This window comes from Dama dama, chromosome 9 (assembly GCF_033118175.1).
Source record: "Dama dama isolate Ldn47 chromosome 9, ASM3311817v1, whole genome shotgun sequence".
In the NCBI taxonomy this organism is placed as follows: Eukaryota; Metazoa; Chordata; class Mammalia; order Artiodactyla; family Cervidae; genus Dama; species Dama dama.
Genome location: NC_083689.1, coordinates 22,009,840 through 22,289,497, shown reverse-complemented (window position 1 = coordinate 22,289,497; position 279,658 = coordinate 22,009,840). Strand labels below are relative to the sequence as shown.

General features: G+C 50.4%; 12 protein-coding genes, 2 non-coding genes and 1 pseudogene across 32 annotated transcripts; 8 read left to right on the top strand and 7 right to left on the bottom strand.

Annotated features, from left to right (window-relative positions):
• Window positions 1-26,353: 26,353 nt before the first annotated feature.
• TINCR (TINCR ubiquitin domain containing) lies at window positions 26,354-35,866 on the bottom strand. The gene is made up of 3 exons (XM_061150613.1): window positions 35,584-35,866; window positions 32,457-32,567; window positions 26,354-31,930 (listed from the first exon to the last, which is right to left on the bottom strand). The coding sequence occupies exons 1-2, from the start codon at window positions 35,841-35,843 to the stop codon at window positions 32,564-32,566; spliced, it is 264 nt and encodes an 87-aa protein (XP_061006596.1). The 5' UTR covers window positions 35,844-35,866; the 3' UTR covers window positions 26,354-31,930; window positions 32,457-32,563.
• Window positions 35,867-44,513: 8,647 nt separating this feature from the next.
• Window positions 44,514-53,138, top strand: LOC133062784 (small ribosomal subunit protein eS24-like; annotated as a pseudogene).
• Window positions 53,139-55,234: 2,096 nt separating this feature from the next.
• Window positions 55,235-84,346, bottom strand: SAFB2 (scaffold attachment factor B2). The gene is made up of 21 exons (XM_061150604.1): window positions 84,069-84,346; window positions 82,873-82,957; window positions 78,847-78,911; window positions 78,555-78,758; window positions 76,231-76,293; window positions 75,502-75,529; window positions 74,060-74,570; window positions 73,582-73,631; window positions 72,879-72,979; window positions 70,145-70,294; window positions 69,944-70,056; window positions 66,317-66,447; window positions 64,937-65,028; window positions 62,118-62,254; window positions 60,813-61,103; window positions 59,751-59,891; window positions 58,612-58,654; window positions 57,602-57,732; window positions 56,073-56,185; window positions 55,866-55,932; window positions 55,235-55,610 (listed from the first exon to the last, which is right to left on the bottom strand). The coding sequence occupies exons 1-21, from the start codon at window positions 84,252-84,254 to the stop codon at window positions 55,478-55,480; spliced, it is 2,835 nt and encodes a 944-aa protein (XP_061006587.1). The 5' UTR covers window positions 84,255-84,346; the 3' UTR covers window positions 55,235-55,477.
• Window positions 84,347-84,523: 177 nt separating this feature from the next.
• SAFB (scaffold attachment factor B) lies at window positions 84,524-145,275 on the top strand. 8 transcript variants are annotated; one of them, XM_061150596.1, is made up of 37 exons: window positions 84,550-84,883; window positions 88,029-88,113; window positions 97,415-97,479; window positions 97,560-97,764; window positions 101,412-101,470; window positions 104,262-104,289; window positions 105,238-105,748; window positions 106,173-106,222; window positions 106,997-107,091; window positions 108,812-108,961; window positions 109,054-109,136; window positions 109,438-109,577; window positions 109,734-109,822; window positions 112,201-112,307; window positions 113,971-114,201; window positions 115,285-115,422; window positions 115,854-115,896; window positions 120,267-120,351; window positions 129,497-129,561; window positions 129,642-129,852; window positions 130,682-130,740; window positions 133,186-133,213; window positions 134,160-134,670; window positions 135,095-135,144; window positions 135,919-136,013; window positions 137,659-137,808; window positions 137,887-137,969; window positions 138,273-138,412; window positions 138,569-138,657; window positions 140,047-140,153; window positions 140,714-141,001; window positions 141,779-141,916; window positions 142,425-142,467; window positions 143,879-143,997; window positions 144,301-144,401; window positions 144,748-144,799; window positions 144,981-145,275. In XM_061150596.1, the coding sequence occupies exons 1-37, from the start codon at window positions 84,695-84,697 to the stop codon at window positions 145,081-145,083; spliced, it is 4,785 nt and encodes a 1,594-aa protein (XP_061006579.1). In that variant the 5' UTR covers window positions 84,550-84,694; the 3' UTR covers window positions 145,084-145,275. The 8 variants fall into 8 exon arrangements, with proteins under 8 accessions (XP_061006582.1, XP_061006579.1, XP_061006576.1 ...); XM_061150593.1 differs by having other exon boundaries at window positions 144,232-144,401; XM_061150594.1 differs by having other exon boundaries at window positions 84,551-84,883; window positions 144,295-144,401.
• Window positions 145,276-148,298: 3,023 nt separating this feature from the next.
• MICOS13 (mitochondrial contact site and cristae organizing system subunit 13) lies at window positions 148,299-150,193 on the bottom strand. The gene is made up of 4 exons (XM_061150610.1): window positions 149,853-150,193; window positions 149,024-149,201; window positions 148,783-148,834; window positions 148,299-148,523 (listed from the first exon to the last, which is right to left on the bottom strand). The coding sequence occupies exons 1-4, from the start codon at window positions 149,879-149,881 to the stop codon at window positions 148,426-148,428; spliced, it is 357 nt and encodes a 118-aa protein (XP_061006593.1). The 5' UTR covers window positions 149,882-150,193; the 3' UTR covers window positions 148,299-148,425.
• A 156-nt stretch (window positions 150,194-150,349) lies between these two features.
• Window positions 150,350-155,356, top strand: HSD11B1L (hydroxysteroid 11-beta dehydrogenase 1 like). Of its 5 annotated transcripts, none has more exons than XM_061150607.1 (8): window positions 150,350-150,650; window positions 152,340-152,426; window positions 152,510-152,640; window positions 153,249-153,354; window positions 153,755-153,846; window positions 154,112-154,205; window positions 154,316-154,481; window positions 154,584-155,356. In XM_061150607.1, exons 2-8 carry the CDS (start codon window positions 152,354-152,356, stop codon window positions 154,777-154,779), a joined length of 858 nt encoding a protein of 285 aa, XP_061006590.1. In that variant the 5' UTR covers window positions 150,350-150,650; window positions 152,340-152,353; the 3' UTR covers window positions 154,780-155,356. The 5 variants fall into 5 exon arrangements, with proteins under 5 accessions (XP_061006590.1, XP_061006589.1, XP_061006588.1 ...); XM_061150606.1 differs by having other exon boundaries at window positions 152,308-152,426; XM_061150605.1 differs by lacking the exon at window positions 150,350-150,650 and adding an exon at window positions 150,862-151,833 and having other exon boundaries at window positions 152,308-152,426.
• A 1,308-nt stretch (window positions 155,357-156,664) lies between these two features.
• Window positions 156,665-158,042, top strand: RPL36 (ribosomal protein L36). The gene is made up of 4 exons (XM_061150612.1): window positions 156,665-156,815; window positions 156,993-157,087; window positions 157,703-157,837; window positions 157,911-158,042. Exons 2-4 carry the CDS (start codon window positions 156,995-156,997, stop codon window positions 157,998-158,000), a joined length of 318 nt encoding a protein of 105 aa, XP_061006595.1. The 5' UTR covers window positions 156,665-156,815; window positions 156,993-156,994; the 3' UTR covers window positions 158,001-158,042.
• Window positions 158,043-158,162: 120 nt separating this feature from the next.
• LONP1 (lon peptidase 1, mitochondrial) lies at window positions 158,163-177,291 on the bottom strand. 2 transcript variants are annotated; one of them, XM_061150603.1, is made up of 18 exons: window positions 177,163-177,291; window positions 172,463-172,551; window positions 171,797-171,916; window positions 169,715-169,946; window positions 169,459-169,520; window positions 169,161-169,290; window positions 168,685-168,768; window positions 167,709-167,929; window positions 166,092-166,230; window positions 165,370-165,548; window positions 164,128-164,215; window positions 163,618-163,740; window positions 163,422-163,538; window positions 161,240-161,380; window positions 160,693-160,858; window positions 159,783-160,009; window positions 159,544-159,708; window positions 158,163-158,508 (listed from the first exon to the last, which is right to left on the bottom strand). In XM_061150603.1, exons 3-18 carry the CDS (start codon window positions 171,844-171,846, stop codon window positions 158,332-158,334), a joined length of 2,301 nt encoding a protein of 766 aa, XP_061006586.1. In that variant the 5' UTR covers window positions 171,847-171,916; window positions 172,463-172,551; window positions 177,163-177,291; the 3' UTR covers window positions 158,163-158,331. The 2 variants fall into 2 exon arrangements, with proteins under 2 accessions (XP_061006586.1, XP_061006585.1); XM_061150602.1 differs by lacking the exon at window positions 177,163-177,291 and adding an exon at window positions 176,140-176,577.
• An 87-nt stretch (window positions 177,292-177,378) lies between these two features.
• On the top strand, window positions 177,379-219,866 carry CATSPERD (cation channel sperm associated auxiliary subunit delta). The gene is made up of 25 exons (XM_061152166.1): window positions 177,379-177,624; window positions 179,653-179,707; window positions 181,545-181,621; window positions 182,838-182,910; window positions 184,838-184,952; window positions 187,898-187,965; window positions 189,400-189,513; window positions 192,095-192,178; window positions 194,684-194,834; window positions 195,562-195,657; window positions 197,542-197,624; window positions 198,025-198,201; window positions 200,498-200,611; window positions 201,445-201,534; window positions 202,227-202,285; window positions 202,991-203,069; window positions 203,543-203,595; window positions 206,603-206,677; window positions 208,443-208,571; window positions 209,849-210,032; window positions 214,715-214,872; window positions 216,179-216,367; window positions 218,382-218,456; window positions 219,217-219,366; window positions 219,845-219,866. Exons 1-25 carry the CDS (start codon window positions 177,551-177,553, stop codon window positions 219,864-219,866), a joined length of 2,544 nt encoding a protein of 847 aa, XP_061008149.1. The 5' UTR covers window positions 177,379-177,550.
• Window positions 182,256-182,447, top strand: LOC133063051 (U2 spliceosomal RNA). Its single transcript, XR_009694357.1, has one exon. It is a non-coding gene; the product is annotated as a U2 spliceosomal RNA (small nuclear RNA).
• Window positions 189,589-189,695, top strand: LOC133062955 (U6 spliceosomal RNA). Its single transcript, XR_009694274.1, has one exon. It is a non-coding gene; the product is annotated as a U6 spliceosomal RNA (small nuclear RNA).
• A 22-nt stretch (window positions 219,867-219,888) lies between the features above and the next one.
• On the bottom strand, window positions 219,889-222,275 carry PRR22 (proline rich 22). 4 transcript variants are annotated; one of them, XM_061150590.1, is made up of 4 exons: window positions 222,233-222,257; window positions 221,561-221,652; window positions 221,396-221,458; window positions 219,889-221,009 (listed from the first exon to the last, which is right to left on the bottom strand). In XM_061150590.1, the coding sequence occupies exon 4, from the start codon at window positions 220,999-221,001 to the stop codon at window positions 219,907-219,909; it is 1,095 nt and encodes a 364-aa protein (XP_061006573.1). In that variant the 5' UTR covers window positions 221,002-221,009; window positions 221,396-221,458; window positions 221,561-221,652; window positions 222,233-222,257; the 3' UTR covers window positions 219,889-219,906. The 4 variants fall into 4 exon arrangements, with proteins under 4 accessions (XP_061006573.1, XP_061006575.1, XP_061006572.1 ...); XM_061150592.1 differs by having other exon boundaries at window positions 219,889-221,458; window positions 221,557-221,652; window positions 222,233-222,275; XM_061150589.1 differs by lacking the exon at window positions 222,233-222,257 and having other exon boundaries at window positions 221,557-222,060.
• Window positions 222,201-227,146, bottom strand: DUS3L (dihydrouridine synthase 3 like). Its single transcript, XM_061150588.1, has 13 exons — window positions 226,977-227,146; window positions 226,011-226,281; window positions 225,241-225,753; window positions 224,840-224,881; window positions 224,546-224,698; window positions 224,217-224,333; window positions 223,985-224,050; window positions 223,798-223,908; window positions 223,457-223,553; window positions 223,232-223,307; window positions 222,695-222,883; window positions 222,475-222,603; window positions 222,201-222,353 (listed from the first exon to the last, which is right to left on the bottom strand). Exons 1-13 carry the CDS (start codon window positions 227,072-227,074, stop codon window positions 222,281-222,283), a joined length of 1,935 nt encoding a protein of 644 aa, XP_061006571.1. The 5' UTR covers window positions 227,075-227,146; the 3' UTR covers window positions 222,201-222,280.
• An 8,794-nt stretch (window positions 227,147-235,940) lies between these two features.
• NRTN (neurturin) lies at window positions 235,941-249,681 on the top strand. 3 transcript variants are annotated; one of them, XM_061149290.1, is made up of 3 exons: window positions 235,941-236,029; window positions 246,007-246,225; window positions 249,125-249,681. In XM_061149290.1, the coding sequence occupies exons 2-3, from the start codon at window positions 246,057-246,059 to the stop codon at window positions 249,547-249,549; spliced, it is 594 nt and encodes a 197-aa protein (XP_061005273.1). In that variant the 5' UTR covers window positions 235,941-236,029; window positions 246,007-246,056; the 3' UTR covers window positions 249,550-249,681. The 3 variants fall into 3 exon arrangements, with proteins under 3 accessions (XP_061005273.1, XP_061005274.1, XP_061005272.1); XM_061149291.1 differs by lacking the exon at window positions 235,941-236,029 and adding an exon at window positions 243,982-244,985; XM_061149289.1 differs by lacking the exon at window positions 235,941-236,029 and adding an exon at window positions 245,003-245,378.
• A 2,517-nt stretch (window positions 249,682-252,198) lies between these two features.
• Window positions 252,199-264,595, bottom strand: LOC133061286 (3-galactosyl-N-acetylglucosaminide 4-alpha-L-fucosyltransferase FUT3). Of its 2 annotated transcripts, XM_061149287.1 has the most exons (3): window positions 264,524-264,595; window positions 254,455-254,620; window positions 252,199-253,302 (listed from the first exon to the last, which is right to left on the bottom strand). In XM_061149287.1, exons 2-3 carry the CDS (start codon window positions 254,476-254,478, stop codon window positions 252,199-252,201), a joined length of 1,128 nt encoding a protein of 375 aa, XP_061005270.1. In that variant the 5' UTR covers window positions 254,479-254,620; window positions 264,524-264,595. The 2 variants fall into 2 exon arrangements, with proteins under 2 accessions (XP_061005270.1, XP_061005271.1); XM_061149288.1 differs by lacking the exons at window positions 254,455-254,620; window positions 264,524-264,595 and adding an exon at window positions 253,915-253,990.
• Window positions 264,596-279,658: the final 15,063 nt, after the last annotated feature.

Genomic DNA, 279,658 nt, shown 5'->3' with positions numbered 1-279,658 from the left:
CTCATCCAGACCCAGGGAAATTGGATTAACTTGCAGAAGCTCGCCAAGACGATCCGTCATGCCATCTGAAGGACAGCGTATTGATCTCCAGGTTGCAAAAAAATTAAATGATATCCCTTTTTGTTATTTAAAACGCTGCTTAAGCAATTCCGTAATGGAACAGCCCGGCCCAGGTCCAGGAACTCCCTGGCCGGCCGACCGCCTCTCCAGATTGGGTGGAGGACGGGAGAATGTGAACACCGTCCTGTCTTCCCCTGGGTAATTGATGACCCTTGGAGAACAGCTCCATTTTGCCGGCGACTTGCACGGCTTTGATTTATTAAAGACCTAACAATTATGAAAATAGCTGATTTATAATCAACTCACCCAGGGTCCTAATTGATTTCTGGGGCAAAATTTAGAATTGGAGGGATTGACACCTCAAGTTGAGGGCCACCAGCCTTGGGGATGGGCTGTGATGGGGGACTGGCAAGCCAAAAGGAAGATAGGACAGGAAGACAGTGGCCTGAGTTGGACTGCACTGTCATCTCATGAAGTTTGGGGCTTCTGCTCAGCTTTGCCCAAGATATTCAAGCCCCGATGGACACCACCATTTTCAAATGGCCGAAGCGGTCCCTGGCCCCAGCAGAGGATGTGTGCCTTATTGCCCATTAATCTCTCAGCCTGTCCTGTGTTTGAAAAGCCTGGCACCATGTCTGTAAATGAATCTGCCCCAGTGTCCAGAACCTTCTCTTCCCCTAGACCCCTGTGCTAAGACTACCAAATTTGGCCAGGAAAACAACGAAGACCCAGTGAAATCTGAGTTTCAAACGAGCAGCAGGTGAATTTTAGCATAAGCATACCCCATTCCATATTTAGGACATACTTATACTAGAGAGTTGTTCCTGATTCATCTGAAATTCAAACTTAACTGGGTGTTTTGTGTTTTATCTGACAAGCCTGCTGTGACATTCAAGACCCCAGTTCTCAAGATCCCTACAGGGTCAAAAAGATACATGCACCCCAATCAATGTTCATCGCAGCACTATTCACAGCAGTCAAGGCACGGAAGCAACCTAAATGTCAATCAACAGATGAAAGGATAAAGATGATGTGGTACAGATATAAAATGGAATATTATTCAGCCATAAAATGAAATAACGCCATTTGTGGTAGCATGGATGGACCTAGAGATTACCATACCAAGTGAAGTAAACCAGACAAATACCATAGCATATCACTTATATGTGGAATCTAAAAAAAAAAAATGATAAAAGACTTCCCTGGTGACCCAGTGGTTAAGGATCTGCCTACCAATACAAGCAACATGGGTTCAGTCCCTGATCTGGGAAGATTCCACATGCCGCAGGGCAACTAAGCCTGTGTTTCAAAACTACTGACCCTCCACTCCAGAGCCTGTGCTCTGCAACAAGAGAAGCTACTGCAATGAGAAGGCCTCGCATCCCAACAGTGAGTAGAGCCTGCTCACCACAGTGAAGACCAAAAATAAATAAATAATTTTAAAAAATGAGATAAATGAACTTCTACAAACTTATGGTTACCAAAGGGAAGGGGTGGGGGAGGGATAAATTAGGAGTATGAAATTAGCTGATATACACACACCACTGTACCTAAAATAGGTAAACAACAAGGTCTTCCTGTATAGCACCACAAACTATATTCAATATCAATATATATCAATGTATTTATTATCAATATAATTATAATGAAAAAGAATATATATGTGTAACTGAATCACTTTGCCATACACCAGAAACTAATACAACATTGTAAATCAACTAAACTTCAATTGAAAAACAAAAAATGTCTCCCCCCAGGGGCCCATTCACCTAATAGGGAGATTGAGGCAAGAGGATATTTAATATCTGCCCAAGATCACAGGATGTCTGACTCAAGATTCAAACCAAACCCTGAGGTCTGAGTCATCCAAGGCCTCCAAGATCCCAACTTGCTTTTGGAGGGAAGGAAGAGCAGATATTCCTTCTATTCAGAGACAGGTTATCCTGGTAGCCAGTCTGCCTTGGTATTGCTGTGTGACCCTGAAAAAAGAGCTTGGCCTCTCTGGGCCTCAGTCTCCAGCACTGGAAAATGGGCATAATCATGGGGTCTCCACCACAGGGTGCTGGGGAGATGAAAATGATTTGTAGGTGACCACAGTGGGTGAGCACCTGATACGCAGGAGGGGTCACTTGGGTCTCCCCACGTACTAATAAAGACAGAAAGAGACAGAGACAGCAATAGACGGAGTCAGACAGAAAGGCAGAGAGACAGAGAGAGACAGTGAGAGAGGGACACACTCCACTTGGAGACGACGGGGTGGGCCCGGAGGGTGGGGACTAGGTCTGCAAATCAGAAGGCTCTAACAGTGTCTGCAGGGGGAGGAGAGCGCAGAGCAGGAGCTGAGGGATGCACCATCCAGAGCCCAGGGGCCGGCAGCTGCCTGTGGCCAGTCTCCATGATGGCCCTGCTGAGCAGTTTTAAGTGTCGTTAAAGATAAAATAATTTTTCCCTCTCTGAGCCATGTGATTGACATGGCGATGGGCCCCGCCGACAGGAAGAAGGTCAGGCTTGAATGTAATCAGTTTTTTCCAGAGTGATGCATAAACATGATAGCACAGCAACTAGGAAAGGGGAAGGAACCTGAGGCTTTCCCCAGACCCTCTGGGCTCTAGCCGCAGGGCATGATGGGGCCACAGGGAAGTGAGGGCCAGGGAGACTTCCTGGAGGAGGCATGGCTGCCGCTGGGATTGGAAAGGAAGGCATCCCAGGCAAGGAAGACTACAGAAACAGAGGTGTGGAGTTTGGACATGTCTCATCATGCATCTTCCTGCCCCCACCTGATCTCAATGCATTAATCCTAACTTCAAACTCCATGGCTCCCAGACACCCACTCCACCTCAGGGTTTAAATCCTGGCTCTTCACCTTATTTGCCGTGCGATCTTGGGCATGTCACCTCCTCCTCCCAGCCTCAATCTCCTAATCTGTAAAACAGAATCACTGCAGGGCTGCCTCACACAGTGGATATGACAAGAGCTCAAAGAAAGGAACAGCAGTATCAATGCTTTTGGCTGAAAGCAACAGGAAAACCCAACTTAACTTGGTCCAACATTAGGAAACATTTTTCATCTTATACCACAAATCATTAAGGTCTTTCCTCAAAAGGCACCTCTTCCAAGAGCCTTCACTCAACAATCCCTGTGCTGACTTTTAATATCTTCCTTTATTTTTCTCTCTAGTACTAATAATCTCCTGAAAGTAAGTATTTGTTCATTATCTGATCCTCCCTTCTCCAAATGTCAACTACCCAAGGACAAGAATTTTCATCTGTTTTGCTCACAGGTTCCCCACAGCACACAGAAGGTGCTCATTAAATGCTTGCTAAATAAATGAAGGGCCTCTTCATCCAAGGAGGATTTAGTTAAAGAACAGAGTCCTGTCTCTTCCTAAGGACATCTACCATGTTGTTCCTCATGGTCCAAACTCATTGCAAAGCACCAACCCTTACAACCTTGTTCTAGGAGCAGGAAGGAAGAAAGGTGGAAGGACAAACGAGTCCTTCTCCAGTGGACTGTCTCCTATATGGAGCCTTCCATGAAGACCTTCCCCAAATCTCCTTGGCCAGGACTCATTCACATGACCACACCTAGCTAGCTAGCTGGGGGTGGGGGGCGGGGGGGCGGGGAAGAGGTTGTGAAATGGAGTCATTAACAGAGTGCCAGATGCTTTCAAATTGTGGTGTTGGAGAAGACTCTTGAGAGTCCCTGGGACTACAAGGAAATCAAACCAGTCAATGCTAAAGGAAATCAACCCTGAAGATTCATTGAAAGGACTGATACTGAAGCTCCAAAACTTTGGCTACCTGATGCCAAGGCCTGACTCATTGGAAAAGATCCTGATGCTGGGAAAGACTGAAGGCAAGAGGAGAAGAGGGCAGCAGAGAATGAAATGGCTAAATAACATCACCAACTCAACAGACATGAAACTGAGCAAACTCCGGGACACAGTGAAATAGAGGGGAGCCTGGCGTCCTGCAGTCCGTGGGGTCACAAAGAGTTGGACATGACTTATCGACTGAACAACAAAAACAACATTCCTCTTCTACAGCAATCCAGGTGTGGAGGATGGACGTTAGGAGACAGGCAACGATGAACACACTCCTGACCCTCAAATCTGCTCATGCCAGTGAATACCTATGTTAGTTTTCTCTGGTTCCTGTATTTTACCCAATTACCACAAACTCAGGGAAACACAGTAAAACAACACAAATGTATTATCTTACCGTGCTGAAGGTCAGAAGTCCCACTTGGGTCTCACCAAGCTAAAATCAAGATGTGGGCAGGGCTCGTTCCCAAGAGCGGCCCTAGGGATCCATTTCTTGCCTCTTCCAGCTTCAGGACGCCTCTGGCATCCTCTGGACCCTGGTCCCTTCTGCCATCTTCACAGCCAGCCATGGTGGCTCAAGTCCTTCACACGCTGCCATCCCCCTACTTCTCCATGTCCCGCGCTGCCTCTTCCACGCTTAAGAACTGCACTGGCTCCACCTGGACTTGACTTCTTGGTGGCTCAGATGGTAAAGAACCCAGCTGCCTGTGCCAGAGACGCAGGTTCCATCCCTGGGTGGGGAAGTTCCCCTGGAGGAGCGCATGGCAACTGCCCCACTCCAGTATTCTTGCCTGGAGAATCCCATGGACAGAGGCGCCTGGGGGGCTACAGTCCATGGCGTTGCAAAGACTCTGACGTGACTGAGCACGCACAGCACGCACACATGCACGCACGCATGGACGCACGCACGCACGCACGCATGCTCTCTCTTCCATGTGTGTTCATTTGCTCAGTCAAGCCCAACTGTTTGCGACCCCATGGACTGTAGCCCACCAGACTCCACTGTCCATGGAATCTTCCAGGCAAGAATACTGGAGTGGGGTGCCATTTCCTCCTCCACGCTCTCTCTCTTAAAGTCTCTTAAAGAAAGACTGGCAACCTTCATGCCATGGACAACCTTAATTCCCCTTTGTATGTATGTATGGAGGAGTCCCCTTGTGGCTCAGATGGTAAAGAATTCACCTACAATGCGGGAGACCTGGGTTGGGAAGAGCCCCTGGAGAAGGGAAAGGCTACCCACTCCAGTATTCTGGCCTGGAGAGTTCCATGGACTGTATAGTCCATGGGGTCTCAGAGTCGGACACAACTTGAGCGACTTTCACTATCACTTTCTTTTCATGTACTACAGATTTGCCATGTTATGGAGATTACAACCTTCACCCTCCTGGACCTTCACCCTCCTAGTCCTCCCCGGCTTCTCCTCACAGCCTCCACGAAAGAGAAAATATCATTGTACTCACTGCCCAGATCAGAACATTCAGACCCCGGAAGACTGAACAGCTTGCTCACGGTGCCTGTAAGTCTTGTAAATTTCAAAAGCTGGAATTCGGACCCAGGTGTGTGTGATTGCAAAGCCCGTGCTTCCTTCAGCCACGATATTGTCTGTAACCACAGCTGTGGCTTGTATTATTACTATCCTTGTGGTTATCGTTAGGTGAGCTCGCCCAACACCAGCTCCAGCCTGCCAGGTCCATGCTGACCCTCTAGAGAAGAGAGTTACAAACAGAGGCACAGGGAGGTTGAAGGGCATCCCAAGGTCACCCAGTGGGTGACAAAGCCAAAACTTAAGCTTAAGTCTACCTGGCTAAGAACTACTGTCCTCCTCACCTCTGGGTAGAAAGTTCCTACTTAACCGAGGCCACAGAGACCGCAGCTCAGGTTTGGGGGCAGCACAAGGGGCTCATAAGCCCTTTTCTCTTTCTAATGGGAGGCTGGGGTGGCAGCAGTCATGGGGGATGCGGGCCAAGTGCTGAGTCTGCAACATGACATATCTCCGCGAAAGCCACCAGCCACGTGGCCATGGAGGCCCAGCATTCTGAGGACGATCAATCTCCCCCTGCCCCATCCCTCTCACTGGCTGCCACCCTCCCACCTCCATCCTGGCGCCCTCTGTCTCTCCCTCTCCCTGTCTCTGCCCAGCTTCCTTCATCCCGGAGGAGGCAAGGTTCCAAGGCCATCCAGGCGAGGAAAGTCAGCCCCCCATTATGGAAACACTCAGAGGCAGGAATCACCAGCCAAAGAACAGAGTGTAGGAGCCCAAATTGTGGGGTCCGTGGATCAGGTCCCCACCTCAGCTCCTCCTCTAAAGCTGGACCAGCTAATTCATCTTGCATGTGTGCTGTCGCATACTTCTCTTTGCAACCCCATGAACTGTAGCCCACCAGGCTCCTCTGTCCATGGAATTTCCCAGGCAAGATTACTGGAGCAGTTTGCCACTTCCTCCTCCAAGTGATCTTCCTGACCCAGGGATCGAACCCACGTCTCCTGCACTGGCAAGCAGATTATTCACCACTAGTGCCACCTGGGAATCCCCAATTCATCTTGCTGTGCCTCAGTTTCTTTGTCTGCAAAATGGATTTGAGATAAAGACCGCATCGTAGAACTGACCTGAGGGTTATGTGAACTATGACGAGTATTTTGGTTATTGACAGTAGATAAATCCTATGAGGAGCTAGATGAAATTTCAAGGGAGTCTGGAAAAGCTTCCTGGAAGAGGCAACATTTGATCTGGGCCTTAAAATATGAGGAGATTTTGAAGGGACTGGTGGAAGGGAGAGGGAAGGCCTGGTGAGTGGGGGAAAGAGTTGGGACTTGCTACAGGTAATAGGGAGCCATAGAAAGTTCTCCAGCAGAAAGAGAGCAGCAATGCAGCTATGATTTTAGAAAGATGAACCCAGCAGCAGATCAGCGTGGATCTAAAGACCTAACCCTCAAGGCAGAGCCCATCAGTCACCCCCCACCACCACCACCACAGCCTCCCTGGTCAGGGTGCCTGGGGCTGAGTAGTGACTCAATGAGGCACCTGAGGCGGGGGGAAGAAGATAAAGATGTGGACGCTCACAGAGGCACAGAGAGGGTTACTGAAGTGCCCACAGGACAGGCAAGTTCCAGGGCTGTAATTTGAACCCAGACAGTCTAGACCCAAGGCCCCCATCATTAAGCCCTCTGCAGAAAGGGCTTCTACCTGAGGTACCAAGGCCCAGCCCTAAAGCAGCTTACTCTGCCGCTCCTGTCCCCATCACCTCCCAGATGCTAGAAGCGGATTCCCTCCTCTGGACCCCCCAGCCTCCAGGCCTAACTAAAGCATTTCTGCAGTTGGAGAGGTTCTGCTGATCTCTCTCTCTCTCTCTCTCTCTCTCTCTCTCTGACACCACTTGCTCCGTGCCCATTATGCACTGAATCGCATCTCCCCAAAATTCATATGTTGAAATCCTAACCCCTAGCACCTCAGAATGTGACTGTATTGGGAGATGGGTCTTTAAAGAGGTAATTAAGTTAAAATGAGATCATTAAGGTGGGTCCTAATCCAATAGGACTGGTGTCCTTATAAGAAGAGGAGATCACAGACATGTACAGAGGGAGGGCATGTGAGGACACTGGGAGAAGACAGCCGTCCGCCAGCCAAGGAGAAGAAACCAGTCCTGCTGACACCTTGTCTCAGACTTGTCTCCAGCATCCAGAACTGTGAGAAAATAAATTTCTGTTGTTTAAGCCACCCCCTCTGTAATGCTTTGTGATGGCAGCCCCAGCAAACTCATACAATGCACATGACACCAACTTCTCCAGCTCCAGGTCTTCAATAGTCAGGGCTCCTTGGTCTGCAAATGACAAAACAAACACTTTGGTTTAAGCAAAAAGAGAGCTATTGTAACAAAATATATGGCTTCAGGCACAGTTTGATCCAGGTGCTCAAATTGTGATAAGATCATCTGTTTTCCTCTCTATTAGTTCCATTCACCTGGAGATGCTTCCTACATGGTGACTAGATAGATTCCAGGAAGACCACCTTTCTACTAGCACAGCAACCCCTGAGGAAAAGAGCATCATTTCCCCTTTAATTCCAGCACATGTTCAGGAGTTCACTCTGATTGGCTAACTTGGGTCATGGTGGGAGGCCCTGAGCTGATCACTGAAGCCAGAGGTTCAGAAACCAGACTGGCCAGGCCTGGGTGCTGTTGTTGTTTGGATTTGGGCTTTCTGTTTGTTTTGGGGGGTGGGTGGGTGGGGTATTTGTTTTTCAACTGTGCTGGATCTTAACTGTGGCATGTGGACGCCAATCCTCATTGAGGCTTGAAGCATCTTTAGTTGCATCATGCAAACTCTTAGCTGCAGCGTGAAAACTCTTAGTCATGGCATGCAGGATCTAGTTCCCTGACCGGGACTGGGCCCCCTGAATTGGGAGCCCAGAGTCTTCGTCACTGGACCACCAGGGAAGTCCCCAGTCCTGAGTGTTCTTGACTGGGCTCCCCCAGAAAGAGACCCTGAGGCAAGGGTAGGGGGTTATTGTGTGGGCAACTGGGAACCCCTGGGGGTCTTTAGGATACTGTGCAGAGGACCCCTTGGAGTTATCTCACCAGAAAGACAGGGAAGCTGCAGTATTTATCCACCAACTTCCTATCCATAAAGGCAGAGGGCTGCAATAACTCTCCTGTCTTCTGGCTTGACCTGCCTGTGACTAGGTGAGCTCCAACAGTCACAAAATACCTTCAGAGTAATGGTTTCAGGTGTTCACAGGAAGCAGGCTTTGCGTGAGCTCAAGAGGATACGGGTGGGCCTGCTGCACCGGCACCGCCTCCCTCCCTGGAGCCCTGCCTGAACCTCATGAGCCAAAAGCAAGACAGGAGACGTCCCCCCAGGACAATCCAAGACACTGTTCCACAAGAAGGAAGGATGCAGAAGAGTCTGAAAAGCCAAAAATGGTCTAAATGGGGCCAGTTTCCCTTCATTCTTCCCATGAATCTCCTATGTTCCCACTGCCTGCTTCTTGACATTTCCCTCAAATTTTCCAAGACTCTTGAGCTACTTATCAGTCCAAAGAGGATTCTCTGTCTGTCTGTCTGTCTGTCTGTCTCTGTCTGTCTCTCTGTGTCAAACATTAGAGAAAGGACCAGGGGATGGATGGCCATTCCTGCTGTTAGTCCTCTTACTGCCACAAGGTGGCGCTGCTGAACAATGGTCTTGCGCGGTCTTGTCCGCTTTTCCAGATCCCTGCTAAGCCATGTCCTTGCACTGGACCCAGCGGAACCCCAACTTGGTTCCCCAAGGTTAGAGCCAAGTAGCTTACACTCATGAATGAGTTCAGGCCTCCATCACCAAGCTAGACACTAGGACACCAGGACGGGGGGAATGAATGAAGCAGGACTTCCAGCCCTCATCACACTCTTTATTAGAACCAACCAGCTTCTTCCCCCAACTCCCCTCCCACTTCCTTTATAACAAAACCCCTACTGGGACACCACTGAGTGTTCCTTTCCTGCCTTTATATCTCCCTTGGGGCCATCTCAACCCATTAGAGAGAACCTCAGAAGGAAAGGAAAAGAAATATCAATTCATTTCCTCCCATGAGTCCACCTCATCCCCACTGGCCCACTCTGCACATCAAAGAGTTTTGGAAGAGGTGTATTAGGCAGCTACTGCTGTGTAACAGGTTGCCACAAATGCAGCAGCTTAAACCAACAATTATTTATTACCTTACAGTTTCTGGGGGTCAAGAGCCCTGACATTGTTTAGCTGGTCCTGCACCCCAGGGTTTCCTGCAAGGCTACAATGGAGGTGCCGGCTGAGGCCATAGTCATCTCTAGATTTGACTGGAACAGGGTCTGTTTCCAAGTTCAACAGGACTTGCACGGTGCTGTTCACTCTCTTGAAGCCCAGCTGCCATGCTCATAACCCCAGTTTGGTTTGCCAGAAGAGCATCCCTGGAAGAAAGCCCACTTGTCCCAGCCAACAGCCAGCTGATCCCCAAACGAAAAAGCCCAGCCAAGATCTGCAGAGCTGCCTGCAAGCCCGAGATGAGTGCAGAGGCAGGAATGAGCCTGGTTGCGATTAGAAGAATCACCGGGCTAATCTGCAGACTCGTGAACCAAAATAAACGCTTAGTGCTCTCAGCTGTCGGATTAGGGGCTGGTTTGACAGATCCTATCTGCTACAGCATCATCATCACCATTCCCCCACGACTGTGAGCATCCACTTAAATACGAACAAAACGAGGAGAAATCAGTCAACTGACTCTCTCTAAATAAAGAAGTTCTACTTCACGGAGTTTAGCTGTCTCGACTCTACAAAGGAAATGTGGCTGGCAGCTTTTCCTGATGGAAAAAAATGTGAAGTTCCACCTCATCAGGCATCCGGTACCCTCCTCTTCCATCCACCTTCCCAGGAAGGCTCAAGAGGGAGGGGAGGCTCTTCCAGGCTTGCAGGCTGGACCAGGGACTGGCCAGGGGCTCTCAGGACCCTTTGGCTGCCCTAATGGGACCCCTCCCAGCCATCCTACTCCGGGCTGCTTGCTACAGAGGTTTCCTAAGGATCTGTTAGCCTTTTCTTTCCAAAACCCAAGATCCTGTCAAGAAGAAGGAAGAATCTCTGCTGGATGAGGGTGGCAGAATTGGCTTTGGGAAGCCTCAGACCTCAGCAGCAGCAGTTAAGGAGAAACACCGTGTTCCAAACTTGGCCTTGACCTTGAGTTTGTCATTGTCCAGGAACACTTAGTAAATGGATGGTATCTCCTGCCTACCCCCCTGACCCATCCCTAAGTCCTCTGGACCTCCTCCAAGATCCAGCCACTGACAGCACTGCTAAGACTGGCTCCACCACATCCATTCTCATTGGTCAATGCCGCAGACATACCTGGAGCTAAAATATGGTTGATATCATCCCAGAAAGCAAGGGCTCTCAGCTGAATAGCTCAGTGACCAGGAGCAAAAACTCTAGAATTAGGATTTCCCATGTGGTGCAGTGAATAAGAATCCACCTGCCAATACAGGGGATGTGGGTTCAATCCCAGTTCCAAGAAGATTCCACATGTCGTGGAGAACAAAGAGTGGTTCTCTGCACCTAGAGAAAGCCTGTGTGCAGCAACAAAGACATAGTGCAACCAAAAATGAATAGAAAAAGTTTAATAAAAAAAAAAACAACCTTAAGAATTAGAGCCATGTAGAAAGCTTAGAAAAAAGGATGGAGTGATGAACATTCCACATGGGAGTCCTATGCAACTGTATAAAAGACTGAGGTCTCCCATGACAGGATCACCAAGATACTTTGTGATGATAAAAAAAAAAAAAAAAAAAAAAACAAGAGTCATGGATACAGAGTTTCTGTTTAGGGTGATAAAAAAAAAAAAAAACATTCTGTGGATGGATGGAAGGTGATGTTGGCTGCCCAGCAATGCGAATTACATAAAGCCACTCAGTGGCGCCCTTAACCATGATTCAGATGGTAAATTTTATGTCATGGATGTTTTGCCACAATTGAAAAGCGGGGTAGGGGAAGGAAAGGTTTTGTCTCTCAAGAGGTGATCCCCACTCTGTGCTTCCCACACTGCAGCCCTTCACAGTCAGCTTAGAAGCAGTGGCAGGAGCCAGTTTAGAGAAACCAAGACACAGAGAGGATGGGGAATTGCCCAAAGCCACACAGCAATGAGGATGCTCAGACAGAACATAAGAGACTCCAACAGCGCCCGAATGAATGAAACAGTCCCCCAAGATCCCTCTCTAGGGAATAGCTGATTTTGCTTAAGCTTCTGGGGGGTGGCGGGGAAGCCAAATGAGAAGGAAGTTTTTGTTTTTTTTTTTCCTGGCGAGAGCGATGGGAATCCCTCCCTGGAGAGAAGTGCCGGCTGGTAAGTCTCCGATCACAAGATTAGGTGATTTCATTATTGTTTGCAAAGCTCTCGGGAGGGTTGGCACTTACAGATAATCGCCCCTGATACAGGGCCCTGGAGTCGTCAAGGATCGCTGGCCAAGGTGTCAAGGCCAGGAGGGTGCTTGAAAATGGCCCCATCCATTACCTTCATACAGAGGAGGGGGCTCAGGAGTCAAAGGAGGGGGAAACCTACCCTTCTTTCAGGAACTGAGCCCTGAAAGAGCTAGAGGTCTGCGTCCAGCCACCTCCCCTTATCTGCCCCCCACAACAAACAGAGTCTGCTCAATCCTCAGAGCCACTTGGCAGGGTTGGAATGGGGGGTTTTCACCAAGGTTCTGTGCCAGGGGCAGCCCACACCATTAATGTGACACAACCAGACGAGGTCAAGATACTCCCCCATAGCCACCCATGGCAAAACCCGAGTCAAATCCTCTCTACCCCGAGCCCTGCAGGCCTCCCAGGTCCCTAGGGGTAAAAGCCCAAGTCCCCCCCACAACCCACACAGTCCTGCTCACCTACCCTCACCTCTTCCCTCTGTTCCCTTCACTCCCTCCGGCCCAGCCCCCTGGCATTTGGCAAATATTCAGAAAACACACACACAGACACACACACATACACAATGAAAGAACCCAATGCAGAATAAATGGGCACCTTGAATGCCTCTAGACTCTGAAAGGAACTTCTAGTCCAGAGCCTCCGTTTGCATTCCTCTCTGAATAACAAGTTCACTACCTCCCAATGCTTCCTTTTCATTTCTGGTCATTAGCAAGGTCCTCTGCAAAACCCAGGCTGAGTTTTGTGCCCTGAAGTGTGTGTGTGTGCCTCTGTGTGTGTTGAGGAATGGAGGAGTGAAATGAGGTCGTGTGTGGGAAATCTGGAATTTTTACAGGATGGTCACTGCTTTGAATACTTGGAAAGCCTCCCTGAGGCCCTGGGGGCGAGGTTGGTCCAGACCGACTTCTCTCTCTCGCTCTCTCTCACACACACAGTCTGTCTGTTTCTCTCTATTTCTTTCTCTCTCTCTCTCCTTTTCTCTTTGTGTCTCTGTGTTTCTGTTTCTGGTCTCCGTGCTTTTCAAAGTCACACAGATACTGACGCAGCTTCTCAGTCCCGAAAGAAAATTGCCGGCCACCCCAGCAGCAGAATAATTGAATCAGTGGGCGGCCAGGATTGAATCAAGTGTGAGGGGGTGAAACGGGGAGGCTGGGGAAGGGGGATGCACTTAGCATTGAGCAGCAGGAGCACAGCCCTGGCGGGGAGAGGGGCCAGGAAATCTCAAGAGCAGTTTCCCCTACAACTACCTCCACACCCACTGCGTTCCACCTAAGACAATCTGAGCCCTGCAAGAACTAGAGATCTGTGCCTAGCCACCTTCTGGCCCCCCAACACACAGAGTCTGCTGAATCCTCACAGCCACTTGGCAGGTTGGGATGGGGGTGGTGTCACCAAGGTTCAGTGCCAGGGGCAGCCCACACCATCAACATGGGATTCAATACCATTCATTCCTTCCTCCACATAATCCTTCATCCCCCACCCACCCACCCACCCATAGCTCCACGCATCCTTCCATCCATCTCTTACCCTACCCAACCGCCCAGCCACCCTCCATCCCCCACCCTGCATGCCCCACTCACTCACCCACCCATTCATCCATCCATTCCCCCACCCACCCACTCACGGTCAACCATTCAACCAACACTTACTAAGCTTCTGCAGAGCCCTGCCTTTCTGTTCTGGGTCCTTTCTGTGCTGGATAAAAACGGCAGCTGAGGACTTCCCTGGAGATCCAGTGGTTAAGAATCCACTTGCCAGTTCAGGGGACACAGGTTCGATCCCTGGTTCGGGAGGATTGCACATGCCTCGGGGCAACTAAGCCCCTGAGCCACAACTACTGAGTCCGCAAGCCGCGACTACTGAAGCCCACATCCTCTACTGCCCGCACACAGCAATGAAGACCCAGCACAGCCAAAGATAAATAAATGCTTTTTAAAAATGACAGCTGAGGCCCCTGCTCAATTGAGGAGCTTAGTGTCTAGCTGGGAAGATGGATGGTGAACAAACAATTGAACCACTCCATCATGGAAATTTTGACAGTTCCTGGAGACACCCTCAGGCTGGGATATAAGATAGAGGAGGTGGGGCTACTTAGGTTGGGGCTGTGGAAAGGCTCCCAGGGGGAACAGTGTGACAGGCAGGGGGAACAGCATAAGCAAAGGAGAAGCCAGTGTCCAATGTCTGGTTCAAGGGCAGGGCACGTGAAGCCAGCCCAGGACAGAAAGTAAGGACCAGGGATGAGATGTGGGTTGGAGGGGAAGTTACTGACCCCAGATTGAGTGCTGTTGGGACATGTCCCGGGCAGATGGACAGGAATCAAAAGCAGGGGACAGGAAAGCAGAGGAGATGAGCAGGTATAGCCAGAAAAGTGAGAGAGAAACCAGGGGTGGCGAGTGTCAAAGCTACTTTGCCCAGGGATGGTGGGGCCCCGCCCCCAGCCCAATCTCCACCAATGACCACTGTGTCCCTTCTTCACGTGGGACAGTTGCAGAGGCTCTGAGGACCACTGACAGAGAACTTCAATAGCTGGTTTCTTATTTATTTATTTATCTGGCTGTGCCAGGTCTTTTATAGCACTCAGGATCTTTGATCTTCATTGCAGCATGCAAACACTTAGTTGCAGCATGTGGGATCTAGTTCCCTGATCAGGGATTGAACCCAGGTCCCCTGCGTTGGGAGCACAGAGTCTTAGCCACTGGACCACCAAGGAATTTCTCAGTAGCTGGTTTCTGATCTCAGACCTGCCAGCCCTCACTGGCCAAGCCACACACCTAATCTAGCAGCCTCCACATTCTCAGCTGTAAAATGGGAACCTTTCAACCATTCCATGAGGCCTTGGAAAAACACTGAGGCCAAGGTGACCACAGCAAGAAGCTATTGTGTCCTCTCCAGGGGTCTCCAACCTCCAGGATCTAATACCTGATATTTGAGGTGGAGCTGATGTAATAATAATAGAAATAAAGTGCACAATAAATGTAATACACCTGAAACATCCAGAACCATCCCCCTACCCCGTTCCCTGGTCCATGGAAAAACTGTCTTCCATGAAACCGGTCCCTGGTGCCAAAAAGTTGGGGACCACTGCTCTTCACCATAACTAGCATGGCCTCTTGGCCCCTGCATCAGTCATTCATTCATTCAACAAATGTTTATTGAGTACCCAGACACTGTTCTGGGTGCTGGGGATACAGCTGTGACCATAACAGACTCAGTTTCTCTCTCCTCAAGGAGCTGATGTCAAAGTAAAGTAAGACTTGGACTTCCCTGGTGGGTTAGTGGTTAGGACTCTCCACTTTCACTTCAGGGAGTAAGAATCCAATCCCTAGTTGGGGAACTAACATCCCACATGCCATGAAGCTTGGTAAAAAAAAAAAAAAAGTCATGTAAGACAGAGAATGAGATATCAATGCCAAATTCCAGGAGGCAGTGAGCATTCTAAAGCAGAGAAAGAATGGGACAGAAATGGTCAGGGGGAATGCCTTACATCTGGAGTAGTCAGGGAAGGCTTCCCGGAAGAGGTGACATGTTAGTTGAGACTGTGGGAGGAAGTGTCGGTCTGGCCAAGAGTTATCTTTTTCATATGTATTTATTTATTTGGCTGTGCCGGGTCTTAATTGCAGCATGTAGGATCTTCACTGTGGCAGTGGGATCTCGTGTCTTGCCCAGGAATCGAACCCCAGGCCCCCTGCATTGGAAGCTCAGAGTTTTAACCACTGGACCACCAGGGAAGTCCCTGGCCAAGGGTTTTTAGAAAAATGTTCCAGACAGCAGGAATAGCAAGTGCAAAGGCCCTGAGGCAGGACCAAGCATGACATTTTAAGAATCAGCTCCATTTTGTGCCTTGAGTGGAGGGAGAGAGAGAAAGGAGACATAAGCCCTGACCACCCATCCCTGGCTTGACTTGTTTCTCCTCTGTCGCAGTCCGTACCATGTGCCACGCTATATGTTTTTTTTTAAATCTTGCTTATTTTCTTTGTCTCCAATTGTCAGCTTTACAAGGATGGGGACTTCTTTCCTCTGGGCTTCCTGTTCCCTACTCTGCTTCCAGAGGCTAAAACAGTGCCAGACACACAGTAGACAGTCAATGTGAGATGCTGAATGGATGAGTGAATGAATGAACAAGCATCATTCCCATCAGAAGGGCCAGATGGGAAGACAATCAGAGCCTCCGTCCACTTCAAGAGGCCCCTTCAGGAGGTCGGAGCTGAGAGATGTGGGGTCAGGGCCTCCCTTGATTACTGAGATTCTAATTAACTCCAGGGCCGAGAGGGCTGCCCTGCTCAGAGGAATTAGAGATAAGTTAGCATCCAAGTGTTTGAGCAGCGGCTCTAACGGGGGCGGACAGGCAGCTCTTCCTCTCCCCCCACCAGCCAGCTGGCCGGGGAGGCGGGTGCTGAAAGAGGTCATTTGCATAGGCAGGTAATTGGTTTTGCAAATAAATCTGGTTCTTGAAATTTGTAGATTAGCAATAATACGTCTCCAGATGAGAGAGAAAGGTCACGGATGAATAAAACAACAATTAAACTTTCGGGAGATTATTAAACTAAACAGAAGCCTGGCACAGGGCGGCCAAGGGAATAGGGAGTGAGGCTGGGAAGGTGGAAAGGGTCTGGAGTTGTGGGTCAGGGTGGGGTGGGGGCATCTGCAGCCCCCAGGCAGCTAACGGATGCTCTTGACTTCCTGCCTCCTGGGAGCACATTCTATATGTCCGGCTCTGGGCACAGTGGAATATACCCAGGACAGTTATTAGGATCCCATTTCTCAGTAGAGAAAACTGAGGTCTGGGGAGGGAGAGGAGGTGCCCAAGGCTGCACAAGGCAGGATTCGAACCCAAGACCAGCTTTGTAGTGTCGTGGGTGACAGTGAGCCTCATCTCACAGGGGAAAGGAAGAGAGAGGGTAGACCGCCTCTCTCTGCTGCCTTTTGGCTGTATAACCAGTATCATCCCTTCCTCCTGTTGGGGCCTCAGTCTTTCCACACCTCTAAAACTGGGACTGAGAGCATTTTACATGATTTCAAATTTGCAAATGTTTTTGTACTTGCGTGGCAATTAAATGTGGTACAGCAGCTAATGGACTGGGCACTGTGCCCGGTGCGATGGGGGTGTCCCTCTGGTCATCCTGGGTTCCTGGCTGCAAGCAACAGAGATGTGCTCCAGGAAACAGAAGCAGAACCAAAATTTACAGATAACTCTCGGTGTGGAGGGGAAAGCTGGAGAAAGAGGCTCAGCCAGAGAGAAAAGAAATGGGAGCTCAGCAGGTAATGCCACCTTATTTGGCCACCCACTAGTTTGTGACCTTGGGTGAATCACCTTTCCTCCTCGAGACCTCAGTTTCCGTAGCTTTAAAAGAGGGAATCATTGTGCCTGCTTTATTCATGCAATGTAGTCATTCAAAATGTTTCCCGAGCCCTGACTGAGCAACAAGCTCTGTCCTGGGCATCAGGAATGTAGCTGTGAGGACAAGAGGTAGAAATATCTGCTCTTAGAGTTCAAAGCCTAATGAAGGAGACAGACAATGAGCAAAGAAATGTGGAAAGGCTTTACAGAGTGCTAAGTGTTAGAGAGGAAACTAGGGCAGGAAAGGCATCCAGAAGGAACGAGAATTTGGGAGGGAGGGTGGGGTGCAATTTGGAACAGGATGTGCAAGGAAAGCCTCTGAGAAGGTGAGACTTGAGCAGAGAGCTGAATAGGGGAGAGGACAGGAGAAGTCTGAGGGAAGAGCATTCCAAGCAGGCGGAACAGTATGTGCAAAGGCCCTGTGGCAGGACTGTGCATGGTGTGCTGGAGGAACAGCAAGAGACCTGTGTGTCTGGAGCAGAATGAGCCAGGGGGACAGAGGGAGGAAGTGAAGCAGAGAAGGGATGGGGGCAAGTCTCGACAGTCAAGGGCATCTCCCTGCTACGGTTGCCGCAACAGTAACAGATGTTCACTCCTCCTTCTCAATCCATTTGGTCATGGGCTGGTCCCCACATTTCATGCTCTACTTTCTCCTTTAGAAATAGAACCCACCCAGGTTTAAAACTGCATTTCCCAGCCGCCCTTGAAACTCAAGGTGATCATTTGACTATGTGGTAGACAATAGGATGTGAGCATAAATGATGTGTGTAACTTCCAGATTGTAACTTCAAAAGATAAGGACAGACCTTCCTCTACCCCTATCCTCCTTCCTTGTCTGCCCTCATCTGGAAGGGGGCTGTGATGGCAGGGGCTAGAGCAGCCATTATGATCCACAAGATGGAAGTTTGGTTGAGGAGGTAGAACAATGGTAGAAGCCTGGATCCCCGATGATTGTAGAGACAGCACTGCAACCTAGGCTGATGCCCAGACTGTCAGGCTTCATTTAAACCATGGCTTTCTCTTTTAAGTCATGGTCATGGTTCCATAGATCTCAAATAATCAAGAGTTTTGAGCATTGTCACTACCCACATTGCATTCTCCAGACTTTCTCTCTTCTTGCTGACACTTCTTATTATGTTGCTCAGTCATGACCAACTATTTGCAACCCCATTGACTGTAGCCCTGCCAGGCTCCTCTACCCATCGGATTTTGCAAACAAGAATACTGGAGTGGATTGCCATTTTCTTCTTCAGGGGATCTTCCTGACCCAGGGATGAAACCCACGTCTTCTGCATTGGCAGATTCTTTACTGCTGAGGCACCAGGGAAGACATAAATTACATATGCCAGGCACTGTGCTTAGAGATTTACAGATATTATTTCCAAACTTAATGTGTGCTCAGTCATGTCCAACTGTTCGTGGCCCCAAGAACTGTAGCCCACCAGGCTCCTCTGTCCATGGGATTCTCCACAGCAGGTATACTAAAGGCGGAAGCCATGCCCTCCTCCAGGGGATCTTCCAGACTCAGGGATCAAACCCACCTCTCTTATGTCTCCTGCATTGGCAGGCAGGTTCTTTACCACTAGCGCCACCTGAGAAGCCAGAAGCTGACACTGCTCTGCTGCAAACCACCCTTCACTCACGCTCCTCCTCCCAGTTTCCCTTTGACTCCAGCCTCCCACAACCAAGCTGTGCCATGACAAATGTGCCACCTTGTGGCCAGCCTGAGAACTGCCCTTCTTGGCTTCTCTGGAAATCCTGAGCACCTGAGGCTGCCCACTGGTTTTCCAACAGACTTAGTTTTATTCCAAGATATATTCGTGAATGTCCACCTTTCCCTACGCCCTCTTCACCTTCATATCTTCACCTCTCTTCCAAATTATCACAGCTCCACCAAAACTTTTGACCTCTAAGTCCTATGTCTATGGCATTTCTGTAGGGCAAAAGGAGACCAGAGAGGGTGATTAACATGGAGAGGTCACACAGCTCAGATATCCTGTCCAAAGGGAGCAGAAGAAGAAACCTAGTTGAGAGATATGGACACTGACCTTCTGGCCTGGGGACACAGGACAATGGGAACCCACTGAGTGCCCACCTAGGAAAAGCCTCTATCAGAACTGGCTAATTTCATTCTTTCATTCATTCCACAAACATTTATCAGGCAACTGTTGTGTACCAGGTTCTATCTCAGATATCAGGACCAAAACCCATTCATTCTCTCCCTCTCAGCGCTCACGGGTTAGTGTCTGAGCTGTGAGAGAGGAGCCCAGAAGAGGCTCCGGAGCTGGGCTGGAGCCTCAGGCTTCCTGGAGGAGGTGACATGTAAGCTGAGATGCGGGAAAATGAGGAGGGAAAGGCAGGGGGATCTACATGAAGGGAACAGCAGGAGCAAAGGCTCAGAGGCCTGAGAACATCCAGACCAGGGGGAGATGAAGCCAGAAAGGCAATGAGGGTGAAATATCCGGGACGTGGGAGCAAGGGCAAGGGGGAGCCACGGAGGATTTAGAGCAGGGGAGGAGTGTGACCAAATTTGCCTTTAATGAAGGTCCCGGAGAGGAGGGCCAGGAGGGGTCAAGCCTGGAGGCCCGTCCAGGCCCGAGGGGGTGCAGGACCGGGCTGCGCCTCCCTGTCACATTCCCCTGCAGCCTCGCGCTGCGAGCAGGAAGGAGGGCCGGGAGGGGTACCTGGCAGTCAAAAGCCCAGCGGCTAATGAGCCCGGTGCGGTGAGACTATTTTTAGCAGCCGCTCCTCAGGACGCCTAATCGCTCCGGCCTGCTCCCGCCAGGCTACCATGGAAACGCTCAGCGCCGCCGCCAGGAGCTGGGTGCCCGGTCCCGGCCTGCGCTGCCCGCCTCCCCAGCCCCGAGCCAGGACGCGGGCGCCGCCGCCGCCGCTGCCGCCGCCTGGAGGGACCCGCCCTGCTCTCTCGCACCGCCGGTGTGTAACCCACGCAGACTTGGTGCCATCTCTGGGCCTTAGAGGGTGATGGGGGTCAGCGTTGGGGCTGGAGGCTGAGTCTCAGGTTCGATCCCTGCTGAGCTCGCAGCTGGTGGTTGGGGCATGACCTCAGGCTTGTATTGGAGCCTCATCTTTAAAACGGGTACCCCCTCACATGACTGCAAGACCTGGAGGCCTGGATCTTGAAGCTCAGTACCTGGCCCCAGGGCCTTCGGCAAGGCCTGAGCACCTAGTGTACGCCAAGCATTGCCCTAAGCTTTCCAAGCATTGATTTTCTTTCTTTAATCCAGAGGCATTTCCCCAGATTGTAATTTTTACTGATGGAGCCGTTGCTACAGAAAGGTTAAGTGGTCAGACTCATGTCACACAACAGGCACGTGGTGGAGTCAGGATTTGAACTTAGGCCAGCTGGCTCTGGAATTGCAGCACTAAACCTCTCATCAAACTACACATATATTCAAACTGGAATGTGGTGGGGGGTGTGCATATCCCTCAAGGAAGGCTTCATGTTTGGTGGCCTCTCAAGCAGGGGGAACCTGGTTTTCACCACCTACCTTGCCGGACGGGAAGCCAGAGATGAGAGGCTTCACTCCCTCGGGGGACAAATGGAGACACTGAGGCATGGGCAGAGGCAGCAGGTTGTCTGCTGCTGAGCCCTGGAGCACGGGTCTCTCCCACCTACTGGGAAGAGCGTTTATGGAGGACTGTGGGCATGTGGCCCAGGGCAGCCTGCCAGCGACTGACACCCAAAGCTATTCTGGGCCGTGTCACTCATTCCAGTTGATGGGGACAGGCTGGGTGTCAGGAAGGAGGGGTCCAAACTGGGGAAGGGAGAACAAAGCCCTGACTTGGGCCAGGACATGGAGGTGGGGCAGAGCAGGGGAGGAGGAGAGTAGACGAGAGCATGCTGCCTGATCTTCTGTGCCTCGGTTTCCCCATCTGTAAAATGGGATGTTGACCATGACAGTCCCCACCTCCTAGGGGCTGTCAAGATGAAAAGAATATCCAGTGTAGGGTCCAATATCTGGATGTCTTGTTCTGTGTTTTTTTTTAACATGGGCTTGGATTCTTTAAAATATGTTTAAAATGGTATTTACCTTGTTGGCTATGTCTGTGGTTGCCTCCTTCAGTTTTGCATCGGAGGTGAGCGAGACGCTCATCTCCATCTGGTAACAATCATGTTAAGTTGCTCAGAACTGTTCTGCGTGCACGGTGAGCACCCAAGGACACCGCCGAAGAGTGTGGCTAACACTTATGGAGGGCTGAACGCTACAGTGAGGAATACCACGTGATCCCAGTGTCAGGTGCTGGCTGGCTCTGCCCTGGGACCTTAGGCTTTGATGGGCCCACCTGGAAGATGATGTAAGCACCTGTATCAACCCCAATCCTATTGTCAGTTCTGATCTGAGGGAGTGAGGGAGGAGGGAAGGAAAGAACCATCCTGAGGCATGCACACAATGGCCCTGAGCTAGAATCCCCATGCCTCCTTCCTGTCATCCTGCAGGGCCCGGTGCCTGCCATGGGCACTGCCTCCATCTTCCTCCGAGGATGCACGCTAGGAGGAGGTGCCAGAGGGCTGGCCCAGCAGCCCAGAGCTGGGGCCAACAGGAGGCCACAAGCCCCCATCCCCTCGTCCTTCCCCAGTCATTCTGGCTGGCTGGAAGGGCTGAAGAGGGGAGGCCAAGGTTACCACGCCCCTCTCCCAGCCTGGCTATAATTAGCCCCGAGATGAATTAAACATGAGGCCGGCCCATCTTGGGCGACACCACTGCTTTGACACTATAATTGTTCCTGGGCAAGAGGCAGAGGATAAGGCTGCTGTGTGAAGTGAGGGGAGGCGGGGAGATACATACCACCCACAGGCACTGGCGTGGTCCACAGCGTGTGCCGTGTGCCCGCCTGTGTGTCCCACACTCAACAGTCAGGGCAGCAGTGGCCCTTGGGCTTGAGAAGGCTGGTGACTCGGGGACCCAGCTGAAGGGGTGAAGCTGTCAGGTCTGACACCTGCCACCCGCCATCGCGTCTTCCTGGGGACCCATCACTCCAGTTTCCTGTTACCATGCCTGAGTTTCCACCATGAAAATTTCTATCAGCCGCTCACACCTGTGTGAGCATGAACACCTCCCCAGGGCAGGGCTCTGGAAGGGGGCAAGGAGAGGCACCCAGATGCGGGGGCTTATGGGGTCCAGAGTCCTCACGCCTGCTCCTTCTGCTCTGGACCTCAGTCTTCCCATCTGTTGTAATGGACCTCTGGTGGCCAGAGGAGGCCTTGGGGTAGGGGGATGGGCGGCAGGCTCTCACTCTGGGGGTCACCTCTCCTGGTCCCAGCCCTGTACCTGCCAAATTAATTCCGTAGACCCTGGACCCCAGGAAATGATGAAATGTCCACCAGATGAAGCCAGCCAGAAAGGGATGGGCTCCTTTAAATATCTCTTCAGCAGGAGAGGGAGGTGGGAGACGAGGGTGAGACAAAGGAGGGTTTGGGAGCTGCAGTGTCCCCAGTCTGAGGGCACACCCTCCCTGTACCCCACTGGGACCCCTCTCTTTGGCCCCCGCCCCTCAACCACTCATTCTGGCCTCCCCACCTTTGTCCAGGCCAGTTCCACACACCAGCCCTGCTGTGATCTTGCCTTTTTCACTTTCCATCCAGACTCATTTTCCTTAATATATATATAATTTCATCTATTTATTTATGGCTGTGCTGGGTCTTCATTGCTGGGCGGGCTTTTCTCTAGTTGCAGCAAGCGGGGGGCTACTCTCTAGTTGCGGTGTGAGAGCTTTTCGTTGTGATGGCTTCTCTTGTTGCAGAGCACCAACCCTGGGGCTCATGGGCTTCAGCGGTTTCGTCACGTGGGCTCAGTAGTTGTGGCTCCTGAGTTCCAGACTGCAGGCTCAATAGTTGTGGCCCCCCCCCGGCCCCGCCCCCGGGCTCAGTCGCTCCACAGCCTGTGGGATCTTCCCAGATGAAGGATGGAACCCATGTCTCCTGCACTGGCAGATGGAGTCTTTACTACTGAGCCACCAGGGAAGCCTTCATCTTCCATTCTGAGGAGGAACCCATCCCCGACTCCTTCGCCAGGACCAGCCATGTGACCTGGGGAAGGCCAGTTTACCTGTTGGGGATGGTTTCCCTTCTGGCCAGTTCGGAACAGTGGACGTAGGAGGCAGTTCATGACACAGTGTCAGAGTTTGTCCCTCCCTGGTGTATGAGTCAGGTCACTGGCTCTCTCTCAGCCTCAGTTTCCTTCCCTCTAAAACGGGAGGATAAATGCTAGTGCTTAGGGGTGAGAGGAGGAACCAAAGAGCCCAGTGTCCCCCCATGACTGATATCTGACCTGAGCTCAGCTATGTGGGGTTCAAAGGAGGACACAGAGAATTCCCAGATGGGCAGGGGGTTGCAGAGGGCCATGGTAGAGTGGGTGAAGTCTCAGTTTGGGGGTTCACAAAGAAAGCCTCCTGCAGACAAGTGCCCTGTGGTTTTGTGGGTGGGGGTTGTTTTGGTTTGTTTGGTTTTTATTATTTTTATCTTTTGACTGCACAGGGTCTTTGTTGTAGGCACACAGCCTTCTCTAGCTATGGCATGAGGGCTCTAGAGCTCACAGGCTCAGTAGTTGCTGCATGAAGGCTTAGTTGGGGTATGTGGGATCTAGTTCCCTGACCAGGGATTAAACCTGGGCCCCCTGTGTTGGGAGCTCAGAGTTTTAGCCACTGGACCCTCAAGGAAGTCCCCTGCCCTGAGTTTTGAAGATAAGGCAGATTCACACAAAGGAAGAAGGGGGCATTCCTGGTGTGGGGAGCAACTGAGGTGACTACTTGGAGGCAGAAAGCAAAAAGTAGCAAGAACTGGGCTCAAGTGGAACCCTGAAGTGGCTCACAGAACAGCCTGTCAGGGCTTTGCAGGACAAGATCTCAAGTCCCACTCCGGGGTATTCCATGGAGCCCAGAGCACAGATCACAGAGTCAGAAAGCTCCAGCAAAATGAACTTCCGAGGTGGCTCAGTGGTAAAGAATCCACCTACAATGCAGGTAGATACAGGTTCAATTCCTGGGTTGGGAAGAACCCCTGGAGAAGGAAATAGTAAATCCTGCACCATCTCCTCTCTGCCCTCCCCTCTGCTTCTAGCAACCCCCATACCAGAGCTATTGTGAGGAGAAGGTGAGCTAAGAAGAGTGTATAAGCTCTCAGCACAGCCTCAGTGCTCACAGTGGTTGCCATGGTTCCAAACAGAACCATGTAGATCACTTTTTAACAGTTATATATTTACTTCAATGTATATCCCCGCAAATTTATATACTATCTACTCTGCTCAAAAAATATATTATCTGTGTTTTCACGATAAGATATAAAGGTGCATTTTTTAAACAAATATATTTTGTTGGAAAAGAATGAGAAGGAGGTGTAGAGAAAAAATGATGGAGCGAATGAGGGAAGCCTGGAGCCGGGAGCTGCTCGAGTAATAGATTTCTCAGCCTGTTCCTAGACCTAGTAATTAATCCTGAGGGGCTAATTAAGTTCCGGCTTCCACTCCAGCCACTCAGAGGCCTCCTTCCTGGCCTTCCCTCTCCCCTGGGGAGGCCCAGCCTGGCCCACCCCTGCCAGGGCCTCCCTCCTGCAGAACTGCCAGGCCCCCAGATCCCTAGGCTTAATCATCTAGAATTAAGGTTTAATCAGAGGCCTTTACTGCAGGGAGGGGAGGCTGGGTGGGAGGGAGGCCTCCTAGGTGCAGTAGTGCCTGGAATAGGGTGAGGTGAGTGTGAAGGCTGGAGCCACTGTGGGCAGTCAGAGCCTATCAATATTTAACACTTAGATACTTTGTTCATGGTAGATGTTTTTGCATTCATTTTGAGTTTTCTTCCCAATGTTACATTAAAATCGTATTTATCTGAGTTTGACAGCGCCTCTGAAGTTTTTTTCTCCACTTTTATTGAGAAATAATTGACATACATCAATGCATAAGTTTAAGGCCATGATGGTTCGATTTACACATATTGCAAAATGATCATCACAATAGGTTCAACTCACATCTGTCTTCTCATATAGATACAATAAAAAGAAAAGAAAGAAAAGGATAAAGGGAAACATTTTTTTTCTCCTTGTGATGAGAACTCTTAGGATTTATTCTCTCTCTCTTTTTCTATTTTCATGGCTTGTGGGATCTTAGTTTCCTGACCAGGGATCAAACCTGAACCCCCTGCAGTGGAAACATGGAGTCCCTATCACCAGACATCCAGGGAAGACCCTAGATTTACTTGCTCTCTTAACAAATTTCTTATATATCATACAGCAGTGTTAGCTACAGTCATCAAGTACATTACATCATTGGTAACCAGAAGTTCGTACCTTTTGTCTACCTTCCTCCAAGCCTCCTAAGTTTTGCATGGAGGCCAGTGCTTGCTGTCTTAACCCTAATCCCTGTCACGGCTGCTTTGTGGCACCAGTAGCTCCTCCCTACCCCAAGCTCATTTCAGCCTCACCACTGTGCAAGGGTGTCCTACTACTGGACTGATTTTATGGATGAGAAATTGAGGCCCAGTAGGCAAGTCATTAGGTTCGTTGATGTTGCTGTTTAGTCACTAAGTCGTGTCTGACTCTTCTGCGACCCCGTGGACTGTAGCCCCCAGGCTCCTCTCTCCGTGGGATTCTCCAGGCAAGAAGACTAGAATGGGTTACCATTTCCTTCTCCAGGGGACCTTCCCCACCCAGGGACTGAACCTGCATCTCCTCCATTGGCAGGCGGATTCTTTACCTCTGAGCCACCTGGGAAGTCCATTAGCCTCAGGCACTCAGCTAAGGGGAGCCAGAGGAGGGATTCAAACCCTTGACTCCTGGATCCAGAGACAGTACAACCAGTCTTCCCCAGCCCCTCAGAGCTTTTGCTCTTGCTAAACCCACCAATCCCATCCATCTAGGAGGAAAAACCCACACCCTTCCACCAGGTCCTGCCCTGTCTCCTCCCAGCCTGCCCCCCTCCTTCTCCCCTCCCCCTCACTCTGCTCCCGCCACATGGGCCTCATTACTGTTCCTCCAACACACCAGGCATGGCCCTGCCTCAGGGTCTTTGCACTGCATGTTCCCTCTGCCTGGAACGCTCTTCCCCCCATCATCACTCACCTGGACCAGCGCAGTTGCCTCCACCCTGGTGTCCTGGCTCCCAAACTCAGCCCCCGCAGTCGGCCCTCCCAGCAGCAGCCACTGGAGGGCGCCTGTGAGCACCTGAGCCAGGCCCCGCCCCTCCTCTGCGCACAGCCCTCCAGGGTCCCGCCTCCCTCAGTGTAAAAGCCCAAGTTCTCCCCTCCGCCCCGCAAGGTCCTATACGACCTGCCCCAAGGGCAATGAGGTCCGCGGACTGCTGTGGCCTTCCGAAGTGGCCTGGCAAAGCCAGGCTTTTCAAACCAGCTCCATCTGGCTCCAGTGCCTTCTGGGCTTCTCCCCCTCGGCCAGCCGCCTCCCAACCTCTAATAAACTCCCGAGAAGTGCTGGGCAGCCGCGACAGTGAGGACACTCTTTATCTGTCCAGATCAGGCCGGCTCGGTGCAGCAGTCAATAATTAATTCTGAATTTCCCCCATTTATCAAAGTGGCAGGAGCCAGAGTGCCTGGAATCCCAATCCCCAGGCTCTGCCCTGCAGCCACCTGGAGCTAGACCCAGTGGTGGGAGAAACCAGGGTGGGGGGACCCTTAGGGAGCCTGAGAAGGGAGGGTGTCCTTGGCTCCCACTCCCTTACTCTGGGTTATTAAATGCTGCACGATCCAGCAGTGACCAGACCAGACCTCATCCCAGCCTTCTTGGTGCCCAGAGGCTAGTGGGGAAAATAACACATTGAATGAACAATAATATAAATAATTAATGCTACAAAGGAAGAGAACAAGATACTTTTTGAATGCAAAACCAAGGGGACTCGGTTGTTCAGAGCCTCCCCAAGGAAGTGACATTGAACCTGCAAAGCAGAGAGTGAAAGGTGAGAGGTGGGGAGAGGGTCTTCCAAATGCAGAAACAGCACATGCAAAGGTCCTGTGGCCAGAAAGAGTTTCTCCCCCTCAGAGGTCAGCAAGGTGGTTAAGTGGGAGTGGAGCTCACAGCACAAGCGTGAGGTCAGTGCCAGGTCAGAGCCATCATGGTGAGGCCAACAGCCTTCAGTGGATAGCCAGGGGCCATCAGGGGAAGAGGCGGGAAGTTTCTCTGATGTTCCAGGGGATGGCAGTGAGGCTGCTTCCACCCCAGGTGAGTCAGAGAGCAGCCTGGGCAGGTGACTGTGACTTTTTTCTTTTTTCTTAGAACTGTTTTTCTATTAGAGGATTCTTTCAAACCCATTTTGGCTTAGGGATGAGTCAGGATCTCTCTGCCTACAGACAGCCCAGGCCGTGCAAGCAACTTCCGGTCAAGCCACCTTAAACACCTCCCTCCTTGGGCAGGTTTGGAAACTGAGGCCCACAGAGGAACAAGGACCACCCGAGGTCATTCAGCAGAGGACTGGGGGGAAGCTCAGAGAAGGGGTTTCCAGGATCCCAGGAGCACCGCCCCCACCCCTACCCCGCACCGCCCTGTGGCTTCTGTCTCCTCTGCCGGATCTATAACTCCAAGAGGGCCAACAGCTGGGTGTCCTGGTCACCATGCTGTCCTCAGTGCCCTGCAAATCGGAGGTGTTTCATCCATGATTACAGAATGGGCAGTCCCAGCAGCTTTTGGAAACACCCCAGAGGTTGTGCTCAGAGGATCGGCAGGAAAGGGTATCCTTTCTGAGAGTGGATACGAGAGACAGATACAGGAATATGGAGAGAGATAGAGACAGAGAAACTGCAAGAGACATGGAGAGAGGGAGAGAGAGCAATGGAGACAGATAGACTTGGAATGAGACAGTGGAGAGGCAGAGATCAAGAGACACAGAGAGAAAGAAGTGATCAATGGGAGGCAGATACGTGCAGAAGAGACTGAATGGATGAAGACACAGGTGGGGGGCAGGCAGGGAGCCAGCAGGGTCAGGACCACCACTCAGAGGTATGGGACACTTTGTGTGAATTTCAAACAGATTTGCTTTCTTGAGGCCCTCTCACCCCAGCTGGCTGTTTTTGTGCAGTGAACAACCTGTCCCACCATCTAAGGCAGCCAAAGCAAGGTCTGTCTTGGTATCTCCAGCAGCCAGCACAAGGCCAGGCACACAGAGCATGCTCAACATGTGCCCACTGAACTAATGGGCAAAGTTAGATAATGCCAGGATCCAGCCTGGGGTCCCAGAGAGAGGGAGGGAAGAAGGAGGAAAGGAGGAAGGCAGAGCAAAACCGAAGTGGGAAGTCCGGGCACCTGCAGTTTCTGACTGAGCCACAGATGCCTCCTCTGGGAACCACCTGGGTTTACCTGCCACCCAGGAAAATTCCCCTCCAGCTTCTGGGAGCTCAAAGCGAGTGGGCAGCCAAGGCAGGAGGCGGCCCCTCCCCCAGACGCCGTGGGCCCCAGCGAGAGATGGTGACTGCCAAGTCTCACCCGAAACTCCTCACGGCCCAGACTTGCTCCTGGGGTGGAGCCAGGAACCCGAGAGGCCCTGGGGAGGGCCGGGCTTCCCCTGTTTTCATAGCCCAGAGATGGGAGGGGGCTGGCGTGGGGTCACCCAGAATAGGAGTCAAGGGCAAAGCATTCCTGGAGATGAGTAAAGAGGGAAGAGAAAAGGACGTGCTTAGGGCTGAACTGTCTATGGAGGGTGAAACTCCAGGCCAAGTTAGGGAGACTGAACTTGGCTGTGTGTCCAAACACTTAATCTTTTATTCTATACACACTCAATTCGGTCCCTCTGTACCTAGTCCCAACCTGAGTGATCCTGGGGCCTCAGAGATGACTCCTAAGACTGGGAGGACACACAGACCTCCCCGTTCTGTGGGTCAGGAAGGAGTGAGCCAGGCAGACTGGAGGCTATAGGACCCAGAGGCCGACTGGGAGAGGGCTGTTGAACCCAATGGAGGTTGGGCATTAGTGCCAGGACCTTGAAAATGTAGGAATACGTCAGGTGAAAAAGACCCAAAAGCACATCCTGGGCAGAAAATACAAAAGTCTGGAGGTGTGTATAAGTCAGACAAGTCTTTGACTTCCCTGGTGGTACAGTGGATAAGAATCCACTTGCCAATGCAGGGGATATGGGTTCGATCCCTGGGCCAGGATGATTCCACATGCTGCAGAGCAACTAAGCCAATGTGCCACAGCTACTGAAACCTGTGTGCCTAGAGCCTGTGCTCCACGACAAGAGAAGCCACTGCAGTAAGAAGCCTGTGAACCACAACAAAGAGTAGTGTCCATTCACCACAACTGGAGAAAGCTTGAGCACAGCCATTAAGACCCAGTGCAACCAAAAACAAAAAATAATAATCAGAAAAGTGCTGGGAACGATCCAGAGTGTAAAATAATGCTTCTGTGCACAAAAGGGTCAGGGCTGGACCAGAGAGAAAGATCAGACCTCAGACGGATCAGAAATGGCTGCATAAAGAAGGGGGCATGGGAGCTGGGACTTTGAAGGATGAAGAGGAGTTTGCAAACAGAAACAGTAAGGCATGCAAACTGAGTAGAGAGGCTGTGGCCCGAATTCAAAGAACATGATGATGGCAATAGCAAGAGAAATGACTTGAGGAGTAAGATCAGTAGATGTCAGATTTCTCCAGATCCAAGCAGACTGCCATTCAAGCCCAAGAAACCCAAGGAGAATTCCCCCTGGCTCCTCCAAGCTTTATTAGGCCTGCTCCAACCACTGTTATCTCTCCTCTGTGGGTCACGGGTACTGTCCACTTTGGGCCATGACAGCACTTGGTGGGGATGCTTTCCACAAGTGGTGCTGGGATCTCAGGCCAGGCTTGGCCCTCTCTGTGCCTCAGTTTTCCCATCTGGAAAATGGGAATGTCGGAAGCCACTTTTGCAGTTTATGTTCATCTCAGGACTGGGAGGACTCCAACTAACACAGTGAAGGGAGTAAAGAGATAATAGGAAGAAAGGAAGAGAGAGAGAGCAATGGAAGAGAAAAGACTTGCACCCCTCCTCCAGGCCAATACCAAGTGACAGGTCCAACATTATTATATCAGAACACGGTGGAGCTGTCGAGGATTAAGAAATGAGTGATGATTTGCATGTGATTTGCATACTGTTTGTTAAAATGTCAAAAAAGGCCTGAAAATGCTTTCTCCCACCCCCACCTCAGCCAAGAAGCAGGAAACTCTCCCCCTTCCTCTATCAGGGACCTGTGCATGGGCTGGGGACCCTTCAGTTCAAGGATGGCCAGGGCAGCAGACCCGAGGGGTATGGGGTGACCTTGGATGCTCCATCTGTAAAATGGGTCATAATCCTCACCACCACTGATGATCCTTTCAGTTGGCAGACTAGAATAAGTGGAGGCCAGGCACAGACCTAGGGACATAGTGAGAACCAAGGAACGGAGCTGGGGTGACTGTTAAAAGCCCCACTTTCCTGCTGGGCCCTGGGGGTGGGGGGTGGGGGATGGGGAGTGGGCAGGTCCCTCAGCGTTTGCGTGACCCACCAAGGCCAAAACCAGGCAGAAGCAGGGGCCTGGGCTGCCTGGCCCCAGGAGGAGGAACGCCAACCCCAGACAGGCTTGTCTGAGGGGAGGCTAGCGGAGCCCCGCAGGCCTGGTGCTGTCCCCACCCAGTGGAAGACAAAGTCCAATCTAAGCGCTATTCTCCCTGTGGCCACGATTTATTATCCATCTGTCCCTACTCTGGGCCCTGCAGCCAACAAAACTCTTAATTAAAACATTATTTCTTCCCAGATTCCTGAGCCTCTACCCTGTGATGCCAGCACCCAGGGCGTGAATGCAGCCCTCGAGAGTGCATGTGAATGGGCTACCCCGGGTGGTGGGTGGACTGCACAGAGGACCCGATGCCTTGCGGCCAAAGATCAGAAATACAACTGAGTACCCGCATTCTACTTGGAGGGCCTTTTTTCTTTTTTCTGTCCCCACATCGCAGCTTGTGCGATCTTAATTTCCCAACCAGGGATTGAACCCTGGCTGGAAGCACAGCGAAAGCAGAGTCCTAACCACTGGACCACAGGGAATTCCCCACCCAGAGGGCCTTATACCCAGAATTCCTACAACACACTGCCTGGAATAGTCCGGATCACCCCCATGATTATCATCAAAGTCTCAGCGCTCTGCCAGGCACAGACCCCCACCCATTCAACCAGAAGACCCTGTGCTGCAAGTGAAGGACGCCGACAAGGGAGCAGGCATGGGTGCAACTTGCGGAGAGGTTTCGGGGAGCGGAAAGTGCAACACTGGAGTGCTGAGAGAGGGCTGGTGTCCCCCAGTCTTCACCTTCAGTCATTTGAGAGTTCGTGAGTAACTGGCCACACCCACCAGCTGAGGCTCTTCACAGTAGAGGGGGACTGTGGGGGCCCCAAAGAGGACAAGGTGCTCACTGGCTGGGAAGAAGGAAATCCAAGACTTCCTGGAGGAGGCTGCAATCCCTGGTGGACTAGAACTGAAGACAGGGGTGTAAGAAGTGCTTCCAGCATGGGGCACAGCTTGGGCAGAGGCATGCCTGAGAGAACGTTCAAGGCAGGAGCTGGTGATGCCCACAAGCTCCCCTCGTCTCCACTCTATGCTTCTCCACTTGTGACATCCTCCAGCTGCCTCCCAAGATGACACTGTGGATCCCCCTGGGCACTTGAACCTCCAAGGTGGGAGCCATGGCCTCAGGATCACACAGCACAACTGGAAGGCTGGCTGGCCTGGAGCAGCAATGTCCTCAGTCAGTGTCAAGGACTAGGGCTCCATCAGAAAGGTCCCAGGCGGCAGGCAGCAGCTGGGCAGGCCAGTGTTTCACCATCTATCCTGGCAACCCAGAACCTTGGAACAGCAGGAGGGAGGGGATAAGACAATTTCAATCCAGGCCCCAATAAGAGGATGAAAGACCAGCTCTCTGACCAGTCTTCCTTCTTACCTTCCCCCTACTACCTGCCACCAGCTCCTCCCCTTCCATCACCCTGGTAGCCAGGGGAGCTTGGCACTTGGAGCCACCTGGTGGCAGTAACAAGAATTGCAGGCAAAGAGTGCAATTACACCAAACATGCCAACCAAAGTCCACTCTTTCAATGGCAGGAGGGGGAGTAACAGAACCCAGAGCACATGAGCAATTTCCCCAAGGACACACAGCAAGTCAGGGCAGCATTACTCAGGGCCACGTATTAGTTCAAAGGGAAGGGAGAACATGAGGCCTGTGACCCTACCCCAGGGTCTAGAAGTGCAGGAATATGGAGAGGGGTGATGGTCATCAGAGATGAGTTCCTTCTCATCTCTGGGTCTCAGTTTACCCATCTGTGGTCTCCATAATCTCTAAGGTCCCTTCCATGTCCCAAGTACTAGAGAGACTTACCCTGAGTGAGGTCAAGGCTCCCAGGAGATTCGCCTCCCCATCCCAGCCGCTCCTTCAGCCAGCACCTTTGGTCCCCTCGGCCACGGCTCTGCATCCTCCAACCCAGGTTACCTGCAGGAGGGAGACAGAAAGACACGGGTTACAGGCCAACGCAGCCCTCACCTTGGCACTTACGGCCTCCTGGTTTGCCTGGTATCCAGCCAATGCATCTTTCTGCATCTGCCACGACTCGCTTCCACCCTAGAGATCCTCTCTCTTGCTTCCAGGAGCCATTAGGACTCCAGGAAGATGTTCTGAGCATCCTCTTCCTCACCTCCAGAGATCATACAGTCAATGAACATTTGTTGAGCACCTACTGTGTGCCAGGCACTGAACTGGGGAGACAGCAGTGAATAGGATGGACAACAATGCCCTCATAGAGTTTACAGTCTAGTGGTGGAGATGGGGTGAAAAGAATTAGTAAAATAGTAGCAAAAATAATCAGTGAAATATAGACAAGTCAGTTCCAGGGAGAAAGATAAAGCAGGTGTTGGTGGGATGCAGTTTTAAACAGGTGGTCAGGGAAAATTACACTGAGGAAAAGTGTATAGGATAAGATTACACTGAGGATAATCTACACTGAACTAAGGCCTGAAGGAGCTGAGGGAGGGAATTGGAAAGCATTCCAGGTAGAGGGAACAGCAGTGCAAAGGCCCTGAGGTAGGATCACGCCTAGAGAGTTGGAGGAACAGCAAGTTGACTCTGTCTTAGTTCAGCTGCCACCATCACTCACCATCACCAGACCGCCCCTCCACACCAGTTTATCCTTCCTGCAGAGGGCGCCTGTGAGCACCTGAGTCAGGCCACACCCCTCCTCTGCCCATAGCCCTCCAGGGCTCCCATCTCCCTTGGGGATCAAAGCCCAAGTCCTCCTCATGGCCCACAAGGTCCTGCATGACCTGCCCCAGCCCCTCCTTGCCCTCCCCTCCTCCCTCTCTCCACCTCGCTTACTCTGCCCCAGACACAGGGGCCTCCTCACTGTTCCTCCAACACACCAGGTCCTGCCCCAGGGTCTTTGCATATGCTGTGCCCTCTGCCTGGAACACCCTCCTGCCCACTCTTGTTCTGTGTTTAATCAGCTCCTTCACATGGTACTCTGAAATGTCAGCTTCTCTGAGACACCTCTCCTGGCCACTGTTGATAAGGCAGCAACACCTCCATCACTCTTGACCTTTCTGCAACTTTCCACAGCACTTATTACAACCTGATGTTTTATCACATATTTATTTGGTTCCTTGTCTGTCTCTCCCACTAGACTGACTGTGGGCTCCATGAGGGCAAGCCTAGTCTGGGTCTCTGCTGAATGCCAGTGCCCAGCACATGACCTGGCATACACTAGGCGATTAATGAATGCTTATTGTATATTGAACACTAATTGTGTGGGCATTTGTGCATCATTCAGCTGCTAGGCTTTGTCTGGCCACTGCCAGGAACATCCTCTCCCAGCGCACCCCCATCTCCTCCTACTCCTGAGACCCTCCCTTGAGAGGTCCTGGAGAGACAAGCCCTCCTACTGTATCTTGAGCCTTCAGGAATGTCATCTGAGACTACTGCTCTCAAAATATCCCCCAGGGACTTTCCTGATGGTCCAGTGGCTAAGACTCTGCGCTCTAATGCAGAGGGCCTGGGTTCAATCCTTGGTCAGGGAACTAGATCCCACATGCTGCAACTAAGAGTTTGCATGCTGCAACTGAAAGATCACACATGTCACAGTGAAAATCAAAGATCTCAAGTGCTGCAACCAGCATTTGAGACCCAGTGTGGTCAAACAAGTATTTTTAAAAAGCCACCCCGGGCTTGGTGGATCAAGCCTCTAGGGGCCCAGCAAGCATAATCCCCATAAACTCCAAGATTACACAGAAAGTTCCAGTTCCTCCCCCATCCAGCATGTCTATCTTGGGCTCTGGGACCAGCCACTGCCCATCTCATCCGTCTCATTGTCCATCTAGCCAAGCATCAGCCTTCACCATTTCCCAAAGCTGCCCCAGGGCTCTGCGTTTGCTGTTCTCATGGCCCTTCTGCCCAACCCCCACCCTCCTTGAACTGGGAGACCCACTCATCTCAGGTCACCTTGGCCAGGGGACCTCTCTAGATACCCGCAGATGGCCAGATCAGAGCATGGGCAGCAAGGGCAGCAGGAGTTTGTGGGGAAGGCAGGGGTAGTGGGGGAAATGAACAGAAAAGGAAGAGAGACATACATACATATATAGAGAAAAAGAGCAGAGGCAGAAATGAATAGAGACACAGAGAAACAGAGAGAGAGATAGACAGAGACAGGAAGAAGGAAAGGAAATGAAATTTAACAGGGACAGCATCCCCCAGAGAGGGACTGACGGAAAACAGAGAGATCAAGAGAAATGCAGGGGAGGCTTCAGAGAGGCAGACAGAGTGATAAAAGAAGAAAACCTGCAGGGGGAATCGAGCAGCCCTCCTGACCTTTCTTGGCACCTGGCTCCCTCCATCCTTCCTTCGCAGCGGGTTCCCACAATAGCCAGTGCTTGGAGGGGAGAATGGGGGCGGCAAACACAGGGGCAAGAAGGGCCCCTAGTCCATCCCCGGCAACCATCCCACCCACTCCATCCCATCCCAACCAAGCTCTCTCCTCGCCTCCCCCCAGCCTGACCCACTTCCCAAATTCCCAGCCCACTGGCGATGCCAGCCAGGCCCTGGGGTGCCCTGCTGTCTTCCCCTAGCACCCCCAGCCAGGACCCCAGCCAGGCCCAGCAGTGCCCTCCAGGCCCCATCCATCCTGACCCACCTCCCACCCAACCCGGGACGCCAGCCAGGCTTTCAGTTCCTTGCCATCTCCCCCATAGGCCTGACTCACCCCTCACCTGGGACCCAGCCAGGCCCCCTGTTCTCTCCCCATCCCTGACCCACCACCTCCCCTCTTCCACCCCAACCAGGCCCACCAGTGCCCCCCCAGGCCCCGTCAATCCTGACCCACCTCCCAACCCATCACTCCAGTTCCCCGTCGTCTCCCCGGAGCCCTGACTCACCCTCACCCGGAACTTCAGCCGGGGCCACCTGACCCCCGCCCCCAGGCCCCCTCCCCAGTTCCCAGGTCGCCGGCCCAGCCCCCGGCCACCTGGGGTCGCTGACGAGCAGAAGCACCGAGCCGTCCTGTAGTCGCACGTCGCGCACCGTCTGGTGGTCGTCCAGCCGCCGCGCGTTGTAGTAGAAGGTGCGCTTCCAGGAGCTCACTCCCTGGCCCACGAGCTGGGCGCGCAGGTCGCTGAGCGTGTCCCGCGGCCGCACAGTGAGCGGCAGCAGCAGCGCCTCGTCCGCCAGGTGCACCTTGATGTGGTAGCGCTTCCAGCGAGATAGGCCCCGCCGCAGCCCCTCCATGGCTCTCACCGGGCGCTCGGACCCGGCTCGGGGCCCAGCGCGCGCGCGCCCGCCCTCCGCACCCACCCGACCGGCCCGGCCGCCCGCCCGCCCGCCCCCGCCGCGGCCGCGCCCCGCCCCGCCCTCCCGGGCGCGCCCGGCGCGCAGGCTGGAGGCCCCGCGAGGGCGGGGCGCGGCGGGAGACTCGCCGGCCCCGCGCCCCCACCCGCAGACGCCCCTCGGTTTACGCCGAGATGTATTAAGTGCCTACTGCGCGCCAGGCAGATGGAGGCGCCCAGGGAACCAGGGGATAAAACGTACAGAAAACAGCCGCATCATAAAGATAACTATGTAAATACACACTGCATCCGATCGTGGGAAATGCCAGGCAGGGACCAGAGGCCCAGACTGGCCGGCTATTTCAGAGATCAAGGTCAAGGGAGGCCCCTCTGTGGAGGTGGTATTTGAATGGAGATCTGATGGAGGAGTGAGCCAGCCACGCCAAAGGTCACAATCGAGAGTGCTTACTGCATGCTGAGCTGGGGGACAGCCCGTGCAAAGGCCCTGGGGCAAGACCCTGCCTAGTGTCTTGGAGGAACAGTGAGGAGGCCTATGGGGTTGGAGCAGAGTGAGCTAAGGGGGGGGGGGGGGGGGGGGGCGGTGGGAAGGAATGCAGCAGGTCGTGCAGGGCCTTGAGGGTCCACAAGCAGGACTTGGGTTTTTACCCCAAGGGAGATGGGAGCCCTGGAGGGAAGTGACTGAGGTTTGTATTTGTCACTCACATATCTGACTCTCATTTAGCCTCTTATTTCCTTGATGATACATTCAACCAGTACTTTATTCTGTGTCCAGGCTGAGTGAGTGATGCTGTGTGCCAGAGAAATCTCAATTTAGTGCTATGCCTTCAAGGGTCACCCCACTGAAGGTCGGGGATGCAGAGCCGGACACACAGATTCCCAGTGCTATGTGGTCAGGGTTTGAGTGGTAGAAGAGACCCCAAGCTGGAAAAGGCCAGTAGGGATAGATGGCTTTCCAAATGGGTAAGCACAGGGCACTGGGGCTTTGGCATATGAGTAGGAGTTCAACACTCCCACCAAGGAGTTACATGTCCATGATCAACAACTGTTTAGGTGTGTGCCTAGCAGGGAGAAGCAAGAGTCAAGGCTTGTGGCCAGTGATGGTCAGGGGAGACTTGTAAGCAGGAAATCACCTACTCCCAGTTCCATACAGTCTTCCCCCACCCTGGCAACCCCTTTCTCAGGCTCCACCAGCCTCTCCAGTCTTACTTATCCAAGCACCCTCTTCCTGAAAGCCTTCCTTGATTGCTGCTTGCCCCCATCCGTCGCCATACCTGCCAGGACAGGACTGGCCAGTTCTGGGTGTCCAGAATGTTGACTTGACCTCAGAGAGGCTGTCTGTACTTAGAAGCCAGTTACTCTGGAGCCCTCTGGGGGCTCTTCCTCCAGCAGTGACCAAAAGCTGGGGAGGAAGGCTGAAATCAGAACAGGGCAGTGGACAGATCGAGAGTTCTGAGCCTGACCCTGACCCTTGCATGTTTCTTAGGAAGGAACTTAACCTCTCTGGGCCTCAATGTTGCCATCTGTCCAATGGGATTGCTACAAGGAATGCATTACCACGCGTAAGCACTTGGAAATGTTCCTGAAGCATAGTCACTGGCTAATTGGCTATGCTGAAAGAATCATCAAGTGCAATTAAACTACTCAAGGAAAAGCAAATAAAAACAAAAATAGCAAACAGGAAAGAGAGAGAAAAAAAAAAAAAAAAAACCCTGCTTAGTGACAGATGACCTTCTAAACATTTAAAAAGAGAAAAGAAAGCTTCCCTTAATTCTCACATGGCACTATTATCTCCTATTATACAGATTATAAGTAAAGTGAGACTTGGGCTTCCCAGGTGGAGGTAGTGGTAAAGAACCCATCTGCTAATGCAGGAGATGTGGAAGACACGAGTTCAATCCCTGGGTCAGGAAGATCTCCTGAAGAAGGAAATGGCTACTGACTCCAGTATTCTTGCCTGGAAAACCCCATGGACAGAGGAGCCTGAGGTCTATAGTCCATGGGGTTGTAGAGTCAGACATGACTCAGTGACTGAACAACAACAACAAAAAAGTGAGACTCAGAGATGGTAATTTCCTTGAGGATACACAGTGAAAAATGGCAGAGCCAGGATTTGAGCCCTAGCCACCTGGCTTCAGCCATCATGCTATTGTCCACTTTCTATGCAGCTTCTTAGACAACCATCAGATTTCAGATGGAGATTTTAAAGGTGGCTAAGAACAAATTTAATTGGATGGGGCAAGCAGCAGTGGCCATGAGACTGGAAAAGGTCAATCCTCATCCCAATTCCCAAGAAGCGTAGTACTAAAGAATGTGCTAACCATTGGACAATTGCACTCATCTCCCATGCTAGTAAGGACATGCTTAAAATCTTGCATGCTAGGCTTCAGCATTATGTGAACCAAGAACTTCCAGATGTCCAAGCTGGGTTTAGAAAAAGAAGAGGAACCAGAGATAAAATTGCCAACATTTGTTGGATCATAGAGAAAGCTAGGAAATTCCAGGAAAACATCTACCTCTGTTTCATGGACTACGCTAAAGCCTTTGACTGTGTGTGTCATAACAAACTGTGGAAAGCTCTGAAAGAGATGGGACTACCAGACCGTGTTACCTGTCTCCTGAGAAACCTGTATGGGGGTCAAGAAGCAACAGTTAGAACCCTGTATGGAACAACTGATTGGTTCAAGATTGAGAAAGGAGTACAGCAGGGCTGTCTGCTGTCACCCTGTTTGCTTAACCTATACGCTGAACACATCATGAGAAATGCTGGGCTGGATGAGTAACAAGCTGGAATCATGATAGGCGGGAGAAACTCAACAACTTCAGATATGCGAATGATACCACTCTAATGGCAGAAGGTGAAAAGGAGCTAAAGAGCCCAGATGAGGGTGAAGGAGGAGAGTGAAAGAACTGGCTTAAAACTAAATATTAAAAAAACTAAGATCATGGCATCCAGCCTGTTACTTCATGGCAAATAGAAGGGGAAAATGTGGAAGTAGTGATAGGTTTCCTCTTCTTGGGCTCTAAAATCACTGCGGATGGTGACCACAGCCATGAAATCAGAAGATGATTGCTTCATGGCAGGAAAGCTATGACAAACCTAGACTGTGTGTTGAAAAGCAGAGACATTACTGTGCTGACAAAGGTGCATATAATCAAGGCTACGGTTTTCCCAGTAGTCATGTATGGTTGTGAGAGCTGGACCGTAAAGAAGGCAGAATGCCAAAGAATTGATGCTTTTGAACTGTGGTGCTGGAGAAGACTCCTGAAAGTCCCTTGGACAGGAGGGAGATCAAACCAGTCAATCTTAAGGGAAATCAACCTTGAATACTCGTTGGAAGGGCTGAAGCTGAAGCTCCAGTATTTTGGTCATCTGATGTGAACAGCCGACTCATTGGAAAAGTCCCTGATGCTGGGAAAGATTGAGGACAAGAGAAGAGGGTGTTAGAGGATGAGATGGGTGGATGGCATCACTGGGAGATAGGGAAGGACAGGGAAGCCTAGCGTGCTGCAGTCCATGGGGTCGCAAAGAGTTGGAAACAACTGGGCAACTGAACAACAAGAGGAAATTTAATTCCAGATGGATCATCCCCCACCAAGCAAAAAAACAGAGAGAAAAACAGAGACAGAGAAACTATTAAACTATTAGAAGAAAACATGGAAGTTTAATAATAATCCCAGTGTGTTGAAGCATGACATTACACCTTTAATGATTTAAGAGATTAATAACTGACTATATATAAATATAGAATTCCTATACACACAAATACTAGAAGGGTCAATAGATTAAGTCAGAGAAACTTTTCCAAGACATGGTAGACAATAGAATGATTTCCTTAATATGTAAAGAGCTTTTAGAAGTCAATGAGGACCAAAAATCCAATAGGAAGAGGCAAATGATATGAACAGTTTTTGAAAAGGGAATACAAATGTCTTCTAAGCATATAAAAGGGAGTTCATTCTCACTTGTCATAAGCTAAATATAAAATAAAACTACCACAAAATACTTTAAAAAAAAATCTATCAGGTTACTAATGATGAAAAAGTTTGATAATTCACCATGTTGCTGGGGTTTGGGGAAAAGAGCAATCTCATGCACTGGGGGTGCATGTTCTAATCTCTCTGATTATATGTGTGAAATGTTCTAATCTCTCTGATAATAGCTATTAAAACGGAAACTGCTGTATCCCTTCTGGGAATCTATCCAGGTGCCCAAGGACAGATTATGGCACAGCACACAGGCTGAGCAATTTACATGTAATCCACAAGGAACTCTGAGGCTGGTCTCACTGAGCGAAGGAGGGAAACTGAGGCCCAGAGGAGGGAGACAATGAGGGTCCAGAATGCTGGTTGCGCTGTCTCAGGCAGGGGTGGGGTGGGGCTGACTTTGCCTGTGGCACTGGTCACCACAGTCCCAGCCTCCTCCCTTGTCAGGCTAACCTCCAAGTTTCAGGCAACACACCTGTCGGTGTGCAGAACAGGTCAGAGCAGAACCAGAGATGCTCAGCTTTAACATATGGAGGCCGAGCCGGCCACGCCGAGCCCTGCAAGTGCTGGGTGCCAGTTCCAATTAATTCTGACTTTCTCATTAAGCCGTTAGGAAAAGCCAGGTGGCCGCAGGCAGTAGGCCCTCTGCCTCGGCCGCTGGATTAGAGGGATCATGGTTTCTGCCTCGAGACACTGTATTATCTGTCACGGGCAATTATGGGAGACCCGGGCAGGCAGTACCAAACTTAGAGAATCCCTGAGTTCTAGAACCTTGGCGGATCTGAATTGTGGAATCTCTGAAATCATGGACACCCAGAATCTGAGAGTGCCTGGCATTCTAGGTCTTCAGGATAATCTCCCTTCTTCCCGAGCATTCTAGAATCCTAGAGGGAATTCTCTGGTGGTCCAGTGGTTAGAACTGCGCATTTTCACTGCCAGAGCCTGGGTTCTATCCCTGGTCAGGGAACGAAGATCTCCCAAACTGCACCATGTGGACAAAAAAATAGAATCCTAGAGCCAGAATCCTGAGTGGCAATCAACACATCACTCTGGCTGTCTTGGCAGGGAGAGGAATTCGTGGGCAGTCAGAGGCAGAAGGCCCGTGTGTAGGTGGAGGCCTGCACCCCACCAATACTGCAGGTAGATAGGGAGGGAGAATGCTGTGCTAGCTGGCCCCAACCTGTGGCATAGTCACTGAACTTGGCATGGCCAACTTATGGGGTCACAAATACTTAGCCTCTTGTGACACAGATTTCTTAGCAAAACTTATCCCCTTGGATCAGAGGGTCTCTCAAACTGGAAGCCCAGGGGCTGAATCTATTTTTTCTGTTGTTTCTGTTGTTCTTTGGTTATTTTGGCCCACATAATGTTTACAAGAACTGGTGAGTGAATTTTTCCATAGAAGAGCTCCAGTGCATACAGTGGAATACCACTCAGCCATAAAAGGAGTGAAATGATGCCATTTTGCAGCAACAATGGACGGACCTAGAGATGATTATATACTAAGTGGTGATGTAAGTCAGACAAAGACTAATACCACATGGTATCACTTATATGTGGAATCTAAACTATGCCACAAGTGAACCTATCTACAAAATAGAAACAGACTCACAGACATAGAGCACAGATCTATGGCTGCCAAGGGGGAGAGGGGATACAGGAGGGATGGAATGGGAGTTTGGGATTAGCAGATGCAAGCTATTATAGAGAATGGATAAATGACAAGGTTCTACTGAATAGCACAGGGAACCGTATTCGACTATGTATGAACATGCTCAGTTGCTAAGTCACATCTGACTCTTTGGGACTCCATGGACTGTAGCCTCCCAGGCTCCTCTGTCCATGGGACTTTCCAGGCAAGAATACTGGAGTGGATTGCCATTTCCTCCTCTAGGAGATCTTCCCACCCCAGGAAACAAACCCATGTGTCCTGCATCTCCTCGCATTGGGCAGGCAGATTCTTTACCTCTGAGCCACCTGGGAATCCCATATTCAACTATATCCTGGGATAGACCATAATGGAAAAGAATATTAAAAAGAAACCTGTATAAACTGAGTCACTTTGCTGTACTGCAGAAATTAACACAACATTGTAAATCAACTATACCTTGATTAAAAAGTTAAAAAAAAAAAAAAAAGACACTCTAAGGACTTCCCAGGTGGTCCAGTGGCTGAGACTCCTTTCTCCCAATGCCAAGGGCTGGGGTTTGATCCCTGGTCAGGGAATTAGATCCCACATGCTGCAACGGAAGATTCGACATGATGCAACAAAGATTGAAGATCCCAAAGATCTTAATGTGCTGCAGTAAGAGCCAACGCAGCTTTATTTGAGTCTTTAAGACGACCCTCAGATCCCTAGTGGTGAGTGGAGAATTCTCGGGGGATTCCACTGACCCATGGGTTAATGTATGTGCTTGTAGTTTTAAGGATCAAAGAGATGGTTTCTGAAACTTCCTGAGTCCTTAGGCTGTGTGCCAGGCAGTGTTCAAAGAGCTTTACAAACCCTAACTCACTTAATCACTGGACAGCAAACCTATGAGGCTGCTAGCATATCAGACCCATTATACAGATGAGGAAACTGAGTCCACAGCATGAAAAGCAGCACCAAGTAAGTGCTTGGGTTTAGCAGAACCTAAAATTTGCTCAGTCACCTCTGTGGACACCCGTTGCTGTCTCTCCAGAGAGCATTGCCTCTGGCATCCCAGGAAATTTTCCTGAATGTTTCGGTTCTCCAGTTTCTTGGGTGACTCCATGCAGAACTGCTGGGAAAGGTGAGGAGAGACGACAGTGTGGCAAGTTTCTGGGTTCATGGAAATATCAGACACACAGAGACACCCCCCAGTCTCTGACACACACACATACACACACACATCACACACCTTGAGACAAAATGAGACCGAGACTGGCTAGATACACACTCCCAAGATAAAACCAGACACGCCCATTTCAAAACACTTGTGCGCACACACACCCAGACCAATGAAAACACACCCCAAGACAAGTAGTGCTATGCACAGGAGATAGGCACAGGGCCATGGCTTGGGGGTGGCAAGGTTACAGGGACTCTGGACATCCTTGATTCCTCCGAAACCCTGCTCCAGCTTTCATCTCCATCTCCACCCTGGGGTCAGGCCTCCCTCTAACGTGGCATTGGACCAGTAAGGGAACCGCAAGTGGAGAGAAAGGCACTGGGGCTGGCCAAGAGGCCAGGTAGGAACAATCGCGGGGCAGAGTATGGCTCTCTGGCACCATCCAGTGGCCATGGGGTTGGGGGCAGGGGTCACAGCAGCCCCTGAATTTCAATATCTTTGCGTCTCCAGGTCCCTCTGCATCTGCTTTTGTCTCTATCTGGGTCCGTGTGTCTCTCTCTATGCGTCTCAGTCTGTCTTCTCTGTGCATTGCTGTCTCTTTTTCCTTCTGAGTCTATCTCTGTTTCTCTGTTCCTTCTTCATCTCTCCATCTTTTTTTCTCTCTCTCCCACTCTTCCTGCTCCCTACCCCCACCCTGACAACTCGTCTTCCATGAATTAGCCACCTCCCTCATTAGCCTGCAACTGTGACTCAGTCCAGATTGGGCATGAGGTACCAACCTTATTAGCTTTGCTAGCCAGCGTGCTCCTATGGCCTACATTCAGCTCTTTGGAGTGGGGGTGGGGGGACCTCATGCCTGGAGTCTGCAGGGGCTGTTATCTTTGTCTAGATAACTTGGCCATGAGCCCACCTCGGCTTGCCCCTTCTCCAGGACTGGCTGCTGCTGGTTCCCTGGAGACAGAAAGTGCTGGTTGCCTTTCTGGGATAACAGACACCTTTATCCCTACTAGGAGCCTGAGGATCCCTTCAACTGCTGAAGCCTGCCATCCCCACCCCCAGTGCCCCCAAATCACCTGTGTCTGGTGGCCTGATCCCTGACCGCACTGGGATCTCACAGGTCACTCTGAACCCAAGCCACCTACATTCCTGCTTGCTGGGTTCCTCCCAGATGGCTGCACCCATTCCTTCCCAGGGGCTCCTGCACATTCTGTTCCCTCTCCTGGGATGCCCTTCCAGTCAGCCCCTTCAGGAAGCCAGGCTCACTCCACCTCCTGCTTGAAACACCCCCCATGGGCTCCACAGAGCAGATAATGGACACTGCTGTGTCCCGAGCACAGAGCCTGGCACACAGGAAATGCCCTGGAAGCTGCTGCTAAACAGAGGAACTCTCTCCGGCTTCCCTGGTGGCTTGGTGGTAAAGAATCTGCCTGCCAATGCCAGGAGACCTAGGTTCCATCCCTGTGTCCAGAAGATCCCCTGGAGAAGGAAATGGCAAGCCACTCCAATATTTTTGCCTGGGAAATCCCACGGACAGAGGAGCCTGGCAGGCTACAGTCCATGGGGTTGCAGAGAGTCGGACACAACTGAGCAGCTATGTCGAGCCCAGGTCACTCATCTTGTCTTGCTGGGCGTGTGGGCCTTGACCTAACAGACTGCATTCACCCTGTGCCCTGTTTTCCCAGGGACAGGCGGCGAGGAGCCTTTTTCTGGACTGCCTGTGAAATTTGCCCTGCTGGGTCTCATCTCAGCTGAGTCTGTAAATATTCGGTCCTCTGGGGCCAGCAGGGGAAGCTTCAGTGTGTTTTACGAGCCTCCCCATGGGGGCCCAGCGCAAAGTTTCTGTGGCTGGCTATGTGGGGTGCCCGGCAGTTTCACGGCTGGCTGGCTCGAGGTGGGTCTGACTGTGGGATTGGAGGCAGCCTCGAGGTATCATCAGTGGCTGCCGGCACTTAACCCTTCAGTGTGCGGCTTTCAGACACCCGAACAGGGCCCCTTGTTTGAAAAACTGCTAACGCAGGGTTATAGATCACAGCTGTGTGGGCACGGGGGCAGATCCAACCCCCTCCCCAAGACTGCAAGGAGGCGGAAGGCCCCAATTTAGACCTGGCTCTTCTAGAAGAATGGACTGCAACCAATCACTGGCTAAGCACCCACAGATGCTGGGTCCTGTGCAAAGCACTTGATTTTTGACTGTTTAAAAAAAAATACTTTTATTTTAGAGACTTCCCTAGTGATTCAGTCACTAAGACTCTGTGCTCCCAATGCAGGGGGCCCAGGTTCAATCCCTGGTCAGGGAATCAGATCCCACATGTCACAGCTAAGAGTTTGCATATACCTACTAAGACCTGGTACAACCTAATAAAAGAAAATAATAATAATAATTTTATTTATTTTTTTACTGTGCTGGGCCTTTGTTGATGCACAGGCTTTTCACTAGTTGCAGCGAGTGGGGGCTACTCTTTAGTTGAGGTGCACGGGCTTCTCGTTGCGGTGGCTTCTCTTGTGGAGCACAGGCTCTAGAGTGCTGGCTTCTGTAGTTTCTTCTCCTGGGCTCTCGAGCAGAGGCTCAATAGTTGTGGCACAAGGGCTTAATTGCTCCTTAGCATGTGGGATCTTTCCCAGGTCAAGGATCAAACCCATGTCTCCTACACCGGCAGGCAGATTCTTTATCACTGAGCCCCCAGGGAAGCCTTGCAAAGCACTTTAAATGCATCAGCTCTTTGCATCCTCAGAAATCCCCCAGCCCATTTTACAATGAGAAAACTCAGGGACTTCCCTGGAGATCCAGTAGTTAAGACTCTGTACTCCCAATGCAGGGGGCACAGGTTCAATCTCTGGTTGGGGAGGATCTTACATGCTGTGTGACATGGCCAAAAAAAAAAAAAAAGACAGCGAGAAAAACTCAGGCGTTCTAGGTAACTGGTTCCAGGTCATCCAGGTGGCAAAGGGTAGAGCTGGGATAACATTCTGCAGCCTGGCTTGGTCTCGCATAAGCCACCCAGCCCTCACGGGGGCCTCCCTGACAGGACCATGGTGAGGAGCCCCTGGAAGCCACTTCTCAACAGTCAGCCTCCCAAGGGTGAATGGAGGGAGGGCTTGAATCAGATCAATGGGTCAGTTGGGCCTGGGAACCTGAATTTTAAATAAGCCCCTCCCTGGGAATTCCCCAGAGGTCCAGTGGTTAGAACTCAGCGCTTTCGCTGCCATGGCCCAGGTTCTCCCTGGTCAGGGAACTAAGATCCCACAAGCCACCATGGTGGTGTGACTAAAAAATAAGTAAGCCCATCCCTCCACCCCCAGGTAACTCTTGCTAGAGGTGTTCCTTGGACCTTCCTCGGGAATAGCAGCAGCCTTACTGCTGCATATGTCCAAACATTCGTGTTCACGCTCAATCTCAGTGGAGACTGGAGATGGTCTGCCACCTGGTGTTCACTGAAGACACTACAAGGTTTGGCGTCCCCATCAGACATTCTAAACTAGGGGAATTCTGCCAGGCCCAGGAAGACCGAAAAGGCCAGACCAGGAATGAAAACATGAAGATAGACGATTTAAAAAATTTTTTTATGTGGACCATTTTTAAAGTCTTTATTGAATTTGTTACAATATTGCTTTATATTTTGGTTTCTTGCCTGTGAGGCATATGGGAACTCAGCTCCCTAACCAGGGATCAAACCCACACACCCTTCATTGGAAGGCAGAGTCTTAACCACTGGACCACCAGGGAAGTCCATAAGATACAGGATTATTGTGTCCCTTCTCCTCTCCATAGATTCGATAAGGATTTACTCTGTGTCTACCATGCTGGCTCCTTGGAAGAAAAGCTATGACAAACCTAGACAACATATTAAAAAAGAGAGACATCACTCTGATGACAAAGGTCTATATAGTCAAAGTTATGGTTTTCCCAGTAGTCACATATGGATGTGAGAGTTCGACCATGAAGAAGGCTAAGGACCGAAGAACGAATACTTTCAAACTGTGGTGCTGGAGAAGACTCTTTAGAGTCCCTTAGACAGTAAGGAGATCAAACTAGTCAATCCTAAAGAAAATCAACCCTGATTATTCATTGGAAGGACCGATGCTGAAGCTGAAGCTCCAATACTTTGACCACCTGATGTGAAGAGCTGACTCATCTGAAAGGACCCTGAAGCTGGGGAAGATTGAAGGCAGGAGGAAAAGGGGATGACAGACAATGAGTTGGTTGGATGGCATCATTGACTCAATGAACATGAGTTTGAGCAAACTCTGGGAGACAGTGATGGACAGGGAAGCCTGGTATGCTGCAGTCCATGGGGTCACATAGAGTTGGACATGACTTAGTGACTGAACAACCACGTTCTGGGTGTATTAGTTAGACATGGATGTATTAACCATGTCTTTATTTTCTTGTTTCTGATGCTTTGACATCTGGGGCTTCAGCCCCTCCCAGGGCCAGCTAATTCCCAGAGACAGCAAACAAGTAGCCCTAGGGTGCCTTTCACATGCAAACCAGCTGACTCAGAGCTCTCATCCCAACTCACTCCTCACACTATCCCCCTGCGATTATCACCCTAGGGTCAGTGCCAGGCAGCTTTTCCTCACGTTCTGTCATGTCTCATGGCCGTAGCCCACCAGGCTCTTCTCTCCACGGGGTCCTCCAGGCAAGAATACTGGAATGGGTTGCCGTTTCCTCTGCCAGGGGATCTTCCCGAAACAGGAATCAAACCTGGGTCTTCCACATCACCGGCAGATTCTTTACCATCTGAGCCATCAGGCCACAAGCCTGTGGACACAGGTAGCCACTGTCTCCCTTCCTTGGTCAGTACTCATGCCTGTGAACCCCTGCTCCCAACACAGATTCGGTCACATCCCAGGGGCACAGGCAAAATAACGCCCCCTCCCCCGCAAAGAGGTCCACATCAGAGATCCCTTCCTGACTGTGATCATGTACCAGGGAGGGAGACCCTACCAGGGCCTGAGAGTGGGCTCTTGTCTAACATTCAGAAATGAATTGTCTGAGGAGACACATGGGCTGACAAAGCAGGAGACTTTGTTGGGAAGGGGGCGTCCGGGTGGAAAGCAGCAAACAAACGGACCCAGGAGAACTGCTCTGCCACGTGGCTCAAAGGCTCAGGGTTTATGGTAATGAGGTTGGTTTCTGAGTTGCCTCTGGCCAGTCATCTTGCTTGGCCCACATTTAGTCTGAGTCACCAGGCTTAGGGCTTCTCTGATAGCTCGGTGGTAAAGAATCCACCTGCCAATGCAGGAGACGAAAGAGACTCAGGTTCGATCCCTGAATCGGGAAGATCTCCTGGAGGAGGAATTGGCAACTCACACCAGTATTCTTGCCTGGAAAATTCTCGTAACAGAGGGGCCTGGCGGGCTACAATCCAGGGGGTCAAAAGAGTTGGACACGACTGAGCACACACACACACACACACACACACACACACACACCCCTGGGTCAAAAGAGTTGGACACGACTGAGCACACACACACACACACACACACACACCCCTGGTTCTTTCAGGTGGTGTGTGCATCTCTTGTTCAAGATGGATTCAAGCATGAAGGATTCTGGGAGGTTGGTAGGACATATTATGGGCTGGCATTTCCTCCCTGCTTTTGGCCCCTCTCAAATTCTTCTGGTTAGTTTTCAGAGGCAGCACCACTTTGCTTTTCAGGACGTATTGTTGCGAGGCAATTTGGACAAGCAGGCCTAGCCAAGGCTCGTGATTTCGGAAACTGTCCCCTAATAGTCAGAGGGAGATGTGACTGTGGAAAAAGGATGAGAAATATGCTGCATTCCTGGCTCTGAAGCTGGAGGAAGGGGCCAGGAGGCAAGGAATGTGGGCAGCTTGGAGAAGTTGGAAAAGGCAGGGAATCAGATCACTCTCCTAGTGCCTTGGAAAGAAACAGCTCTGCAGGCACCTTGAATTGGAGGACTTCAGGCCTCCAGACTTTGAGGTGAGAGGTTTGTGTGAATTTGTCATGACAGCCAGAGGAAACACACACCTAATTCTCTTGCAGGTATTGTGTGAAACTCTCAAACCATAAAATCAGTGCAATACTGGGAATTCCCTGGTAGAGTGTTTAGAACTCAGCACACTCATTGCTGAGGCCCCAGATTTGATCCCTGATCAGGGAACTAAGATTCCCACAAAGCTGCACGGCAAGCCCCCCTCCCCAAAAATCAACGCAGTACTCTGGGGAGAGGAGATGCTGAGAAACTCACATCCTGCTGAGCCAATGAGGCCTCTGGCTCATAAGGCTGGACCTGACACAGTCACCCACCAGAATCTGCCCAGGGACCTGGGGTGGAGGCATCATGCCCATTTGAGAAATTGACAACTCTGAGAGCTCCAGAGAGGGTAAGTCACTTTCCCAAGGGCACACAGTTGACAAAAGAAGAAGAGTCTGGGATGTGAACCCACTGGCCTCACCATCCTTTGATCTTGTGACCAACGAGGGAGGGATGGGCTAACCTCTGGAGGGTAGGGGAGGGGCAGCACTGGGAGGTCTCAGTGGAGACCCCGCCCCTTGATCTGCAAACGAGTGAAAAAGCACCATATCCCCAGGAACCCACATCTCTGTGCCTGTGTTTTTAAAAACTTCAAAAGTCCTTTTTAGAGCACTGCATGTGAAAATATTTAACTAAGAGGAATGCGTGCAATTTGAGACTGGCAATCATAGTGCAGGCTGGGGAATTCCTGCAAAGTGAGAAAATTTAACCTAGGAGCTGTTTTGAAATGTAATGAAATCTTTATGAATACAGAATTTAGCGGTTGATGGAGTTGACACATTTTTGTAAATGTGGAGACATGTGATAAGGTATTCATTCTGATTTTGCAGTTTTCTCTTTGCATTTTTGGAGCTGATCATTCTGCCCTCTTTCTCTCTGGGCCTCAGAAAACATTTTATGGGTCTCCTGGAGAGCATGAGTACCTTGGGCCCTATTCCTGTAGGCCTCCCAGTGCCTGTTAACATTTATTGAGCACTTAACATTTTCCAGGAGCTTTTTACATCTATTAACTAATTTAATCTTGGCAAAGACCCTCTATGGCAAATACTGTCCTATTCTCAGTTAATAAAGCCAAAACAGAGAGGAACTATTAACTCCTATGGGCAGACAGGTAGGATGGATTCCAAGTCTGTCTCCCAAGCCTACTGCAGTGGTTCTCATTCCTATGACACCCAACAGCCCCCACCCTGACCTTTAAAACATTTTTTAAAAATCATGGCAAAATATATGTAACACAAAAATTTGCCTCCCATGGACAGGTGCACACTGCTATATTTAAAGTGGATAACCAACAAAGACCTACTGTATAGCACAGGGAACTCTGCTCAATGTTATATGGCAGCCTGAATAGGAGGGGAGTTTGGGGGAGAATGGAGCAGGGCATGGAAATCCACTCCAGTATTCTTGCCTGGAAAACCCCATGGACAGAGGGGCCCGGTGGGCAACGGTCCATAGGGTCGCAGAGTGGAACCCAACGAAGTGACTTAGCATGCATACATGGTTACCTTTATATATGTGGCTGAGTCCTTTTGGTGTTCACCTGGAACTATCAAAACGTTGTTAATCAGCTATACCCCAATAAAAAAATAGAAAGTTTAATTAAAAAATCTTGCCATCCTATACATGTACCTGTGTTCATTAGCAAAACCATTGTATATATGACATAGAATCAACCTAAATGTCCATCGACAGAGGAATGGATAAAGATGTGGTACAATGGAATGTACTCATACAGTGGAATATTACTCAGCCATAAAAAGAATGAAGTGAAAGAATGAAATAATGTCATTTGCAGCAATATAGGTGGACCTAGAGATTATTATACTAAGTCAGACAAAAACAAAAATATCATATGATATAACTTATATATGGATAAACTATGATACGAATGTATCTATATAACATAGATTCACGGACATAGAGAACAGACTTATGTTTGCCAAGGGGGAAGGGGATGAGGGAGGGAAGGATTGGGAATCTGGGATTAGCAGATGCAAATTGGTATATACAAGATGGATAAACTACAAGGTTCTACTGTATAGCACAGGGAACTATATTCAATATCCTGTGACAAACCATAATGAAAAAGAATATAACTGAGTGATTAAACAACAACCAACAACAACATTCCACTCTATGGCTGGACCACAGTTTGCTTATCCACACTACTAACTCACTCATTGGTGGTGGTGGTCAGTCACTTCAATTGTGTCCAACTCTTTGCTACCCACTGGACTGTAGCCCGCCAGGGTCCTCTGTCCATGGAATTCTCCAGGCAATACTGGAGTGGGTTCCCATTTCCTTCTCCAGGGGATTTTCCCCACCCAGGGATTCAATTCCCGTCTTCTGTGGCTCCTGCATTGGCAGGCAGATACTTTACCACTAAGCCACCAGGGAAGCCCTAACACACCCATTAGAATGGCTATTATTTAAAACAAGAAACACACTCAGAAAACAAGTGGTGAAGATGGAGACACACTTGGAACTCTTATGCAGGGCTGGTGAGAACGTTAAGATGGGGCAGCCGCGATGGAAAATAGCCTGGCAGTTCCTCAAAAGTTAAATGTCCAGAATGACCATAGGAGCCAGGAATTCCACCCCCATGTATACATTCAGGAGAGTAGAACACAGGTGTGCAGAGACATCCAGGCACACTCATCCTCACAGCAGCATGACTGACAGAAGCCAAAAGGTGGAAACCTAAGTGTCCCAGATTCTTTTTTTTTTTACCACACTGCGCAGCAAGCTGGATCTTAGTTCCCCACCCAGGGTTAGAATGCGCACCCCCTGCATTTGAAGCATGGGATCTTAGCCACTGGACTGCCAGGGAAGTCCCTGCAGATTCTTTTTACAACAAGACTTTTCTTCCACCTCCCTTTTGTCTCCAGAAATAAAAATCAGTGCTAATATGACTTGTGTGCTCTGTCGCTTCAGTGGTGGTTGACTCTTTGCAACCCCAGGGACTGTCGCCTGCCAGGCTTCTCTGTCCAAGGGATTTTCCAGGCAAGAACACCATGGGTTGCCATTTCCTTCTCCAGGGGCTCTTCCTGACCAAGGAATCGAACCCGTGTCTCTTGCGTCTCCTGCATTGGCAGGCAGGTTCTTTACCACTAGTGCCACCTGGGAAGCCCATTATGACTTAACCACATACAGTTAAAAAAACAACAAAACAGCAGCCCAATCATATGATGGTCTATCAGATACAAACAGAAGAAATAAAAAGGCCATAATGTCTGATAAATACTAATTCAGCCTGTGAACGCTGGGGCACCAGTCCTGGTTACACTGAGCACAGAATGAAGTGCTCAGAGGCGTGTGCCTATTGAGACAGCTCATCTGAGACAGAAGCAGCAGGGGGGATGTTTAGACCCTGCAGGTCTGTTCACAGAAATGGTGAACAACTCTTTGTAAGGTTCTGGACTAAATGACAAGCCATTTTCCTCAATTTTCCCAGAAGTTGCATTCCTGAAAAATCTGTATATCTTGTGACCTCTTTTCCCCGCCAAATTCACATGTTGATGTCCTGGCCCCTAGGACCTCAGGATGTGACTGTACTTGAAGACAAGACCTGCAGAGAGGTGGTGGTTGTTGAGTTGCTCAGTCGTGTCTGACATCATGCACTACAGCACGCCAGACTTTCCTGTCCTTCACTATCTCCTGGAGTTTGCTCAAATTCGTGTCCACAGAGGTAATCAAGTTAAAATGAGGTCATTAGAGTGGGTGCTAATCCAACATGACTGTGATTTTATAAAAAGGGGAATTGGGACACACTTGCACACACACACACACACACACACACACATGGAGAAGGCTGCGTGAAGGAGGCAGAGAGACTTTTATAAGTCAAGAGATGCCAAGGATTAGAAACTTCCCTGGTGGTCCAGTGGTTAAGACTTTGCCTCTCAATACAGAGGGTGTAGGTTCGATCCCTGGTTGGGGAGCTAAGATCCCACATTCCTCTTTGGACAAAAAAAAAAAAAAAACATTTAAAAAAAAGTTACTGTTTTTTTCTTCCTCCCTGGCTGCTTGAAGATCAGCTGCAATCGTGAACGATACAGTAACTATCTGGACCAGGAAGTTCATGACCAACTGACTACTTCAGCAGAAACAAATGGTCACAGATGTTCTTCACCCTGGAAAGGCAACAGTACCTGAAACAGAAATTTGGGAAAAACTGGCCAAAATGTACCAGACCACACCAGATGTCATCTTTGGATTTGAACTGAGAACCTATTTTGGTGGTGGCAAGACAACTGGCTTTGGAATGATTTATGATTCCTTGGATTACGCGAAGAAAGAGCCCAAACACAGGCTTACAAGACATGGCCTAAATGAGAAGAAAAAGACCTAAAGAAAACAGCCAAAGGAACTCAAGAACAGAATGAAGAAAGTCAGGGGGACTGCAAAGGCCGATGTTGGTGCTGGCAAAAAAAAGGAGTAAAAATTCTGCAGTGACTGTATCTGTGGTGACCATGCAGATTTTTCATGAAAGAATAAACTAAGACCTTTTACAAAAAAACACACCAAACAGTATTGTAATTAATTCAATAAAGACTTAAAAAAAAAAGATGCCAAAGATTGCCAGCGACCACCAAAGTCTGGCGACCACCAGAGACGGAGGGCTTCCCAGGTGGCACTAATGGTGAAGAACCTGCCTGCCAATTCAGGAAACATGAGACACAGTTTTGATCCCTTGGTCAGGAAGATCCCGTAGAGAAGGGAATGGTTACCCACTCCAGTATTGCCTGGAGAATTCCAAGGACAGAGCAGCCTGGCGGGCTACAGTCGATGCAGACATGGTGTTGCAAAGACTCAGACATGACTGAGTGACTAAAGCTTTCACTTTGACTGGACTGGACTGGAGTCTGGGAACGGGCCTTTAACAGAACCCCCTCAACAGCCTTAGAAGAAAACAGCTGTGCTGACACCTTGATTTTGGACTCCTGACCTCTACAACTGGAAGATAATAAATGTTTACAACACCTGTTCTGCAGTGTATCCAAGTAAAATGGAGCCTGCTCTTAGGCCTGGGTAATGAGGAAGGGGCTTGTCTTTCCTCACAGGCTGTGGGGTGATACTGGCCCACACTCTCCACACTTCCTGGGGCCCCCTCGGGAGCACTGAACTTTAGGAATTGCTCCTACCTTGTGACAAGATCTGAAAACAGGTGTCACCTCCAGATCCCAACCCCAATCTGGCTTCTCCTGGCCAACTCAGAACCCCCGGGACCCTAGTTTCCAGACTAGTTTGTGGGGTGAGACGAGGGTCTCCGTGCAGAAGGAAACATGCCATGCTGGGCCCCAGTGCACCATGGAGATGGCGTCCTGTCAACTTGTCATTGGAAAATGACTCTAAAAGCCCCCGTGGTGAGGGAGGTGTTTATTTGGGCAATTCAGACAGACAGGGACTGCCAGACAGTGGAGGGCCAGAGCTGGCCTGCCTTTCATATGTGGGCTTCAAGGCAAGCTGGGTCGGGTTTTCATTTTGCTCTTTTAAACCCCCCCTTCACCGACCCAGCAGGAACACAGGGGACTCCAGGAGAACTGGCAATTGTTCTGGGGCCAGTGGGTGACTGTCCTAGTTAGAGAGGAAGGGGAGGGCAAGGGGGGAATCATGTTCCCAGCAGGCCACACACAGGTTAACTCATCACTTGCCAGTCCAGACTACACGGGTCCAGGGCTGGGACTCAGGGAAGCAGCGCTCCCTCTCCCCCCAGGGTCAGCCTGACAGCCACCAGGTCATCTCATTTCTGAGCAGGGCGGGGCCAGTGATCCTTCCAGAGACACGCCTCTCTGTGGTGTCACACTGCAGGGGCCTGGATGGAGCCGGGAGAAGCTCGTGAACAACCCCTTTGGCCAGTCAGGGGTTTTCAATGAAGGCTGCTGCTGTGGGTGTACAAAGTCATGTTCAATTCTTTGCGACCCCATGGACTGTAGCCTGCCAGACTCCTCTGTCCATGGGATTTCCCAGGCAAGAATACTGGAGTGGGTTGCCATTTCCCTCTCCAGGGGATCTTCCCGACCCAGAGATTGAACCCGTGTCTCCTGCATTACAGGCAGATGCTCTATCACTACGTTGCCAGGGAAACCCTTAATGAAGATCACTGCTATTTATAATCACAAATGAGATTTCACCTATGAACTTGCATTTCCAGGAAAAGGGGTGGATCTGGTACTGCTGGGCTCGTGCCAAGCACGAGTTGCCCACCCCCGCCCCTCAGCCAGACCCACAAATTGCACAGAACCGTCAGGTAAAGTGACTGGTCCCAGGGCCCCCGGATGCACACACCCTTCCTGTTGGTGAAGAATTCTTAATTCCTTCTCAGCTCTGTCACTTAAGGGCTCTAGGACTCTTGTGAGCAATGTGACCCCTGAACCTGTTTCCTTCTCTATAAGGTGGGGACAGGGATGCCCCCGCTTTACCAGGAGCTGTGAGAATTCAGGAATGTGAGCTGGCCTCTGCTTTCCAAACAGACAGCAATGCTGCTGAGGGCTGACCCTGTTCTCTGCTCTGTAATCACCGATACACACACACTGGTGAGAACCATAAACTTTTATTAATGGAAAATGGAATGCCTCATTAACAGAAACCTTATCTTAAAAATGGCAGAACAAGAACACATTTATTAAAAAAAAAAAAGTGAATTCACATTGGATTGAGCTACAACACGGTGGCAGGATTTGCTTTTGCTTCTTAAAAGATTCCACAAGTTCAAGGTAACTCTGCTAAGAGTTCAACAGTACGTCTGTCCGCCTACCAGGACGCGTGGAGGGGTGGGGTCTAGTAGTGGCGGGTGAAGTGGGGGTACGGGTCTCTGTTGCCCCGGTCCTGGCCAGCCAGTCCGTCGCTGTCGAGGCCTCCAGCAGGCACCACGTCACCCTGGGTGTGCCCACCGTGTGCAAAGCCGCCTCGCCTAGGAACAAAGGCACGTGTGTGTTCTCATTGTGTCACTTCGCAGCAGCAGGCTCAGAGTCCCCTGGCTTTTTCCAGAGGAGAAAATTCACAACCACAGGTTGCCTTCTGGGGAGCACTGTTAGTTGCGTAAGTTGTCAAGGGCTGCTGTGGGAGCATTTTCAAAACACTCAACCAGAAAGCTGATCAAGCATGCAGAAAGGGAGAGGAACTGAGGAGCAAGAAGAAATCAATTTTATGGGCAGACAAAACTTACCCCGATATTCCGCCCCGATCTGCCATGTGCCCAGGGCCTGAGGGTCCAGACAGGCCCCTCTCACCACCTGGAAGAGAAGGAAGAGTCTGCTAACACTCCCTTCTCGGAAGCCCTGGGAAAGCTGGGGGATTCCTGGCCGCCCCTGCCCAGAAGCCCTCCCAGACCTGCAGGCGGAGTGGGGGGGGGGGGAACGGTGTCAGCCCATACCTTGCCACCGCGAGTGCTCCCGGCCCGCTGTGTCCGTGTCCACTGTTCCCGGCCAGGTGCGCTCCTGATGTTCCTCCAGCCTCTGGCTGTGCTCCGACCAGTCACGGCCACCCCTTTGCCAAAACAAAAGGCAGACACACAAAGGTCCCACTAGGCCTCCAGGAAGAGGTTGTGGCTATGGCTGGGGGATCATGCCCCCCTGTCAAGAGTTTCTGAGAAAAGTGGGCAAAGAATGGGAGGAGACATTTCCCCAGAGAAACACATGTGGCCAGTAAGCACATGAGTAGGTCTTCAGCACAGCTAACATCACATCACCCCTGTCAGGATGGCTACTATCAAAAAGACAGATGACAGTGGCAAGTGCAGGTGAGGACATGCAGACACACGGATCCTCAGGCCAGGCTGCTGGGAATGTGAAATGGCACAGCCTTGTTGGAAAATAGCACAGTGGTCCCTTGAAACGTTAAATGTAGAACGGCCATGTGACCCAGCGATTCCACTCCAAGGTGTCTGAGACTGGTAAACCTGCATTTACACAAAACCTTGTACACCAACCACCCCAAAGTGGAGACCACCAAAGTGTCCATCAACTAACTTGAACAGATACAAAAAATGTGGCTCCTCCATACACTGGGAGATTCATCAGCCTGGAAAAGGAGAAAAGCCCTGACATTCTCTCCAACACAGATGCACCTTGAGGACATGATGCTCACTGAGATAAGCAGACACAGACAGACAGTGTGTGAATCTACTGATGGGAAACATCTGGAGCAGGCCAATCCAGAGAGAGAGAAAGTGGGTTAGTGGTTGCCAGGGAGCTGGGGAGGGTCTGCTGATGGGAGCTTCTTTTGGGGGTGATGTAAATGCTCTGAAATGGGTTCTAAGGATGGGTGCATGGCTCGATGGATCAACTGAAAGCCATCCAACTGTGCACTGTTGACAGCGAACTGCACAGCAATTCCTGAAATGGCTCTTTCAGACAGAAACCCCGGGAGCGGACAATCCAAGCCCAGTTCCCATGTGCAGGCGCAACCACCTGGTCCCAGGCCCTGTGTGACAGCCGCCCGGTCCCACGGTGACGCGGCTCCACACAGCCTGCTGCCAGAGCATGAGCTGGCCCCTTTACACTGAAGACAAAGTGGCTGAACAACCTGAGAGAACTCGGTGTCAAGCAGGTCCCTATCTATCCAACTGGCACCCTAGTCTTTGATCAACATCCAAAACACCCCTAGAGATGCGGCGGAGACTTCTGGTGACTGTGACACCAGCCTGACAAGACACCTAGACAACTCTGGAGCACAGGGCCGGGTGAAGCTTCTCTACTCCTGACAGGGGACAAGCCTTAGACAGCCTCAGGGCTACCTGCTTCAGCAGCTGGGGTCTGCGATATGGACCTTCACACCTAGGGATGACACTGTTCCAGGTGACCTGGCAGGTACATACACCTGGATCACTCTCACAGAAGCCAAGCCGGACCAAGTGAGGGCAATGATGCCCCCAGTGAGGCTTGGCATGGCCTGCCCGCTAACCTGGGTGGAGGTGGCGGCCCCCGGCCCTCGCTCATCCTCTTGTCGGAGCCGTAGCCGCCCCAGCCGTCTCGGGAGTCGCGGGCGTGGCGCTCTGGTGGTCCTCCATGGCTGTGGCGCTCGTCTGAGTAGTGCTGGAAGGCGCAAGAGGGACAGGGCGACTCCAGCCTCACTGTTCCTGGACAGGCCAGTGGCAGGCACACCCTCTAGGTCTGGTCAACCTGCAGACCCTGCCACCCAAGAGGACCTGCCCAGGCCCCTCTGACACTTCTTGATCCCTTCCTCACTTGAGAATCCCGAGCACCCCTAGAGCTCCATCACTGATGCACACGAAGGACCAGCAGAGGGCCCCCTGGCCCTGTGAGCATGGAGAGTCCCAGGCTCTGGGTCCACCAAGACATCACTCAGACCCATCTTCCCTGAAGAGGACAAACACCTGCTCCTTGCTGGTGACAGGACGCTCCCCCTACAGCGTCAGGGCAGGCCAGCGCCCTCAAACCCCCTAGCTCAGTACTGTGGAGGCCTGCAAGCCAGCAATGCTGGTGGGAATGGTTCAGTGCCCCTGGCCAACTAAGTCAGTGCCCTGGAAGCCAGCACATCTTGGGAGCAAGAGAGGCTATGTATTCTTTCACCACCCCCGCCACTCCCCCACCCCATTTAAACAGCCATGACTCTGATGCTGCCCCCACCTTTCTTGTGGGGGTGGCATCGGCTCTCCTCTGAGCTGACACCCTAGGGCACCTGCAGGCCCTCAGACAGAGGTACCCACCCCAGTACCTGATAGGGATGCCCTAAAACATAGGCTAAATGACCCCCGGCAGGCTGCTAAGCCCCCGTGTGGGATATCCCACGTGTCTAGACTGGAAGATACTCTACATTAGCAGACAATCAATCCTCTTTATTCACTTCCTATTGACTAAGACGAAGGACAAGCCCTATGTATTTAATGTCCACATCTGCCCACTGCACAGAAGCAGCCACGCTCCCAAGCCTGAGGTCTGGCTTTTACTCACCTGCCCATCTCGCTCTCCCATCACTGACCTTGAACCTTCCCTCCTGCAAAACAGAAGTATCTCATTCCAGTAGCAGCTGACGGCTCTCTCTGACACTGCTGCAGACCACACGGAAGAGTCCGACAATTGGGGTACTTATCCTCTTTCACCACATGAGAACAGTTAACTGATTGACAGGCCTGAAAAAAGAGCTGGCTGGCAGCTCCCTGGGGGTAGGAGTGAAGTCGGAGCCTAAGAAAGTGGGGAGGAAGGTTTTACTGAACTAAAATCTCTCACAGGGGTCTCAGAAATAGAGATCTACCTACGAAGCCAATGCCAAATTAATCTGTGGTCTGGTGACAAACTGGGTAATAAGAAAGCCTTGGCGGGTCTTAACCTCTGGTATGATCTGACCCATGTGACTAACACATGGGAAACCAAGTCCAGCCATGATTAAATAAATGAGTGGCGTCTCAGCCTGTCTTCACCCCTATCTCCCTTCCCTCATGGAGGAGCTAACGAGCAGTGAAATGGCTCAAGGATATGCAGCCTGGAGGAGCGCAATGAGAAACCTAGAGAGAGAATGCTTAAACTTGAAAATCAAGGGCTCTCTTTCTAATAAATGAGATAGTCTTCATTAAAGAGGCACTGGCAAAAAAAAATTACACCCCCAGACCCTTAAAACACAAAGCAGGCCTGACAGGGCCTCTGCCACGTCCTGCAGTCAGCCCCCTTGGTGCAGTCTGGCTCGGGCCCCATGCGGTCAGTGACCCTGCAGATGGCTCCAGTGGGTCACGGCCTTTCTCTAAACCACTTCCTCATCTGTGAGAACAAGGAGGCTGGGCCATGCCCTCCCCTCCTCAAAGACCTGTGCTCCAGTGCAACTCCTGCCAGGGGAGGGACAAGAAGGAAGAGTGGCCATGGAGACCCCAGGGAGCTATGCAACCCAGAGGCTGGGGCCTGTCCTTCACAAGAGGACAGTGCATGAAACACACACTGAGGCCTTCCCCATAGTCAAAGCGAATATGCCCTAAGGGACCACTGATTCCCACATCCCGGTCAAGGTCTGTCGCTAAATCCCACGTGTGGTGGTCACTAGGAGCCTCCCAGCATGAGATGAGGTGGAGACCCACCCTGCTGGAGTGGGGTGGGGCACTGACCTGTCAGCTACATGCTCCTGGTACCGGCCCCGGTCACGGTGGTCGAAGTGGTGGAAACGGTGATCAGGCCGAGGGAAGTCTGGGCGGTACCTGTCCTCCATGGCCATGCGCTTTCCTTCTGGCCAATAGGCGTCATCTCGCCTGTTTTTCATTTTTAAAAAGATGCAAATTTCACTTATGAGAGAGAATGAGGGGGAAAAAAGCAAGAGGGTGGAGGTGGAATGCTCTCTCCAGACACAGTATCATTTAAAATGTCCTGCAGGGCTAATCTCTAAACATTCAGTCATTATTGCTTTGATTTGATATATTAAAACCCCCAAACTACCAAAAGGCACCCTGGCATTCTCATTTGACAGTCCTGAAAGAAGAACCACTGTGAACTAACTGTATCACAAGGCTGTTAATATCTTGATCCCCACAAGAGCTCAAATGCAAGTGAAATGAAATACTTGATTTTCTGGCAAGAACGTTCCGAGTTATCACATTTTCAACTCATCGTCTATGGTAACCTGAACTTCCCTCTGTGCTTTTCAGAAGCAAAGGGAATTAGATCAGGTGACAGCAAACTACACACAACTTGGGATGGTCTCCAATTATCTTCTTCCTGATTTTTACCAGAAAATTAGGCTCACAGGTGGTGGGGTGATGGGAGACCATCAGTTAAGCAGCTTAGAGAAGGCAGAGAGAGATAAATCTACTTTCTTTTTTTTAAACCTACTTTCTTAGAGGAAGGCAACCTGCTTATCCACAGCACTGACTCTGTGCCTCTCACTCCAGGAGGACATGTGAGCCCGAAGGAGATGACAGGGAACGCGGCCTAATGCATGCCTGCCTGCCTCCTCCCCACTAGACAGCGTCAAACTTCCCCAGGAACCACAGGGCCAATGAAAGGACTGCCAAGGCGAGAGCATCACCAAGCCTCCAGCAAGTGGCAGCTCTGGAGATACTCTACTAGCTGCGGAGGCAGCAGCTACGAGCTCTGCCCAGGTGTCCATCTTCAGCACCCCCGACTCCCTACACCAAGATGGATGCAGCCACTCCCCGCTCTAGCTGCGACCTTACCGCCCAATGTCGTAGGGCCTCCTGACCACCGACCGCCGTTCCTGCTCATAGCGTAGCTGCTCCTGCTGGTGCCGCAGCTCCTCACGCTCCCGCTGGATACGTTCCTGCTCACGCCGGCGCTCCCGCTCCACGCGCTCCCGCTCCCGCTCCAGCCGTTCGCGCTCCAGGCGCTCACGCTCCAGGCGCTGCCACTGGCGGTCAAGCTGCTCGCGTTCCCGCTCCAGCCGTGCCTTCTCCTTGCCCTCGTGGAAGGCCTCCAGGCGCTGCTCTCGCTCCCGCTGCTCACGCTCTCTGCAGACACAGGAAGGCCACCCTGACTTTCCCACATGGTGGTGCCCAGGCACCAAGGTCCTTGGAGGGAGCCTGGACACATCAAGCTCCTGGATGTGACCTGGCTGCCCCCTCACAGGCTCCATCCCGCCCCCTGAACTGCTCTGATCATCCAGAAACCCCAAACTCCATCCTTTCCCCTTCTCCAACTAGCAAAACCGGGGTGAGCTGGGAGGGAGGGATGATGGCAAGTGGACACAGAGTCTCAGGTCCAGACCAGGAGGACCTGCTCGAAGAGCACCAGAATGAAACCACAGGTAAACAAGGGCAGAAAAGTAAAAAAAGCAAAGGATAACTGCTACTCTGAAGTTCCTGAGCAGATAAAACCCTGGAGACACGGATGACAGCCACTCTCCCTGAGAGACGACTCATGCTCATTTTTGTCACTCCTTCCCTCTCCGAGGGTGTACATCTAACGTGGCATTTTGAAAGGGACCCAAGACGGTGTGGGGACAGGAGAAAGCCAGGCACCAGTGAAGGGATCACAGGTCTTGCCCCTCAGCCACCGCACACAGAAGCTGGCGAGGGAGTTGGGGATGCCCCCCTGCTCTCCTCACTCGCTCCCAGGGTGCCAGGGAAGGCTCTACACCAAGGGCAAGCCAGCTGGAAGTGGAACATCTTCAAATGGGTCAAGAAACTCTGACTTTCTAAAGCCCACATGCAGAAGCTAAAGTCACACTATTTTAGAAAAGCAAACTGGAGAAGCTGTTGATCCAGTTTGGTGGGGAAGACTGAGGTCTCAACCCCAGAGACCCTCCTGTCAAAGCCACAGGTGGCCTGGGTACGCGTGCTACCTGGGTCAAGGCACAACTTCAGCCAGAGGAGATGATGCTGAGCAGAAACAGGCTTGGATGACTGTGCTGGGACGAATACGTCATGGGCTGGGTGGGTGCAGCACAGACAGCAGGAGGCTAGCAAGCCCAGGCGACTGGTTTGGGAGGAAGGGCAATCCCCCCGAGAAGAGACCCCACTCACCGCCGCCTCTCCGTCTCTCGGATCTCCCGCTCCCGCTGCCTCTGGCGCTCTCGCTCCCTCTGCTCTTTGATTTTATCAAACGACAGGATGTCTCTCTTCTCCTTGCTTTCCGACTTGCGATCCTGACTCTTTGAGCTCTGTTAACCCAAACTGGCTTATTAATGTCAGGGAAATGATGACAAACATACGATTCAAGTGAAATTAGCAGGTCTGGACTAGACTAAGAACCTTGGGTCCCTTGGGGTTTACAGGGAGGTCCCCAGCACAGTTTGCCTCACACCATGTGAGTTTTGATGCTACAGCCTTGCTTTCGAATCTTGCAAAGGGCATTAATGAAAGAGAAGAGGTAGGGTAAAACCTCAGCAAGTAGTTTCTCTGGAATGGCAGAGCCAAGCGCTCTGCATTATCTACAGCAAAACCAGGCTCCCCAGAGGCACAAGGCAGGCACACGCCACCACAGCAATCCCCCTGCTCGGTGGGGTCACCTGACTGCTGGTTCAGGCCTCAGGCAGGAGGCTTCCACACAGAGCAAGCCAAAGGCCCACAGGTGTAAACCAGCACTCTAGATAAAGCAGAGTACTGTGGGCACTTCTGTGCTCTTCCATTTCTGGGAGAAGGAAGGAAACACTGACAAATGACTTCCATTCTGAGGCTCTCCAAGGCTGGGGTTCCCACACTGGCCACAAGCCAGCCTCTCCTGGAGGGTTTCGTGAAACTCAGAACCCAGGGCCTCCTGTGGACCCACTGCCTCACAACTCCCAGGGAAGGAGCCTGGGACACATTTTTTAAAAAGCTCCTCAGCAGTCTTTTCTTAACTGGCTCACAGAGGGGCAAAATATCAATGAAAAACAAAGCAATCCAAAAGAAAGAAAATCAAAGGTCATAACCAAACATTTTACTGGAGGGAAAAAAAGGGAGGGGACACAGAGGAGACCTGTCCACGCTCATTACAAGGACAGGTTCACAGCCCTAAACACCGCAATGATCTGCAAGGACGGCAGAATTGGGAGTCTGAGTACACACTGCAGGTTGCAGAGGGGAATGACAGACGGCCTGCGTCCTGAGGTACCGGATGTCATCTGCTGGGGAGGGTGGCATGTGGGGCAGTGGAGGGGAAAAGGTGTGTGTCTCGCATCGGGCTCCCGGGTCCACAGCCTGCCCTCGTCACTTCTTAGTGGCCTGGCACATGTCAGTGTCCTCCATAACCTTTCTGAAGGGCACTCAGTGAACATCTACCACAACAAACAATGTGTCTGCAGCTCTGGACCTGCCCTGACAAGTGGCATACCCACAAATGCTGCATCCAGACGGGACGTGGAGACATTCAAGTGTCCGTCAACAGGGGACTTGGTCAGAATGACCGCGGTACATCCACAGCTCAGTAATAAAGCTTTACAAGGAAAAGGACAGCCCCGCACCCCCAAACACACACACCTGGATGGATTTCAGGGATACTATGCTGAGGGCAAAGACCAATCTCAAGGTCACGGTTGTATGATTTCATCTACATACATTCTCAAGACACCATGCTGGTGACAAAAAACCAGTTACAGGCTTCCAGCGTTGGGGATGGACTGGTGGGGTGGGGCAATGTTACAGGGGTATCCAGGAGATCTTTGTGCTGAGGGACCAGGTATGCACGTGGACTGAAGTGGCAGGACTCAAGTCTACACTGGTGACAAAGTGTCCTGGTGCTGCCCCCACCTCCACACAGTTAACTAGGACAAAAACCACTGGGCAGGTTCCTAGGACCTCTGTACTATCTCTGACAACTTTCTATGAATCTGTAATCACTTCAAAATTTGAACTTTAAAAAAAAAAAAAAATTGAACTTTAAAGCCGACCTGTGTATGTCTCATGCATAAAGCTCCACAAGTCAGCACAGACGTGCACAGCAGCAAGTCCCAGGAGGCCCAGGCCCCACGGTGTTGTACGTGTAGACATGCAAGTGGCGGGTGCATCTGCCACTGAGAGGGGCCCATGCAGAGTAGAGGCCTCCGCTTTGCTTACCTCATCTCTTTCTGTACTGGTTGTATTTCTCATCAAGTTTACATTTTTATTTAGCATCACAGTTATCTGGCTGGTGAGATTATTGGCCTTCCTTGGTTCTTCTCTGTATTTTACGATTCTGCTCAGGGGAACACAGCACTGGGAACTGCCGCTTTATGGACCCCAAGTGCTCATTTCAAAATTAAGCCTCAGCATCATAAAGTGCTCCTGGGTGAACGCTGCTAGCTCTGTACTCACTAAGAGGGCACTGCTCTCCTCGCTAATGTTTTAGTTACAACCTTCAGCTGGGAAGCAAAGGGTTCAGTTTGCCAGAGTAGAAAGAGTAAAACAAGAAGCAATAAGCTTGTCCTGTGGTTCAGGCCACATAGGCAACAGGGCTCACTCTCTGATCACAGAAAAGAGGCAGGTGGGCCCAACTTGTCTTTTTGGTTAATTTAATAAAAAACTAGAAAAACAGCTGCAGAAAATGAACAGAACCTGCCTTCCAGCCTGACAAGCCCTAGGCCTTGCCCATTTTATCCAGTTCATGAATCATCTCTCCTGGAAGATGGTATAGAATAATAGGATTGGCAAAGGGTCAACACGTTTATGGGCTGCAAACACAGTTACGGATTGTTTTAGAGTAAGTTTCAGAACCTAATCTGTGTGTGTGCACAGTCTAGTTATTAATAGCAACATGTCTCCTTAGTACTTCAAAGAACCTTAACATTTCAAGGGTGAAACAACGTTCTTCTCGTAACACAAATCAATGTGGTCGTTAAACCATCACTGGAACCGGCCGGACTCAAGAGGGCAGGGGCAATACTCACTCTCTCTTTTGACCTGCTTGTGGTTTTCACACTGATGACAGGCTCCCCTTTGGATTTGTCCATTACAACAGTTCGTTCCATTCCTCTGCTTCCTTCAGGAAAAAACACACCGTCTATGGACACATGTCGACACCCTCCCTCCCTGACCACAGGCAGGCCCCAGGCTGACTGGGGGCTCTGGACACGCCTTCCACGGACTGCTGCTAAGCTCTGGAGCCTTGGTGCCCTCACTTGCCTCTCCGATGCGAGAAAAAGCGCTGCTGACATGGCAACATTGGGTGTGAGGTGGCTGGTGTCCCCCGACTGGCCTTTACTCATCTGGGGTGATCTGTTCGAATCTTATGGCGTAAAAGAGGATCAAAGTGCATTCTGCAATATGGGTGCAAACATTTGCCACCTGCAGGCTTCCTTCACCCCCACAATAAACCCCAGCAGCTTCAAGGAGAACCCACTTGGATGTGTGTTCCGCCCACACATCTTGGGGAGCTCTGCACAACCCAAGGCCCCATATAGATGCTGCCTGCGGGCTCATGCGCCCTGCCAGATGGATGAGCTCCCCTCATTCATCTCCCAAAATGAAGGCTTCCAAACTGATTTTCCCTCAATGACACAATTAGCAGGCTCTAACCACCCCAACAATTACTGATTTAGGGACATTTACAATACTTGAGGAACATTTTAAAAAACATGCCTCTCTTGAAACTGCTGGCAAATTACCCCAAACACTTGAGATGTAACTTGTAATGTGCTGTACCAAATTCCCAGGCTCCAGATGGCTGGGTTTTGTTTGTTTTATTGGGTGGGGGGGAGGGGAGGAAAGGGGGAGGGTGCACATGTTGGTTTTACTTTAACAAAGTGCTCTGTGGACTCATGCAAACCCGGTCAGAGCACAATCAACTTTGATAAAATGACAACAGAGGTGGCGTGCCCCAAGTGTGGCTGCTGCCAATGGGTGTACATCCTCTGAGGTTTCCATTTTCTATTTTTTTCTTTTTTTTAAACTACATCTAGTTTTAACATAAATGCAGAAAAAATTTGGTGACAGAAGAGCAGAATCTCATGGAATCAGTCACAGGAACCCAGGACATCTGGCTCTTGCAAATCCCACACTTTATTCTGCCAGAGACTCAGGAAAAGCAAATACCCAGGTCACTGAGCCACCAATAAACACAGACCTTGACCAGGAAAGCTCTAGATCTCTGATGCTGCAGAGAAACTCCCTTCAGCCACTTCATCACCTAGGCTCTGGTGCTCTCAGCGCTTCCTGTACACAGCTCAGCTCAGCTCAGCAAAGGGCACTTACTGGGCCCTCGCTCCACATGCCTACTCTCCACCCTTGCCATCTCTTCCCGTCTTGTCAACACAAGACAGACTCATCACCTGATTTCGTGACTCTGGACCGATTTTCAGGTCCTGATTTCAGCTCATTTTCATCTTTCTCTTCCTTTTTAATGTCTTCAGGCTCTTTTTCCTCCTTTTTCTCCATCTTCTCTTCCTTCTTAATGATGGTTCTGTGCACACAGAAACAAAGTTACTACACCCGAGCTCCTGAGAGTCCCACAGGAGCAGGTCATACCTCCACACACAGCAAACCTGCCGGCTGGTAGTCAAAGGGGTAGAAATAATTGAAAACCATGGGAAAGATAATACCCTCTTCAGATATAGCCCCTTCCCAGTTAAGTTCCCTGCTACACCTAGAAACCTGTTGGATGACACTGAAGGCTCACAGGGTGTTTTTCCCAAATGCTAAATGCACCAGTACATCAACAGACCCACAAGCAGACATAAGAAACATTCCAACTGTATAGAAAAGCCTGTTAAAGACTAATTTCAAATGCTTCCTTCTGTATTTGTGGAATATTATTTTTAACTTTTGTAGGAAAAAACACTTTTCCCAGTAAGTAGAGTGTAAAACCGAATGGAGGTTCAGCACAGGATGGGTGGTGCCTGCCGCATGAAGCAGTGGTTCCCACCCAGACCACCGCACACCACACTCCCGGGGAGGTACAGTGGCATGGGACGTGCCAGCAAACATGAAAACCATTAGTACTATTTCAACTGAAGGCAACTTCCTGCTAAGCAGTCAAAATACATCACGGCTGCCATTCAAACATGTCTCCTATATCCTCTACTGGTGTTCGTCTCAGTCCATGCTTACTGAATGCCCACTGCATGCTAGGGTCCAGGCTGGGAAAACCAGCCCCCATGAGGTCTGCTAACAGGCACCCCCTGCCCTCTCTTCCCACCAACCAGGCAGTGTGGGAGGCCCGAGGAACCCTCTCCCAGGTGCCCCTCAGTTCACCCTTCCTTCCTCCCAAACTTCACACACGAAGCTGTCATCTTTAATCAGAACCATTCACTGTAAATGCTTGTAACATACTACTTTCCCTTTAAAATACAAAACACTATAGATACAGCTCAAGTCTGCACCCGGAGACAGGCACCATGGATGCCTTTACTGTCAATCACATGGCTCCGCCTCTCCTGGCTTTATATGCATGTTCCTATAACCATGACGCCCTTCAGTGATGCTCTAGGTTTCTTAAGACTGACACAGCAGGATGGTCCTTGTGCTGCTCTATCACACCTTCCAACCCATGCTCTGCCCGTCAAGCTGTCTAGACACACTGCACAGATGTGGGTCCTTTCGCCTGCTGCACCACAGTCCTCTGTTATTCACTTGGTTCTCCTCTGACAGACTAGAGATTGCTTCCTGGTCACTATGTGACTGCAAGAGAAGTCCCCAGGAAATGCCTTTGACATGCTTCTTCCACTCTTTGTGTGGGAATCCTCTCCCTCCCAGCAGACCTAAAAAACATCTTGAAAGGGAGATCCCTCCTACTTGTTCCAGACTCACATGCCACCTCCTAGACACAAAGGGACTTCTCAGTATCACAAAGTTAAGTGATTTCTTTTCTTCTTCTATTTTTTTTTTTTTTTAGTTGCACTGTGTGTCTTGTGGGATCTTAGTTCCCTGGCAAGGGACTGAACCTGGGCCACTGGCAGTAAAAACATAAGAGTCCTAACCACTGGACCACCAAGGAATTTCCTAAAAAGCAATTTCTAAAACACTAGATGCATATATACGCCAGAAGTGTCAGCCCTGGGTAGTGGGATTACACTTGACATCTGAGTGCACTTTCTAAATGGTAATTTCATAAAAACTCATCCAAGACCAGCCCCCTCTTCAGGAAATGCTTCTCTATGTCCCTTAGGATGATTACCAAACCTAGAAATTCTCAAAATGAAAGGTCAACAAGGGTGTCCACTGAAGAAAGAGTAATTAAAATCAAATTATAAAATGCTCTAGACCAACTATGTGAAACCAGTCTGGTTTCAAACAACTTAAGCTTGTCACCCAGTTCAGTGCCCCCATATGGGGGAAAGACCCCTGCTTGCCACAGGCCCATACCACTCCTTTCCCAGCTGTGCCTCCTTCCACCCAGAGCACAGACCTCACAGCATCATTCCAGTGGCTGTGGAATCCGCCAGACAAGGGCTCACTAAGGGGGCTTGCACTCCCTGCCTCGCCCTCATGGCTTCCCCTGTTCTACCAGAATCGGTTTTCAGCACCACTGACAGGAAGTGTCTCTTCGAAGAAGCTGCCAATAAAATTACCATCTCACCCCTAATACAAAAAGGCTCACCTGACATGCATTTCTCCAGGGTTTATGAATTCCAATTTGGCTATTTCATTTCCAATGAAGATCAACAAGAATATCTTTAAAAACTAAGTTTAACTTATGAATATAATTTTGCCCCTAAGCATGTTTACTTAACTATAAATTTTCTTACATGAAAAAAAAAAGGAGAGAAGAATGAAATTACAGAAGACTGACATTCTCAGCAAAGGATTCAACTTTTAGAGTGTGAGTGGACCTAGAAATGAACATAAATTGTGCTGCCAATACAAACTCATGGCAGATACTTTACCTTCTGAGAGGGGCACCCTGTCAGGCACGTCAACAGTCTACCTCCTCAAAAGAGATAAACCTATTATTTTGATAAAAGTATCAACAGGGAACGCCTGCTTTGAAAGATCTGTCCTTGTTTTCATCTTGATTAAAGATGCAGATCACCTCCTTTATAAAAATAGTACCTCAGACCTGCAGTTCCCAAACTAAGGTCCAAGGTACACCAGGATGGGTCAACTCACAAGTGCCCTGGGATATTTTAAATTTTGGAAACAAAGAAAATTGGCTATATGTCAGATGCTAGGTGAACTAGGAGCTTTTGGTTACTCATCTCAGTATGAAATCAGGCTATACTCCTTTGGGTAACACTGGCTTTGCAAAGCTGGGCTTCTGCAGTTACTGTGATAAAATGTAAGAACTGCACAAAAATCAATGTGGATCAGTAAAGATTTCAAGGTTTGCAAGGCTATGCAACAGCTCAGAATGTCAAAAATGAAGTAAAAATACAGCTGATTCTTGAACAACGTGGGGGTTGGGGTGCTGATCCATCACATAGTCAAAAATCAACTTATAATTTCATAATCAGCCCTTCCTATCCACATGGTTCCACATCTGCAGTTTCAATCAACTCTGGCCCCACAGTGCTGTTGTTATTTACTCCTGAGAAAGCTCCCCGTGTAAGTGGACTCACTCAGTTCAAATCTGCCTTGCCAAAAGGCCTTTCAGTCTGTCATTTGTTTCAACAGATAACTAACCTGTTTGAACATAAATCTTTGTGCTGTGCTCAACCGTGTCTGACTCTTTGCAACCCCATGAACTGCATGCAGCCTGCCAGACTCCTCTGTCCATGAGAATTTCCAAGCAATACTGGAGTGGCTTATTTCCTCCTCCAGGGGATCTTCCTGACCCAGTGATCGAACCCACATCTCCTGTATTGGCAGGTGGATTCTTTATCACAGCAAATCGCTGGCTGAGCGATTTGAACATGAATATTAAGATGCAAGAACCACCTGAGATTTAAATGAGGAGCTGGTGACCCTGCGGCTGCCACTTGCCATCCTCCCAAGAGAAACATTTTTTAAAAGCACCTTACTTTTCAACTTTGATCTCCACTGAATGATGTCTGTCAACACTAGACAATTTTTCCTTCTTCACTTCGCACTCTTTTCTGTCAGACAGCTTTTTCCCAGAAGGTTCGTTTTTGGCCTAAAACACAGCATAGATAGAAATGGCTCAGGGATCAGGTCTTCTGGCCTGTGAATCCTGCAAGTTCCAGCAGCAAGGATGGCCTTACCTTCTCAACAGAGATCATCCTTCCGTGAAGCTCAGTTCTGTGGAGATGGCTGATACACTTTGTGGCCTCATCAGATGTTGACATGGTGACAAACCCATAGCACCGGGCCCCAGGACTTCGGGCATTGGTCACCACTTTGGCTCCAACAACCTTCATGAGAAAGGGTACTCTTACTTTCTCATAAAAATAACTACACTATGTGTCAAAAATTACCAGCAATTAATTGATTGTCAGAATTATTTCTACTTGTTTGCACTTTTCTGAAATTGTTGTTCCTTGCAAGGATTTATTAAAGTACTTCTAATTAATCCTGACCTATCAAAATACAATTGCTTTTGATACAAGATCAGCTCTCACAATGACAGTATAAATAAAAAAAGCTAAAGACAGACATCAGTAACCACAACTTCAGTAACCTCGAGACAAATGAAACTGGAAATACAAGATGCAGCAAAAGAAGTTCTAAGGGGCAAGTTCACTGTGATGAATGCCCACACCAAGACACAAGAAAAAATTCTAACAGACATTGAAAGGAATCAGAATGCAAACTAGCCACATATACCAGATACAGCTTATTAGCCATATATCATTAAAAACATGTAATGCAAAATCAAGCAGATAAAACAGGTACAAGCCACCCCCCTCCCAAAAAAACAACAGAGCACAGAGCAAGATGACAGATTTAAAGCCCACCATACCAATGCTTGTGTCAAATGTAAATATTCCCAAAGGACATTCAAAGCGAGGGTCGGGACACACAAAAAGCCTGAGACACGTGAGCCTGGGCTTCAGGCTCTGACCTCCTCTGACTCAGTTGGTCAACGAGAACAAGTTCGCTCCTCTCTCTGGACCTCACTGTATCCAGCTACAAGATGGTGAGGAGACCCATGCTCCCTAGGGTTCCAGCAGACCTGACACTCATGGTTTTCCACATGGGGATAGAAAACCACTGCCCAGGCTGCAGAGGACAGCCCCGATATGTCCAAAGCACCCCATACAGGGCCTAAAGGGAAAGAGCCTCTGCTGAGAGGAACACAGATGTCAGTTCTCACATCAGAGATGAAGTTCTGCCTTCTCCCCTCTCCTCAAGGTGAGGGGCTGGGTCATTTGAGCATTCCATCCAACTAATTAGCCATGCCAAGGTTATCACTTCTGATGGCAGGTAAGCCCAAGTGAGAACAGACGCCACCGAAAGCGCCCAGTTCCCTGTTGGCGCCCCTTCCCCAATTCCCTCCCCCAGCCATCAAGCTCCTTGCAGATCAAGCCTCTGTCTGCATACCCAGTTCCACTGCAGGGCCTTCCTGAGTCCTGCTGCCCAGGCCCAACGGCCAGGCATACTCAACGCTTGGGCCTTGGCTTAAACGTCACATCCTCAGTGATAATCACTGAGTCCACCTTTCAAGTCTAAATTAGATATTTCTACCATGCAAGGATGGCAGGCGGTAATCTTCAATATACTTAAAAATAAATACATATGACATGTTGCAGTAAGTTATTTTCCACCGGATATAAGACTTACAACAATGCCTTGTTATCTGTTTCAGCTTTACAATCAGTTAAAGTCATTCAGTCATGTCTCTTTGAGACCCCATGGACTATACTGTCCATGCAATTTTTCAGATAGAATACTGCAGTAGGTAGCCTTTCCCTTCTCCAGGGCATCTTCCCAGCACAGGGATTGAACCCAGGTCTCCCTCATTGCAGACGGATTCTTTACCAGCTGAGACACAAAGGAAGCCGAAGAACACTGGAGTGGGTAGCCTATCCCTTCTCCAGCGGATATTCCCAACCCAGGAATCAAACCAGAGTCTCCTGCATTGTAAGTGGATTCTTTACCAACTGAGTCATCAAGAGAAGCTCAGTGACTGATTGTAAATAAGTGAATAAATAGGTTTTGGCATAGTAGCGTTCTACATCCTTCCAAATGCTTCTTCAGGGTCTTGTCCGCTTCAGTCCCTAACTTCTCATCGAGGAACAAAGCCCTGAGTAAAGGAATGATAACTGGGCAGCCAGGATGGCACAGTGGCCTGGAACCCCTGTCACTTCCTGCCGCTGAGTGGTACCCTGCTGACTTCTCCCACCCACCATGGACCCCTGGGAGAACAGGAGACTGCTTCATTAGCTAATTCTAAGACAACAGAATCGTTCTTGAATGTTCCTCAGAAGTTTCTAAATTGTAATATTTTCCTCCTGCCCCATGACCAGGAGTTTATTTATTTTTAAGCCACCATCCTGTTCAAATTCTCCAACTATGTATCTAAGATGCTAGAAGATATATGGAGACCAACTCTTCACTTACTGTTAGGCGAAAAAACTCAGCATGCCGGCTGCCAGTGTTTTTTTTCTAGCTGCTCCACGGCACATGGAATCTTCCCAGATCAGGGATCGAACCTGTGTCCCCTGCATTGGCAGGAAGATTCCTAACTACTAGACTACCAGGAAAGTCGCAGTTTCCAGTTCTGTATTGGCTAAAAGACAGTTTGTTCAAGAGAAGCTGGAAAGCACAGCAGGGACACAGAGACTGCAGTTTACACACCTTCTTTGAGCAGCACCTACAAGCTGTCTGCTCTGCCTACTGTGCACTCTCAACCAGGAGACAAGGTTTACTACCCCACAACTGGTTAGGTTCCACTCACCTCCAAGTTTTTCTTCTTGTCTATTTCTTTTCCCCCAACCGGAAATGAGAAGCAGTATGCCAAGCCCAGGTGAGTGGCAGCACATTAGGGGAGCATACCTTTCCATATTTGCTGAAGAGGTTCTTCAGATCTGTCGCCCGAGTTGTGGAAGACAGTCCACTGACCCATAGATTCCTTCCAGAGCTATTGCTGATTCGACCTGCAGGAGTGAGATGATTATGCTTGGCCTCCTGAGACTGCAGCCCTCTCTTAAACCCTAATGCAATCCAACCTTGATTCCCCTAACTCAAGAATTTAATTACTGCCAACACATGGGACAGAAGACGAAAAATCTAGACCACAAAAACTGAGTTTTCTTACTCGAGGAATAATCACACCTATGTCAGTTACCAACTGATCAGCTCACAACCAAGATAGCAGTTCCTAAAATTCTATCATTTTACAGGTAGAAAAACACCTGTCCTATAGAAGGACTTTCACCATTCCATAAATGACAATCTCAACAAAGACATACATTCAGAAGCTCACCAACATTTAAAAATTAGTCTCTCAAGATACAATTAACTAGCTGATTAGGGAGGGGGGATCGGGATGGGGAATACGTGTAAATCTATGGCTCATTCATATCAATGTATGACCAAAAAAATAAAAATAAAAAAAAAGATACAATTAACTAGCTGATTAATTCCCGTAATCCATTATAAAACCAAGTACTGGATCCAAATTGTGGATTCCTGCAGACCCCTCCCTCCCAAAACAAGGGATCGTTGGTGACTCCCTGACATGTAAGTTGAATCATACCTTTTTCATCTTTAACGATTGGCTTTATATCTTTTTCTTCCTTAAAAGAGCTAGAGATAAAAGTTAGTATTACTCGTACAGGAAAAAATAAAAGAGAACTAAATCAAAAGTGTGGTATGTGCTAAGACTGAATACCTACCAGAAAATTAGTCAGAAATAAAATTTTAACAGGCACCTTTGCAAGCTTATATTGGAAATCTCACCCCCCCAATACAATGTCAGATTCTTAAAAATCAATTCTATTTAGCTGAAGATAACACTTAACAATTTTAAGAGCACAACCATAGCAGGTTGAGGAAAACAAAAGGAACTGAAATCACCCATTAAAAATACACAAAGAGAAATCAAACATTCTTTAGAAGTAAACTACAATTGCATCAGTCTGGCTGGCCAATTGCAGAAACAACAGCTTATGTGTGTCATTAAACGACCAATGAAAAGGAGATAGCGTCTGGTCTAAAACTGAGAAAAAACAAACCTCATTTTCTGATCAGCGCCCTCACTGGCTGAGGACTCTTTAGGAGCCGGAGGGACTTCATTACAAGCTTCAAAAGCAAACTTCTTCACGTCTTCTTTGCTATCCCCGGGGTCCGGGCTTGAGGCTTCCGGGGGCGCTTCCGCGGCCTCCTCGCTACAGGCTTCCGTGTGCTCTGAGGCTTTACTACTCTGCTCAATTGGCTTCTCTAGCCCTACAGGCTCACAGTCCGTCCTCTCGTCATCGCCTGTCTGCTCCACGGGCTCCCTTTTCACTACCGCTAACAGGGTGTCTGCCTTGCTCGACTGAGCGTGTGCTGTTGACTCGTTGGCCAAATCTAAATCACCCTCCTCCGGATGGGCGCTGTCAAAAAGGTCCTCTTCCTCCGCAAGTTTTCTGTCTGGCCCCACGCTACTTGTTTCCTGTGCAAATGGCTGCTCCAGCTCGGAACCTTCTTCTTTTACTGGCTCAGATTTACAAGTTTCCCCCAAAATGTCGAGTATTTTCTCATTTTCTACGGATTTAACAGGAATAGAATGGCACAAGGTTTAATTACCAGGGAAATAAAGCAATCACAAATGCGGAACTGGCACGGCGGCCACACTAACACGAAGAGAACTGCTAGCTACACAGAGATTGGAAAACCCGCGGGTACACAAACTTAACACTGGTTACACTACCTGCACTCTGACCGACTGCTAGAGTAAGCCTCTATGCTACATGGAAGAGAAAAGGCCCCCACAGATTTAAACACCTACAACCGTGTGGCAGCTTCTCGACAGTCTCGTTCGTGTTTTTGTTCAAGTATGGGTCTTCTCCTTATTTTTCCAGTGTCCAAGGTGCTGAATCGAACGCGATCACCATTCAAGGACAGCTCGACCTTCAAATTTCTTTGAATTTCTTTTAACAGGACAGTCCAATAGGAAAATCAGAAATTTCCGCCGGAGGAGACAAAGGCAGTCCAGAAGGGGAACAAACGCTGGGAATTTTCGTGGAGAAACTCTGGTTCCTCTTCTGGAATTCAGTCACTTCTCAGGCAATCAGTGCCCTGACCACCGCTTTGTCCTACCTTCACTGCATTAATCTAAACGACTGCAGCAAATAATACAAGATCTGCTTTATGTGTAGAAACACATGAAGAATCACTGGGGGGGGGGGCGGGGAGGGCGGGCAGGGGAAGTACTTAAATGCCACTCTACATGGTTAGAGAGATGAAAGTCATCACTACATCTCACTTAACATATCTGACCTCCAGAAAGCAGAATAGCACTTCCATAGATCTGGTGAAACGAATGGGTTTCCAATCTCTGATCCTTGTACGATCTGGATTGTCCACCATTAAAATAATTCATAAGACCATAAAAAAGCTTAAAATATATAAACAGCTTTAAAAGAAAAGTGGGAAAACTTTCAAACCATAACTGTTGTGTTTCTCTTATCAGTACCTGGCTCCAACAGAGGTTCTTCAATATCCTATTGAGAAAAAGAAAAGACAAAACTCACAGAGCACTTTAATGTTAGCCCGTCCAGTCCCCCCTTGCAGTTAGGCCTCTGCAATTGGCAACAACTTCCAGTCCAGGCAGAGATCACACAGATGACTGCTCTAGACATCACACCAGATCTGAGAAAAATCTCTCCCAACATGGAACTTTATGTGTAACTGGAATGTGTCAACAAAACCATTTCTCCACCCTGCTGGACAGCTCTCCCTAACTCCACCCTGGACTGAAGACACTAGCTCCTGGGCTTTGGGAGTCCGCTCCACCTATTTCTGCAGCCCTCCACCTCGCTTCCACCTTGTTTTGTCCATCCCTGCAACAGGCCCAAAAGTCTTCTTTACCCTCTTCAACTGGCTAATTTGACTGGCTCGCCAGACCTCAACTCTGACGGAGAAACTCCTCTGGGAAGCCCTCTAGTGTTTATGTCACCCAATCACCTGCACTTCTCCCTTCTGGTTACATTCTCGTTGGTCATTAACACCATGCCCACTAAGCTGCAAACCCTGACCCTGACAATTTAGCTCAACTGCTTATGCTCAGCATCCCGCTTAGGACCAAAGTGCAATGGACTGTTTACACACACACACATGCTCTCTCTCACTCATTCTTTTTCACTGTGGAAAATTCACCACTCATGTCAGGTTTCCAGCCATGCAGAACCAGACAGTAACCTACCGGAGGTACTTTGAAGTCCAATGATGAAGCATCCAAAGTGTTCTCGAAGCCTTCGCCATCAACCTGAAAGAAAAAAATGCCAAGACCACTTTGCAGAGACAGAATTATGAGTGTCAAGGCCCACACCTCACCCCTTTCCAGGCCACCTATAGATGTTTTCTTCACGATGCCAAATGCCACCTGCAAGCCCACTGCTGGATCCCAGTGGCCACCCCTTAGCCACAGGGGATATGTCCCCAAAGTCCAGTGGCTATCTACCACTTCAGACAGCACCAGGCCTTAAACACCATGTTTTCCCACACCAACGGATAGGGAGTACGTACACCATGGATACATTGGACAAAAGCATGCCTTCTGTCCTGGTGAGGGTGGCGCAAGGTCTCATCATGCTACTCCGAAGGGCGTGTAATTTAGAACACCAGAATTGTTTATTTCATCTAATATTTTTAGACCCCAGTTGACCACGGGTAACTGAAACCTCAGAAAGCAAAACCATAGGTAAGGAGGGGATGATGTTACTCTGTTAATCACCTGTCTCCCTGTTTCTAGGCCCGCTCCAGGATCAGGCAGCCCCAGCATCTCTGATAGTGGCTCACAGCAGCTGGCACTCTGTCAGCACCAACCAACTGAATGAACGAACGAGTGAGCAGATTCATTCTCCAGGCAGTTTCCCCACACTGGTGGTCAGCATACACTATCCAGCCTCAGACTTCTGAAGCTGACTCAAAGGGAAAGTGAACTTCACACTCCTCCGATTTCACTTGGTAGCAATTATTTTAAAATAACAATAACCTGGCACTTTCCCCAAGTGTACTTTAAAACAAATATTTAACTTGTTCTTTTTTTTACTATCTACTATACTAAACAAAGGGTTTCCCTGGTAGTGTCTATTCCCAGCTGGCACAGAATCCGCCTGCAATGCAGGAGACCCTGGTTCAATTCCCGGGTCAGGAAGATACCGTAGAGAAGAGATAGGCTACTCACTCCAGTATTCTTAGGCTTCTCTGGTGGCTTAGATGGTAAAGAATCTGCCTGCAATGTGGGTAGACCTGGGTTTGATCCCTGAGTTGATAAGATCCCCTGGAGGAGGGCATGGCAACCTACTCCAGTATTCTTGTCTAGAGAATCCCCATGGACACGGAAGCCTGGTGGGCTGCAGTCCATGGGGTCACAAAGAGTCAGACACGACTGAGTGACTAAGCACAGCACAGCATACTAAAGGAAAACTAGTATCTTAAAGGTTATTAAATTTGAAAGCTTTCTAACTCTTTAAGTGAAATACAAAAATATCCCTAAAGATTTTTTTCTTAGGTTTGAAACTTTTTGGGGGGCGGGGTGGGAAGGGAAGGTCATGCAGCATGCGGGATCTTAGTTCCCCAATCACATACTGAACCCATGCCCCCTGCTCTAGGAGTACAGAGTCCTAACCAATGGACCGCCAGGAAAGTCCCAGGTTTGAAATTTATGACCAGGATGTTTCCATTAACCAAGAAGTCAAGTCTATGCTATGGAAATAATTAACACACAAAAGGATCACATACAGAGAATTAACCAAAGCTCCATGCTAGCCTATGTCAAGCTGTGCCAATGTGTGGAATCTGTGACTTTTGACTTAAAGGTTTAAAGCTCAGTCCTATAAGGGTACTTCTTTTCCAGTTTCAAGCTAGAATGCCTTAAATAAAACCAAACTAAGACAGCTGGGCATGCCAAACTGGTGAGGTTAAACTGGCAACCAGTTCCAGGACCACCAGGAAATTTTATGCCAAAAAGACAAGTGAAAAGCTGGCACTATGATGTTGCTTAAGAGAATTAAAGTCTTCCCTCATACACAGGAAGTTTAACAGTGGATCCCTTTAATTGGAGGGATTCTTCTAGGAGACAAAGACTTTTCTTCACTGTATTTCACATCCTTTAATTAACAACTGTCAACTTATGCATGGAATACATATTTAAACTATCAACAGGATTATCTGCATGGTAAGATTATGAACTGTTTCTGTCTTCTTATCTTTCTATAGTTTTTTTAAACCTCTTTTCTTTTCAAAGAAAATACTTTTAACAGTGTCAGACTTTTGACTTATGCTAAGAACATGTCCCCTACCCAATTACAGAAATAAGCATTACAGAGAAGTTATCTATTAGTTAACATCTGATCTGTGTTGAGTTTAAACGGATGCAATTTACACCAAGATTTAGACACCAAGTGGTGATTTAGCTGCGTGTTATTTAACCAACCATCAGCGTGTTCCGTCTTGGCTGAAGCGCACACAAACAGTGAGGAGCCGCAGGGCTGCAGCATGTTGCACCGCAACTGCGTTACCTACAGCGTGTCCTGTGAACTGAGCCGGGAGCTCCCTCAGCTGCGTGGCCACGTAGACTTTGCTCTCACAAAGGGATTCAAGGATGCTGTCAGTGCCATCCTCCCCGAAGTCTGGAGCAGCGCTGTTCTCAACTTCGGTTTCTTCTAACACATTAACGTCCATCATGTCAATACTCGGCAAACCCTCCAAACTTGCTTCCATATCCTCCTGTAATGAGGGACGACGAAAGGCGTCAACAACTAGGTGGACTGGGATGCAGAGCTCCTGCCGCCCCCTCTGTTGTCATGGCATCTACCTGCCCGTCTCTGGAATCTTCTTCCAGGCCATTGTCTTCAGTGCCTTCCTCTTCTGCCTTTTGTTCTAATAACAGAAAAATTGTTCAGTCAGATAGCACTTGGGTTCTGGCCTTGTAATTAGCTTCTGCAGGACGACACAGCTCAGTCTTGGTGAGAACATGATACAAGGAAGCTGAATGTGACTGTTCGTCTATCACGTACAGTTCTGTCTCAACTGGAACATAAGATCTAGGATTTCTGTAATACCATCAAAGTATTTTGATTCAGCACAAAATATCCAAAGCTTCAAAAGGTTTCCAAACCACTTCAAACTAACACAAACATCCTCAAACAAAAATGAGCAAAGGATTAAAAACAGGCATTTCCCAACGAGTAAATTTAAGAAGTCATGTCCATATAGCACCCAAAGAACTACACCCTAAGAGTGTGTGCTGGACAACAGACCTGTGAGTTCCCCTTCGCTCCACCCACTGCATCAAGCCTCTGGCTTTCTGTCATTCTTCAGCCCAGAAGCTTTCTTCTACTCAAGGTGAAAGGCAAAGGCTACCATAAAGTCTATTTTCACCCTGGGCTCTGTGAATGCAAAAGGACTATTGAGAGTGATACCAGGTATTCCCAATGGGGCTGGAAGGGAAGGAAAGTGGTAACTCTTTGAAGGCAAGTAAAATCTTTGGGCTCCCTATGTTATCAACAGCCTTAAAAATGTACATACCTTTATTCTAGAATTCCCCTTAGGACGTGCAAAACAAAGGTGACCTATTCTAAAGGGCATATACAGACTAATATCCCGAAGAAAAGCAAACCATGGCATGTATGTTTACATGTGGGAGGCGAGTATTGGGGATCAGTGGGGATGTGGGCTCTAACAGGGTGATGCCTGGAGACATTTTTGGTGTTACAACTGGCAGTGCTACAGACACGTAGTGGGCAGTGGCTGCCCAGCACAAAGTAACACAAAGGACAGCACCCTACCACAAAGTTCTCGGTTCAAACTATCAACACTGCTGAGTCTGCAAAATGCTATGGCATACCACTTGCAACTTAAGAAGCCTCAGTCTTTATTTTATAGATGTTTAGTTGGTTTACAATGTTTTGTTAATTTCTGCTGTACAATAATTCAGTTATACGCATATATATATATATATATATATATTCTTTTTCACATCCTTTCCATTATGGCTTATTACAGGATACTGAATACAGTTGCCTGCACTATATAGTAGGACCTTGTTGTTGATCCAACTTATACATGGTAGTCTGCATCTGCTAATCCCAAACCACCACTCCATCACTCTCCCTTCACACCCCACCCTCCACAACCGTAACTGTATGTTTTTGAGTCTGAAGAAACTTCAATCTTTGATTAAAGATGCCAACTGCAATATCCTAAGTATTTCATTTCTCATTATTATCAATGATTACTCAAGAAATGTAGTTTTATTATACACTGAGCTCTTCACATTATTTAATACCCCCTCACAATGCTAGCAGGTTTATTATCTGCATTTGACAGGAGAATTCAGTTCTGCTCCAAAGCAGGGACTCAAAAACGGAGCTGTCCCACCTCCCATTATATCTGAACTGGGCATATCCTTTTGAAACACACTGTTTAAAATGCTTTATAATAATTGCACCCAATTTCTCAAGCCTCAAACAGTAGCTTGAAGTGCCCACGAAGAAGGTACACAGGAGAGAGGCAGACCAAAACACCTCACCAGAAAGCACCCTAAGTGGGAGTGAGAATGAGATAAACTCTGGGCACACAGACTACACCCCAATCTCAAGGGACGGGTCTTGACTAAAAACTGAAGGGTGGGGGAACAGAACAGGGTAATGGCAGAGACAATCCAATTTTAATCCCAAATGTAACCTAATTTAGAATGTTGATCTTTCAAAACACACCCAGTTTTCAGCAATTCTGCCCATTTAGATGAGTTGGGGGAAAGGACTCAAGTTCTGACCTGCAATGAAACTTTCAAAGTTCAGCTTCCTTTCACTTTTGAAAGGCAGTGGTTACTCACGAATTCCCAAAATCAGTCCAACTTTGAGGCGGACTCTGGAAACCCACTGGCTGATGCCTACTAACCTTGAGGACCTAATTTCAACCAGGACACCATGAGGACCTACCACTTTGTATATAACTAACCACATGCCCAGACGCCTCTGGAGAACACACTAGCTCTACAACCTGGAGGAGCTGTTCTCTGCCCCAGGATCTTGGGCTTTGGGGACTTCTGTGAAAAAGAAAGGTACCACTGCCGTTCTAATCCCAACCTGTACTGATACACTCACTTTACACCATGAGTAATCATTATCAAGGGTTCCCTGACACAATGCTAACACCAAGTAGCTTTGAGCTGACCTATGCTTTAACCCACTCAGACATGTATTGGAAGCACTCAACTAAGTTTTTCTAATGATTCAAAGATTCCTTATAGGAACCAAAATCATTTTGATAAGTAAGCCTAACCTCACAGTTTAAAATGAGCACCTAAACACACAAAAGTTTAAACTTTCAGCTGTTCAAAACCAAACTTTCAGATATGGGTAACTCAACAGCAAAGTACAAACAGGCTATCTGTATGTTTGCTGCTATAGACCCATCCCTCATGATTGATTTGTTTCAATGGTCCATGTCTATAGCTGAAATACGGACAGTTTCACAAGCAATGAAAAGGTAACAGTGTTTTAAACGTAAACCCCTTTAAATATAACCTAAGTCAAAAATTTAACCTTTCAAAATACATGCATAAGATTTAAACAGTTCACTGAGTTCTGGAAAAGTCATCCTGCTAGAAAGTCATCTTTTTACTTTCTGAGCAGCTGTATCCCACTGCCTGAAATTAGCACTTCTTTAGGTGAATGGGACATGGACAGCTGTAAAAACTTTTGTGCAGCACCCTTCAAGACAACAAGCCCTTCAAGACAAGTATGGGAGTTGCAAATTATACCATTCTTATCACCAGTAAAGTCTGAAAATGAGAACCACTGTTAGTGAGGTTCCCACGCTTTTGCTGTCAACCATAAAAAGGAAAGGAGCACTGATACATGTTATACTATGGATAAACCTTAAAAACACAATGCTCTGTGAAGGATGCCAGACATGAAAGGACATACGCTGTATGATTTTACTTACATGAAATGTCTAGAATGTGCAAAATCCTTAGAGACAAAACCTCAATTAGATACTGCTGGGGGCAGGGGGATATGGGAACTGACTGCTAATGGGGGATAGGTGATTCTTCTTGAGATGATGAAAATGTTCTAGAACTAAGAGTAGTGATGACCTCATAATCTTGTGAATATACTAAAAAGCACAGCATTATACACTTTAAGTATGTGAATTTTACAGTACATGAATTATATTTAGATTTGAAAAAAAAATCACACTAGTAAAACAGGCAAATGTTCCAACAACCTATTTTGGACCCTAAAGAAGTTGGGTTCTATTGGGTCTCTGCCTGCTGTCATTTTCCTTGGTTTAAGTCCTATTTTTTGAACCAGGAAGACAAGTAGGTGCATGTGGTTTATCAGGTCAGCCGGGGCAGCTTTTAAGACTGTGCCTTACACTAGTTCTTTTTTAATCCTAGAAACAAAAGCTGTAATGTTTTTAACTGTTGCTCAGTCACGAAGTCAAGTTCGACTCTTGAGATCTCATGGAATGCAGCCTGCCAGGCTCCTCTGTCCATGGGATTTTCCAGACAAGAATACTGGAGTGGGTTGCCATTTCCCTCCTCCAAAGGATCTTCCTGAGTCAGGGGTCGAACCCACATCTCCTGCATGGGCAGGTAGGTTCTTTACCGATGAGCCACCGGTATTTTAATTTTACTTGGCACCTACAAATCCTCCCCAGCACCCTGACAGAGTTACACATTAGGTGATAGAAAAGCAAGCTGTTAGATGGAAGACAGTGAGAGCTAAAGGAGCTCTCCTGACTTGAAGGGCTAGAAGAATGGTAAAAAAAGTTTTCTATATAAGCTCTCTTGCTGTAGACACCCCAAGCAGCAATAAGTTAAAGTGGATACCTTTCACGCATCTCTTTGTCTTCTTGCTTGTGGCTTCCAAGGCAATACCAATTTCATCAGGATCCTGCCCTTCTTCCTTAACCGCCTGTTAGGAAGAGGCAAAGTTGACAACACTGTTAAGAGCTGTGGGGCACACACTGCTCTTCCTCTGTAACAATTTCCCAGCAACAAAGGCAACTCTTCCCTGCAAGAAGCAACTCTGTTTTTGCCACATGGGCTGCCAGGTCCCCAGGCAGTAGGTGAACCCAGTACCGCTTGGTTCTCTCTGGGCCCTTCACCCAAAAGAGGCTGGGGCTCCACAGTCAGGGATGATGGAGCTCCAAAATGGTCCCTAATCTCCACACTGTCTCAACTTTAAGTCAACAATGTAACAAACAGGCTACACTTGGTCTGGCAGTGGGTAAAGGGCTGAGCACTGCTCAACAGTACACCTTTGACCCAGGGCAGGGAAGAACACAGAACATCCTGGGTAGTGGGGGAGGCTGGTGGTTCAAGGCGACAGGGTCTTCTTACCCGTGCCTGGGGACTCCCCGGTGAATTCACCAGGTTCCTACTCTCAAGAGCCTGATTCCATGAGAGATGACCACCCGCCATACCCAATTTTGTGTTAAACGCTGCGAAGTGGGACAATGAACACAGGATGGTGCGATACAGGAAGTCATGGACTCGGAGCAAGTCTTCATTTGGGGGGGGGGGGGCGCGGAGGCGACATCTCAAGACAGACCCCAAAATGACAACAAAGCACCAGCCAGATGGAGACCTAGGAGAGAAGCCGCCAGGTGCAGGGCACGGTGAACGCAAACGTCCTGGGGCAAAAACGGGCACATCTCCCCTTCCCGGGCAATGGCAAAGGTTCTTCAATCATCTGCTCCGTAGGGGAGGAAACTGAGGCGCTGAGAGGGGACAGCACCTGTCCAAGGTCACACAATCCTGGGAAAAGTCCAGGGGCTACCCTACGACTAAGACGGGCTTTCAGAATACTGAGATGACTGAATGGAAGCAGGCAACAAGGCGCAGAGAGGGGCGGTGTCGGGCCAAGGTCACACAGCCGACCCGAGGTTCCTGACAGTTCGGACCAGAGTTTACAACGAGAGATGCAGGCCGGGGGCGCCTCGCACTAGGGAGTCGCAGTGACAGGCCCGCAGGGGGGCGTTACTTGGTCTCTGGCGGCACCCCAGGGCCCCGGGTCGCCTCACCTTCTTGAGCCGCTCCATCAGGACGCTCTTGTTGCCGCCCGTGTCCAGGTTCCTCTTCTTCAGCTCCGCCCGCAGGTCGATCACCCTCAGGTCGCTGAGTCGCCGCGTCCCGACCTCTGAGACGCCCGAGACGACAGCGGCCGTGCCAGAACCCGAGTCGCTGGACCCTGCCAGAGTCTCCGCCATCCCGGGTGTGCTGTCCCCGCCAACTACTGCCCACACCGCCGGCGGCTGTAGCGGCTCTGAGCACAAAATGGCGCCGCCAGAGAGGAAAACGCACTCGCTTCCTCCCGCCCCCTTTTCCGGCTGCGCACGCGCGCCTCCCGAATAGGCATTCTTAGCCGCAGTCGGTCGCTCGCGCGTCAACCAACCGCAGGCCCTCAGCAACAGCGCGCAGGCGCTATAACTGCTGTACGCATGCGTCTCGGCAGTTCGCGGCGGGAGTACTACGCAAGAGCAGAAGCGGCACCGGGCGTTGAACCCGCGCCGGGTACGCCTGCGCAGAAGAGAGTAACGCCGAAGCAGTCGGAACGGTTCTCTCACAGGCGGCGCAAGTTCGTCCTGGGAGCTGTGGTAAATCCGGCCCAGTTCTGCGCGAAGTGATCGGCAGAGCCAGGGCCCCTAGAATGGCGGAGTCTCTGTCCGGCTTAGGCGATTCTGGTGCGGTGGGCGCAGCGGTTCTGAGCTCCGCCTCGTCGGAGATCGGGACGCGGCGCCTCACCGACCTTAGGGTGATCGATCTGCGGGCGGAGCTGAAGAAACGGAACCTGGACTCGAGCGGCAACAAGAGCGCTTTGATGGAGCGACTTAGAAAGGTAGAGCTGGGACCCTGGGGGTGGGTAGGAGGTGGGCCGGGGAACCCTAGCGGCCGCGAAAAGGGGCCTCCTGGCCTCGGGTCCCGCCCCCCCGGTCCCGTTTGCGGCCTGCCCAGGACCTCTTCCCGCTTCTCTCAGGCCCGAGCGGCATCGCCGATCCCTGGCCGGCCCAAGTTCAAAGCCCAGCGCTGCATCGAGGCAAGAACAAGAAAATCTCGACGCGAACGGGGGAAGTTTGAGGTGGCGGGTGACATCGGCCGAGAGCTTGTGTTATCCGCATCAGCCCCTGCTTTTTAGGGTTTCCCTCGGCTGCTTTCATCCCTCGGGTCTTATCCATCCCGAGAGTGGACGCAGAACCTGAAATGGTCGCTCCTCCCGGGGAGTCAGGGGACTCGGCTGGGGAGGGGAGGTCGAGATTTGAACCCAGACCGGGCGATTTTCTGATCGTGTGCTGGTTGCGGGGGCCTCCTCTGGGGAGAGAGATGCTGCTTGATCCGTTAGGGCCTAGAAGTCTAGAATAGGGGGGCTAGTTTACGAAGTAACCTTATCAAGAAGGTATTGGGAGCGGGATTGAGGGGGAACGGCTCGGGGACTCAGCCTGGCAGGAAAAGTGATGGTTGTAATAAAGACCAGAAATGAAACTTACAGTTAGACTTCAGAACCTAAGGGCTCTGCCAGTCTCTTGACCCGATCTTGAGCGTGAAAGACATTTTAACCCTCTCTGGGTCTGTTTCTCCTTGTGACCAAAAGAGGAAAATATTAATTCTTAGTCGTTAAGAGTTAAGGAAGATGGCCCAAAATGTGCTTGGCATGCTACCTGTAGCATATAAACATTCAAAGTGCAATTGCTGTCACAATGAACTTTTCTCTCTGTGAGCACTGTGTGGTATTTGCAATCTGGGTGTTACTGATCCCTGCCTTGGGGGGTTCTGAGGGATGCGTTCCAAAAGCAGAGAGTTAAGTGTGCTTTTCTACTTTCCCTGTTCTGTGTGATTCTGGTGGCTTCTTTCACTGTCTTTGGACTTCTCTGTGATCTCTAACTAAGCCTTGTCACCTATCCTCCGCCCCCCACCCCCCCCAAGCAGTGCAGTCTGTGACTCATTCCACCCTCTCCTGCCTCCCAAACAACAGAGGATCAGTTTTTGTTTATTAATTGCTGTTTAGAGGAAGTGGGGGTTATTTCCTATTATCCAGATAAGGAAACAGGCTGGAGAGTGGTGAGTTAACTTGCTCTGAGTCAGTAGTGCCTTTGTAACTTGAGTGTGTGTGTCTTTCACTATAGACACTAACTCCCTCTAAGCAAACAGGGCAGGCAGTTCACCCACAGAAGTGTTTACATGAAGAAGATGCAAGGAGGGGAGAGTTGGTACCCAGGGACCTGTGATCCATGGTGTTACTAGCCTTAGGGCTTCCTGTCAGTAAAGGGAAATTGGTGGGGGTGGGAGGCTTTAGCCATTATTCCCCCAGATAGTCCACAAGCCTTTGATGCTGATAGGGTGGCATTGAACCTTCCTGTGAGGCTGTTGGTTGAAGCTCCTGTGATCTTCCACCAGCATCTCTGAGGGGAAAAATCTGTTCCTTCTTCCTCTCCTCTTCACTTTCTTAGGGATGTGCTCAAAATACACAAACACCATTGGCGTATATACCCATCTGCCACCTTACCCGAGCAAGTCTGGAAGTACTGGAGTTCTTCTCTTCTACTTCTGTCACCTATTGTTTTGTCCCTTCTTTGGTTTGTTTGTTAATTTATTCTTTTAGGAAGAACAAAAGAGGGGAAGGTGGAGGTGACAACACACAAAGTGTAATTTGGCAAGGCCTGTAAGGATGACTCAGAGCCTATAGTCCCCCCAGGGACAACCCTGTAAACACTACACCTGGACGGGATGACCTGAGGAGCGGACCGGTCCACCTGTCTGGGGTAGTTGTTGTATTCTCCTGCTGGTGGTCCAGAATCTTTTGTCTCCAGAAAGAGAGCAGGGACTTTTTGTTTGAGCCCTCCTCCTGGAGAAGGAAATGACAACACACTCCAGTACCCTTGCCTGGAAAATCCCACGGATGGAGGAGCCTGGTAGGCTACAGTCCACAGGGTTGCAAAGAGTTGGACACGACTGAGCAACTTCACTCACTCAGGCCAGGACATAACTTCAAATCTTTCTGGCTCTAGCTTCAGAGAGAAGGGAGAGATTTTCTTTTTCTTGGTACAGGTTAGGTATGGAGCCCCCAAACCTCATTCTGAACTTAGACTTTACCAAGCTAGAATACTCCTGAGAATCTTTGAGACTTCTGAAACTATTTACAAATAGAACCACATTTGAAATGGATTTAAACAGAACATGGGCTCCCAGGACTATGCAGTAGAAAAAGGGTTTTCAAAAATCTGATTGTGAAGCCTGGTGTCTGGGGATATCAGCATTGACAGGCTTGGTCCGTGTTCTTTTGATTGATTGTTTTGTGGGTTTTTTTTTTTTCCCTCCTCTGAGTGCCTCCTTGGTGGCCTACACAGTGCTGAGCATAAGTGGGAGCTAGTCAAGTGAAGGACAGGCTCTTGGGATGACAGGCGGGACTTGTCAAGAGATCCTTATAATTTTCTGTTCAATGAAGCAGGTTCCCTGGTGGTTGAGAACTAGACCTTAGGAATCCGTCAGAGAGATGAGTGAGGGATGAAGTAGTCTGTGTCCCATCCCATGCCATGTCCTTATTCTGTCCAGATGGTGCTAGTGCAGGTGTTGAAAAGGGATCAGGAAGAGAGTTGAACAGTACAGTGTTGAGGAATGTCATAGGTAATTTGGCCCAGGAATAGGGTCAATCAGATTGTGGTGATAATTCTAAAAATAAGCTGACTGTTCGATGAGTGCTTGCTTTTTGTGGCTAATAGGAATTCTCCTGACAGCTTTCCAGGGTAAGAACTTTAATTAGCCCCTCATACTAGAGTGAAAAACAAACTCGGAACAATTAAGTAAGCCTGCCTGAGACCAGGCAGCCAAGGTACGGTAGAATCAGTCTACCTCTGGGGCCCTTGCTGCAACAGAAAGAAGGGCTGAATGAGTAAGGAGAGGCCCTTTCCAGATCAGCCCCTGAAGCTTCTGTGAAAGTCGAGTCTGCTTGCTGCCTTTTTGGGTGAACTTTTCTTTTGCCTTCCCTTTAGGCAATTGAAGATGAGGGAGGTAATCCTGATGAAATTGAAATTACCTCTGAAGGAAATAAGAAGACATCAAAGAGATCCAGCAAAGGTATGGAGGGTGATGTTAGGAACTTCTTTCAAACTGCTTCCTCTGCTAATGTGCCTGTGGACTGCCCTGTGAATCTTTGATGGACCTTGAATGAAGGTGTGCATTTTCTTTCAAGATCTCTCCATTGTATTTTTGTTTGCAAGGGATTTGGGAAGTCTTGGCACAGAAGAGGTACTGACACCTTTACTTATTTTCTTCTGTAGGTTTCTCGGCAGCTGTTGCTTATCCAGAGTCTTAACCTTCTTGAGTTAGAGAGTGTTTAGGATTACTTGAGTCTCCTATTGCTCTGACTTGTGGAAAATAACTTCCCTTTTAGATACCGCCTGGGCAAAAACAGAGTCATCACTTTTACAGATGCTGCTTTCAAAAACTGTCTACTGCATAAAAACCAGGTTCCACATGGCATTAAAGACCCTTACCATTGCCCCAGATGGTCCCTTCACGCTCCCCGCCCCACCCCACGTTCCTCTATTCCATCCACCTGCAATTAGGTCCCAAACCTGTGGTTTACTCCATCCACTCCTCTTCCCCATCTGTCTGGATTCGAGTCCTAGTTCATCACGAGACAACTTCTGATCTCACCAGTAGCAAGTTTTCTCTCCTTAGGTCCTCTGCACTGCTCCGGCTTGATTTCAGGTTGTTGAGGACAGAAGCTGCGTCTTCCTTGTTTTCCTACTTAGTATTTGCTCATGAATTACTTCCTAATTGAATTCAGTGACATCCAACTACTGTTTTAGAAAAGAATCAGCTAAAACTGGTCATTTGGGCTATCCTGAAAGTTCTCTTGGTAATTGGAGGTTTTGTTGCTCAGGCCCCAAAACAAAATAAAATACCTTCACCTGGCCAGCGGTGAAGACTGGGTGTGAAATGTCTGAGAGGCAGGCACCAGTGTCGACCAGGCTGTGTGGTGTATTAGCTCTGGTAGAAGAGCAGTCAGTGACCTCACTTTGAAATGAAGTCACTGTGTGGTCCACAGTTCATCATGCATTTTTCAATTTGCCCAAGTCAATGTTTTTTCCAAAGCAGAGTACTTAAAAAATCAATAGAGAACACAATATTGTAATTATCCTTCAATTAAAAACAAATAAATTAAGGAGAAAAAAATCAACAGAGATAGATTATTATGGGGCAGGGGAGAAATAGAGCCTGTGGAGCTCCTTTTTTGCTTTCTTTTTCTCTTTAACAGAAAAAGAAATCCTTGTGTTAAAAGTTTTTAGGAATACAGTAGGCATTAAATAAAGGAGGCAATCCATTATTAAGATTATGAGCATATTTTCCCAGACTTCTGTGTGTCTAAAGTCACCTAAAAACAAATACAGAAGGATGTTCACACACCTGTGTACCTTTGTCTTTCCTTAAAAAATTGTTCCAACTGCACACAGTGTTCTGTACTTTTTTTACTTAGCCTGTAAAGGGAATTTTCAATAGTGCTGAAAATAAAAACCTCATTTTTTTTAACAGTGAATAATCATTCTTCGTATGACTGTACCACAGTTGAGCTCCTCAGTCTTATTACTAGACTATTTGTTCCAGTTTTCAGCATGGCCGTGAACCAGAATTAACTCTGCTGAAGGAATATGTTTTTGTTAACTAGAGAAGTAGAATTCTTGGGTCAAAGAATATGCGCATTTTATTTTAAAAATAGTTCTTAACAAATAGTTCTCCAACAGGCTGTACTGGTTAATAACTAGCAACATCAGGGAATTGCAGAGGGTGCCTGTTTCTTTAAATTCTTACTTAATGCTGAATGTTATGTCTTTTTAAAAATGTTGCCTTGTGTATAGAAGTATCTCATTGTATGAATTTCTCCACAGCTAAAGTTTTTATTTATATTTCTTCACAGGTTAAACAGTTTCTGATAACTGACTGCCTGTATCTTCTGAATTGCTTTTTCATGCCTGCTGCCCACTTTTCTGCTGGGTTGTTAGTCTTACTGACTTTTGATAGTGCTTTCTCTCTATAAAATGTCACAATTGTTTTTTCCCAGTTTGTTATTTGACTTAACTACTTTGTGGTGTTTTGGTCTTTAAAATTTTTATCTTTAATACAGGCAATACAATCAACCTATATGGGTTCTAGATTTTATGAAAGTTGCTCAGTTGTGTCCGACTCTTTGTGACTCCATACAGTCCATGGAATTCTCTACGCCAGAATACTGGAGTGGGTAGCCTTTCCGTTCTCCAGGGCATCTTCCCAACCCAGGGATCAAACCCAGGTCTCCCTCACTGCAGGTGATTCTTTACCAGTTGAGCCATAAGAGAAGCCCAAGAATACTGGAGTGTGTAGCCTATCCCTTCTCCAGTGAATCTTCCTGACCCAGGAATTGAACTGGGGTCTCCTGCATTTCAGGTCAATTATTTACCAACTGAGCTATCGGGGAAGCCCCAAAATAGAGGACAGCACGCCTGAACAGGAACTTGAACCCTGGACCCTCAGATTAAAAGTCCGATATTCTACCTACTGAGCTATCTAGGCTCCTATTTTAGGAGCTGTCCAGGCTCCTAGATTTTTTCTTGTATATTGAAAGACTATCCTTTGCTTTAAAATTGCTTTTTAAAAAGTCTGCATTGTGGAGTAGTATTTATCGTTTTATTTTGAGTTCATTTGGAATTTATTTTTGCATATGATGTGAAGTAAGTAGGGATCAAAATATGGATTTTTAAAAAATACATATTATTTATTTATTTGGCTGTACCGGTCTTAGTTGCAGCATGTAGGATCTAGTTATCTGGCCAACGATTGAACCTGCATTGGGAGCGTGGCATGTTAGCCTCTGGACCACCAGAGAAGTTCCAATATGGGATTTCTATTAAATTTCTTGTGCCCTTCCTTGCCCAATCAATCATACTACCTACCTGTCCCTCAGGGGGAAAAAAAGTGATGATTTTGACCATAGATGATTAGTTTTGCCTGTTTTAAAACTTCATCTAGAACCATTCAATATAAAGTTGGGCAGGTGCATGCCGCTTATGGGAATCTTAGTTCCCTGACCAGGGATTGAACCCAAGCCCTCAGTAGTGAGAACATGGAATTCTAACCACAGGACTGCCAGAGAATTTCCAATACAAACTCTTTTGTGTCTGGTGTCTTAGCTTGGAGTAATTATATTTTGCAGTTAAGATTTTAGCTGAAAATAGAGGTTTTTTTTTTCCCTGCCCTGTTTGAACAAATTCAAAATTGTTTGAAATCTGGTTGTTTTAATCAGAGTCCTGGAAAGCATGAAAACTGGAAGTATTAGTTGATCAGTGCAACCCCATGGACTGTGACTGGCCAGGCTTCTCTGTCCATGGGATTTCCCAGGCAAGAATACTGGAGTGGGTAGTCATTCTCTTCTCCAGGGGATCTTCCCACCCAGGGGTCAAACCCCGGTCTCCTGCACTGGCAGACAGACTAGAAAGAATACCTCAGGTAATTTCAGCATTTCTCCAAGGTAGTTTTACACCAGTACTTTGTTTAACTCTTTTAGACTCTTAAAATAATTAGTAGCAAAGTAATTTATCTAGAAGAGCAAAGTCAGCATGTTTACTTTTTAAACTATTGCCTGATTCTGTGTTGCAAGCATGCATGCTAAGTCGCTTCACTCGTGTTCGACTCTTTGTGACCTGTGGACTGCAGCCCACCAAGCTCCTCTGTCCATGGGATTCTCTAGGCAGGATTACTGAAGTGGGTTGCCGTGCCCTCCTCCAGGGTGTCTTCCTGACTCAGTGATCAAACCCATATCTCTTACATCTCCTGCATTGCAGGCGGATTCTTTACCTCTAAGCCACTGGGTTATTGGGTTGTTTTTGTTTCTTTTGACATGATATCTCTTCTTTCTTTTTTAAAAATAACTATCAAATACATTTTAATAATTGGCAAAATTTTGAATAGATTCTTCACAAGAAAATATAAATAAATGGCCAATGACCACATCAAAAATTGCTTATCATTAGCTAACAAAGAAATGAAAATTAAAGTGATTTGAAATACTAGAAAACAAATGTTTAAAAGATATAGAAAAACAAACTTCCATACCTACTTCCACCCACTGCTGTAGAATATGTAAAATGATACAGCTATTTTGGGAGAAAAATTGGCACATACAAAATTAAAAATTCATCTAAAATGTTAATACAACTCATATTATTCAGCTCCTATATTATTAGCTAAAATAAATGAAAGTGTAGATCCATAAAAGAATTTGAACATGAATGTACAGTATATCTTTTTTTAAGAGACATAATTTCATGCTTAGAAATGATACAAGAATAATACAAGAAATTCTCATAAATCCTCAACCAGATTCCCCAGATGTTGTCATTTTTACATTTGTTTTAACCTTTTCTTTCTCAACGGAGAGAGGGAAGACAGAAGAGAGAGATGGAGAGAGAAAGAAAAGGATAAAACAAGTGTAATATATATCATTTTCCTTTTCTGCTGAACTACTTGAGAATAACTTACAAGTACGTGTGCCCCTTTGCCCCTACATTCTATAGTATTTTCTAAAGACAAGAACATTGCATAGCTATATATGTAGTTATCAAAATCAAGAAATTGATATAATACTGTTTTCTAGTCTTATTTAGATTTGGTCATTTGTTCCAAAAATGTTCTTCATAACTCAAAAGAGAAAAAAAACTAGGGTCTTGCATTGTCTTCAGTTATCATGTCTTCTTGATGTCCTTTAATCTGCAACACTTCCCAAGACTTTGTGTTTGTGACAGTACCATTTTTTTTTTTTGAAAGTACAGACCATCTATTTTGAAACCTGTTTTTCAATTTGGGTTTTATTGGGAGGTTTGGGGGGGGGGGGGTTCCTCGCATGATTAGGTTCAAATTATACACTTTTGTCAGAAATACCACTGGAAGTATGATTTTTCTGTTTCCCTCCTAGGGGCACATCCTGACAGTTTGTGCAAGTGACTTAAGGGTATTGGTTGGGTTTCTCCACAGAAGAGTTTGTAATTGTGTCTGCGGGGAGGGTACCATATTCTGTGCAGTGCAGCCAAAATTTTTTTTAAAAGAAACTATAAAGAAAAATAAATTTAGCTACTTGAAAGTTTTAAAGTTTTAAGTGTTTCTTAATAAAACATACCATAAATAGATACAATTGGGAGAAAATACTGCAATACACTAATATCTAGAAAGCATTAAATAGTCCTACAAACTAATAAAGAAAAATAGACAATCCAGTAGAGAAAGGACAGAGATGATGAATAGGCAGGTCACAGATGAAAACAAACAAGGCCTATATTCAAAATAAATTTCCTTGAAGGGAAGCAAATAAAAGAAAGAGATAATACTTTTTGCCTATTACACTGGTAAAAATTTACATAATTCTAAATATCCCACATTGGCCAGGGGGTGAGGAAATGGGAAGTCATTGGAAATGGTAAATTAACAAAGCTGCTTTCCGGGGCAGGGATGACTAAACTAAGGAACGCTATAGCATGAAATAAATGATGGGGCTGAATCAATGTATAGGGCAAGACTATTTTCCAAGGCCTTTATAGAGTAACAATGTATATACAATATGATTCCATACATAACAAGTTCATTTCCATTTGAATGGTATGTGTGTAAATCCGAAAGAAAGTGGTTTCAAGGACCACCAAGCTGCTATCAATGGTTACCCCTTAGAAGTACAACGGAGACAAGGGAGAATAACTTTGTCATGTACTTATGAGGGTAGATCTTTTATTAGTAAACTAAAATTTACCATGAAGTGGTATGAATCTTTTAATGAGTTCAGTTCAGTTCAATTGCTCAGTCGTGTCTGACTCTTTGCGACCCCATGGACTGCAGCACGCCAGGCCTCCCTGTCCATCATCAACTCCTGGAGTTTACTCAAACTCATGTCCATGAGTCGATGATGCCATCCAACCATCTCATCCTCTGTCATCCCCTTCTCCTGCCTTCAATCTTTCCCAGCATCAGGATCTTTTCAAATGAGTCAGCTCTTCACATCAGGTGGCCAACGTATTGGAGTTTCAGCTTCAGCATCAGTCCTTCCAATGAATATTCAGGACTGATTTCCTTTAGAATGGATTGGTTGGATCCCCTTGCAGTCCAAGGGACTCTCAAGAGTCTTCTCCAACACCACAGTTCAAAAGCATCAATTCTTTGGCGCTCAGCTTTCTTTATAGTCCAACTCTCACATCCATACATGACTACTGGAAAAACCATAGCCTTGACTAGATGGACCTTTGTTGGCAAAGTAATGTCTCTGCTTTTTAATATGCTGTCTAGGTTGGTCATAACTTTTTTTCCAAGGAGTAAGCATCTTTTTATTTCATGGCTGCAGTCACCATCTGCAGTGATTTTGGAGCCCAAAAAAATAAAGTCTGCCGCTGTTTCCACTGTTTCTCCATCTATTTGCCATGAAGTGACAGGACCAGATGCCATGATCTTAGTTTTCTGAATGTTGAGCTTTAAGCAAACTTTCTTACTCTCCTCTTTCACTTTGATCAAGATGCTCTTTAGTTCTTCTTCACTTTCTGCCATAAGGGTGGTGTCATCTGCATATCTGAGGTTATTGGTATTTCTCCCAGCAGTCTTGATTCCAGCTTGTGCTTCCTCCAGCCCAGCATTTCTCACGATGTACTCTGCATATAAGTTAAATAAGCAGGGTGACAATATACAGCCTTGACATACTCCTTTTCCTATTTGGAACCAGTCTTTTGTTCCATGTCCAGTTCTAACTGTTGCTTCCTGACCTGCATACAGATTTCTCAAAAGGCAGGTCAAGTAGTCTGGTATTCCCCATCTCTTGAAGAATTTTCCACAGTTTATTGTGATCCACACAGTCAAAGGCTTTTACATAGTTAATAAAACAGAAATAGATGTTTTCCTGGAATTCTCCTGCTTTTCTATGATCCAGCAGATGTTGGCAATTTGATCTCTGGTTCCTCTGCCTTTTTTAAAACCAGCTTGAACATCTGGAAGTTCACAGTTCACGAATTGTTGAAGCCTGACTTGGAGAATTTTGAGCATTACTTTGCTAGTGTGTGAGATTAGTGCAATTGTGTGGTAGTTTGAGCATTCTTTGGCATTGCCTTTCTTAGGGATTGGAATGAAAACTGACCTTTTCCAGTCCTGTGGCCACTGCTGAGTTGTATGTATGAATGTATTTGTGTAATCAAACAAATTTTGAAAAATATTCACCTGCCCACATCCAGCCAGCCACACAGGGTGCTGGTGGGTAATCCCAACAGAAGAGAAGGTTGTGGCTGAGAGAAGGTTATGAAGACAAAAACCATGCAGTCCTTTGGTTTGGAGATTGCAAATGTGGGAGGCCTTTTTACTCTTTGGAGGAAGAATTTGAGGGGTACCTTTTCTCTTAGTAGTACCAAAAACAGTTGCTTTAGTTTTTGCCACAGTGATATTTCTCATTCACATTAATTTCGGATTCATTGAGACACATTGTTTTTCATCTTTGGAAAGTAGGGTATCTTTCCCCAAATAGTGATTGTTTGTAAGCATCCCGATGGGGATGTGTTTTCCATATTGAAGACTGGATGTTCTTAGGACTGCACATTCTCTTGACATTGCTTGTTAGGGCATTTCTTACCTGGGAGAATTCTCCCCTGGAAGGGATTCAGGCTGCAGTGTACCTGTGCGTCCTGCTTGTAGTGAGATCTGGATCTGCCTGATGAAAACCTGCTGCCTTCTTGTGAAAGGGAGAAAGACAGTAGAAAGGGTGGCAAGTTTCTGGTAGTCTGTTTAGATTTTTCCTACTAACTCACTGGAACTGGGCAAAAGCCAATGTGCGTATTCTAGAATGGTACGAGTCTGTGGAAATCTTGGTGTATCTTCCTAGCATATTTATAAAGACCACTGGGTTGAGTTCCAGATATTTTTGAAAGTTTAAGGTGCGTTTTGCCATAGGAATATTATACAGTGGTACTGAGATTCCCAGCCAGCTACCAAGACTATTTGCACATAATGTATTGTATACTAGTATTAGTGTCACAATTCTCTGTGTTCCTAAATAAAATATTTCTGAAAACATGAGTGAAATATAGAATATGGAAAAATCAAGTACATATAGTATAAGAAAATTCTCAAGTCTAAATTATGGTATAAATGATTAGGGTTGAGCTTTTTCACTCCCCCCCGCCCCAACACACATTTTACACATTCTATGTACATTTATAAGATTAATCATTAAATATAAGTGGATTAATGTCTAGTTCTTTTATATTACTTGAAAAATACTTAATGACCTTAAAAAATTGATCTTCACTTTGGGGGAAAATGATGATATCTCCATATAATGCTATGAAGGAATATAGAAACCTGTTCACAAAATACTAAATGCAAAGATTATAAAATGGCAGTACCATTTTCAAAACCAGCGTATATGTCCGTACGTAGCACAATATGGGAGGATATCCATACCCCACTGTATGACAGCTCCATGGCTCACTCTAGATGGTAAATTCTGAAAGGCTTTTACTTTCTTTTTGTTTTTCTGTGTTTTCCTTATATGTAATTGTCTCTGGGAAAACACATTTCACATTCCTTAACTAAAAACAGCACTTTTTTGGGTTTGTTTTTTTGTTTGTTTGTTTTGATTTTTGTGTGTTTTTTGTTTGTTTTGGTTTTGTTTGTTTTTTGCCATGCAGTTTGTGGGATCTTAGTTCCCTGACCAGGTTTTGAACCTGAGCCATAGGCAGTGAAAGCACAGAATGCTAACCACTGGAGTGCCGGGGAATTCCCCACAGCAGCATGTTTATATGAGATACTATGCTCCCCATAACCAAAGCCACTTAACAAGAAGGGCAGGCCTGGAAAAGTTCTGGTTGCCTCCACCTTATTAAGAATCCATTTCCAGCTCCTCAAACTTCCAGTTGATAAGAGCAGAACCACTTCTGAGCTCCAGAAGTGCCAGCTCCAGTGCCAGCTCTGGTATTTTGGCCACCTGATGCACTGAGCCGACTCATTGGAAATGATTGATTTGGGAAAGATTGAGGTCAAGAGGAAAAGAGGATGGCAGAGGATGAGATGGTTAGATAGCATCACTGACTCAGTGGATGTGTTTGAACAAACTCCAGGAGATAGTGAAGGATGGGGGAGATTGTCGTGCTGTAGTCCATGGGGTACCAAAGAGTCAGATACGACTTAGCAACTGAACAACAAGAACTTCTACTAGGGGGTAGATTGGCCCTACCATTCCTGGATTACTGTGTTTCTAAATGGAGAAGTGCCACGGGTGTTTTAGGTTGTTATCTTTCTTCAGTGCTTAAGGCGTATAAAAATGAAAGTTGTCACTTCTGGAAAATGCACATCATTGATCTCATACCATAAATTATTCCTTCAGGCCGCAAGCCAGAAGAAGAGAGTTTGGAAGATAATGGGCTAGAGGAAAATTCTGGGGATGGACAGGTATGTGAACCTCGTCACTGATCAGCTCCATGTATGGACCAGTGACCATCATCTGATGCTTGTATTTTTCTTTGTCACAGGAGGATGTTGAGACCAGTTTGGAGAACTTACAGGTCATCGACATGATGGATATCAGTGTGTTGGATGAAGCAGAGATTGATAATGGGAGCATTGCAGACTGTGTGGAAGATGACGATAACCTCCAGGAGTCCCTGTCTGACAGTAGAGAGCTAGTAGAGGAGGAGATGCAAGAGCTTCCGGAGCAACTTCAAGAACATGCTGTAGGTACCTTGGCAGGGTCTCGAGGATGTATCCTAGATGTAATAATTCCTCAAATAGCCTAACAAATGATAAGCTTTATATTTGGAATTATGTTCTTTTAATGCCATTTCAGTACATGTTTGACTCATCCATTCACATGTAAAAAATTAGATGAGTTTGAAAAGCACACTTTGCTTCATTGAAAAATGGTGTCTTGTGAGGAGTAATTGTATCTGCTCTCCATTTGAATAGCATTAAGCATCTTGAGGACACTAGTCTAGCCTTTTTATTATAGGAGATTGCTCTGTGGTGTGACAACTGTGATTCCTTGAAAATACCAAAGCAGCTTGAAAGTTAGTTTTTTGCTGTCATCTCCTGCTAAGTCACCTCAGTCATGTCCGACTCTGTGCGAGCCCATGGACGGCAGCCCACCAGGCTCCCCCGTCCCTGGGATTCTCCAGGCAAGAACACTGGAGTGGGTTGCCATTTCCTTCTCCAATGCATGAAAGTGAAAAGTGAAAGTGAAGTTGCTCAGTCGTGTCCGAGTCTTAGCGACCCCATGGTCTGCAGCCTACCAGGCTCCTCCGTCCATGGGATTTTCCAGGGTGGAAAATTTCCAGTACTGGAGTGGGGTGCCATTGCCTTCTCTGGTACTCTCCTAGTCAATCTTTAATGCTAACTTTGACCTTGTTTTTATTTTTTTTATTTTTTATTTTTTTACTTTATTTTTTTTTCATTTATTTTTATTAGTTGGATGCTAATTACTTTACAATATTGTAGTGGGTTTTGTCATACATTGACATGAATCAGCCATGGATTTACATGTATTCCCCATCCCGATCCCCCTTCCTACCTCCCTCTCTACCCAATCCCTCTGAGTCTTCCCAGTGCACCAGGCCCGAGCACTTGTCTCATGCATCCAACCTGGGCTGGTGATCTGTTTCACTATAGATAATATACATGTTTTGATGCTGTTCTCTCGAAACATCCCACCCTAGCCTTCTCCCACAGAGTCCAAAAGTCTGTTCTGTACATCTGTGTCTCTTTTTCTGTTTTGCATATAGGGTTATCATTACCATCTTTCTAAACTCCATATATATGTGTTAGTATACTGTAATAGTCTTTATCTTTCTGGCTTACTTCACTCTGTATAAGGGGCTCCAGTTTCATCCATCTCATTAGAACTGATTCAAATGAATTCTTTTTAATGGCTGAGTAATATTCCATGGTGTATATGTACCACAGCTTCCTTATCCATTCATCTGCTGATGGGCATCTAGGTTGCTTCCATGTCCTGACTATTATAAACAGTGCTGTGATGAACATTGGGGTGCACGTGTAACTTTGACCTTGTTTTTAAATGCTTAGCTTTTTGTGTGTTAGGAAGAAATCCAGGGTATGATACAATTGTGGTGAATATTATTTATTGAAGTCTGTCTGCCAGAAAGCATTAATCATTATTTCCTTTCATCCTTTTAACCACAGTTTTATATATATATAGATGCTATTATGCCCATTTTCCAGTTGGGGAAATCAGCGAGTAAAAGGGTAAAAAAAAAAAATCTCCAGGCAGCACAAAGCTCATATGAGAATAAGAATGAAGGCCAGGGTAATTCCAGAGTTCATATACAACTCATACACCACATTGTGTCAGTCCTGTTAATTTAGTGGATTATGTTATTTCCGTGAGGATGAATATTTCTCAGACAGAAAAGGCAATGAAAAATAGAAACCAGGAGACTTCTTTGTAGGAATTTCTAGGGGTCGGTCCTAGGCGGCACCTCATTTTCATAGCCTCCTGAGTTCTTTTACGGAACGTCTCCTGAGTGCTATGGGAGGAAGGAGACCATGTGCTCTGCCAGTCCATCCATCCACGTATGAGATTCCTTGAAATGTGTTTGCATTTCTTTTGGAACTGATCCTCAGTACCCTTCACAGTAGCAGGTTTTCATCTTTGAATGGCTGTGCCAGGGGTTGGGGGGTGGTGGGGGTGGTGGTGGCGGGGGTTATTTGGACACAGATAGGGTATGCAGTTGTTTATCTTTTGATGAGTCTGTCACTAGCTTCCTAAGAAGGAACACCAAAAACATGAGACTGTGAAACCCTTCCTTAGTGGCTGCTTCTTTAAGGCTGTTTCATTCCCTGTGATTAGAAGATAATATATTCAGTAACAAAAGCCTGAAAACTCCTAAATGTCTGTCAGTAAAGGTTAAATAACTATGGTTTAGTGGAACCAGTTGTTTAAGCAGTAACAGCATTGACTAAAGGTTGGTCACTTAACTTGCTCTGTGACCTTGGATAATTCACTTAACCTCTCTGAGCCTCATTTGCAAAAATAGATTTGAGGAAGTCTAAGTAGATGAATGTTTATTGCTAACTTGAAGCAGAAGTCGTCAAGCTGGCCACAGAGTTTTTGGAACACAGCCACACTTATTTGTGACAATTGTCTGTGGCTGACTTCTGAGAACAATCACAGAGTAGGGTAGTTATGACAGACTGTCTGGCTTACAAAGCCTAAAATATTTACTATCTGGCCCTTGACCTCGGTTTAGAGCAGTGCCTAGTGTATAGCAAACACAGTAGGGTTCTTGCTACTAAGACTTTTATTATGACTTCAGTAATATAGTGACTACTCCTGTATACCATATCAGTGAACTAAGCTTCTTTGTGTGAACTAAAATGATAATCTCCAAGATGGATGCAAAAGTAAGGTAGGAACCAGGATAATGTGCTGTTAATTAGGTAGACAGAAGAAGGGGAGATGGTCTTTGACATGAATGTATGCCCATGCTCTTAGGAGCATGCATAGAATGTCCTGAGATGATTGTGTCAGGGGAAGGAAGGAGTGGTGCAAGGTTGTAGTCATGTAAAGGTAATAACAGTACATGCTGATAAAATATTTGAAAAATATCCTCCCCCCAAAAAATAAACTAACATTCTGGACTTGATAGCAAACAGTCTAATTTATTGGGCCACACAACAATGATTTTATGACCTCCCCTTTCTGTGTTGAGGAATCCCTTGCCTCACTGGACAGAGCCCAGCTCTAAGAATAGAAACTCAGCATACCAGTGATTCTTCCCCTGCAGGTAGGGCAGTGATGGGTCACCTGGGCTTTGCCAGTCCTGTGCTCCTGTCCCCACATTCAGTTTGAAAGTTGATGATGCTAGGAGGGGGTGTCCCAGAGATGCCATTCCCACGCGAGCCATAGCCGCCCCAGAGGCAGCAGTCCCAGTGGTGGAGGCATCCAGGCTTCGGGAAGTCATGTTGGCCATGAAGTCTAAGAACCCCCTCTGCAACGTGATTCTAGACATTGTTCCTGGAAGACAGCCCCAACCCTGGTATTCTGGTCTATTGGGAGAACGTATATACTACCCAGCTGTACTTTTTTGCTTGACTTACACTATTGTTCTTTGTTTGATTTGTGTTTTGAGAACCCTCACTGATACCATTTAAGTGAGTCTCCTAGACTGTCTGCAGGTATATGTTTATGTACAACATTTCTCCAGTTGAGGTGGAATCACAATGTAATGCTGTTTTGATTCGTGCTCTGTTTAGAATGTCACCTTATGTGACTTTTCACGGCTGTAACTTTTCATTGTATGGATGTACTGTTATATTACCTTATTATTAATGTCATGAGTTTCGTTCTCCATTTGTTTTACAGGTAGAGGACAAAGAAAGTATAAACAATTTAGACACTTTATCACCTGACTTCACTGTATTACAGGTAAATTGTATGTCTCAATAATTTTAGAATCAAAGGTTAGACTACAGTTTTTGGAGACTACTTCCGATATCATGTGGCAGTCCCAACTAAAAGTCACCGGAAGGTCTGTTTCCTTTTTTGGCCTCCGTAGAGGGGGCTTTGGTTTCATCTTTCCCCGAATAGAATGTGTTAGTGAAAAGGGCTTGTTGTCTCGGCTCCCCCACCAGAACTGTGGATCCCTGCAACTAAGACCCAAGCCATTTGGGAGACTCTTGTTAATATGATGGCTAGGAGGACAGCCTGTGGGATCTGTCCTGGAGGGCCTCCTCTGCAGCAGAAATACTCAGGTGAGAAATGAGATGCAAGGGGGAGCAACCCCTCCCCAGGAGAGATGACTTGGGCTCAGATGAGGGTGCAGGAGGGTGAGGAAGGCCCAACACTGACATCACAGCTGGGAAAGGTGGATTCTCAGGGTTTCTGGTTCTCCATTTGGAAACTTCTCAGAAAGTACATAGATTTCTCTTGATGACTATAGCATCTTGGCTGTTTGACTGCCACCTATGTAAAAGTTAAATGTTAGATGAGAACAAATGAGATGTGCACTGACTTTCAGGTGTAGTTTGCATAAATGTGGATCTTGAGTTTCCTTTTACTTTTCCTGTCATCCTTTGAAGGTATAAACTTGGAATAAACCTGAGTATCTGATTTTCAGGAGAAAGTTTTGTGAGGAAATGAAAATACAGTCAGCTTTTTCCAGTCCTTGTTTTTTGTTTAAATAACGTCACCTGTGCTGATTAATTGGAAACTATCTTTCAGACAAGATCTTCGTTCACTTCTGCCAGGCAAGGGCTGGGTGTGTTATCAGTGACCCAGAAGCCAGCCTCCAGGAGGGTGTAAATACCAAGGAATCTTGGTGAAACCCAGCTGAGGTCTCTCCAGAGTTTATGTCTCCTCAGCTGAAGAGACACAACCTGTTCCTGACTCAGAAAGGAAAGGAGGAGTGGGGCCTGTCATCTTCTTGAGTGTCTCCTCAGTTCAGAGACTCCTGTGTATATTGTCTGGTCAGGACAGTACACATAGGCCCTCTCAGAGACAATGAGAATGTATACATTTCTGTCTAGGGAAAGTTAAGAGAACCATTCTGCCTAAAATGGTTGTTTCCTTCAGTGTAGAATCTTTAATTCCCAGCATGAAATGAAAAAAAAAAATTGATTACAAATGAAACTGTCAATGAAAATGACCTGTTTCCTAGGGCTCCCAAGAATGGCAGGTCAGTGCCCAGTGGACTGTGCAAACCATTCATGTGCATATAACTTACACGCTGAGCACTTACACATCTGAGCTGTCTCAGATGCATGAGGAGAGAGGCTGGTTGCCATCCTCCCTGTGTAAACAGAACGATCGGTAGAGACCTAACTGATACAGATTCAGTTCTCACACTCATTGCTCAGATCTTGGCTCTGCTGTGTGTCCTTGAGCGAATTTGTCAACCACAGTGTGCCTGTCTCCTAATCTGGGAAAAGAAGGATGATACTAATAGAACCATCCTGCTAGGGCTGTGTGATGATTGGTTAATATATGTGTATGTAAGATAGAATTTCTGCCTGAAACCTAGACAGTGCTTAGCAATGTGTGCTAGAGTTCCGGAATATTGTCACTTGTGCAGAGGGAATGTAGGTTCTAGGAACCACATTCCACACTGAGAGAAAATCCCTTCTGATAATTGGGCAGTCTCTCTGTGAGGAGGTGGTCCATGCACTAAATGCTGAGGCATGTGTAGGACTTGGCCTGCTTTGGAAAGAGGTGCAGATGAGCCTCGCAGGGAGGTTGGAATAGGGGTAGTAAAACCAAACTGTGTTGTTGGTGAGGAGTAGCGATGGTGTGTGGAGAAGGCAATGACACCCCACTCCAGTACTCTTGCCTGGAAAATCCCATGGATGGCGGAACCTGGTAGGCTGCGGTCCATGGGGTCGCTAAGAGTCAGACACGACTGAGCCACTTCACTTTCACTTTTCACTTTCACACATTGGAGAAGGAAATGGCAACTCACTCCAGGGTTCTTGCCTGGAGAATCCCAGGGATGGGGGAGCCTGGTGGGCTGCTATCTATGGGATCACATGGAGTCAGACATGACTGAAGTGACTTAGCAGCAGCAATGGTGTGCCGCTAGGGGCTCCTAGGGGTTGTTGAGGAATTGAAGCTGGCCTGGTTGGTGGGTGGGTGGTTGGAAGAGATAAGGAGGCATGTGTTATACTGTAGGGCTTTGATTGACCAAGTGGGCAGGGACAGTAAGACCACTGTGCAAAGTAAGAACAGGGGTCAAGCCACCCGTGCCTTCTTTCCCTCCATCTTTTGAGTTTTTGGAAACTAATGCTATGTTAACTATGTGCAAAACAATTTCCTGATATGTGTTAGGCATTCTTTTAGAAACTCAATGTAGAAAAATGAAAGCACTGTTCTCCAGACATATAAGACAATTTAGAAGGACAGACAGCAAGTGACAGGTTCATCACCATTAAACATACGGTTGCCAGGCGCTGGGAGATGCAGAAGCAGACGAGTGTAATGATGGACAGCAGTCCCCCTGGGATCAACCTGGGACGTGGGGCTTGGGACTAAGGTGGCTTAAGTGGGGTGGCAGCTCTCCAGCAGGCTCTTGCCTGGTAAAATCAGGCTTCTCCACCTGTTGGATTTGTGAGACTCCTTGTCTGTGTTTTTAAAAATTCCCTTCTTAGTTACTACACTTTGGGGTGTGAATAAATTCTAGGTTTCATCCATCTGGCACAGTTTTATTTTATGTTTTTTGTTGCAGGAAATCGAAGAGCCATCCATGGAGCCAGGTACTGTTAAATGAAAAACTTGGCATCAGGGTTTGGAGTCATTCTCATTTTCTTCCTTCTCTAATTTGGAATCTTTAATTTTAAAAAGTTACCTTACTCTAGTATACATTGTTTTAAAGGTTTACAATCCAGAACATACCAGGATCATAGAGATTGGAAACCCAGCCATATCACCAGATCTGTGAAAGTGGCTGATTTCTTATTTTGTAAAGCATATTGGTGAGATGAGATTATCTCATGCCTTTTTAAATGAACATGGCACTTAAACAGATACAGAGAGAGTTTGGATGCCTCTCAAAAGCCAATACCTCTGTACCCCACAAAGCAGATCTTGTGATATGGGGCAGTGTGTTAATTTTGTGGTTTTTAATTCAGGCAGTGCAGGCACTGGTAGGGAGACACCTTTTAAAACATTAAGACATAACTGGATTCCAGAAGAAGAAAAGGTTTCTTCATAAGAATTCCAGACAAATTCTATTCACTTTCTGGACTACAAATATCTCAGAGCACCGATGGAAGAGATTCTGGTTTTCATGTCAGACTGTTCTGTTAAAAGAAATTCAAAGAAATTTGGAAATTGAGCTCTGTTCAGTGAATGGTGATACACTGAGTTAAGCAACTTGGACTTTGGAAGCTAAATTTGGAAGAGTCATATATACACGCCGACAGAATGAAGACTGTCAAGAATCAGCCAGAAGGTGTTGGGGGTTAAATAAATCTCTGGGATGCTTTTCTCTTCCATGTAGCATAGAGGCTTACTCTAGCAGTCGGTCGGAGTGCAGGTAGTGTAACCAGTGTTAAGTTTGTGTACCCGCGGGTTTTCCAATCTCTGTGTAGCTAGCAGTTCTCTTCGTGTTAGTGTGGCCGCCGTGCCAGTTCCGCATTTGTGATTGCTTTATTTCCCTGGTAATTAAACCTTGTGCCATTCTATTCCTGTTAAATCCGTAGAAAATGAGAAAATACTCGACATTTTGGGGGAAACTTGTAAATCTGAGCCAGTAAAAGAAGAAGGTTCCGAGCTGGAGCAGCCATTTGCACAGGAAACAAGTAGCGTGGGGCCAGACAGAAAACTTGCGGAGGAAGAGGACCTTTTTGACAGCGCCCATCCGGAGGAGGGTGATTTAGATTTGGCCAACGAGTCAACAGCACACGCTCAGTCGAGCAAGGCAGACACCCTGTTAGCGGTAGTGAAAAGGGAGCCCGTGGAGCAGACAGGCGATGACGAGAGGACGGACTGTGAGCCTGTAGGGCTAGAGAAGCCAATTGAGCAGAGTAGTAAAGCCTCAGAGCACACGGAAGCCTGTAGCGAGGAGGCCGCGGAAGCGCCCCCGGAAGCCTCAAGCCCGGACCCCGGGGATAGCAAAGAAGACGTGAAGAAGTTTGCTTTTGAAGCTTGTAATGAAGTCCCTCCGGCTCCTAAAGAGTCCTCAGCCAGTGAGGGCGCTGATCAGAAAATGAGGTTTGTTTTTTCTCAGTTTTAGACCAGACGCTATCTCCTTTTCATTGGTCGTTTAATGACACACATGAGCTGTTTTTCTGCAATTGGCCAGCCAGACTGATGCAATTGTAGTTTATCTCTAAAGAATGTTTGATTTCTCTTTGTTTATTTTAAGCTGATTACATAATCTTTTTTTCTTTTCTCAACCTATCATGGTTGTTTTCTTTAATTCTTCCTAATTATCTTTAGCCCAGCAGAATTAATTAACTCCTGTGGGTCTGAAATCTTATGGTTAGGTCAGATTTCCAATACACGTTTGTAGGGGTATCATTTATTTCAGAACTAAATTTCGGGTAGGTATGCAACCTCAGCACATATTTTATAATTTTGAGTTAGTTTCCTCTCTGCTTCTTCCTTCTGGAGTGACATTGTCTTTTGTCTCTAGTTCTGTCGAAGATGACTCGGATACAAAAAAGCTTTCCAAAGAGGAGAAGGGTAAGTCAGCAGGGTGGCATCCCCAGGAGCGATGGTTCTAGTTGGCTCTAGCCCATCACACACCCATTTATACCTCACAGGCCTGTGAGCCTGTCTCGAAGCCTTTCTCCACTCTGGCCACCTGCTTCCTCACTCTGCGGGTTCTGGGTTGCAGGGCGGAATTGTCACTTTGATTTGATTGGGACACTTGATTTTGTCAGAGTCCTGTGAGCTCCTCCATCTGACTTTCCCTCTGATTTGTGAACTTCTTGGAAACAGTGACACATGCAGATGGAGAAAATGCTTCGAGTTTCACATACTGGGGCTTGGTGGGTCCCTGGTATGGCAGATTTATCAACAGCCCTTTATTAATTTTCCAATTGAGAAGTAGTTTTGCTGGTTGTCCCAGACTCATCCTTAATTGGTGTTCAAAGAAGGCCAGAAACTGGGGAGAGTTTGTATCTCAAGTTCCACCGTGACAGCTCCTGTCTTGCGTTCCAGAGTCACCTCACTGGGATGGGTGATGCCATCTGGTAGCTGATGGCTACCCCAGCCACGGGCCCAATGGCCCCTGACCAGTCGTAGTAAGGGACATTGCCATCGGTTCTAGCCACCCCGTGGGCAACTCCAGAACCCGTGTCAGGACAGCAGGCTGGCCTCCAGCCCCAGCCGTCTCTGTACTACTGGCCTCTAGAGCAAGTAGGGAGAGTGTCTGGTTTGGAATGACTCTAAGATACTTAAGACTCAGGATTTTGTCTGTATCTTGTTTTTGACTGGAACTTTCTTTTGAAATAGGTCGCAGCAGTTGTGGAAGGAATTTCTGGGTTAGTGGACTTTCTTCTACCACCAGAGCTACAGATTTGAAGAATCTTTTCAGCAAATACGGGAAGGTAAGACCAGGGAGGAGACTTGTGAGCTCATGCAGTATGGCCTCTATGTGGCAGATCATTGCCCCTGGCAGTGAGAACTTGGAACACCTTGCAGTTCTTTGAACTCGCAGGTGTATAGGCCTGTGGTGGGTCCACCCCCCACTGAAAGAGATGTAGGCCAGCAGGAGTTCCCAGAGCCCACATCCACTTTGTATTTCTCGTGCTTCCCTGGCCCCCAAGCCACCAGGTCGTTTGATAGCTTCCTGAGTCTGTGTCTCTGGCTTCCAGCCTTAAACCCAGGAAGGGAAGACTGTGCTGTGGGGAGTTCCAGGTAAAAGTGCAGTCTGCATTCTTCTGAGATGGTGGTGATGACAGAACACCGTGAAGCTGTAGAGAAATTTTACGAACAATTTACGGCCTGTGGACCCGACCCCTATGGGCAGCCTTAGGCCCCAGCTCTGCCACACCTGGACAAGTTGCTGGTCCCATGGGAGCCTCATTTCCATATGTGGGGCTCACAGAGTTGCAGGAGCCCTGTCTTGCTCCCTGTTTTCGCCTCATCCTGGCTACTTCTGGCTGTGTCTACTCCGCCACACCTGCTTGTCTCCCTCTCTCCCTTGGCATGGAAAGGGTGAGCATGATGCCCAGGTGGGCAGCCCCCCCAATACACACACACACACGTACACATTGAGTGCTGCCTTTCCTTCCTCCTTTTTCCACCTCCCCCTTCCTCCCAGTGCTTCTCGGACTCTTCTCCAGATAAGCTGCCGCACCCTAACCTCAATCAGTTTTTGACAAGTCACACTTAGACCTTGGGCCTTCGTTCCCAGCATTAAAAAATGATAATGGAGAAAACCAATATCATTTACCTTGGCTGTTGATGTTGAGGAACTAACAAGGAAAACTAAACTTGATTTAACTTAAAACTAACCTTGCTTCTCATAGAAACTCACAAAACCCTGGCCTCTGTAACTCAGGGTAGGGCCCTTCTCTTGATTCTGCAGTGGCCATCAGAGCAGACATCTGCTCTCTGCAGGGAAGTTTCCGTCTGGAACCTGCAGTGTCTTGGGTACACTGCAGGCTTACTGCAGCTTGAATAGGGGACCAGGCCCCTTGGAAGCCTTCCTTTGCAGCTAAGACTCCATGTGGCAAAATGAAGACGAATACCAGCCACTGCTCCTGGCTTCAATGGGACCTCTTCTGAGCTGTGGGCCTTCTGCCATTAAAGGGTGTCCCCAGCATCGGCTTGCTGCTGTGGTTGGGCCAGTTAACTAGCATCAACCATGTACATCTAGCATCTAGGATGTATCTGTAGCACCTTAAACATCTCCTTAAATTTTGTTTTGTGAGTAGAGTGGGCTCTGCATTCCAGAGTGCTCTTAGTAAACCTGTCCTATGTCCCTCTCCTTTTGTAGGTGTGTCTTCCTGCTTCACTGCCCACCTGACTGACTGCATATTCAGAAACATATCTTTCAAGGCTTACATTATTAATGGAATTCTGACAGGGCACTACCTTCTGCTTCACTCCTCTCTCCACCTTGCTGTCATCCTAGTCCTCTAGAGAAACAGCCAGGATGGAGTAGGAGCAGTCAGGCCATAGCATTACCCTCCATAGCCTTTACCTGCCACTTGTCCACCTGTTCTCAGTGTCTCTGAGGGGTGGGGTAAACTAGCATGAACCACAGCTGGGGTCTGTGTGGGGTCTTCATATCTGAACTGTACTTGTGTGTTTTCCTTCAAGGTGGTGGGCGCCAAAGTTGTGACCAATGCTCGGAGTCCTGGAGCACGCTGCTATGGCTTCGTTACCATGTCCACAGTGGAAGAGGCCACAAAATGCATTAACCACCTGCACAAAACAGAGCTCCATGGAAAGATGATCTCAGTGGAAAAAGTAAGGGGCCATTTTCTTCCTGGGATGTGATCATGTTACAAAATCAGTTAATACTCCCAACTGATTCTTTTCACCGGATTCTCTTTTTCCAGGTGATAAATGAACCTGCTGGGAAGAAAACTTCTGAGAGAAGAGAAGGGGAGAGGAAAAAGGAGAAGTCTAGCAATGCTGACAGGTATGTCTTCTTGATGGTATTGTGGCCAAGATGATCTTTATCTTCATGTCTCGATCCTCACTTTTCCACGGGTGGGAAAGGCTGTGAGGCTTTCGCCCCCTTGCCTTCTGTGCACTTGTTGGAGGATTTTCCCGCCAGTCCTCAGAGATGTCAAGTTCCTCTCCTAGGCTGCGTGTTCTGCAACCTGTGGATGCCTGTGAGGCAGCCCCATCCTCACTCGGTATTCATTGCAGGAGTCTTCGCTGGATTGGTCCCCCAGTGTTTCATCTCACACATATCTGTATCTGCATGCCATTTATAGATCTGCCAACCTCAAGAGGGAAGAGAAGGCTGACAGAAAAGATGATGCTAAAAAGGGTGAAGACGGGAGTGGAGAGAAGAGTGAAGACCAGGATGATCAGAAACCTGGCTCTTCAGAGCGCTCTCGAGCCACAAAGTCAGGTAGCTGACCAGTGGGTATGAGAGATTGCACCCTGGCTTCTGTTCCTGGCTGGTGTGGTTAATGGGCAACACAAACTACATTTGTTTCCCTTGAAGTTGAGTACTTTTCTCTCAATAGGAGGTGTCCCTTCTTACCTGACTCCTCTCTTCCTGTAGGAAGCCGAGGAACTGAGCGGACTGTGGTGATGGATAAATCTAAAGGTGTGCCTGTTATCAGTGTCAAAACATTGGGATCCAAAGAGCGAGTGAGTATTCTCTTCCTGCCTGGCTTATTTCCTTTGACAGTTCTGTGTGTTTTAGGGGATTCTTGAGCTTAATTTGAGGAAAGCTTGTCAGTCTGCTGAAAATGGAGGGTTTTTGGGAACCTTAAAATTGAGAAACTTTAAAGGCTTTCCTTCATAGTTTCGATAAGAATTAACTGCCCCCTTTTTTAAAAAAAGACACCATTTCAAAATTCATTTATGGATGTGATTGGCTTTATTTGCCTGCATCTGGGCACAGCAGTCCATGTTCATTGCCGGCCTCGGGTTTCAGCAGCTCTCCATTGTGCATTCGTAACCCACACTTGGCGGAGCCAGCCTTCCGGCTGCCTCTGTGCCCAATCTCCATCTTACTCATTCCGTGCATTGTCTCCGTGCAGACGCTCCATAGAGTCACAGAATCCACAGAGTGCCCACCTTAGGTTTGTTTTATTTATTTTTTTTATCATACATTGATATGAATCAGCCATAGATTTACACGTATTCCCCATCCCGATCCCCCCTCCCACCTCCCTCTCCACCCGATTCCTCTGGGTCTTCCCAGTGCACCAGGTCCGAGCACTTGTCTCATGCATCCCACCTGGGCTGGTGATCTGTTTCACCATAGATAGTATACATGCTATTCTTTTGAAATATCCCACCCTCACATTCTCCCACAGAGTTCAAAAGTCTGTTCTGTATTTCTGTGTCTCTTTTTCTGTTTTGCATATAGGGCTATCGTTACCATCTTTCTAAATTCCATATATATGTGTTTGTATGCTGTAATGTTCTTTATCTTTCTGGCTTACTTCACTCTGTATAAGGGGCTCCAGTTTCATCCATCTCATTAGGACTGGTTCAAATGAATTCTTTTTAACGGCTGAGTAATATTCCATGGTGTATATGTACCACAGCTTCCTTATCCATTCATCTGCTGATGGGCATCTAGGTTGCTTCCATGTCCTGGCTATTATAAACAGTGCTGCGATGAACATTGGGGTGCACGTGTCCCACCTTAGGTTCTTACCACTTCACCCTGCCTCCTGTTTTAGGGTCACGGGCAGCTCTGGATGTTCATAATTCAACTCTTGACAGCCTTACAACTAGGATGGATGTGGGCCCAGGTCCCCAAGACTACCCACATTTCCAGATCCACTCGGGGTCCCACTGGGCTCAGCAAGTAGTTGTAGTTACACCTAAGGTTGGCTCCAGGGATGCAGGGAGGTGACAGAGTCTGGAGGGAACTCTGCTGGCTCCCTGTGGACTCCTTCCCGAGATGGCTCCCCAGGCAGGGACAGTGCAGCAGCACAAGGGTCATGCTTCTGCCCGGGGAGCCCCGTTACAGCTGCAGTCCCCAGGCCTTTCACTTGGGGCTGGTCACATAGGTACCCTCTCCTGACTCCCAGAAGGAAAGCAGGTGTTCAGCATAAACCATCGTTTGCATGGTCAGGGCACAGTGAGCCACCTTTGCCAGTTAACTGTTGACTAGGGTACTCTGAATGCCAAGGTTCCCACCGCTAGCCTCAGGCCTGCCATGTTAACTTGTGCTGGCTAGATGACCAGCCATTTAAGCTCATGAATGTTGTGGACCAATTACAAGCTGAGAGTTCTGTTATGGCATTTCATTATTGCACTGTTTCTTCCACTGTTTTACTGTGTCTGAGTGTTTTACCCTTTGTTGTTGTTCTTTAGTTTCTAAGTCATGTCTGACTGTTTGGGACACCATGGGTTGTAGCCCACCAGGCTCCTCTGTCCATGGGATTCTCCAGGCAAGAATACTGGAGTGGTTTGCCATTTCCTTTCCAGGGGATCTTCCCGACCCAGGGATGGAATCTGCATCTACTGCATTGGCAGGCAATTTACCACTGAGACACCTGGGAAGCTGGATTTCCACCCAGGTCTCCCGCATTGCAGGCAAATTCTTTACCTACTTTATAATAAATGACGTAAAATGGCAAAGTGGAAATGTACATTGAAGGGCTAAGGACCTCAAAAATAAATGCACTCAGCACAAATGAGGATTCCTCAGACATGACAGTAGTGGCCTCCTCAATTGGGCATCACTGTGTGTTTAATATTAAAGAATGTGTTTTGAATGGAAAAGACAAAGTGAAAGGAAGTTTGTTTTTAATTTATGGATTGCTTCAGAGAAAATCCTGTTTTGCGTGTTGACTACTGAAAGTACTCGATGGGTCCCACTTTAGAATTAAATGGTAATCTGTGACTCTGGATTTTAGTGAGCCAAGGTGAGGTTCTCTGGAGAGAACAGTGTTAACCTGATTGTTTCATTCACTCTTCAGCTTCATTTCTGATCTTGTATGCTTGGGCCAGGACACATTTGATTTCTTCCTACCTTAACTATTCAATGCTTCTTGGTAAACCAGGTGTCCAAGAGTCAGGATCGAAAATCGGGGAGCATAGAGAAGCAGTCTGTTGGTTCCTTTGATAAAGTCAAAGAATCGAAGAAGTCTAGAGAATCAGAGTCATGCAGGTGAGTCAGGATCTAGGAATGATGGCTGGTTTGGGTGTTGCTCTAGACTGGTGATAACTCTATCCTGGAAGGACTTTTTTCAAGTCCCAGAGGTCGGAATGTTGCTTTAAACCTTTGCTCCTTGGCTTTATCTTCACAGACATCCTGTGCACTGGCTTTCTTCCTGTGACTTTTTTCCAAACTATCTTCTCAGGTAGATATTCTCAAGATTCTGGGAGGCAGCAATGACAGGGAGATGGAATGCCTCCCTGGAGCTAGTTAACCCAACATACCAAGTTTGCTGCAGAACCCGTCAATAGGGAAAAACAGTGGCACAGACCCAGTCAGAGAACTGAGAGTTCCCACCCTTCAATAAGCCCAATACAAGATCCTCATAATTTTTAAAAAACTAAACAAATTATATCAATTATATTGAACAACAGTTAATGTTTTCTGTCAAAAAAAATTAAAACCATTAGTAAAAATTCTAGTAGAAGAGTGAGAAAGGGGGCATGATACAGAATTTTCTCCTGAACAGGCAAAGGCAACAAGCAAAGAAAAAGTGCTGTTTTGCTAAAGAAACTGGCAAATAGTTCACTAGAAATGATGTAATTGGCAAATAGATCAGTGTGCATGTGGGGACTTAACATGATAAAAGTAACATTTCCCATAGTGAGACAAGGACAGTCTCTCCCCAGAATGGCTTCAGGTCATGTGGCTGGCTCATATCACTGACACAGTGTCAACATAAACTGCTGGCTGCACACAAAATTAAAAATTAAAGCTATCCACATGATGCAACAGTAAGTGAATTTATGAACTTGAGCTTCTGAAAGGACTGACAATTTATAATGGTGAAGTAGACTAAATTTAAATTTCACTTCAGTGCACTGAGAGACCAAAGAGAAGGTCCAGAGATGTGTGACAGATGGGAGTAAAGATGATTTGAAATAAATAAGCAAAAATTAATTTGATAGCAAGAATGACAGAAGGGGCTTTTCAGCCTTACCAGGGATCAGGGACATGCAGATGAAAAGTGCGGTGAGACTGGTTTTCCATCTGTGGGTTTGATGGGAATTACAATGGGGGAGACGGTGCTTGTGGTGGTGGGAGAGGTGTGTCCAGGGGCATGTCAGCCTGGAGAGTGGTCCTGAGGTGTTCCAGACCCAGTAATACCACAGCCCCCCACCTGAACCTGTGTGGAAGATAATGGGGTGGGGCAGCCATGTCCCTGAGGCTGGGAACAGCCAGAAGGCTGACATCTGCAAATAGCCATGTGGACCCCCACCTCCCCACTCAACGGGCTCCTTCCCAATAGCATAGTGCACCTGACCAGATGGTGATGCATGGGGCTCAGGACATGGTACCTGAAGCAAGGCAGCTACATAATAAAGCAAGGAAAGATTAGACATTCCTGCTGCTACAATTCTGTGTCTGTACACACAAAGAAGAGGCTGAACAGATCACCTGGAGCTGTGCAGAGTCAGGAGGAAACTGTGATGGGCACCAGCAGTGTCACCTGCAAAAGGACTGTCAAGTGTCCCTCGCCTAAGGAGGCTCCTACACAGCCTGCCTCCACCAGCGGCTGGCCCTTGCTTGTTGCTAAGTGTACCTGCAGGTCTAGGCTCCCCCCATCCCCATCGCACTTGGGGGGGCCCTTGCAGCCTCTACTCTTGGCCTGCAGGGTGCGAGAGCTTAGTGATCGAGAGCAGTACACGCAGGCAGAGCTGGCGCGGCAGGAGCATGAGGAGCTGCTATTCGCCCGTGAGAGGCTGGCCTTCCAGAGACGCCTCCTGGAGAGGGAACGCATGGAGCGGGAGCGGCTGGAGCGCAAGCGCATGCGCGTGGAGCTCCTGCGGCGGCGCCAGCAAGAACTACACTATGAGCAGGAGCAGAGGCCCTATGACGACGGGCGGTAAGCCACACCGCGCCTCGCTGCCGCCTCTTAGGTGTCCTGTGGCATTTAGAACTGTGCCTTGCCCCCCAGAGCCTTGTTAACGGCTTCTTTTTATTTAAAAAGAAGCACAAGTATTTGCTACAGCTCAACTTGATACTCTGTACTTTATCTGGAAGCCTGAGATGGTTTGAGGTTGATGGAGAAATGGTGAAAGTTGTGCTTATTAAATCATTAGGTTCGAGTCCCAGTACAAGTTGTACCCACAGCCCGCCGAGAAAGTTCAGACCCCCACAGCAGCACATAACACAGGGTGCCGGTCAGGTGATCAGGGACCAAAATGTACCTCCTGGGCACCTTCCATGCTTTGAAATCATTGCAGTGATTTGTGTTGGTTGATTTTAATTCCCCATATTGTTGTGACATACAAATACTAAAACACTAACCACCAGTGAAAGGCCTGTTTCAGACCTTGCTGTGAGGAGTCTGGGGCAATAATCCTAGGGTTGATCCTATGAGAGCTTTTCCATATGTATGATGACTGGAGGAGAGTGCATGGTGTGTATTCATTTTAATCCGTCCCTGTGTAATATAACATTGAAACTTCTGTAAAGGGTCTTTAAGATGTCTTAGGGGTTTTGTGCATTTTACAAAATATTGATGTGAGAGTTTGTTAAGATCATAAAATGTTTTTGAACAGGTACATCCCAAGTGCTACTAGTCCTCTGCACTGGGTGTTTCCTGGGTCAAGTCTGCATGGGGCAACTGTCCTAGTAGACTGGCCGACCCTTGTGGCCATAAGCGGTTCCCAGAGGGCATCTGACACCTACTTCTCTGATCCCCTTCTGTAAGGAGACCTGAACTTCTCTGTGGGGGACTTGGGCATATTGGGTAAGAGAATAGAGCCCTTCAGTCACGTCCCATATCACCCCTCCAGGCACTCGCAGCTCAAGTGGCAGAGAATGGATTCTATGGATATAGTTAATTCTCAGTCTGTGAAGTGATGGGGCAGTTGGACAGTTGAGGATTTAGTTTACCAGCTTCCATAGAGGTCGTCCATTAGGAGGGGGAAACGTACGTCCTCCTTTCTTGCTTCCCTCCTAGGCGAGATGATGTTTACTGGCCAGAAGCTAAGCGGGTAGCCTTGGATGAGCGCTACCATTCTGACTTGGACCACCAGGACCGCTTCCACAACTTTGATCACAGAGACCAGAGCTGCTACCCTGATCACTCGGTTGACAGGTCAGCCACTGACCCTGCCCACCTGATGCATGTCTTCTTTTTCCTGGTTCATTCTCTCTCTTTTTTAACGTGGACCATTTTCAAAGTCTTTATTGAATTTCTACAATATTTACCTTTTGGTTTTTTTGGTCTTGAGGTATCTGTTAGCTCCCCAACCAAGGAACCCCCACCCCCTTCATTAGAAAGCTAAGCCTTGACTACCCGATTACAGGGACATTCCAATCCAGGCACATTCTTTTTTTGGTCCAAGCTCAATCTTAAGGACGAAGAACTCCAGCGGCCCTTCTGGGTTCTAGGCTTCTAGATTGCTAGCCCACTCAAACTAGCAGTTTGTGTGTGAATTACCTGGGTTCAACTCGGGAAATGTCTTCCATTCGGGGATCTGACTCCCTGTCTTTCTCCTTATGCTTCCATATGAATTCCCTTTTCAGGAGAGAAGGTTCAAGGTCAATCATGGAAGAAAGAGAAGAACAGGTAAGTTAGGAGCTGTGATTGTAGCCAGTACAGTCAATTCTTCAATTCTGTGTATGCCTCCTGGAAACTGAGGCGCAGGGAGGGGACGGCATCTGTCGAAGGTCATACGGCCCTGGGAGCAGTCCTGGGGCCACCCTACGACTTCGATGGGCTTTCAGCGCTTTGAGGCCCCCGGCTGGAGAGGAGGCGCCTGGCACAGGGAGGGGCGGTGTCAGTCCTGGGTCTCACAGCCCGGCCCCGCGGTCCCTGACTGTTGGGGCCGGGAAAGTTCCTCATCCTCTGGCGCCACCCCGGGGCCCCAGGCCGCCTCACCTTCTTACAGCCGTTCTATCAGGACACTTGTTGCCGCCCGTGTCGAGGCTCCGCTATTTCAGCTCCGCCCGCAGGTCGCTAAGCCGTCGCGTCCCGATTTCCGAGACGAAAGCGGCCATTCCCAAGTCGGCGGCCCCTACCAGAGTACCATCCTGGGTGTCTTGTCTCCACCAACTACCCCCCACCGCCGGCAGCTGTAGCGGCTCTGACCACAAAATGGCGCCGCCTGGGAGAAAAAGGCACTCCGTTCCTCCCGCCCCCTTTTTCCGGCCGCGCCTGCGCAACGCCCTGATCAAGCTTAACAGCACTGGCGCCAGGCCACAGCCGACAGGCGGTGTGACCGCAGTACGCATGCGTCTCGGCAGTTCGCGGCGGGAGGCCGGCGAGAAGTAGTACGCCGGCGTACGTCCCTCCCAGGGTTCTCACCACGCATGGGCAGACGCGGCCGCGAGCGTCGAACCCGCGCCGGATACGCCTGCGCAGAAACGAGTCGCACAGGGGCGGCCGGAGCGGTTCCCTCGCAGGCGGCGCCATTTTGTGCTGAAAGCCGAGGTAAACCCGGCCTGGTTCTGTGTGAAGTAGTCGGCGGAGCCAGGGTCCCTGGAATGGCGGAGTCTCTGTCCGGCTTAGGCGATTCTGGTGCGGCGGGCGCAGCGGCTCTGAGCTCCGCCTCGTCGGAGACCGGGACGCGGCGCCTCACCGACCTTAGGGTGATCGATCTGCGGGCGGAGCTGAAAAAACGGAACCTGGATTCGAGCGGCAACAAGAGCGCTTTGATGGAGCGACTTAGAAAGGTAGAGCTGGGACCTTAGGGGTGGGTGGGAGGTGGGTCGGGGAACTCCGGCGGCCGCTTCGGTGGGCCTCCTTGCCTGGGGGTCCGTTTGCGGCCTTCCCCGGGCCTGTCCCTACTTTTCCCAGGCCTGAGCGGGATCGCCGAGCCCCGGCGGGCCCAAGTTCAGAGCCCAGCGCTGCATCGGGGCAAGAACAAGAAAATCTCGACGCGAACGGGGGAAGTTTGAGGTGGCGGGTGACATCGGCCGAGAGCTTGTGTTATCCGCATCAGCCCCTGCTTTTTAGGGCTTCCTTTGGCTGCTTTCATCCCTATTTCTGAGAGTGGACGCGGAACCTGAAATCCTCGCTCCGCCCGGGGAGTCAGGGGACTCGGCCAAGGTCACTCGGCCCGGGAGGGGAGGTCGAAATTTGAACGCAGGCCGGGCGATTTTCGGAGCTTGTGTTGGATGCGGGGGCCTCCTCTGGGGAGAGAGATGCTGCTTGATCTGTTAGGGCCTAGAAGCCGAGAATGGGGGCTGGTTTACGAAGTAACCTTATCAAAAGGGTATCGGGAGCTGGGTTGGGGGGAATGGCTTAGGGATTTGCCAGCACGGGCTCGGGGACTCAGCCTGGCAGGGAAAGTGCTGTTTGTAATAAAGAAATGAAACCTACCGTTAGAGTTAAGAAATAAGGACTATGCCAGTCTCTGTGACTCGATTTTGAGAGCGGAAGACATTTTAACTCCCTCTAGGCCTGTTTCTCCTTGTGTCCAAAAGAATTCTCTCGCGTTCGGATTAAGTAAGATGGCACAAAATGGGCTTGGCGTGCTGCTGATACATGTTAACGCTTGAGGGACAATCGTTGTCACAGTGGACTTTTCTCTGTGTACCACTGTTTGGTGGTGGTGGTTTAGTCGCTATATCGTGTCCGACTCTTGCGATCCCGGGGACTGTGCCCGCCAGGCTCTTCTGTCCATGGGATTCTCCAGGCGAGAATACTGGAGTGGGTTGCCATTTGCTTCTCCAGGGGTTTTTCCCGACCCGGGAATGCACCCTGGGACTCCTGCATTGCAGGCACATGATTTAACAGCTGAGCTATGAGGGAAGCCCTAAACTCTTGTAACAACTGGAGGTATTTGGTATTTGCAGACTGGAGGTTCTGACCCTTCTTGCCCGGTGGGATTCTGAGGGATACGTTTGAAAAGCAAGGAGTTAAGAAATTGTGCTCTTCCGCTTTCCTTGTGCTGTCTGATTCTGGTGAATTCTTTCTTTCACCATCTCTCTTGTTGCAGGACTTCTCTGTGATCTCTAAGCCTTGTCACCTATCCTCCCCCCACCTTATTTCCCCAAGCAGTGCAATTTGTGACTCATTCCACCCTCTCTTGCCTCACAAACAATAGAGGATCAGGGTTTTGTTTATTAATTGCTGTTTAGAGGAAGTGAGGGTAATTTCCTATTATCCAGTTGAGGAAGTTCTGGCTTGAGAGTGATGAGTTATGCTCGGAGTCATTGGGGCATTTGTAACTCAGAGTGTGTGTTTCTTTCACTATGGATACTGACTCCCCTCTAAGACGACAGGGCAGGCAGTTCACCACTGAAGTGTTACCTGGAGAGTATGCAAGAAGGAGAGGGTTGGCACCCAGGGACCTGTGATCCCTGTTAGTAGCTTCAGGGCCTCTTGTCAACAAAACTAAATTGGAGGGCTTTAGCCATTATTCCCCCAGATAATCCACAAGCCTTTGATGTTGATAGAGCATTGAACCTCCCTGTCAAGTTGGTGGTTGAGGCTGGTATGATCTTCCACTCGGGTCTCAGAGGAAAAATCCATCATTTCTTGCTCTTCTATTAGGGATGTGCTCAAAATACACAAACACCATCAGCGTATACACCTATCTGCCACTCTGCCCGAGCAAGTCTGGAAGTAACTGGAGTTCTTCTCTTCTACTTTTGTCACAGAGTGTTTTGTCCCTTCTCTGGTTTATTTATTTTTGTAGAAAAGCAAAACAGGGAAAGGTGGAGGCAACAGAGTCTAATTTGGCAAGGCCTATAAGGATGACTCATAGCCTACAGTCCCCCTGGGGACGACCCTGTAAACACTACACCTGGAGACCATCTGAGAGGCAGACTGGTCCACTTTCTTGTGAGGTAGTTGTTTTCTGCTGCTGGTGGTCCAGAATCTTTTGTCTCCAGGCAGAAGGTAAGGAAGGCACTTTTTGTTTGAGCCCTCCTTCATGCCAGAGCATAACTCCAAATCTTCCTTCTGGCTCTGGCTTCAGAGAAGAGGGAGAGATTTCTTTGTTCCAAGTACAGGTTAGGTGCGGAGCCCCCAAGCCTCATTCTGAACTTGGACTTTACCAAGCTAGAATACTGGTGAGAATCTTTGAGACTTCTGAAACTGCTTACAAACAAAACAGCATTTGAAACTGATTTTAAAATAGAACATGGGTTCCCAAGACTATCCAGGAGAGAAAGGGTTTCCAAAAGTTAAAATCTGAGGCCTGGTGTCTGGGGATATCAGCATTGACAGGCTCAGTACATGTTCTTTTGTTTGTTTTGTGGGGGTGAGGGTTTCTTTGTTTCTTTTGCTCCTGGTTGCCTCCTTAGTGGCCTGCACTGTGCTGAGCGTGCCTGGGAGCTGCTTAACTGAGCAACAGTAGTCTTGGGATGGGAGGCGGCCCTCACTCAAAAATCCTTAGGGTTCTGTGTCCAATGAAGCAGGTCCCCTAGTGGTTGAGAGAAAGACCTTAGGAGTCAGAGATTCATGAGGGATGAGGTAGTCGGTGTCCCATCCATTGCACATCCCTATTCTGTCCAGATGGTGCTAATTGAGGCGTGGAATCGAGAGGGGATCAGGGAGTGTCTAATAACACATCGCTGAGTGACGTCATAGGTAATTAGTGAGTTTGCTTCTCCCTTTTTGAGTTCTTTTGGACCCAGGATTAGGATCTGTCAGATTGTGGTGATAATGTTAAAAATAAGTCAAATGTCTGGTGTGTGCTTGCTTTACCTGACTAATAAGAATTTTCATGACAGTTTTCCAGGGTAAGAACTTTAATTAGTCCCTCATGCCAGAGTGAAAAACAAACTCGGAACAATTAAGTAAGCCTGCCTGAGACCAGGCAGCCAAGGTACGGTAGAATCAGTCTACCTCTGGGGCCCTTGCTGCAACAGAAAGAAGGGCTGAATGAGTAAGGAGAGGCCCTTTCCAGATCAGCCCCTGAAGCTTCTGTGAAAGTCGAGTCTGCTTGCTGCCTTTTTGGGTGAACTTTTCTTTTGCCTTCCCTTTAGGCAATTGAAGATGAGGGAGGTAATCCTGATGAAATTGAAATTACCTCTGAAGGAAATAAGAAGACATCAAAGAGATCCAGCAAAGGTATGGAGGGTGATGTTAGGAACTTCTTTCAAACTGGCTTCCTCTGCTAATGTGCCTGTGGACTGCCCTGTGAATCTTTGATGGACTTTGAATGAAGGTGTGCATTTTTTTTTTCAAGATCTCTCCATTGTATTTTTGTTTGCAAGGGATTTGGGAAGTCTTGGCACAGAAGAGGTACTGACACCTTTACTTATTTTCTTCTGTAGGTTTCTCGGCAGCTGTTGCTTATCCAGAGTCTTAACCTTCTTGAGTTAGAGAGTGTTTAGGATTACTTGAGTCTCCTATTGCTCTGACTTGTGGAAAATAACTTCCCTTTTAGATACCGCCTGGGCAAAAACAGAGTCATCACTTTTACAGATGCTACTTTCAAAAACTGTCTACCGCATAAAAACCAGGTTCCACATGGCATTAAAGACCCTTACCATTGCCCCAGATGGTCCCTTCATGTTCCCTACCCCCCACCACATTACTTTATTCCATCCACCTGCAATTAGGTCCCAAACCTGTGGTTTACTCCATCCACTCCTCTTCCCCATCTGTCTGGATTCGAGTCCTAGTTCATCACGAGACAACTTCTGATCTCACCAGTAGCAAGTTTTCTCTCCTTAGGTCCTCTGCACAGCCCTGGCCTGAGTTTCAATGCTGACATCATCCTGCCTTGTGTCGCAATTAGGTTGTTGAGGACAGGGTCTGCTTCTTCCTTGTCTTCCTTCCTGCTAGTATTTACTCAATAAATTGAATTCCTAATTGAATTCAGTGACATTCAACTACTGTTTAAGAAAGGATCAGCTAAAACCAGGCAGTTGGGCCGTCTTGAAAATTCTCTAGGTAATTGAAAGTTTTATTGCTCAGGCCCCGAAATGAAATATTTTTACCTGGCCAGTGGTGAAGACCTGGGTGTGAAATGTCTGAGAGGCAGGCACCAATATGGACTACACTGTGGTATATTAGCTCTGGGAGAATAGCAGTCAGTGTCATCACTTTGGAGTGACATCACTTGTGTGGTCTACAGTTTGTTGTGCATTTTGACTTGCCTAAGTCGATGTTTTTGCCAAGGCAGAGTACTGAAAAATCAGAGAAAGACATTTATTGGGGGGGCGGCGGGTGGGCAGGGGATATAGCCCGTGGAGTTTGTTTTTGTTTTTAAGAAAAAGAAATCCTGTGTTAGGGTTTTTAGGAACACAAATATGCATTAAATAAAGGAGACAATCCATTATTAAAAGCAGGCATATTTTCCCAGATTTTTCTGTGTTACCTAAAAACAAATGCAGAAAGATGTAACCAGAAACCCACTGTAGTTTTGTCTTTCCATTAAAAAAAAAATCTGTACTATGCACAACATCCTTTAATTTACTTTTTTCACTTAGCATCTAAAGGACATTTTCAATAACACAGAAAATAAAGACCTCATTCTTTTAATGGCTAAGTGTTCGTCCTTACTGTAGTTGAGCTCCTCAGTTTTTTTTTTTTTTTTTTTTTTTGAGCTCCTCAGTTTTATCACTAGACTATTTGTTCTGGTTTTCAGCATGTCCATGTGCCATGCTGAAGTAATCCTCTGCTGAAGGATTACTTTTTTGTTACCTGAGAGAAGTAGAGTTCTGGGGTCAAAAGATATGTACATTTATTTTTGAAATAGTTATTAGCAAGTGGCTTTCCAACAGGCTCTACTGGTTAATAACTAGCAACATGGGCAGGTACCTGTTTGTTTAAATTCTTGCTTAATGCTAAATATTATTTTCATTGTATTTGTCTGAATTTCTCCACAGGTAAAGTGTCCATTTACATTTCTTCACAGATTAGAAAATTTCTGATAATTGTCCATCTGTATTTTCTCAATTGCCTTTTCACGCCCTTTGCTCATTTTTCTGCTTGTCTTTTGAGAGTGCTCGCTCTGTAAAATGTCGATTGTTTTTTTCCTAGTCTTTCATTTGACTTAACTAGTTTGTTTTGACTTAACTAATTTGTGATGATTTTGTCTTTAAAGTTTTAATCTTTAATACAGGCAATGCAGTTAACCTGTTTTATTTGGTTTTAGATTTTATGTTGTATTTTAAGAGGCAGTCCTTTGCTTTAAAATTACTTTTTTAAAAAATCTGCATCGCAAAGTAGTATTTATAGTTTTATTTTGAGTTCATTTGGGATTTATTTTTGCATATGATGTGAAGTTAAATAGGGATCAAAATAATGGGATTTTAAAAATATTATTTATTTATTTGGCCGTACCGGGTCTTCATTGCAGCATGTGGGATTTAGTTCCCTGAACAGGGATCGAACCTGGGTCCCCTGCATTGGGAGTGTGGAGTCTTAGCCACTGGACCACCAGGGAAGTCCCAGTGTGACACATTTCTACTAAATTCCTAGTGCTCTTGCCCAGTCATAATCCCTGCTTGTCCCTCTGTCGGGAGGCAGGGGGAGAATACTGTTACTTTGACCATAGATGATTAGCTTTGTCTGTTATGAAACTTCACGGGAAGTAGAACCATTCAAAGCAAAAAATGGCATAGGTTTCTGTACTGTGTGGCTTGTGGAATCTTAGTTCTCTGACCAGGGATTGAGCCTAGGCCCTAGGCAGTGAGCTCATAGAGTCCTAACCACTGGACTGCCAGGAATTCCCAATACAAACTGTTTTCTGTCTGGTTTCTTAGATGCTTACAGTCATTCTATTCTGAAGTTTTACAGTACTTTTTCATATTCAGTAGGGCTGCTTTATAAGTTCTCTTGATTTACAACTGCCTTATTAAATTTTAAGATTTTTACTGAAAATAAGAGTTTCTTCTTCTGTGCTATTGGAACAAACTCAAAATACTTTGAAATCTGATTATTTTAATCAGATTCCTGGAAAGCTTCCAAACTAGTTTTGCACCAGTACTTTGTTTAATAGATCATTTAAAGTAATTTAACTAGAAAAGCAAAGTTAGCATGTTTTTAAGCAATCAAATACATTTTAATAATTGGCAATGTTTTGAATAGATACTTCACAAGAGAATATAAGTAAATGGCCAGTGACCACATCAAAAATTGTTATGTTTAGCTATCAAGGAAATGAAAATTAAAATGATTAGAAATACTAGAAAACAACTATTAAAATGGTAAAGATTTAGAAAAACAAACTTCCCATACACTGCTGTGGAGTATATAAAATGATGCAACTTTTGGGAGAAAAATTGGCACATAAAATTTTTAAAAATTCAACTGAAATGTTAATACATCCCAAATTATTCTATTTCTGTGTCTTTAGCCAAAATAAATGAAAGCATAGGTCCACAAAAACTTTGAGCATGAATGTACAGTGTATCTTTTTTTGGGAGACATAATTTCATGCTTAGAAAAGATACAAGAAAAATACAAGAAATTTTCATAAATTCTCACCTAGATTCCTGAAATGCTATCATTTTAACACATTTGTTTTATCCTTTTCATTCTGGAGAGAGGGAGGGCAGGAGGGGAGGGGAGGAGGGAGAAAGAAAAGGATAAAACAGATGTAATACATATGTATTTTTTCCTTTTCCCCTGAACTGTTTCAGAATAAGTTGCAAGTATGTGCCACTTTGCTCCTACATACTACAGCATTTTCTAAAAGCAAGAACATTACATAACTATGTACGTAGTTCCCAAAATCAAGAAATTAATATTGGAATAATGCTGTTGTTTAAGCTTAGACCTTATTTAATCATTTATTCCAGTAATGTTCTTCATACACAGAAGAAGAAAATTCTAGGGTCTTTTGCCTTCAGTTGTCATGGCACATCTTTTTGGTCTCCTTTAATCTACAACAGTTCCCAAGCCTTTGTTTGTATTGGTGACATTACCATTTTCTGAAGAGCACAGACCACCTATTTTGAAGCCTGTTTTTCAATTTGGGTTTATTGGGGATATTTCTGGTGTTGTTTTTCTTTTTCCCCCTCATGTTTAGGTTCGAATCACGCACTTTTGTCAGAAATACCACTGGAAGTGTTATTTTTCTCTGTTGTTACGTGTCTTCCTTAGAGGCACATCCTGACAATTTGGGCAGGTAACTTGAGGTGGTATTGGTTGGGTTTCTCCACAGGAGAGTTTTTAATTGTATCTATGGGGAGGATACCCGGAGACTTAAAAATACCATCTTTCACCCTCCACTAGTGTCAGCATCCACTGATGCTGTGGTTGTCCAGTGGTGATTTTCTAAATTCATCATTCCATCTATAGTGTTGGATTTCTTCCATAAGAGTTAGTAGCTTGCACTTCTCCCCCACTTATCAGTGTGAACTTAGAGATTCTTATTCATTAGATTATAAGCCTTTGTGCTATTTATTTTGATGTTCAAATTCTCCCTGTTAGACTCCTGCAAGCTGGCCCCAGTATCTTCTTAACATGTTCACATCACTCTTTGAACACTTACTTTCTGGCACAAGAGGGTGTTCCAGTGTCTGTTTGCTTTCCCTGCCCTGCTCTGGGAATCAGCCATCTCTTCCAGGTGCCCTTCTTCATTTTTGCAGAGTGCTAGTGTACTCTTTGCTGAAGTGAAAGTCTCTCAGTTGTGTTCAGCTCTTTGCGGTCCCATGGACTGTAGCCTGCCAGGCTTCTCCATCCATGGAATTCTCCAGGCCAGAATACTGGTCTGGGTGGCTGTTCCCTTCTCTAGGGATCTTCCCAACCCAGGGATGGAACCCAGGTCTGCTTTGTTGCAGGCAGATTCTTTACCATCTGAGCCACCAGGGAAGCCCATAGAAGAGAGCAGGTTGCCATGCCCTCCTCCAGGGGATCTTCCAACCCAGGGCTCAAACCCAGGTCTCCCGCATTGCAGGCAGATTTTTTAGCGACTGAGCCACCAGGGAACCCCAAGACTAAGGGAGTGGGTAGCCTATCCCTTCTCCAGGGGATCATCCCAACCCAGGAATCCAGGGGTCTCCTGCATTGCAGGCAAATTCTTTACCATGGAAGCCCTACTCTTTGCTGCAGGTGTCAAATTCTTGGCCACTGCTGGGTCTCTGAGGTCCTTTAGTCTTCCTGTACCTCATGAAATTAAATATTAGTGAAGCAATCCAAAATGAGCCAATGAAGGCTTAAGAAATGTGGGGGGGGAATGGCTAATATGAACAATGCACTTGCAAAACTTGCTAACTGGTTTTAATTGTTCTGCTTTGTTTTTGACTTGCCAATGAAACGTCATTTGCAAGTCAAAGACTTAAGCAAGGTGTTGCCAGAGGACATTAAAAATAGATACAGTATTCTCAAGTAATAGGTAAAGCTACAAGGAAATGTTTAAGTAGTATGACATAAGTAATTTTGAGAAAGTTTTCCTAGATATGATGACTTGATGGCATAATGTTCCCAATTCCCCTCTAAGTAACCTAAAAGACTCTTTGAGATTTGTCTGTTTTAATATTCATCAAAAAGAAAATACAGAAGAATAACTCAAATTGAAAAACTGTTGCATTCTTGCTTTCATTTTAATGGTAGAATATTAAGATTTTCTTAATGAAAGATACCAGAAATAGATATAATTGGGAGAAAATGTTATAGCATATAAACATCCAGAAAGCATTCAATATTCCTATGAATTAATAAGAAAATAACCAATTGAGTTCAGAAAAGAGACCTCCTTGGTGGCTCAGACAGTAATGAATCTGCCTGCAATGCAGGAGACCTGGGTTCAGTCCCTGGGTCGGGAAGATCCTTGGAGAAGGAAATGGCAACCCACTCCAGTATTCTTTCCTGGGAAATCCCATGGACAGAGGAGCCTGGCAGGCTATAGTCCACGAGGTCACAAGAGTCAGACACAACTAAGCAACTAAAAACACTTTGACTTCATTTTCATGAATAGACAAGTCACAGATAAAAGAAGAAACAAACAAGGCCTATATACAAAAAAGAAAAATTCTTAAAGGAAAGCAAATAAATATAATGACAATATCATTTTTGCCAACTACACTGGTAAACTGGTACATAATTCTCAGTAATCCACATTGACAAGGGTGTGAGGAAGTGAGTAGTTACTGGAGATGATAAATGAATAAAGCATCTTTCGTGGCAGGGGTGACCAAACTGTGAAACTAACCATGGAGGTGAGTCAGCGTATAGGGCAAGATAATTTTCCAAGGCCTTTATTAACAGAAGCAAGTTACAGAATATACATACAGTGTGAATCCTTTACATAGCAAGTTCATTTTCATTTGAATGGTACGTGTGTAAATCCACAAGATGTTTTCAAGGGCCACCAAGCTGACAACAATGGTTACCTCTTAGAAGTGCAACGGGGAGAAGGGAAAAGAACTTTTTCATGTATTTATGAGGGTGGATCTTTTATTAGTAAACTAAAATTTACTGTGAAGTGGTGAGAATCTTTTAATGAGTATACTTGTGAGAATGTATTTGTGTAATCAAACAAATTTTTAAAAATACCTTCCCACATGCAGCCAGCCACACTGGGTCCTGGGGGAATTCCCAGCAGGAGCCTGTGGAGGGGTCTAACTAACAATTGAGTTGGACATTCTCCCTGAAGTAGAAGCTTAATGGGAGAAGAAATGGAAATCCCAGGCAGTGGGGCTGGGAGAAAGTTAGACAAGAACTGCGAAGCTGCATGGGCCTGTGGTTTGGAGATTGCGAATGTGGGAGGCCTTTTTACTCTTTGGAGGAAGAATTTGAGGGGTGTCTTTTCTCTTAGTAGTACCAAAAACAGTTGCTTTAGTTTTTGCCACAGTGATATTTCTCATTCACGTTAATTTCGGATTCATTGAGACACCTTGTTTTTCATCTTTGGAAAGTAGGGTATCTTTCCCCAAATAGTGATTGTTTGTAAGCATCCCGATGGGGATGTGTTTTCCATATTGAAGACTGGATGTTCTTAGGACTGCACATTCTCTTGACATTGCTTGTTAGGGCATTTCTTACCTGGGAGAATTCTCCCCTGGAAGGGATTCAGGCTGCAGTGTACCTGTGCGTCCTGCTTGTAGTGAGATCTGGATCTGCCTGATGAAAACCTGCTGCCTTCTTGTGAAAGGGAGAAAGACAGTAGAAAGGGTGGCAAGTTTCTGGTAGTCTGTTTAGATTTTTCCTACTAACTCACTGGAACTGGGCAAAAGCCAATGTGCATATTCTAGAATGGTACAAGTCTGTTGCTCGTATATCTTCCTAGCATATTTATAAAGACCACTGGGTTGAGTTCCAGACATTTTTGAAGCTCGGGGCATGTTTTGCCGTAGGATACCGAGGTTCCCAGCCAACTACCAAGGCTATTTGCAATTAAAATATTTCTGGGGAAAAAAAAAATTCAGAAAACGTGAGTGAAGTTAGAATATGGAAAAATCAAGTAACACATGGTATAGGAAAATTCTAAAGTCTGAATTATGGTACAAATGATTGTTGTTAATTGTTAAGTCATCCCGACTCTTTGCAACCCCATAGAATGCACCAAGTCAGACTTCCTTGTCCTTCACTATCTCCCAGAGTTTGCTCAAATCCATGTCCAGTGAGTCAGTGATGCTATCTAATGATCTCATGCTCTGCCGCCCTCTGCTCCTTTTGCCCTCAATCTTTACCAGCTTTTCTAATGAGTTGGCTCTTTGCATCAGGTAGCCAAGGTATTGGAGCTTCAGCTTTAGCATCAGTCCTTCTAGTGATTATTCAGGGCTGATTCCCTTTAGGACTGACTGGTTTGATCTGCTTGCAGTCCAAGGACATCTCAGGAGTCTTCTCCAGCACCACAATTCGAAAGCATCATTTTTTTGGCCCTCAGTCTGCTTTATGGTGCAACTCTCAGTTCCGTACATGACTACTGGAAAAACCATAGCTTTTACTAATTGGACCTTCGTGTGCAAAGTGATGTCTTACTAGATAAATACTTAGTAGCCTAAGAAATTCATCTTTAATTTGGAGAATGATGGTGCTTCCCAGGTGGCTCAGTGGTAAAGAATTCACTTGCCAATAGATGCAGACATAGAGTGTCAAGAAGAGGAAAACAGTGGGATGAATGGAGAGAGTAGCATGGAAGCTGCACTAACATATGTAAATAGATCGCCACTGGGAATTTGCTGTAGAACTCAGGGAACTCAAACTGAGACTCTTTAATAACCTAGATGGGAGAGGACATATGTACCCCTGTGGTTAATTCATGTTAATGTGCGATAGAAATCAAACCAATATTGTAAAGCAATCATCAATTAAAAATAAATATTTTTTTTAAAAAGAGAAGAATCCACCTGCCCAGTGCAGGAGATGCAGCAGGAGATCTTCTCAGTTGGGAAGATCCCCTGAAGTAGGAAATGGCAACCCACTCAAGTATCCTTCCCTGAAGATCACATGGACAGAGAGGCTTGGTGGCCTCAGTTCACAGGGTTGCACACGACTGTGCACATACTCACACAAACCATATAATGCTATGAAAGAATACAGAAAGCTATTCACAAGGTAGTAAGTGAACGGATTATAAAATGGCAGCATAATTTTTAAAGAGTATGTGTATATTCGTAGCACAGCATGGAAGGATATCCATGCCCCACTGTATGATAGCTCCAGGACTAACTCTTAGGTGGTAAAATTCTGAAAGGTATTATACTTTCTTTTTGCTTTTCTGTGTATTCCTTTTATGTGGTTGTCTCTGGGTAAACGTGTTCCACATTCCTTAAGCAAAAAGCAGCACATATAATCTTTTTTGTTTGATTGATTGTTCTGGTTTGTGTGGTTTTTTGTTAGTTTGGGTTTTGTTTGGTTTTTGCTATGCCAGGCTTGTGGGATTTTAGTTCACCTACCAAGTTTTGAACCTGAAACATCTGTAGTAAAACACAGAATGCTAACGACTGGAGTTCCAGGGAATTCCCCACAGCAGCACGTTTGTATGCGATACTCTTCTCCCCATAACCAAAGCCACTTAACATGACGGGCAGGCCTGGAAAAGGTCTGGTTCCTTCCACCTTATTAAGAACCCATTTCTAGTGCCTCATACTTCCACAGATAGTTGATAAAAAGAGAACCACTTCTACTAGGGGTAGTAGGGAACTCCCTTATCCAGATTGGATTTAACTATTCCTGGATTGCTGTGTTCCTAAACGGAGAAGTCCCACAGGTGTTTTAGGTTGTCTTTCTGTACTGCTTAGGGTGTATAAAAGTGAAAGTTGTCACTTCTGAAAAATACATATCTTTGATCTCATGCTACAAATTATTTCTCCAGGGCGCAAACCAGAAGAAGAGGGTGTGGAAGATAATGGGCTAGAAGAAAATTCTGGGGATGGACAGGTATGTGAACCTCATCAGTGATCAGCTCCGTGCATGGACCAGGGCCTGTCATCTGATGCTTGTATTTTTCTTTATCACAGGAGGATGTTGAGACCAGTTTGGAGAACTTACAGGACATTGACATGATGGATATCAGTGTGTTGGATGAAGCAGAGATTGATAACGGGAGTGTTGCAGACTGTGTGGAAGATGATGATGCTGAAAACCTCCAGGAGTCCCTGTCTGACAGTAGAGAGCTTGTGGAGGGGGAGATGAAAGAACTTCCAGAGCAGCTTCAAGAACATGGTGTAGGTACCTCAGCAGGGTCTCTAGGGTGTACCCTAAATGTAAAAATTCCTCCAACAGTGTAACAGATAATAACTAAATTTGGAATTATGTTCTTTTAATGCCATTTCAGTACAATGTTTGGCTGGTCCATTCACATCACAGATGAGTCTGAAAGGCACACTTTGCTTCATTGAAAAATGGTGTCTTGTGAGGAATAATTGTATCTGCTCTCCATTTGAATAGTGCAGCATTAAGCATCTTGAGGACACTATTCTAGCCTTCTTGTTATAGGAGATTTCTCTGTAATGTAATAGCTGCGATGCCTCAAATACCATAACAGGTGGAAAGTTGGTCTTTTGCTGTCATTGGATTGGTACTCCCCTAGTCAGTCTTAGAATACTGTGACCTTGTTTTTAAAGCCTTAGCTTTTATTGTGTTAGGATGAAATCCAGGGTACAATACAATTATGGTGAGTATTACTTACTGAATTCTGTCTGCCAGACATTAGCTGTTAGTTCCTTTCATCCTGTTAACCACAGATACATAAATGCTATTATGCCAATTTTTCAGTTGGGAAAATTGGAGGGTAAAAAGGTAAAGGTAAACATCTTCAGGCAGTAGCTCATATGAGAATAGGAATGAAGGCCAAGGTAATTCCAGATTCCATACACTTAACTCATACATTGCGTTTTTTCAGTGCCGTTAATTCAGTGGATTATGTTATTTCCAAAAGGATGAATGTTTCTCAGTTAGACAGAAAAGGCGATTAAAAAAATAGAAGCCCTGAGACATCTTTGAAGGCATTTCTATTATTGGTATTGTAAATTTTATTCTCCGTTTATTTTACAGGTAGAGGATAAAGAAAGTATAAACAATTTAGATACTTCATCATCTGACTTCACTATATTGCAGGTAAATTATTGTATGGCTCAATAATTTTAAAATCAAAGGTTAGACTACAGTTTCTGGACTCCACTTCTGATACAGTCCCAACTAAAAGTCACTGCAAGATCTGTTTTCCTTTTTTGGCCTCCTAGAGGGAGTTTTGCTTTCACCTTTCCTGTGCCTATTGAGAAGGGCTCATTGTTTCAACTCCCCCACCAGCATTGAAGGTCTCTTCAGTTAAGACTCAGGTCTTTAGGGGGGCTCTTGTTAGTTTGGTCAGTAACAGATCAAACCGTGGGGTCTGTCCTGGAGGGCCTCCTCTGCAATAGAAGTACTTCTAGGTGAGACATGAGACCGCAAGGGCAGCACCCCCTCCCCAGGACAGAAGAATGGGGCTCAGACAAGGGTGCAGGAGGGTGGGGTGGGGTGGCCACAGCACTGACATCACAGCTAGGAAAGATGGGTTCTGATTTTCCCTTCAGGAAGTTTGTCCTCAAAAAGTACACAGTTCTCTTGATGACTGTAGCATCTTGGCTATCAAACACAGGTTAAACTAACACCTGTGTTAAAAGTTAAATGAGAACAAATAAGATGTAGACTGACTTTTAGGTATAGTTTGCATTAACATGGATCTTCAGTTTCCTTTTACTTTTTCTGTCAGCCGATGTTGGTTTAAACTGTTGAAATAAACCTGAGTATCTGATTTTCAGAACGTTTTTGAAGAAATTAAAAAAAGGCTTATGCCAGTCCTTGTTTTTTCTTGTTTTAATAATGTAACTTATGCTGATTAGTTGGAAACCACCTTTCAGACAAGACCTTCATTTCTCTCTGCCAGACAGGGGCCGGGTGTATTATCAGTGAGCCACAAGCCAGCCTCCAGGAGGGTACAAATCAGAAGAAAACTTGGTGAAACTTGGTTAACCATTCAGATTAATGTCTCTCCAGCTGCAGAGACAAAGCCTGTTCCTGACTCAGAAAGAAAAGGAGGAGCAGGCTTATTTTCTTGAGTGTCTCCTCAGGTTTAACAGTCCTGTGTACATTGTCCAGTCAGGACAGTACATATAGCCCGTTTTTGTCTAGGGAAAGTTAAGAGAGAATCATTTTGCCTAAAATGATTGTTTCCTTCTGTGTAGAATCTTTCATTCCCAGCGTGAAATGGAAAAAAAAAAAAAAAACTTGATTACCAATAAATGAAACTGTTATAAAAGTGACCCGTTTTCTAGGGCTCCCCAGGATGGCAGGTCACTGCCCAGTGGACTGTGCACACCGTTCACGTGTGTAACTTACACACTGAGCACCTGTGCTGTCTCAGATGCACAAGGAGGGAGGCTGGTTGCCATCCTGCCTGTGTGTAAACAGAACGGAGGGTAGAGACCTGGACTGATCAGTGGACTCAGGTCTCACAGCCATTGCTCAGATCTCGGCCCTGCTGTGTGTCCTTGAGCAAGTTTGTCCACCACAGTGTACCTGACTCCTAATCTTCGAAAAGAAGGATGATACTAATAGAACCAACTTGCTAGGGCTGTGTGGTGATTGGTTAATATATGTGTATGTAAAGTACTTAAATTTCTGCCTGGAAACTAGACAGTGCTTATCAGAATTGGCTGGAATTCTAGAATATTGTCCCTTGAGCAGAGGGAATGCAGGGGCCAGTGACCACACGTTGAAAGTCCCTTCCTTTAGTTGGGCAGCCTCTCTGTGAGCACATGGTCCCTGCATTAAATGTGTAGGACTTGGCCTGATGTGGGATGAGGTACAGATGAGCCTGTGTGGAGGAGGTAGGAATGGGGGTAGTAAAACCAAGCGCTGGTGTTGGTAAGGAGTAACAGTGGTATGACTTGACAATGGCTTCCTGGGAAGGACTTCAAGGATGTTGAAGAATTAGAGCTGGCTCACTGGGTTATTGATTGGAAGAGATGAAGAAGGCACATGTGATACTGTAGGAACTCGATTGACCAGGTAGGTGGGCAGGTGTGTGTTGTGAGCCCACCGCGCACAGTTAAAACATGGGTCAAGTCACCTATGCCTTCTTTCCCATGATCTTTGGAATTTTTGGAAACTATTACTGCATTAGTGAAAAATGATTATCTGGTATAATGTGTCTGGTATTCTGCTAGACAATAAAACTATAAAACTGAAAGTACAGCTATCCAGGCATTTAAGACAATTGAGACAGCCATGTGATGGGTTCATCACCATCAAAAGTGATAATGTTGCCAGGCCCTGGGAAATGCAGCAAAGCACAGGACAACAACAAACATGGAGAGTCCCCTGGGGCCGAGGTGGATGAAGTGTGGCACCAACTCTCCTACAGGCTCTTGCCTGGAACAAGCAGGTTCCTTCGCCTGTTGCATTTGTGAGGTTCCTTGTCTGTGTTTTAAAAATTCCCTTCTTAGTTGTTATACTTTGGGGTGTAAATAAATTCTAAGTTTCATCCATCTGGCACAATTTTATTTATGTTTTTTGTTGCAGGAAATTGAAGAGCCGTCCTTGGAGCCAGGTACTGTTAAATGAAAAACTTAGCAACGGGGTTTGGAATCATTCTAGTTTTCCACTTTCTCTGTTTGAATTCTTTAATATTAAAGTTATCTTACTATAGTATACATTGTTTTAAAGGTTTACGATCCAAAATATACCAGGATCATAGAGATTGGAAACCCAGCCATATCACCAGATCTGTGAAAGTGGCTGATTTCTCATTTTGTAAAACATATTGGTGAGATGAGACTATCTCATGCCTTTTTAAATGAACACGGCACTTAAACAGATACAGAGAGAGTTTGGATGCCTCTCAAAAGCTAATACTTTTGTATTCCACAAAACAGATCTTGTGATATTGGGCAGTGTGTTAATTTTGTGGTTTTTAATTCAGGCAGTGCAGGCAGTGGTAGGGAGATAACATTTTAAAGCATTGAGACATAACTGGATTCCAGAAGAAGAAAAAGTTTCTTCATAAGAATTCCAAACAAATACTATTCACTTTCTGGACTACAAATATCTCAGAGCACCGATGGAAGAGATTCTGGTTTTCATGTCGGACTGTTCTGTTAAAAGAAATTCAAAGAAATTTGGAAATTGAGCTCTGTTCAGTGAATGGTGATACACTGAGTTAAGCAACTTGGACTTTGGAAGCTAAATTTGGAAGAGTCATATATACACGCCGACAGAATGAAGACCGTCAAGAATCAGCCAGAAGGTGTTGGGGGTTAAATAAATCTCTGGGATGCTTTTCTCTTCCATGTAGCATAGAGGCTTACTCTAGCAGTCGGTCGGAGTGCAGGTAGTGTAACCAGTGTTAAGTTTGTGTACCCGCGGGTTTTCCAATCTCTGTGTAGCTAGCAGTTCTCTTCGTGTTAGTGTGGCCGCCGTGCCAGTTCCGCATTTGTGATTGCTTTATTTCCCTGGTAATTAAACCTTGTGCCATTCTATTCCTGTTAAATCCGTAGAAAATGAGAAAATACTCGACATTTTGGGGGAAACTTGTAAATCTGAGCCAGTAAAAGAAGAAGGTTCCGAGCTGGAGCAGCCATTTGCACAGGAAACAAGTAGCGTGGGGCCAGACAGAAAACTTGCGGAGGAAGAGGACCTTTTTGACAGCGCCCATCCGGAGGAGGGTGATTTAGATTTGGCCAACGAGTCAACAGCACACGCTCAGTCGAGCAAGGCAGACACCCTGTTAGCGGTAGTGAAAAGGGAGCCCGTGGAGCAGACAGGCGATGACGAGAGGACGGACTGTGAGCCTGTAGGGCTAGAGAAGCCAATTGAGCAGAGTAGTAAAGCCTCAGAGCACACGGAAGCCTGTAGCGAGGAGGCCGCGGAAGCGCCCCCGGAAGCCTCAAGCCCGGACCCCGGGGATAGCAAAGAAGACGTGAAGAAGTTTGCTTTTGAAGCTTGTAATGAAGTCCCTCCGGCTCCTAAAGAGTCCTCAGCCAGTGAGGGCGCTGATCAGAAAATGAGGTTTGTTTTTTCTCAGTTTTAGACCAGACGCTATCTCCTTTTCATTGGTCGTTTAATGACACACATGAGCTGTTTTTCTGCAATTGGCCAGCCAGACTGATGCAATTGTAGTTTATCTCTAAAGAATGTTTGATTTCTCTTTGTTTATTTTAAGCTGATTACATAATCTTTTTTTCTTTTCTCAACCTATCATGGTTGTTTTCTTTAATTCTTCCTAATTATCTTTAGCCCAGCAGAATTAATTAACTCCTGTGGGTCTGAAATCTTATGGTTAGGTCAGATTTCCAATACACGTTTGTAGGGGTATCATTTATTTCAGAACTAAATTTCGGGTAGGTATGCAACCTCAGCACATATTTTATAATTTTGAGTTAGTTTCCTCTCTGCTTCTTCCTTCTGGAGTGACATTGTCTTTTGTCTCTAGTTCTGTCGAAGATGACTCGGATACAAAAAAGCTTTCCAAAGAGGAGAAGGGTAAGTCAGCAGGGTGGCATCCCCAGGAGCGATGGTTCTAGTTGGCTCTAGCCCATCACACACCCATTTATACCTCACAGGCCTGTGAGCCTGTCTCGAAGCCTTTCTCCACTCTGGCCACCTGCTTCCTCACTCTGCGGGTTCTGGGTTGCAGGGCGAAATTGTCACTTTGATTTGATTGGGACACTTGATTTTGTCAGAGTCCTGTGAGCTCCTCCATCTGACTTTCCCTCTGATTTGTGAACTTCTTGGAAACAGTGACACATGCAGATGGAGAAAATGCTTCGAGTTTCACATACTGGGGCTTGGTGGGTCCCTGGTATGGCAGATTTATCAACAGCCCTTTATTAATTTTCCGATTGAGAAGTAGTTTTGCTGGTTGTCCCAGACTCATCCTTAATTGGTGTTCAAAGAAGGCCAGAAACTGGGGAGAGTTTGTATCTCAAGTTCCACCGTGACAGCTCCTGTCTTGCGTTCCAGAGTCACCTCACTGGGATGGGTGATGCCATCTGGTAGCTGATGGCTACCCCAGCCACGGGCCCAATGGCCCCTGACCAGTCGTAGTAAGGGACATTGCCATCGGTTCTAGCCACCCCGTGGGCAACTCCAGAACCCGTGTCAGGACAGCAGGCTGGCCTCCAGCCCCAGCCGTCTCTGTACTGCTGGCCTCTAGAGCAAGTAGGGAGAGTGTCTGGTTTGGAATGACTCTAAGATACTTAAGACTCAGGATTTTGTCTGTATCTTGTTTTTGACTGGAACTTTCTTTTGAAATAGGTCGCAGCAGTTGTGGAAGGAATTTCTGGGTTAGTGGACTTTCTTCTACCACCAGAGCTACAGATTTGAAGAATCTTTTCAGTAAATACGGGAAGGTAAGAACCGACAAAGCTACCTGTGAGCTCATGCAGTATGGCCTCTACGTGTAGTTTTGTCCCCTGCAATGAGGACTTTGACACCATGTGGTTCTTTGAACTCATCGGTTTGCAGGCCTGTGGCTGGTCCACGCCACTGAAAGAGATGTGAGATCAGCGGGAGTTCCCAGAGCCCATGTCCACTTTGTAAATCTTGTGCTTCCCTGGCTCCAATCCACCATATCATTTGATAACTTAATGAGTCCATTTCTCTGGCCTTAAACCTGTTGAGGGATTGCTGTTGTGTGGGGAGGACTGAGTGGCCCATTGTTGTGAGTCATAGTGATTAGAGAAGCTGTAGATAAGTTATGAACAAAAGATCTTTGATTTAGACTCCTATGAGGAGCTGTAGGCCTCAGCTCTGCAGCACAGAGTGGTGTGTCTGGGGCATGTTGCCGGTCCCATGTGAGTCTCCTCTCTACACCTGGGGCTCTCAGAGCTGTGGGAGCCCCGCCTCTGCTCCGTGTTTTCCCCCTAGGCTGAGTAACTCTAGCCGCCTATGCCATACTTGCCTGTCTCCCTCTCTCCTTCCTCGGCCCACAAAAGGTGGACCTGATGCCCAGGTGGGGCCCACACACATACACATTGAGTGCTGCCTCTTCTTCCTTTCTCCCCCCGCTCCTTCCTCCCAGTGCTTCCTGGACTCACCTCCAGATAAGCTGCCATGCCCATGCCTCCTTGTCTTCAGTCTGCTTTGCCAAGTAAGATTTAGCAGAGGCCCTCACTCACAGTTAGGATTCAGAAATGATAACAGAGAAAACCATCTTTGATCTTGGCTGTTGATGTTAAGGAACTAACAAGGAAAACAAAGCTTGACGTGTTGCTCACAGTAACTCAAAACTCCTGGACATCTGCATTACATAGTGGGACCCTTCTCTTGATTCTGCAGTGGCCCTCAGGGCGGATGTCTGTTCTCTGCAGAGAAGTGTCTGTCTGGAGCCTGCAGTGTCTTGGGTGCACTGCAGGCTTAATGTGGATTGAATCCGGACCAAACTTCTGGGAATCCTTATTTTGGGGCTCAGATTTCATGTGGCACAATAAAGATGAATATCAGCCATGGCCACTGACATACTGGGACTTCTGAGCCATGGGCCTTCTCTCATAAATGGGCGTCCCCAGCCTCAGTTTGCTGCTGCTGTTGGATCAGTTAACTACATCTAGCATGTGAGGATGTATCTGTAGCACCTGAAACATCTCTTTGAATTTTGTGAGTAATAGGGTGGGCTCTGCGTTCCAGAGTGCTCTTTGTAAACCTGTCCTATGTCCCTCTCCTTCTATAGGTGTGTCTTCTTACTTCACTGTCCACCTGCCTGACTGCATATTTAGAAACATTTCCCTTCCAGGCTTACATAGTATTAATGGAATTCTGGCAGGACGCTGCCTTCAGCTTCACTCTCCTCTCTCCACCTCACTGTCATCCTGGTCTCCTAGAAAAACAGCCAGGATGGAATAGGAGCAGCCAGGCTATAGCATTGCCCTTCACAGCCTTTACCTGCCACTTGTCGTCCACCTGTTCTTGGCGTCTCTTGGAAGTGGCATGAACCACAGTGTAGGGGTCTGTGTGGGGGCTTCGTGTATGAGATGTACGTGTGTGTTTTCCTTCAAGGTGGTGGGCGCCAAAGTTGTGACCAATGCCCGGAGTCCTGGAGCACGCTGCTATGGCTTCGTTACCATGTCCACAGCAGAAGAGGCCACAAAATGCATTAACCACCTGCACAAAACAGAGCTCCATGGAAAGATGATCTCAGTGGAAAAAGTAAGGGGCCATTTTCCTCCTGGGATCTGACCACGTTAGGAAATAAGGTAATACTTCTACCTGATTCTCTTTTTTTAGGCGAAAAATGAACCTGCCGGGAAGAAAAGCTCTGAGAGAAGAGAAGGGGAGGGGAAAAAAGAAAAATCTAGCAATACTGACAGGTATGAGTCTTCTCGCGGGGATTATGGACAAGATAACCTTTTTCTTCATGTCTCGATCCTCACTTTTCCACGGGTGGGAAAGGCTGTGAGGCTTTCGCCCCCTTGCCTTCTGTGCACTTGTTGGAGGATTTTCCCGCCAGTCCTCAGAGATGTCAAGTTCCTCTCCTAGGCTGCGTGTTCTGCAACCTGTGGATGCCTGTGAGGCAGCCCCATCCTCACTCGGTATTCATTGCAGGAGTCTTCGCTGGATTGGTCCCCCAGTGTTTCATCTCACACATATCTGTATCTGCATGCCATTTATAGATCTGCCAACCTCAAGAGGGAAGAGAAGGCTGACAGAAAAGATGATGCTAAAAAGGGTGAAGACGGGAGTGGAGAGAAGAGTGAAGACCAGGATGATCAGAAACCTGGCTCTTCAGAGCGCTCTCGAGCCACAAAGTCAGGTAGCTGACCAGTGGGTATGAGAGATTGCACCCTGGCTTCTGTTCCTGGCTGGTGTGGTTAATGGGCAACACAAACTACATTTGTTTCCCTTGAAGTTGAGTACTTTTCTCTCAATAGGAGGTGTCCCTTCTTACCTGACTCCTCTCTTCCTGTAGGAAGCCGAGGAACTGAGCGGACTGTGGTGATGGATAAATCTAAAGGTGTGCCTGTTATCAGTGTCAAAACATTGGGATCCAAAGAGCGAGTGAGTATTCTCTTCCTGCCTGGCTTATTTCCTTTGACAGTTCTGTGTGTTTTAGGGGATTCTTGAGCTTAATTTGAGGAAAGCTTGTCAGTCTGCTGAAAATGGAGGGTTTTTGGGAACCTTAAAATTGAGAAACTTTAAAGGCTTTCCTTCATAGTTTCGATAAGAATTAACTGCCCCCTTTTTTAAAAAAAGACACCATTTCAAAATTCATTTATGGATGTGATTGGCTTTATTTGCCTGCATCTGGGCACAGCAGTCCATGTTCATTGCCGGCCTCGGGTTTCAGCAGCTCTCCATTGTGCATTTGTAACCCACACTTGGCGGAGCCAGCCTTCCGGCTGCCTCTGTGCCCAATCTCCATCTTACTCATTCCGTGCATTGTCTCCGTGCAGACGCTCCATAGAGTCACAGAATCCACAGAGTGCCCACCTTAGGTTCTTACCACTTCACCCTGCCTCCTGTTGTAGGGTCACGGGCAGCTCTGGATGTTCATAATTCAACTCTTGACAGCCTTACAACTAGGATGGATGTGGGCCCAGGTCCCCAAGACTACCCACATTTCCAGATCCACTCGGGGTCCCACTGGGCTCAGCAAGTAGTTGTAGTTACACCTAAGGTTGGCTCCAGGGATGCAGGGAGGTGATAGAGTCTGGAGGGAACTCTGCTGGCTCCCTGTGGACTCCTTCCCGAGATGGCTCCCCAGGCAGGGACAGTGCAGCAGCACAAGGGTCATGCTTCTGCCCAGGGAGCCCCGTTACAGCTGCAGTCCCCAGGCCTTTCACTTGGGGCTGGTCACATAGGTACCCTCTCCTGACTCCCAGAAGGAAAGCAGGTGTTCAGCATAAACCATCGTTTGCATGGTCAGGGCACAGTGAGCCACCTATGTTTGTGGAAATATTTTACTCTATCAGATCATTTCTTCCTTCTTTTTAGCAAATGATGTCAAATGCAAAAATTGAAGTGTGGATTCAAGGGCTAAGATGAATAGATGTCAAAAATTAATGCCCTTGGCACAAATAAGGAATCCTCAGACATGGCAGAAGTGGGCTTGATTGGACACCATTGCGTGATTAATATTAAAGAATGTGTTTGGATGCACTTGACAAAATGGAAAAAAGTGTGGTTTTTTTAATGTCAAATGAAAAGTTTCTGAGAAAATTCTCTTTTCAATGTTGACTACTGAAAGTAGGCAATGGATCCCAGTTTAGCTTGGTAGTGAGTCTATGACTCAATTTTGGTGAGCCAAAGTGAGGTTTCTCTAGAGAGAATACAATGTTACCTGATTGTTTAATTCGCTGTTCTGCTTCATTTCTGATCTCGGCTGCTTGGGCCTGGACACAGTTGATTGTTCCTGGTTTAACTTGTCAATGCTTCTTGGTGAACCAGGTGTCTAAGAGCCAGGATCGCAAATCGGCCAGCAGAGAGAAGCGGTCTGTTGTGTCCTTTGATGAAGTCAAAGAGTCGAGGAAGTCAAGAGACTCGGAGTCTCGCAGGTGAGTTGGGATCCATGGATGTTGACTGACTTGGGCAACACACATATCAGCCAGATGTAGTTTTGGTGAAGTAACTGGCAAATAGATCAGTGAAACCGACCCTAATGCATGTTTACTTTAACATGATAGAGATATTTGTCATGACATTTCCCAGTATTGAGAGAAGGACAGGCTCTCCTCAGCGGCTTCAAGTCACTGGCCTCTGCCTTCGGACCATCCTTTGGGTCTCTGGCTCATATCACTGATGCCCATGTCAACATAAACTGCTGGCTGCACAGAAACATAAAAGTTAAATTCATTTGTTTGATGCAAAAGTAAATCTATTTGAGTTTGAGCTTTTGAAAGGACTAAAAATTTATAAAGGAGTCGACTAAATTAAAATTTCCCTTCTCAGCACTGAAAGACCAAAGATGTGTGACAGGAATAAAGTTGATTTAAAATAAATAAAAATTAGCCTGATGTATCTGCAGTTCGAGGGCGCCCCCCCCCCCCCCCACATTGTCACCTGGGAGCACTGCTGCAGCTCAGGGGTCCTTGGAGCCTCTACTCTTTGCTTGCAGGTTGCGCGAGCATAGTGAGCGAGAGCAGTCCATGCAGGCAGAGTTGGAGCGGCAGGAACGCAAGAAGCTGCTCATTGCCCGCGAGAGGCTGGCCTTCCACAGACACCGCCTAGAGAGGGAGCGCATGGAGCGGGAGCGGCTGGAGCGGGAGCGTCGGCGGGTGGAACATGAGCGCCGTCGTGAGCAGGAGCGCATCCACCATGAGCGCGAGGAGCTGCGGCGCCAGCAGGAGCTGCGTTACGAGCAGGAGCGGCGGCCCGCCGTCCGCAGGCCCTATGACTATGGGCGGTAAGCCATGCCGCAGCGCGCTGCCACCCCTAAGGTGGCCCATGGCATTTAGAACTGTGCCATGTTCCACAGAACCCTGTTAATGAGTGATTTTTGTCTAAAAAGAAGCACAAGGGGAAAAAAAGCATGAGTGTTTGCTACAGCTCAACTTGATATTTCTGTACTTTATATGGAAACCTGAGGTAGTTTGAGATTTTTGGAGAAACAGTGGGTGAAAGTGGTGCTTATTAGATCATGAGGTTTGAGTACCAGCACAGATAGACACACACACACTTTCCAGGCTTTGAAATCATTGCAGTGATATAAATGGTTTTGAACAGGTACGTTGCAAGTGCTACTAATAGTCCTCTGCACTGGGTGTCTCCTGGGTCAAGTCTACATGGGGCAGGACAGTTAGTGCACTAACTGTCCTAATAGGCTTGCCTACCCTTGTGGCCATGAGCAGTTCCCAGAAGGGATCTGACACCCACTTCACTGATCCCCCTCCTTGGGGATCCCCTCCTTACCCCTCAGGTAAGGAGACCTGAGCTTTCTCTTCGGGGGACTCAGGTATGTTGGATGAGAGAATGGAGCTGTTCAGTCACATCCCATATCACCCCTCCAGGCGCTCTTAGCTCTAGTGGCAGAGAATGGACTCTGCATAAAGTTAGTTCTTGTTCTGTGAGGTGATGGGACAGTTGGACTGTTGAGAGTTTATTTACCAGCTTCCACAGAGGTCATCCATTAAGTAGGGTAAATGTATGCCCTACTTTCTTGCTTCCCACCCCTCCACCCCAGGCGAGATGATGCATACTGGCCGGAAGCTAAGCGGGCAGCCCTGGATGAGCGCTACCATTCTGACTTCAACCGTCAGGACCGCTTCCACGACTTTGACCACAGGGACCGGGGCCGCTACCCTGACCACTCCGTTGACAGGTCAGCCACTCACCCTGGCCACTTAATTCATGTGGTTTTTTGGGTTTTTTTGCCCTGGTTCATTCTGTTCTGTGTGTGTGTGTGTACACCATTTTTAAAGTCTATTGAATTTGTTATAATGTTGTATCTGTTTTATGTTTTGGGTTTTTTGTTTGTTTTTTAATGGTTTGGTTTTATTGCTCCATGGCATGTGGGATCTTAGCTCCTCAACCAAGGATGGAATCCCCATCCTCTTCATTGAAAGGCTAAGTCTTAACCACCGGGCCACAGGGACATTCCCTGTCCTGTTTTTGGTTTGGTGTTTGTTTGTTTGTTTGTTTGTTTGTTTGTTTTTCGGTCACTGTTCATTCATAATGAAGATCTCAAGCGGCAGTTCTAGGTCTCAAGCCCAGTTGAACCAGCAGTGTGTGTGTGAATTACCTAAGTTCAGCTTGGGAAATTTTTTCCATTTGGGGATCTGTCCAACCTATGTTTCTCCTCATGATTTCATTTGAATTGCCTTTTTCAGGAGAGAAGGTTCAAGGTCAATCATGGGAGAAAGAGAAGGACAGGTAAGTCAGAAGCTGTGATTTTAACCAGTTTTCCCTGTACAGTTGATTCTCTTTTCTTTTGCATGCCTGCTTCCTCCTCCACCCAAGTTAGAGTAATAAGGAGTAAGGGAGTGTGGCACCTGCAACCTTTGTGGAACAACAGCGTGAATGAATAGCTTGTACTTTGTGCTGGCCCAGAATTCAAGCAGGTATTCTGAAGCCTCGTATAGCCTTGACCCTGACGTTGTACACATCTTTGTGACTACTTGGGTACTAAATTGCTGGAGAGCTTTGCGTGAGCCTGGTAGGGTCTGTTGGAACGTTCCGTGTGACCCACGGTGCTGGCCAGATGTGATGCCTCATGTCATGGGCTTCAGGTGCACCTGGAGTGTCAGTGGTTCCCCAAGCATTTTTTCTTTAGCAGCATTAACACATTAGAAAACAAGTTCAGTTTTATCCTTTTTTTTTCCTCTCTTATATTTAGCTTGAGAAACTTTCTCCAAAGAGCCTTGACTTTTTAGTGGGTTCCTTGGAGAATGGGAAAGATGAGGGAAGGTTGCGGTCAAGGCGTTACTCGGAAGACAGAGTCGCCACCCTGGGGGTTGGTGTTCTCCCTGACCACAGCACCTTGATATACTGTCCACCTTCCTCCAAGCTTGAGAACATGGCTGGGAGTAACCAAGCTCCTGAGGCCTTTCCTGCCGCCTCAGGAGCAGTTCATGACCCTCATGTGATTCCTGTTTCTCTCATCCCAGAGGTACGTCTCACACACAGCTGAATGTGCCCCTGGTGTCCTGGGTTTCCTGTGGTGGAGACGTTGAGCAGCAACATGGTGGTTACATGTCCCACTCTGGGATCCAGAGCAGGGTCACATCCTGGTGCTCCCACTCCTCCTGAGCCTGTTTCTCCAGCTGTGTAAGGGAGCAGGAGGTGTTAAATAAGATGACTTGCGTGTGTCTATCCAGCCATGCCATGCTGCTCTTTAACATGGATGGCTTCTGTCATCTGATTACACAGTGCCCTCCTGAAATCAAAAGGCTGTTTATCCCTGGTGACTCCATGATTATATTCTGCATGCAGGCACCTGGCACATCGTCATCTTTTCCTGCTATGGGTCAACCACTTGACCCCACCACCCTTTGGTCCATGGGTGCCCGAACCTCTGCCTTCTGGTTAGGGAGCACCTAGTTCAGTCTTGGGCTCCACGAGCGCTTCTGCTGCCCAGGCTGTGAGCAGATTTCCAGGTGCAGGTGTGTCGTGCCAGCTGAAGGCCTCCAGACCCCAGACTGTGTGTGAGTGCCTATTGGCACTGTCTCAGACCTACAGGGGCTTCTGTCTGAGTTGTCATCCTTGTCATTATTAACTTGTTGCCCAGAGGCTGTGGGATTCAGTGTTACACTAAGATCTTTTATCTTGGCCCTTTCGCATCCAGCATTACCCTGAACGCCACGGAGGACCAGAGCGCCATGGCCGTGACTCCCGTGATGGCTGGGGCGGCTACGGCTCCGACAAGAGGATGAGCGAGGGCCGGGGGCTCCCTCCTCCACCCAGGTTTGTGACCCATGTCCCATGGAGCCCACCAGGGCCTCACATTCAACTGGCCTAATTGGTGTATCCAGCTGAGAACTCCTGATCTTGGGAATAAGCTGAGTGCGGGCTCTGCAGCCCAGGCTGTTTCCAGTCTCTCTGAATAGCCTTGGACCAAGTGCCAGTTCCATTCCCCGCAGCCCTCCATTGCTCAGAGGGCTGAGATCACAAAATGCCAACCCACCTTCCCAAACCCAGTGTCGTTGCTGTCCTGGAAGGCCAAGATGGGGGCAATCCAAATCAGAGATGTCTTTCTCCAAGGGGCAGACGAGAGTGGGGGGACCACGGCCGCAGAATAGAGGAGGACCGTGCCTGGCAGGGCGCTGCTGACGGAGGCATGATGGACAGGGACCACAGGAGGTGGCAAGGTGAGGACTGGTCCTCAGCGGACCTGCAGTGTCTTTGTGGAGAAGCACCGGGCAGCTAGAGGTGCCCCTGCTCCTGAGGGTGGGAGAGGCATTCTGCTTTGCCCACCACTCGGCCTTGCTCTTTGTGCACTGGGTGGGTGGGAGGGGTGCTGTGGGTGCCATAGCTCCTCTCTCTCTGCCTTGACTTGGCGAGGACTGTGGGTGTGTGTAACCTATGTGCTCATATATCCACCAGGGACCTGAGTCTTAAAACAGGGACTGGAGCCCTGAGTCTGAGCCCTGTGTCCTCTGAACTCCTTGTCTTGTGCCCCAGGGCACTGTGTGAAGAGTGTTTCTTGTTTTGCAGGCGGTGAGAGGAGTATGTCTGGTCACATGATGAACCGGGGAGGCATGTCCGGGTAAGGACTGTCATCATTGGTCTCGTTTTTGCCTGTAGGCTCTGGCGGGTGTCAATGCTGCTCACAGGGTGCACCTCTGACCCTTGGTGGTGCCACCCCGGGAGGGAAGAAAGCCCCAGAGAGACTGGGCACAGGGCAGAGCCCACTGAGGGGAAACAAACACAATCTGCCTTTGTTCCAGGCGCGGCAGCTTTGCCCCTGGGGGGGCCTCTCGGGGCCATGTGATCCCGCGAGGTGGCTTTGGGAGCAGACCCACTGACGCCCACTTCACTCGCCGCTATTAAGTGCTTGGGCTCCTGTGTTACACGTCACGTGGCAACAAGAATATGTTCTGTTAAGAGTTCCCTTAAACTGTGTACAATAATTTTTTTTTTATCTGCTGCCATATTGTAGCTCAATACAATGTGAAATTGTTTTTGTTTTTGTTTTTTTTTTGGTTTTTTGTAATAAATGTGTTTCTGTTCCAGTACCCTTTATTTAAAGTGTTGTGTCTTTTTACCTCAAGTAAAATGAAATTACACTCATCGATGTTAAGCCACAGCTCTTCCTTAAGGGAAGGAGGATGGAATGGGGGGCAGCTTTCAGGGACTGTTGGTTTTTCCAGAAGCACCTTGCCAGCAGCACGCCCAACATGAGCCCAGGCCTGGAGTTCAGAGGAGAGGACTGTCTGGGTTGTGCATCTCAGCCACCCATCTCGCCTTGGGGGCCTAGTGATTGTTCCCATGGCCCACATTCTGCCTCCATATATGAGATGCTTGCTGCATGGGATGTTCTGTGGGTTTTGTGTGGTAAAAATACACATAACATGAAATTTACTATTTTAATTATTTAAGGGTGTAATTCAGTGGCATTGTGTATATTCTCTGCATAATACATCTGTTCCCACCATCCATCTCTAGAACTTCCTCTTATCAAACTACAACTCTTTCCCCATCAAGCACTGACTCCCCCAGCACCCTGGCTCCCACCATCTACTTTTTGTCTCTGAAATCTGACTCCTCTAGGGATCTCATGAGTGGGATTGTGTCCTACTGTGAACAGCAGACGACCACGTATGCTGTGACAGGAGCAGAAGGGCTCTTGGACACCAGATAGGCCTGGGTGGGGTGGGCAAGGCCCAGGATGGAGGAGTGGGGAGGGGGTCTCACTCCACGCAAGGTACAGGTGTGTTCAGGGATCAAGGGCTGCCTGGACTCCAGGGGTGGCCAGGTTTACTGCAGAAGGCAGTGTGTAATGGGGCAGTGCCACCTCTATAGGTCAGCTATGTGCCTTGTCTCCAGTGGCCCTGGGTCTGTGTGGATGGGCCTGGGGGCACCCCACTCCACTATTAGGGGAGTAATGATCAGAGGCCTGCTTCTTGGCTCCATCTCTCACACTCAGGTAGGGTCTGGCCTGGCCCTCTCTGGAGGCTGAGATGTACCAACAACCAAGGCTGCCTGGGCCCGTTCCCCAGTGCCCACAGTCAAGGGAAGACAGACACAGGACAGGCCTTTTCACCTGTCGGCTGGATACACCTCCACCAGGCCAGGCACATCCCTGTCATCATTCCTCCATACTGCCTGGGCAAGAGTGACCTGGCAGACAGGACTCAGTTAAGAACCTTCACACACGAGAGCGCCTGGAGTCCCCCAGGAGGGTCCTGTTATTGGAAGTGTCCTTAAAAGGGAAACGGAGGCAGAGGGGCAAGATGGAGACATGACAGAGAAAGACAACCCTGCTGGCTGTGAGGGTGGAGTAAGGGGCAGTGGCCTCTAGAAGTTGGAAAAGACGGAAAACAGATCCCCACGCCCCACAGTCTGCCAAAGGAAGCATTATATACCTGGATTCCAGCCTGCTAAGACCCACGTTGGACTTCCACCCACATAGGGCAGTTGTGTCTCCTGAAGACAGCTGGCAACACCAGAAGACATTGGTGGTTGTCATGAGTGGGGGGTAAGGTGCCAGTGGTGTTTTGGGGGTTGGAGGCAGGGACAGTGCTGGACACTGTGCCTGGGGTGACACCAACTCAAATTCATCCTTCCTGGATGTCAGTGATGCCGAGCTGAGGAAATGTGCCCTGAGGTGGTGGGTGCTGCGATGGGGCACTGAGGAGCACTGGAGAAAGCGGGCAGGGGAGGCTTCCTGGAGAGGCGTCTAAGCCAGGGGCAGATGAACAGGAGTCAGCCAGGAGGAAAGATGGCCTAGTTGAGGGGCCGCACAACAGGGGAAAGGCAGCTGTGTTCTGGGAACTGAGGGCTTCCGGTGTGTCCCAGAAGGACAGAGGGGAGGTGGGGCCCCTCTGAGGAGTCTTTCAGGGGTGGGCAAGCCACAGGTGTGTGAGCAAGGTCCATGATGTCATCAGACATGGTCTATGGGGAACAGATGGAGAGGGTGGTCCCAGAGGTGGGGCCAGCAGGGAGCTGGTCACTGGCAACAAATACAAGTCGAAGGAGAGGAATCTGGGTCTGACGAGGGCACAGAGAGGTCAAGAGCAGCACCAGTCTCCAGGCTGTCAGATCATGACCAGGGTGGCACAGGTCACGCAGGGATCCCCTTTCCCAAGCACACAGCCCTCCCCACCCCTTCCTGGCTGAATGCATGGACAGATGTGTGCAATCTTCTATGCTCAGGTAAGTCTAGGAGACACCCTGGCCTCTGATCTCTGCCTCCCTCATCTGTAACACTGCTCTCCCCTCCTGGCTCACAGTCCTGAGTGAGCTCCATCCCCTAGAGTGACATGAACCCAAGAACTCTTGGGGACAGACAATCCTGTGCCAGCTCAGGGCACCAGTCGTTACCCAGGCCTGCTCCCTGCTCCCAGGGTAGGCTCTGGCTCCCATCCACATCCACCTCCTACCCTGTCAGCGGCAGAGGTCTTCTCCTGCTGTCACCATGGTGGGATGCCCTCTGCGGCTGGGTGCTGGGGACCTCACAGGGAGCATCTCAAGGGTCCACCCTCCCCAGAGCTCCTGCTGGATCGAGAGACATGTGGGTCCCCAGGCAGCTGACCCAGAGTAGGCATGGGGTGTCAGAGAAGGCTTCCCAGGGGAGCAGGATGTCTGGAAGTCAGGGCCCTTGTGGGCCAGGGAGACCATGACCACCAGGTCTGTGCTCCCCAGCAATCCTCAGGTTGGAGAGGGTGGAATGAGAGTGGAAACCAGGTGAGGCAGGGACTTGACCAGGCATGAAGATTAGTGAGCTGAGCAGGAAGGAGAATCAGCAGCTGCGGGGGCTTCCTCGCTGGCTCGAGATCTACAGGCCGTGTAGATCAGCCCTTGCCCCCAGACTGTGCCACCCTGTGCTCAGCCCTCCAAAAACCAAGGAGACCCCAGACCCAGATGGGCCCTCAGCATGTTCTGAACCCTGAGCCCAAGGGCTATGGTCTGTTCCCAGTCCCCATTACCAGGTCGAGGGCCCACCGGTGGGCAGGGTCCAGATACAAAGGAGTGGACCTTGGCCTTCGATCAAGGTCAGGCCCCCAGGAGCCAGAAGCCCATTTCCCGGGGGTCCAGCACATGGATTGAGGAACACTTCCAAGTCCTTTATTGGGCCAGCAAGGCCAGGAGCTGCCCAGTTGGGTCCCAGTCTGGTGTTCGTGGCACCCCTGCCCCTGTTCCCGCCTGGGGCAGACAGCTTCCTCTGACAGGCTACTTGGTTCGCTCCTTCAGGTAGTCCCAGCCCTCCTTGGAGTATTCCCAGGCCTTAGAGGGGGCCACGGACAGAGCTGACATCATGGTGATGATGCCTGTGGGGAGGAAGGGCCAGGCACTTTGAGCAGAGACTTTTAGAGGTACCACTACCAGCTATCAGTTCCATGCAGGGAAACAGATGGAGGTCACACATTGCTCCCCACTCACTGGAATCTCCACCCCCTTGTCTCTTTTAGCTCTAGGGGAGGGGGGTTGTACAAAGAACAGGAAAGCTAGTAATGGAAAGGAATGGCCAGGAAAGGATATGGGGGGTATCTGGGGCTCCTCCCCTGCATGCAGATGGACCAGGCCTACCTGAATTCCAAGAGTCGCGGATGTGAAAGTTAAACTTTGGAGGGGCTGGGAGCTGGGGAGAGAAGGGGAGAAGGAGCTGGTGAAAGAAGACCTGGCAGGCCCAGCCTCCCTCACTGGCCAGGAGAGCAGCATCCAGTGCCAAGGATGCCAAGCAGGGCTGAAGGACCCGGGATCAAAGGCCATCACAGAGCTGTCACCCCTGCTCCCTCCCAGGCACAGCCTCAATACCAGCTCAGGGTACCTGTGGTAACTTCAGGCCTGTCTGCTCGCACACGTACTGGCTGAACTGGTACACGGCAGTGGGGACCACCTCCTCGGCTTTCTGAAGGACCGCCTGACTCTTGTCACTGGGCCCCAGCAGCTCCTGGTCGTACACCAGGTATATAGCACCCCCAGCCACACTGCCCTTGATGAGGAACCTGCCGGCAGAGAAAGGAACCACAGTAGCTCAACAGACACTGCTGGCCACCTCCCAGGTCCAGGTCTGCAGGGGTGGGGGTGGGGGTTAGAATCCTAGGGGAAGGATGCCCACAGTCTAAAGAGGGACACACCTGAAGCCAGGCAGCTAAAGGGGGAAGCGCGGGGCATCTTGGGAGCCCAGAGGCGGGCCTGACACACAGCACTTAATTTAGAGCGTGCAGGAATATCCAGCGCCATTTAACTGGTACACTGAAGCATGCAGAGGGACGGTGTCACTCGAGATCCCGCAGAGGCCAGGGAAAAGTTAAGGCTTTAGACGTCTGACCATCTTCTACCTTCCAGTTCCCATGGAATGCTCCGAGAGGAACCCGCGGGAGGTTTCTAAGTGTCCCTTTACCTCGCAACAAATGCGTGCGGCACTCCCATATTACAGAGCCGGCAACTGAGACACGGAGGGGTCTAGTATACACAGTGCGAAAGCAAGGACTCGCTAGGAAGCGGGAAGTGGAGAAGCTCCACCCTGTCTGAACAGACAGGGGAGATCTGACACTATGGGCAGAAAAGAGGCGATCGGGAGCAAACCAGATGCCGGGTGCCCGCAGAAGGGAACATCTTCGGGGGCTTGCGGCCCGCCCGGTAACCCCACGAACCTCATCAGAGACCAAACTCGGGGTACCATGATCGCTCGGCTCCGCGCGCAAGGACACTCGGCTCGCCCGCCGCTTCCGGTTGCGGCGCCGCAGGGGCCTCTGGGACGCGTAGTCTCTTGTCAGCCGCAAAGGCTTCCGGGAGTCGGAGTCTCGGCTCCGAGAAACCAAAGATGGGCTGCGATGCGAATGCAAAAGATGTCTCCGCGAAGATTAGTCCTCAAGGACCGGCCACCGCAAAGCTGTCTGGGAAAAGTAGTCATCACTTCCCGTGAGGCGCCGGACGGTTCGTCTAGCTGCCAAGCCTCCTGGGAAATCCAGTCGGGCGCGGCACGGCCCTGGTGACGTGAAGGAAATAGAACTCAGGTGTCTTGAGTGAGGCCTGAGGGAGATCCACAAAATGCCAGCGCCCAGGAGATCCACCCACGCCCGCGCGACATACTATGGGCCCAGTCTTAGAAAGAGTCTGCCTGCCGGTTGTCACGGCAACACGAGGGCGGAATTGTCTGATAGGCGGGGCGTTGGTCACGTGATCGAGTCAGGGTTGGGGCTTCCCTAAGGGGTGAGGTCAGGGGAAGAGCTAGGCAGGAGGCTGTTGCCTGGCAACGCCTGGAACTGAGTGCCCCACAGTCTAGCCCCTCCCCGCGAGGAGGGGGGTTCGGAATCACGTGACTCAGACCCTACGCGGGGGGCGCGGTTCGAGCCCCGGGGACACAGCCGTGAAGTGAGGGTGGAGGGGCGCGTGCGTGGCTCCTAAGCCCGGACCCCGGCCCCTCTGGACGTTGGGAGAAACAAACCTGAGTGAGTGAATGCGCGGTTGGGAACGTGCAAGTGGGTCGCACGCCCCCTTTGTCTAGAGGAAAAACTCAGGCCCAGCGATGTCAGGAGGCCAGTAGGTTCTGCGAGGATCTGGGTTCCCCCCTTTCAGCCCCCTTCACAACCTAGCTATTTCATCCATTCGCCCCCCCCCCCCCCCCCCCCCGCCCACCTAGCTTTCCAGGTAACCGCTGCGGGGCTGCTGTGATCAGGACCGGGTTGAGGAGAAGGTTGGGCTGAGGGGCTTCAAGGCTTTCTCTGGAAATGGGGAGAGGTGGGAGAGCGTTCTTTGCTGAGGGGATACTGGCGTAACTGGGTTAAGGCGAGGAGTTCATTTCTCTGAGAATTGGTAGATTTATGGATGGGAAGTGGGGGAGATAAGGATGGACAGGGAGGCAGGGGCCAGACCTGTTGGGTCTCCATTCGGGGAAGTGGTGAATCCTGGAAGGGTTTGGAGCAGCAGGAAACATGCCAATTTTTTTTGGACAGAGATCCCTATGGCCTCTAATCTTTGCCCCGTGCAGTTCAGAGGATAGAAACCCCAAGATGGAATGGGCCTGTGCCCTTTTCATGGGGAAACCCATGACCATGTGAACTTTAATTAGCTGGCTTTTCTCTCTTATGCCTTCTCCCTGAGATACAAGTAAATCAACTCCCACAGCTGAAGTCACATCTTGACCCTGATGACATGGACACCTCCATCTCCAAGTTAGTCCTGAGTGTCCAATTCCTTCTGGGTGTCTCCAGATAGAGTTGTCTTTCTGGGCTCCCCCATTTCTCACCTCCCACATTCCTCATATCGCTCTGGATCAGTCTATCTATTGAGCACCTGCTACAAGTCTGGTGGTTTGGGGCACTGAAGATCCAAAAGTAAGCAAAACAGGGACTTCCCTAGTGGTATAGGGTTTAAGACTCTGCGCTTCCACTTCAGGGGGCTTGGATTCTATCCCTGGTCGGGGAGCTAAGATCCCACATGCTGCATGAAGCATGGCCAAAACATTAAAAAAAAAAAAAAAAAAAAAGTGAGCAAAACAGAAGCAGGTTTCTTTTTCCTTTCCGCCCTCATGGAAGTGAGTCTAAGGGGAGAGAAGGAGCCTGGACAGGTAATAAATCATCAAGATCATTCCAGGGGATGACAAGTGCTGAGAAGGAGATGAATGTTCCACAGGTAAGGAACAGAGGAGGATCAGGAAGAGAGGTGCTGTAGAGAAAGGAGGCCAGGCAAGCGCCCTCTGAGGAGGTGGTGGTTGCCGCAAGACTTGAGAGAGCAATTGGGTTGTACTTGGGAAGAGCATCCTCGAAGAGGGAACAGCTGGTGCAGAGGCCCTGAGGCAGGATGGTGACTGGCTGGTTCCTATGATCAGTGACGAGGCTAGTGTGGCCAAGCAGAGTGAACGAGAGGGACTGATCAAAGCAGGGTCTTCTTGGTCACCCACCTTTTGTCCTAAGTGAAACAGGCAGGGTTTTCAGCAGGTAAGATTGCTGCAGTGGCTCAGGTGAGCTGGATGATGACCTGGACCAGGTGGTAGCTATGGAGACATTAAAAAGGGGCCAGGGCCAGGGCTGGAGACATCATCACTTGCTGTTCGAACAAAGACACCGTTGGGAAAATGGGTGTGACTGGGGTTTAACTCTGGGCCAGGCCTGTGTGGGCTGCCCCCTCTCCCACTGCAGACCCAGGGAGGGCCATGAAGGTCCTGCTTCTCACGGGGCTGGGAGCCCTGTTCTTTGCCTATTACTGGGATGACAACTTTGACCCAGGTAAGTTCCCGGGTGTGGAGGAGGGAGGGGTGGTCTGGCTCTCCTGTCCATCCCCCGAGCTGACCACCCCTGCTCACTGCCAGCCAGCCTCCAGGGAGCCCGTGTGCTACTGACCGGAGTCAGTGCCGGCGTAGGGGAAGAGCTGGCATATCACTACACGCGCCTGGGCTCCCACCTAGTGCTCACTGCCCACACCGAAGCTTTCCTGCAGCAGGTGAGACACTCCATCTCAAGTAGGGGTGGGGAGTGGGGAACAGGGATTGAGTTTGAACCCCTGCAAGCATTCGGGCTTCCTATGTGATGTTGGGCAAGTCACCTAATCTCTCTGAGCCGTAGTTTCCTTATTTGCGAGTCAGAGACAAGAAAAGTACCTTCTCCTGGGTTCTGGTGTGGGACTGAAGCAGTAAGACAGTTGTAAAGCGAGTTTTTCTCACTGAAGGAGAGTAATGATAGTGAACAAAGGCTGTGCTGATAGCTCGGGTTCTCAAGGGCAAAAGTGAGGTGGGTAAACATTTCTCCTCACATAAATACATCTCCTGGGGACAAACCTTCCAAAACTTCAAGAGGCCAGCAATCTCAAGATTTATTTGAAATCTCCTGAATTTTAAATTTTGATGGTTGAACAAGCAAAAATGTCCCCCATTCTCGCCCGTGAGCTGCCAGATTGCCATCCCAGTGGTAAAGCTTTGGGGATGATGTTAAATGGAATCCGAGGCTCATTGAAGGGGAGGAGAGGCTTCAGGCTGGGGCCCTCATGGAGCCGACAGGTGGAGGGGGATCAGTTGGGGTGGAGGGGCCCACGGGCAGCTCTGGCCCCCCCAGGTGGTAGGGAACTGCCGGAAGCTGGGCGCTCCCAAGGTCTTCTACATCGCTGCGGACATGGCCTCTCAGACAGAGCGCGTGGTGCAGTTTGCGCTGGACAAGCTGGGTGAGGGGCGGGGCCTGGAGTCTGGGACCTTGGTCTAGGCTTTAGGGGCAAGACCCAGATTGGGGCGGGGGTGTGATAGTAACAGCCGTCTGAGGGCGGAGATTTATGGCTCCGGGGGCATGACTAGGGGGTGGAGCCTCATGGCATCCAGTGGGTGGACCCCATCCAGTGGGTGGAACTCTGGACCCGGCCCATTGGTTGAGGTTGAAGCCTGGTTAGGGAGTAGAGCGGGTTCTCTTTGATCTTAGTTGTGGCAGTGCCTGGGTCAGAGCTCACTGAGTCCGTGCTCTGGCCGGAGCTTCGCTAGTTCAGGGGTCAGGGCTCGGGGCGGTGTCTCATAGGGCCGGGGGATACGGAGTCTCAAGGACTAGCTCCAGGCTGACGGGCCTCTCCGGGCCAGGAGGGCTGGACTACCTGGTGCTGAACCACCTCGGCGCTGCCCCAGCAGGCACGCGGGTCCGCAGCTCCCTGTCGACACGCTGGCTCATGCAGGTACTCCGCCCCCTCGTGGCCCTGGCCCCGCACTCCCACCGGACTCCGCCGTCTCCCCGTTCCCATCAGACCCTGCCCCTCGGGGCTCCGGTTCTAGGCTCCGCCCCCTTGGCGCTCAGTCCCCTGGCCAATGCTCCCACTCTCCCACTCTTTCGGAACGCTGTCCCAGTCCTCAAGCCCCGCCCCTGCCTACCAAGGCCTTCGCCCCTCCCCGTTTGGGCTTGGATTCCTCCTCCGCCCGGTGACTCACAGTCGCCGCCTCCAGGTGAACTTCCTAAGTTACGTGCAGTTGACGTCTTCGGCGCTGCCAAGCCTGACTGACAGCAAGGGCTCCCTGGTGGTGGTGTCCTCATTGCTCGGTGCGTGTCCGTGGGGCAGGGCGTGGGGAAGCCACAAGGGCTGATGCAGGCGAACCCGGAGGGGGCCCGAAGGCTTCAGCCGCTAAGCCACTGCCCTCCTGCGCCCCCAGGCCGGGTGCCCACTTCCTTCTCCAGCCCCTACTCGGCAGCCAAGTTCGCACTGGACAGCTTCTTCAGTTCTCTCCGGCGGGAGTTGGACGTGCAGGAAGTGAATGTGGCCATTACCATGTGCGTTCTGGGTCTCCGAGACCGTGCCTCAGCCGCCGAGGGAGTCAGGTGAGGCCCAGGACGCGAGGCAGGGCCAGGCTGGCCTGGGAAGGGCTGTGGCTAGGCTGCTCAGCCCCAGCTGCAGTCCCCAGCATACCCTCCCGTCGCCAGGGGCATCACGAGGGTCAAGGCGGCTCAAGGGCCCAAGGCAGCCCTGGCCGTGATCCGCGGAGGCGCCACGCGTGCCTCCGGCGTCTTCTACCCGTGGCGCTTCCACCTGCTCTGCCTGCTCCGCAGCTGGATGCCACACTCGAGGGCCTGGTTCGTCCGCCAGGAGCTCAACATAACGACTCCCCCTGCTGCCTGAGCCGCTGGGCTTGAGGCCCCTTCGTCTTCCCAGAAGATGACCCTCCAGCCAACCGTCCTGGAGCCGGGACACACACTGAAGACACTTCCGAGCAGGTGGTCAAGGACCAAGAGAAAGTCAGCAAGACACAAAAGTAAACCCGAGAAAAACTACCAGCACTTGAAAACAAGCAGAATTCGGAGTGTACCAGGCATCTTGTCAGGAAGTCGGAAGTAAATTACCTCCGTCGTCTTAGCTGTTACTGATGATATGAGAGCTGCTTCCATTTTGCAGATGAACAAACTGAGGCTCAGAGAGGCGATGTGACTTGCCCCAGAGCCCCGGCCACATCCAACAGGTCATACCACCACTGAGCCACCCTTGGAGCCCTCTCTATCTGTGACCTGAAACCACTGCCTCCCGCTTTGTTCCTTCCACTCAGTCAGCCTCGGAGCATCCTCCAACCCTTTCCCCAAGCAAGGGAGACCTCAAAGCTCTCGAGTTGCTCTTGGGGTCTGAGGAGAGGGAGGAGGAAAAGAACATGTTCTAGGCTAGGTCCAACCTCCCATTTGATAATAAAAACCCTTCTTCCCTTGCACACCCGCTGTTCAGGTTCCTTCCAGTTTGCTTGTGGCAGGAGGTGAAGAGGGATGTCTATGATATATTTATGTCAGAATGCTCAACTTCATTTCACAGATGGAGAAACGGAGGTTTTGAGACAGGTGGACCTCATCCAGGAAATCAGGGATGGAAGGGAAGGGAACCGCTTGTGGACCAAAGGCGTTATTTGCAGCACGTGATTTATGCCCCAATAATGACCACCTGTATCAAGCACTATGCACTTGACATTCGTGACCTCATGGCATTTTTTTTTTTTTTTTTTACCTCATGGCATTTTTGCAACCGGAAGTCAGTGCTATCATTATTATCATTTTATGGATGAGGAAACAGAGCGGGGAAGTTGGTGGCAGAAGCTGAGATTCCTACAACAGACTATCCCTCTTTAAGGCAATGTGTGCATCTGCACACCACTGATATTTACATTAATAAATTTAAAATGGAGACTTTCCTTAGAATGGTAAACCAGCACTGCTTGCATAAAGGAAAAGTAACTATAAAGATTAAAACTGTAGCATGAAAACAATGTTATAAAATGCAAGCTACCGTTGGTTCTCCAAGGCACCAAGATCAGCGGATGTTCGAAGGGGTAACCCCCAAACAGATCAGCCCCAAACTGATACTGACTCTTGGAGATAAACAGGATTGAAAGATAAAAACAAGGGGGGTGGGGGGAAGGTTTTGTTCCCCCTATGCCTCCTGTCTCTGCCCCTAAAATTACACCAGGTGGCGCTAGTGGTAAAGAGCCACCTGCCAGTGCCTGCGGACATGAGCCGAGGGTTCGATCCCCGGGAAGATCCCCCGGAGGAGGAGATGGCAACCCATTCCAGTATTCTTGCCTGGAGAATCCCATGGACAGAGGAGCCAGGCGGGCTACAGTCCTTAGGGTCCCACAGAATCGAACACGACTGAAGCGACCTAGCACACACGCACATATCAAGTGCCACCCGGGGCACTATATCACAACACTTAGCGCTAGTCCAGAACTTGGCTTCATTTATCGTAAAACCAATTCCTCCGTTAGTGAAAGTTTTATTTTGTGCCAGGTGTCATTATATCTTGCTCAGTTCGGAATTGGTACTATTTTTGTCATCCTTCTATAAATGGAGAAATTTTGGTAGTGGGAGGTGGAGTCCCTGGCGCTGGGCCAATCAGGTGGCGGCAGCGGTAGGATTCCAGCTCTCAACCCACCAGAGGAGGGAAGCACCGCCGCCATAGTCACGCCCACCCGGTCCGACTAAAGAAGGCTCGCTGGAGTAAATTAGCTCGCTTTGGGTGTCTGTTCGCGCATCCTCAGAGAGCCCCAGGGACTCCACGCCGCGAGGGGGAGCCCGAGCCATTCTTGCCTCTCTGGCCCGCACCGCCCGCGAGCTGGTAGATATCCCAGAGTTCCACTCGTCGGAGGTCCTTCCGCCGCGGCAGCCATTGTAGAACAACAGGTTTGTGAACTCTCTCGCGAGTAGCATCCGTTGCCATCCGGACCCTGGGTGTCCCAGGCAACTCGAGGGATGGCTGAGTGCAGCGAGCAAACCCGTGGGAGCCGAAGCGCGGGGTTCCAGGCAGTTGGCACCCAGCCGGAGCTCACCCACATCCCTTCTCCCCTTTTCTGTCCGCAGCCATGGCTCTGCGCTACCCCATGGCCGTGGGCCTCAACAAGGGTCACAAGGTGACCAAGAACGTGGGCAAGCCGAGGCACAGCCGCCGCCGCGGGGTGAGTACCAAGGCGCGCGGTTAGTGGGTAGGAACCCTTCCAGTCGGAGGGCAGGGCCTGGGCAGAGGCTCCCGCAGCGCCGTCGGGGCATCGAGGGCCGGGGCAACTGGTGTTTTAAGCAGGGGGAAAAAGAATGTGAGGTTGGCCAGAGGAGAGAGTGGAAAGGCTGGTTACCCTCCTGTGTGTTCCCCTTCTCTGCGGACGCCCACCGGGGCCACGTACCAGGACCCTCCCCCGCGCCGTGGATTCGGAAGCTGGGGCGGGAGCGACTTGGGAGCCGGTTTTGACGCATGAGCAGGAGTTTGCCGAGTAGGACGGTGCATGGATCCGGGTTAAAACGTGGAGGGAAAGTGGATTCCTTGATTTTCGTGTTGAGGAATCGTGGCCTCGAGGGGAGGGCGTGTGTGTGTATGTTTCTTGGTTAAGCGGCGCCAATTCCACGGTGCCCAGTTTGTGTGCAGGACGACAGTGTTAGGGGTCCCGAGACAGGCCGTGCAAAGGGCCGGGCGTGACGCGCCGCTTTGGTGCTGATGAGATTGGGCGGGGGGGGGGGGGGGGGTCTGGGCTTCCGGGCTTCCGTCGGCGGCAGACTGCTGACGCCCCGGCTTCGCGCAGCGTCTCACCAAACACACGAAGTTCGTGCGGGACATGATCCGGGAGGTGTGTGGCTTCGCCCCTTACGAGCGACGCGCCATGGAGCTGCTCAAGGTTTCCAAGGACAAGCGGGCCCTCAAGTTCATCAAGAAAAGGGTAGGTGGGGTTCCCGTGCGGGGACCCGGTGTAGGACGCGGGGCTCAGGCTCACGGCCCTCCTTGCCCGGCAGGTGGGCACACACATCCGCGCGAAGAGGAAGAGAGAGGAGCTGAGCAACGTCTTGGCCGCCATGAGGAAAGCGGCAGCCAAGAAGGACTGAGCCCTTCCCTTCTGTTCACAATAAATCTTGCCAAAAACTCGGCGTTTCTGTGCTGCCATTGGAAATGGGAGGGTAGTTCACCGTTGAGAATGAGGGGGATCCCACCCCTGGAGCACCCTGGTGAGGAGGTGGTAGGCAACAAGAGAGGCCACAGCCAAGCAGTACTGGAAACGGTTTTTAATCATAATTAAATACATTGATTAAGCCGTAATTAAGATCGGGCTTCCAGTCTCCCCCAAGCTTCCTGGGGCTCAGCTGCCCAGAGCCCCTCCCAGGGTGCAGTTCTGGCCTGGACCAGGCCCAGCAGTGACAAGGGTACCGAGGGCTGCTGTCACCGCTCCACTGCAAGTGCCTCAGCCCTCTCCTCAGGAAAGGCGATGTCAAAGATCTCGCGGTAGTGCTCCACGAAGTGCACCTCCAGGCCCTCGGTGATGAAGGCAGCCAGGTCATAGAAGTCCTTCTTGTTCTCAGCTGGCAGGACGATGCAGGTCACCCCAGCGCGCTTGGCCTGGGAGGGAGGGGGTGGCGGGTCAGTGGGGAGGAAGGAGAGGGTTGGGCAGGGAGCCACACTCCCGGTGCCCGCCCTGCCTTGCACAGATGAGGAACCAGGCCCCAGGGACCATCGCCAGCCTCCACTCTAGCAGCCTGGGGAGCAGGGCCCAGACTTCTGCTCAGGTGCTCTCAGCCCAGATGCTCCCTTACCCCAGGTGGGCCTGGAAATACATGCAGTGTGGTGTACATGGTTTCTTAGGTCAATCACAGCACTCACTGCTTTACATTTTGAGGTTTGGCACCTAAAAGTGCACAGGAGCTGAAGGTTCCCACACTGCATTACCTGTTCCTCAGCCCAACTGCTCCTTGGGGGGTGGGGGTTCCCATGAGCTGCTTGAGGGATAGTGGCCCATGGAAGCTCCCAGTCTACAGGTGAGGAAAGCAAGGCCCACACACCCTGCCTGGGGTGTCTCCCTCACCGGAGCCCCTGGGGGCCACAGTCCCTTTGAGATAGCAGGGTGGAGCATGAGGGCCAGAACCAGGGTGCCGCAGTGAGGTGTGTGGGGGCTCAGAGACAGTGGGGCTCTGTTAGGAACCCCTCAGCCCAACACAGGAGAATCCCAGGACAAAGGGCTGCCTCCACAGTCCAGCCTACAGCACACCTGGGGAGACTCCGGCTCTGGGCCCTTGTCCACCTGCACTGCCTGAGCCTAGCCCCCTGCCGCTGTCTCCTGCGGCCACGTGCTCAGTGCTCAGCCACTGTGGGCAGAGATGGAGACCCCAATCTCAACCTCAGAAAGGAGCTGAGACGGGCTGGAAAGGCTTTGAGAGCCACTGGGGGACAAAGGGTGAGTAGTCATGCTGTCAGCTCAATAGAGGCTCCAGGCCAGGCAACCCTGGGTCCAACCTGAAGCCCAAAGAGCCTTACTTTTCCCGTCTGTAAACAGCCTGTCACCCCGCCTTTCCCCTGGAGGTGGGGTCAGCCCTGAGTGCTAGCTGTGATGGCCACGTGTTGTCCGGGTCTCTGTTGCTGAGCCAGTGCAGCACTCACCGCGATGGTCTTCTCTTTGATGCCGCCCACAGGCAGCACTTTGCCTGTGAGGGAGACCTCGCCCGTCATGGCCAGGTTCTGCCGCACTGGCCGGTCCAGAGCCAGGGACAGCAGGGCCGTGACGATGGTGCAGCCGGCGCTCGGGCCGTCCTTGGGGGTGGCACCCTGCGGGGAGACGGGCAGGTGGGCAGGCAGCCTGGCGGGCGTGTGACACAGGGCAGGATCAGGGCGGGCCTCACCTCAGGCACGTGCAGGTGGATGTGTGATGTCACCAGGAACTTGTTGGAGGGGTCGTGCTGCATCAGGAAGGCCCTGGCGAAAGTGTAGGCGATGCGGGCGCTCTCCTTCATCACCTCCCCTAGCTGGCCCGTCACCTCTAGGCTCCCATCCTTGTCCCCCTTGTCGCTGTCGCTGTCTCTGTCTCTCGGCCGTCTCAGGGACGTCTCAACAAATAGCGTGGAGCCTCCTGGGGACCCGAGGGCAGAGCCATGAACCGGGGCAGCCCCAGACTCCAGGACAGTGGCCCCCACCACCTGCTCAGCACTTCCCAGTAAAGTTCCCTACGCAGCTCATCCCGACCTAGAACCTCCTCAGCCCTCGGTGCTCTCACTGTCCCTGCAGCCACCTCCTCGGGGCGGCAGGTGGAGCTGCCAGGGACGGACCGGATCACACCAAAACCTGAAGCCCTCTGTGCTGGGCTTCCCTGTGTACCTGCCTCCAGCACAGAGCCTGCAGGCTCAGGAGCACAGTTCTCTCAGTACAGCCCAAATCAGCAGACTCCATGCCCTCAGCCCACTTCCTTTGACACCCACCCCCTGCCTGCCTGCAGACATGTTTCTCAGCTACACAAGCCCCTGAGCTGCTCTCCCACCACCTTGCAGCTCCCAGACCCCAGGGCCAGTGGGCCCAGTGAGGTCACTTGGACAGGAAGCCCTTCCCCGAACCCTTTACCCAGAGCGACCTCTCCTGCTGTGAGGGGCTCTCCTTCAGGCAAGCCTGAAAACCAGGAACTTGAAACTCACAGGGCGCTGCCGCCGCCGCCTCACGGCCCCCAAATCAGCCCTGTGCATTCCTACCAGCAGGGAAGGGCATTCAGAGCACCCCACGGTGAGCGCGCCCACCTCTCCTGGGGGTACAGAGGCCACTCACCCATGGCTGTCCAGGCCAGGCCCATGACCACGCCAGGCGGTGTCACATCATACATGCGCTCCACTGTGAACACTGGCTTCCCCACGAAGTCCTGCAGGTTCTCGGGCGTCACCTCCACAAACTCAGCCTCACCACTGACAATCTTGTAGGCAGACTTCCGTAACACCTGCATGGACATGGTGGGCTGGGGGTGGCCAGGCCACAGGACCGTCCCGTCCCCAACCTGACCCCAGCTCACCTCCACTAGCTTTTTAACTTTTTACAGTTGTGGTGACACACACATGACCTAAAACCATCTTAGCCATTAATAAGCATACAGCTCTGGCAAAAGTGCACGAGGGCTCGTGTCCAACCATCCTTCTAGAACCCTCTGATCATTAAGCAGTCACTCCCCGTTCCCTGCCCCCAGCCCTGACCCTACCATCTACTTCCTGTCTGTGGCTGTGACTCCTCTGGGCACCCACCGTGGTGTGTGTCCCCTGACTGGCTGGGCCCACTTTAGCCATCATGGCCCCAGGCTCCATCCGCCACTGGGCAGGCGGCTCACCTTCTCCACCTGCTTCTGCAGGTTGCGGACACCGCTCTCCCGGCAGTACTGCTTGATGAGGAGGGTCAGCACATCGGACGACAGCTTGGCCTTGCTCTCGTCCAGGCCACAGAGGGCACGGGCCTGAGGAACCAGGTACCGCTACAGGCAGGAGGAAAGCTGCCGTCAGGACCCCCAGGGCCTCTCTGGGACCCCCCACCCAGCCTTCCAAGACCCCTGGCTGGGCTGGGTAGATGAGGTCACTGAGGTAGACCCTGGGCCTGCCCTGAGGGGCCCCAGTCCACTCGGGGTCATCCAACAACGACAGGGTGTCAGGGAGGCTGCTCCAGGAGGCCATGCCTAAAGCCAAGACCCAAAGGGTGAGGAGTCAGTGAGGCCAGGACGTGAGGTGCACATAGCGAGCCCGGCAGGTGCCAGGCTTGGGACCTGCAGACACCAGCCTGCCACCTCCACATGCTCCCAAGGCTCCAGCCTCTGCTCCTGCTGCATCCTGTTGGGATCTGACTCCTGCCCTCCCTCCAGATGTCATCGTAGGTGCCTCTTCCTCCAGGAAGGCCTCCTTGATCCCCTAGACTTGCTCCTCATACAGAGACTAGTTAGTGGCTGCTGCCCAGTACAGGTGGGGATGGGGAGCAGGTCACAGGCTCCAAGGTCACTCCTGCCACACAGCAGTGGCCAGACAGTCAGTCCTGAGCACTGACCACAGGCCCGACGCATCCCATAGTCCTCATCTTCCTCCTCCTTGAGGGGCTTGAAGGAAGCCCTCCACCCACTCCGCCAAGCCTGCCCCTCTTCTGTGCCGTCGAGTCTCCAGGCTGGGGGGGGAGTCCAGCACCCCTGCCACCACCTCAGCCAAGAGCTCTTTCTCTCGCTGCCCATCCCCCCCAGGGGACACACAGACTGGGAGCCAGCTCCAGTCACAGCTGCAGAAGGCTCAAGAGGACGCGTTCACTCAAGCCCCTGCTAGAAAGAGAACACCACGTGAGGAATACAGTCCCCTGGAAAGGAAGCCCGGCTTTCCTGACTGCAGGCTAGCAAAGCTGCCGCACCCCCGGGCACCAGAAGGGAAGGTCCCCCCACCCAAGAAAAGCTTCTTACACAGAGGTGCAGGCAGAGGCCCAAACCTTGGGTGAGCCTGGGACCAGGAAAAGGCCAGGCAGGCGGTCACAGAACTGGGAACCACGGCCTCCCTGTAAAGCCCACAGCTGCGAGTGACTGGGCCTGGACACCAGCCACATGTGAGACATTAAAGGCGGGGGCTTCATAGGAAGCTGAACTCAGGACCCCAAGACAGGGTGGGGCCCGGAGGCCATGTATGTAGGGCTGTGCTACGTCAGCACTGTGCTCGCAGAGGTGTCTCCTGCTCTTGTTCTACGGCCTGTGGTGTTGGGACATGAGGAGAATTCCTGCACAAGCGCTTCCAAGACCCGTGGGGCTTCCCAAGTGACAGGGACAAGAGCAGCCCTTCTTATTCAGGAAAAGCCCCTCCCAGAACACTAAGAATAACAAGGTGATTATTAGCATAGCTGGCTGGGGGCCAGAAGAACCAACTGAGACTGGAGGGACAGAAGTTTCTGCCCCCAGAGAAGACAGGGGGCTGGGGAGCTAATCACACACAGCCAAGAATCTGATCAATAACCCGAGACATGGGCCCTTCCCCACACCTTGCCCCAGTGTCTGTTTTGGCTGTTCCCTGGTTGAATCCTTTATTATAAACTGGTAACAGTGAATAAACCCATTTCCTGAGTTCTGTAGGCTGTTCCAGCAAATTATCAAACCTAGGAGAGGATGGGGGGAACCCCTGACTGACATCTGGTCAGTCTGAAGTAAGACAGGCCAGGGACTTAGGGCCTGCATCCAAGGTGGGGGCTGTGCTCTGCTCTGAGCGCTGACCCTGGGTCTCACGCTATTCCTAGATGCCGTGTCTAGACCACACTGACTCACAGGACCCTCCGAGGGAACCAGCAGGCGCAGGGACCCCCACCGCCGCCTCAGGGTCAGAGGTGTGCCTGGCAGGAACGGTTCACACCAGTCTCATCCGCTTCTCGTCATCCCGCCCCATCCCCTCTGTCCCTCTGGCAGGAGAGCCCCCGAGCAGTACCCTGAGCTCTAGCTAAGGGCCTGGCCCCGAGGGAGCACCTGGCTATTTCCTGAGCTCAGGGCCGGGCTGTGGGTGTCTCACCTCAGCGATGGCGAGCTTCTCCTGGGCCACGTAGCCGGACACGTTGATCATCTCCATGCGGTCCCGCAGTGGCTCGGGGATGGTCTCGGTGATGTTGGCCGTGCAGATGAACAGCACCTGGGGGCGGGGCCGTGAGGTGCAGGGGGCCAGGGCGCCCACCCCGCCCCGCTGGCCCAGCCCCGGGCAGGACACGTACCTTGGACAAGTCCACGGGCACGTCCAGGTAGTGGTCCAGGAAGTTTGCATTCTGCTCGGGGTCCAGCAGCTCAAGCAGTGCAGACGAGGGGTCGCCCTGGTAGCCCCGGCCGATCTTGTCCACCTGAAAGGGGCGGGAGTGGGCAGGGGTATTGGCCCCTGTCCTGCCCCAGCACCTGCTCACCAGACACCCCAGTGGGAGACAGACCCAGGGGTCGGGGCTGGGGAAGACCGGAGCAGAAGGAAGAGCAGGGGGGCCAGCAGGACCATGAGGCTGTGGCAGGGACGGTGCCCTCCAGGGCAGGGGCGCCAGTGTCAGGAGACAGCCTGGGAGCAGCAAGGCCACCCTGTGACTCTGGCGCCATGGAAACCGCAGCGGCCATGCTTTCACCTTGAACACAGACTCCGCATCTCAGGGCCACCTGGAGTGGGGGCCAGGAAGGCCCAGGGCCCACGTCCAGCCTCCGGGAGGGGTGTGCACCCAGCCAGGCCTGCCCCCAGCCCCACGCACCTCGTCTATCAGGACCAGGGGGTTCTCCGTCTTGGTCTTCTTCAGACACTGGATGATCTTGCCTGGCATGGCACCCACGTACGTCCGCCTGGGGAAGAGGGCAGGGTGGGGCGGTGGGTGCCCAGCACCTGGGCTAGCCACACCAGTGCCTGAGGCCCAGCTCCCTGGAGCTCCCGGACACCCACATGCCCCCAAGAGCTGCCCAGAGGAGACACAGGGAGACACAAACAGCGTGGGGGCCCCGGCAGAAGATAAATGCTTCCGTGCTGTGCAGGCGGGCAGGGCAGTAGATCGCCCCAATGCTGGAGTGTCCCTCCCCCAGCTCAGGCAGGAAGAGCAGGGAACAGGTTCACAGCAAATCTCACTCAGACTCATCCCCCTAGATAGCAAAACCCAGCCTGCATGGCCTGACTCAGCAGAAGGAGAGGGTGGGGAGCAGCTGGGGCCTATGGCAGCAATATCTTCGATGCCTGGGTCACCAGGCCCAGGGCCCAGCCCCAGCCGGCACATGCTTTCAGGAGGACTGCTGCCAAGGAGACCTGCAGGTCCTAGTGTCCAGGACTGTCCGTGTTTTTAGAAAAACCAGAAAAGTAATTTAGACACAGATTTAACCCTTCTTTGACCACCACCAGATAAAGGTATGCTCCAAGTCAGCTCAGAGCAGACACTCATGTATCTGTTGTGCTTGTGTCTCACTGAGCCAAGCTTTTCAGAGACCCACCCTCTGCAGAGGCCAACAGGGCGGGGAGCCCTGGAACACGACACCCTGAACGTCCCACTGAAGGGTGCCATGCACGGCCCACGTGGCTCTAAGAGCCTGCACACGGGGGACACCATCCCCCGCTCTGCCCCTGACAAGGGGGAAAGAACCAAGACAGGCCCCGAGTCTTCACCAGGGAGACCCCCCACTCTAGTGCCCAGGCCTGCGGCCACAACACACTTCCTGAACTTCGGCCAGTGTTGTGAGGAGCTAAGCTGGTGGGATGCCAGCTGGAGCCATGCAGCTATCTACTGACAGCCCGGCCGAGAGACTCTCCCAGTGATTGAGAAGCCGAGATTTTGAGCAAATGTTTGAGCACCTTGATTGAGCTGAACCTGAAGTCAATAAACACCTTTTCAGTGACCTACTCCTGTGTGCAGTTTGCTGCTTGTCCCCATCATGATACCAGAGCAGGAACAGACCCAGGAAAAGGAAGGCTGACAGGAGGAGAGGTGAGCTCTGGGGATGGGGGGCGGGCCTACCTGTGCCCCTTGATCTCGGCCACATCTGTCATGCCTCCAACACTGAAGCGGAAATACTCCCGGTTCAGGGCACGGGCGATGGACCGGGCAATGCTGGTCTTGCCCACGCCCGGAGGGCCGTAGAAGCAGAGGATCTTGCCTTGGGTGGAGCCCCGGAGCTGGCTGACAGCGATGAACTCCTGCGTGCAGAGGCGACTGTATGAGACAGTGGTGGACTTTCTGAAGGGCAAGGGGCCCCACCTGGCCTGAAGCTCCCTATGGCCAGGCACGTGGGGCTGCGGGAAGGGACAGCGCCTGGCCTGGAGGGGCCAAGCTGACCAGACTGTGATTTGTCATAGGGAGGGACAGCCTGTGGCACCAACAGGATGAGCAGGCGCCAGGGGATGTGGGGACCGACTGGGGGGGGTGACCCCAATGCCAGGCCCACCTGCCCTCGGCCAGATGCCCCTGCCCCGTTTCCTCCTCTCATGAGCACGATTTTTATCCCCCTGGTAGACTGTGAGCCCTGGGCGGCCCCTGGCACCTCTGACCTCCTCCAACACTGGTCCCTCAGGTCCCTGCTGACACCACTCCAGCCTTGCCACAGCCAGGCCCCTCCCAGACCCCAGACTCACAGGGGGCTCCTCTGGGCCTCTCCAACTACACGGGGAGTCCTGGATCCCAGGCCCCCCATGCATGTATGAGGATGTGGGCCGGGGTGGGGTGGGGGTGGGGTCCCTCACCAGGATGCGCTTCTTGACGTCCTCCATGCCGTAGTGGTCCTCCTCCAGCACCGCCTGGGCCCGCGCCAGGTCTAGGTTCTCGTCACTGTACTTGCCCCACGGGATGGACGTCAGCCAGTCCAAGTAGTTGCGGGTGACGCTACCATGGGACAGATGAGAGCTGATGAGCAGGCCCTGCGAGCCGCCTGACTCCCCAGCTGCACACCCACGGCGCTGGGACCCAGGCACCCAACACTGGAACTACACAGAGTACGCTCGACAGGCCGGCCCTCTGGGGTGCAGGCATGCCTCGCCTACTGCTCCAGGCAGACACTGTGTGTTTTATACCATGAAGGTCTGTACTAACCCTGTCTCAGCAAGTGATAAAGCACTTCTTAATTAAAGCATGTAACATGCTTTTTTCTTTTTTTAGACAGAATGCAAGTGCATACTTAAACTACAGTATGGGGTAAACATAACTTACACGCAACAGGGAAACCAAGAAAATTCACATGGCTCACTTTCCTGCTGTGCACCAAGCCTGCAGTGTCCCGAGGTCTGCCTGTGTGGGCGTGGCTCCTGGCCCAGAGGCTCAGTGAGCATGGGGACGGCTCAGAGTCCCACAGCTCAGGAGCGCAAGTGGGGAAACTGAGGCCTGGGGCTGTGACCCGGGGACAGAGGAACCCCCTCTCAAGGGGCCTAAGGAGGAGCAGGCAGGAAGGGCAGAGTCAGAGGAGGAGCCAGACAACAGAGTGGAGGTGGGAGAGGCGCTCTGAAGAAGGATGGGCTGGGAGCTGAGGAATGTTTCCGAGAAGCTGGAAGAGGCTAGAAATGATTCCCCCCAGGCCTCCAGAAGGAACCCATCCTTCTCATCACACCAGAAATGAGGGTCTCTGCCTCCAGACCGGAAGAGAAGTCTGTGCTGTCTGGGGCACTACGTGAGTGGTCCACCCTGATGTGAACGTGGGGAATGTACTGCTGCCCCAGGGAGAGGAGCTGGGAGTGTCTCTGGTGTACAGGCCTGTGGCATCTGGAGAAACCAGGGAGCCCCAGGGTCCCTGAGCAAGAGACCAGACCCCACCAGACACCCTGATCAGACAGGGGCCTAACACAGCAGCCCGGGAAGCCCGCCCCTCTGAGTAGCTGTCCGGGAGCAGCGCCCAGGCAGAGTCAGAAGCATCACATGGTGCCCTGACCCCTTAGCAGCCACCCTGACCCCCAGCCAGCACGCACAGGAGAACGACAGCAAGACCAGGCCCCCAGGAAGACACTCATTTCGTAACTCTCAAAGCCGCCAGAGGAGACCAGAGGACAGAAGGTCAGGGGAGGAGCTGGCCTTGGGGCACTGGCCCTGGGGACTCCTGGTCCTGACTGGTGGCACAGGCTTGCAGCCCAACGTCTCTGGCTTCAAATCCGTCCCCATCTACCAGCCCAGGGGCAGGGACACTGATTTAACTTCTCCAAGCCGCGATTCCTTCATCTGTGAAACAAGGGTGACAGAGACCCAACCCCCACAGGGACCACACGAGAGGACTGAACATGTGTGGTGACAAGAACATGCCCGAGGGCCCCCCACCGTCCTGGCCTTCCAGGGTCAAATCCTGGCCCCCCGCGCCAGGCCCCTTGACACTTGCTCACTTGAACTCGGAGGAATGGTTGTCCAGCAGGCCCAGCTTGCTCAGCTCCTCATCCACCACATCCATGACGTGCTTGGGGACCACGAGCTCCTTAAGCCGCTCACGGAACTTCTCCTCGATGGCGTCCTTGTCATCCTTCTCCAGGCCCAGCTCCTTCTTGATGATCTTCAGCTGCTCCTGCAGCAGGTACTTGCGGTGTGTCTGCTTGATCTTCTCCTCCACCTATGGGGCCCAGGCCACTGTCAGACCAGAGCGGGGTGGGCCTGCCACATCCTCGGGACCCAGGAGACAAACCGGGGGCACCCAGCCTCCAATGCCCCTCACCTTCAACCTGGAGTGCCCCACACATGGGTCTCGCCATAAGTGACCCCACCTTCCAGGGGAGGAAGGGATCTGCCCTTTAATCCTGGTTACAACCAGGGAAAGCCAGACTTGATGCCAGCATGTCCCCCATGCTCATCAAGGTGGCATCACCCTCTCTCTAAAAGCTGACACAGCAGGACACAGGCTTGACACTGGCGCCTGCCCTGGGTCATGCTGCCCTGCATCTTGCAGTGACAGCTGCCTCGTGGCTTTTCCAATGAAAGATGTAATACGACTTTTTTCCTAACGTAGAATCAAGTAACATGACAGCCTATGTTGGAAATGAATGTAGAATGAGAGTATTTGTATCACTAATTCACTTTGGTGTATAGCAGAAACTAATACATCACTGTAAGTCAACTATACTCCAGTAAAAAATTTTTTTAAAAATTAAATGAAAAAAGTGACCTAAATCTGGAAAAGGTAAACGGACAGTCCGAGCAGCAAAGGTAGGCCTCCACCAGCCGAGTGTGGGGAAAGTCCCTTCAACCTTTCCCAGGCTGCCTCCCAATTTCTAGCTTTCCCCCAGAGCTCCCTGGACAGTCAGGGGACCTCCCTCTGTGCACAGCCCCTGGCCCGTGTGACACTGCCATGGGTTCGCAGCCTCTGCTCACCTCTCGGCCCAGGCGCTGCTGCAGCTTGCTCAGTTCAAACTCCTTTTTGAGAAGGGACAGGGCCTTATACAGCCGCTTTGGAATCTGCCGAGAAAGGGAAGATCATGTATGCGGGCCGAGGGTCGGGGGGCAGGGGAAGCAGGGCACAAGAAGTATGAACCCTGGCGGCGGACAGGCCAAGCCTCCCCAAATCCAAGCGGCCTGCCCCCTCGGACCCAGGGCTCCAGCCACACCCTGCAGGCCAACAGGCTGTGGGGACCAGGACGTTGGCAGAGGTACTGCTTCTAATGTTGAGTCTGGGGACAACCCAAACATGCCACCCACTGAAGGATGGGTGCTGCCCAGTAGGACACCACACGGCCACTATCAAGAACCAGGGATCGGAAGCAGATGGAAGGAGGCAGGCTAATGTGAAACTGCCCCACAACAGGGCCCAGGAGCGGCAGCCAGTGGGGGGAGCCTGCGGGCGCACTCACGTTGGTCTCCTCCAGGACTTCCTGCAGCTCGTGGGACTCGGCCCCCGTCAGCGCCGCGCCCATGTCGCTCAGGTAGATGGGGTTGTCCACCACCCTGTGGCCGGCCTGCATCATCTGCAGCACTGACTCCCTGCAAGGGATGCGGGCGCTGCACCAGGGCACCGACCACCCCGGGGGCCACCCCTCCTGACACACCCTCCCACCTGCCGACAACTCCCCTGACCCGGGCTGCGTCAGGAGCCCCTCAAGGAGGACACGCCCAGGCCAGCCCCACCCCCAGGAGAGTGCCGAAACCAACCTGTAGAGTGGGTTCAAGGCGATGATGTCCCTGATGGTCTTCACGATCTCCGCAGTCAGCGCCTGGTGGGCAGGGGAGCCCCAAGCGTTGGTCACCGGACCAGAGGGTCTGCAGCCCCGAGCCCTTTCCCTCCGGCCTGGACCTGGTTCCTCCACAGCAGCTGAGGCCCAAGCCCACCTCCCCCCTGCCAGCCACTGGCTCCTCCCAGGACTCCTGGGAGAACATGGCCCTCTGCCCTCCACACCCTTGCACTCACCTTCACCTCCTCCGTGACCTGGAAGTCCTCGTGGGCCACGTTCTCCACCTCCACCATGAGCACCTCGCCGGCAGGGCTGGGACCAGGCCCCACCACCACCTCCAGCGGCCGCTTGGTGGCCCCGTCCTCTTCTGCCTCTTTCTTGCCCCGCTTGGGCTTCTTGCGCAGCTTCTGCTTGTTCTCGCCCTCAGGGTCCTCGGGGTCCACCTCCAACTGTCGGTTGATGTGAACCCTGAAGACGGGAGGAGGAGCTAAAGCCACCACCGAGGTGGGGTTGGGGGGGGGGGGTCCTGCCTGCACGCTACTCTGCGGTGTCCATGACTGAAGGGCCCACTGGGCCCAGACCCCTGCAGTCACCAGGCCTGAGGCTCGCTGCCATCTCAGAACCCAAGAACCTGCACCCTCAGATTCCAGCCGACTCATCCATTCCAACACCTACTGCCCTCCGGGAGAGAGGAAGCCAGTGGCAGCCCGCCTCCAGGGTTCATCCGAGACTCTGTCTGCCCCTCCCCCAGCCTCCAGCGCACCCCACCGTGGCTCCTGCACACCGTTCAGGTTCAAGGGCGCCTCCACCAAGAGGCTCTCCCTGACCACTCCACGTGAAGTCCAGCACCACCCGCACAAACACCCAGCACCGCCCTCCATCTTTGTTTCCCCCACAAAGCACTTGCCACCATCAGAATTCACCTTGTGACCTGTTCTCCCCACTCGGGGTGAGCTCCCCAAGGTGGGTCCCTCACCTGCTGCTCCACTGACACCCGAGGGCCTGGCAGACAACAGGCCAGGTCACTGACTTTCTGGCTCCTTTACCATACAGGGTAACTGACGAGAGCACCCTCCTAGAGAGCAGGCCTGGGAACTGCCAGGGGTGCGGACTCGTGCCCAGCAGACACCACCAGGGTGCACAGAGCAAAGGCAGTGGGGATTCGGGGAGCCCTGGGGTGACCCGGCCTCAGAGGTCAGCAGGACTCACTCTACAAGGCACCCTGCAGGTGAGCAGGGCAGTGAGGAGCTGCCCCTATCTTTATTAATTCTGGTTGCATCTTATTCTATTTCTCCTGAGCCATGACTCCTTCCACAAGACAAAGGAGCAGCCTCTTCCCTAAAACAGACTCGAACAGACTCTAACATGAAGACGGGCATGGGAATCAGTGCAGCCACCTGGACAGTCCACAGAGGCACTGCTGGCCCAGACTGTTTCCTGGGTGCGCTCTGCAGGGTGACAGAGAAAAAGGCTCCATGGGACTTCCCTGGTGGTCCAGTGGCTAAGACTCCATGCTCCCAGTGCAGGGCGCCTGCGTTTGATCCCTGGTCAGGGAACTAGATCCCACATGCTACCACTTAGACCCAGCGGAGCCAAATATTTTTTCTTAAAGACTGTGAGGAAAAGGACAGGGGCTCTCAAGTCAACAAACCCCCACCAGCATCTTCAATGAGAGGCTTTTCCGAGCACTTACAGCCTTAATGGCTAGTGACTCTGAAAGGTGTCCCACATGCACAGGATCACAGGACACCTTTGACAAGAGTCTCATCTTGGGAGACCTGGAACACGTTCCCTGGAACACGTGAAAAACTAGTCTGTTTCTTCCAGCTTCAGTCCAGCTCATCTTATAGGTTTTTCTTGATTAGCCATAATAATCCAGGGGGTTAGACTGGGCCTACAGACGAATGCAGCCCTTCAGCTGAGTGGAGGCTGAGGTACTCTGGGGAGTGAAAAGCCACAACCTGGGGCTTCCCTGGCTAACAGTGGTTAACTCTGCTTCCTCTGCAGGGGGCCTGGGTTCCATCCCTGGTTGGGGAACGAGATCCCGAATACCATGCAGCACAGTCAAGAAAAACCCTGCAACCTGCCAAGTTGAATGGAGTTGCAGACATGGGTGCCAGGGGGATGGCGGGCCAACACTTAGACGTGGGAGACATGACAACGTGCCATCTTCCGTTTCGTGGTGCTTTGTGGACTAATAAGCGTGAGAGATGGCTTCTCCCTGACCACCCAGAGTACTGCTTTAAGAGAAGGGCCCTGAGACTGGGGATGGGGGCCCACCTCCAGCTGTGGCCGCTCCTCCCGTCCCACCCCGGCACCTCCGGTGTCCCATGACGATCATGCGCAGCTTGTCCCCCAGGTCCTGCATTTCGTGGATCTGCACGAACGTCCCCGTGTGGTAGATCTCATCCAGGCTCTCGACCACGTCGGACTCATTGCTGAGGGAAAGGGACACGGGGCACATGGCACAGGTGCTCTGGCTCTCTCAGGAGCAGAGAAACACCCGTCCTGGCCTTGACCTCCTGGCTCCCTGGCACTCTGGGATGCAGGGTCACTGCGCACAGGCAGGCAGGGCCATAGGGAACCTGGCCTTCCGTTCCATACCGCCTCTTTCCGAGCCGGCCTAGAACGCGTCTTCTGACTCTGAAGTGGAACTAATTCCTACCCAGAAGTGAGATGGACGAGACCTAAGCCCCCACACCTGTCCACCTAGCTCTGCTCTGAAGTGGTCTCGCTCTGGTCTGACAGCAGGGGTCCCCAAGGTTAATTTCCCCCCACCTGAACTACACACAAGGCCCAGGGCTCGAGGAGGAATCTTCAGTCCCACCTAAAAAGGGATGCTCAGCTCTTGGTCTTGTCCCCCGTAGATTTTGCTAGGTTTGTTTCAGGGCAAGGGCCAGAGGTCTAGGCTACTGATCAGGCTCTGTAGGGAGCTACACTCCAGGGTGGTCTCAACAAAAGGGTGAGGGGGAAATTACACTTACTTGTCATCTTTCTTTAGAAAGACGCCAGCATACGGCTGGGCAAGGCGGACTTTCCTTCTCAGCAGCTCAACCAGCTTCTTATTTTTAACCTAGTATGACAACAACCCCAAAGTGAAACACAGGGTAGGTTTTTCTGGCTGATGTTCTGACAGCAGCTCTAGCATTTTCAGTGTCACACTCTGGAGATGCACTAATCTGATCCAGGACTAGCCCACATGGTCCAAGAACTCCTGAACCAGAAGACAGGGCGGGTGTGGAGAATGGAGCGGGGCAGTGCTGGTGAGCCGCACTCCTTAGTTTTTTTCCCTCTTGCTAAAAGGAAAACTCAAAGGAGATGAACAGCCAGAGCCAAGAAACTGATTTCACATCCCTTTTCCAGAGTTGATTCTGGGGGGAAATGCCTTGGCTTGAAAGTCTAAGCCCTCTGCTCTTGTCAGGAGGAGGATGGTAAATGCGTAACTCAACTGCGGCACACTCCACAGGCTAATTTACTCAATTTTCACGGACAGTTATCCCAATCCCATCTATATCCCATATATTGATCATCCGACCCCGCCCCCCTCAATCACAGAGCAATCTCATGTCTTGGCAGGTAGAGGGCTCATGTTTCCCAGGAAACAGCTGCTGGGGAGGAGCAACACAGGTGTCCTTAGGGCTCAAACGATTCCCTTCAAGCCCCTGTTCATTCCCAGGCCAGACCTGAACTCAACTTAATGTTCAGTTCAACCTGAACTCAAACTTTGGCATGAATCAGAATCACCTGGAGGGTGGTTTTTGTTTAAGAACAGATAGCTGGGCCCCAACCTCTAAAGTATCTGATCTGCTGGGGGCTGGAATGGGCCTGGGAGTCTGCATTTCAAGCGAGCTCCCAGGGGATGCTGCCGTTTCAGGGACCAGACTAAGAAGCAGTGCTAGCTCACTCCATGACCACGTGGTATGGGGATTCCTGACACTCTGAAGGCATTCTTTCCAGGATAAAGGCCCATGACATCCATCAGGAGGGTACCTGACCCACCCAAACTTAAGAGTCACTAGCCTACACTCAGAGGCCACTGATAAGGAGATGCTACTGGGGCAAGTTAGCCACAGACAGGGTCAACTTAAACATCAAGGGTAATCGCAACTTTGCTAACAAGTTCAGAAATACTTATTGAGTACTCTGGAAGCTCCCAATTTCTCCTCTGTTAACAGCTGACTGCTGCATCTTTATTTTGACCACACTTCACAGGATTATAGTTTGCTGACCAGGGATCAAACCTGTCCCCCCTGCATTGAAAGCACCCAGTCTTAACCAGTGGACCACCAGGGAAGTCCCCTGACCCTTGCATCTTAACACCTGTCCCCTCCCTTTGGCAGGACTCCTTTTCCTTATCTGCAAGGTAACAGCAATAGAATTGGAGGAGAAAATGGCAACCCACTCTCAGTATTCTTGCCTGAAAAATCCCATGGACAGAGGAGCCTGGTGGGGTACAGTCCAGGGGGCAGCAGAAGATGCGACACAACTGAGTGACTGAGTACACCAAGAGACACACTCCATGTGAGTCCAAAGGCAGCCTCATACCATCCCCATCAACTCCTATAACCTTCTTGGCTAGCCCTAGGTGGGCAGACAAGTGTCTCTTGAAAGAATCTTATCCCTGCTTGGGCACTGAGGACAGGAGGCAGGTGCCACTTTGCAAGGCTGAGGGGACCACACCTGCCAAATAGTCCTGGCCCCAGAGGCCTGGAGGGTAGAGGACAGCTGGCAGTGGGAGACAAGGATGAAAAAAAAAAAGACCCACAAGGGTCATCTCTGAGGTGTCAGAAGCACACCATAGAGGAAACAGCAGCCAGTTCTTATGAAGGTGTATGAAGCACCAGGCATGGTTCTAAGTCCCCTACATGTGACCTCATTTACCTCCCACCACACCTCTAAGAAATGAGGGATTGCCCATTTCACAGACGAGGCAATGCAGGTCCAGAGAACAGCTTGCCCAAGGCTATCAAGCTGGGGACAGAGGGACCAGGATAGGAACCCCCAAGGTCTGGCCTTAGGGCCTGCCAGTAATCACTATTTAACATCAGAGAACGCCCTTGGAAGGGCAGCTCAGACACACGCAATCAGCAGTTCCGGGGTGGGGATGTCTTTCTGTCCCCCGCTTGCTGACTGAATGCTGTCCCTCTGCTTTCCAAGGGATCCCTGAGATTTATGCAGCAAAGATGGGAGTGTGAGGGGAGGAGGGTGAATGCAGACAAGGCTGACTCATTGTATGACCTTGCTTAGACAGTTAACAGATAACCTCCTCCACAGACTCGTTTCCACATCATTAAAGAAAAGATGGGGGTGGGTGGGCAAGAAAGCAGCCATTCAGGTTCTTCCTACTCTAAAAACTCAAGGTATGGACTTCCCAGATGGTCCAGTGGTTAAATATCCACCTGCCGATGCAGGAGACACAGGTTCAATCCCTGGTTCGGGAAGATCCCACATGCTGTGGGGCAACTAAGCCTGAGAGCAACTACTGAGCCCACACTCTAGAGCCCGTGCTGTCCAACAAGAGAAGCCACTGCAGTAAGAAGCCCTCCAAAGGCAACAAAGGGTAGCCCCTACTTGCCACAACTAGAGAAAACCTTAGTGCAAGGAAGACCAAGCACAGCCAAAAGAAAATTTAAAAAAAGCTTAAGTTCCTTGCACTCCTGCTTTCTGTTACATCACCCTGGTCCACTCGCCCCACCCCCTAAGCCATGGCTCTTAACTGTCTATTCCTCCAGAGTGTAAGTTCCTAAGGCAGAGGGCTGTGTCTAACTTGTTCTGCTGAATCCTCAGCCTGCTACATGATAACAAGTCAAGAACACTCTGCATGCCTGCTTCTTCAGTCCAGGCATGTCCAATTCTTTGCAACCCTATGGACTGTAGCCCAACAGGCTCCTCTGTTCATGGGATTCTCCAGGCAAGAATACTGGAGTGGGCTGCCATTTCTTCCTCCAGGGGGACCTTTCCCACCCAGAGATCCAACTCACATCTCCTGCAGTGTAGGCGAATTCTTTACCGCTTCAAGGCACCCTGGAAGCCCCAAGAACACTCTACTGAAGGAATAAATCCCTGAGAACATCCTCCTGTCACCTTCCTCCTAAAATTCCTCTACAATCTCTCGCTCATTCTCTGTACTACTTATGGCCTCCCGATACAGAATTAACTTACTACTCTTATATATGCTTCTCAAATCCCCACTGGAACCTAAGCTCCAAAGGCAGGAATGTGTGTCCGTTTTGTTCACTGCTGTATCCCTTAGACTTACAACTGCAACTGGCCCGTGACCTCAACGAACATATAATGAAGGTATGAGGACAGATCGCCCTGGGGGAGAGTGTCACAAAACAGCTACAGAGACTCGCAGAAAAGTAACTGAGCGGCAAGACTATTCTGATACTTCAGGGCACCAAATTTCTATGCCTGGGAGTCTATCGGACAATCCTAAGCTCACTGGATTCAACTCTCCTAAAGGGATCTGAAAGGGGAAGGAATCTAGCTCAAGTTCATGGAGCTAGTGCTGAGAAGACTAGTACTCGAACTCCAGGCCTTGGAGAAGCTTCGCTCCTGGAAAAAGCTGCTGGGGTACGGAGGTAGTAAATGATCCCTCGGTCCAACCCGCTGCTTGCAGATGTGGGGAAACCGAGGCCTAGGGCAGGGCGCTCATTACCTCAACAATCTTGATAAAGCGCGGGAACACTGGGTTGCGAGTAACGGCGATGAGTGGCAGATGCGGGAATACGTCCGGGATCATCATCGGCGTCAGCGCCGTTATGACAGGGCCCTCCCCGCCGCCCGCGCTGCTTCCCACGCCCGAGGCCCCGTCCTCCGCGCCGCCCTCGGAGGCATCCTCGCCTCCCGAAAAGGCGCCGCCGCCGCTGCGGTTGTTCGCCTCCCAAAGTCCCCGCCAGTGGCCCGCGGCCGCGGGGCTTTGGCCCCACAGCGCCCACGGAGGCGAGGCGTCGCAGGCCCTCCGGCCTCTGGGCAACCAAGCTCTAGCCGCAGTCGGGATCCGCCCCCCGGCGGCGGCCAGTAGCGGCCGCCGAAGCGCCCAACACCTTGCAGCTCCCCACAGCCGCACACAGCCTGTGCCCCCCGCCATGGCCCGTCCATCCTGGCGGCGCGTAAGACTTGCGTCATTTCCGCGGGCCCGACTGGGGCGCACGTGACGGCCGGCGCGTGTCTGGGTGCCCGCGGGAGGGGTGGCCGGAAACGGACGGCTGCGGGAGCTGGACAGGGAAGGATGGAGGCGGGGCCTACACCGAGCGGAGCTAGAAACTTTCAAGCTATCTCGTCGCATCCACCTTTTCCGATCTCCTAGCCAGCGTGTTTGAACTGTGGTGTTGGAGAAGACTCTTGAGAGTCCCTTGGACTGCAAAGGAGATCAAACCAATCAGTCCTAAAGGACATCAGTCCTGAATATTCATCGGAAGGACTGATGCTGAAGCTGAAGCTCCAGTACTTTGGCCACATGATGCGAAGAACTGACTCATTGGCAAAGACCCTGATGCTGGGAAAGATTGAAGGCAGGAGGAGAAGGGGACGACAGAAGATGAGATGGTTGGACGGCATCACTGAATCGATGCACATGAGTTTAGGCAAGCTCCGGGAGTTGGTGATGGACAGGGAAGCCTGGCGTGCTGCAGTCCATGGGGACTCGCAGAGTCGGACACGACTGAGCGACTGAACTGACCTGAGCGAGCGTGTTCAAGGCTCCTTCGAATCGCGGGGAGGGCTGTGGACACGCATGATGGCCCTTAGAAAAAGAAAACCGTGGCTGCAAGCGCAGCTTTGGGAACGAGTGGGCAGCCCAGTCCAAACAGGTTTAGGAACTTGGGTGACATGCGCATGCTCAGACTTTGGACGCGTCACGATTGGTGGATTCGGGTTTCCCGGGAGACGCTAAGTGCTTACAGAAACTGTAGACTGCCTATGGGCGGCCGTGTGCTCATGCCCAACCGCTGGGGGGCTTGTTGAGGTCTGCTTCGGGCTTCCTGGGGAGCAAAGTGCGCATGCCCAGACTGTGAAACGACTCCCCGCGGCAGTTGAGTCTACGTATTGGCGGCAACGGCCAGAGCGACATGCTGGTGTTAATGCTGGTGGCGGCGACCGCCTTTTGGCTCTGCCCGCTGGTCAAAGCTCAGCCACTGTGCCGGTGGGGCTGCCCTTCCGGGCCTGGAGTACTACCAGGGGTCGGGGAGGGGGCAGACTCATCCCTGGGCGCAAACTAGGAAAGATACTCCGCTCCCCAACCTCACTGAGGTTTCCCAGTTTACTTGATACCCACTCTTCTCTCCCACCTCATGCCTTCCAGCCCATCACCAAGTCCTCCCACTCCCACTTAAAGACTTTAGCCTGATTCCGATGCCTTCAAGCCACCTCAGCCACCTCCGCCACCACGACCCTGGGCTGTGCCTGGCAGCCCATAGAGGTTGTTTGTAAACGAATCTGACCTCGTAATTCCCCTTCCCTGTGGCACCCAGCATAAAAACCAATTTCCTTGCGCAGCCTTCGTTTCCTCGCATGGTCTGGCCCAGGGTTCCTCAACAGCGCTGCTGACATCTAAGGCCAGATCACTCTCTGGGGTGGGACCATCCTGTACATGGTAGGATGTTGGGCAGTGTCCCTGTCCTCCATCCACTCAATGCCAAAGGTACCTCGTTCCCCAGACTTGACAGTCAAATGTATTTGGGCATCACCAAGGGTCCCCTGGGGATGTGACAGCCACTGATGTCTCCCCTACCCACCCCTGAATCACTGTTCCCAGCCACAGGTCCCTTGAGGAACAGGGGAGACTCCGTGCCTGCTTCTCTCTCTGCCTGGGACGCTTTGCTTCCAGATTTTCTCCGTGACTTCTTCATTCAGATGCCGACATAAATAGTACACTCCTTTATTTAAAGACCCCCTCTCCCCTATAGTTGCTGCTTCCTATAAATCACTGTTACACTTATTTTTTCTTGTTTGTTGCTGTCACTAAGATACTAACTCCATGGGGTATTGACTGTTTCTCTTATACACTCCTGCCCAAAATGTTTTCAATTTCAGTAAATGTTAGATTAGTAAATATCATACGTGAGGTGCCACGGGCACTGGATAGATGCTAAAGCCCAGTTCCAACCCTCAGGGAACTCCTGCCAGTAATAAGCTGTACATTCAGAGGACCCTGTTTGCCATGAAGTAGAGAATGTGTATTTCTGGTACATGCTCCCTTATGATCATTGCAACAAATTCATAGCAGAGTGATTCCTTAACCTTACTTTATAGAAGTGAAAACATACGCAGTGAAATTAAAGACACACTTGCTTGTAATAGGGCAGTGGGAAGTAGGACTTTCAGGTAAGACTTGTTAGCCAGATGTGTCTCAAAGTCTGCAAAGATTAGGTCCATCCAATCCTCCCATCCCCACACTGGTTCTCAAAGTGCAGTCTTGAGACAGTAATATCAGCGTTACCTGGGGATTTGTTAGAACTGCAGATCCCTGAATCTGCTGAGACTCAGCAGTGGAACCCAGCAATCTACAGTTGATCAGGACCTCCATGTGCTTCTAACTCACATGCAAGACTGAGAACCTGCTGTAGATGGCAGAATCTTTTTTTTTTTTTAATTTATTTAATTTTTGGCTGTGCTGGATCTTCGTCGTTGCACGTGGGTTTTCTCTAGTTACTGAGAGTGGGGGCTCTTCATTGATGTGTACAGACTCCAGGGCGTGGGCTCAGCAGCTGTGGCGCATGGGCTTAGTTGCTCCCCGCCATGTGGAATCTTCCCAGCCCAGTGATCAAACCCACATACTCTGCATTGGCAGGCAGACTTCTAACCATTGGACCACCAGGGAAGTCCCAAAAACCTGCTGTAAACTGGACCAACATTCTCCCAGTCACCAACAACCTCCCATCCCCCTAGCCAAAAACCACCCCCTCAAAATCCAGGAGTAAGTATTCCTAATCTGGAGTCAGTCTGCAAATGACCCTTGATGAACTCTGAGGAATTATGTCTCCATTCTTGCCTATACATAACTGTCTTTCCAGGCGAGGAAGGCTCACTGTTTCATCAGATTCTCCAGGGGCTCCCATAATCCTACAAGCTGCAAGAACTGGTACTGCACCATTAACCCAGAGGAAAACTGGTAGGAGTCACGCTGAATACTGAATAAATACTGACAGGTATTTTCTTGTCTCACCTCTAGTATTCGTACGTTGAGGACAGGAAAGGTGTTTCCCGTCAAAGAGAAAATACAAGGGGTATGTATCTGGCAACCCACTCCAGTATTCTTCCCTGGAGAATTCCATGGACAGAGGAGCTTGGCAGGCTACATTCTGTGGGTTGCAAACAGTCAGACATGACTAAGCAACTAACACCTTATGTGGCTCCATGGGCTTCCCAGGTGGCTAAGTGGGTAAAGAATCCACCTTCAATGCAAGTGACTCGGGTTCGATCCCTGGGTGGGGAAGCTCCCCTGGAAGAGAGCATGGCAACCCACTCCTGTATTCTTGCCTGGAGAATCCCCATGGACAGAGGAGCCTGGTGGGCTGCAGTCCATGTAGTTGCAAAGAGTCTAGACATTACTGAAGCAACTGACCAAGCACACATGGCTCCATAGTTAACATTCATTCTTCACTTTTATTGCTGGATCAGAATGAGTATTTCCTAGTATTTCTTGCGTGTCAGTGTTGTGGCCAGCATAGAATATTACTTTATCTAATCCTTATCATTGCCTTTTGAAGTAGGCAGTAACCTCTCCCATGTCACTAAAAAGCTATTAATAATTGAGATGAAGTAAACAGAACACAGTAAACTGAGCGACTTTCACTTTCACTTTCAGACAGAACAAGGGCTTTCTAAGTGGTGCTAGTGGTAAAGAACCTACCTGCAAATGCAGGAGATATAAGAGACATTGTTCAATCTCTAGGTCAGAAAGATCCCCTGGAGGAGGGTATGACAACCTACTCCAGTATTCTTGCCTGGAGAATCCCATGGACAGAGGAGGTACAGTCCATAGGGTGGCAAACAGTTGGACATGGCTGAAGTGTCTTAGCACAACAGTACAAGACAGAACAAAGCCAGAAGCTGGAGTTGGGTTTAAAACTCAGATCATCTGAGTTTTTATTCAGTGTTCTATCTGATTGGAGGGTTAGTGTTTTGTTTTTTTTTAATCTATTTGACTGCACTAGGTCTTACTTGCAGCATGGGGAATCTTTTTTAGTTGAGGCATTAGGGATCGAGTTCCCTTACCAGGGACTGAATCCCAGCCCCCCTGCTGGGAGTACAGTCTTAGCCATAGACCACCTGACAGGAGGTTTTAAATGCAGACTAGCATAGTAGGCAAATTACTTTGTTTACATGACATAAACCAAGCAGGAAACTTCCTTTCACCCACACGTGCCTAAAATGCATGAAGAAAAAAATACTTTGTCAACTCAAATGTATTCCCATTGACATCATGTTAGCTCAGAAGTGATGTCAGCACTTGCTAAAAAACCAAGTGATTATTTATTAGCAGATTTCTAACTTTTTTGGTCCTCTAGCTTCTCAAATGAGTAAACAAATAGCATATACGAGGTGAAGTGATATGGATTATTGTCCTGTGAAACTTTTTAAAGTTCTAATTTTTTTAAAAAAGATTTCATTGTGGTTCTTGTGGGCCATTTTTAAAGTCTTTATTGAATTTGTTGTAATATTGCTTCTATTGTATGTTCTGGGTATTTGGCCAAGAGGCATGTGGGAGCTTAGCTCCCCAACCTGGGACTGAACCTGCATCCCCTGCTTGGGAAGGCAGAGTCTTAACCACTGGACCTCCTTGGAAGTCCCTAAAGTTTTTGTTTTTTGACGTAATTATAGATTCACAGCAAGGTACAAAACAATGCCGAGACATCCCAGGTCCCTTTCACCCAGCTTCTCCCATTGGTGACCTCTAACAAAATCAGATGATAACATCAAATCAGGAAAATAACATAGATGCCATCTACCTGCCCAACTCAGATTCTACCTTTACAAGTTCCATGTTGCCCACTAGGGAACTGTTTTCATCAGGTGTTTATTAGGACTGATAGGATTAAAATTTTGTGACTCTCTTTCTAGGACCGCCTGTATTTTTCATCTGGGAAAACTCACTTGATTAAGCATCCTTGTAAGAAAAACCTAGCCCTGTATCTAGGGTAAGATATCGTTCCCTTCTTTTTATCAAACCATTACATTCACCCTTGTTCTTTGATTACACAAACATTAGGAAAAAAGACAGCTCAGTCCTCTGTTGCTAGATGCTAGCCTATAGGGAGTCCACAGTTGGGGTCCAACTGGAGAGAAAGAGGTGAAAAGATAACTAAAATAATTACAGTACAGCTTGTCACAGAGGCTTGATATAAGGCAGTTATGAGGAGTGCCATTCACAGTAGAACCAGAAACTTTAAAATACATAGGAATTAGCTCAGTAACTCCTCTCTGTTTAAAACCATAAAATTCTTCCAGAGGGGCAAGAGAAAGAGATATGGATAAAGGAAACAATTTACCATGTTCATGGATGGCCTTTGGCCCCTTAAAAGTTACCTGCATAAGAGAACATACTGTCTTTTTTTTTTCTGTCACATTCCTGATGTGAAAGCCTTTGCTTTAGTGGGATGAGAGTGAAATAAAGGACAAACCTGAAGTTCACCGGCAGCAAAACAAGCTGGGACTTAATGTACATTTTATATAATTATATTTTTGATGCAGTCACACTTTTCAACTAATGTTATTTCAAATAGTCAAATAGCCATGCTATAGAGGTTTACTCATGCAAAAATAAATAGATGAATCGCTTCTCGGCCTTTTGGCTAAGATCATGTGTAGTATCTGTTCTTATCAGTTTAATATCTGATACGTCCTCTATCCGAGGACAATATATTATTTGAACTCTGTGGGAGAATGTGAGGGTGGGATATTTCAAAAGAACAGCATGTATACTATCTATGGTGAAACAGATCACCAGCCCAGGTGGGATGCATGAGACAAGTGCTCGGACCTGGTGCACTGGGAAGACCCAGAGGAATCGGGTGGAGAGGGAGGTGGGAGGGGGGATCGGGATGGGGAATACGTGTAAATCTATGGCTGATTCATATCAATGTATGACAAAAAAAATAAAATAAAATAAAATAATAATTAAAAAAAAGAGGCTGTCATAATATAAAAAATAAATAAATAAATAAATAGATGAGCAATAGCTAAATAGACAATGATAGATAATGATAGGTAGACAGACAGATAAATAAATCTCTGGTTCCTTGTTAAGAAAGGAATTTTATTTGAATGGAACATTTTTTTAAATGCCTGACATTGTCTTTTTTTCTTTGCTTGGGTGAATTTTTCCTAATTGAAACCTTTTATTGTTTATTTCAGAAGACAAATTTTTCTCACAAAGGACAAGTTTGAGAGTAGTCTCATTCCGTTTTCCATCCCTACGTCAATGCAGGTAGTTATGTTGAACAATCTGAGAGGTGCTTGAAATAGTAATTCTTAGGGTTAGATATAGGGGCATCCCTGGTGACACAATGGTAAAGAATCTGCCTGCTAATGCAAGAGACACAGGTTCGATCCCTGGGTGGAAAACATCCCCTGAAGGAGAAAATGGAACCCCACTCCAATATTCTTGCCTGGGACATCCCATGGACAAGAGGAGCCTGGCAGATTTCAGTCCATGGAGCTGCAAAGAGTTCAACACAACTGAAGTGACAGCAGGCATGCAGGGTTAGATCTAGTTGGGAAACACCATGTGCATACTACTCTGTTTTTGTTAGTTTGGGGGTTTAAAGGCATTGAGAGTAATTTCTAATCTGGAAGGAGTGTTGAGTCTATTCTGCCCTTACTACCAAAACAGATACTTCTTTTTCCCTTGAAAAAGAATCAGATGTCTTGCAAGAGCTCTTTATAATTGGTTTTGTGATACATGACACGCACTGATTTTAGGACCTCCCCAAATTACTGTCAACCAAAACAGAAAAACCTGTACCCTCTCAGTAACTATCCTGAGAAATCTGATGGTTGGCACTTACACTCCAGAAGGTTCTACCATCTGTTAAAATATTAATACCAGTTTTTCTGATAGCTAAGTGAAAGTCGCTCAGTTGTGTCCAACTCTTTGTGATCCCGTGGACTATACAGTCCACGGAATTCTCCAGGCCAGAATACTGGAGTGGGTTGCTGTTCCCTTCTCCAGGGGATCTTCCCAACCCAGGGATTGAACCCATGTCTCTACCAGCTGAGCCACCAGGGAAGCCCAAGATTACTGGAGTGGGTAGCCTATCCCTTCTCCAGCGGATCTTCCCGACCCAGAAATCGAACCAGGCAGAACCATCTGCATTGCAGGCAGATTCTTTACGAGCTGAGTTACATGGGAAGTCCCAGTTTTTCTGATAAGTGACACATTGATCAGTTATGTTCATCATTCATTATTGATGCATTAGGCTTTATCCTCAGAAAAGGTCTTTTAAAAAATATTTATTTATATACCATAATTTCTGTATCCATTCATCTGTCAATGGACATCTAGGATGCTTCCATGTCCTAGCTATTGTAAAAAGTGTTGCAACAAACATTGGGGTGCATGTGTCTCTTTCAATTGTGCTTTTCTCAGGGTATATGCCCACTAGTGGGATTGTTGGGTCATATGGTAGTTCTATTCCTAGTTTGTAAAGGAACTGCCATTGTGGTACATATATACAATGGAATATTATTCAGTTATATAAAAAAAGAACACATTCAAGTCAGTCCTAATGAGGTGGACAAACCTAGACCCCCATTATACAAAGTGAAGTAAGTCAGAAAGAGAAAGACAAATATTGTATATTAACACATGCTTATGGAATTTAGAAAGATAGTACTGATGAACCTACTTACAAGGCAGCAATGGAGATACAGACATAGAAAAATATTTATTGGGTTGTGTCAAGTCTTACTTGCAGCAGGTGGGATCTTTCATTGAAGCACATGGGCTTCTCTCTAGTTGCAGCAAACAAGTTCTCTAATTGTGGCCCACAAGCTTAGTTGCCCCATGGCATGTGGGATCTTAGCTTCCCCAACGAGGGATCAAACCTGGGTCCCCTGCACTGGAAGGCAGATTCTTAGCCATTGGACCAGCAGGGAAGTCCCCTCAGAGAAGGTTTTGATATGGGAGGAGATGGAGTGAATTTAGGTATTCGCGGGGACACCCAACACTAATGTCAACCTCCCAGTTCTGCTTTTAGCTGATCCTCAGGATGCATAGTTCCCAATATCTAGGACCCCAAACAACTCTCGCTGATCTAAACATTCCTGGGATGCCTGTCTAGAAGTACTGCTTTCTGAATTTGATGTTTGAAAAGCTGCACATACTGATATCATGGTATATATCGTATTCTTAGGTTGGTACACCGGAAGTGACGTCAGCACATTTTGCTGGTTCGGTATTACTGTTAGTAGTGAATCAAAAAGTCTATGTTTATGATTATGAAGCTAACTTCTGGACTGCATCTACAGGTATGTGTATTTTATAATTTTTTAAATATTTATTTAGCTGCATTGGGTCTCAGTGGCCAAACTTGGGATATTTGTTGTGGTGCCCAGGCTTCTCTGTAGTTACGGCACACAGGCTTAGTTGCTCTGCAGCAAGTGGAATCTAGTCCCCCAGTCCAGGATCAAACCCACGTCCTCTGCATTGGAAGGCAGATTCTCAACCATGGACCACCAGGGTAGTCCCTATATTTTGTATTTTTTAAAAATCTTGTTTGCCTTTGGCCAACATCAAAGTTTCAGAAGTTACAGACAATGCTGCTACTTGGACATCAGTCCCTGGACATTACACTGTCTTTTTTTTTTTTTTGCCGTGCTGCACAGCTTGAGGGATCTTAGTTCCCAGAACAGGGATTGAACTGAGCCCCAGGCAGTGAAAGTGGCCAGTGCTAACCACTGGACTGCCAGGGAATTCCCTACGTGACCCTCTGTAATTCAGTGAGAGTTGGTCTAAGCCCCGATCCCACAGGTTGAGGACTGAGTGTTTCCTTTGGGGATTGTGGTGACAAGCCACAAAAATCTGCTCTCACTGATTGGAACAGTAAGAGGATTCAGCAGGAACTGTGATGGCGAGGAAGTCAGGGAGGACCAGAGAGGGCAGAAGATGGGTCCGAGATGCCTGAGTCGGGTGCATATACAGTCCCGCAAATGTCATCCTCAGGGCAGGCAACAGTGGAGAAGGCTAAGCTTTAAGGACAGAGAAAGTGAGAACCCTGGTGGAGGAGGCAAGGAGATGGGGTCCAGTGAAGAAAAGGGAGATAGTATTTTCTAGAGAAGAGGAAGGACAGATGGGGATGGCCCATCCCTTCCAGAGAACAAGGACAGGTGCCCTTGTTGGTGAGAAACGGGTCAGTATGAGGTTTCTCAGCCCTGGCCCTGCTGACACCGGGGATGCATCATTCTCTGGGTGGGGGGCATTCTGGGTGCTATGGGGTGTGAAGCAGCAACTATGCCCCCACCCACTGGATGCCAGGACCCCTCCCCCAACTGAGTCCTGACAACAAGCATGTCCCCAGACATCACCCAGTGTCTCCTGGGGGTTGAAATTCCCTTAGTGGAGAACCACTGGGTTGGTACACCACCATCTTGCAATCTGTTATCCTTCTGCTCCACTTGTATTCCTGGTGGTGAAAGATTGTGGTCCCACTCCCTCCAACAAGATGGAGCCCCGCAGTCCATCACCACAGCGCCTGCGGCGGGGAGCTTGCTAAGCTCTGGATGGAGAGTCGATCACAGGACCCCCCTCCCCCTGGAGGGAAAGAGAAACACAGGAAAAGAGCCGCGCCTTGCCCTGGTCTCTGGCTTACGTGTCTCATCACTGTGTTCCAGGCTGTCACTCCAGGAAGTGACTGATTGATGATGGGTAGTGATTGACATCTGGGAGGTCTCGATCCCCGTGACTGAGGTGCCATGTAAACACGGTGTGAATGGCCCAAAGAGAATGTATAACCCAAGTGAAGCCAGGCGGCCTGGGGGCCAGGCTTAGGCTCATCTCATCAAAGGGTCACATTCAACACAAACACTCATCTGCCTCCAAGACATCAGCTGACCCGCTCTTTTTTTAAAGAACATTTATTTATTTGGCTGCACCAGGCCTTAGTTGCAGCATGTGGGATCGAACCTGGGACCCCTGGATTGGGAGAGCAGAGTCTTAGCCACTGGACCACCAGGGAAGTCCTTAGGCTCATTTTTTTCATCCATTTTTCTGTCAACAAACACTCAAGCTGCGTCCATGTGTTAGTTACTGTGAATAATGCTGGTTTGAACATGCATATACTGCTTTTATACATGTTGGGGGAAGGTATGTACCTGGAAGTGGACTTGCTGGCTCACATTTTCCCGTTTTTGAGGCCCCTCCACTGTGGCCACACCATTTTGCATTCCCACCAGGAGTGCACAAGGGAATTAGTGCACTTTGCATTTGTCACTGACACTTGTCTTCCAATTCTGTCATGGTAGCCGTCCTAATGGGGGAGTGAAGTGGGGGTCTCACTGTGGTTTTGCTTTGCATTTCCCTAAGGACTGGTGATGCTGAGCATCTTTTCATATGCTTTTGGCCACATGTGTGTTTCCTTTGGAGCTGAAGCTTCTCCTTCAGAAACAAAGAATGCCTTGCTCAGAGAAAGGTACCCTTCCTGCTATTTTGGGGACAGTTTACCCCTCACCCCCAGATGACACTTGGCAATGTCAGGAGACATTTTTAGTTGTCTAGACTGGAGGAAAGAGACTTCTCTAGTGGTCTAGTGGTTAAGACTTCGATTTCCAATGGAGGGGATGGGAATTTGATCCCTGGTTGGGAAGCTAAGATCCCACATGCTGCATGGCCAAAAAACATAAAACAGAAGACTATTGTAACAAATTCAATAAATACTTTAAAAAATGATCCACATTTTTTTAAAAAAAAGGTCTTAAAAAAAAAGACTAGAGGAGAGTGATACTGGTCAAATAAGTCACTATATAAGTGATTTAGTAAGCTAAGTAAGTCAGTAGAAGCAGGAAGCTGAAGCTCCAATATGTTGGTCATCTGATGTGAAGAGCTGACTCATTGGAAAAGACCCTGATGCTGGGAAAGATTGAAGGCAAAAGGAGAAAGGGGCAGCAGAGGATGAGATGGTTAGACAGCATCACTGACTCAATGGACATGACTTTGAGCAAACTCCAGGAAATCATGGAAGACAAAGGAGCCTGGTGTGCTGCAGTCCATGGAGTCACAAAGAGTTGGACACAACTTAGCAACTGAACAACAACAATAGAAGCAGGATGCTGCAAAACATCCTGCAATGTCCAAGAGCCCCCTAACTGAGAAGTCTGGCCACAGATGTCAGTGGGGAGGGTGGGAAGCCCTGCTCTAACCTTCTCTCTCGGAACCTTCAGGGAACTCAGAGAACATCTCAGTTCCCTTTTACTTTCAGGCATAGAACACCCTGTTTCACATGTATTTGGTGACAACTGTTGTTACAGTGGAAATTCATTCTGCATGGTGAGTGCCATGTGTCATTATCTCCTTTTCTACTCTACTGTGAGCAGAGATAATTACGAATGGAAATAAGGACAGTGTAAGCCTTGCGGGCTGGGAGCGTGATGGACTCAGGCTGTGTTATCTCACTGGGTGCAGAAGAGGACCTGAGCTGTGGGAGGGGCTCATCTGGCTGACACCCTGAATATATCCATCTGTCTTTTTTTTTTTTAATGTGTTATTTTGAAATAATTATAGGTGTACAGGAAGTTGAAGAAATTTATACAGAGTCCCATGTATCCCTCAGCTAGTTTCCCCGAGTGGTTACATCTTACATAACTACAGGGATACAAACAGGAAATTGATATGGGAACAATTGTGTCAAGTCAGAGAACTGCTACTGCCATCAAAATACTGAACTGGGGACTTCCCTGGTGGTCCAGTGGTCAGGACTGTGTGCTTCCACTGCAGGGGGCAAAGGTCAATCCCTGGTTGGGAAATTAAAGTGCCAAAAGCTGCATGGCACAGCCGAAAAGTAAAAATAGTAACAGTAATAACAAAATAAAATATTGAACTGCTTCCTGGCCGCAAAGCTCTCCATACCTCCCTACCCTGCCCTAGCCCCTGGCAAATGCTAATGTTCTCCATCTCTCTAATTGTATCATTTCAAGAATGTTCTGTAAATGGGGTCATACAATATGAAACCTTTGGAGACTAGCTTTTCTCAGCAAAATTCTCAGGAGACTCCTCCAATTTGCTGCATATATGTCACTAGTCTGTTCCTTTCTATTGCCGAGTAATTTTCCATGGCGTGGATGTACCAGAATTGGGTTGTTTCTACTTTTCGGCTTTTATAAATAAAATCACTAGAAACGTTCATGTAGCTTTTCGGTGTGGACACCAAGTTTTCATTTCTCTGGGAGAAATGCACAGGAGTATGATCACTGGCATCTGTCTCCCCACTCCCTTTTAATTTTTTTAAAAAATGTTTTTATTTTTCTTGCTTACATGATCTTAGTTCCCCAACCAGGAAGCAAACCCCACCCCCTGCAGGGGAAGAGCGGTATCTTAACTGCTGGACTGCCCAGGAAGTCCTTTTTTTTTTCCCCTAATTTTTTCTCTCCACCCACCCCCTTTTTAAATTGGGATGCAGTTGGCATACCACACTGTGTAAATTTAAGGCATACAATGTGTTGGTTTGCTACATTTACATATTGCAGTATGATTACCACCATATCATGTCATGAAATTATCATTTCTTTTTTATGGTGGGAATAACCAAGATCTGGTTTCTTAGCAACTTTGGTTTCTAATCTAGTATTGTTGTCTGTGATCACTATACTGTGCATTAGACATCCAGAACTTATCTACCTATTTAAAGAACATCTCCCCAGCTGCCGCCCCATTCCACCTTCTATCTCCTTTTAAAGAAACTGTTTTATGTGTGTGTTCTTCCAGGATATAAGTAACTCGGTTTTTGCTTATTTGCATGGAGATCAGATATCTCAGGCCAACATCTATTTCTCAAACTCCCAAGGATACAGATTTCAGAAGTACGCCCTGGAAAGACGTGTACGTTCAATGTGGTAAGAAAATGAATAAACAGGGGCTTCCCTGGTGGCTCAGTGGTAAAGAATCCACCTCGCAGTGCTCGCTTCAGCGGCACATATACTAAAACTGGAACGATACAGAGAAGATTAGCATGGCCCCTGCGCAAGGATGACGTGCAAATTTGTGAAGCGTTCCATATTTTTAACTCATCAACGCAGCCACGGGCTCCTCCAGCTCCTACGCCATCAAGAAGAAGGATGAGCTGGAGCGTGTGGCCAAGTCTAACCGCTCATCACCGGCTGCAGCTGCAATAAACCTGTTTGCCCTGTGGGGCAGCCCCTTCTAAACCAACAAACAAAAAAAGAATCCACCTGGCAATGTAGAAGACATGGGTTCCTTGCAGTCCAAGGGACTCTCAGGAGTCTTCTCCAGCACCAGTTTGAAAGCATCAATTCTTCGGTGCTCAGCCATCTTTACTGTCCAACTCTCACATCTATACATGACCACTGGAAAAACCATAGCTTTGACTATATGGACCTTTGTCAGCAAAGTGATGCCTCTGCTTTTTAGTATACTGTCTAGGTTTGTCATAGCTTTCCTTCCAAGGAGCAAGCATCTTTTAATTTCATGGTGTCTTTTCTTATCAGGGCACTAATCCCACCCTGACCTCATCTAGATTTAATCACTACCCAAAGACCCTACCTCTAAATACTATCATTTTGGAGGTTCTATGAATGTTTGTGCCCCCCCCACCCCCCACAGTTCGTAGGTTGAAATCCTAACACCTGATGTGATCTGTATTAGGGGTCTTTGGGAGGCGCTTAAGTCATGAGAGTGGAGCCCTCACGAATGGAATTAGTGCCCTTATGAAAGAGACTCCAGAAGGGCTTCCCTGTGGCCCAGTGGTTAGGGATCCACCTTCCAGTGCAGGGCACGCAGGTTCAATCCTTGGTTGGGGAACTAAGCCTGTATGCTGCAACTGCTGAACCTTTGAGCTCTATAGCCAGTGCTCTGCAACTAGAGAAAGCCTGTGTGCTATAAGGAAGACCCCAATCAGCCAAAATATAAAAAATTTTAAAAAGAGGCCCCAGAGAGCCAGCTCACCCCATTCCTCCATATAAAGACACACCAAGAAGTCTGCAACCCAGGAAAAGGCCCTCACTTGACCACGCTGGTCCCTTGATCTTGGACTTCCAGCCTTTCTGTTGTTATAAGCCACCCAGTCTCTGATATTTTGTTGTAGCAGCCTGAACAGACTAAGACAGGGGGTTGGGGTTTTAAGCTATGAACTGGAGGAGGACACCATTTGGTCCATAATACTGTATATAATAGAAATACCACCCCACCCCCCTACACACACACCCAAACACAACCAAGTAACAGAGGCTTAAATAAGATGGCAGTCTTTCTCTTTTACCTGAAAGATGTCCAGGGAGGGGTGGGGGAGCCAGGTAGGTTGCCATGGCAACTTGTCCCACTGTCCACTGGTTGGGGTCCTCGGCCCCATGCTCCAACATGCTTGCTGATGGGCACTCTGCCGCCCAGCCAAAGATCAGGAATGAAGGGCCGAAGCAGGAGTGAGGGATTTAGGCGGGCATCTCAGAGTCTGGGTCACCCCACTTCCTCGAGCACCCCACACCAAGCTGTCTGCATTCAAAGTTCTGCCCGAGATGCTGAAAGGTTGTTGCTGAACCACAAAAGACGCTGGGACTCTTGGCCTCTGGAAGAGAAGAATTCAATCCGGGGCCAGAGACGAGGATTGATCGCTCACAGCTTTCGTGTAATAGAGTTTTATTAAAGTATAAAAGGGATAGAGAAAGCTTCTGACATAGACATCAGAAGGAGGCAGAAAGAGTACCCTTTGCTAGTGTTAGCAATGGAGTTATATACCTTTTAATTAGTTATTACAGTGAATCAAAAGAAGTCTCAAGTTTGTGAAAATTTTACCAGACCCACTCCCACAATTTACATTTTAGGATAACAAGATCAAAATTTAACAATAGAAAGATCCTATCAGACCTACTCCCATGATCTAACCCTTCTAAGATATCAGGATTAGTCAGAAGGTTTTCAGGAAGGAGAAACTGTCCTCCAGCCAGATACATTGTTGTATAATCCCTAGTACAGAGTTTAAACTGAGTTGTGTAATTGACTAAGACTATGCGGGAGACCTGGGTTTGATCCCTGGGTCCAGAAGATCCCCTGGAGAAGGAAATTGCAACCTACTCCAGTACTCTTGCCTGGAAAATTCCATGGATGGAGGAGCCTGGTAGGCTACAGTCCATGGGATTGCAAAGAGTCGGACACGATTGAGCGACTTCACTGGTGGTGGACTGAAGGAACGTAGAGGGATAAAAATGTTTGTCCTTTTCTCCTCCTTGAGAATTCCAGACCCCTTTCTCCTCCTTGGGGACCCTGGACTTCATCAATCTGCCTAGGAATTGACTCTTTCAATGCTACAGAGGGGAAACAGATCATAATAAAAAATATCATAATAAAAAAGACTTTCTTTCCTTTTAGCTTACTAGCTAATCTAGAGTTAAGTTATAAAGGAAGCACACTGATGATCTTATTCACATGCAGGATTCTGTTTGTTTCACAGGCAGAGCTAGTTGGGACCTTGGGCGGGATCTTCTCCCTTCACTCCCTGTCACAGGTCGGGCTGCTTCTTGTTGACCAACAGATGGTAAGTACCGTTTGGACTGGGAAAAACCACTTCGGTGACCTTTACACCAGGACAGGTTTTTGTCAAAACTCATACACTTAGATTTTCATATCTGAACTCCATCTAGCTTTTGACTCACCTGTCCATCCATGTATCCATCCACCCACTCTTCCACCCATCTACACATCCTTCCACCTTTCTATCCTGCCGGGAGCCAACACACGAGACCCTTCCCATGACAAGGTCATGAGGGATAAAACCTGACAGGCAAGGCGGATCAGGTTTTCAGGGGTTTCGAAAGGCCAGCTCACAAGATCCCACCCATGACAAGGTCACGAGGAGAAAGCCTGACAGGCAAGGCAGATCAGGTTTTCAGGGATTTCGAAAAGCTGCCCCTGGTGCTCACCTTAAAGATGATAACTGTCTTTCTGATGCCTGCCTCAATAGACTACTCCCTAATTTCTGTGACACAGGCAGAAGGCCTTCCCCGATCTCTTCCCAAATAAGAATCAATTTAGAACTTCAATCAATAAGTTTCCCAGGTGGTGGTATTTTATGAGATTATCCAGGGTGAAAGGAGTGTTTTAATTTAAACTCCTTTGCTGGTAGTTTGTTAGCCAAATGCATTTATGCCCTTGGTACTAATATGCATGATTGCTTATAATATCCTAATCATAAAATAGCATAAATTATATATGATTTATGATTATATAAAAGCCCTAATAGACATAGAGCATTTTTGAGGGGTGAAGGGGTCCTGTTAGAAAACATAAGAAAAATTATTCTAAAGGTGGTTATTGGGTTGACGTTTGCTTGCTGTGTTTTGCTTGCTGTGTTTTTGCTTTTAATATGCTAAGGTTGTGTTATAGAAACCATTGTTAATATAGTTAAAGATCTAGAGAAATAAGAACTTAGCCCTAGTGTGGTAACAATGAGATGGTTGCTAATTGTCAGCCAGGAGTGCTAGGCAGAGGCTGCCTCACTGAAGCCGCAGAGTCAGTCTGGGGTAAACTTCTTAGATAAACGCGACTGACAACTTCTGCAGAAGGATTAATTTTTGTGTTAACAAGGTTATACTTCTGCTCTGTACTGTTGCCCTGTGAGACTGCTACCTTTCAGTTACGGTCACCATAGAAACAGAAAATAGGTTTACATTCACCTGACTTGCATAAAATGTTAATAGGCCCCAAGGCCAGAAGATAATGTACAAGACCCTCATAAACAAAGAAGTATGCAGAAAACACCCTGGTTTCGTGAAGAACAAGCTGATGTAATGTTAAACTATCTTCCCCTTAGAAATGTACTAATTTAGGGTATAAAAGCCACGGTAAAAAATAAAGCATTGCCAGAGTCTGCTGCACCCCCCGTCTGGTCACTCTCTCTCTCTCTCTCTCTTTCTCCCTCGCAGACTTGGCCCTATCAAGGCTGGTCTCAAGTGTCTTCTCTCTCTCTCTCGCCGACGCTGTTCATCCTGAGGGTACCCCCTGGATCCTGCCGAGGCTGGACCCCAGCACTATCCATTCTCCCATTTACCTATTAATCCATCCCCCTACCCATCCACCCATCTACCCACCTACTCTTCCATCCATTCATCCATCTCCATTCATCCTTCCATTTATCTATTTATCCATCCACCTATCTCCCCACCCACTCACCATCCAAAAAAATACTTATCTGTCCCTCCATCCATCCATTAACCTGCTTATCCATCCATCCATGCACCCATCCATTCATCTATGCACCCATCCATTCATCCATCCACTCTCCTATTCATCCATCCACTCTCTCATTCATCCATCCACTCATCCATCCATCCATCTACTTACTCATCCATCTACCCTTCTACCCACCCACACACCCACCACCCACCTTCATTATCTCATTCAGCCATGCACTCAGCAATACTTTAGTAGGGTCTAGGAGGTGCTGGGCACTAGGGATAAAATATGAAATATGGTGCATGTGTCACTGGTGGCACCCGAGACCATTTACATGCTTCGTGTCACCCCTTTTTTTAATGATTATTTTCACGTGGATTCAGAAAATAGGGACATGGAAACCATGACATCATAGGTATCATTTAGGATAAAACTAAAAAGAGGAATCAGTTCATGCAAAGTGCACTTGAAGAAAAACGATGAAGTCAGGCAAAGATTAAAGTAGAGTTGGTACTCCTGCTGCAAAATTCCTGAACAAAGTGTGCGGCTCTGAAATCTGGGGGAGACCCTGGGATCGGGAAGCTCCCAGAGGCTGGGCTGCTGCCTGGTGGCTAAAAGGCCCTCCCTCGAATCACACAGTGGGGCCACCCCTCATCCAGAATCCCCTCAAGCACCTGCACACACTGCCAGGGTCCCGTCATGAATAACAGACACTCCCAGACTCTGGAAATCCTAAGAATGTAATGGTGGCCGAGGAATCAGGCTCTGGATACAACCTGTGGGCACAGGGTCTTAACCACTGGACCGCCAGGGGGGGCTCCCCTTGGTGATTTCTTTTCTCACTCAAGATTGAGTATTTTTCTTTCAGGCCATGTTCAGCTACTCTGACCATCCCTTGAACCGCAGCTTTGGGCTGCCTTTTGACTATGACAGGACCCTTGACATCCTTATCGCCCCAGGCCAGAAAGGCATCCTTATCTTTTGGTTTCAGAAGAACCTGCTGGTTTCCCGAAACTCAGGTGAGCAAGGCCCAGGCTCAGGGCATGGCCAGTGCAAGCGGCTGTTTTTTCCTCTCCCTTGACTTTAGTGGACCATGACAAGCTGATTCTTACCTTGCCATCTTCATTGCAACCCCCAACTCCCACTTTCCGCCTCCTGGGACATTTAGGCCCTGTAGGCAGGTTCTGAAAGTCACCAGACCCCAAGGGCAGAGGGGTCACATCCAAGAACTGCAGATCTTATTTTGAGGCCTATGACACATGAGTCCCAGGAGAGAAACAAAAGGCAGCCCCCTAGGAGAAGGTGCTGTCAGGGACCTCTGGGCACAACTGTGGCTGCCAGAGTACCTTTGATCACAGCATGCTCCCCAGTACCAGTTAGGCCACCTGAATATGGCTGTTTCCTTCCAATGCAAGAAAAGGGCTTAGGGCTGGCCTGGCCATGCAGGAGGGGGTACCCACTCCAGAAGGAAACTTCTGCCTGATTACATGTTACCCATACAGTAAGAGGCATCCTAAAGTTCATCTGGTATCCAGTCCATCCCTAAGAGCTCTCACATCGAGATTTAGGTGGGGTGGGGAGGTCACATTTTCTTAAACCTAATGTCTTCCATGCAATATTTTACAGCATTGCATCTCGTGGCTGCATTTTCCTTTGAGTCAAGAATCGAGGGGCTGTGTGGGTGGCAGGGGACCCTCTTGCCAACATGTGCATAGGTCTCTCTGGATTTATCCTGTTGTCTCCTAGGTCAGCTGGTTGAATCTGTCCAGGTGCGAGAAGGACAACGCATCTTGTATAATTCCATTCTCAAAGCCAACATCACCATCCACAGCGTTGCTGCCAGTATGTGCCCGACCTCCGGGTAGCTTTCTAGAAGTGCTTCAGACCTGACTTATTCACTCTTGACACACACCGCCCCACCCTCACCACCAGATCCCACCTGGCCAAAACAAACAAAACATGATTATTACATATTCTAGAACAACTCGGGGCAGAAACTTCTGTGTGCTTTCGCAATGAAATGGAATGTCAGTTGGATGTCGTTTGTTGGGGCTGCTCTAACAAACCTCCACCAAGTGGGTGAATTACTATTATTGTTTTGACCACGTCTCAGGGCATGTGGGACCTTAGTTCCAAGACCAAGGATCGAACCCGAGCTCCCTGCAGTGGGAGCACAGAGTCTTCACCGCAGTACCATCAGGGAAGTCCAAAACTGGGTGAATCAGAACAGAAGACAGGTACTGTTTCCCAGGGCTGGAGGTTCTTAGTTCGAGATCAAGGTGTTGGCAGGGCCGGTTTCTTCAGAGGCCTCTCTTCTTGGCTTGCAGGTGGCCTTTTCCCCCTCTGTCTTCTACCATCGCCTTCTGTGTTGTGTCTATGTCCAAATCTCCCTTTCCTTAAAATACTTATTTATTTACTTGTGGCTCTGCTGGGTCTTCATTGCCGCGCAGGCTTTTCTCTAGTTGTGGCAACTGGGGGCTACTCTGTAGTTGTGGGGCTCAGGCCTCTCATCACAGAGGCTTCTCTTGTTGTGGAGCATGGGCTTAGCTGCTCCATGGCACATGGGATCTTCCAGGCCAGGGACTGAAACCATGTCCTCTGCACTGGCAGGTGAATTCTTAACCTCTGGACAAGCAGGAAACGCCCTTGTCTTTTTTAAGCAAAATAAGAACACACATTGGATCTTGCCACCCCTTCTCATGAAAACTTTTAATGGGACTTTCATTGTTGTTCAGTGGTTAAGACTGTGCTCCCAGTGCATGGCGGGCATGGGTTTTGATCCTTGGTTGGGGAGCTAAGATCCTGCATGTCACACAGTGCAACAACAACAAAAAGCCTTTTAAGAATATCTTGTGTTCCTCAGAACTCTATATCTGCCAGAGATCAGAAACAACCTGTGCTCATCAGTGGAGCATTGGTCAAATAAAGTTATGATTCATCTAAGTAACAGAATGCCAAAGGGTCAACTACACTGATGTGTATGGAAGGAAATAAACATACATTTCAACTCTGCTGCTGCTGCTAAGTCACTTCAGTCGTGTCCCACTCTGTTCGACCCCATCCCTGGGATTCTCCAGGCAAGAACACTGGAGTGGGTTGCCATTTCCTTCTCCAATGCATAAAAGTGAAAAGTGAAAGTGAAGTCGCTCAGCCATGTCCGACTCTACACGACCCCATGGACTGCAGCCTACCAGGCTCCTCCGTCCATGGGATTTTCCAGGCAAGAGTACTGGAGTAGGGTGCCATTGCCTTCTCCGAAAAATAAGTACATAGAGTAAAAAATACTCAACTTGTACTATTAAAAAAAAGAAAAAAAATACAAAGCAGCTTAAAGGGTCCCAGAATATGATCCCCAAGTATATAAAGCTACTGGAAAGCATGTTTACTAAAAGGCTAACAGTGGTACCTATGTCAGGGGTCAGCATACCATGGTCCATGACCCACCATGGGTTTTAAATAAAGTTTTATTGGCACATAGTCCTGCCTATCCACTTACAAAGTGTCCATAAGCTGCTTTCCCAGGGCCAATTACTTGTAACAGACATCACATGACCAGTAAAGCAGAGCATTCTTACCATCTGGTCCTTTACAGAAGAAACTTGCTGACCTGTTTGTATGATGGGACTTGGGGTAACTTTTTAAACTTTAATATTTATTATGTTTATATTTCTGTCCATGGAAACAACCTGTTTCAATTTTTGTTCTGTCTTGTTTGGCTTTCCCTAGATGAAAATGAACTGGCAGTTTTAACTCGAGAGAATAATTTATATTATGGCAGCCTGGGAATCCAGTCGAGTTCTCTAATCAAAGTGAGTAAACTCCCGATGTTATTCAGTTGTTAAGGACTAACAGTCTTGTTCTCAAACATCTGATCCTTTTTATAAAGAAATTGCTCTAGTTATTAAAATAGCAGTTAATCATTTAATAGCAATAGTGATAATATAACATGAATTTTAATTAATTTGACACCTGAAAAGTAGGTGTCTCAGCAAAGGGTACCTAAGACTTTGCTTGGCCTTTTTGGTTTCTTGCTCAGTTGCTCAGTCGTGTCTGACTCTTTGTGACCCCAAGGACTGCAGCAGAGACCATGGGGTTTCTTAGAGTTTTGGTTTTTTGGCCTACCTTCTGTAAATATGAATCATAAGGAAAAAGTTAAATCCTCAAAAAAGAATGAGAATGAGCTGATCTCAGAAGTCACTCTTCTCTTAGTTTGCAGGCCAAAACATCTGGTCCCAAGAGGCGGTCCTGATGTTCACTGACGTGGGGATGCTGGAAATACTGACCCCGCTTCCTGACATGATCTTTCCAGCTTTCGATTTCCAGAAGTGCCTCCTGAATATCCAGGCCCTTCTCATGGATCCCCAACTCCAAGCTGGCATCTGCAAAGTATGTGGTCATGACTTGGGGTGGGGAGAATGTCAGTTTCCAGAAAGATATTAGACTGTCCATTTCCAAAGAGCCTTTGGATCCACAGCAATCAGTGGAATGAGAAAAAAAAAAAGTGCCATTTAAAAAAAATTACTCATTTATTTTTGGCTGTGCTGGGTCTTCCTAACCGCTCGGGCTTTTCTCTAGTTACGGCAAGCGGGGCTGTCACTCCAGTTGCAGTGCTCAGGCTTATCGTTGCGGTGGCTTCTCTTGTTTCGGAGCACAGGCTCTAGGGCACTCGGGCTTCAGTAGCTGTAGCACGTGGGCTCAGTAGTTGCAGCTTCCGGGCTTTAGCGCACAGGCTCAATAATTGTGGTGCACGGGCTTAGTTGCTCAGTGGCATGTGGGATCTTCCTGGATCAGGGATCACACCCATGTTTCCTGCATTGGCAGGCAGATTCTTTACCGCTGAAGCCACCAGGGAAGCCCAATCAAGCACCTTTTGTCCAAAATATCCTTTTATGAGATGATGGTGCTACTGGGGCTACTCTCTAGCTGCTCTCTTACCGCGGGTGCCTGTCTTGTCGAGCACGGGCTCTATCTACAGCCTGGGCTTCGGTAATCGTGCCGCACAGTCTTAGTTGCTCCCTCAGCAGGTGGGATCTTCCTGAACCAGGAATAGAACCCATGTTCCTTGCGGTTGGCAGGTGGATTCTTTACCACTGGACCACCAGGGAAGTCCTTGATTCACTTTTAAAGAACAGAGTCTGGATGGGGAGATAGCCACTCAGCGTTGAAGGCACCTCCACCCTCACCAGGAGACCAGGATGCCCATGGGCAGCGATGAGTCCTGTTGCCAGGACAGAACAATTCAGTTAACCATGTCATCCCTTATCAACCCGAGGTCTGGAACTAGAAGCAACTTGTTGGTTCTCTTCCTAGGACACCAGGCAGCCAACACACAATCTCAAAAACCAGATTAAAAAAAAGGCAAGATGCAATTTCTCCACCTCTCCTCCACACCTTCTCCTGAGTCAGCAAATAGCACAGGGAGCAGGTCTCCTCATAAAATTATTCTGGTGAATATATGAAAACAAAATGATAGGATATTGCCCTGTGCCGATGCTCAACATTGGAAAAGAGAGACAGTCGGCCACTAGGTGCCACCGACAGAAGGTGGATCACCATTGGGTCTCCCGTCTCAATTCTGCCCTAATCTGATGGATCCAGCTGCCAATCTGCCAGAAAAGGCAGAGCACGAAGGAATGGGTGTCCAGCCTCACCAGGGAAAATCCAGATGATGAGAAATCTACAGGTTCGATGGCATAGAGGGACTTTCATGGTGGTCCTGTGGCTAAGACCGCACCCTCCCAATGCAGGGGCTCTGGGTTCAATCCCTGGTCAGGGAGCTAGATCCCACATGCTACAACTACAGATCCCCTGTGCAGCAAGTTAGATCGAAGATCACATGTGCCACAATTAAGACCCGGCGCTGCTAGATAAATAATTTTTTTTTTCTTTTTTAAAGATGCCTAGGAAAGAAACAAAAAAGAAAGGAAGGGAGGGAAAACTGTAGGTTGAAAGAGACTGAAAAAGACAATGTTTGCAAACAGAAAAACTAAGTTACATCATCTGGGGATGCATTGTGCTGTGCTGTGGTGTCTGACTCTTTGCCATCACCTAAACTGTGGCCCACCAGGCTCTTCCGGCCATGGGGTTCTCCAGGCAACTTACTCCACGGGATCTTCCCAACCCTAGGATCGAACCCGAGTCTCATGTCTCCTGCATTAGCAGGTGGCTTCTTTACCACTGAGCACCTAGGGAAGCCCTAGGGATGTGCACTCGGCAATCATTCTAGGAAATGCAGAGGGAGGTGGGAAGGAGGTTCAGGATGGAGGGGACACATGTATACCTATGGCCGATACATACTGATGTATGGCAAAAACCATCACAATACTGTAATTATCCTCCAGTTAAAATAAAGACATAAAAATCATTCTAGGAAGGAAGCAAGTAAGCGATTACTGTAGAAGTCAGGTGGGGAGAGGGGCAGGCTACTTCTGGAAAGAAAAAGGGCTGCGACTAGGGAGACCTCCAGGGTCTTCTGGGGGTGCAGGGTCTAGTGGGGAGTGGCTTGAGTGACAGCCCGGGCTGCTGCACCTACCAGACTGAGAGGGTCCATCCCCAGGGACCCCCCACCTGCCACTGGTCACTTGCTCTGTATTTTGGGGAACAGAGGCTTGATTTAATTGATCCAAAGATTGATGGATTCTTTTTTTCTTTTTCTCCTTTAACATAATTTACTTCTAACTAGGTGGAACTTCTGCAAGGAGAATTTGAAAACAAAATGTACACTATTGACATGAACAGCCAGTTGGAGTTGACGGCCCTAATGATACCCCGGCCAGGCACGTTACCTGTCCCACTAGTAAGGACACTTTATCTGTTTGACAAGTGTCTCTTAACACCTGCCATCCTTGGCCTCATATCTCGCGACCACAGTTCCCAGGCTCTGGGAATTCCCTAGCATCCTCCCAGAGAGACACTGGCTCATGAAGCCCCCAGAGACTTCTCCTCTTCCTCCAGACACCAGCATCCAGATGTCTGGCCGTAGCTGTCCCTCTGCCCACCCTGCCTCCTTTCGCTATACCTCTATGCCAGTCCTCCAACCCCCTTCTGAGCTGCGCCGGACCCTTTCCAAAAAAGGCCCTTTCCTCCCAGCTCAGCCAGCGCTGGCTTTCCCGCCTGCAGGGCATGCCTGAGAAAAAAAGCAGGCATCCCTGGACCTGAAACCCAGGTGTCCAAACCTGGACCCTTGGGTATAAGCAATCAAGCTGAAAACAGGGGAGTACTGTAAGATTCCAGGGGATGTCCAGCCAGCTGGGACTAGGGCCCTGAGAGAGGAGCCTGGCCGCCGGATTTTGCCCCGCACTCTCACCGGTACTCCTCAAGCCCCCTCCCAGCACAGGACGAGCCTCTCCGCGCACGAGGGGCCAGTCTGGATCTTGCGGCGCTTCAGCCCCAGGCTGTCCTCACAGAGGGCCTCAGAGCCACAGTTAGGGTGTATGATAAGGGGGCATATTTGGGGATGGAACCTGCAGTAGTATTTGCGGAGCAAGCTGGGTCTTCAGTCCAATGGGGCACTGGGGTCACCGGTGTTTGCGCCCCCAAGCGGCGCCCTTTGGCTCCTGCGAGCTCTTGTACAGCGCATGCGTCTCCCTTCCCGTTTACCACCTCCCCCCCCCCCCCCCCGCCCCCCAGGTAATGGTGAGCAACCCCTACTCCCTGGGGCTGCAGGCGGTCATCTATGAGGACGGCTACACCTACGACGGCAACACGAAGCACAGACTGGTGAGCTCGTTGTAACGCACCCGCCCCGCGTACCCTTCCCCCCACCCCCACCAAACCCGGATCTTCAGGCTGAGGGCCTCGGCCTTGACCTGCAGATGTCAAGGGTCACCTGATGATGTCCCTCAAGGTCTGACCTCCGTCCGTCATCCCTCCCTTACAAACACTCAGATCAGGTGCTGCAGAGTATGAAGAAGCCCCTGCCCCTTCCCCACCTAGGCAGGTGACAGTCCCCCAGAGGAGGGATGGGAGGAGGCATCAGGAGGCAAACCGGGCCGCAGGGAGGGGCTTGGCTTACATGTGGGTCTGGGTGACCTGCAGGCCACAGCTAGGGTCACACCAGGAAGTCTGGACTTGACCCCAGACCACAACAAATTCTTTGCACCAGACCTTGTCACATCACAGTTAAATAGGAGGGGAAACTGATTCATACCCCACTGTGGGTCCCCAGGACAGAGACAGTGAGGGAATGAAGGAGCTTGGGAAGAGGGGGCATTTCCATGAGCTTTTAGAAGGAAATTAGAACCAGAGATGGGCTGGATGCCTCCCAGTCTCCTCCTCCCAGCTCCCCCACACCCCTCCAACCCCCACCCCCACCCCTGGTCCTGCCCTGCTCCTGAACCCCATTCCAGGACCACCCTGGGGCTGTCCTGCAGTGGTAGCTGCATTTTGTATTTTCCCTCTTGGTTCCACAGAACATCTCGCTGAAGCAGCAGCACCACTGGGGCAGGGCCGACCCCAACTTCACCTCCAGGTATGTCACCTCCAGGTATGCCACCTGATGGTAGTGGCAGGTGGCCCCAGGGTCTCTGGAGGCTTCCCTTAGCAGGAGCTGGGGAAAGCAGAACCAAGATCCAGGCTCCCCTAGTCCAAGGGCGGTCAAGCAAGAACGATGAAAAACTCTTTAGAGAAAGACAAATAGCATATGATATGACTTGTGGAATCTAAAATATGACACAGATGAACCTATCTACAAAAGAAAGACAGACTCACAGACACAGAGAACAGACTTGTTGCTGAGTGCGAGAGGGTGGTCGGGAAGGAGGGATGGATTAGGAGTTTGGGGTTTTAAAAAAAAGTGTGGATACAGAAGCTGTTAAAAGAATGATGTTAAAACATTATATGCAGCTAGGTGATAATAAAATTGGGGCCCAGGTGTTCTTTTCAAAGCTATTATATATCAATTTAAAAAACTGACTCAAGAAGAGGTAGAAACTAGAGGGAGGGTGGGGCCACCATGTCTGAGCCCATGGTTCTTGGTCAATATTCTGGACTGAATGGATGAAAAGATGAGTGAATGAATGGAGAAATGAATGGATGGATGGGTGGATGGATGGATGAATGAATGGATGAATGGATAGATAAATGGGTGGATGGATGGATAGATGGATGAATAGAAAAATGAATGGATGGGTCAATGATGCTTTTTACAATTACACACACTCCCATTGCCTTGTAGCATAAAGAGACCCACAATATCTACCATCACTCTGGACATCGCCAACAAAGAAATTTCATGTGTAGACCTTAAGCCACTGGTATGACCCAAACTTCTGCCATCTCATATTCTTTGTCTTTAGTGTTCAGACTAATGGCAGCAGGCCTTCACTAGCTTTCCCCAAGGTGCTAGCTGAGCTCACACTCAGGATCTGGAAATGGATGCAATCCTGTCCCAGATGCCAAGGTGGCTGCCCCTCCCCTTCATCTTCCCCAGGCCTGTGCCTTAGGACTCACCATCCGCAGAGCAGGTGTACCAGCTGGGAGTTATCAAATGGGGGGAATCTTAGTGGCACCCCATACCTAGCGCAGGTTCTTAGGGATTGACTCTGTGAGTCCCAGGCACCTGGTTACCGCATTTCCATCCAAGCTCAGGGTCTCCAGTCCCTGTTGGGTTGAGTGCAACCCTTCGTGGGCTTTCACCGGGGCCAGGCTATGGGCGCCCTCACTGACTTGGGTCAGCATCCCCATTTACCCCTTTCCCCTCCCCCGATCTGTGTCTCCCCACCTGCAGACAGCGCTCATTTCAGTGGGGTGCGACCTGGAGAAGAAGATCGTCATTCAGAAGTGAGTGTGTCGGGAGGGTGAAAGTGAGGGGCGGGGAGAGGAAAGTGGGGCTTAGGGACTGTATGAGACAGTCACCATTGCTTCACAATTGCTAAAGGTGGGTGACACTACTGTCTACTTTTGTATATGTTTAATATTTCCATAAGGAACAGCTGCTCAATAATTAATCCTAATAGATTAACTTTGAGTTTCCTGCAGGTGGCTGCCCGGCCCCCCACTGACTTGGTGATATTCACCTGTTCTTTCTGCTCCTTTCAGCCTTTGCTCATTCTCTTTCTCCCTTTTAATCCGTGTTCTTCATTTTGATTACAATTGCTGAGTTTTTGTGTTTAATAACCTGCTGAACATTTGGAGGAACTTTGCCTCTGGTTACTACAGGGAATGCAGCCATGAGACACAAGGAAAGTATTAATGTTTTTATGTTTTTCAGAAATTTCACATGTTAAATGGAGATTATTTTAAAAGTGTAAATATTTGAGTTTATGTAAGGATGTGCTAAAAGTCAACTGTGTCTCTGTGTATAATATTAATATGCAACTTTGGGGTTAAAGTTTTTTCTTAAGAAATTAGTGGTTTACATTTTTTTAAAAAAGAACAATCACCAGCATGAAATTGCCAAAAAAAAAAAAGAAGAAGAAGAAAAGCGGGCTTCCGTGGTGGCTAAGTGGTAAAGAATCCTCCTGCCAGTGCAGGAAATAGGTTCGATCCCTGATCCAGGAACATCCCACATGCCAAGGAGCAACTAACCCCGTGCAGCACAGCTACTGAGCCTGTGATCTAGAACCCGGGAGCCACAACTACTGAAGCCTGCGAGCTCTAAAACCCCCACTCCGCAACAAGAGAAGCCACTGTGATGACCAGCCCATGTGCTGTAACCAGAGGGTAGTCCCTGCCCACCACAACTAGAGAGAGTCCACTCGCAGCTAGGCATAGGAAAATCCAGGGCAGCCAAAAATAAATAACACATAAAATTAGTGGCTTACATTTCAAAAAAGAAAAATCACCAGCGTGAAATTTCAAAAAGAAAGAAAGAACCCTGAAGATTGGTCAGATAGGTTGCCATAGTTTTCCCTTCAGGCGGTGGTGTGCTGGTAAACGGGCAACAGCCAGTTCTGGGTAGCCGGGGAGCCTGGTTTGGTAGCTTTTGCAATTCTTATAGTATAAATGCTCCCACTGAGCCCACTGATTGCTACCGACATGTCTCTGCTGCTGCTGCTGCTAAGTCACTTCAGTCGTGTCCGACTCTGTGTGACCCCATAGACGGCAGCCCACCAGGCTCCCCTGTCCCTGGGATTCTCCAGGCAAGAATACTGGAGTGGGTTGCCATTTCCTTCTCCAATGCATGAAAGTGAAAAGTGAAAGTGAAGTTGCTCAGTCATGTCCGACTCTTAGCGACCCCATGGACTGCAGTCTACCAGGCTCCTCCATCCATGGGATTTTCCAGGCAAGAGTAGTGGAGTGGGTCTCTACTGCCCCACAAAATTCCTGAGGATTTAATGGCTTGCAAGAGCCGGCCTCAGCACTTCACCGCAGAAGGGCACTAATAAACTCAAGGGACAATTTTACCGCATTTTTCCCCCCAAAATGGAAATGCTTTATTGAATCAATCAATGATGTATTTAGAACATATGTGCAGGAAAGTGTTTTAAAACAATCTTTTCAAAGCTTCTGCCCTAAAGAGGGTGGGAACAGTATTTGCCACACATGTAATGAACAAAAGACTTGTATCCAGGATTTATAAAGAATTCCTATGAATCAAAAAAAAAAGAAAGAAAGAAAAAGGAAATGACAAATGAAGAGAAAAATATGGGCAAAAGGCTTCAGCAGGCACTTCCAAATAAAGGGTGGGGGAAAGGCTGATCAATACATAAAAAGTGCAGGAAAGGTTGTCAACTTCAATAAGAAAATGAAAACAAAAGTGATACACATTAGAGAGGGTTATTCACCAGCAGAGCAGCAAAACTGACAAAGCCTGGACGGTAGCAGTAGAACTTCAGAGTGGGAACCCCCTGGCAGCTTCGGGAACTTCCAGACATGGCTGGTGATATTTTTTCAGCTGCTTTAGAATGTATATCTTTCCACCAGCAATTCCACTCATGCACATTTGCACTGACCCAGGTTCCAGAATGTTCTCAGCAGCATTATTCTTAATAGCTCCAAGCTGGAAGCAAGCCAACTCAAATGGCCATTGACAGCAGGATGGATAAATCAAGTGTAAAGGTTTTGATACAATGGAATGTCACAGCAGTGAAAAGGCATGAGACAGGGTTACTTGTGTGGATCATACAAACATAGGTGTGGAATCAAAAGACAGAAAAGAACACATAGCATGATTCTGTTCTTTAAAAAAAAAAAATCCAGAATCAGGGGAATTCCCTGGTGGTCCTGTGGTTAGGACTCTGCACCACTGTGGAGAACGAGGGTTCGATCCCTGGTTGGGGAACTAAGATCCCACAAGGCGCACAGCATTGAAAAAAGAAAAAAAAAAATCTGGCAAAAATAAACTACAGTTGAGCCCTGTATCTGTGGGTAGATTTAACCAACCGTGGATGGATCGTGTTTACCTTCTAGGTTAACTGAATCTTCGACTGTGGAACTGGCGAATGTAGAACTCTCACATACAGAGGCCCCCCACTATGGGACTTGAGCATCCTGGGATTTTGTTATTTTCAGCAGATCCTAGAACCAATCCCCTTGCTGATACCATGTTGCTTAAGGATATATGCGCCGATGGTAACAGTACAAAGATAAAAAGGGAAAGGATCATCTCAAAAGTCAGGACACCCAGCTCCCAGATTTCCGAGTGTAACATCATTCTCCAGCCCAAGGAATTAGGGCTCCTTGGTGATATGGCTGAGTCTAGGCCAGGCAGGGAAGATGTGAGATGAGCCTGGAGCATCTTAGAGAGCCCCATCCAACCAATGGGAGCGATCTGTGTGTCAAAGGGAACAATTCACTGGTCTTGCATTGGGTCAGGTGGCATCTCACCATCTTTTGTTGCCCACAGTGAACTTTCAGCATGTCACCACGGAGTCCTCGACCCTGTGGCCCTTCAGGACAACTATAGCTACATCATTGAGAGGTGAGCCCCGCCTCCCAACACACAGTCACACGTGCACGCTCATACCCATGACCATTTGGCATGCATGTGCCAAAGGCCAATCAATAATTTTTTTTAATTAATTAAATTTTTGTCCATTCGGAGCAGCATGCAGGATCTTAGTTCCCCAATCAAGGATCAAATCCGTGCCCCTGCAGTGGAAGCTCAGAGTCTTTATCTCTGGACCACCAGGGAAGTCCCAAGAATCATTCTTTTTTTTTTTTTTTTTCCCAAGAATCATTCTTAAATCACAATGGAAAAGAAAAAATAAATTTAAAGAAAAGGGGAAAAGAATCATTTAAAATTGATACCATGCCAACTGATCTGGCCAGCAAGGAATCCGAGGGGGTGAGGAGACAGGCAGGGGAGGGGGCCGGGCCTGCGGGGGAACCAGTGTGATGTGGCAGGGTCCCTGGCCCGGGTCTGCCCAGGCTCTGCCACCTGCTGAGCCAGCCTCAGGCCCCTCCGCAGCCTGCCACCAGCTCATGGAGCCCAGCCACTTGCTCGCCCCAACTAGTGGAGTTGGTCAGACAGTCAGCCAAGGTGGGGAATGGGGGTGGCTGGCCATGGTGAGCCCTCTATGCAGGGTGGCACAGAGAGCCGATTCCACAGTGGTGCACACCGCCCATCCCCCTGGCATAGGAGGATACTGGTGTGTCTTATATGACCTGGCTCTCCCCACTGCAATACAAGCCAAGAGTCCATCCCCCCATCCAAAGTCTCAAAGCTGAAGTCAAAACTGGTGCTGCCAGGGCTTCCATTGTTGCTCAGTGGTAGAGAAACTGCCTGCTGACGTAGGAGACGCAGATTCAATCCCTGATCCCGGAAGATCCCACATGCCTTGGAGCAATTAAGCCCATGCGCCACAGCTCCTCAGCCTGTGCTCCAGAGTCCGGGAACCACAACCACTGAGCCCACGGGCCATAACCCCTGAAGTCCATGTGCTAGAGCCTGTGCTCCACAATAAGAGAGGCCGCCGCAATGAGCAGCCCGTGCACCACAACTAGTGAGCAGCCCCTGTTTGCCGCAACTAGAGAAGAGCCCAAGCAGCAACAAAGACCCAGCACAGCCAAAAATAAATTAATAAAAATAATCAACTCCCCCCCCCCCCCGCCCCCGCTATGAACAAACAAAAAAAGCTATGAACAAACTGACATTCCTGGGCTTACTGACCAATGAGGCTGCAGCCAGACCTCCTGGGGGCACGAGCATGTATGAATCAAGGTCTCCAGAGAGAGAGAAGCCACAGGATGTGTGTGTGAGATAGACACACAAGAGTGACAGGCAGAGATTCACTTTAAGGACTTGGTTCCCTGACTGTGGAGGTTCGGGGGAGGCTGAGGGCCTGGCAGCTCTGCCACGAGTTGCCGTTCTAGTTCAAGGCCATCCGCGGGCAGACTTCCTTCTCGCTGGGGGAGGCCCTTCTTTGTTGCACTCAGGCCTCCGGCTGCACCCATGTTAGGGCAAGCACTGCTTTCTCAGCCCCAGAGAACAACCTCACAGAAACATCCCGAAGTGCGTCTGGCCACAGTCAAGTGCCACAGCAGAGCTCAGAGGACCTAGAAGGTCAACCACCACCCACAGGGGCATCCCAGGGCTCATGCTGACAATGGCTGTGAGTCCCCTGCTCAGACACCCCTCCACGGCCGTGACCGGCCCCATCTGCAGGGAGGAAGCGGGGTGGTGGGCGGGTGGACGTCTGGGCGCCCGGGGGAGCTCGCCTGTGTCTGTGCCCTGTTTCCCACAGGGAAGCCTATGACCCGAACTTCCAGGGGCAGCAGGCCGAGGAAGACCTGGAGGTGTATTACCCCTATGAGAATCTGGGCTGCCCCCTCCTCGCCTACTATGACACCCCGTGGAAGCCAGTGGTGGAGCTGTGAGACACCCCCCAGACACACCAAATCGCCCCCGGTCCTCCCCACCCCTCTGCCCAGGCTGCATCCTCACCCTGTCTTTTTCCTCCGCAGCTCCCAGCTTGCACACCTTTCCCCTTCCCCGTCTTAACTCGATGGCTTTAACAAAACACACCAGAGAATGGGCTGGGTGGTGGGCGTGGGAGTAGGGGGGCACACGGGCACTGACTTTCTCACAGTCCTGGAGGCTGGAAGTCCCACATCAAGGTGTCTTGCGGTGTCTCGACCTCTTCCCATGGCACCAGGGCCCACCCTTAGGACCTTGCTCCATCTCGATCGCCTCATTAAAGCTTCCAGCTCCAAATATAGTCACATTGGGGGGTTAGGACTTCACATAGGAATTTGGCGGGGGGGGCACCTTTCAGGTTATTGCACTCACTCTGGCCCCTTCCATGGATTCTGTCTTCTTTCATCTGATCCCGCCCTCAACATGCCCCCAACCCGCCCCCACTGAGGATCATTGGACTAAATTGTTCACAACTGAATGATGGTGGGAACCTCAAACACGTGGAAACATTTAGGTTCATTAGAGCATCTCCGGTGGGGCTTCTTTGGTGGTCCAGGGGTTAAGACTGCATACTTCCAGCACTTCCACAGCACAGGCATGGGTTTGATCCCTGGGTCAGGAAGATCTCCTGGAGGAGAGCATGGCAACCCACTCCAGGATTCTTGCCTGGAGAATCCCATCGGTAGAGGAGCCTGGAGGGCTACAGTACATAGGTTCTCAAAAAGTTGGACATGATTGAGGCAATTAACACTCATACTTTCCCATCAGAGAAGGGTGTAAGCCCCAGCCTGGCAGGAGACAGATGTGCATTCAAAAGTAAGAATTAGGGGGTAGGGGGTGGGGCACGGGGCTTGGCTGCACAGGTTGCAGGATCTTAGTTCCCCAACCAGGACTCAAACCTGGGTCCCCAGCAGTGGAAGCTCAGAGCCCTGACCACTGGACCATCAGGGAATTCCCTCAAAATTATGGATTTAGAACAACTCTAGTTCATCACCCTAGAACATCTGCAGGTGTCAGAATTAAATCGACGCCCGCTCCCCCACCCTACCCTCACCTGGTCAGCGCCCGCTGTCCCTACCTGCCACTGGGAATCAGGGTTGAATGTCCCAGAGGCGTCAGCTTGGGGGTGGTGGTGGGAGAAGGCGTCCACCCCCAGACGAGACGGTTTCACCAGCCCGGCATAGCTGGGCCTCCTGGCCTCCCACAGCCTCGCCTGTACGTGCCTTGTCCCAGGTGGCGCGAAGGCAAGTTCCAGGAGGTGGTGGAGGCCGAGTATGTCCTGCTGGAGATGAACGGGCTGTTCACCTACACGTACTCCCTGACGGCCGGCATGGCAGGCTGCAGTGCCCAGCCGCAGAACTGGACCACCGTCACCGAGATGGCCGGCGACGCAGCGTCCTTCTCCTGGGACCGCGAGGTAAGGCCTGCGCTCTTGAGTCGTCCCAGTGCAGGCCTGGGAAGGCGACATCCGGTCGTGCGCAGTGTGTGCTGGGGGCCTGCTCGACCTGTGCGGGCTGCTGCTAACCGAACACCAGAGACCCCCAGGGGCTTTTACCAGCCGCATGGGTTTCTCACGGGTGCTGGAGGCTGAAGTTCAACCTCAAGGTGCCAGCAGATTTGGGCTCTGGTTCATGGGTGACACCTCCTGTGTCCTCACAGAGCAGAAGGGGTGGGGGAGCTCTTCCAGATGCCTTTGCGCCCAGGTGCTTGTTCAGTCCTGTCCGACTCTGCAACCACGTGGACTGTGGCCCCCCCTACTACCCCCTCTGTCCCCTCCCTCCCCCACAGGGCTCCTCTGTACCTGGGATTCTCCAGGAAAGAATACTGGAGTGGGTTGCCATTTCCTACTCCAGACCGGGGTCCCTTTATAAGGACACTAATCTCCTAATGACACAGAACAACTGGTTCAAAATTGGGAAAGGAATACGACAAGGCTGTGTATTGTCACCCCACCTATTTAACTTAAATGCAGAGTACATCATATGAAATGTCAGGCTGGATGAATCACAAGCTGGAATCAAAATTGCTGGGAGAAATATCAACAACATCAGATAGGCAGATGATACCACTCTGATGGCAGAAAGTGAAGAGAAACTAAAGAGCCTCTTGAGGAGAGTGAAAGAGGAGAGTGAAAAAGCTGGCTTGAAACTCAACATTCAAAACACTAAGATCATGGCATCCCGTCCCATCACTTCATGGCAAATATAAGGGGAAGAAGTGAAAGCAGTGACAGATCTTATTTTCTTGGGCTGCAAAATCACTAAGGACAGTGATTGCAGCGGTGAAATTAAAAACAACACTTGCTCACTGGAAGTAAAGCTGTGAGAAACTTAACGTATTAAAAAGCAGAGACAAAACTTTGCCGACAAAGGTCAGTGTAGTCAAAGCTATGGTCTTTCCAGTAGTCATGTACAAATGTGACAGTTGGACCATATGGAAGGCTGAGGGCCAAAGAATTGGTGCTTTCGAACTGTGGTGTTGAAGAAGACTCTTGAGAGACCCTTGGACGGCAAGGAGATCAAACCAGTCAAACCCAAAAGAAATTAACCCTGAATATTCATTGGAAGGACTGTTGCTGAAGCTCCAATCCTTTGACCACCTGATGCGAACAGCCAACTCATTGGAAAAGACCCTGATGCTGGGAAAGATTGAAGGCAAAAGGAGAAGGGGTGACAGAGGATGAGATGGTTGGATAGTATCACCACTCAATTGATATGCATTTGCACAAAGTCCGGAAGATAATGAAGGACAGAGGAACCTGGCTTGCTGCAGTCCATGGGGTCCCAAAGAATGGGACACGACTTAGCGACTGAACGACAAACAAAATCTCCTTCAGGAGTACTCCACCCCTATGACCTACTGCCTCCCAAAGGCCCCGCCTCCTAATTCATCACCTTTGAGGGTATGGTTCAACATATGACCTCTAGTTGTTTGACACAGGCATTTAGTCCCTGAATAGCTGGGGTGTTGGATGCTGGTAATGTAAGATGCACAAACCCTTTGGGAATCTCTACCAAGGGAATGACCAGACGATCAGAGATGTCAGGACCAAGGCGTTCATGGAGCACACTGCTGATGATGAACAAAACTCTGGAACTATCCAAATGCCCATTATGTAAGGGGCTGATTATATTTACGGTTCTGCTCAGCTAGCGTTTCTGTTACGCGCGTTGCTTGGTACACGATTGACAAATAGAGGTCTGGTGATAGTGAAAGGAACACGTCGATTTGGTCCTGGGTGCGGAAGGGAAGCTTGTGGTGCGCAGTAGTTTCCAGCCGCCAGCCGCCTCTCAACGCCAAGGGCGCGAACACAGCGCAATGCTGCCACATCACCAGCAGGGCGCGCGCGCTACCCGCGTCCGAAGCCGGTTCCAGCACTGACTCCGGGCTCCTTAATTTTGTATTTGTTTTCAGAGCCAGCAGCCTCACCCTTCTTCACACCCCATTCCGTCCAGTGAGTTTGAGAATTTATTTGGTTGGTGACATTGTGTTCGTTGTTGTTTTTTGTAATCAAGGTAAAATTCACATAACCTATAATGAATTTTTTTTTTTAGTGTAAAAAGTACAACTCACAACTTGGGGCGTTTTGTGCATTCACGATGTTACCCAAGCACCACCTCTCTGACCATTTCTTTAAAAAGTACAAGCCACACACATATAACTTTATTTATTATTTTCTAACTGTGCTGGTGTTTGCATTATTTTTTTTATTAGCCCTCTCATTCAAAGTGGCACACATTCATTTAAGAGACTGTCCTGTTGCTTTTTTCCCATCAGCCCTGGTGGGCGATTCTGTAGAACCCCGAGGGTTTTTCTATCAAGATAGAGCCGCAAAAAAAAAAAAAAAAAAGATAGAGCCGCAATGCCTGCATTTCCAGCATGATCATTAGATGGGCAGTTATGTAGCTGTTTGCCAAGCCATGGGGTGCAGCTAGCTATAAAAAATAATAATAACAATAATGAGTCTTTAGGCTAAGCAGCTGTCCCCCTTATTAAATTTCACATAGTTTTTATGTGGTCCAACTCCCCCCCCCCCCCCTTTTACTCTCAAAAGATTTTTAAAATTTTTTCTTAATTGTTGGGCACTTCCCTGGTGGTCCAGTGGTTAAGATTACAAGTTCTCAATGCAACGGGCTGGGTTCAATCCCTGGTCATGTCACCAGATCCTTTGTACCTTAGTGGAGTGGGTTGCCATGCTGTCCTCCAGGGGATCTTCCCCATACAGGGATCAACCCATGTTTCTAGCGTCTCCTGCATTGGCAGCTGGGTTCTTTACCACTAGCGCCACATGGGAAGCCCCAACTAACAGCAGGCACAGCCAAATAAATTTTAAAAATAATTAAAAAAAATTTTTTAAATTGTGGTCAAACATACATGGACAGACGGAGAAGGCAATGGCACCCCACTCCAGTACTCTTGCCTGGAAAATCCCATGGATGGAGGAGCCTGGTAGGCTGTGGTCCATGCGGTCGCGAAGAGTCGGACACGACTGAGTGACTTCACTTTCATTTTTCACTTTCGCACATTGGAGAAGGAAATGGCAACCCACTCCAGTGTTCTTGCCTGGAGAATCCCAGGGACGGGGGAGCCTGGTGGGCTGCCGTCTATGGGATCACACAGAGTCGGACACGATTGAAGTGACTTAGCAGCAGCAGCATACATGGACAGAGGAGCCAGGTGAGCTGCAGTCCATGGGGTCGCAAAGAGCCGGGTACGACTGAGCGACTAACGCTTGCTTATACATAACATAAAATTGACCATTTTCAATATTTCTAAGTGCACAGCTCAGTGGCATTAAGCACATTCACATTGTCCTGCAACCATCCCCACCATCATCTCCAGAACTTTCTCTTCTTCCCAAACTGAAACTCTGTCCCCATGAAACACTGACTCCCGTCCCCTTCCCCTGGCACCTGACCCCCACTATCTACTTCCTGTCTCTAAGGATCTGACTCCTCTAGGGGGTCTCACATGGGTGGGATCAGATGGTATTTGTCCTTTTGTGTCTGGCTTACTTCCCTGAGCATCACATCCTCACAATTCATCCATGTTGTAGAGGGTGTCAGAAACCCCTGTAATGTCCCGTTAGTGTGTATGAACCGCACTTTCTTTATCCATCATCTGTCAGTGGACGTTTGGGTTGCTTCCACCTTTTGGCTACTGTGAATGGTGCTGCTGTGAACTCAGGAGTGCAAGTATCTCTTCGAGACCTTGCTTTAGTTCTCTGGTGTCACTTCTTACAAAAGAAATAATCCCTTTATAGGGGCCTTACCCCCAGGACCTCATCAAATCTCTTTCCAATGCCCCACCTCCAAATACTATCCCACTGGGGGATGTTGTATCAACATATGAATGGGGTTGGGGATTCAGACATTCAGTGCATGGGCTTCTCCTGACAGTGGCTTCTTTTGTTACAGAGCTCGGGCTTTAGGACACAGGGACTTCAGTAGTTGCCACGTGCAGGTTTAGTTGCTCTGCCCATGTGTTCCACAGCTACTAAACCTGTGCTCCAAAGCCCAGGAGCTGCAGCTACTGAGCCCATGTGCTAGAACTACTGAAGCCTGTGTGCTCTAGAGCCCAAGTTTCACAACAAGAGAAGCCACTGCATTGAGAAGCCCTTGTACCGCAACTAAAGAGTAGCCCCTGCTCTCCGCAACTAGAGAAAAGCCCAAGCAGCAAGGAAGACCCAGCACGGCCAACAATTAATATATAAATAACTTAATTTTTAAAAAGACCTCGTCTCCAAATAAGGACACTGCCCAAGGCCCGGAGAGTTAGGACTTCCCCATCTGATTTGGGGAGGAATTCAAGCCAGCTCATAACAAACACGGAGAGCGCATGTATCAGACTCACACCCAGACTCAGAGCTGCCAGGGACCCTGAGGAGTGGAGTTGTTTTGCCTGCAGCCCGCCTCAAGCTTGGGCAGGAAGAAGGAGCCACACTCACAAATTGGCTGGCCTGCCCAGCGGGCACCTGGCCCCGGACTCACTGCCACGGGATGCTGCCAGACGGTGGTGCACCATGGGGTGTGTCGGAGGGCTCCCACAGCCCTCCCCAACCCCCAGGGCCAGCGGACACGCCTTTGTCCTCCTCCCCAGAATTACATGAGCTGCCACGACCCCGACTACCACGAACCCTTGAGATGGCCTGATGTCCCGTATCAGATCTTGGGAGGCCCAACAGAGAACAAGGTTGTTTTCGACCAAAGAAACGGCATCTACATCTTCTTCATTTCTATCGTGGATCCATCCTACAGGTGAGTGGGTGGGGGGAGTCGCCATGCATCAGGGGCCCCTGGGGAGACAGCTGGTGCTTCTAGGCAGGTCCCGCACGTGTGTGGGACCCACTGTCTGCCACCCTTAGGCAGGTCCTGGATAAACCTGAACCCCCCAACAGCTCAGACCATCCCTGGGAAAAGTGATACTTTAAGTCTTGGATGGCATTTGTTCACTCGCTAAGTAAATCTTTATTCAGAGGCCACGCCAGGCCCTGGGGGAAATAACAATGCCCAGCAGCACCCCTATCCCTACCCTGGGGACTCAGAGTCACCCCATGGCTATGTCTCACTGGTGGGCACAGACAGGTTCCAAAGCTCCCAGGATATTCAGGGGGTCTGCAATCCGTCTGACTTCCCATTGGTAATTTGAAATCAGCACCGGCCAGAGTGTTAACGCCACAGAAACTGACACAGGTTATGGGCCTGGCCTCTCAGGTACCCCACCCCTGCCCTAAGAGCTGGGTATTAATATTCACCACCCACTTGTGCTGGATCAAATTGTGAGCATCTCCCACTGGGAGGGGGAACGTGGGCAGCATTCTTTCCCCCATCACGTTTCCCCTCCAGATGGACACAAAAGCCACCCTCAAAAACTTGGGGGGACCCTGCCTTCCCTAGGGGCCCAAGACCAGACCACCTCTGGGACGTCAGGGGTGGAAGGCTGGGGAGACCCTGGGGACACCCAGGGGTCGGGGGGAAGGGGCCTGCCTGGGAGCTTCAGCCCATCCCCTCCCCCCACCTGCCTCCTGCAGTTTCCCTGGCTACTCGCCCTCTGGGTCTTCTTAGTGGGTGACCTTACCCCCATCCTGCTCCCCTCATTTCAGGGATGCTGTGTCCCCTGTCACACCCCCACTGTGTGATGAACAGTTTCTTGGCCTCTTCTGCCCCACCCCCAAGATAGCCTGGGAATGGAGGGGAGACCCCTTGTCCCCAGAGCAGGGGACCACAGGGGCCCTGGGGAAAAACGTGACCTCTGCAAAATACAGAGAGAATGACAGATCAGAGGAGAGAGAAGTGGGTATGAATGGAACTCCATGTCCCGAGTCACCACTCCAGGCCCAGCTGTCATTCCCATGGGTCTTAAAATGTTTGCTGGGGGAATTCCCTGGCAGTCCAGTGGTTAGGGTTCCTTGCTTTCATGGCCGTGAGCCCTGGTTCAATCCCTGGTCAGAGAACTAAGATCCCACAAGCGGAGCAGAGTGGCCAAAACGAAAAAGCTTGCTGGGGTGAAGGGCAGGGCCCCTGAAGGCGGGGCCCCACGGACTCGCCCGCCCACCCCTCGCAGCTACTGCCACCTGGAGACCACCTTCAGCGTCTATGTCTACGGGGCCTTCCCGCTGTCCATCTTCCCGCCGGAGATCACCATTGTCCTGCTCACGGTGGCCACCCTGCTGTCCGTGTGGCTGGCTTACATGATCCCCCAGCTGCTGCACATGGAGCAGGGCCTTGAGGTCAGCGGCTTCTGGGCCAGACTGTACCAGAGATGCAGGAGGTCTTGTGCGTGTCTCTGGGGCAGTTGCTGAGCGCCCATGGCGGGAGGGAATGCCAGGGAGAGGGCAGAGTTGCTGTAGAGGGCTTGTGAAAATAGCCAGTGGCAGTGTGAATCGCTCCTGTTTTGTGGTTTTTCTACCCATCAGCTTCCCTGGACATCCTGGCATCAGAGTCGCTCTTAACTCTAGCACCTACATGTGTAAGGATATAAGGATAAGGAGGACAGCCCAAGTCCTAATGAACAGGAGCTTGGTGGGGACTTCCCTGCTGGCCCAGTGGTTGGGACTTCACGTTGCAGGGGTTCAATCCCTGGTTGGGGAACTAAGATCCCACAAGCCATTCAGCGTGGCCAAAAAAAAGAAAAATACTGAACAGGAGCTTGGAGAAATGAGCTCACCCACGCATGTGGTGTGCTCACCTGCAAGCCCCTGAGATTTATCAGACACATGATGAGTTCTGTTAGATAAGGGTGAGACCCGAGGAAGGGGGTGTGGGTCCATCTCTGTTGATAAACCCTGATGTATATACGAATGAACACATGTAGACTTGTGTGGGATGTCCGTGAATAAGATTTGTAAGCATCGTACATATTTTATATGTACATGTGTTAGGCATACACATAGATACAGATGGTGTGCATATATATATGCAGATGTACAAACATGTATATAGCACAGGTAAGGCATACACATACATATGTGTAGATAATGTGCATGTGTGTGCATGCATATTGTATATGTGTGGGTATTTGTGTGGATATTGCACACATGTGTATATCTGCAATTGACATACATGTGTGTACATGTCTATGGTACACATTCATGTAAACATGTGCGTGTATGTGTGGGTGATGTGTCACACAAGTGTCTATGTATAATGTGCATACAACTGCACACATACATGTATGGATAAATGTGTGCACACACGTAACATGCATGCCTGTCTACAAGTACAATGCAGACATATAAATATACACGTGAATACATAGATAGGTATGTATACACGTGTATATGCAATGTACACATAGATGGATATGTATGTTGGATCAGTCTGTCCCTGTGTTTAGTGGGCTACCCTCTCCCACACATCCTTCAAATTCCAGGTAGTGCGGCACACTGTCTCATTCTAGTGAAAACTTTCTCTGTAACTTTTCTGATCACTCTTAGGTTAAAAGAACACATCCCGTGGTCATTTACTTGCTCTGTTTGTTTTTGGCCGTGGCTGGAGGCATGTGGGATCTTATTAACAGTTCCCCGTGGTGTGTGCTATGCTTGGTCACTCAGTCGTGGCCGACTCTTTGCCACCCCATAGACTGTAGCCTGCCAGGCTCCTCTGTCCATGGGATTCTCCAGGCAAGAATACTGGAGTGGGTTGCCATGGCCTCCTCCAGGGGATCTTCTCAACCCAGGGATCGACCCCAGGTCTCCAGCACTGCAGGCAGATTCTTTACTGCCTGAACCACCAGGGAAGCCCATGAATACTGGGTAGCCTATTCTTTCTCCAGGTCATTTTCCTGACCCAGGAATCGAACTGCGGTCTCCTGCATCGCAGGCGCATTCTTTACCAGCTGACCTACCAGGGAAGCCCTAATAGTCACCCAACCAGGGATCAAACCCAAGCCTCCTGCAGTGGAAGCTTAGAGTCTTAACCACTGGACCCCCAGGAAAGTACCCCCTCCACGCCATGGTCATTTAAATGGCCTAATACAGGGGCTTCCCTTGTAGTCCAGTGGTTAGGACTCGGCATTTTCACTGACATGGGCCCAGGTTCAAGCCAGTCATTTTGTCCCACCATCGGGGGCTGAGTTGCTCTGCCCCATCCACCTGCCAGGCCTGATGGGGGGTCACGAGATGGGATGCCATGCTTCACGATCCTCAGTCCACATTAATCTTACAGAAAAGCAAGCACCTCCCCTCACATCCACCTTGCTTGCCAGGGGCTCCCTGTCACTGGGGGCACTTCATATGTCTCAAAAACACCCGTTAACACGGCTGCAGAGAGGGCTCCAAGGGAGGTGAGGGCAGTGAGCTGCTGGCTTCTCGAGGCCCCTGTCCCGTTCAGAGAAGAGTCAGGTAAGTGCAGGTGCAGACTCGGGGCTGCCCCCGCCTCCCTGAGCCTTGGAACAGGCTTCAGGGAGACGAGCCCTGCAGGCTCGAGTGGTGACAGCACATGGGACCCCCCCCGACCCGACATCTCCTGGACCCCAGTCAAGCCCCCCAGGTTCCCAGCAGAGTCCAAGAGTGAAAGCCCCTGAGACCCAGCCCTGAATCTGGGGCAAGAGGGCCCTTACTCCCGCAGGGGAGGGAAGCAGGCGGGGCTGGCCCACTCCAGAGGTGAGCTCCATCTCTCCTTGTTTGTTGTTTTCTTGCTAAGTCGTGTCTGAGTCTTTTGGAACCCCATAGACTGTAGCCCGCCACCCTCCTCTGTCCATGGGATTCTCCAGACAAGAACACAGGAGTGGGTTGTCATTTCCGTTTCTAGGGGATCTTGCCAACCCAGGGTCAAACGCTTGTTTCCTGCATTGACAGGTAGACTCGTGACCACTGAGCCACCAGGGAAGCCCCCAAGTCACCTTACCTCCTTGCACATCACCCCCTTCAGGGTCACCTTGAGTATTTCAGGGAAGGGTACGAACAGCAGCTGCTCCAGACTCTCCAGTGGGAAGGGCTGAAGAGAGCCTGGCCTGGGACCCACAGGGGTGGGAGCCATGTGGATGCAGTGGGAAGAGCCCAGGCAGGAGGGAACAGGGGTTAGAACTGAAATCCCAGGCTTCCCATGCCTGCCACACGCGGCCGGGTCCAATGAGGGGACGCGGCCCCCTGCCCATCTTAGGACAGGCATGCCCACCTGGGCCTCGGGCTTCACCTGGGCTGCAGATGCACTCTGCATGCCCCATCACATGCGGGCCTGTTCCCGACCACCCATGTACCAGGCGGGCAACATCTCCCGCATCCCTGCCCAGCCCCCACCCTCAGACCTCAGGTGCCTCCACCTCCAACCAGCACCTGCCTCCACACCCCAGCTCTCTGCACGAACATGGGTGGAGGCCCGCCCCTTCACCACTGGCGACAACACCTGCCCTGCCAGGCGGGTGGAGGCTGAGCGCAGCCTGCAGGCCTCTCTAAGGCCTTCCCCCCTTCCACCAGTAGTGGCTTCAGAGGGATGGTCGGGGATATGCAGGCCACTCCCCAACTCCTGCATTTGCTGTGTGTCTCCAGGCCAGTCCCTACTCATCTCTGGGCAGCCCTGACTTTCCCGGTCAAACACAGAAGTGAAATTCTTGCAGTGTAGGAGTCAGGCGGTTCCCACCTCTCCAAAGTGCTGGCTGACTTGGATTCTCTCTGGAGAGATTTAGAATCCCAAATCCGAATCTAGGGCTCCCCCACTCTGCTCCATAAGTCCAGCACCCTCGGGGTCCTGCAGGGCCTCACCCCGTGGCCTGGGGCCCATTGCACAACAGGGAGGGCATGGGGACACCCTGACGCCACTAGGCGGACACAGCACTGAGAGATCAAATCCGCTTTAATGGGGGGTGGCCCCCAGGTCCTGCCGGGGCCCTGAGGAGGCAGCGCTCGTGGGACCCGTGGCCTGCTTGCCCTTGCTGCCCTGCCGCCCCTTCTTGGTGGTGGAACTGCCTGCCTTCCTCTTGCCAGGGGGCTCGGCCCGGGGGGCAGAGGCTGTGGTGTTGGCGGCGGGGGGCCCCGGACGGGGCAGTGGCTCCTCATCCAGTGCCTTAAAGTTGAAGAAGTAGTCCACATTGGAGACAGTGTCCAGGATCTCAGGCACGCTGTAGTCGAAGGACAGCAGCTCGTCGGGCAGGTGCAGCGAGCGGATGTCACCGGAGGAGGAGTCGTCGCCGCCGCCCCCACTGTCGGGCAGGGCTGGCCCAGGCCCCAGGGGCTTGCGAGGGGCCCCTTCGGGCTCAGCACCACCCGGCAGGCAGTCGAAGAGCTTCATCGCATCCTCCAGCAGCACCTTCTCGGGCAGCGCAAAGGCCCGGGCCACCTCGGGGGTTCTGGCCTCGCCTGCCCCCAGTGGGGCCACCTCGGCATCGGCTGCCTTGGGTTCGGCAGGGCCCGGTGGGTACAGTGGGCCTGGGGGTGGCTCCTTGACTGGGAAGGTCAAGGGCTCCCCGGGCTCTTGCAGTTGGCTCAGGTGGCCCTTGAGTTGGCTATAGGTGCCCGGGGGCAGTGTGGCCTCGGTGGGTAGCGTGATGAGCAGCGAGGGCAGCTTGCTCTCTTTGGGGGGCGGTGGGGGCGCCAGGCCCTCCTTGATCAAGGGCAGGGGCAGCTCTACGAAGGCGGGCGGCCCCCCATCCCCCATGAAGCCCATGGTCTCGGGCCCCGGCCCCTCAGGCGGGAAGTATGGCAGGAGGTACTGGGGGCCCCCCGGAGGCGGTGGCTGGTAGTGGGGGTATGGTGGGAGCGGTGGGGGCGGCACCAGGGCCTTGAGGTAGTGCTGGGGCTCCAGGAGGTAACTGCCTGGCGAGGTGGGGGCCCCAGCTGGCCCCACATCGCCCACGGCCACCAGCTTGTACAGGGACGACTGGCCGAAGTCGGTGGCGGCCCACTCGATTCGGTAGATGCGGGGATCAAAGAAGCACCCACAGGGTGCCATCTGGAAACCTGCGGCCAGGAGGGTGGCCCTCAGAGGGGCGGTCCTGGGACCCGCCTGGGGGGCACGTCAGGGGGACACAGGACACAGACCAGCCCTGGGGTCCATTTGGGGGACGAGGACATAGGCTTTGCCTCTGGGGGTTTATCTACCGATCTGGGGACCCAGGATGTGCTCTGGGGGCTCATCGGGGTGGGGGGTGGCTGGAGACACAGACCTGGCTTTGGGGAACCTGACTGGGGGACAAGAGTCATGGGGCTGCCTTACTGTCAGGGCCCCATCGAGGGGATGAGGGACACTGGCCTTGCTTTGGAGTTGGAAGCCCTCTAGGGTTAGGGTGGGGACGAGATGGCCCCGCCCACTCCCCAGTCCTCAAGGGTTGGCGGGAGGCCAGTACCTGCTGGAGGGGTTGGGAACACCTCCTTCTCCGGGGCTGGGGGGTGGTACAGGTTGGAGGAACCTGTGGACAAAAGCAGGCAGGCGGGTGGGGTCCTGAGGCTGGTGGACAGAGCCCCGGTCCCTGCCCCCATGGCCGCACCCGCCCCCACCGACTCATACCCACAGCGGACAGAGGCTCTGTGCAGGCGGGAGTGGGCTGGCTGCCCAGCCCATCAGTGGCATCCAGGCCCCGGGGACTGAAGCCTTCTTGGGGAGCTGTGGGTGCGTAGAAGGGCTTGGGGTGCTGCATAGGGAGGCGGGGGCCCGGCCCAGGCGGGCCAGGAGGGCAGCAGATGGGGAGCACAGGTGGCCCACCCAGAGAACAGGCTCAGAGTCCTGTGGAGTTCTGTTTGTCTGGTTACTCCGGGCAGCGGGTTCCAGGCTGCGGCCCGCCCACTGGTCGGGGTTCCGGGTAATGGCGGAGTGGGGAGTGGGCAGGGGTGGACCAGGAAACCAAGGGAACCAGAGACGGGCATCACAGAGGGTATGGTGGACCTTGGATGTGGTCTGCTGCTTTCTGCCCCTGCCAGCATGGCTTGCCAGTCAGCTCTGAGGCCCCTTCCTCCAGGCAGCCTACCCTGATCCACACTCAGGTAGGCGGAAGCCCCATCTCATGGGCTCTGATGGCTTCTTTGTTGTCAAGGCCTTTTGGGCATTAGCAGTGGCCAGCACAGGGCTGGCGAATGAGTGAAGGGGTGAGGGGGATGTATGGGTGGCAATGGCAGGGGGCCAAGGGCAGCCTCAGGGTCACAGAAAGGTCTGGGTTTTAGAAGAATAAAATTTATTGTCTTCTCACGCTTTAGGGAGCCCTCTGGATACTCAGATGCCCCTCCTGCCCCTGTGGCTACTTGTAGGCATTGGCCTTGTGCTTGGGCAGGAAGACGAAGTTGGGCGGGACGGGTCCCAGCAGCATCTCACTGTGGGGAGGGAGGCAGGTGGCCGGGGTCAGGCCTGGCGCGGGGCGGCCCCCAATCCAGCTCATCCCAGACCCACCAGGTCCTCGATCCTCCTGCCCCCCGGGCCTCAGTTCCCGGGCACCTGATGCGAATCCAGTCGGCTGCCTTCTGGCTGGCCATGAGCGTCTCCAGGTAGTCACGGCCCAGGTAGTACGGTGGCCGCTCGTTGATCCGCTGCGGGAGCCGCTCCAGCAGGCCCACGGGCACGTACCTGTGGGCGGGGGCAGCGGGAAAGGGGCTGGGCTGGGGCTCCCCACAACACTGCGCCTGGCCTGCCCCACTGCCTCGCCGCCCCATCCCACCTGCACAGGAAGGAGAGCCACTCGAGGAGGAAGCGGCGCGTCTTCTCCACGCCCTGCGTGTCTGAGCCCCAGTGCTCCAGGCCGTAGTGCGTGAAGTCCCGCAGGATGTCCAGCCGCTCGGACGACGAGATGTCCCAGTGCCTCTGCTCCTTGATCTCCGTGAACAGCCACGGCTTGAGCAGGGCGCCACTGGGGGTGGGCAGTGGGTGACGGTCAGTGGGCCAGTGGGGAAACCCCGGCCCCCAAAACCATAGTCCCCAGCCTCCCAGCCACACGCTCATATGACTCTCAAAGCCAGAAAATTCTGGGACTTCGCTGGGGTCCAGTGGCTAAGACTCCACACTCCCAATGCAAGGGATCTGGGTTTCATTCCTAGTCAGGGAACTACACCCCACATGCCCCAACTAAAAATCCCACATCCCATAATAAAGATCAAAGTTCCCACATGCTGCAACTAAGACCCAGCCAAATTAAAAAAGTATGAGAGTTCCAAGCTATGGCTCTAAGGCCACAGCTGCAGCCCCAAGGCACACGCACCGTGCGATCATGACCCCTGAGACACCGGTCTGCAGGGCTCGGTTGGCATCCTCGTAGGACAAGACGTCTCCATTCCCTGAAGGACAGAGGCCAGGGTCTCAGGGAGCCACGTCGGGTGGCGGTGCCAGGGCATGAGGAGTTCTCGCCAGCCCGGGAGCCCCTCATCGGGGAAGGGAGGGGCCCAGGCGAGGGGTGGGCCTGGGCGTGTGGCCTGTGGGCACCCACCGAAAAGGGGCATGGGGCGGGCCGCCGCCACGCACTGTTCGATGTACCGCCAGTCAGCCAACTTGGTGTAGCGCTGTTCCCGCGAGCGGCCGTGGAGCTGGAGGAGAGGCGGCCGCGTGGGGAGGGGTGGAGGGGCCGGGGAAGTGGAGGATCAGAGAGACAGAGAGAGACCCAGAGAGCCCGGCAGAGACGGACTGAGAGAGAGAGAGACAGAGAGATGGACAGACGGAGACAAGAGATGGAGGGCGAGCCAGAGACCAGGAGAGAGGAGACGGGAGGGAGGGATGGTTAGAAAGGGAAGTGCCTTGTGGCCCCGCCGCCCGCCGCACCCCAAGACCCACCGTGACCAGAGCCGCCCCCCAGGCCCGCAGATCGGGCAGCAGTCGGTGGGCCAGATTCACACGCTCCTGGACACCCGTGCGCAGCTTCACAGTCAGCGGCACGTCCAGCACCTGTGGGAACGGGGTGATCTGCAGCAGGGCCTCGGGTTGGGCGGTGAGAGCTGTGGGCGGTCATCTTGGGCAGTACCTGGTTCATGCCGCGGACGATCTGCTGGAACTTGGCCAAGCGGTTCATGAGGGCACAGCCCCCACCCTGGGAGAGACAGGCGGCTGGAGCTCGGGAAGGCAGGACCCAGGCTGGGCCTGATGCCAGCTCCCACCCCACCGCTGCCTTCCTTGTCTAGATGCAGAAAGCAAAGCCCAGAGGCCCCCACAGATTCCTAGGGACTCCACCCTCACCCACTCTGAATGTTGGGTACCTTCTTGAACACGAGATCAATGGGGCAGCCGACATTGATGTCCACGAAATCCACCTCAATGGTGCGGTTCAGCAGCTCGGCACATTTGGTCATGGTGTCAGGAAAGGCGCCTTCAAGCTGTGGCCAAATGGGTGGGCAGGGGGTGAGGGGCCGTCCTGCCTGGCCCCGTGCCGAGCTATCAGCTCCTCCAGGTGTGTCAGGCTGGCACGTGACCAGCAGCTGAGGCAGGGGGTCTGGGAGGTGATCCGGGAAAGCTTGACCCTGCACCTGGCTCTGATAGGTTAACAGCCAAGAGTCCCTCCTCCTTCCTTCCTCGGGGCGGCACCAACCTGGACGCCAAAGATATCCTCGCAGGGGTGGCGTTTGAGCAGGGCCCACTCGGACGTCTGGCCCTGTAGCAGGTTAGTGCACACAGCCATCTCCCCGCAGGTCACATCTGCCCCGAAGCGCTTACAGATCCGGCGGAAGGGCAGGTTGCCACACTGGGAACAGTGGAATGCACACATAGGGCACGGCAGGCTAGGACCCCAGACACGCGCCCAAGCCCCCCGGGCAGGGGGACCAGTGGGTACTGCTGTGATGAGCACATTGCCAGCACCTGCCCACACCGCTGTGGACCCTACCGTGGTGAGTGGGGCCAGGTACAGCTTGCCACTGATGTCCAGCTGAAAGGGAAAAAAAGCACATTGAATCTCCACCCACGAATCTGGCTTTCGAGGCCTCTCAAGCCTCAAGCCTTCCCATAGGCTTTGTCCTACCCCAGTGAGTCTGGCTCCTTTTCACCTCCACACCTCTGCACAGGTCACCTAATCCCTCCATGAGGAAAGTTCCTTTCTCCATGCTTTTCTCTGCTAGAGAGCTTCTACTCAACCATCGAAGCCCCAGTCCCAACGCCCTCCCTTCTAGGAAGCCTTTTCTACTGCCCCCTTGTTATCGCCTGGACCCTCTGGAGCTGGGAGTGAGTGTCCAGCTCTGTCCGCTCCCGGCACTGCTAGTGTCCTCAGAGGGGGCCCATGACACATACCCGCCGCTTCTCATGGGGCCTCAACCTGACTACATCCTCATCTGTCAGGGGTCCGCAGGTCCTTAAAGGGCCACTGGGAGGGCCAACGGTGTCCGGTTCCTGGGGGGCCAGCTGGATGTCACAGTTATCCTGCCCTGGGGCACCCTCGGCCTCCCTGCCCTCAGGGACAGTGGCTTCGGAGGTGGGGCCTGGCAGCGGGCCCCTGCTCAGCTGGCGCAAAGCCTGCTCTGCACGCTTGAAGTGGATCTTCCTTTTTCGCAGCTGCTGCTGCAGGGCCTTGTCCAGGCCGTTGCGGACGGGCGGCGCCTGGACCAACCCCTCCCTCACCAGATTCTGGCCCTCGGGCCCCAGATGGGCCCCGGCAAAGCGGCAGGTTACACCATAGGGGCACCTGCCGAAGGTCTCGAAGAGCACACAGCTGGGGCCAAGGTCAGCAGGCTTGGTCTCCAGGTAGTGGCCCACGTCATGCAGGAAGCGGCAGCGGTCACCATAGAAACACCTAGCAGCTGATTCCTGCAAGGAAACAGGGAGGCAATGAGGGAGGACAGAGAGAGCTGACGAAGCCAGTCAGGCAGCCTAGGTCTGAAACTCAGATCCCTCCCCTCCTGGCTGTGTGTCCTCAGACAAGTCAGAAACCTCACCAAGCCTCAGTTTCTTCACCTGGAAGATGGGAACAATAATTATACACCATAACATCATGAAGATTGAACAGGGGGGCAGACAGGCTCACACTCAAGGCATCTGGGACTTTCGGTGACAGTGACACACACCTGGACCAGAGAGGGGCAGAGCTTGTTCTTATCATAGTGGGTGGGCTTCACGTGAGGCCGGCACTTGTTCTGGCCCCGGGCCCTCTTCTGAGCCTGAAGCTGCTCCCCAGTTTCAGCTGCCTCCTCTGCCTGCCCGTCCTCCAGTCGGATCCGCTTGGCCTCAGGCTCAGTCAGGTCATTGCCAGCAGGGTCTACAGCCTCGGATTCCTGGCTGGGCTTCTGCCCTTTGGCTTCCAGGAATTCGTGGAACTGCTCCTTGGTGGTGAGGTATCTGCCAGCAGACAGGCAGGAGAAAGGAGGGCTTGTGAAAGAAGTATCCTGCCTTGAGCTCAGATTCATGAACGCTAGGGAAAGGGGCTAAGAACACTTGCCCCTGTTTACATGCCTCTGTTTATGGGGTACTCCCTACTTAGAACTAGCCAGCTGCCAGCCTAGGAACACTTCAAGGCCGCAGGGAGGACCTATTTTGTTCCTGGGTCCCCAGTGCCCAGACTGGAGAACTGAAGTACAAGTATCAGATGTGAACATCCCTGGCTACCTTAGGCTACAAGATACTACAAGTCCCAGCGTGCTCTGCAACGAATCCGCTGCCGCTACATTTCAGCCACCCCACCCCCCACCCCAAGCCCCAGCATGCCCTGCGGCACTCGCTTCAGACAACGAGTCAAGTCCCTACCTGTAAGTGCGGCGGATGACCAGAAGTGCACTTGCGCCATTCCCGCTATACGCTAGGCCTACAGTCCCCAGCATGCACTGCGGCCTCCGCCCCAGACCCCGCCCACCCCAGCATGCACCGTGGTGTCCTTCGCGCATGTGACAGTTCCCAACGTGCGTGATCTCAGGTGCTCGCTGACCCTGCGAGCGGACGGAAGGCCGAAACAGAAGGGCCGGCGAGCTTCCAATGCTGGGCCGCTGCCCCAGCTCCCGGCAAGCACTGCTCGGGCCGCGCCTGACCCAGCGACTCACTGAGGTTTGATGGGCGCCACTCCCCGTTCCGGCTCGATGGCTCCTGGGTCGCCACCACCACCACTCTGTGCTGAGACTTCTGCCGCTCCCTCCGCCATCGGCCCCCCTCAACGCCCGCTTTGGAGTGCCGCGGAAAGGCCTTCCGGGTCGCGTGTGTGTCTTCCCCGGTCTTGCTGGTGAAGTGCGCATGCCCAGGTCGCCCCAAGTGACGCAATTGTACGCGCCTGGACGTAATGGGGCGGAACCTATGAGGGGGTGGGGCCTCGGGTCCCTTTTCTACCTCCGATCCATTTGCGGGAAACGGAAATGTGCAATGAGTCTCTTGGGGCTTTCAAACTGGCTTCCCGCGGGCCACAATCGGCTTACAGAACTATTTTGTTTTCCTGATGGAATTTTAAAACACTGCTACTTTTATATGGGCGTTCATTAAACGAGTAACTCGTTGAATGCCTTATGTGTTACATGCTATCCTAGACGCCGGCGAAACAGCAGTGAATAAAACAGACCAAAAAATCGTTACGCTTAGGAGCTTAGATAGGAGTGGTGAAGATAATCAACATAAAATACATAAGTAAGGTATATTGTATATTGGACGGTAATGAAGCAGGGGAGAGGAAGTGGGAAAGCCATTCCTGGTGGTTGCGGTTCTTAATAGAATGGTCGGGGAAAGCTTTTTCACTGAGGGAACATTTGAGTGTTTTTGCAAAGATGAGTGAGAGAGACAGGAATATCAGAAGGAAAAGTGCTCCAGGTTGAGAGAACAGCCAGTACAAAGGCCCTGAGGCAGGACCCTGCCTGGTGTGTTGGACAGTGAGCCCTCTGTGGTTGGAGCTCCCGTGAGCAAGGGAGAGAGAGGGAGGAGGTGAGAACAGGGAGGTGAAGGTCATGCAGGGCCCTCTAGGCTTTGGGGAGGACTTGGGGATTTTATCCCAGGGAAGTGGGAGAACAAACAGCCCAAGGAGAGCAGAATCTAGTCCCCATTTTCCACAGTCCCCACCATTCCCTGTTGCACTCTTCTAAAGCCCCCTGTTCCTGGAAGAGCCTTGGTGCAGCACAGGCACCTCTGGGCTGTCGACTCAGCCGGCCAGTTTGGAATCCCAGCACTTCTACTTACCAACTGGGAACATTTTCCTTAACTTTGTGCTTCAGTCTCCTCATCAGAAAAATGGGGCTGGTAGAAATAGCTGTTTTAGAAAGTATAGATTCAATAAATTGCAGTCAATAAACATTAAAGAGTACTACTGTTGCTACTGTGTTCTACTTCAGTCGTGTCCAACACTTTGCGACCCTTTGGACTGTAGCCTGCCAGGCTCCTCTGTCCATGGGATTTGCCAGGCAAGAATACTGGAGTGGGTTGCCATGTCCTCCTCCAGGGGATCTTCCTGACTTGGATCCAACGTTACTATTTCTTTATCACTATTATTTGCCTTGAATTATGTGAACACAGTGCAGGATGTCAATAACCAATTCCTTGGCCGCCCGTGCATTTTACCGCTAACCTTGACAAAGCTTTCTTTGAGCAGGGAAATGAGACAGAGACTGTATTCCTTGAGTGACAGAGGGACAAACTGAGGCCAGAGGAGGGAAAGAATTTGCCTGAGGCCGCAACAGGCTCAACACCAGCTTTTCTAAGACCTGGGAGAAAAGGGAATGGGGGCGGGGAGCAGCTTGTCTTCCATCTCTGGCCTCTGCTGCCCTCTATAGGTCAAACTGGAAATAAAACTTGGAATCAGAGACTGGAAGAAACCACAGCAGTCCTTGGGAGACTCTGTCCCACTTACCCACCTCCAGGGACAGGAGCTCACTTCTTCCTGAGGTGCCCGCCCCATTGCCCTCTGAGTTTCTGCCATCATCTCCCCGGACATCATCCCATAGGCATCCAGATCTCTCTGGGGAGACAGTTGTTCAGGTGGAGAACTGAGGCCCACAGACGGTGACCTCAGGAATGGGACTCCCCTCCCTGGGCCTCAGCCTTCAAGAAGACCTTTCTTAGGGCTTTCTGGCTTTGCCCTGTGACAACGAGCCTTCTCTGTGTAAGGCGATCCAGAAAGCCTTCCTGTAGGGAGAGAAAGGGAGATTGTGGACTGGCAATTAATAACAATGTGCTGTGCTCTGCGCAGTCACTCAGTCATGTCCAACTCTGTGACCCCGTGGACTGTAGCCTGCCAGGCACTCCTGTTCATGGGGATTCTCCAGGCAAGAATACTGGGGTGGGTTGCCATTTCCTTCTCCAGGGGATCTTCCTGACCCAGGGATCAAACCTGGGTCTCCCGCATTGCAGGTGAATTCTTTACTGTCTGATCCACTCAGGAAGCCCAAGAATACTGGGGTGGGTAGCCTATCCCTATCTTCCTGACCCAGGAATTGAACCAGGGTCTCCTGCATCGCAGGCAGATTCTTTACCAGCTGAGCTGCCAGGGAATCCATAGTAACCATGATATGGATATTAATATAAGTGACACATTATTAATTACTTGTTATTATTTTGTTATAATATTGCATTATTTTAATGGCATAGTACAAATCATTTACCAGTAGCTGCACAATTATTGAGCACTTACTGTATATTGGGCTCTGTTCTAAGCTCTTTTCATGTATTAGCTCCTTTATTCCTCTCTCTGACCTTGTGTGGAGGAAACAGACATTCATCCCAACTCTACCTGAATCAATGGCTTGCAGAGGTCCCGGGTCCAGGGGCTGACCCATTGCCTAGCCAGAGACCTGGGCATCAGCCTTTCCTCCTGCCACAGCCTGCCAGTCCCCATGTCCAGTCTGCTTTCTCTCCAGAGTCTCTTTCTAGACTGTCCCCTTTTCTGGCACCTCCCCTTCCAGGCCTCGATCTCCCAACCTACCCCCAATAGCCCAGCCTCCCACAGCTCTTTCTAAAACCCAGATCTGACCATGACCCTCTCCTGCTCCCAATCCTGCCATGGCTCCCTACTTCCCTAGTCCTAGACTATAACCCCAAAGTTTCTGCATAATCCAGCCCCTGCTGCCTTCTCTAGCTTCATCCCTCTTCACCTCCTCACTCCCTGAACTCAAGTACCAAGGTCATGCCAGAAGTCCCGTGAGCTGGTCTTACCTCCCAGGCTTCAAATATGCGGTTCTTTCTCCCAGTAACAGTTCCCTGCACCCAGTCACCTTGGTCACCCCACCCACTCTTCTGTTCTCAGGGTCATCATCTCTAGAAAAGGGAGGCATTGAGGATCTTCCCCCCACCCAATAAACTAAGTCCAGAACTGGTGGGAGTCGGCTCTGCTTCGGCCCCTCTGTGTCTTCAGCATGCAGGTACCAGGCCTGGCACACAGTAGGGGCTCCCTGAACACTTGTTGAGTGAATGTATCTTGTCATAGCTAGGGAAACGGAGGCACTGGGGGCATACCTCCTCTGGGCCCGGTGGGGTGTCTCACCCTCACTGAGGCTGTGGCAAGGAGCTGAGGACTTCCCAGGTGCCAGCCTGGAGAGTGTGGGGACACCGAGAAAGATGTCCCCGCAACACTGAACTGGGCCCGAGTCATACAAATGCCTGACCTTGGCTGATCTGAGGAAGCAGGAGGGCGGCAGGTCGCCCTGGGGCCCCCAAGCAGGTGGGGAGACTGAGGCACTCAGGAGGGGGTGGAGCTGGGCCTGGGAAGGTGCCGCTGGCACTCTGCCCAGGCACTGGGGCTCTCCCTGCCTCCGTCCCTTTTATTCTTCCTGTTTCTGGCTTAGCCTTTTTTGCTTCTCTTTCTGTATTTCCTTCTCTCTGTATGTCTGTCTCATGTATGTCTACCTTCCTTTGCCTCGCTCTTTTCCCCACATATTGGCTCTCCATCTTTCTCTCTCTCTCTTCCTCTTTCACTTCATCTGTCTCCATTTCTCTGCTGTTGTTGCCAGCCCCCCATGGTTGCCCTGCCTCCGCTCTGTCTCTCTCTCCCTCCACCGTCTCCCCTGCCCTCTGTCTGTCCCTCTCGGCTGGTCGGATGGGGGAGGAAGCGCAGGGCAGGTGTGGCCCGGGCTCTTTGCCCGCTGCTGCCGGGCCGCCCCGGATTTGCGGCTTTCAGCTTTCGCCTCCTTTATCTGGGGCTGCAGCTGCCCCTTATCTTCTGGCTTCAGGACACGAGACCAGGATTAGGGCAGCCTGGGCCAAGGACGCAAGGAGGCAGGGCCAGGCTGGTGGGTGGCGAGGGCCAGGGTGCTGGGAGGTGTGTGCTGTGGGGCACCTGTGAGCCTTAGAATCTGGGGCTGCCGTGCACATCTGAGTGTGTGTGTATGCATTAGTGAGTGTGTGTGGTGGTATACACATATGCAGAGTGTGACTGACTTTGGGGGGTGTCTGTGTTTTGATGTGCATATTTATGAATCTGTGAGCGTGTGTATCTATTGTATGTGTGTGTGTATGGGTAAACAGTATCCACACATTCGTGGCTTTTGTGTGTGGAGGGGGTTGTCTGTGATCTCCCATAAGGTTCTCAGCCCTGGCTCCACCTCTCAGGTGTCCCCCAACCCCAGGCCCAGCCCCCTTTGCCTCCCCAGCCCTCTGCCCACCCCCACCCCCACCGCCTGATGGCTTTCCTGCGTTGCTGACCTGGGACCCCCAGGGACAGGGCCTTCGACCTGTGACCTGGGGCTGCAAATGGCCCTGCAGGGACAGCTGGCGGCCCTGCTTTTTCCATCATCCTCTCCTGGAATCAGCCTGCTCCTTCCTGCCGCCCACAGGCCTCATGGGTCCCCATCCTGGCCAGTCCGACCGGCTCCTTCCCTGGTCCCTGGGGCCCTTGTTCTGACCCCCGGCCAGGAGTGGGTGTTCAGCTGTGTTCTCAGTAGGAGCTGAGGCCTCGCTCTGCCCTCAGCATCTTCCAGCTCAGGGTGAGGATAATTTTGATGAATCCAGAGCCCCAGAGTCTGGTTTCAAGGAGCTTCTTGACTGGGCATCAGCAACCCTGTGCTGAAGAAACATGGAACCATTTCACAAATGGGAAAGCTGAGGCACAGCGAGCTCAGGACCAGCATACTGGGGGGGATGGAGTAACACTCAGTGTGTGAGGGTGCTCTGACTGGAGGGGTGGCTGGAGGGGCAGAGAACACAGAAGGCACCAGGCCACCTCACCCCACATGGGCTGGTCCCCAGAGGGGTCCCCGAAATGCAGCTGTGGGCCTGCAGGGCCTGGACCAGCTCCTGCAGTTAAGATGGAAACTTCTCCACCAGCCAAGTCTCTGAGTCTTGGCCAATGGCCACCAGCTTCCCTAACCCTCTGCCTCAGCCTCTACCCATGAACAGAACACTCCCCTGGGAAGCAGTGACCATCGGGCGGGGGTGGGGGGTGAAGAGGGCCCTCTGACCAGAGGGGACAGGTTGGAGGAGCAGTGGGGGACAGTGGTTACATGTTTCATAGTCATCCAGCCCCAGAGTTGAGCTGCTGTCTTACTGTGTGACCTGGGGCTGATGTCTTGACCTGTCTGATCCTCAGGTTTCACAACTGCACCATGGGCTTATAGCACGCTGGGGAATGGGAGGCCTCGCCTGGAGCTACCTGGCGAGATGTGCTGTGGAGGAGTCAGTGACGGAGCAGAACTAATTTCCCAGTAAACATGGGAGAGGGGGTGGCGATGGGCAGGTGGCTGGGCCTGGCTGCCCCTGCTATGTCCTACCTCTGCCTCAGCCTTGACCTTGGGGCCAGCCAGCTCAAATCAGTCACAGAAGTTACATGCCTTTGAGTGCCCCCTGCTCTTCACTGAGCTTCACCACCCTGCCCCCACCCCCCATCCGTGTGCTGAGAGACCACAGTCCCTAGCCACGGGCTGACTTTTAGCGTGGGAGGCTCAAGGCTGGGTTCCACCCACCCCGCCCCACAGTAGCCCAGTCTGGAACAAGCAAGGTTTAAAAATAAAACATTGTAAATACCCGTGTTTCCTTCAAATAGAACCAACCCCTGAATCCCCTCGGCCTCCCAGGCAGCCAGGCACAGACAGCTCCCTTGACGGAGGTGGGGGGGCGTGTCATGTGTGTACCAGTTCCCGCTGCTGTGTGAGTCAGCCAGTGTGACAGAGTGTCTGTCTGTCACCACCTGTCCAGGGGGTGACAAAGCCTGTGGTTGGCGACAGAGAGTGGCCAGCGTGCTGGGTTGTATGAGGTGACATGCATTGATGTCAGAGGGTGTCACACCTGTGTCTGATGTGATCACGTGGGGCCGGCCTTGAGGAGGGTCGGGGCTCTGGGGGCCTGAGTGTGACAGGGGCTGCCTCCTCTGTGTGTTTGGGTCAATGTGTGTGTCCCTGAGTGTGCAGGCGTCTCCTTCCAAGTGGGGAGCGTGACCGAGTCTCTCCACGGTGGGGGAAGGTGCGCATGAGTACTACACCCCCGGGGCCCCGCCCTCAACCCCGCCCCTCGACCCCGCCCCTGCCCCCCTGCACACCCCAGAGGAAGAACCGGGTCTTTCAAGTCGCTGTTACCAGGGCAACCATTTTACGAGCGTCCACATGGTGGGCACGTGTGTATGTCCTGCACCCCATGTGTCTGTACGCCCCTGCCCCCATGGCCCCCAGCCCAGGCGGGGAGGGGGCGGTGTCCAGGCGTTGTGCGGTTAGGAGAGGCGGCCAAGGGGCCGCTGGTAACAGCTTAATGATGGCTGGCGGGGTGGGGGTGGGCTCCTGGTCTGAATACAGGTGTGCAGAGGGGCTGCGCTTCCCGGACCTGCACGGTGTGTGCGTGTGCGCCTGAGCATGCATGACACAGGGTCTCCTCGACTCCTGTGCTTTCATGGCTGTGCAGTGGGCACACGATGCTCGGCTTTGCGTGTGACTGTCAGAGGGTTTTGTGTGAAGGCGTGTGTGTATGTGTAACAATCCGCCAAGTGGACACGTGTGTGCAGGAGCAATCCTGCTCCGAGCCGTGGAGTCCCCCTGGGGTTGCTCTGAGGGCCAGTGGGCTGCTAAGCGCGTGAATAGCACGTGTGTCTGTGTGTGTAGGGATGGTGCTGTTCTAGAAGGGTGTGCGGGTATGCGTGAAAACGAGCATGGCTCTGGGTGTGACCCTGCCTGGAATAAGGTTTGGGGGTCAGTGCCTCACCCTTCCCTCCCGGCCAGGGTGTGTGTGTGTCTCGCTGAAAGTGAGTTCTTAACGACACCAATAGTGGCAGACGCGTGGCCATTGCTCAGCAAGTGGCATGCTTACTCATACTTAATAATTCGATCCTTAATGAGACCCTTACAGGATCTACTGCTAACACCCCGTGTTATAGACGGGGAAACCGAGGCACGGAGAGGCAAGCACAGACCCTTGGTCTTTGCATCCTGGACTGGAATCGGGCAGCTACGGGGCTCCGGCTCTAACGCACACTCACCCTTTTTCCTTCCCCGACAAATTCAGAATCCAGGCTGCACCCCGCTGGCTCGTCCAGTGCGCCCCACACCCCCATGACTGGGGTGCCTGTGTGGTGGGGGACCTAGTAGCCATACAAAGCCCAGGCAGCTGGGATCAGGGGAATGCAGGCGGCCTGAGTCAGAGTGAGGAGGCCCCAAGAAATCAGGCAGCGGGAGTGAGAACCAGAGCACCCGGCTGCTGGAATACCGGCGGCGGGGGGGACCCAGAGGGCAGGAGCAGAGCGCTGGGGCAGGGGGCGGGACTATGGGGCAGGGGGCGGGACTCTGGGGAGGGCGTTTCACCGTAACTAGGCCGGGGTGGGGCGGGGCCATGGCGGATCAGCCCCGCCCCCTCCCAGCCCCGCCCCCTGAGCCCTTTGGAGCCGCTAGGGGGCGCATTGGGAACGCGGAGCCGTCGGGGAGGGTGCCGGGTGGGTTTGGGCTCTCTGGGCCGCGGTGGGCCTTGGTGCCCAGGAGAGCGCCGCCGGGAGCCAGGGGTGGGAAGGTATCCCCCCGCAGGATCTGGCTCGGAGGCCAAACTAGGGAGAACTGCCACTTGATGAGAGGTGCTGTGGACAGCGGGTATCGTCCGTCGTCGGTCTTAGGGTCTCATTTGCTATCTTAGGGGGAAACTAGGTCCCAGAGGGGAATTTCTTTAGTTTTCTGGAATGAGGACCTGGGAAGGGACTGGGGGCCCCGCAATACCCAGTGAAGTGAGGGGGGAAATTGTGGGCCATGATTACCGCGTCGGGGGAGTGTTGCGGCTCTTAATTCCACGGAGGCGGATCTTTGGGGGGTCTGGAGAAGTCTCGGATTTATGGAAGATGCGCCGTCGGGGTTCTTGAAGTGGGAGTGGGATATAGCTAACCTGGAGGGACGCTGTCCCGGGGGGAATCCCCCGAGGGGCTCCCTTGGCGAGAAGACTTCTTGAGGCCTTGCGTTCCGGAAGGGGACCGAGCAGGATAGGGGGGAGGGGCCTGGCAGTAAGACCGGTTCTCTGTGGAGTGGGGAACGCTGAAGGTCGAGGGACTGGCATGGGGGGCACTGTGGCTCTTATCTCAGCAAGAGGCCCTTGGAGGGGGGCATTACAAAGGTGAGCCGCCAGGGCCTATGGGGCCAGGGGATATCGCCGTCTATGGGGGTTGCTGCTGTCCTTGCACCCTTGCCACCTGCGTTGTTCAGGTCCCCCTCTGGCTGGGAGGGACTGGGCGGGGGCGTCTCCCAGTCCCTGGAAATCCGAGCCACCGCCCCTGGCCCCGCCCCCGGCCCCGCCCCCCGGCCCCGAGCCGGCCGAGCCGTCCGCGGCGGGAGCGGCGGAGGCGGCGGGAGAGCGCGCCGTGGAGCCGCTCGGAGCGCCTGGGCCCCTCTCGCCGCCGCCTCAGAGCCCAGCGCCACGCACCGAGGCCGCCCGCGCCGTCTGTGCGCCCCTGCGCCCCGCGCCCTCCGAGCCGCAGGCCGTCCAGGGCACCCCCTCAGCCCCAGCCTCCGCCGGGCCGGGATGGCCGCAGCCCGCGGCTGAGCGAGCCCGGGGGGGCCCCATGGGCCGGCCCGCGCCGCGCCCCCCCCGCGGCCGCCCCCTCCGGCCCGGGCCCCCCCGGGCGCCGCGGGCCCAAGCGGCCCGGATGGCGGTCGCGGTGGCAGGGGCAGGGGCTGGGGCCGGCGCGGGCGGCAGGCGCGGCCGCCACTGACGGCTAGTAGGGCGCCCGGAGCAGGTAAGCAAGGGCAGAAGGGGGGCCCGCAGAGGACTGGCGCGGGGGAAGGAATGGCCCCCATGGACGGAGGTTGCGGGGGCGTCCAGGGACTCCCGGTAGACCAGTAGCTTCCCGCCTTGAGCCAAGAACAAGCGTGTGTATGAGGGTGGGGTCAAGAGGCGACAGGTCCGCGCGTGGCAGGGGGTCGGGAGGGCGATGTAAGCGCTTCTCTAAGCTAGGGTCTGGCCAGGGGAGGGGGTGGTCCCTGTCCGACGGGGCGGGAGCGCTTCTGCCTCCTTGGACCCTCTTGTATGCTTCTGGAGAGGGGATGGAAACAGGAGCAGCCGGACACCACTCCCCAGCCTTTAGGTGGGCGAGACCCAGACACCCCTTCGGTCTTGTGGTCTACAAGGGGGCCGCGGGGGACAACCGGATCCCGCGGACCCTGAGTGGGGGGCTGCCGTCGCGGCCCAGCTGCATGCAGAAGTAAACATCTGTCAGCGGCGCGTTCCAGCCGCGTTCCCTGCGCGCCGCCGCCGCTGCCGCCGGGGACACGGTGTCCTCCGGTAAGGGCCCAGCTCTCTCGGCTCCTGGAGCCTTAATGCAGCCGCAAGAGGGCGCGAAACCATTTGGGGGGGGGGGTCCCTTAAGGGCAAAGACCAAATTTGAAGAAGAAAGGGCGGTCGTCCTTCCTCTTTTTAGTAAAGGCATCTCTTACTCAGGATGATCCCAAAATTCTCCCAGAAAATGTGGTTTGTCAGTTTACAGTCTTTAAGCGGAGGGGCCTGCAGACAGTGGGCAGATGTGGGCTGGGACAGAGACAGAAGTGGCTTCTCTCCTGGGGTGGGTGTCACCACAGTCCCCTCCCCAGGAAGCACCAGCATACATATATTACGGTGCCACTGGCCTGGGTCAGTGGGCCTTTGGTTACCTGCAAGGCTGAGGCCAGCAGCCCAGATCTGGGGAGTAGAACTAGGGCCTATGTGGGGGGCATGGAATGCCAGACCCCTGATTTTCCTCACTCCTGCCTGCCCACCGTGTCCAACATCCTTTTCTGTCTGTTCCATGACACTCTTTGTCTGTCTTTAAAAGAGCCCCGGGCTGTGGAAGCCCTAAAAAAGCATGACTGATCTAGGCAGACACCCCTCCCCACACCCTTCATTCTAGGACTGCTGAGGTTTGAGGTTCCACAGCCACTCCCAGGCCTTACAGCCCACTCCCACACAGCTGCGAAGAGCTAGTTCCAAAGGTGCAGGGGAGAAACCGAATCACTCCTCCCGACAGTTGGGCACAGTGTCTGGAGTTCTACCATCACTGCTTGTCCCTCAGGTGATAGGCCTGTTTTCAGGGGGTGAGAAATGGATACAGCTTTCAAGAGTCCGGGACAAGAGAGGGAACCAAACAGTTTGCAGCCAGGCAAAGAATACAACCAAGAAATCATTTCCACCAACACGTATTGGACTGCCACGGTGTAGCTGACTCTCTTTGGGGTCAGGCTCCTGGGCTTTGTCCTTCCAGGAAGACAAACTTAAATCCAAGGTGGAGGCCAGAGTGGGGAGCAAAGGCACTCCCTCCGGGTAGGAGGGTCAGGGGAGACTTCCTAGAGGAGAGACATTGGGGTTGGGGCTGTACAGGAGGAGTAGGAGTTTTCTAAGTGGGACCAGTCAAAACATCCAGGTAGTAGAAACTGTATATGCAAAGATCTGGAGGCAGGAAAGTGCATGAGTGGTTTTGGAAAATCCAGGGGGCCTGAGTGTGGGAGGGAGAGATCATTCTGAAAGGCTGACAGAGAACTGGGCAGGGGCCTTCAAGGACAGATTCCTGGAGATGGGAGCTGGAGACACAGAGAGAACAGGTCCTTTAATGCATCTGGCATCACTGGGTGCATCCATCTTTGCTGAGAGGTTCTGGGATTCTTCTGCAGATGCAGCTTTCCTGGTCCCCCAAGGTGGGGTAGGGGAGTCTAGATCTCAAGGCCCACGAGGGGAGACAGGATCTTCCCTCTGCCCAGTGAGCATCAACTGAGCAGGCACAGTAGGAGGCTGGTTCTCCCCATTTCATATCTGAGAAAACTGAGGCTGGGCAAGCTGGAGAGATCTTTCCTTATGTGCCATGTAATTAATTCTGAGCCCTAAGCTACCATGTGCCAAGCTATGCACCAGGATGAAGCAGAAAATAAGACAGGCCTGGTGCTTGCTGCACTCATGAGGGGGAGGGTGGGGGGCAGACCTGAGGCTCTCAAAACATCCAGCCAGCCTCCTGGACTTTCAGGGTGTGTAAGGGCCACCAAGGAAGCCTGAGTAGGGTCTGGGACACTTTGGCATCAGTGTTCAGGAGCAGAAAGATCTTCCCTTCCAATCCCAGAGGACTCAGGCTTTGTCTGGCCCTGGAAGAAATCCAGCAGGTGGCCCTCACTTCCCAGCGGGGGAAACAGAGCCCAGAGCAAGGGCCCCACCATCCGTGCCTAAAGAGCTCAGTATGTGAGGATCCCAAGGCAGAATTTGAACTTGGGGACATGGAAAAGGTGACTCGGGTCCCCTGGTTCCCAGGACACCTGTGTTAGAGTTTGCGACACGTCAGAGGTCTGTGCCTTGGTTTCCCTTTCTGTCACAAGGCCAGGTTTGTGTGGCGTCCCCCTGGCTACTCCTGGAGGACCCACATCCCTCGCACCACCCACTGGGCCCCATGCCAGCTGCTCAGCCGTGCCAGTGCCAGGCCTCATTAGGTTGATCCTGTTATTCTCCCCCAGGGAGGTCCCCCCGCAACGCCTGCCCCAGATGCCTGTAAGGCCTGTCCCAGGCCAGCTTGGCTAAGCCAGACCAGCCTGGTATGGTCGAGGTGGGAATTTTATGGGCCAGCCGCAGAGGACCAGGCCAGAAACAGCGGGTCTGAAAAGCAGGTGGCCCCACCACACACACGCTCCCTGGCCCAGTCTCCCCAAGAAAACGCCTGCACAGTGGCTGGTATAAGAAGTGGGCACTGATGGGGAATAGGACACCCCCCATCTCTCCTCATCTCCTTGTGCTGTTCCCTGGCTAAGTTTGCTCTGGTCGCCCCGGTCCCTTAGAAAAGCTATCATCCTATCTCTGAGCCTTTGCTCATGTGGGTCTCTCTGCCTAGAACACTGTTCCTACATCTTCACATGGGCTCAGCACAAATCCTGCCTCCTCCGAGAAGCCCTCCTTGACCACTCAGCCTAAAAGCAACCCTGGTTACTATTGCTTCACCTTGTTTTATTTGGGGGCTGTTGTTGCACTGACAACCTCTAAATTACCCTATCTTTCTTTTTTTTATTGGGCTTTAATTTTATTTTTTTCTTTTATTTTTTAACTGGAGTATAATTGCTTTATGATGTCATTGTGTTAGTTTCTACTGTTTTCTTCTTTCTCTCTCTCTCTCTCTCCCTCCTTTCCTCCTTTCTCTCTTACTTTTCTAGCCACACAGCTTGTGAGATCTTGGTTCCCCAACCAGGGATCAAACCTGGGCCCCAGCAGTGAAAGCGCAAAGTCCTAAGCACTGGACTGCCAGGGAATTCCCTAAAATACCTTTCTCTCTTTTTTATTATCCATTTCCCTTAATGGGTGGTCTGAGCTTGGCAAGGGTGGAGTCCCAGGTTGGCCGTGGCCGTCCTATGTTCCCTGGCTGGTCCAGCACCTAGTAGACACTCCGTAAATGTTGAGTGAATGTGTTGGGGGCAGAACCGCCTGGCACACGGGCTTCCTGCCATGTGGGTCTTCTGTTTACGTGCTAGTTCTGCTCTGCTGGGTGTCTTTGAGAAAATTTTCTCCTTCCCTGGACCTCAGCCCCTCATAAACAGCAAGACCTTGCTTCTCTCCGTCCACCCCTGGCATCACCCTTGTTACAGGGGTTGTGGAGACATTGAGAGAACAAGTTTAGAGTCAGACCCCGGTTCAACTGCAGCTCAGCCACTTAATTTCTGTGTGATCTTGGGCAAGTCACTTTACCTCTCCAAGCCTCAGTTCCCATGTGGTAAATGGGGCTAATAATAAGAACAACATCTTTTCCAGGGACTGTGGAGGGAGAAATAAACTTGTGGAAAGCACTCAGCAGAGGGCTCGGCACTAAATAAATGGAATAGCCAACACTGCCAGGTGTTAATGTTATTATTCTTGCTCTTGCTGTTATGAGGAAGGCCATATGGTACAGTGTTCAAGAATGTGGAACAGAGGGCACTGAGGCTGGGGCTTTGAAGGATGAGTAGGAGTTTGCCCAACCGCCCGAGTTCAAATTCTAGCTTGGCCATTCATTCATGCTCTGTTTGACCCTGAGGAAGACACTTCAGTCTTTTGGACTTCTTTTTCTGTCTACAGAAATAGATAATGGGGATAAAATGGTCCACACCATTCTGCGAGTCACTAGAGGTAAAGCGCTTAGAACGGCAGCGATGGTGTTGTTCACTAGTGTTAGTATGAGCTATTTTTCTTTAATACTATTATCACAAAGCAACCAACACAGAAGTCCTCCCCAGAAGTCGACTCCTCAGCCTCACTTTGGTGAAGACAGACCCAGAGCCCCTTAAGATACGCTCAGGACCCAAGACTTGATTCTCAGAGTAGCAGGGAGCCAGCGATGGTTCTAGCAATCGGGCAGCAGGCAGCTTCTGGGTTGGAGGAAAAAGAGGAGAGGCGGGGCTCCCACCTCTGGCCAGGCCTGGAAGGTTCTGCAGGGGGCGTCTGTGCCTGCATCCTCCCAGGAGGCCGCCCCACAGGCTGGCCCCTGACCCCCGCAGACGCGACATCGGAACCAGCTGTGCTAGCCAGATGTTCCTGGTTTACCCGCAGATGTGCGACGCTGGCTTGCGCCTGCCCCGGCCTCCCCATCCCCACCACAGGGTGGGGCTGGGCCCTGGGGCCCTCCGAGGGAGGGGGCACATTTTTGTGGGCTGTGGAATTTGTTTCTCGTTTTGCAGAACCATTGAATCTTGTCTTGAGAGAGGCTCAAGTCCCACCCGTTTCCCTATCATGAAATGGGGCCTCAGTTTCCCCATCAGTGGTTCCCTAGGGAACCCCCAGGGGCCATCTGGGGTAAATGAAATGAGCAAGGCTGCCCGGGGAATGGGCCCAGCTGCCAGCCCCAGAGCTGGAGGATTGATGGAGGAGACAGAGAAGGGCATGCAGGCACCCGTGTCTGACACCCGGGCCCTGCTGCTGCCGTCGGCCAGGCCTGCAGGACTTCACTGAACAAAAATGGCCCTCCAGATGAGGAGGTGTCCTGGGCAGCCCATTGTACAGATGGGAAACTGGGGCTCAGAGATGGGGAGGAGCTTGCCAGGGGAGGAGCTGTGTGCTTGCCACACAGCCTCCTTGCCATGTGATCCAGCCAGGAAGAGGCAGAACATGGATGCGAGTTCAGCTGTCTGGACCCCAGGTGCCGCAGCATCCAGACACACCCTTCTCCAGGGGCTGGCCCGCAGGTGTGGCCACCCCCACTACTGCCCACATGGCTTTCCAGCCTGGCTTGTTCTGCCCGTGGGTGGCAATGACAGCCCCACGTGCAACCCGGTCATTCCTATAGTGTGGGACGGACCTCCTCAGACCCTTTCTGAAGTTGGGGAAACAGGGATACAGGAGGACCGGAGGCAGATCTGGGAGTGAGGTGCAAGGGGAGAACAGTGTTAGTGGAGGGAGGCACCCCACGGGCAAAAGCCTGGTGACTATGGATGGAATTCTCAATGTCCGTCTTTGCTTTGAGGGGACCCAGCCCAGGCTGTCCCTCCAGAAACTCCACCTGTCCAGCAAAGACAGATATGGATCCACATACTATGCTGGCAGAGCTGGGCAAGAGGGAGGATCCTGCAGCTGTGGGGGGACTGTCAAGATAGGGAGCAGGCATGGCTTTCGGGAGGAGGGGGCTATAGGAGCTGGGACTTTGAAGGATGAGTAGGAGTTTGCCTGATGGAGACAGGCATGCCTCTCCCAGACTGGAGAGATGAGTGGGTGGGCGGAGGGTTCCCCTCCCCTCCAACCTCTCCCTGGGAACAAGCATGAAGCAGGTTCCTCCCTGATGCCAGCGGCTCCGCAGGCTGAAGGCTGGTGACCCTGGGAACAGGTATGCCTGGTGGGTGTTCCCTGGGAAGCTCTGTGGAAAGGTGGAAACTTGGAGCGTTGCCGGGACATCAAGATAACGAACAGTGTTTCCTGGCACCATCAAAGAAGCTGCCAGGAACACCCCCACACCCTCACCCTAATTGTCTGCTCCTTGGATAACTGGAAAGATCCAGCTGGCTGTGTCTACGGGCTGTTCATCACCCCTCTCTGAGCCTCAGTTTCCCCTCCCTCCCAGCGCTGGGGACTCTATGGCCTCCAGCTAGAAGTTGACGTCATTCCAGAGGTCATCCTTGCTGCAGTTCAGACTGACCTGACCCCCATGAAGGGAGGTGCCCCCTTCCTTAGGCAATGAGGATTCTCCAGGGTCTGGACATTGTTGGCTTGAGAGGGGACCCCTGACCAGGTCCTGTCTGGCAGATGGGTGACACTTGAAATGCCAGCAGGTGTGGGCAGAGCAGGCCCTTTCCTCTGGGGCATTCTGCTCCCACACTCCCCTCTCCCCACTCGCAGCCTCCTGTGGCTCCACTGCTCAGTGCCGCCTGCAATCTGCAGACAAGGGCCCCCAGCACTGGCAGGATGTTTGTGTCTGCACGCCTGCTTGCACGAGTGTGGCTGGAGTGTAGGATGCAGGTGATAACAGGCATGCCTGTGCACGCACAAGTTCAAGTCCTCAAGGGATGGCTTGGAGGCGGCACGTGTGTGGCGTGCCCATTCTCTGTGTCAGCGTGCAAGAGACAGTATGTGTCTGAGTGTGCAGGTGCTTGATTTGTGTGGGAGTGTGAGTCTCAAGGGTGTGTGAGAGCTCCCATGGGCATGAGAGAGTGTAAGGGGTGTGATCAGGGGAGCTCCCAAGGGCAAATCCCAGGGATGTGTGTGCATGTGTGCAAATACTAGTGAGTGGTAGCGCTTGAATGCTATATTTGTGAGTAAAATGCCTACATGTGAGAGTATGGAACACACTAGCATGTGAGTGCAGTGATGTTCAGGTGTGAGGGTGTGATGATGTTTGAGTGCGTGGTCATGTTCTAGGTGGGAAAACACCTGAGTGTGTGGCTGTGTTCAAGCATGTGAGTGGAATTCTGTTTGAGGGTGAGTGAGACCACTGAGTGTGTCAGCAGGATGGCATCTGAGCATGTCGGAATGTGTGAGCTGGGCAGTGTCTGAAAGTGTGCGTGCAACAGTGATTGGGCACACATGAGAGAGAGTGTGTGTGTGTGTGTGCACGCACACGTGTGCTGAGTGATTCAGTGTGTGTGAGTCTGGGAAGGCTGGGTGTGAATATGAGCCCCCAAGTGTGCTGTGTGAGTGCCCACCTTCCCCATGACACATGCACACAGATCATGCACACCTGGTCTCCTCCATGCCCTCCGCCACACCCGCTCCCCATCAGGTCCATGCCAGAGACAAACCAGTTGGGTGACCCCCGTACAGAAAGGCCCATTGTTGCAGATGCTTATCAGCTGTGCCTGCCAGGTCCCCTCCACCAGCGGTCCCCTGCCTTCCCATCCCCCTCAGAGCTCCAGGAGGTCTGCAGCTCCAAGGCCACCAGGAGCTCCTGTGGCTGGGCCATCTCAGGGCTGGAGACCCATCTATCCTTTCAGCGCCCCGTTTTATACTAGTGCTGTACAGGGACCTTGTTCCAATCTAACAGGGAAACTGAGGCACGCCACTCCAAGACTGGGGTGTGACGACCAGAGGTCTTGCACCTGGGGGGTTTCCCTGTCTCCCCCCTGCCAGGGTGGGTGAGGCCACCAGAGTTCTCCTCTTAGCTCTGTGGCCCCGGGCAGGTCACTTTGCCACTCGGGGCCTCAGTTTTTCCATCTGTAAAATGGGAATAAGGACTCTTGTGAAGTTAAAATGACTTAATAATATGCATTAAATTTGTACAGTGGGATCTGGCATCAAGTAGGGGCTCATTAAGAGTAAAGGCGGTGGGTTTGGGCACTTGACAAATGCCAAGACTGACCTGTTTGCTGCACAACGTAGAGAATGAAGTCTCCTCCCAACCCCCAGGGCTGCATGACCCGCACGACCTGTGCTCCTCACCTCCCTGCCTTCCCCTCCCCTTGCTCACTTTGCTCCAGCGACATGCGACATGCGGTTGTCTTGATGATTCCTTCAACCAGCCAAGCATGGCCCTGCCCTAGGGCCTTCGCCCATGCTGTGTCCACAGCACTCCAGGCTGGCCCAGGGTTTGTTTACATGGCCCCAGGTTGGCGCCCTCATTATCCATCACCCCACTGACAGTAATAACATTATCACCACAGTAATAATAACAGCAGTATCAAATACCACCACGGACTTCCCTAGGAGTCCAGTGGTTAAGACTCTGCGCTCCCAATGCCGGGGGCACCTGTTCCATCACTTGGCTGGAGATCCTGCATGCCTCATGCAAAAAAAAAAAAAAAAAAAAATCCAATACCACCAACAGTGGCAGGTCCTCAGAATGACTCCAGAGCATTTGCTCCGCCCACGTGGAGCACTGTGACAAAGAATCTGGGTATGAGTCTCTAGATCCTTTCCGAGCTGTGCCCTTGACCAAGCCTCTCTTTCGTGCCTGTTTCTCCAGTTATAAAATGGAGGTTACAATGCCTCCTTCCTGAGCTCAGCACCGGTTCTGGTACACAACAGGGGGTTAACGAGCGTTCTCCGTTACTTACTGTCTGGTGCCGGTCCTGTGCGGGTGCATCCTTGGGGCGGGGGGTGAGGCGGTTCCAAACTTACTGCTCTTAACCACGCCCCGCCCCCTTCCGCCGACACAGGCACATCACACGCAAATAAAATGCAAATAGCACGCAATGAACTGCTCTGGGCAGCGCGCAGGTCAGCCTGTGCGGCCCGAGGCGCCCAGCACCCCGCCGCTGAGCCGGGGCGCTGACCGTCGTCCAGCCCGGCTTTCATCGCTCCGTGTAAATGTTTACACCGGGCCGGCCGCCAGGCCCCGCGCCGGGCGGCCGGCGGGGTAATGTAAACGCGGGCTGGAGGCCGCTCAGTGGCGGGGAGCTTCTCAGACAGGGTGGGGGTGTAGGGGTACGCAGGAGTTATTAAACATCTACTGTGAGCATGACGCGACTAGGCAACCACAACACTGAGTAATCGGTACCCCAGTAGGGGAAGCTTAGACGTTGTGGGGACCCAGAGAGTGCCCTTGCACGGGCCTGGGGCTGGGGAGGAGGAGCAATCAGGGCAAGCTTCCTGGGGGAGGCACCGTCTAAGCTAGGACCGAAAGTGGAATGGGAGTGGGCGGCAGTGGAGAAGAGAATGTTCTGGATGGAAGGACTCACTTGTACAAAGGCCTGGAGGTGGGTTGAGGGCAGTTTTGGTCCACTGCTGCCCACTTCTGGGCATCTATTTGTCTGGGGGGCGGGGGCAGGGAATCTAGGCCCAGAGTAGGGCGGAAAGGCACTTCCAGGGACATTAATATGGCTCAACCGGAGGGCTCCAGACTCCCAGACTGTACCTATTCTAAGCACCACCTCTCCTCACCACCCTTGTCCCACAGTGCCCCCTGCTGGGGATGTCCTCACCTTCCACTCTTCCCCAGACTCCCTGGGTTCCAGCCACGGCAGCCTCCTGGCTGGATTGGCCACCCCGGGTCACGCCTCAGGACCTTTGCACCGGCTGTTGCCCCTGCCTGAGATGCCATTCTCTTCTGCCTGGCTAGCTCCTACCTTTGCTCAAGTCTCAACTTTCCTCAATCCTCAGGAAAGCACCCTGGGACGCCCAGATGGGGGCGGTTCCCAGGTTACCCCTGGCACAGTGCCAACCTCCTCCTTGGCAGCATTTCCCACAACCTTGTTCAGTGGTTCCTAGATGAATCACTTCTATATTATTATTGGTCATTAGGCGGGAGTGGTTCAAATTCAGGGGCCCCACTGTACCCCACTAGCTGGTCCAGCACCCTGTGCCCGTTCGTTTGTTGCCCGACAGACAGACGACGGAGGCTGTGTGGCTGACCGTCCCGTGGACGCAGGCTGAGGATGCAGCGCTGGAAGGCAGCGGCCCTGGCCTCGGTGTTCTGCAGCTCCGTGCTCTCCATCTGGATGTGTCGGGAGGGCCTGCTCCTCGGCCACCGCCTCGGACCTGCGCTGGCCCCCTTGCGCCGGCCGCCTCGCACCCTGGACGCCCGAATCGCCCGTCTGGCCCAGTGTAAGCCCTCCCCCGCCCCCCGTCTTGAGTCAGATACCCCCAACATCGCAGCGACCATAATGGTGGAATGTTGTACACAGTGGAGCGGGGCCACAGAGGCTTATTTTATGGAGTGGAGGGAGGGTGCAAATCCCCTCAACGGCCTGGCAGGGGTGTCAGAGGGGATGGTTGCTGAGAACTGGGGTCCCTTGGCTCAGCTGTCACAAGGAATTAGGCTCTAGCCCTGAGGGGCCCGGGGGCCAGATGGAGATTAGACCTGGGCATTCGGCCTGGGCGGCCCCTGCAGCGCAGTGGGGGGTGGAGGAAGAGGGAGGCTGGACCCGAGGCCCTAGTGACCTGCCGGGGGCGGGGACAGGGGAGGCAGAGACCTAGAAATAGGACAAGTCCTAGAAACGGGGAGAAAGACAGACATAGAGGAACAGAGGATGGGCGAGAACGATGTGGGGAAAGGTCAGGAGGTAGAAGAGTGGAAATGCCAACCATGTGGCTGTATGGTCCAGCTCCCCACTCGCCCCTGATGCCTGCCGGGCAGGTTCTGTGGGGCCGGAGCCATGCATGGGCCCTGACTTAGTGCGTGCGCGGGTGTGTCCACACGTGCATCCATGTGGGTGGATGGGGGTTAGGTGTAGGCAGGGGAGTGTGTGTGGACCCCCGTGCGTAGGGGGTGCGTGCACGCCTGTGTGCAAGTCTGCACCCGCCCTGCCGGCCCACACAATCCTTCTTTCTTGTCTTCACAATGGACAAGGGTGGCCTCCGGCGCAAGCTCCACTTCCGCCCCCACCACTCCCCCCTTCAGGCTGCTAAATCCTTCCCAGGACATTGGGTCCCAGAGACCCAGGCTCCCCAAAGCTAGTGCTCCAGGCCCTGGGGGCAAAGGCCCAGTGGTGGAATTTCAGGCACCGGGGAGGATCTCAGCCCACTGACGGGTCCTGCCTGCCCTGCATCCTGTCCCCGGATCCAGCCCTACTGGAGGAAGGACATGGATTTCCATACCCCAGAGTCCCAGTGTTCTAGGTTCTGGGATTAATGCATTGATGGAGGAATCTCAGGCTTGGACCAGGGAGGTGTGGGCATCATCTCCTTGTATTCCAGACCCTGTGCACGTGGCCAGGCCTGCTGGAAGGACAGATATACTAGAAGATTATTGTTTATCTGAAATTTACACTGAACTGGGGATCTGTATCTTAACCTGACAATCCCATGAATTAACTCTAGACACACATCTTTGGGGTGGGCACACTGGTGGAATTTTAGGCATCGTTAGTGAGCTAGGCTCACCCTGATCCCAGAGCAAGCAGTGCTTGCCACCCTACTCCCACCCATCTCCCAGAAGATGCTGTTGGGTGGCCCCCCATTTCTACCCTCCCAGCCCCAGCCAAAGTAGGGACTCTGCAAGTCTCACTGAGCAAACAATGAAAGTAGGGTACAGCAGGGTACAACGGGTGCAACGAAAGTAGGGCTGTCATCTGCCTGAAACTACAAGGCTCCGAGTGGGCAGAGCAAGGCTCAGAACTGGGGCTTGTCTGCTCTTGAGACCCCCTATGGGAATAGACAGCTCCCAGGGTGACAGACAGCCCTTCCCCCTTGGGCCTCCCAGGAAGCTATTTCTTTTGACAGCCAGGTGCGCCAGCCTTGGGGGCAGGTGGGAGCTTAAACTCGGGATTTCCTCTCTCAACCACAAGAGTGACTGCCACTTGCTCAGGGGCTGGGAGCCCCGTCTGCAGACCCAGTGTCAGTTCAGCGCTGCCTGCCATTCCGACGTCTACACTTCTCTCCTGGGGCTGAGGAGCACTGGGGCAGGACCAGCTGCTTGGGAAATAAATTTAGGCCGTGGAGCCCTGGGAATCTGTGGCTCAGGGCGCCTCCAGGCAGTTGTGGGAGAAGAGGGTTGGATGTGCACCAAACTTGGGCACGGGATGGAAGTGGGAAGACTGTTTGGTTTTCTCTCTGCCACCTGCCAGTAGTGTGGTCTTAGGCACCTCTTTGCCCCTCTGGATGCCCGGTTCCCTCACCGGTAACATGGGGGGAGCCCCTGACAGCAGCTGCGGTCACCCCATGTGGTAGGGCCAACACACAGTTCTCAGTGGCTGCTGCTCCCCTGTGCATTTTGAGAAGCTCACACACCTCATCTGGTGTGGTGAAAGGGGAAATTGAGTACTGCTACACAGTGGAGCAGGAGGGATGCGGGGAGGGGGAGGCGTTGTGAACAGGCCAGAGGTTCAGAGAATATGCAGAGGTTTGGGTGGGGATCCCAGAGAGGGAGTGAGACCCATGAAAGCTCAACCAGAGTGGGGAGTTGGGGTGTGGGAAGCAGGCCCCCAACACTGCTCAGAGAGGATGTGCCAGTGTCCTGGGGCAACCAGCATGGGGTGGGGACAGCTGGGGCCCAGGAGGGACAGGGATTTGGTTCACTACACCCCCTGCTGAGCGACCCCCTCCCCCCTTTTTTTTCTCCAGTGAGGTGAGAGCAGCTCAGTGAACAAGGGAGGAATTTCCAGTGCTGCCCTGCATAGGGATGGGGTCCACAGAGAGTGGTGGAGGGGTGTGCCCACAGGGAGACAGACACCGGGTCGGCTCAGCTCAAGTTGGGGCAGACTGGTATGTGGTACAGGAAATGGTTCTGGGCAGTCCATCTTAGGTGTAGGCTCCAGAGAAGAGTGCTGGTAGCCTTAGGGACCCAGCCTGGGGGCCTGGATATGCAACCCTCCCCTTACACACACGCCCCCCAGAAAGAGTGCATGAGCCGGAATCAGGGAGCAAGATAAGATGTGGTCAGGAGAGGGTGCACTAGCACCTGAGTCACCACCAGGTCCCTTTTCGCAGAGGAACAGCGTAGATATGGCGCTCCTTCCCATGCATCCACCCACTGACTCCCCGGCCCTTCTCTATCCCCTCGCAGACCGTGCACTGCTGCAGGGCGCCCCGGACGCGGTGGAGCTTCGAGAACTGACGCCTTGGGCCGGGCGGTCCCCTGGTCCGCGCCGTCGGGCTGGGCTCCGGCGGCGACGCGCGCGTGCGCGATCGGGGACACGGCCGTGCGGGCTGCGCGAGCTCGAGGTGCGCGTGAGCGAGCTGGGCCTGGGCTACGCGTCCGAAGAGACAGTGCTGTTCCGCTACTGCGCAGGCGCGTGCGAGGCGGCCGCGCGCGTCTACGACCTGGGGCTGCGGCGCCTGCGCCAGCGGCGGCGAGTGCGGCGCGAGCGGGTGCGCGCTCAGCCCTGCTGCCGCCCGACGGCCTACGAGGACGAAGTGTCGTTTCTGGACACGCACAGTCGCTACCACACGGTCCACGAGCTGTCGGCGCGCGAGTGCGCCTGCGTGTGACCCTACCTCAGCCGGCCCGGAGAGACGGCGGCCACGGCCTCCGCCCCGACGGCGCCCACGGTCCCTCCTGGCAAGCCCCGCGACAGACTACCCACGCGCAGGAGATGCCGTCCAGGGCTCAGGACTCTCGCGTTAACTGTACCAAGATAAAGTGTGGAAAATCCAGCCGGGGTTGTGATTCGGCGCTGCGGCATGAGGGCCTACGGGGAGGAGACACCATCTCCATTGGGAAGAGGGGGACGGGTACCACCTGCACTATGGTGGGAGGATCCCATTTGCTTTGGCCCCGGGGAAAGAAAGACGGCTTTTTTTCAGGCGTACAGAAAGGAAAGAGGGGCTGAATGGGGGGATGACCACAGGGACCTTCTTTCGCATCTCTCTACAGGCTCTCTTGCCTCTTCCAGGTGAGTCCTAGCCTACTCCCCGGCAAGGTGTCCTTCTGGGTAGGAAAGATTGAGCCACAGTGCAGATGGAAAAACTGAGGTCCAAGTGGTCCAAATCTCCCTCACCCAACAGACCTCTTCGGGCCTGGTCAGCTCCCACCAGGGTGAACTCGGAGCCACTATCTCCTTTCACTAGCTAAAAATATCCACGCTGCCCATCTCCCAGCGGGGGATAGGTCTGGGGCAGGCGCCAACCCCATCTAGCCCAAAACTGGCGCCTGCTGGGGCACAGCTGGGTCCCCAGGGACCTAGGTCCTGGGGCCGTAAAGCCTTTGGCCAGAGCTCGAGGGAGAATTTTCCAGGAGCCCCCGTGGAGGACGGAAAAAGCGTGATGCGGTGTTTAGGTTTGCCCACGGTGTCACCTTGATGCTTGGCACGCCCAGAATGGGCACAGGGTGTTGGGTTCCTAGCAGGCAGAGAGGGGTCTGCTGGTCACATGGGCTGAGGAGGGCGGGCAAGAGAGTGGCTGCTGCAAGCCCAGGCCTGGCTCACGGGAGACCAGATGGAGTGGACTCCTACCCTTCTTCCCCTCAGACTGGGTGGCAGGGGAATGTCTCCAAGGCACAATTGACCCTTTGCCCAGTTTGTCTAAGGCCCAGTCCCATCTCTTCCATCCTCCCACTCTAGACTGGGGTTCTCAAAAGAATAGCCCCACTCTCTCCTTTCTGTGTGTCTCCTAGACTGGCCTCCTCCCTGCTGCACTAAGGACCACCTTCTAGAACCTAAACATGGCATCCTTCGCAGACCCAATCCCCATCCCGATGCTGGGAGACTCAGATCAGATGCTCCACCCAGAGAGGCTCACCTGGCTGGGCAGGGACATCCCCAGCTCCCTGCTTTCCAGTCTTCTTTTTTGCCGTAGCGGCAGCTGGACCCACTGGAGTCAGCTAATAGGCAGGACTTCGAGGAAAGCCCAAGAGCAGCGCTTGGAGGCCAGGCCCCAGACCGTGGGTGGTCAGCTTGGAAGGCAGTTTCAGAGCATGCTGGCTGGCTGGGGTCCCCACCCATCCCCGCAGTCTTTTGACTCTGAGGTTTGGGGTGGTGGATTCCTACATCATTCGGGCTGACTCAGCCTGGCGGCCGTGGCAGAGAGGCCAGAGTTCCCAGCAGCCGAGGAAGCTGAGCCTCAGTTTCCCCATCCTAGAAGGCCCTGAGCCTCAGAGAGGGAAGTTGCTCAGCCCAGGACACACAGCAGGAAAATCAGCTTTGGTGCTTGGGCCTGTGGTCCCTGAAGCTTGGCTGCCTTGTGTGTGTGTGTGTGGAGGGGGGGCCTCCTGGGACCACAGCCTCCCTGTCTCCCACCCAGATCCAACCACAAGGCACTGGCCCACCAGAGAACGGAACATAAACAAGAGCTGCCCTCGTAGAACCCAGGGCTGGGGTTTTCAGCAGTGCATGCCACACACACACACACACACACACACACACTCACTCACACTCTCTCTCTCTCTCTCTCACAGGACACAGAGACTGCCACTCACATGGGCTTAGAACCATGCGCAGACCTCCTTTGGGGGCATGCCCTGCCCCTCCTGTTTCCTTGCAGTGGGTATAGAAGATTCACTTGTCTAAACCTTGCCCTGCGTGACCTCCCAGATGGCCCCATCCCCACTCTCACCTGCTCCAGTGGTCTTCCCACCCTGCCTGAGGGTTTTTTCTACCTCTGAACACTTGAGGCCAGTCCGTTCTTCCAAGTTCAGGGCTTCTGGGTGCCGTAGACTTTTGGGCAGGATGTCTGGCTCCCCATCCACTGGATGCTATCAGCCCACCCCATTTGTGACAAGTACAGATGTTGCCAGACCCTGTGAGTGACCCCTGGGAGCAGAGTTGCCCTGGAGGGAGAATGCTGGTGTGGAATAAGGGAGGACACGCCAGTTTTCCTCAGAGCATTCCCATCTGGAAGACGGCGTCAGTATTGCCAACCTTAATACCCCAGAGGCAGTTCATCAACAGCAGCAGTAATCACAAACCAGTCCACCAGAGCCATCACCAGCGGGCAAGATGCCAAGGCCAGTTCCCCAAGGGCAGCCATAGCCCCTGGCAACTCACCCCTGCCCCCACCAGGTAAATTTCCTAGCAAGCAAGCTCCCAGGGAGGAAAGACCCCTGGCAGCAGAGGTGCCCAGTAGGTGAAGCCCCAGGTAAGGGAGAGCTCCAGCCACCCAGGTCCCCAGATTCTCAGCAGTGCAGGCGCCAGGCTGGCCAGCTCACTGGAACCAAGACGCGATACTGGGTACCGTCTGGTACCTGGACTCCTGCTGCAGCTTCCAGCAGGCCTTACAGAACATCAGGGCCCAGGAGAAGGACCGAGGCCGCAGTGTCTCCCGCCAGCGGAAGTAGTTGAGGTAGCTGGCGTGGTCCTTGTCCAGTGCTAGCAAGTACTGCGCCAGGTCTTTGGGGCTCCGGAAGTCTTCGACATGGATGAAGGCTTTGGGTGGCAGGAACTGTTCATAGTTGACCCGGCTGGGGCCCAGGACCACTGGCACGGCCCATGCCTGCAGGGCGTTCTTCCACAGCTTCTCTGTGATGTAGTCGGGGTGCAGGGAGTTCTCAAAAGCCAAGTAGAACTTGTACTGGGACAGCTGCTTGGCCATGAGCTTGTAGGGCAGTGGCGTGTGGGAGCGCCCGTACACGTCCACTTGGAGGTGTGGCTTCAGCAGCTCGTAGTACTGCACCCTGGTAGAGTCTTTCCTCCAGTTGGACACCACCCAGGCCACCAGCTTGGTCTTGGCCGAGATGTTGAGCAGCGTCTCCACCGGCTGGCCGGACCACGGCTCGAGCCAGCCGTAGGGCATGAAGATATCTGAGTCCCGGCGGTAGGACATGGTGAGGTTGAAGTAGCCATCTAGGTCCTTCAGTTTCAAGCAGTTGCTGGGCGATTCCATGCTGAACCAAACCCAGCGCTGGCCAGGGGGCCGCGGGGAAGGCGGGAGCTGCATCTGGGGCCGGTTGCTGACCTCCCGGTGGTGCACGAGGACCGCGTCCGCCTGAGGGTACTCGCTTCGGTTGACAGTCAGCTGGCAGTCAGCTGTGCCAGGCCACAACTCCGAACAGCGGGACAGAGCCACTGGCTGATTGAACGGCCACGTCCACAGCAGGACACGCAGGGGCGGGCGGGCGGAGGACCCCTCAGTGGCCTGGGAAGGGGCCCCCAGTTCAGAGACCCATGTGAGCTTGGGCTTGTCTTGAGACACACGCAGATAAGAGAAGAAGCACAGAGCCAAGAGCAGCTGCAGCAGCAGCCCGGGAAGACAGTGGTGCCAGGAGCACTTCACCTTGGCGCAGCCGGGTGGATACATGCTTTGGAGCAGCTGGGAGGAGGGGAGAGTGAACATGGCATCTTTGACAAGAAGGATAATAACACATGCCCAGGGACGTCCCTGGTGGTCCAGCGGCTAAAGATGCTGAGCTCCCAATGCAGGGGTCTGGGGTTTGATCCCTGATCAGGGAACTAGATCCCGCATGCCACGACTAAAGATCCTGGCATGCTGCAATGAAGATTGACGATGCCTTGTGTCACAACTAAGACCTGGTACAGCCAAATAAATAAATAAATCTTAAAAAAAAAAATCCCAATAACACACAGGCCTAGTGGGCAGATGTGGGTTATTTCTATTTTACAGGTGAGAAAACAGAGGCTGAGGGACTCAGTGAAAACAGCAGAGCTGGTCCCAGAGTCCACGCTCTCCTACCCACCAGGTCACACAACCTCTTGACCTAGGGTACGTTCCAATGGTTCTCAGGTCCCACCCTGACCTTGACTTTGCCCTTGCCCTTGCCCTTTCTTAGCTTCCCCAGAGTCTTCCCCAGCCTAGGGAGAAGACAGGGCTGGTTACGGGATGCTCCCCAGAACCCTGGAGTTGAGGCTTGGAGCCAAGGCTCCGTCTGGGAGGAGTACAATGGAATTATGTTAGAGGGCTCACCAGGCAGTATTCGAGTTGGGGGAAAGGACATTCCTGGTGGACTAAACAGCCAATGCCGAGGCCCGAAGGTGACAGTGAACCTGAACAGTTTGCGGGGAGAAGACAGGAAGTGCTCAGGGAATAAGCACTCAAGACACCTCCCATCCCTGGTCACGCACTAGGGGATCCTGGGTGTCTCTTGGTCCACTCCCTGGTCCTTTCTGTTCCTGCAAGCTGTCATAAAGCCCTCCCAGACTCCAGATCCCAACTGCGGGAGCAGAAATCTAGGACCTTAGCCCTGTGCCCCTCCACTTCCTGTGGCCATGGAGTCGCCCTTTTTACAGATGAGAAAACAGAGGTTCAGAGCAATAGGTATGTCTCTTGCCCCAAAACACAAAGCTGGAGCACTTATGATCCAGAATCCGAACTTTCCTCTTTTAATGTAATTGCAAACTCCTTTCCCGTGTTCAGACTGGCTAGTTGTCCGTGACTGTAGTTTCAGTCTGTCTGCCCCCTGACCCCCTCTCTCAGTGCCTACCGTCTTACCTGGGTTTCTCTTACCTTGGACTCGGGGTCTCTCTTCATGGCTGTTCCAGCAAAGTGCAGCCGCTGCTCCTTACCCCAGACACGGGGTAGCTCCTCTCGGCCACCGCCCCTGACCTCGGGCGCGGGGTAGCTCCTCTTGGCTGCGCTTGTGCACCGTCGCAGCCGCCGCCGCGCTCAAATTCTGAAAGAGATGGGCATACCAGACCACCTGACCTGCGTCTTGAGAAACCTACATGCAGGTCAGAAAGCAACAGTTAGAACTGGACATGGAACTGGCTCCAAATAGGAAAAGGAGTACGTCAAGGCTGTATATTGTCACCCTGCTTATTTAACTTATATGCAGAATACATCGTGAGAAACGCTGGGCTGGAGGAAGCACAAGCTGGAATCAAGATTGCCGGGAGAAATATCAATAACCTCAGATATGCAGATGACACCACCCTTATGGCAGAAAGTGAAGAGGAACTAAAGAGCCTCTTGATGAAAGTGAAAGAGGAGAGTGAAAAAGTTGGCTTAAAGCTCAACATTCAGAAAACTAAGATTATGGCATCTGGTCCCATCACTTCATGGGAAATAGATGGGGAAACAGTGGAAACAGTGGCTGACTTTATTTTTCTGGGTTCCAAAATCACTGCAGATGGTGATTGCAGCAATGAAATTAAAAGACGCTTACTCCTTGGAAGGAAAGTTATGACCAACCTAGATAGTATATTTAAAAGCAGAGACATTACTTTGCCAACAAAGGTCCGTCTAGTCAGGGCTATGGTTTTTCCAGTTGTCATGTACGGATGTGAGAGTTGGACGGTGAAGAAAGCTGAGCGCCGAAGAATTGATGCTTTTGAACTATGGTGTTGGAGAAGACTCTCGAGAGTCCCTTGGACTGCAAGTAGATCCAACCAGTCCATCCTAAAGGAGATCAGTCCTGGGTGTTCACTGGAAGGACTGATGTTGAAGCTGAAACTCCAATACGTTGGCCACCTCATGCGAAAAGCTGACTCATTGGGAAAGACCCTGATGCTGGGAAGGATTGGGGGCAGGAGGAGAAGGGGACGACAGCGGATGAGATGTTTGGATGGCATCACCGACTCAATGGACATGGGTTTGGGTGGACTCCGGGAGTTGGTGATGGACAGGGAGGCCTGGCGTGCTGCGGTTCATGGGATTGCAAAGAGTCGGACACGACTGAGCGACTGAACTGAACTGAACTGAACTCCCGTGTTGCACATGGAGCTCCAGTCTACAGCCTGGTGCTGTCTGCAAGAATGTTCTGCTATCGTGGAAATATTTGTCTGCCCCATAGGGTGCACCCCTCTGGCTCTCGAGCCCTTGAAATATAGCAGTTGTGTTGGATGAACTGTTAGCATTAAACTAAATTAAATTAAGAAAAGCTTCCCTATTCTGTACATGGAAGACAATTTCAAGATAAAAAGTAAAAACATTGGTGGGTCCAATGGTTTAAAACTGTACTTCCACTGCAGGGGGCATGGGTTCAAACCCTGGTCAGGGAACTAGATCCCACATGCCCAAGATGAGGCAAAAAAAAAAAAAAAAAAAAAAACAACAACAACCCAAATGTCCACCTGCCCCCTGCAACAAAACTCCACCAAAATCAGCCTCTGATAGCCAATTCAACAACTGGAAATCCTGACAGAATATTTCGGACATCTTGGAGGGGCAAATCTGCTCCCACAGGACATTTTTACAAAGTCTAATTAAAGATCAAGGATCTACAATGAAAAGTGAGTGTCCGGATTAGGTGTGCTATTGGTGTAAGATACACTCCAGGTTCTAAGACTTGGGCTTCCCCAGTGGCTCAGCGGTATAGAATCTGCCTACAGTGCAGGAGACACAGGAGACGTGGGTTCGATCCCTGGGTCAGGAAGATCCCCTGGAGGAGGAAATGGCAATGCACTCCAGTATTCTTGCCAGGAAAATCCCACAGACTGGTGGGCTGCAGTCCATAGGGTTGCAAAAAGTTGGACACAACTGAGTGACTGAGCACACATTCCAAGACTTGGGATGCAAATGGAACTAAAATTATCTCAATACTTCTGTCGATTTCACATTGGAATAATACTAGCTTGGAACTGCCCTGGTGGTCCAGTGGTTAGTACTCTGCACTCTCACTGCTGAGGGCAAGGGTTCCATCCCTGGTCGGGGAACTAAGATGCCACATGCTGTGCAGTACAGTTCAATTCAGTTCAGTCGCTCAGTCGTGTCCGACTCTTTGCGATCCCATGAATCACAGCACACCAGGCCTCCCTGTCCATCACCAACTCCCGGAGTCCACCCAAACCCATGTCCATCGACTCAGTGATGCCGTCCAGCCATCTCATCCTTTGTTGTCCCCTTCTCCTCCTGCCCCCAATCCTTCCCAGCATCAGGGTCTTTTCCAATGAGTCAGCTTTTCGCATGAGGTGGCCAACGTATTGGAGTTTCAGCCTCAACATCAGTCCTTCCAGTGAACACCCAGGACTGATCTCCTTTAGGATGGACTGGTTGGATCTACTTGCAGTCCAAGGGACTCTCGAGAGTCTTCTCCAACACCATAGTTCAAAAGCATCAATTCTTCGGCGCTCAGCTTTCTTCACAGTCCAACTCTCACATCCATACAGGACCACTGGAAAAACCATAGCCTTAACTAGACAGACCTTTGTTGGCAAAGTAATGTCTCTGCTTTTAAATATACTATCTAGGTTGGTCATAACTTTCCTTCCAAGGAGTAAGCGTCTTTTAATTTCATTGCTGCAATCACCATCTGCAGTGATTTTGGAACCCAGAAAAATAAAATCAGCCACTGTTTCCACTGTTTCCCCATCTATTTCCCATGAAGTGATGGGACCAGATGCCATGATCTTAGTTTTCTGAATGTTGAGCTTTAAGCCAACTTTTTCACTCTCCTCTTTCACTTTCATCAATAGCCTCTTTAGTTCCTCTCCACTTTCTGCCATAAGGGTGGTATCATCTGCATATCTGAGGTTATTGATATTTCTCCCGGCAATCTTGATTCCAGCTTGTGCTTCCTCCAGCCCAGCGTTTCTCATGATGTACTCTGCATATAAGTTAAATAAGCAGGGTGACAATATACAGCCTTGACGTACTCCTTTTCTATTTGGAACCAGTCTGTTGTTCCATGTCCAGTTCTAACTGTTGCTTTCTGACCTACATATAGGTTTCTCAAGAGGCAGGTCAGGTGGTCTGGAATTCCCATCTCTTTAAGAATTTTCCACAGTTTATTGTCATCCACACAGCCGAAGGCTTTGGCGTAGTCAATAAAGTAGAAATAGATGTTTTTCTGGAACTCTCTTACTTTTTCGATGATCCAGCAGATGTTGGCAATTTGATCTCTGCTTCCTCTGCCTTTTCTAAAACCAGCTTGAACATCTGGAAGTTCACGGTTCATGTATTGCTGAAGCCTGGCTTGGAGAATTTTGAGCATTACTTTACTAGCGTGTGAGATGAGTGCAATTGTGTGGTAGTTTGAGCATTCTTTGACATTGACTTTCTTTGGGATTGGAATGAAAACTGACTTTTCAGTCCTGTGGCCACTGCTGAGTTTTCCAAATCTGCTGGCATATTGAGTGCAGCACTTTCATAGCATCATCTTTCAGGATTTGAAATAGCTCAACGATCACCTCCACTAGCTTTGTTTGTAGTGATGCTTTGTAAGGCCCACTTAACTTCCAGGCCCACATCCATTCCAGGATGTCTGACTCTAGGTGAGTGATCACACCATCATAATTATCTGGGTCGTGAAGATCTTTTTTGTACATTTCTTCTGTGTATTCTTGCCACCTGTTCTTATTATCTTCTGCTTCTGTTAGATCCATACCATTTCTGTCCTTTATCGAGCCCATCTTGGCATGAAATATTCCCTTGGTATCTCCAATTTTCTTGAAGAGATCTCTAGTCCTTCCCATTCTGTTGTTTTCCTCTGTTTCTTTGCATTGATCACCGAGGAAGGCTTTTTTATCTCTCCTTGCTATTCTTTGGAACTCTGCATTCAGATGGGAATATCTTTCCTTTTCTCCTTTGCTTTTCACTTCTCTTCTTTTCACAGCTATTTGTAAGGCCTACTCAGACAGCCATTTTGCTTTTTTGCATTTCTTTTCCATGGGGATGGTCTTAATCTCTGTCTCCTATACAATGTCACAAACCTCCGTCCATAGTTCATCAGGTACTCTGTCTATCAGATCTAGTCTCTTAAATCTATTTCTCACTTCCACTGTATAATCATAAGGGATTTGATTTAGGTCATACCTGAATGGTCTAGTGGTTTTCCCTACTTTCTTCAATTTAAGTCTGAATTTGGCAATAAGGAGTTTATGATCTGAGCCACAGGTAGCTCCTGGTCTTGTTTTTGCTGACTGTATAGAGCTTCTCCATCTTTGGCTGCAAAGAATATAATCAATCTGATTTTGGTGTTGACCATCTGGTGACGTCCATGTGTAGAGTCTTCTCTTGTGTTGTTGGAAGAGGGTGTTTGCTATGACCAGTGTGTTTTCTTGGCAAAACTCTATTAGCCTTTGCCTTGCTTCATTCTGGACTTCAAGGCCAAATTTGCCTGTAACTCCAGGTGTTTCCTGACTACCTGCCTTTGCATTCCAGTCCCCTGTAATGAAAAGGACATCTTTTTTGGGTGTTAGTTCTAAGAGGTCTTGTAGGTCTTCATAGAACCGTTCAACTTCAGCTTCTTCAGTGTTACTGGTTGGGGCATAGGCTTGGATTACCGTGATGTTGCATGGTTTGCCTTGAAAATGAACAGAGATCATTCTGTCGTTTTTGAGATTGCATCCAAGTACTGCATTTTGGACTCTTTTGTTGACCATGATGGCTACTCCATTTCTTCTAAGGGATTCCTGCCCACAGTAGTAGATATAATGGTCATCTGAGTTAAATTCACCCATTCCAGTCCATCTTAGTTCGCTGATTCCTAGAATGTCAACGTTCACTCTTGCCATCTCCTATTTGACCACTTCCAATTTGCCTTGATTCATGGACCTAACATTCCAGGTTCCTATGCAATATTGCTCTTTACAGCATCAGACCTTGTGTCTATGACCAGTCACCTCCACAACTGGGTATTGTTTTTGCTTTGGCTCCATCCCTTCATTCTTTCTGGAGTTATTTCTCCACTGATCTCCAGTAGCATATTGGACACCTACTGACCTGGGGAATTGATCTTTCAGTGTCCTATCTTTTTGCCTTTTCATACTGCTGCACAGGCGCAAGAGGGCTGAGAGGAGCTACTCCATGTTCAAGGTCAGGAGGGGCGGCCGTGAGGAGATACCCCATCCAAGGTAAGGAGCGTCGGCTGCGCTTTGCTGGAGCAGCCGTGAAGAGATACTCCACGTCCAAGGTAAGAGAAACCCAAGTAAGACCGTAAGTATTGCAAGAGGGCGTCAGAGGGCAGACACACTGAAATCATAATCACAGAAAACTAGCCAATCTAGTTTTGGCTAACTGGCTAAACTAACCAACCTAGTTTTGGCTAGACCGGCTAAACGAGCGGGCCACAGCCTTGTCTAACTCAGTGAAACTAAGCCATGCTGTGTGGAGCCACCCAAGACGGACGAGTCATGGTGGAGAGTTCTGACAGAATGTGGTCCACTGGAGAAGGGAATGGCAAACCACTTCAGTATTCTTGCCTTGAGAACGCCATGAACAGTATGAAAAGGCAAAAATATAGGACATGCTGTGCAGTGCAGCCAAAAAAATTAAAGAAGACTCTGATGGCTGGTGGGCTACTTCTGTTGGGCATAGCTGGTATAACCCTCCAAGTGTGGGATGGAGGAGCTGGCAGGTGGCCTTAGGTGATGAAAAGGGAGTGGGATCTAGAATTACGTGTTCACACCAGAGTTTCTGGAAAGAGACCCAAAAGACAAACCTTTGGGGAAAGAACCCCGGGCAGGAGCAGGAAGGAGGCTGAACTCTGACCACAACCTACTTTGTGCAGCTGGGGTTTGGGGCCATGCACAGAAGGTTAGTGTGTGGAAATGCACTTAAAATGAATATAGTCATTTGTCCTGGGTTTATAGCAGCTCCTCCTAGGAGGCACAGAGGCCCTTGTCAGGGAGGAGGAGGCTGGATCAGGGAATGGGGGTTGGGGAGGCCAGGGCTGAGATTCCACCCAAGTGGAACCTGAGATTTTTTTTTCCCAGAAAGGAATTGAAAAATGCCATGATGCCGGGACACCATAAAGATCAGATAAACAGAACAAAATCCACCCCCTTCTCCCTGCAACTCAGGTCCTCTCCCCACGGGATGGGGTGGGAAAGAGGAAGGGCTCTAGGGTGCTGATGGGGGCCAAGAAGCAGTGGGGGTTCTAAGCCAGAGCTTTGCCAGCAAGAGACAGATTGACAGAAACAGAGAGAAACGCAGCCCCTCCCGGTTTGGCAAATCAATCAGAACTGCCCACACCCGCTCCACCTCTGGTGCACCTGGTACCCAGAAAGACCCATGGGAGGGACTCCCCTGGTGGTCCAGTGCCATGGATAGGACTCTCCCTGCCAGTTCAAGGGGCACAGGTTCAATCAAGATCCCATGTGAAGCAACTAAGCCTGGGGCACCACAACTGCAGAGCCCGAGCTCTAGAGCCCTCGAGCGGTGACTGCTGAAGTCCTGTGCCTAGAGCCTGTGTTCTGCAACAAAACACCACAATGAGAAGCCCGCACACCACATCTAGCGAGGAGACCCTGCTCACCGCAACTAGAGAAAGCCCATGCACAGCACCAAAGACCCAGCACAGCCAAAACACCAAAAATGTCTGGGAGTACAGCCTGCAAGCCCTTCCCAGGGGCGATCAGTGCCTCCAGGGAGAGGGGACGTGTTCCCCAGTGGGCCTTACCTGGAGGGGCGGTGTGCAGGGCAGACAGCAGCCGACCAGGAGGCTTAGGGCCGAGGAACAGCTGGTCACCTTGGGAGGGGATGAGGTGGCTCCAGGGAGGAGAAGGAAGTGGACCTAAGGAGCAACATAAATCAGCCCAGTTCCACCACACCTGCAGTCAGATGACGCAGGGTATCCTGTCCCATGAACCAGGCCATCGTTTAGTAGCAAAGGTGGGACTTGGCTAATCTCTCCCATATGGCCTGATGATATGGCGACCTCTTCATTCCGTCTCAGTCAGCAAATGTTTCTTGAGCACTTGCTACGTGTCAGGCCCCAGGAATATGGCAGGAAGCAAGTGGGTGAAAGAGATAACCCATAAGAAAACTTGTAAAAAAAAAAAATTACAGATTGCAAGGACTTTCTTGGTGGTTCAGTACTTAAGAATCCACCCTGCAATGCAGGGGACGCAGGTTCAAGCTTTGGTTGGGGAACTAAGATCCCACACGCTGTGGAGCAAATAAGTCCTTGTGCCAGACTCTTGAGCCCATGAGCCACAACTAGAGAGTCCAGGAATCACAATAAAAGGTCCTGCATGATGCAGCAAAGCTCCTGTGTGCCACAGCTAAGACCCGACACAGCCAAATAAATAAATACTCTTTAAAAATGTCTACTGGATCAATACTAAAAATAAATAAATTGAGAAAAAGAGGCTGCAGCCTGGTCTGGACTTCTCCCAGATGTGTGAGTTGGGGGCTAAAGCCCCATTAGAATTCTCTAGCTAGGGCTTCCCTGGTGGCTCAGTGGTAAAGAATCTGCCTACCAATGTAGGAGACATGAGTTCCATTCCTGGTTCAGGAAGATCCCACATGCAATGGAGCAAGTAAGTCTGTGCGTCACAACTCCTGAGCCTGTGCTCTAGAGCCCGGGAACCGCAACTACTGAAGCCTATGCACCCTCGAGCCCATGCCTCACGACAGAAGCCACTGTGATGAGAAGCCAGTATACCGCAGCGAGAGAGTAGCCGCCGCTCGCCACAACTAGAGAAAAGCTTGCACAGCAAGGAAGAGCCAGCACACCCAAAAACAAATAATAATACAATTTAAAAAAAAAGAAATTTCTAACTAAAAAGCAGTATGGGAGAGCTTTCCAGGCAGAAGGGACAGCCTGTGCAAAGGCCCTGAGACAGCAAGGAACGGCAGCATTGGAGAGGATCCAGGAAGCCTGGGTGCTCAGGAGCAGGAAGTGAGGTTGGCCACATTGAGCTGCATCTGGCTGTGGTCAGAAATGGGTATTTAACACAGGGGCGACAGAGGGACCATGGGGAGCTTCCAGTGGAGCTGCCACCACCACAGAGACTCCTGTTTGAGATGCTCTTTCAGGCTGTCACGTTGGGGACAGACTATTGCGAGGGGAGGGAAGCAGGGCAGAGGCAGGGATGCTGGGAGGAGGAGGCTGTGGCAGGTGGGTGAAAGCGCGAGGGACAGCTCCCATGCGCTATAACTCCTCTGTTCACAGATGAGAAATCGTTTCCGTGAGGCTGCCTCATGCTGCCTGGACATCCACCATCCGAGTGTCCCGTTAGTTTCAGGCTGACGGAGGCTCCAGGAGGCTGAGCATCCACCAGGGCAGGGCATTTGTAATAGGAAAGAGTAAGTGTTCATTTTTTTTTGGCTGCACCATGTGATATGTGGGATCTTGGTTCCTATACTAGAGCTCAAACCCACATCCCTTGCAGTGGAAACATGGAGTCTTAACCACTGGACCATAAAGGAAGCCCCGGGAAGAACAAACCTGACTCTGTATTAAGGCATAACCCTCCTAGACTTCAGACAATACCACAAAGCTACAGTAATCAAAATAGCATGGTACTGGCACAGAAATAGACATACGGATCAATGGAAGAGAATAGTAAGCCCAGAAATAGGCCCACACCCATATGGTCAATCAATCTTCAACTAAAGAGGCAAAAAATATACAATGGAAAAAGACAGTCTCTTCAGTAAGTGGTGCTGGGAAAGTTGGACAGCCACACATAAATCAATGAAGTTAGAACATTCCCTAACACCATATACAAAAATAAACTAAAAATGGCTTAAAGACCTAAATATAAGACATGACATCATAAAACGCCTAGAAGAGAGCATAGACAAAACATTTTCTGACATAAGTTGCACCAGTGTTTTCTCAGGTCAGGCTCCCAAGGCAATAGAAATAAAAAACAAAAATAAACAAATGGGGCCTAATCAAACGTACAAGCTTTTGCACAGCAAAGGAAACCATAAACAAAATGAAAAGACAGCTTACAGAATGGGAGAAAATATTTGCGAATGATGCAACTGACATGGACCTAATCTCCAAAATATACAAACAGGTCACACAGCTCAATAACAAAAATACAACCCAATCAAAAAATGGGCAGAAGACCTAACTAAACGTTTCTCCAAAGAAGAAATACAGATGGTCAGTAGGCACATGAAAAGATGCTCAACACCGCTAATTATTAGAGAAATGCAAATCAAAACTACCATGAGGTGCCACCTCACACTGGTCAGAATGTTACCGAAAATGGAAGTCTGCGTGCCCGACACAGTAAGGTCCATCAATACTAAACCATTGAAGTCTGGAACAGAGAAAGGTTTATCATGGGGCCATGGAAGGAGATGGCCATGCCCTAAGAACCCCCAAAGTCACTGAAAGCTTTCAGCAAGCCCCTTTAAAGCAAAATGTGAGGGAGGGGCGTGGTGAGTTGTTGCAAGCTTCTTGGTGTCAGATCCTTTGTTCATGAAGTCAGGTTACGGTCAGGTAATGATGTTCCTGTAAATCTCTACCAAACGAATGTCATTCTCCTTCCTAACAAAAAAGGGCCAGGTCCCAAGACAGCTGACACCTTCCAAGGTCCCTTTCCTGGCTAAGAGGAGGCAGAGCTCAGCTGGCGGCTCCCTCAGGGCCAAGTCCCCAGACCCTGCCCAGCTGTCATCGCTGAGGGAGCCAGGCGCCCAACCCAACTGGCCCTCAGGCTCCTCAGGTCGCCAGACCGTGACCCAGGCAGATGGTCACTGCTATTAGGTTGAAGGGACAGGGGTGGAGGAGAGGTTCACCGCTGCCTCAAGGCCTGGGGGTGGGCCTTGTGGAGGGTTCTGGAGCCCCGCAGGACACAGGCCCCAGCCTGATCCCTGGGACCCCCCAGCTCACCTGCTGGCCCAAGGCTGGGTGAGCTGGAGGGCCTCGGGGAGAAGGCTGGGATCTGCTTCTTACCTCATTCTCCTCCTCACAACCACCACTCCATGGCTGTCTGAATCCGCTCACTATCAATCCTTGATGGTTGGTTGCTTGTGGGCAGGGTCCACTGAGGCATCAACCGGTGGCCTCGCAGGATCCGTTGTCCGGCGGAGGGTACAGAGTAACGATGTACAGAAAAGGCTGTTTTGCATCCAGGGCTGGATGTGCTCAATGCACTCGGTTACAATTCCCCCCCTTTCCTTTGATACTCCTCAATCTTGAAGATAACACGTGAGTATGTTTAAACTCAGCAGAGGAACCTGGTTTTAGAGGGACTCGGTTTCAACCACCAATTCCATTTCATCCTTCCACATGTCTTTCAGGGAATGGGATGATGAGTGCTCTAACTGCCAAAATGGAGCACAGTCCTACCCTGGTTTGGGGAATGGCTACCAAGTTGAAAATACCCCCGAGTTCCAAGTCCTGGATCTGACTCTTATGTAGAAAGATCTTGTATAAATTCAGGAGAATAAGCCTGAAAACCAGTCTGAACCTGGCAGTCTGGGGGAGGCTTGTTGCGAAGCAGCCCAAGTCGTAGAAGTATAGTTTGCCAAATTGCTCGAAGTCATGAGTAACTTGAGAGGAAGGGCTTCAGGGAAGAGATAAAAACGGAGATAAAAAATCAGTAATATTCCAGACAGAATCCATAAACATTATAACCATATATAACAGTTTAATCAGTAACCAATCCTTTTGTTACCCTTATCAAAACGATAAGGTGCCAAAACACAGGCAACAACAACACATGTCATAAAGGCCCTATAAAAAGTGGTATTTGGTAATAGAGGGCTGTTGCTTTTTGTTCTAAGAGTCAAAGCTTGCCCCTGAGTTGCTTACTCTTTTCCCCTTGATCTTCCTGGTGCCAAGGGATTGTCTCAATAGAGCTGTGTTATTTCAGGGGGCAAAGTAAGCAATACTGAATTCAGGCTTTCATTATGCTTTTATGAAAACTAAATTTTTCCAAAGCCAGTACTTCATGTCTACAGTAGTAACATTTACCCATACAGTAAATCCTCAAAGGCTTATCACTCCTTTGACAATACTTCCCATGTAATTCAACATACCAAATAAAACTCATTAAGTACTCCTCCTTGAGATGCCTTAAGGGCCCCCTAATGAACCTCAAAGTTAGCTAGAGGTCAAAAGAAATTTAATTAAAATTTGATATTTTGGAATTTTGTCAAAAAGTTTCAAAACATTTGGTCAAATAAGATCATTGGTCACTGTAAGACAATACAAATATAAAGATTACATAAATTATGGCACAAAGTCTTGTACTCAATAAATACTTAATAAATGGATGTGTGCATGCTAAGTCACTTCAATCATGTCCAAGTCTTTGTGACCCTATGGACTGTAGCCTGCCAGCTTCCTCTGTCCTTGGGATTCTCCAGGCAAGAATAATATAACCTCAGTCAACCATGCATAAAACTCTTTTTTAACTCAAAACATATATCCTGCTCTCCTACTTAATACTGAAATTTTTTCCTTTAATTAATTTTAGTAGCTTCAGTTATATATTTATATAAGAATCCTCAACTCTTAAACACCTTAATTTTTAGTGAGAACCAACAGGTAATTGTAAACTGTTACACCAGTATTTTCTGACTGGAAACTTATGCTATAGTTTTCCTCTCCTAAGAAGGCAAAGGTTGGTAAACTTAGATTTGCCCAGCAACCAATGTTCTAATATTTTATCCTGTTTGAAATGACCCAGATAGTCAATGAATTCTTGCCATTTAACTTAGTTCAGTTTCAAGTTACCAAAATCTGGAGAGGCCATTTTAGACAGACTTATCGTTTCATCATATCAAGTTATTGATATTTTCTTTGCTGACTAATTTGTAACAGATATAAGGTCTTACTTGATCTCTAACAAACCTAGGTACAACGAAGTGTTATACTTAACAAACCAACAAGCTTAAGCTAACTTCAGTACCAGATATCAATTCAGTACTGAATATTTCTCAGATCACGAATACTTGAAATACATTTTGGCCAATTTTCTAAATATTATGAAGTATTTAATTTGTAAGCACTTACTTTTGGGAAAAGCTGTATATTGTCACCCTGCTTATTTAACTTATATGCAGAGCACATCATGCAAAATGTCAAGCTGGATGAATCACAAGCTAGAATCAAGATTGCCGGGAAAAATAACAACCTCAGATATGCAGATGACCACTCTAATGGCAGAAAGCAAAGAAGAACTAACGAGCCTCTTGATGGGGGTGAAAGAGGAGAGTGAAAAAGCTGGCTTAAACTCAACATTCAGTAAACTAAGATTATGGCATCTGGTTCCATCACTTCATGGCAAATAGATGGGGAAAAAGTGGAAGCAGTGACAGATTTTATTTTCTTGAGCTCCAAAACAGTGCCCAAGAAAGTGACGGCAGCCATGAAATTAAAAGACGCCTGCTCCTTGGAAGGAAAGCTATGACAAACCTAAACAACGTATTAAAAAGCAGAGACATCACTTTGCTGACAAAGGTCCATCTAGTCAAAGCTACAGTTTTACTAGTAGTCATGTAGGGATGTGAGAGTTGGACCATAAAGAAGGCTGAGTGCCAAAGAATTGATGCTTTCGAATTGTGGTGCTGGCGAAAACTGTTGAGAGTCCCTTAGATAGCAAAGAGATCAAACCAGTCAATCCTAAAGGAAATCAACCCTGAATATCCATTGTAAGGACTGATACTGAAGCTTTAATACTTTTGCCACCTGATGTGAAGAGCTAACTCACTGGAAAAGACTGTGATGTGGGGAACGATTGAGGGCAGGAGGAGAAGCGGACGGCAGAGGATGAGATGGTTGGATGGCAACACCAACTGAATGGACATGAACTGGAGCAAACTCCGGGAGATACTGAAGGACAGGGAAGTCTGGCGTGCTGCAGTTCATGGGGTCGCGAAGAGTTGGACACAAAAGCTACTGAACAACAAATTTTGAGTCAAATAGAGCTCATTTAGAAGTTAACTCAGAAGTATCATAACCAAAAATGGTCTAGTTTTGAAGAACGCTTCTCAAGGGGCTGCATTTGGGAAACAAATTTGAATTTCCCATAGCCGGCACACTTACACACAAAACAAATATGAACACACACAAAGAACAAAATCTAATTCCTGCATGAGAAAAACAAGAGTGAAGTTCCATCATTTCTTCAGCTTTTTCAAACAAAGATTCCTCTTTTTAATCACAAACAATGTGCAAATGGAAAGATAGGGAATCATGACCACAAGTGTCATGGCAATTCACCTGGCAAACACAAAATGAAAAATAACAGTTGGAATAAGTCAAATTTACTTAGTTAACATCACGCTTTTTCCTAGAAATATTTTTATTTTCTCAGGGTCAGAATTCTGAAAAAAAGTATTTCATCAAGCCAGCTTTTTCTAAGTGCAGATGCAAAACGAACCAGTTTTGGAATTTCAAAAGTTTCATCTCAATCAATTTTTCTCCCTCCAGAGTCTAAAGAATATAGTGGCTACACAGTGTTAAAAAATCTTCTTTCTTACACCCTAGCGGGACTATAAGATGGAATAAAGCTCTGATTATCACAGCAGGTGTTATCAAATAACAAACAATGCAATGCAAAATGGTCTCTCAGGATCACAGTTCCCTAGCACCATAAAAAGAGAAGATTTTCACTCATTGCAAAAGGAAAATCTCAACCAATGTTCCACCATGGCAAAACCCAACTCAATAGGAAGCGAAACCTGGTGTCATCACATGCTAGCTCCGTTACTCAAAGATGTCTTAACCAACAAGTGCAAGTACTGATTCACACACATACAACATACAAATAGCAAACGTGGTCCCACAAACAAAAGTACAAACTGGGCACTTCCCTGGTGGTCCAGTGGCTAAGACTCCACGCTCCCAATGCAGGAGGCCCGGGTTCGATCCCTGGTCCGGGAACTGGATCCCACATGCCACAACTAAGAATCCATCTGCTGCAACTGAGTTCGCATGCTGCAACTAAGACCCAGCACAGCCAAATAAATAAGTCTATATATTTTTTAAAAAGTACAAACCTGAGTGACTCACCCCAAAATGACACACACACAAACACAAACAACAAATAAGCTACAGCCACACAGGCAGAAAATCAGAGGCGGTGTAGTCTAAAATTCCACTTCTACTCCCGGACAGAGTTCTCCAAACAGAGTGGTCCAGCTCTCAAAAGAGAACGGACCCCAAGTGGCTCACTTCCTGCAAGGGAAGCAACGCAGATGGAATGGACAGAATTCCCAGCCTGCACAAGCTGGAGGGAGTTACCCCAGGTGACACCAAATGTGAACCTTGGCTCTAGAAGTTTCTCTGCTCCAGACAACGTCGTGCCTTGGGACAGCCGGTGTCTGTCAGGGAGAGTCCTTCTCGGTTCCCAGGAGCAAAAACAAACTCCAGCAGCTGCTGGGAATTTGGGAAGGGGCTGGCCCTGGCCGGGGTTGACCCGCCATGGGCACGACCTCCTGGCTGGCTCACCATGAATTGTTACTGAAAATGCCAAGTCCGTGTGCCCAGCGCATAGTGAAGCCCATCAATACTAAAACATTGGAGTTTGGAACAGAGAAAGGTTTATTACAGGGCCATGCAAAGAGATGGCCATGCCCTAAGAACCTCCAGACTCACTGAAGGCTTCTAGCAAAGCCCCTTTAAAGCAAAATGTGAGGGAGGGGCGTGGTGAGTTGTTGCAAATTTCTTGGTGTCAGAGCAACCATGTTCCTGTAAGTCTCTACCAAACGAATGTTATTCTCTGTCCTGACAAGAAAGGTCACTCTCCAAGGTCCCCATCCGGGCTAAGAGGAGGCAGAGCTCAGCGGGAGGCTCCCTCAGGGCCAAGTGCCCAGACCCTGCCCAGCTGTCATTGCTGAGGGAGCCAGGCGCCCGACCCAGCTGGCCCTCAGGCTCCTCAGGCCGCCCAAAGTGGAGAGACCAGGTCCCATCGTCGGCGACCCAGGCAGACGGTCGCAGAGACAAGGATGGATGGGGGAAAGGTTCACCGCTGCCCCAAAGCCTGGGTCCAGCCAGTTTGGGAGGCCTTGCTGAGGGCTCCAGAGCCCTGCAGGACACAGGCCCCCAGTCTGGTCTCTGGACCCCCCAGCTCACCTGCTGGCCCAAGACCGGGTGAGCTGGAGGGCCTTGCGGAGAAGGCCAGGATCCACCTCTTACCTCACTCTCCTCCTCAGAACCACCACTCCTCCATTGTCCGAATCCTCTCCCTAACTGTGGTTTCTTGCTGGTTGGTTGCACTAAGGCACCGACCAACTCCTGAGCAGGACCCCCTGCCTGGTAACAGGGTGGGGAGTAGTGACTACCCAGCAATGGCTCCCAGCTATTGGTTGCACTCACCGCACTCACTTACCTGAACGGCCATCATCAAAAAAGTCTACAAGTGACAAATGCTGGAGAGGGTGTGGAGGAAAGGGAACCCTTCCACACTGTTGTTGGGAATGTAAGTTGATACCACTGTGGAATGTAAGCCACTGTGGAAAACAGTATGGAGGTTCCTCAAAAAAAAAAAAAAAATAGAAATAGAATTACCATGCGATCTAGCAATCCCACTCCTGGGCATACATCTGGACATAACTCCCAGAAGATACATGCACCTCTGTGTCCATAGCAGCACTATTCACGATAGCCAAGACGTGGAAACCATCGAAATGTCCATCAACAGGTGAATGGATAAAGAGCCTATATACAATGGAATACTGCTAAGCCACAAAAAGAGTGTAACAACGCAGCAACATGGATGCAACTAGCGATGACCATGCTATATGGTATCACTTTTATGTGGAATCTAAAATATGATACAAATGAACCTGTCTATGCAGTAGAAATGGAATCAGACAGAGAGAACAGACCGGTGGTTGCTAAGGGGAAGGGGGGTGGGGGAGGAATGGAGTGTGAGGTTGGGGTTAGCAGATGTGAGCTTTTATATATAGAATGGAGAAACAATAAGGTCCTACCATATAGCACAGGGAACTACTTTCAATATTCTATGATAAGCCGTAGGGGGAAAGGATGTCTCTCCTTGGCTGGCCCTGCAATAAACCTTTCTCTTCTCCATTCCCCATTTCGGTATTGTTTGGCCTCACTGTGTGTCGGGCGCATGGACTTGCGTTGTAAGAGGAGCCTTATTCCAAGCTGCTCATGGCTCATTCCTGACAGGCAGAATTATCTGGTGACTTATTAAAATATAACTCAAGGAGGTCATTGTGTCCTCGGCCCAAGGCCAAACATTGATGGGCAAGTCTTCAGCCTTCCCACAGCCACCCTGCCAATATGGACACTGAGACCTAGACAGGGTCACTCAGAATCTGAAGGGCACAGAGGGGTCTCCGGATACACAAGCTGCTCTGCCAGGAACACTCTTTGCCCCTCGCTGCCTCGTTAATCCCTAGTCACTCCATAGAGCTGAGCACAGACACCTCCTCCAGGGAGCCTCCCCAGGTTCCTCCCCCACCCCCTCAGCTGGATCAGATCCCTTCTCTGGCCCCCGCAGCTGTCTGCTTGTCCCCCTCATAGTTTTGGCCACTCGGTGTCATTTCCTCTGCTGGGCTGACAGCCCCATGAGGACACAAAAGCTGGGGAGAGCATGAGAGTGAAGAAGAGAGTGGAAGAAATTGGGCTTTACATTTCTTAAGCATTTAAAACTCCAAAGCAGAAACTTCCCTGGTTTCAGTGACTAAGAATCCATGCTCCCAATGCAGGGGGCCCGGGTTTGATCCCTGGTCAGGGAACTAGATCCCACATGCCGCAACTAAGAGTTCACATACTGCAACTAGGACCCGGCACAGCCAAATTAATAAATAAATAAAAATAAAGATGAAAAAAAGAAGAAGAAAACCCCCACAAACCTCAAAGCAGGTCTCTTATGGAGGGCTGAGGAGAGGGCAAAGCCATTTCCACAATTTGTCATCAAGTTCCCCTGGCTCTGTCTGCAAGTGTGTTGGATGGGGACCCTGGTCCTGCCTTTTACCCCTGAGGGGCCTGAGGGGGTATCGCCTCTCTGGGAGCCCCTGCTTCCCCCCTCTATAACACGGGGCCCATGCTAGCACTGCAAATGCTCCCTTACTGTCTCTAGAGGGAGTGAGCTCCCCATCAAAGGGTGGATCCAAGCAGGAAGGTTCTGCTGTGGAAAGAGTTGCTGTTCAACACTGCTTTGAGATCCCCCAGAAGAGCTGAGGAGGGCTTTTATCTGCCCCTGGGCCAGGCTGGGAAGGTTCCAGGAGGCCTCTCCATGAGACGTCCTGATGGGTTGGGCCCGCAACCAGAGGGAGGCCTGGGTGCTCCTCTCCCTCCTGCTTCCGGACTCTGTGCCTCACACCCGCTTGTCACTGTGCAGCAAATACATGGGTGGTGGAGGCGTTGTGAGTCCCCACACACGCCTGGACTCAGGACTCTGAGACCCCTACATCCCCTGGGAGTTCTAGTCATCTGTCACCAGGTCGTGGGTGGGGTGGGGACTGGGGCAGGTGAAGCCAGGCTGGAGGCACGGGTAGCGATTTTTCTGTACCCAGCCTGCCTGAGCCTCCCAGAGGCCTGTCGCAGCCTGAACTGGGTCCCACAGGGCAGTAGGAAGCTGGAAGACAGGGCGAGCTTCTGGGGATGGTGCTTCTGGGGTAAGTAACAACAATCTTCCCAGGTGGCTCAGTGGTAAAGAATCCATCTGCCAGACAGGAGATGCAGGTTCGATCCCTGGTTGGGGAAGATCCCCTGGGTGGGAAATGGCAACCCACTCCAGTGGAGCCTGGTGGGCTGCAGTCCGTGGGGTTGCAAAGAATCAGACACAGCTGAGCACACCGGCATGCAAACTGTGACCAGGCAGAGCCCCGACCCTGGCAGAGCCCCAGTCCCAGTGGGGCCCTGATCTGGAGCTGCAGAGAAGGGAACGTTGGAGATTGGGGTTCGTGGGAGGCATGTAGGGTTCCTGATCACCGACGCTCTGCCCACCCACACCCTCCAGGCAGTCCTGTCACTTTGCAGGGCCTGGAGACGAAACCTGTGTGTGTAACTGGAACACAGGTCACCTCTTGCGCATCCAACACCCCGCCGGACCCGCCTAGCCAGTTCCTGCACTGCCCAGACGTCACCCCCTTCCCAGTTTGGCCAAGGGGCACACCTGACCCTGTCCTCACCTGTTGATCCCCTCCGCTCCCCACCACCAACATCCTCCTTCTCAGAGGCCTCCTTTCATTGTTCCTCCCATCATTTAGTTTTATAGCCTTAAATCCACCTATTCTGCCTACAATTTCAGATTTTATTGCCATTTTTGCCTGCTTCGCACAGCTGGGAAGTGGAGCGTGGGGTGGGGTGGAGGGGGTTGCAACAGATTTGAACTGAGGTCTCCTTGCCTCCGGACGTGTAGCTGGACCAAACACCAGGCCCTGGGGTTCAGACTTTAGGGGGCAGAGAGGAACCTCCAGCCCAAAGCCAGAGAGAACCAATAAAGTATTTCCTGACCCTCTCTGGGGGTGGCTTGCCTGGCTGATGCCAGCTAGGTAGGGCCTCTATGGAAAGGGGTTGGTCCCAGGCCAAGCGTGGGGACCTTCAGGCTTGGAATGAGCTGGGGCCAGCCAGCGTGGGGGGTGAGTTAGGGCCGTCTGTGTCCCCAGCCTTGCTCTTTGCCTGCATCAGACCCCCAGTGCCTTGGGAGAGTGATAGAACTGGTAGATGACTGGAAAGTGCAGATCCCGGAGGCGTTGGGCTGTGAGCCAAAGGGCGGCTGGCAGTTCAGGGGGAGGGCACACCCCCTCTAAGTCTGGGATGGGCAAGAAGCAAACCACATGTGTGATGTGAGGGGCACAGGAAGGTGACGGGGTGCGAGGATGGTGCTTGGGTGTGAGGAGTGCTGGTGTCTCCTGATGTTGACCCACATGGCCGGCGCTCAAGGCGGGTTCCCATTCCCCTCTGAGCCTCAGAGAAACTTCCAGAGAGAGGGAGAGAGAAGGAGCAACAATGAGGTGTTCAGCAGTCAGTTTAGTTGGAGGCGGTGACCACTCTATACTCCCCAGCCCTGGGGGGTCCAGTCCTGCCCCAGCCTGCAAGGAAACCCTGGCCTGGCCCTCCAAGGGCCCCGTCTGCCTCCCAAGACCCTGGCCTACAGCCAGCCCATGGGGAGGGCCCCAGGTGTGTGGTGTGGGTGGCAGGTGAGCGATGGGCCTGGCAAGGCTGGCTCAGGCCTGCGGTCACTGGCGGGCTTGGCAGAGGCCCTCTAGGCCCCTCTCCTGCCATCCACCAGTGCCCCCCTCTCCCATCCTGGGTCCTGGCCCAGGTCAAAGGCATCACAAAGATCCCTGCTGTGCAGACAGGGACACCACCGAGGCTCAGAGAGTGCCTGGAATTCTCCTCAGCCCCCAACTCCATCTCCCTTGGAATTGTCCAGACAGTGGCATTTTCCCCCAGCACCAGGAAGTTCTGGAGTGTTCAGGAAGTCCTCATTTAATGTCAGAATCCACCTGCGGCCCCCAAGTGGTGTATCTGGGTGGTACCTGTCTATCTGACTCAGAGTTCTTGAACCTAAGAGCTTCGGGGCATATCTGGCTGGCAGCTGTGTGACCTCGGGTGAGTGGCGCGGCCTCTCTGGGCTTCAGTGGTGCCATCTGCAAAACGGAGCCCATGCTGGTACCCTTTTCAGGTGGTTGTCCTCCCACACCTTCTCTGCAGGGGCTGGAAATCCGCAGGCCTCAGTCTCCCCTCCGATGGTATGTTAACCTGTGAGGTCTCTCCTTGCCTGGCGTCATGGTGTTTGGGGCTGCCACCTGGAGAGGGAGTGGGGGAACTCAAGGTGACAGAAACCTGTCATCCCTGGGCTGCCCACTCCCGGCCTCTCTTCACCCAGGGCTGTCTGGCACGTTCGGATCTGCCTGCCCCTGGCACCCCAACCCTGCTGAGTTCATGGGGCTTAAATTTCAGCCCACAGTGGGTGAGGAAGGGGATTGCCGGACACGCTTCATTTTCCAATTTCTGGAAATAAAAGCTGTGGAGCCACCTATTGTTGAGTGGAAAAAAGCTAGTTGCAAAACTGGGTAAGAAAAAAAAAAACAATAGCGCCTAGGTGCGTTGCTGCTGCGAGAGACAGAACATTCCAGGGACTCTGCGGGGCCCCAGGGAACAAAGGGCCCTTTCTCTCCCCTTGGAAAGGTCTGGTGGAGCGTGTGTGGCAGTTTCGGGGTCGGAAAAGCCAGGGAAGGTATTTTGCAAGAAAGAAAATGGTTCGGAGACGATCTGTCAGGACAAGGAGACAGAAGAGCATAGATTTTGTTGTTTTGTTTTCAGAGGATGTTGTCCAATTTTCTAAGACACCTGTCCCTCACTGGCAAAACACGGAGCCAAGAATGCTGGCAAGCTGGGCTCGGGGCCCAGCCCTGCAGGGAGCGTATGGAGATGCCACGTGGGGAAGAAGTGCTCAGAATTCCCCCCCACCCTGCCAACTCCACCCCCATCATCACTGGTAGTCTCCAGGGAGCAGCAATTCCCTCCCCCCTCCCCATGCAGGCTCTCCAAATGTTCCGGAAGTCCTCATTTAGGGTTAGAATCCACCTGCAGCCACTTGGGTTTTCAGCCCAGCTGCAGCCGCTGGCCCAGTCCCTTGGCCTGAAGGGTGACAATTCTGGAGATGTACCTCAGAACGAGGGGAGAGCCAGGCAGGAGGGTTTCAGGCCACCTCGGGCTCATCCTCTGCTCAAGATCCTCCCATGGCCCCTACAATCCCAAAGGCAGACCACACAGGTTCTGCAGCATTAACCCAGTGGTTGGGCCCCAGGACCTTTGCATGTGCTGTTCCCACTGCCTGGAACTCCTTCCACCCTGACAGCCCTCTGGTTCCCTCAGATATCTCCCTCTCAAATCACATCCTGCTTTATTCTCTGTACAGATGACTACCATTTCACCAGACCGTGTATTAGACTTACTGGCTTGATTAACAGTCTCATGCCTCTCTCTACCATCAAAATGTCAACTCTGTGAGGGACCTTGGCTGCTTCATGCCCTGCTGTGCCCTGAGCAGCCCGAACAGTGCCGACACATGGGATGGCCTTGATAAACACGCCTCGAATGAATGAATGAACAAATGAATGAACAATATTAAGTGTGGTTGAAAAGTCCCCTGTTTCCCAGCTCGTCATTGCTTTTCCCCAAGACTGGGAGCTCCGTGGGGCAGGGTCTGGGGCTCCAGCAGGACTTGGCACTCAGTAAACAGGTGCCAAATAAATTAAGGCATCTGGGAGTCCACACAGACAGAAGCTTGGACTGTTACTCAGGGAACTGTAAATGCAGACTACGGAGGACGCCAGAGTCTGGGGCAGGAGTGACTATCACCCACCCTTTTCCCTGCCCCCACCTCTGACTGTCCCGGGCCACGGGCTGTCTCTAAGGGGCCTACAGGTGAGGTGGTCCTGACCTGGGGCGGGTGACACCCCCTGGGATGGGGCCGGACGGCAGGCACAGGCAGGCAGGCGAGGAATGCTCTGGCCGACAGGAATGAATAAACAGGCTCCTTGGATGTCAGAGGTTGGGGGTGGGGGCCGCCTTGAACCTCATGCTTGGCCGAGGATGTTTGGACAAGGCAGGCAGCCAGAGGGTGTCATCAGGGCTAAAATTAGCCTCTGATTCCCGCTCAACGCCTCCCTCCTGGGCTGGGAGGCTGGGACAGGCCATCGCTTCGGTGAGCACTAACTTTATGCCAGGCCAAGTTCCTCCAAGCCATGAATGCACTTAATCCTCGCAATGACCTGACCCTCAGTACTATTATTAGCAGTGTTATCATTCATCCCCATTTTACAGGTGAGGAAACTGAGGCACTGACAGACCCCGGGTGTTCTTACCACTCACGAGGGATGGGGCTAGGATTTGAACCTGGCTTTCGGGTCAACACAGTCACCATCGGGGCCTTGCTGAAGGCTCTGGGAGACAACAGAGCCCTTACGCAGTGAAGACTTGGGGGCACTGGGCTGACTGCCCGTCCTTTCCTCTCCCCCAGGGATCTCTCCAGAATCACAATTTCAGCATCCAAATTCAAATATGTCCACTGCGGTGGGCAGACACATGAGGCCTCAGCTGCCCCCATCCACACCTGGGCCCCGATCCCAGGCCAGGTCCAGTGCCTGAGAGGGAGACCCACCTTACAGAGAGGCCCCCAGGTCCCGTGGGGCTGCGTCCCTCTGATTGGTCAGTGTGCATCTGCATCCGAATATCTGCTCAAAATGCAGGCAGGCCCACCATGGCCCATTGTCCACCCAGGCAAGATTAGGGGCAGGCCGCTGGAGAGTCGGGCTGAGTCTGAACTTTAGGTGAAAACCGTAATTATGTCCCACGTAGTACATGGCTCATTGCTTAAAGGAAGTTCAAACTTCACTGGCCGTCTGTATTTTTATTTGCTTAATCTGACAATTTGAAGTGTGCCCCCCCCCACCCCCCACCCAGTGCAGGCAGCGAGGAAGAGGGTAGGTAAGCCACAGGAGGTGCTGGATGGGCGAGGCAACTCTGGTCCAGTTCCCCCCGGGACTGGATTTGGGGGGAGGACTGGTCCAGGAGGAGGTGGGGGAGAGGGAGTGGGGCCTCTCTTCCCCACCCCCCCTCCCCTCCAGGTCACGCCTGCTGGGCCCATTATTCATTATTCACTTTTAATGCAGAGGGTGGGCAGGGAACACCTGGACCTGATGCTCCTACAGTGCTAGAGGGTGAGTGGGGGCTGGCCTGGGGCAGGAAGTGTCCAATTTGGCGGTGGGGCGGGAAGCCGACTCCCACCGCAACCGGCGTCCTTTGAGTTGAGACTGGAGCCCAGAAGCTGCAACTCTGGATGCTTTTATGTTATTCCACCAACCCCCAGGCAGATCCTCCTGCACCCCCAAGTCCCAGATCCAGGAGCTGGGGGCGGCTGGGCAGGGGCCTGCTCTTGCCCTCCGGTTTCCCCCTGCCCTCCGGCTCATGCCCAGCATGGTGCCTGCATGGTGCCTGCAGAGGTCACTGAATGCTCACAGCCAAAGTGAGGCCACTGAGCGGCCACCGAGGCCCAAAGAAAGGGCTGAGTGGCTACCAGTGGGCAGAGCGGGGACTGAACCAGGACCTCGTTCCTGCCACAGCCAGCGCTCTTGACCATGCCCACTTTCTGTCGTGGTCACACCACTTTCCCTCGTGCCTCTGAGCCATCTTTCATGCTGTTCATCTGGGCTGGCTCGCTCTCTCCCCTTCTGAAAAGCTCCTACACATGCTTCAGCACCCTGTTATCCCTGGACAACCCAGGCCAGGTCAGGTGCCTGCCCCCCACCCTGTGCATGGGGACCTGCTTAGTCCAGGCTGTGACTGCTCACGTGTCTGTCTCCCTCATTGGACTGTGAGCCCTGGGAGGGTAAACTGGGTCTGTCTTGTTCATCACTGCGTCCCTTGGTGCCCAACACAGGGCCTGGGACCCTGCAGGTGGAAATGCTCTGGGGTCTATCACAAGGCCTTGACTCTACCCCATGTGCAGTGTGACTGTGGGCAAACAGCTATCCTTCTCTGAGCCTTGGTTTCCCCATTTGCAAAATGGGGTACTAGCACCTCCGTCCTAGCCGGAATCATACAAGAGACGTAAGGAAACAAGCTTGGCTCCCAACAAAGCTTTATCTCATATTTAGGCAAATTGAAACCACAACGAGGTACAACTACACACCCACTGAAATGCCCCAGATCCGGAACACAGGCAACATCAAAGGCTAGTGAGGGTGTGGAGCCACAGAACTCAGGTTCATTGCTGCTGGGGATGCAAAACGGGCCAGCCACTCCGGGAGGCAGCTTGTTCTCGCAAAGCGAAACATACTCTGACCAGGGCCCAGCTTTCACACTCCGCGGAATTCGCCTCAAGGAGTTGGAAACTGACGTCCACACAAAAACCTGCACGTGAATGCTTATGGAAGCTTTGTTCATAATTGCCAAAACTTGGAAGCAACTCAGACATCCTGCAGCAGGTAAAAAGAAACAACAGTGTGGAACATTCAAACAATGGAATGTGGTTCGGTGCTAAAAAGAAATGAGCTACCCGGCCATGATGAGACGTGGAGGAGGCTGAAATGCACGTGACTAACTGAAAGTAGCTGATCTGAAAAAGGCTACAGACTGTGATCCCAACTATAGCACATTCTGGGAAAGGTGAAGGTATGGAAACGGTAGGCCTTCCCAGATGGCGCTAGTGATAAAGACCCCACCTGCCAATGCTGGAGACACAAGAGACACAGGTTCGATCCTTGGGTTGGGACGATCCCCTGGAGGAGGGCATGGCAACCCACTCCAGTATTCTTGCCTAGAGAATCTCAAAGACAGAGCAGCCGAGTGGGCCATGGTCTATAGGGTCGCAAAGAGTCAGACACGACTGAAGTGAGCCAGGGGTGGAGCCCCAGTGGAAGGCTGGACAGCCGGAGCACAGAGGATTTTCAGGGCTGGGAAACCACCCTTCATGATACTATTGGGTTGGCCAAAAAGTTTGCTCAGGTTTTTCTGTAAGATGTGATAGAAAAACCCAAACAAACTTTTTGGCCAACCCAAAATAATGGTGAATGCTTATCATTTTACATTTGTCCAAACCCATAGCATGTACAACACCAACAGTGAACCCTCATCCAATGTGCATTGTGGTACTATTGACAATAGTGCACTTCTGTGCTATTTACAATAGCCAAAACACAGAAGCAACCTTAATGTTCATTGAAAGATGATGGATAAAGAAGATATAGGATATACATATGCAGTGGAATACTACTCAGCCACAAAAAGAATGAAATCATACCATTTGCAGCAACATGGAAGGACCTAGAGATTCTCATACTAAGTGAAGAAAGTCAGACAGAGAAAGACAAGTATCATGTTACCACTTGTACATGGGATCTTAAAAAATGATATAAGTATACTTCTTTACAAAAGAGAAGTGGATTCACAGACAAGAAAACAAACTTATGGTTACCGAAGGGGAATGGGGGAGGGATAAATTAGCAGTTTGGGATTAACAGATACACACTACTGTATATAAAAAGATGAACAACGGGTCCTAGCACAGGGAACTATATTCAGTATCTTGTAATAACTTATAAGGGGAAAGGATATGAAAAATATATACATGTATATATAACTAGCGATGAA

Excerpts from the sequence above, each read along its gene's own strand:
- TINCR (XM_061150613.1), bottom strand. The coding sequence starts at position 35,843 with ATGGAGGGGCTGCGGCGGGGCCTATCTCGCTGGAAGCGCTACCACATC.
- SAFB2 (XM_061150604.1), bottom strand. The coding sequence starts at position 84,254 with ATGGCGGAGACTCTGGCAGGGTCCAGCGACTCGGGTTCTGGCACGGCC. Across the intron at positions 82,958-84,068 it reads TGATGGAGCGGCTCAAGAAG|GCGGTTAAGGAAGAAGGGCA; the intron begins GTGAGGCGACCC and ends TCTTCCTAACAG. Across the intron at positions 65,029-66,316 it reads GTCCAGAGTCACGAAATCAG|GAAGCAGAGGAATGGAACGA; the intron begins GTGATGAGTCTG and ends TTTTTCCTGAAG.
- SAFB (XM_061150593.1), top strand. The coding sequence starts at position 84,695 with ATGGCGGAGTCTCTGTCCGGCTTAGGCGATTCTGGTGCGGTGGGCGCA. Across the intron at positions 106,223-106,996 it reads GCTTTCCAAAGAGGAGAAGG|GTCGCAGCAGTTGTGGAAGG; the intron begins GTAAGTCAGCAG and ends CTTTTGAAATAG. Across the intron at positions 144,800-144,980 it reads AACCGGGGAGGCATGTCCGG|GCGCGGCAGCTTTGCCCCTG; the intron begins GTAAGGACTGTC and ends CCTTTGTTCCAG.
- MICOS13 (XM_061150610.1), bottom strand. The coding sequence starts at position 149,881 with ATGGTACCCCGAGTTTGGTCTCTGATGAG. Across the intron at positions 148,835-149,023 it reads CAGGCCTGAAGTTACCACAG|CTCCCAGCCCCTCCAAAGTT; the intron begins GTACCCTGAGCT and ends TTCTCTCCCCAG. Across the intron at positions 148,524-148,782 it reads CCGCGACTCTTGGAATTCAG|GCATCATCACCATGATGTCA; the intron begins GTAGGCCTGGTC and ends TCCTCCCCACAG.
- HSD11B1L (XM_061150605.1), top strand. Across the intron at positions 152,427-152,509 it reads GGATGACAACTTTGACCCAG|CCAGCCTCCAGGGAGCCCGT; the intron begins GTAAGTTCCCGG and ends GCTCACTGCCAG. Across the intron at positions 154,482-154,583 it reads TCAGCCGCCGAGGGAGTCAG|GGGCATCACGAGGGTCAAGG; the intron begins GTGAGGCCCAGG and ends TCCCGTCGCCAG.
- RPL36 (XM_061150612.1), top strand. The coding sequence starts at position 156,995 with ATGGCTCTGCGCTACCCCATGGCCGTGGGCCTCAACAAGGGTCACAAG. Across the intron at positions 157,088-157,702 it reads GGCACAGCCGCCGCCGCGGG|CGTCTCACCAAACACACGAA; the intron begins GTGAGTACCAAG and ends GGCTTCGCGCAG. Across the intron at positions 157,838-157,910 it reads TCAAGTTCATCAAGAAAAGG|GTGGGCACACACATCCGCGC; the intron begins GTAGGTGGGGTT and ends CTTGCCCGGCAG.
- LONP1 (XM_061150602.1), bottom strand. The coding sequence starts at position 176,571 with ATGGCGGGGGGCACAGGCTGTGTGCGGCTGTGGGGAGCTGCAAGGTGT. Across the intron at positions 169,521-169,714 it reads AGGTCACGGAGGAGGTGAAG|GCGCTGACTGCGGAGATCGT; the intron begins GTGAGTGCAAGG and ends CCTGCCCACCAG. Across the intron at positions 164,216-165,369 it reads GCCGAGATCAAGGGGCACAG|GCGGACGTACGTGGGTGCCA; the intron begins GTAGGCCCGCCC and ends CCTCTTCCCCAG.
- CATSPERD (XM_061152166.1), top strand. The coding sequence starts at position 177,551 with ATGCTGGTGTTAATGCTGGTGGCGGCGACCGCCTTTTGGCTCTGCCCG. Across the intron at positions 179,708-181,544 it reads TCAAAGAGAAAATACAAGGG|GACCGCCTGTATTTTTCATC; the intron begins GTATGTATCTGG and ends CTCTCTTTCTAG. Across the intron at positions 218,457-219,216 it reads CCCGTTCAGAGAAGAGTCAG|GACAGGCATGCCCACCTGGG; the intron begins GTAAGTGCAGGT and ends TGCCCATCTTAG.
- PRR22 (XM_061150589.1), bottom strand. The coding sequence starts at position 221,686 with ATGCAGCACCCCAAGCCCTTCTACGCACCCACAGCTCCCCAAGAAGGC. Across the intron at positions 221,459-221,556 it reads AGAGCCTCTGTCCGCTGTGG|GTTCCTCCAACCTGTACCAC; the intron begins GTATGAGTCGGT and ends TTTTGTCCACAG. Across the intron at positions 221,010-221,395 it reads GTTCCCAACCCCTCCAGCAG|GTTTCCAGATGGCACCCTGT; the intron begins GTACTGGCCTCC and ends TCCTGGCCGCAG.
- DUS3L (XM_061150588.1), bottom strand. The coding sequence starts at position 227,074 with ATGGCGGAGGGAGCGGCAGAAGTCTCAGCACAGAGTGGTGGTGGTGGC. Across the intron at positions 224,699-224,839 it reads ACCTGGCCCCACTCACCACG|TGTGGCAACCTGCCCTTCCG; the intron begins GTAGGGTCCACA and ends CACTGTTCCCAG. Across the intron at positions 223,308-223,456 it reads CCGCCCCATGCCCCTTTTCG|GGAATGGAGACGTCTTGTCC; the intron begins GTGGGTGCCCAC and ends TCTGTCCTTCAG.
- NRTN (XM_061149290.1), top strand. The coding sequence starts at position 246,057 with ATGCAGCGCTGGAAGGCAGCGGCCCTGGCCTCGGTGTTCTGCAGCTCC. Across the intron at positions 246,226-249,124 it reads AATCGCCCGTCTGGCCCAGT|ACCGTGCACTGCTGCAGGGC; the intron begins GTAAGCCCTCCC and ends ATCCCCTCGCAG.
- LOC133061286 (XM_061149287.1), bottom strand. The coding sequence starts at position 254,478 with ATGAAGAGAGACCCCGAGTCCAAG. Across the intron at positions 253,303-254,454 it reads AGAGAGACCCCGAGTCCAAG|CTGCTCCAAAGCATGTATCC; the intron begins GTAAGAGAAACC and ends CCCTCCTCCCAG.